Source organism: Podarcis raffonei, chromosome 3 (genome assembly GCF_027172205.1).
Source record: "Podarcis raffonei isolate rPodRaf1 chromosome 3, rPodRaf1.pri, whole genome shotgun sequence".
NCBI lineage: Eukaryota > Metazoa > Chordata > Lepidosauria > Squamata > Lacertidae > Podarcis > Podarcis raffonei.
In genome coordinates this window covers 2835837-3124194 of record NC_070604.1, presented here as the reverse complement: position 1 = coordinate 3124194, position 288358 = coordinate 2835837, and the positions used below count along the sequence as shown (strand labels likewise).

The following is a 288358-nucleotide window of genomic DNA, read 5'->3' as shown; positions in this document are numbered from 1 at the left end:
TACATTGCTAGAAGATATTTTGAATTAATTAATATTAATTTTGAATTAATAACAGGCTGAGTGAATGGGCAGTAAAATGGCAAATGCAATTCAGTGTTATCAAGTGTATGTTGGAGCATGTTGAAATATGTATGTTAGAGCAAAAAACCTTAATTTCAGGTACAGGCTCATGGGATTTGAACTGGAGGAGACAGACCAGGAGTGAGACCTTTGGGTCTTAGTTGATAACTCGATGAAGATGTCAAGCCAGTGTGCGGTGGCCATGAAAAAAGCAAATTCCATGCTGGGCACCATTAGGAAAGGAATTGAAAATAGAACTGCAGGTATAATGATGCCATTATACAAATCTATGGTGAGAGAGACAGCATTTGGAGTACTATGTACCGTATTTTTTGCACCATAACACTCACTTTTTTCCTCCTAAAAAGTAAGGGGAAATGTCTGTGCGTGTTATGGAGGGAATGCCTACGGGTGTAAATGCCTGCGGATTTTCCTTCTCTAAAAACTACGTGCGTGTTATGGTCGGGTGCGTGTTATGGAGCGAAAAATACGGTACATTACTGGTTGCCTCATCCCAAAAAGAATACAGTGGTACCTCCGGTTACATACGCTTCAGGTTACATACGCTTCAGGTTACAGACTCTGCTAACCCAGAAATAGTACCTTGGGTTAAGAACTTTGCTTCAGGAGGAGAACAGAAATTGTGCAGCGGCGGCAAGGCCCCATTAGCTAAAGTGGTGCTTCAGGTTAAGAACAGTTTCAGGTTAAGAACGGACCTCCGGAACGAATTAAGTACGTAACCAGAAGTACCACTCTATTGTAGAATTGTAAAGGTTACGGAAAGGGTCATCAAGATGATTGAGTGGTTGAGGCAACTCCCCTGGTTGCAGCATTTGGGACTTTTTAGTTTAGAGAAAAGGCAAGTAAGAGACAACATGATAGACTTTTTATAAAATTATGCATAGCATGGAGAAAATGGATAGAGAAGAGCTTTTCTCCCTCTTGCATTGTTATCGCATTGTAGAACTCATGGATATCCAATGAAGATGAATGGTGGAAGATTTCAGGCAAATAAAAGAAAGTACTTCTTCATGTAGTCATATAGTAGTACATAGTCAAACCCTGGAACTCGCTCCCACAGGAGAAAGTGGTGTCCAACAACTTAAAGATAAAGGTACCCCTGCCCGTACGGGCCAGTCGTGTCTGACTCTGGGGTTGTGCGCTCATCTCGCTTAAGAGGCCGGGAGCCAGCGCTGTCCGAAGACACTTCCGGGTCACGTGGCCAGCGTGACGAAGCTGCTCTGGCGAGCCAGCACCAGCACAGCGCACGGAAACGCTGTTTACCTTCCCGCTATAAAGCGGTCCCTATTTATCTACTTGCACTTAAGGGTGCTTTCGAACTGCTAGGTGGGCAGGAGCTGGGACCGAATGACGGGAGCTCACCCTGCCGCGGGGATTCGAACCGCCGACCATATGATCGGCAAGCCCTAGGCACTGAGGTTTTACCCACAGCGCCACCCGCGTCCCTTGTCCAACAACTTAGATGAATTTAAAAGAGGACTGCACAAATTCATGTAGGAGAGGGCTATCGAAGGCCCTGCTCTACCTCCACAGTTGGAGGCAGCAATGCTTCCAAACCCGGGGAGGGGAGAGGGCTGCTCTCATGCTCATGTGCTGCTCCCTGGTTTCCCACAGGCACCTGGTTGGCCACTGTGAGAACAGGATGCTGCACTAGCTGAGCCACTGGCCTGATCCAGCAAGCTATTCTTATGTTATTATGCTATCAATAATATTCATCAGTTCTGAGGGCAGAAAATTGGACTGTGATGAACATGTCCTTTCAGATCAACTGATTATATAAATGAACAACTCTCTTATTCTGATGCCTTATTATTTGGGGTTTTGTGCCATTATTTTTCATTTCTATTATGGTTAGGAGCCTCAAAAGCTGGAAGTGTATCAGGCCTCTTTGGACCTCTGAAAGGGCTTGGATACCATGTGTATATTTTTGTGTTCATGCTGTTACTTTAATTACCACTGCACATGCATGCATTGGTTCTGTGCATATTCACACAGTTTCTCCAATTACCTTTTGGGGTAGATGAGTAAGCAGAGGTGGCTAGAATTCCCCCAAATATGAAAAGAATAGGAGACATAATGTACTTCCTCTTTTGAGCAGTTTCCACCAGATTATAATAAATGCTGCTGATGCTTCTTTGCTTTCCAGTATTAACTGCTGTATGTATAACATGTGCTGTTCCCTTTGCATGAGAGTATGTGCAAAACACAGTAACGGAAAGCACAGTTGAAATTGGGTCGTGAGGTAATTGGATGACTGATTTGGGAATGCCAAGAATATTGCTTTCTTGTATCTCTTTTCTTATCTTTGCACTAGCCAACAGCTGTGGTGGGAACATGCCTAACAGCTATATTATCCAGAAGCCAGCTCCAGAATGTAATTTTCTGGGTGCAGCAGCACTATCTGGCTGACTTTTCAGACAGCTTCAGGGCTGGCTGACACCATTGTTAACCATGCTTAGGGCTGTGAAACTGTTTTTGGAGCTGTCTCAGGGTCAAGTTGCCAGTAAACTGTCTGGGACTGCTTCTTGCTTCTAAATGCCCCCCTTCACCTTTAAAAAAAAAAGAATAGAAAGGTGAGAGGATGTGCCTGTAGTCAGGTCAGAGAATGAATATGTATGCCCATTATTTATTACAACCATGGCTATCCGGCTGACCCAATTCTAGCAGTTCTTCAGAATTTCTCAGACACAGCCATCATAAACAGGCTGCTTAGCAATATTTATTTTACAAAGTGACTGGAATTAGTCCCTGCACGTGTTTGCTTATTTGATATAATATAAAATTAGATGCTAAATATTTCAAGAAGTAAATCTAGTCATATTTAAAAGAAAAAGGGAAAGAGAGGGAAGACATCCCTTGAAGACCTTTTTATGCCTACAGGCCTAGTCAGGATAGCCTTTTATAATTATCTCTTTGTATTTTTCTTCTTCGCCAAACCTTTATTAGGCATTACAAGTATAGGCCATCATAAAACATCCATATGTAAAATTTTAAAATATATAGGTAAAGGTAAAGGTACCCCTGCCCGTACGGGCCAGTCTTGACAGACTCTAGGGTTGTGCGCCCATCTCACTTAAGAGGCCGGGGGCCAGCGCTGTCCGCAGACACTTCCGGGTCACGTGGCCAGCATGACAAGCTGCATCTGGCGAGCCAGCGCAGCACACGGAACGCCGTTTACCTTCCCGCTAGTAAGCGGTCCCTATTTATCTACTTGCACCCGGGAGTGCTTTCGAACTGCTAGGTTGGCAGGCGCTGGGACCGAACGACGGGAGCGCACCCCGCCGCGGGGATTCGAACCGCCGACCATACGATCGGCAAGTCCTAGGCGCTGAGGTTTTACCCACAGCGCCACCCGCGTCCCAATTTTAAAATATATACAGCCATGTAAAATAAATAGTGCCATTTACCACTCCAAGAGATACTATTGACAAAAACTCAGCCACCCTTGCAGTTACTTCCAGGTTAATGTCAGACAGATAGAATCTGATTTTTTCATTTTGCCATGATGTTAGACTACCCAAAAAAAGGGGATAACACACGTTTGCGTAGCTGGTTGTACAATGGACCGTAGAAAAGGATATGTTCTACAGTATTAATTTTGAGATATAAGTGATACAGCTGTGGGGGAGGCTGCATGTGATCTGTTTTTTTGCGCGGTGTCTTCACGCGGTTCCATTTGTGCGTGGGTGGCGCAAAGGGGGGATATTACTTCAATCGCCGCACAAAGACGCTGCACAAAAACAGGCTGTAGGGGGGGCAGAGTGGGAGGAGGCAAGCAGAATTTGGAGGCCCCGCAGGAAAGGCCAAAAGTGCTAAAAGTAATTGGGGAAAAAGCTTCACCACTTCCCCCCCCCAAAAAAGCTCAACTCTGCCCCCCCAGCTCAGTGATTGCCTGTGAGGGAACAGCTGATAGGTGGCATGTTAGCCTATGGGCAATCCTCTCAAAAAAAATATTAACCAGTTAGGGCAATTTCCCCCCATTTTCTTAATTTGGAGTCCCCCAAAATAGGGGGCATCCTATGCATGGGGGCGTCCAATACACGGAAAAATACAGTATTTTATATGAGGGAACGGGCCATAGATATATATATATCCTTAACAACATAAAGATAACTTCTATCAATAATACAAATGGTCAAACGTTATCTTGTATCATTCCAGAACAAGATAAATATACTCAATTTTGTAACAGGTTTTCTGATCCTGATATCTCATCTCTAATAATGTTAGTTTAACCATATACATCACACCCCTGACCCTTAGTAACCTCTCTAATCCCCCCCCCCATTTTCTCCCATTTAGAATACCTTAATGCCATGGTAAAAGTTGTGTTGACAGTTTTAAATCTTCCAATGTAATCATTTTTAAGAGCAAAATAAAACCATAACCAGATTTTTATTTTACATGTCAAAACTGATGACAAGTTCAGTACTATCTTAGGACATTTCCAGAAAATAAGAAGCAAGTTTACTCCAGTGGATACCTGCATACTCATTTTACCTGCACAAATTGCTTTCCCTTAAGGTTTGCTTAGTCTAAGATAGAGACATATGACTGCATTTTGTATCCTCCCATAAGGTTAATGGAGGTAAATGTTAGAAAGTTGTGACATTGCCCCTCTTCCGATTCCCCCCCAACCCCCACTCCAGAATATTTCCCTTTCTAAATTTGAATATTATTGCTACTTATAAGTCAAACAACTCATCATCAGCCTAGTTTGACTAAAGATTTAAGCTGAAGTACGTGAGCAGCATAGAATACATGTATTGCTTAGAAACACAAACAGCTAGCCGGGCTCTAAGTATATTATCAGGCAAGTTCTTTCAGAAACGTATTGCTAAAGAAGCTTAACATTAATTATTGTAACTTCGGGAAGATTACATCCACACTAGCCTTGTAAGAAGCAGCATACACTTCTTGACCTCCAATGCTAGAGCTTTAAGACACAAGAATGGCATTTTACCAACTTTAATGGGATAACCAGTATAATCTTTCAGCAGTAAGGGAAGAAAAAGTGTTTAGGAGTATAATACCCTTCTGAGTTCTCATAGAGAGGCTGCCTGTTTGTGTGTTCGTACGTGGGGGTGGGGCGCAATCATAACTCATTCTTGCTCTTTACTCGTTTGGTTTTGTTTCCTTAAATAATTTAAGAAGTAAATGGTTTTTTTTTTTAACCAGGCAATTTACATATTGGCGCCTAGCCATTGGCATTCTTTTTGTTTGAGTGCCAGTTTGTGAGTGTGTGTATGAGTCTGTGCACATGTTTTAATATAGGCCTTTTTCTTGGGATGGTTTTTTTAATTCTGTGCCAGCAATATTTTGGAGAACTCCGCTATATTTTACTGAAGAAAAAGCTGAATTTGTGCATTGCCAATTTGTAGACCTTGCAAAATTAATAAGAGTGGGCTTTATTTTAATTCAATAGGCATAATGTACAACACAGAGAAAAGAATGTACAGTGTGTGAACACCAGACTGTGTTGGAATGGCTGTGTTGCTTGGAAAACACCCATGGTGCTTGGCTCTGTTGAGAACATACTTGTTTACCATGCACAATAGCATAAATGGATAAAAGTTGTTGGTTTGCGAATAGCCCCTAATTAAAAATCAATTACAATCTGAATGCATGTTTCATAGCTTCCATAACGATCCGTCCCGCTAGTAAGAAAAAATGGAGCAAGACTTGGAGCACATCTCTATTTACATAGTTCATTGCATGAGATTGTTGGATTATGATTAATTTTAATAGCTACATTAAAAAAATACATCTAACATCATTCTTAATTAGAATAATCTCTAAAGCCAGTTAAATGTTTCAGAAGACAAACAGTTTAATTAGCTAACCTACAAAAGCTCTCCTCCCTTCCCCCTCCCCCATGTGCCTAGTCTTAGTCTTGGTGTTAGCCTTTCAAGCCGTCTTAAACAATCGGATGAAAAGGGATTTTAGGAAGATTAGAGAATGGGACGCTCTAGACGGTTGTCCGTTAATCATGAGATATGTGCCATCTACAAAGTTTCACGAGGAAATGAAAATTTAAATAAAATTTACTTTGGTTTATCTAGTTAGCATGAATTACAAGCTATCATATTCAGAGATAAGACTGTTTAATGAATGTATTCATTTAATTGTTGATAGGAGCAAAAAGTACATGCTGGGGTGTACTAGCAAGTGATATACTAGATTAGCAATATGAAAGGGAAAATGTCCATCCCCCTTGCAGATACCATGCCTTCCTTTGACTTTGACTATCACAGGTTGCTATTGGATTATTTATTTATGTCCAGAATCAGAATTTTAAATAGATTTCTTAAGAGTTGGCATTTCCTGTCTTCATAGAATTCAGTTGAAAGATTGACTTTTTGGAGCTTCCATACCAAAATCTAAGGAAATTAAGTAAACAGTTAATTATTACGGTTCTTACTAACTGGTTAGGTACCTAACTATGTTAGGTATTTAGATAGGGGCATGGACATCCGTGGGGGGACAAGGGGGCAGTCCCCCCGCCCCCGCCCCCATGAGCCATGATGCCCAGATTGACAGCTTGCTTTCTTTTCTTAAAAAAGTAAGTTTCTAGCATTTGTAGAACCTACAAATGATATGAGACAAAATGTGCAGAAAATATTATCATATTTGTGAGCAAGTAGCCTTCCCCACTTTTCAGTGTTTTACTTTCCCTGGGGGGAAATCCTGTGGATGCCTATGGATAGGAATTAAGGAAGGTGCACTTTGTTCTACTGTTCATATCAGCTTTTTATCTAATAATTAAAATACATTCTTTTGCTTGCTTGCTTGCTTGCTTGCTTGCTTGCCTGCCTGCCTGCCTGCCTGCTTGCTTGCTTGCTTGCTTTTCTAAAAACTTTCCTGAAAATTTTTAAAGCAATTTTAAAAATGTTTAAAATATATCCTTTATCTCTCCCCCAATACACACTTATGGAGGAATAACTTGTGTAAAGTGATGGCAGGATATCCAATAGCTCCCTTCTGCCTTGCTTTCTAGAGAAGAAGCAATAATCCTTTTTGCAGCAGAGATGGTTTGTTGCTGGCACGCCTCCTCAGTCTTTGTTGGAAAGGGGCTGGGTTCCTCAGTGTCGAGGGGGCACAGTGTGTGTGTCGTGTGGGCGCGACGTCACGCTCATTGCGCATCACAGCTTCAGTGGCCAGCTCCTCCAGGGCACTCGGCCTTCTCCAAAAGATGTGGTGTTGCGCATGTGACGCCCCACCCCCAATATTGGGGGCAACCGGGTGCCTCTGGTTTGTTGAATGGCCCAGAAATGGCTTACTTGAGTCAAAGGTTCAGTAAGAGCTGCATATTCTTCAAGAGAAGAGTTACGCACTTCTGTTCATTCCTCAGCTTACAGCTTCTCCCCCTCTTCAGTAGAGCTGCTTTGTGGCTGTTATGACGGGTTTCAGCTCAGTAGCATGTGCATTTTATTCATGCCCAGCTGAGATGCCTAGTATTGGTGGTGAAGTGCAGCGCACAACTGGGCTTATGGTCAAGATAAGATGCTTTCAGCTATTATGCTCACCACATGGAATGCCACAATATTGAAAGTGATTTTAATAGCCTTCCAGGATGTGGAAAATTGTAAATCCACAGTGTCCCACAGAAATCCACCAAACAAGAATTAAAGTGTGTTAATGTTTATTGAACTAAAGTAGCTGCTCATGTCAATATAGCTCAGAAACATCATGTACAGTTCAGCAGAGAAGCAGATACTTGGGAGATTGCCCCTCCCTCTGGGATGGCGCCCATCCCTTGCTAGAGGAAGCACGGCTGCTGGTGACACAAAAATGCCTCAAAAGAGAAGCTCATTAAGACTGCATGTTCTGTCTAAATCCTATTCTGCTGTTGCATTATTCTGGTGGAGACCACCTTTCGCAGGCATTATCTATGGAAAGCATGAGGCATATACAGTTTTGTAATATTTTTTCCTTCAGAACATCATTAAGATTGAACAAAAATGAATCTCTTACATGCCTCGTTTACATAAAATGCATGGCAAGTTAGCACAATTGATGTTCAAATAGCTTAATTGAGTCTGAGGGAAGGGGGAGGTCATTAATTGGTCCATTGAAATGTTAACAGAAACTGATATGGCATAGAATAGACTTTAATGGTTGTAGTGTAGCACTAATGTCTGCATTCACTTGCAAAATTGTTAATTAGGGCACTTTGGTAGTTCATTTGCTTGGGCATTGATGTGCTTAGTGTAGTAAGAGAAATCGGTCTTAGATGTGGTATTTGGAAAAGTAAAGCTTTAACATACATGTTCAGTACTAATGAGGAGGAAGATAAATAGTAAATATAATTTGTTTTTCTTATTTTATTAATTGCATGCAGGGTAAGTGGGAGATTAGATAACTTGCAGTTATTAAGGTTTTCAAATTTTCCAAAGTAAGAATGTCACATTATAAAAATATTCTTAGTTCACACGGTGGAACAAAGATCCAAATTCAAACTGCTAGTTTAGATATTTGTTACAACTTTTATTTGGAAGTAAAAGGTTAACATGTGCCATGAGTCACTTTAAAACATGCATTAAAAATATATGTTGTACTGAATAACCTGTGGTTGTCAGTTGAACAAAATCAGATCACTCATTTTTATGAGTTGAGAGCATGCATATTCCTTAACTACATCAGGATACTTCCACTTCTTTGTTTTCAAGTCAGAATTGTATGATAGTCATACAAGAATTCTTGAAGGCTGCAATTTTTATGCTTTAAATTTTAATTCCTTTACTTAATAATAAAATTTTAGTTCCTTCACTTCAGAATAAAATTACTGAATGTATACTTGAATTGTATACTTCAATTGGCCATGTGCAGACTATGCTGCAGCTGCCAGGATAATAAATGACATTGTAAATCTCACTGATGTAAGGAAATAGAAAATAAATTATTAATAGTAGAAATGCAAAAGTACCCAAAGATTCAGTTGTCCATTTGTGACAACAAAAATGCTGTTACATGTGTGAATAATAATCATATTATCACACATTATAAAGAAGGGGGGGCTCTACGCCCCACAGTCATTGTATAAGCAAAGTAAAATAATCTCCAGTGTTCCGAATTTTATATTCTTTCGTTGTATTGGCTCAGTCCTGCGTATTTCTGTGTGGATTGTAGTGATTTTCTTCTTATCTACAAAGGTTCTTGTAAAGAGACCTGACATTCAGCTTCATTTACTTGTATGTATTTGAGAAAGTACTTATGGGGGATCACAAATATGTTCACAGGAGCTATCTAGTTGTGCAAGTTTAATCACAGCCCCAGAACATTTTCTTTGTAAGAGTATGCAAATGTATTTACATAGGAATTGGTCTCGGGCCCTTTAAAGAAGGCAACAAAGTTGAAAACTGAGGCCAACAAATAAATGAAGGTTTCTCTAAATCCATTGGATAATAGAGGCAGTGTTAAGGCTAACCACAATGTTGAACTAAACAGAGGGATTACTCCTGGTTTTTGCATCAGTTGTTTTCTGCTGGGTGGCCTCACTTGTCAAAAAAAAAACCTTTAACTGGAGAACATTCACATGGCACATTGAGAAAAGAAGTATGCGTAATTCCATCAAAGCTCAGAAATCAGTCATTAATTTATTCTAACCAATTGTTGGCCATTTGTGAAACATCTGGCCTCTAAGTCATAGGAATCTCAACCTAAATACAATGTGGGCTCTTCCAAAGATGTATGTTTGGTGCAGTGGAAGGTACTATAGTGTGTGTGTGTGTGTGTGTGTGTGTGTGTGTGTGTACACACACCAGAGCTTTCCAAACTTTTCATGTTGGTGGCACACTTTTTAGCCATGCATCATTTCGCGACAGTAATTCAGTTTTACTAGCAAACTTTAGGGTAAACTAACCCCTTTCCAGCCCTGATAGGAGCATTTGTGTGACACACCTACCTACACACTGCAAATGACACACTAATGTGTTGTGACACACAGTTTGGAAAGCTCTGGCATACACATACGTTAACATATGTGTACTGTATATGAGTATTGTATCAATCATGGGTGTGTTTTTCATAGGTATTCAAACTTTGAAAATATACCACAACACAACTTTCATTTAATTTACTCTGGAAATTGGATTATTTGCACTGCATTTTAGGAAAAGTACTCATTTGAAATACTCTTTTCATGGTGGGTTAGCAGGTAGATATTTAGCAATCTTTTAGGATGCAAGTCAGAAAGAGTTTCTAATGAAGTTGACATTTGAGATAGAAAATGTATAAAAGCTTTCCGGAAAGACATACCCTATTTTCCATATGGTTAAGTAATTGCTATGATATTTGTTTTAAAGCTGGACTTAGACACTCCTGACTGCTCTCTAATTTGATATGGCAGGTCCAGACAATTCTTATTCCAAAAACTTTGGAAGAAGAATGCAGTGAAGGAGATCAATAATTTTGCAGCCATAAGCACATCATAAAGTGTAAAGCGTAATTTGGTTGTCCTTACTGCAGAGAGCTAAAGAGACACCAGTTAATTTGAATTTGTAATGGGTTTGAACGTGGCAAAAACAAATTGTAAGTGTTTCAGAATAGATTGTAACATCAGTGAAATCCTGAAAGTAGTGGGATGTGCTGTTTAATTAATCTTAGACAACACTGGAGCAAATGTATGGCTTTTCAGCTCGGAGTGTTGTACTTCTATTATATAGAACTACAATATTGCAACATTACCTTTGACAAATCTCATTTTAACTACTACCGTATTTTTCCATCTATAAGACAATGTTTTTTCCTTTAAAATGTTAGGCAAAAATTGGGGGTCATCTTATACATAGATAGTGAGTGCAGAAGTGTGCAGTTGGGTGAGTGGCAGGGAGCCGTCGGGTGATTGGCAGTGGTGGGTGTTTGGCAATGGCGAGCAGGTGAGCTATTGGTGGTGGCGACCTCCCCCCCCCCCAAAAAAAAGCTAAACAACTCAAGGGCAACCTTCCCAAGGGCAACCTCACCCCCACAAAAAAGCTCAACTACTCAAGGAATATTGATTTCTTAAGTTTTGGTTCAAAAAAATAGGTGTTGTCTTATATTTGTGGGCGTCTTATACATGGAAAAATATGGTAACTTCTACAGAAACTGTACTTCATGTTAAACAGACAAAAACAGAACTCTCTCTAAAGATAATTGGGATGTTTTCAAGATAATTTATTCTGAAACAAATTTACCTGATAGATTTTTTTTCTTGGCACCCCAATTCTCAATCCATTTACTTGGACCTAATTTACTCTGAAGAAATTCTAAAGCACTGTTAGAGCCATGGTCCCAACACTTCACTTCTCACACAGACTGATGGGGCAAAGTGCCAGGACATGGAGATATTTCCATAGGCCGGTGTTTCTCTATTTATGGGGAAGAATTGGATGTACTCTTAATCCTGCTGATTTAAAATTCTTGTTCCAAATCAGGCTCATGATTGGGATGTTAAGATGGTTTTCTCTCTGTAGTTTGTATGTAAGACAGCAAAAAGCAGGTGCTGTTTTAATACTCTTTTGACTCACACAAGATGGTGAAAGGGGGTAGCAATGAGAGATCCAGCACAACAACAAAGCGGAAACAAAAAATGTTGCAGGCCAATGTGTTTCAAGCCCATACTTATTGGAAGAACTTGGAAGAAAATACCGCATGTTATACTATTAAAATGTGTGACAAAAATTAATATTTTTCATTAATTAGATAAGCTGTCAGCATGGCACAATATTGGGGGGGTGTATATTCCACTAAAGAAGAATCTTTTTCTCAAGCCAAGTTCTGTTTTCCCATCCAGTAAATATTGGCTTGCACCAATGCTATTTTGTTGTGCTGCACATCCAGTAATCTTGTCTGAACACTGAACAGGAAAGTAATATATATAGATGTCATTGGGTGCAATATTTTTCTGGATATGTTTTTGTTACGTTTCTTGATCTTCTTAGTTTGCTTCTCCACCTATTAAATAAAAATGCATTCCTATGTACAGTGGTACCTCGGGTTACAGATGCTTCAGGTTACAGACTCCGCTAACCCAGAAATAGTACCTCGGGTTAAGAACTTTGCTTCAGGATAAGAACAGAAATTGTCCGGTGGCAGCAGTGGGAGGCCCCATTAGCTGAAGTGGTACCTCGGGTTAAGAACAGTTTCAGGTTAAGAATGGACCTCCAGAAGGAATTAAGTTCTTAACCTGAGGTACCACTGTAAATAATGTTGCTTTCTTATAAAAACGTGTTTGGAAATAAACTATAGTTTTGATGCTCCTTCTAGCCTGGTTGACTACCATGGCTATCGTTCTGTAGTATTTAAAATATGTATAGGAAATATGCACATGAAATGGAGAATAATGTAGAAAGAGTAAGGGAAAGGTGGGGGCATTTCCTAAAGTCATGTTTAAATTTGTTTAATCTATCATTTTGGAAACACTGATGACAAAAGTACTGTTGGATAGTAGAGATGAGAGAAAACTCACTTTAAACAGCTTGTGAAATGTAATGTTTGAAATGGTGCTTTGAGGATGTGCAGATTATTACTTGCATAGTGACTCTTTCCAGCTTCCTGGGAAATGAGCTGTTGACATTCTTTTGGGTCATCATCTAAGATAGGAGGGCAGCCACAAGGATTTAGCAGATAAATTCATCCGAAAAGACCTTTATCCATTTCACTACAACTTGGGAAACATTCATGTCGAATAGCAGCATTAATGTAAGCCTTTTAGCTGTTCAAAGTGAGCCTTGTGTTAAAAAAAAAATCAAATGGCCAGAGTAATAACTTCCTTGCGTCTTCTAAGAGGTAATTCATTATTTACATAATTCTGTAGCTTAGACCAATCTTTTCTTCAAGAGTTTCTGAAATAGAATTGGGATCCTATTCTGCAAAGGATTTACTTTTGAATTCTAGCCAACTAGATTTATAGTTTGTTTTAAACAGTGGCACTGAAATTAATTTTTGTTTTATTTTATCTTCCCAAAGAGAAAGGGCAATATATTAAAGTTGTATGTATGTGCGTGCACATGTCTAATGTACAACTTTTTAGCACACTGGAGTTGAGCCCCCACCCTCCCCAGATGCTTGTCTAGATGAACGCTGGCAAGGGCTGCATATCAGTATAGGCAATTATTATATAAATAGAGAGAAAAAACTTTTTGACTTGAACTAGAGTGATACTATATAGGCTGCATGTGCTGCAAAGGTTCCCACAATGCACTGTGAAACCCAGGCTAACAAACACCCTGCTGCGTTGAAAAACCCCAAAAAAGACAAAAGCACAATGAAATGGAAAGCTTACCACTGGTAGCTTTCAAAACGACAAACTAGGCAAACTATACATCTCCACCACTCCAATTTTGTCAGAATGCTAATGAGCTTGCTCTGATCTTTACTCGGCTTCCCGTGTTTTCTACATCTTCAAGGACCACATGGCGCTAGCAAAATAAAGACAACTAAATGAGAATTTCGAATGCTTTTTGTGTAAGGACCTGGTGCCTTTCAGCCGACGTGCTCGTTGAATATTCTCAACTTAAAAGAGTACAACAGGGGGTTCGGTATGAACTTTTTAGTGAGGGGAAATTTGTACAAAAGTAAATTAGTGTGATGAGGAAAATATGAGAGAAATTTCTGATTAATTTCCACTCCATAATATCAATGACACCTTCAGCCCCACTCGTACTCTTCTAACAAGAGATGCTGATAAAAGATGAATGATTCTGTGCTGCTCATGGTGAATGTTTAGTGGTTTTTTAATAGCAGCATTCTACATAAAAGGCACCAGGAAGTACTCTGCATTAGCAGTTGAGATCACTAGTTAATAGGATGATGTCTTTTAGCTTTTGTCACAAGATTATTAGAAAGGATAGATTTCTGTTCTCATGGGTGTATAGTTTGGAGTGCTTGTTAAGGACAAGTGCTAAAATACAGAATTCTCACTATTGTTTTCCATGCACAGCAAAACCCTTTTAATGCAACACCTTTTTATTTTTATTTTAACCAGGTGATTTTTCTCATTGATCTCTTATCTGCCCTCTCTAGCTGTACTAATCACTTGAAGTGTTCCACTTTTGAATAGGTTCATGATGACGTCTGTGTATATAGATTCATTATCAAAAATAAATCCTTAAATGTGCCACCTATATCTTCACAGAAAGCTGTGCTTGCGACAGTGTGCCTGAAAGGACTTGTTATTTGGCTGTCAATTAGACTACTTCAGGTTTGTTTATTGTTCAAAAGAAATTGCACAGCCTTAAACCAATCTTGGCTTTCAAATGCAACTATAATTTTAGAAGCCAATTTCAAATTGGTAACTGTTGTTGAACTGTGTCCAGTATCTCAAATAATTTTCTTATTTGAAGTAAAACCGTATACATTTAGATAAATTTAGCAGTTTCACAGCTAGGAGTGTGATATTTATGTGTCTGTGAACTTTTGTCTTCTACATAAATGTTCTTGAGGTTTCTGCAGGTTTCTGATTTAGAGACCAATTTTGGAACCATGTTCACTCCTTTACACCATATGCAGTTTACTATTCTCTCTACCCATACAGCAAAGCACTGCCAATAACTTCATCTACAACCAAGTTAAACTGTGGTACTGAGTTTCCATTAAGTCCCATTGATTCTACCAGAACTAAATCAGCTTAAATCCACAAGATAAAATTGGGTGTGACTGGTGTTAAATGCGAACAATGTTTTCGTACCTGAAGGTGGCAGAATACCTTTTGATGAGGATGAGGAACGTTTTCCCCCGAATTGGTTTTCATTGCTATCACCAACCCTGACTCTTTGGTGGTTGGGTTGATTTTAATCTCTGGAGAAATGGAGCCCATATGTTGAAACTCAAATATCATTAATACGGAGATGTGTGAAAATAGTTCTGCATATGCCTAAGACTGCTTGCATCCAAAGATGCACAGGAGGCATTTTCCATTTGTTCAGTTGGGACCCTGATTTTCACCAAACTGTTCCTTTCCTGCTACAGCAGTAGTCTGCCCTAGGGCCAAGTCTCAGAAGCAGATTTCTAAGAGGATACTGGGAATTGAAGTGGGGTGAAATGATAGAAAAGAAAAAGACGTGTTCTGTGTGTGAAACTCCACTCTCAGAAGTTAGAATCCAAGCCATCACCTTTTAATATTTATTCAAGTATGCAAAAATAGCATGTGGTACAGTCCTTTCTGTACTGTACTGTTTCATAGTCCAGGTGCAGTTGTAATAAAGTTTAAATGGTCTTCCATATTTAAAAACTTGCTGCACATGATAATATGTGAGAATGAAAGTTAGGCAAAAATCACCTTTCCTGATACATATGGCTTTCCATATTCAGGGGCGGAAGAGGGAGAGAGCTTCCAACCTAGTAAATGAATAAATAGATCAACAAGACCTGAGTAGTACCCTAGAATAATTTACTAAAGGATAGGTGTAGAAGAAGAAATGACAGAACAACTTGTAGGCACTTACAACTCCCAGTTAAAATGATTCAAACATACCATTAATGATCTACAGTTCATCCTGGACAAGGAGGATTCTAGGCCTCTAGTTGCTTTCAGACAGCCTCCCATATCTACTCTGACTACACTATTGCAGGACTTAGTAATGTCATCCGCAACACCAGTAGTCCATTCACTAAGGCCCTATACACATGTTACTTGTATGTAGGGTATACCCATGTACAGATCCTTGCAGGGCTGCACTTTTAGCCCCACCTGCAACATACCTGTTTTTTAAGCAACTCCACATGGTGTGTGGTTGTATAGAAACACAAGCTTCCTGTGTGTAGAGGCTCTGTGAAGCACATAGTTGTTAAAAAAATGTAGCTCCAGGGGTGGGACTAAAAGTGCATCTCTGCTCCAGTATACATGCAGGCATCCTTCTACATGAGTAATATGTGCATAGATTTTAGATGAATGGACTCCTAACATTGTGGATGTCACTACAGTGGTACATTGGTTTATGAACTTAATCCATTCTGGAAGTCTGTTTTTAAACCAAAGCCGTTCTTAAACCGAGGAGCGCTTTCCCTAATGAGGCCTCCTGCCGCCAGTGCCCTTCCACTGTTCGGCTTCCATTCATAGACCGAGGTAAAGTTCACTAACTGGAACACTACTTCCGGTTTTGCGGAGTTCTTATACCAAATAGTTTGTAAACAGGGCTGTTCTTAAACTGAGGTCCTGTAGCATTGTTGCCAAAGCAGATATGGGAAACTCTCTGGAATCACTATCAGTAAATGCATCTATAGGGCTATACTCATCTTTCAGTGTGATATATGCTGTCTGGCCTGGCTCTCCTCATCTGACTCAGAACTTGAAGTGTTACAGTGATTTGAATTTTTGAAAGCTTTATTGAAAAAAGCACAGCAGCATCCCAACATGGGTTTACAGGTTATAAATAGGTAATACATGGCAGAACCTAGCAAGGCATGGCTAGGTGTAGCGAAGACATTGAGCCAACACTTGACACACACACCCGTACTCTCCTTTTCCTCTGTAGAGACTGGCTATGTGAGCTTTGTTCATGCTGACACAAGCCCTTGGAGACAGGGGTGGGGTCAGAGCTGGCTCAGCATCAGACCTCCCCAGAAGGGGAAGGCCCTTTACTAGCGGGGGGGGCACTAGAGGCAGCTGCACAGCAGGTACCACAGGGCTTGGGATATTAAATGGCACAGAGGTGTAGCACTTTTCTGACAGCCCACTAGGCCCACTCATCTAGGTCAGACTCTTATTGGGGTCCCAATTTTTCCTCCCCCAGCCCACTAGGACCCTCTCTTCAAGCTCCTCCCTCCTTCAGCATCACACCAACTCCCCTCCCCCGACATTTCCACAGGACTCGTGGCACCACCATCTGTCAGCAACACTCATCTGCATTCTGTCTAGAGCAAACAGACCAGTCTATGTGCCCCCACCCCAAAATGTAGACAAATCTGTCATCAAAAATGGTAATAATCAAAAAACAGTGGAGGAACATTTCAACCCCCTAAGAGTATTGTGCATAGACTTATACCCAAACTCTTTATTGATCATTCTGGATCTAAATCCCTGTGGTTTCTAGGAAGTTTTCTTAGAAAAAAAATGGTATGTTGCTCCAGTGTGGTGTAGTGGTTAAGAGGGGTAGTCTCGTAATCTGGGGAACCGGGTTCGCGTCTCCGCTCCTCCACCTGCAGCTGCTGGGTGACCTTGGGCCAGTCACACTTCTCTGAAGTCTCTCAGCCCTACTCACCTCACAGAGTGTTTGTTGTGGGGGAGGAAGGGAAAGGAGAATGTTAGGCGCTTTGAGACTCCTTCGGGTAGTGATAAAGCGGGATATCAAATCCAAACTCTTCTTCTTCTGTGTCTGATCAGAGTGCTTAAATATGTATAGGACAGCATTAACTTTTTAAGTAATCAAGTAATTCCCAATTCCTTCTCCAGACAATTCATTAGATGCTTTTGTATTTGCTTTTGTAGTATTTCATATTTCTTGCCTTCCTATGCGAATCATTCCTTTAAAAAGGTGTCAACAGCCTTGTATGGCTCTGCTGGAGCTATTCTAGTGTAACAGTTAATTTGCTGGTGAACCAGGGATCAGGAACCGCATTCGGCTCAAGGGTCAGACTGGAATGTGACCAACCTTGCATGGGCCACATCCCAGAGATGGGTGGGTGCAAAGGCAGAAGTGAGCATGGCAACAGTGGCAAGCCACGTCCACCTGGCCATCACCTGATGTCATATAATATCAGGTACAGGAAGAGTAAAACTGCAACTACAGAAGAAAGGCTATAACGAAGTTTGCTCCCTTTGTAGCCACTGTTTGAATTTGGCTCCTTTCCCTGTTGCCCTGTGTTTGGCAGGCATTAGATACACCAAGAGCTCTCAAATGTATCTGATATCCTCCAAAAGCAGCACAATAGGAAAAGGTGCCAAATTCAAGCTGTGGCTACAAAGGAATGAGGAACAAACAGATGGTCATGTGCCTGGACAGGTGGGTGTGACTTGCCTGAAATTGCCGCACGGACCAAATGGGGAGGTCTGGGAGGCCAGATTTTTGCCTATGGGCCAGAGATTCCCTACCATTGCCAATGGTATATAAGGGGGGTTTACTTTTAGAAGTTGAGGTATGAGATCTCTTCTCAATTATTTCCAAATAACTTCTGGCACAATTATGCTGAATGACACATCATTACAAGTCCACTTGATTAGCTAAAGATTTTAAGATAAATAAATTCCTAAATAGTAGCGTATCTGCTACAATGAGTGTTCAAAAGTTGGTGAATGTTTAATTCACATGTAAACACTGACAATCCCTGATAAATTTTGTAAATTTCCAAAAATTTTGGGATACATGCTAACAGTCTATTATTATTGTTGTTGTTGTCGTCAGCATTCACTATATTTACATTCATGACATTCATCTGCCATAGTCAGTGTTCACATGTGAATACTAACATCCTCCCCACCTATAGTAACATTGCAAACGTTAATATTTTCACTTTGGAAAACTATGCTTCTCTGCTGTAGTATTATAAAATGGGCAGAATAATATACAGTCTGGGATCTAACATCCATTCAGCCCATAGAAAAGAGAATGGGGCTTTCCTGCATCCTCCTTCCCTCTCCATTCCCACTTTGCCTCCCTCCTGCCTAAAAATAATTTTTATGGGTGGGGCCATCCAGGCAAGGATGGCAAGTGGCCCAGGGCTGCTGCGGGAAGAACAGACCAGCTGAAATGGGAGAAGACCCTTGCATGAGAGAAAGCGACTTCAGTTTGCACACAAGCACCTTAAGACCCAAGCCTATGACTTAAACAGGCTCTTTTCTTACCATTACATTTAGAACATGCAATGCAAATAAAAATGTTAAAACAATCACTGCTTAAGGCTGCAATCAAAGTGACTGCCATAAACCTGTTATTTCTTGCCATACTGTGTGTGCTGGAGGTTTTTTTGGACGCTCTTAGAAACCTTTTATTAGTTACCTTCTGAAGGTTGTAATTCATTTAGGCAAAACTGTTAAATACATTTAGATTTAAAAGATATTTTTAAATGTTATTCTCATTCCCCGGCTTGTCTTGACAGATTTATGACCACATAAAGTTCGAAAGCACTCCCGGGTGCAAGTAGATAAATAGGGACCGCTTACTAGCAGGAAGGTAAACGGTGTTTCCGTGTGCTGCTCTGGTGCTGGCTCGCCAGAGCAGCTTCGTCACGCTGGCCACGTGACCCGGAAGTGTCTCCGGACAGCGCTGGCCCCCGGCCTCTTAAGTGAGATGGGCGCACAACCCTAGAGTCTGTCAAGACTGGCCCGTACGGGCAGGGGTACCTTTACCTTTTAATGTGTAGACGAGTTACTGAGTTCATCCATTTATACAGAGAACCAGTCTTGTCTCTACATGTTGCTGCTTTTCTCGAAGCAACTACTCGTAGGAGTATTTGTAATTGCTACAGCACTTCCTTCCCTGCTTGCATAGTCTGTCCTGTTTTCATCGGCACCACAGTCAGCCCAGCTCAATCCATGCTTGAAGTATCTATAGGAGCCTAAAAGTCTTAAAAATTCATTGTTTAGTTGTTGATTTATTATATTTTTATAACTGTGTCATGGTTTGTTTTCCGTTTAGTTTTCTTTTATGAATTTTTACAGAAAATGCTATTTCTTTAAAGTTCATAGTGTGGGGATGTTTACATACATACACACATTTGACTGATGATTGTTTTCTCTGATTCAGATTAACTAGTTAGCAGATTATTGATTTATAAGTAGTAGTAAGTGTCATTTAATAGACATGTTTTATAAAGCTTTGTTGACATGGACATCAGAAGAAGAGATGTATACGCTCTTGTCTGTTGTCATCATCAGATCTTGCAGCATATGTTCACTGGGACTTAGTTTTTGTCAATGTTTATTGGAATTGAATTCAGTAGGGAAAAAAGCTTTCAAAATAATTTAGTATTCTACATTTGCAGATAACTTAAGGAATAATTGTGTCAAACCTACAATTATTCCTAACTGTATATCCTAATCATGAAGGAGGTAATATGGTGGGTGTCAAATGGTGAAAGACTAGAATGGGACGCTAACATTTAAGCCATAGAACAAAGCAAGGAAATAAGTTAGCAGACAGGAAGAACAAACCTTACTCTTCAGGACCAACTGTAAAGTATTACAAGCCACGTTTATTATGAAAATCATAGAGCATGAACAAATGTGATTCAATATCAAGTAGAATTCAATACACCAGGAATAAAGTAATCATCAGCATTGCTCAAATAAAAAGTGATTACATTAACAATTGCAACAATAAGAAACTTCCATATTTAGTTTCTGGATACCTGGCAATGATATTTAGAAGATGTGCACCTGTTTTCTTTTTCTTTTTTTAAAATACATCAAAATGTTTCTGGGGAAAAATATTTTCAGACGTTTCAAATGTAGTTGTTTTTCACATAAAGGATTTGCTTTTAGGACCATTTCCAAAATGGTTAATGTGACCATATGAAGATGTGGCATAACTGTAATTATGATTAAAGAGAGGAACTGCCTTCTGTGAGATAGTTAACCAGGTGAGGTTAAGCAAGATAAGATGAATTCGGGCCTTTTTCAGAACACTGGCAATCTTCATTTTAAGCTACATTGTAAAGTGCTTATTCCTGAGATTAGGTATTGTGGCAGAAGCTAAAACTGCCTTTTCCCCCTAACTGTGCCAGAATACAACCTCCTTTTCTTTTTGTACTAACAAGACTGCTTTACCACTACAGCCCACTCTAAGTAATTAAATCAATCCTTTGTACTTACCGTATTCTCCTCTAGTGACGGTACTAGATCTGATTATATGCTTCATGCATATTCAAAGTGCGGCACTGACAGCTCTTTAATGAGCTCTTACTTAATCAGTGCGAACAATGTTCATCTTGTTCTTTTCCCCCCTCATACATTAGAGCAAGGAACAGTTGGAGGAAAAATGAAACATCCAGCATTCATTTGAAAAATATATTGTACTTTGAAAAGTGTCTAAGCTGGGGAAGTTGCATTCTGCCCTTTAAAAGTCTGATGGACAAATTGGATTACTAGTATTGGATTAAATAACAAATGGTTAGAGGAGAAATGAGAGAGCTCGCTGTGATCACAGGCTTTTAATATTTTTTTTCTACTTATAGAGCTGAAGGGGTCTTTAACCAGTTATTAAAGTCAGGATTAATTTGTAATGGTCCAACTTACTAGTTTTAAAAGGGTTTTTTTTCCCTTTCTGAAAAGAATGAAAACAATAGCATAATGTATATTTTATATTGGAAAAAAGGAGGGAAATCCCAAATTTTAAATTTGATGTGTATTTTATATATCTGATCATCTTTTACTGATTTCACAATAATTGGTTTACATCTAAATACTGAATCATTTGCAAACATGGTTAGCTCTTTGCTAAAATAATATGTGTAAGTGGTGATTCTTCAGCAAGCAGCATGGATACATTCTCATTCATAACCATTTTTACAGAATGATCTTAGCAGGCTTTTTACACTGACTGCAAAGTGAAAATTTGTAAACAAAGCACATACTCTGGTTGAGCTTTGTCCAGTTTTACAAAGTAGATGCAAAATTATTGACAAAGAAAGATATCATTTGTTTTTATTTAGAAATAATAACGTGTAGGTTTAATTTATGTCACGGCTGTGTGGATTTATTACACCTTGATGAAGGGAGAGGTTGTGTGCATAGTAATCATATGGTGATTTTAAAAAGCAACTTTCAAATTTTAAAATTAATTTTAAAATACCTTTAATTGTGCAAAACTGCAGTGTTTTATATAGTTGGTAGAAGAATTCCAAGGCCATGGCCAAAAATAACCGTTTCTATTAATATTGCAGACATTTGTCATTTCAGTGATCAAAAAGGCCTTCGTCAGGGTACAATTGGCCTTTTTCCAAATAGCAAGCTTTTTCTCAGCTTTTTCTTCTTTACTCTTTCTTCTTTCTTCTTTTGTTGTTGCCCAGGGATTTATGCCTATCACAACCTAGATCACATGATCGGTGTCAGGGCATCACATGGTCGAAAGCAAACACACAAAAAACAGCTAACGTAAAAGGCAGATTAAAATACCATAAAACAATAAAGCCTGAGAGACTCTTTAAAATGATAGTATGCATTTCACTTAAAAATGATTCTTTGCATTTATCTGTGCATATATGAGTCTTTCTTGGCCTTGGTACATAAAAGGAAATGTTTCCCTTGATCTGTTTCCCTTGTGTGGTATAGCTAACTTTTCTGGCTTTTAGAATTACAAGATGTCACTAGAAGAAGAAACCTTCTCCTGTTCCTAGTCCTAGGATATTTGTTTTAAAAGCATTTCCCTGTCAAAAACTCAAGACTACTACTGGACATTGTACACACACATTTATTGTAATCTTATTTCTATGACTTGCAGAATCCATTCATAAAAATCATAATTTTAATTATATAGTGAATTCAGATGAGAGGTCCTGAGCACCTAAGACTGGATCCACAGATGCGCTAGCAAGAAGAAATTCTGGCAGTGCCATGAAGGACTTGCTGTGCAGGAACTAGTAGATGGCACAGAATCATAGTTATGCAGCTTCTTGTGCAAATGGAAACATACCTCTGCATTTTAGAAATAGATCTACTCATAGAAGAGGCCTTCCATTCATAAAAGATTGCCGCTGCATCAAACCAGTAATGGAAAAAATAAATAAATCCAACTATTTATTTATTTAATTTCACAAATGCATATACCACCTGATTGTAACAAAACCTCAAAACAGTTAACAAAAAGAATAAAATAACAAAATTATCATTAAAAACTGTTTGAAACAACTATTCAAACATGCTTAGCAAAAAAACATGCTAAGAACCAGAATTGAGGAACAGCCTGCTGGATCAGGCAAATGCATACCCACCAACATTTCTCTGATGAGAATAGGGACGTCCCATTCCAGAATTATAATTTTACTATTTATATCCCACACATATTACTGGATTCCCCAGTCACACTGGGCAGCTTCCAACATATCTAAAAGCACAGTAAAACATTAAACATTAAAAGAACCTTTCTTATACACGATTGCCTTCAGATGGCTTCAGATAACCCCATACCCTCCAACATTGCTCCAAAGAAAATAGGGAAATGGGACATTCCAGGATCAAATTAGAAACCAGACTGGCTTCTCTAAATCAGGGGTGTCCCTGGAAACTAGGGACACTTGAGGGTCTGCAAATGGCCCATTTAGTCCAGCATCTGGTGGGAATCCTGCAAGAGAATTTGAGCCCAAAAGCCTTCTCTCCTGCTGTGGTTTTCAGCAACTGGTAATTTAGAAGCATTACTGCCTCCAACTGATTAAAACCTGTGTCAGCATGTCTTGATAGGCTTGCCTAAACAAAAACGTTTCTAGCGGGCACTAGAAAGAGTAAAATGAAGGCACCTTTCTGGTGTCAATAGGCAGGGAGGTCCAAAGTGTGGGTGCTGCCACACTGAAAGATACATTCTGTGGCACCTGTAACAATGACAGTTCTGCAGATCAGAGCGATCAAGCGGACTTACATGCCCGTTGCTAAAGGAGTGCACCTCGGTCACAATTTCTGTTGGACTGAGTGTAGATGGAACAAAGCAATGAAATACTTGTGTTCCCTTGATTACTTTCACTCTTTCCAAGTGGTGTTTTAGGAACATTTCTTCTTTTCTGTACTCCTCATTTGTTGAGAATAAGAACTAGATAGAAGGGATGTTATCTTGGCACCAGTTAAAAACCTCCAGCAGTGTCAGTTTTGTTTGATACGTATTTTGTTGTATTGTTCATGAAATGAAGTTTTAACAATAATTCTTTCAAAGCGTTAATTCTATATTGCAACAACAAGCTATCACTCAATATGCTGACACAATTGACAGGTTTTGACCCATCAGTGTAGACTTCGGTCACTTTGATTGCTTCATTCATTTTACAGTGGTAATTACCTCAGTCTCTCTTCACCTGCACCATGATTTTGCTTACATTCTTTCTCCCTGGTTTATTCCCAGCACCTCTGGACTTTATTTCAGTTGCTAGAAGTTTGTGTCTCACGTGGTAAACAGTTCACAAGAGACTTCAGAGGAAGGCAGTTTTTATCTGAAACTCAACTAACTGCCAATTTTTGCAGAGACAGGAAAGAGTGCTCTATAATCATGAGGAGTATTCTTTCCAGGATTCTTGGCAGATGGCCAATTTATACAGCCACATAATGGCTATCTGTATAAATAAATATTATTGTAAATATTGCATTGATTGTTGTATTGTATTATTGTATTAAGATCTGTTCCAAACTGGGTTCAGGCCTGGCCATGGGGCTAAGTCTTCCTTGCAGACTCCTGCTTTGCAGAGAGCAGAACAGAGGGAAGGCAACCTTGCTCCTGCTTCCTAAACACTTTATGGCTTTTGATACCATTCCAGGATTGGCCCTGGAAACTGGAGTGGTGTAACACAGTGGTGTTACAGCGGTTCTGTTCCTACCTCTGAAACAGAGTCCAGAAAGTAGCACTGGGAGAGCGCATTTCAGCCCACTGGAGGTTTTGTCACTGGGTACCACATGACACTATCTTATCTCCAATGATAATTAGTAGCTATATGAAGCCACTGGAAGCACTCATTGGGAGTTTTGGAAGAGGGTGGCATCACACAGTTTGAATCTGCAGAACGGAGTGAGTTCCCGTTGCTTTGTCCCAGCTCCTACCAACTTAAGAGTTCAAAAGCATACCAGCGCGAGTAGCTAAATAGGCACCACTGCAGCGGGAAGGAAAACGGCGTTTTCGTGCGCTCTGACACTTCTCACAGTGCCCCGTACGTGAGAAGCGGTTTAGTCATGCTGGTCACATGACCCAGAAAAGCTGTCTGTGGACAAACGCCGGCTCCCTCGGCCTGAAAGCAGAGATGAGCATCGCATGCCATTGTTGATTTTGACTGGACTTAACTGTCCATGAGTTTGACTATAAGGTTGGATTACTGGAAAGTGCTCTCTGTGGAGCTTCCCTTGCACTGCAATAAGTACAGAATGCTGTGCAATGATTGCTTACGGAAGGGAAATGCTAACAGTTTATAGCATCTCTGCTCAGAGATATTCAGTGTTGCCCATTTGCTACTGGGCCAATTTCAACTGTTACTATTAGTATATAAAGCCCTTAACAGCTGGGGATCAGTTTACTTGTGAGATCACCTTACGGCATGTAAGTAATCCAGTAATCCAACCTTATAGTTTGAAGTCTTGTTTCTTCTCTTATATTTTACTCCAAGAAGACCCATTTATCCTAAATAGAACCCAATAAGGCAGACATGTACAAAATATTTTTTTCCAATGTGATCCCATTGAGATACCAAGATGAAATTTTGCAGGTGGATCTTAGAAATGTTAAATAATCAATACATTTTTTGAATTTTTAAAATCATATTATTTTTTTATCACTTTTTAAAAATTTAAATTTTGCAACTTTTATTTTAAATTTAAAGTAAGTTCATCTTGTGACATATATTAAAACCCATGAAGTTCTGAAGAGATTGGTATTTTTAGTTTTGACGTATCTCAATGCTGGGCTGAGCTTTTAAGGTTTTTTGTGTAGTCTGACAAGGCCAAATTGTCATTTTTTATATATATATTTCAAACCCTCATAACTAAAAAATGGGATGAGATAAAAAGCTAAAATTTTATATTTAAACATAGTTTTGATCATTCAACAAGTGTATAAAATATTAAGAAAATTGGGTGACATGAGGTAAAAAAGTTGGATCACTTGATATGGGATGACCCACACTCATTATCCTTCCAGTTGAACTTAGAGACATTTCTGTCTCTCACTTTTTCTCTGGCCAATCAGCTCTCTCCACTGCACAACTAAGCTCAGTCCAAAACTATTGCTTTTTTCTTTATGCTTCCACCCTCTTTATTTTTATTCAATGCTCCCCAATTGCACCTGAGGCTGCTCCCTCCCCCCCGATTGTTCCAGCACCCCCCAGGGGGCAGTATCACCCACTTCGGGAAACACTATTAATTTAATTGGGACTCCCCCACCGGTAAGGAAATCCAGCTGCCTTCACTGCTGCTGTATAAGGGCAGAAAGCACACCTCCTGCTCAGAGTCTTGGGACAGATGTATTAGAACACCTCCAGGGTGGTTTTGACATATTTTAGCTTCTGATTTTTAACTTTTAAAAATCAGCTATTTTTGCCAGTAGCATTCAGACCTAAACACTGTATTCCTGGGAGCAATTCATATGCAGCCTCCTGAACCCAAGATCCTATGAGCCCTCTGAATGTCCATAGTAGAGAGCGGGTACCTAAATTCAGAGTAACTAACTCATCTACAATAAATTGTGACATATTCCCCCTCTGCTATCTCCAGAAGGCTTCTAAAGTAGAAATTATCCCAACAGGTCTCTGTTGGACTGCTTTTCAAATTTCAGTTCCAGGTCATCAGGTCTAAAAACAATTACAAGTTGACAAATCCACTCCCCTGAACAAAGTGACTGAGCAAAAATCGTCCATCAGACCTTAATAGGTGACAGAAGCCTAGGTGTCAAGTTCATGGGTTGGGTTACACATCTGCAGCAACCATTAGCTGTCCTCAGTAATGAGCTGTGGTTGCTCAATGAAAAGATCAGATAGGGCTCCACCTTTCAGAGAACTGCAGTACTCTGAAATGGTAGGTGCCAGGCGTACGTGTTGCAGCAAACTGCATTAACTATTTCCCTGCATCACTCAAAAGCTGCAGCTGAGGGGAGTGGCAGGGCATGTTCATCTGAACCACCTGCAATTCCACAGGTTTTTTAAGAGCATTTCTAGAGCAAAATATACATCAGAAAATATACAAAATATGCATCAGCTTGGTCAGAATCGAGTGTAACACTTTCAGAGTTAACGCTAAATACATTAGTTCTAGTAAATGAGCTGCCATAGCCGCTAGAGGGGCGTGAAAATTTGTGTCCCGGGCTTTTTAGACTCATCTATTCATGTACTATCTGAAACCAAAGGGTCAATTTGGTTGCCAGATGTGATTTCCCCCCACCCCCAGCTCTCTTACCCTAGTAATTAGTCTGTGTGTCTTGGCAAGAGAGATTCTTTGTGGTGGGGAGTGTAAGGGAGTTTCTTATTTCCTTTTTTGTGAGCTTGTCAGTAAATTTCTAAAATAAAAAGTTTCTGTATATGAGCCTCTCTAAATATCACATTGACTTGACTCCCCATCCCTCCCCAAATCTGGAAGATATTCTCCGTAATCTCAGACATAGCAGATGCTGATTATGATTCCCCACTGGCATGATATACTCTGCATACAAGCAGAGATTATCACCTCACATTTTCAGAACTGAACCATCATGCATTGCAAATACATTGTAGAGATAGGAAAGGTGTGCAGAAAAAAGCTACAAAAATAATAATGGGGCTGCAGCAATTTATCTATAAAGAAGGTTACAATATTTGGGGCTTTTCTGTTTGAGGGGGGAAAGCTTAAGTTTATGCAAAATGTAGAAGAAGTGAATAGTTTTTCTCTATCATAATACTGAAGCTTAGAGTCATCCATTGAAGCTAAACGCTGAAAAATTGAGGACAGACAAAAGGAGATACTTCTTCACACTTCAAATGGAGTTGATTATCACAAAGTGTAGTGATGGTCACCAACTTGGAAGGGGGTTAGACAAATTCATGCAAAAGAAGGCTATCATAGCACAATGGCTATGTTATATCACCAGTATCCGAGGTGCTTTGCCTCTGGTTGGCCACTGCGAGTACAGGGTGCCGGTGGCGTATGGCAAAATTTTTAGTAGGGGAAGAGTTAGGGTCAGGGGCAGCAGCTTGCGAGGGCAAGGTGGGGACCTGACACCCCAATATTGCTCACGTCAGCAACGCGCTTCCCTCTCTAAGCTGGGCAGAAGCTTCCCAGGATTTGGGAAGGAGGTCTGTGACGGGATGCTGGAGCCCTCATGCCTCCTTCCCAAAGCTGGTTGTAGTGTAGCAATGGAATCAACTGCATTCCAGCCTACTGTGTCCAAATATACATTGTGGAGCAAAGGTAAATGTGGAAAATATTTGGTCTCAGAGCAAATAATTTTTGCCATACATTGGTTTTAGCTTTTATTGAGGGAGAACTGTGTCAAATGCATATAGCTACTTTTATATAACACATTTCATTAGATGATTGCAGGACACATAGTAAACATCAATTAGCACTTGCACAAGTGTCAAAATGTTACACTTCAGATGGGAAGCTGAGATACAGAGAGAGATTCGTCTAAGAGATCACAGAGTGAGTCAATATCAAAGGAAGAATAAGTAACCCAGAACAATTATTTATAACTAGCCAACATACTTTTGCGGCACATGAATTTTAATTATAGAAGGAGTCTTAGAACTTGATTAGCTATTTTGTCTCCTTCCATTTTAATCTTGAGAACTACATATGTTACAATAGGTTAAGGACTGTTGAGAAGTCCAAGACATTTCTCTTGCTAATCTAGTACGGATGTTACAAAGCATTTCCAAATTTTGCTGAATGTTGGCATTCAGTGTTAGGACAACCCAGATGAATTAGTTAATTAATTCTGTGAGCACCCCACTTCCCCAAAATTGGAGATGCACCAGTGAATATTAGCAGGCACCTTTACGCCCTTGTCAGTATTGATTTGCATATATCCCCAAACTGGGGAAGTACATCTTAGTTTTTACCATTCACATAATTTAACTGGGACTGTCAGCAATCATGTGTGAATTTCGTACATTCACCCCCACCTTGTGCAATGGGAGAAGGAAACTCCTGCAGGAAATCCTTCATACAGTGACTCTTCACTGGTCCAACTGGACCCCACTTCTCCTCCGTAATGGAATAAGGCCACCACACAGGTTTTACCAGCTTCAGCTATTATGAAGTTGTGAAGCCCTTAAATATTTCACAGTAAAATGAATTTATTTTGAATTGTAGTTAATTTAAAATAAACATGTGTGGTGTGGTTTTTTTTAAAAAAACACCTCATAATAAAAGTCATTTTTGCCAATATACAGGTACAACTTAAAAATCAGTTTCCACATAGACTTTTGCCACCTTCATGCCTGTTCAGAGAAGCAGTGTGACATTACCACTTTCTATATGTGCTTGTTAAAGGATTCCTACTCAAGTGCTTGCCTCCCACTTCTGTTACCTCATCATTCTGTTACAAAAGAGAAATCTGTTGGCAAATTACTTTGGGAGTTTTGAGTTCCACATGTTTAGATTGCAAAATTCCAACCAAAACAATCTTGATGAATGTCATGATTAAGAACCTGTGGTAGAGAGTGCTGGGTTCAAGTCATTAGCTTTAGATAAGCCACTGTTCTCTTGGTCTTCATTGCAGTCTGCAGTGTGAATATTAATGCTAGGCTATTTCACAAGCACTTAAAAATCATATGTGTGACATACCATAGACAATAATCCTATACAATCTGACCTAAGAGTAAATCTCATTTCACTAGGATTGCTCTGTTAAACACAGTTATTTATTTATCATTATTTACTACAACCATTGCCACTATGTTGGAAGCATTCTCAAAACTAAAATTAGGATGGTAAAAATATCAACACTAGTACACTAAAAGTTCATTGTAGGCATACATTTGCATGTAAGAATGATTGGGTGAGTTTTCTAGAAGTGAGGAAATAATTTATACTTGTCAGTTAGAACTGTCTCAAACCAGGTTGAAGACTTAGCATGCCTTTGTTTTCACAAGTGACTCTGAACCCTGGTTTTGAATTTTCTACACATAAAAAATCAGATAAAAACTTAAATTGATTAGAATATAGACATGATTTTAAAATGGCTGTCCTAGAATAACACAAAGGCTTCTGGGAGGCTTATTAGTATATTGAGTATTAACGCTTCTCCCATTAGACTAATCTCTGACCGTTTTGACACTTGAGTTTGGCAGATTTTTTCTTGGAAAAGTAACATCCGTAATAACTTTTGAAAACAATGTTCACCTTTGAGCCAGAACCAAGAGGTCTGTTGCATGTGCACGGGGCCCGTTTCCCCCTCCAGCAGTATGCCCTCTCTGGCTTTGAGAGCAGCTCTTGAGGGCTTGTGGAGCACTGCAGAGCAAAGGAAATTAAGAGGTCCTTGTGCATGTGTGTCAGGCTGCTCATGGCTCTTTGGGCACTGACAACTACATTGCATCCCCCACCCCAGAAATCTATAAATATATATTTCATATTTATAGTGTTATTATCATCTAGATAACCTATGAGAGAAAAAGTCCAGGTTTATCTCTGTGTTAATCTTCTTGCGTAAGTTTGTATGTGTTTTTAAAACAGGGAGAAACACTGAGGAAGAAGAAGCTATGATGCAAGAATGGTTCATGTTGGTCAATAAGAAGAATGCCTTAATAAGGAGGATGAATCAACTCTCCCTGCTGTGAGTATATATACTGATTGGCCAAAACGGTTGAACCTTTCTGCTTTCTTTCTGTAGGAGGACAGATTTTCCAGCATTTCAGTCAGAAACTTTTGAAGCACACAATTTTGTAAGCATAATGGCCTGATCCTAAATTTAGAACATGAAAATGAATGGTTCCAGGACCTGCATATTCAGCCTTAATCAAAAGATTTACAGATGCCTTTGCATGTTAGAGACCCGGATATAATTCACACACACATCACCACTGAATTGAAGGGGGAAACTACTTACAAGCAGAATAACACTGTGTAGTATCACTTGTGCAGTATCACCTATAGGCTGAATCAATAGGATTGTGGTGTGCGGAAAAAGAGGGGAGGGGACAATGGACGGCTGATAAATTTCCTATTTTTTATGTTACTGAGAGCTAATGAATAAATTGCATTAGAGTAATATGCAAATGACATGCACTTAAATTAAATTGCGTGCTAGAAATGTGAAAATCTGGGAAAGTGTGCTTTTTAGAAATGGCTTCAGGGAGCAAGGAGTGCAAGTGACTTGCATCTTCTGTCCTTCCTTGTAATCTCTGAAGTGGGCCTTTTTATCTAGCCTCTGCCAGATGCAGAAACCGTCTGTGCAGGCTAGTGCAGGGAATGTGGCTGAGAGGTAAACATAAAGTTTCTGTTCACACATTACAAAGAGTATAAGAAACCATCCTATATCAAATATTTCCCGCTAGCCCAATATTGCCTTCTCTCTCTGCTTGTGGCTCCCAGGTATCTTCTGTTCTCACAACAGGCACGTATGCTGCTTTGGTCTGGATAGTTGTGCAGGCACAAAAAACCAGCATGGGACAAACTGTTCCTTCTTTCCCACTTTGCATCTTAGTTTCCCAAAAAAGTTCTGCACTATGTCCAAAGCAGGCAACTGTCAGTTAACAAGCCAGTATATGATCTAGGGCTAAGGAGGAACACTCAGCCCCAACACTTTTTCTCAGCTTCATAATCATGGTCCAAATGATCAGCTGAACTGCCTAGCACCCAATACCACTGCCTGTGGATGGCATTAAAAAAGGGACAATGGGCCTTGACCCAATAGCTGACCAGGGATAAGGAGTGGAAGAAGACTTTAGTGAACTTCAAATGAAGCTATGTCACCACAGGCAAGGGAGAGCAATCCCATTCTGAAGATTTCTGAGACCCTTTCAGAAATAAGGAAAGGTTGATGGTTTCCAGATGCACATTCCACTGAGTATGGATCCTGTGCAAGGCGCCTAGGAATAAATGTCTATTGCTGTAGAGCAGTATTATGTAGATTGCTGCTTTTGGCATTTGTCTTTGAGGTTGCCAGGGCTATCATGACACTTTCTACAGTTCTTCAGTATTTATTGTTTACTGTCAGTATTAACTTACTTATTTCTAAAAAGAGTGGTGCTGAGACCACCCTCTGGCCCAGAAGCCTTGCTCCTTACAGACAGATATGCAGCCAGATTGCCTGTGGCTGCAGAATAAGTGGACCACTCTTCTCTGAGGACAAAGCATTCAGTGGTAGAAGGCTGCAGAACCACATCTGGTGAACCCAATTCCACATTTGAACCCTGAGTATTAATATACGTGGTTCCTTCTACTTCAGCGTATTATTTTACATCTATTGCCTCCATTCATCTGTTAACTCTGAAGACAATGTATTATGTCCTATGGAGCAATGATGTTCGAGAGTAGAAGAAAATCCTTTAAAGTAAATGAACCTGCATCCCAATAGGCAAATAAAGAGGCAGACACATAAGCTAGGGTTGAACGGGCCGCTTTTATTTAGACCTTAAACTGAAATTAGCAGAGGAGGATGACTATGGGGCGGAAACCACCTTAACTGTATAACTATAGCCATTGGACGACTTATCCTTGCCTACAGAGCTTTCCAAACTTTTAATGCTGTGACACACATTTTAGACATGCATCATTTCACAACACAGTAATTCAGTTTTACTAGCAAACCAGAGGTTAAACTAACCCCTTTCCAGATCCAGAAGGACACACCTACACATTGCAGCCGACACACTAACATGTCGCGACACACACTTTGGAAAGCTCTGAACTAGGACATGGCTCCCTAGCCTGCCCTGACTCCCTAGTCCCCACCCTCTCGGACCGCAGAATCCCAGGTGGATCAGGGAGTCTTGCCCTCTAAACAACAGAGTCCGATAAGTGAGCCTTGGAGCCAGTCCACCAACTGAAAGGTGCCTAAAGGACGTCACCAGGCTAAACCAAACTATTTCTTTTCCCTCACCTGAACTGCCAAAAATGACCAAATCCAGAAAATTCGCCTAATTAAACAACACAGCAGTCCATCTAGCATTCTTCTTCTATTGGGTTGTTGTTGTTGTTGTTTGATTATATATATTGTGATTTTATTTTTTGATTTTGTTCTGTGAACCACCCTGATACCTCCGGGTATAGGGCAGTATATAAATTCAATAAACAAATAAATAAATAAAATATTCATTGTGAAGTAGACAAAAAACCAATCTGTGATCCAAAATGCAGACTGGGAAAAATTCCTGCCTGGCCCCCTAGTGGCAACCCTGAAGCACATGGGGAGGGAGGGAGGGTGCTGCTACAAACAGAGTTGCAGCCTTTCTCAACCTGTGGGTCCCCAGATGTTGTTGAACTACAACTCCCATCACCCCTAGCTAGCAAGGCCAGAGCTCAGGGATGATGGGAGTTGTAGTCCAGCAACATCTGGGGACCCACAGGTTGGGAACCGCTGGAGGGAAGTCCGCTTTTCCCTTAAATGTAGGGATCAAGCTCTCCCCTGCTCCTCAGACCACCTTAGGAATGCACCAAGGATTTTCCTGCTCTGCTTCTCTTGCCCAGCGACCCACAAGGAGACCCAGCCTCCTCAGCGCCATCCAGGCCTTTTGCTGAATGTTCATCCAGCAGTACAACTTCTTAATCCTTTGTTCTCGTGTATCATTTATTTAGAGTAGCTTAAACCTATAGTCCTAACTGAGTCCAAAAAAATCAATGTAAATTAAAGGTTCTTTTAAACGTTTAATGATTTAGTAATTAACATATTGATGAACTTTTGCAACTTGCCTAGGGAAAAGGAGCATGACCTAGAGAGGCGGTACGAACTGTTGAACAGGGAGCTGAGAGCAATGCTTGCCATTGAAGGTAAGAAATGTTTTGAATGTTTAGGCTTCTGTCTGTGAAAGTATTCTGCTTTTAGATGCAAACCAAAAATGCTGTGTGACCCCTTCTAGATCAATTAGGAACTTTTCATTTATTTATTTCTCTAAATAGCATAAGCTCTGACACACAGCACTGGTTTTGCCTCAGTGCAAAAATAGAAGAAATGACACATCAGATTAATTATTTTTACATCTTAAATATTTGTTAGCAACAGTACTTCCATAGAAAAAATAGACCTCACCCATCTTCATTATAAAAATATCATGCACATGTCAAGTAAAACATTTTTTCAGAGAAAATGACAGCATTAGTGCAACCCTTTGCACGTATATTTTCTAGATTCTCTGTATCTTTCTAAGCAGCCACTCACTTCACTGGAATGAATACTCATGAGCAGATTGACATAAGGGATAAACAATGGTCTCCTCTTCCTAATGCTTTTAAAAAACTGTACAATAATCCAAAGGATGATTTATAATAAAAGTAAACATCCAGATAGGTTAAACTACTGCTTTACCTTATTTTGTTATTTAAATATGCTAGGTTTCTTTATAAAGCTGTTCTACTTATAGTTTTCAGCCACATATTCTGCCTTTACAGTTCAAAGATGTTTGCTTAAAAGTTAATCCTCTGGGCTCTGTAAAATGGACCTTTTGTCTAATCAATGCAAATTGATTTTGCTATTCTGTATTGACCTCTTAACCCTTTGACTGTCCATGGTAATTTCTTTCTTCACCTGATAAGGTACCTGATCCATAATGAATCAATTCTAATTAGTTTAGAGACATCACTGAAAGCATGAGTTTGGGAGGGAAAGGCGTGAGGTGTCAGGTAGCTTTCTAATCCACCTCTTTGTAGCTTTTTGACAAAACTCAAGAATTACAGGAATCCTGAAAAAAATATAAACCCTTAACATGTTTATTGCTTTCTAAAGAGGGATTTGACAGCAACAATAACAAAATGTTCAAAAGAAAATAAAACTTTGGGCCCAGGCATCTAGAAGGTGTCTTTTGGGAGACTTTTAAGTCTTTGAAGTTTGGGGGCTTCTTAAGTAAAAGTGTGAAGTAACACTGAGTTAGCTTTTGAAGGACATGAAGCAGGTTTATGCAGGCCTGAAAACAGCAAAACATATTTTTCTTTTTAAAAATATGTACTAGAGACATCATTACAATAATTGGTAGTAATAATAACATCAGCAACAACATCTGGAGGGCTTTTCAAAAGTTGAATAGTGTTGTTGTTTATGCCTTAACATTTAAATGCTATTTATATTATTCTACTAGATTCTGAAAGTTACCCACTCCCCTTCTGCCACCAAGATCCTCTTAAGTTAGTTATGTTTCATTTATTTCAGGGGTCGGCAAGGCATACCTTGCCTGGCCCAGTTCACTGCTGCAGAGCCCCCTCCGTGGGCTGGATTGTAGGTGGGGGCGCGTGAGTGGGCGCACCTGCGATTTCCAGTGTCTGCATCTACACAGACACGATTTCTGGCACTGCAGACGTGAGTCCCCATGCCGCGCTGTGTCGGTTTAGCGCAGCGCACGAGGACTTGCCAAGAGGGCGGCTCGGTTCGGGGGCCGGTAAAACAACCCCCGTGCTGACCCCTGATCTAGTTTAACAGGTTAATGGTGCTGTTCTGAATATATTAAGTGGGTTGTCCATCTGCAGCATAAATGTAACATTGGCCCAGTTGCACAAGCATAAAGAAAGGTGGTCACTTCAAAAATTGCAGCCACTTTGCTCATCCTCCAGTTCTGCTGCTGCCATGATACCCAGAACTAAGCTATGATTTGGCTTATCATTCCATACACTATTTTTATATTTTTGCTTTTAAATAGCATACCCCACTTTTTGAGGCACTTCTCCATAAAGTGATGAGTAAAAACCAACTCTACCCGACAATAAAATATAAAAATATGAAACACAGTACTGTACAATTAAACATTAAACCAATATAAAAAGTTAAATACATAAATTGAATATAAAATACAACACAGGTGTTTTAACAGTGTTGAAACAAAAAAGCCAACAAGAATTTGAAACTCCAGAAATAAAATACACTAATTTTAAGCAACATCTTCAACAAACATTGAAACCACAAAATTGAGGCTTGTTTCACTTCTAAGGGAAGAAAATTTCAGAGAACTGGTGCCACAGCACTAAAAGCACCTGCTCAAGTCACAGCATGCCTTATTGCCGTGGCGCCGTCAACAGATGGTTTCATCCATTGATCTAAGGGACAGGGCAGCTTGAATAAAGTATTGTGGGGGCCCAGGTGAGCCCGCATAATTGATCAAATGAGACTGTGCACATACACCACTGGAATGGGAGTGCCCATCGGCTTTGTGGAGGCCTGGCCCCCTCAAATATTTTATTGTGGGGACCAAAGCCCCCACGGTCCCAAGGAGTTTGCTTTCTATGGGACTGGAGTAGAGTGTAAGGAGAGAGAAGCTGTGCAACTTTGTGCTTTTGGTGCATTTCACCCTAAACTGAAACAAGTCTTAGCAACTCCTGAGATGCTGATTACATGTTTTCTTCATTCAACACTCTAACACAACCAACAGAGAGAAACACTGGAGGCAGGGAATGCCTTATTTCCATGGAATTTTGCACCCCACTCTATGGATATAGATGGAAACTTATCTGAATGGCAGATATAATCAGATTTATATCCAAGGACAGGTTTGGTTTCTGTGGGATGCATGCACAGTCTTAAACCAACTCCCGTCACACAGAATCCCACAACCCCATTGAATCCAGTTGTGGCTTACTTCCAAGTGAGTGTACATAGGATTGCAGTCTCAGTGAACCTGTAAGCCAGTGATTAAAATGGAGACATTTGCAATAGAACATCATTTTGGGGTGTTGAAGCTTTTCACACAGAATACAGGCCTGACCAACCACATTCTGGTTTTCTTTTGGCCATAGATTATTCTTATTTCTACAAGCAGAACTGCCATCCCAGCAAAAGCCACAGGTCAACATATAATCTGGTTACGTGTTGAAAGAAAACGACAGCACATATTTCTTGATGATCAGGAGCACCAACTTGAATAAAATTTGGGGGGGGCAGATAAATCTCAGCTCTGATCCTAGCAACGGAGGTACCTAGTGCTGGTGAAACTGTTTATTCCCACTCACCCCATTTTTTATCACCAAAATAGCTCTGTGAGGTTGACTGGCTAGCCCCTTCAAATATCTTATTGTGAGGCTGAAGGGACCCGAAAACCGATGCAGAATAAGGCTGTCTCATGAAAACAAAGTATAAACATAGAGTAGTCACCAGCTGAGTATTGAGGAGCTTTGGGTTCCAGCCACCTTCTTGCATGCATTGCGCCACTTGTTAAAATTTAATGCCTCCTTAGAACAGCTGAAGTTCATGTTTTACACACCTTAGGAGTGGCGTGTGTTCATTTTTCTACCCAACAAATAGATCTCCTTTAGAAATGTGTACATCTTGATTCATTCTTGGCTTCGAGTTTGAAGTGGGTGCTCTTCTTAAAAGGATTTATGCATAGGTTCACTATATTTGTAGTTATGGTTTATATGATAAGCTTTTATATTTAAAATCAATATGTAATCCTGTGGAGGAGCTTATCCCCTAAAACCCCATTTGTAAATCTATTTTAGCTTTGTTACACGGCGCTGCCACAGTATTCCATAGATTGATTAGGTTCAGCAGTAGAATCCTATCAAATGGCTTCCTCTGATGATGATGCAAACTCTTTCAGGATTGCTAGTTGACTGGAACTAAAGATAAGGCTTTGACTGCAATCCCCCAATGTGCTCTTTACAAAACGAGTGTTAATTTTCATCAAAAGTTGCAAGGCTTATTTTATAGTGACAAGATTTAAGGGATTTTTATTATAGAACTTCGGTCATTTTCAATATACTGGAGTATATTTCTGCTAGAATACCAATATATGTTTTCTTTTCCCAAACTAATTATCTCCTTTTAAAGAAAATAAATAGTAGCTGATTCAGAAAAAGAAGCCCCGCATACTTTAGTTTTTGCAGGTTTTTATTCTGTATAAAATTTTGAAATCTATATCCTTCTTTAAAAATTTGTTTTTGCCAGTGACAGAAGAAACAATGTTCCCCAGTACTTAGATCTAAGCCAATCTATATACTGGTCCTTAAATCCATGCGTATGGGAGGAATCACATTGATTTCAAGGGAACTTCCTTAGAATGGCAGCTCTAAAACCATCTCTTAACAAAGTAATGCGTGTTGGGTCTAGCTGAGCTGCAGATAATAAAGGACCAGAGCAAGTTTTCTTGTTAAGAAAGAGCCTGTGATTAATATAATTTCTATGCATCTTGCTTTTGTTCGCCATATAAGGATGTCAGCATATTAGGCTCCAAATAACTCTTTAGATTCACATAAGCACCCAGTGAAAATTTTGGTGGCTGTTTCTTCCTTTAAATGGCTGGTGTCTGCAGCATATAACAAACTGCTCTAAGTTTCAAAAACCTTTCCATTGTGGAGACTGGTCTGCTTTTTGAATTTAACTAAATCTTAACTTACTTTACAGAACAAGCTTCATCTGGCTTTGCTTGCTTGCTGTAGTCAGGTGGCGTAGTGAATGGTTTTCTTTAATTTCCAAACTTCAGAACGTGTAACTGGAGCACTCCAAGACTATTTCCTAATAAATGTGTTTAGGTGTGAGCAAAAGTTACTGAAGGCTGTGATTCGTAGCTTTTACTTTTTTAAAAAGTCCCATTGGAAACAACAGGACTTACAGTCTTCTTTTATTTTGAATCTTTGGGTATAATAGAAAACGTAATCAGAAGGATTACTGCCATTATTATTCACAGACTAGACCAGAATAAAAAAAGATTGAGGACTAGAGGACTTTGTTGGCCAATACGTATATCTACTTACACTACATTAAATAGCCTTCACATGAACTGATTTAGGAAGGTTGCTTCTACATATAATAGTGGTTAAGTTTCTTGACTTTTTAAATTTTGGAAATAGAAATGAGCATTCATGTCTGGTTGTTTACTATTTTAATTAGCAAACCTTAGCAGTACAATCCTGTGCATGTGGATTTAGAAATCCCACAGAGTTCAGTGCGGCTTACGCCTTACTAAGTGTGTGTAGGGTTGCAGCCCAAGTATCATGGGATCATTTGCCCTATAAAAGAAATTTATTTCAAACAATATGTTTGGGACTTTTAGAGAATTGTGTCGTATCATTTTTGGAGAATTGTTATATTTAAGCCATAAATGCTTTATTTTGCTTTATTTTGCCACTCCGAATACATGCATTCAAATGTAAGATCTCAACAAATTATGAACAGCTAAGAAATTATGCATATTTTTGAAAGCAGAGGGAGTTGGTGCCTTTCAGACTTTTGGTGCTAACTAGTTGTTGAAATGTAGGTATATCATTACTAGTAGAAATCGTCTGCTACTGGGCAGCCTGTAAATGCTGTTATTAAATAAATACAATAGTGGCAACAACAAAAATATGCTGAAAACTTTGTTGGAGTCCTTTCATGTAAACACAGTGTCTAGGATGTAGTTTTTACAGATATATTTGTTGTTTTCTGCAGCTATGTGTGAGGGAGTATATTTTCTCTTTGTCACTGTTAGTCTGCATATACTGTGTATATTGGGGAGGCAATTTATAGAATGGCTTTTTACTGCTGTTCTAACCTTTATTGGATGAGCCTGCATCTAATTTTTAATTTGTAAATACAAGACTGAATTCACTCTAGCACCACTTGCTTTCATAAAGCTTCTGAACAGTTTGCTGCCTTGAATAAATTTTGCTTTGGAGGGGGGTCAGGGGGATTTGAACCAGCACATTCTTGTGTGGTTTGTGAAGATTCACATGGTAACCATTGGTGTGCATTGTTAGGTTTATCTGAATAAGCACCAGCCATGTGAGTTTTAACATGATTGCCCAGGGCAATGGAGAGAGAAGAGAGAAATCCGAAAGGGTTGCACTGTCTGGCCCCTGGGTTTTTGTGTTGTTGGTTGTTGTTTTTTAGAAAGTTGATCGAGGAGAGGACACCACATGAGTCAGAAGTGATGGAGTTTTCTTTTAAAGCCAGTGTCCTGTTTCCCTCTCATTTGTTCTGCTATCTCCTTCATCATCTATTTCTCCTTCTTTTCATTGTTTACCTTCCTAATGAGGGAGGCGGGGCAGACTGGAGGTTGATTGACAGATGCAGGCCCTTGCAGTCTGGCCTGGAGAGCAGTTGGTTCAGAGCTTGAGGAGGGCTCCAGTGTTAAATGTGCCCTTTTTAATGAAACACTGCCTTATAAAAATAAGAGACAATACAACACCAAAAGGAAATACCTGTATGAGAGAGCCTCCCTCTTTCTGCAGCATCTTTGAATAACAAACTAAAGCAAAACTGAAGAAGTGAAAGAAATGAGTGTAGATCTGTACTCCACCTTTTTTTAAAAAAAAACTTCAACAACAACCAAATTTTGAATTGTTTCCTAGATAAAGGCCTAAGATTCAGCTATTACGCAAGCTGCCAACAGTTTGAACAACTATGGAAGAAGCTGTGTAATACTGTCTAGCAGATGTGTTTTTACCTCAAAGAAAAATGCTGATTATCTGATACTCACTTTTAAAGTTATTCTGAAGCATCTGGTGCCCAGTGTGAGACATTTCCAACAGCTAAGATGTAGCAAGAAAGAAATTAGCAAAGAATAGGCTATTTGGAGGGGAGAGGAGGTTACAGTGAGATTAAGAAAAGTGTTTTTCTATTTGCTTTAGCTGGCTTTTTGTCTGTAATTTTTCCTGTTTCAATTCCTGTAATTTTTCCTGTATGTTTCCTACATACATACATACATACATACATACATATGCACACACTGTGTGGGTTGTTGTTGTTTTTGCCTAGACAGACTGATATGCAAAATGGGCACATAAAGGCAAATAATCAAATTTCCTAATTTCCAAACTGGGAGCTAGAAAATTGATTCCATTCACTCCACACTAGTGTGTTTTCATACAATTGGAACATTTTAAAATATGCCCTAGACTCTAATGTTGGAAAACATAAAATTATTGGTTCCGATTTATCCATCTTCCCACCCTTCCCCATCAAGCTATAACTTGAAGTCCTCAACTGAGAGTCTCGGCAGTTTAAAGTTACACAAATCCATAGGAATGTGAAATGAAATGACCCTTATTGGTCCCTACAAAGGAAGAGGCTTTATTGTGGAGGCCAATGATCTGGCACTGATTTGTTTAGATCATACGTAAGTTAAGCTTTCAAAGCACGCAGTTCTGGATTTCTTTCTTTTCTTTTCAGACTGGCAAAAGACCGAAGCCCAGAAGAGGAGAGAGCAGCTTTTGCTCGATGAGCTTGTTATTCTTGTGAATAAACGTGATGCACTGGTCAGAGATTTAGATGCTCAAGAAAAACAGTAAGTTTTGTATCTTGGCCAACATCTCTAACGGGAGTGTGCTTTTCCTGCATGGTAGCCTTGTTTCATCTAATACCATTCAAGAAAGGAAACTTTGAAGAAAAGTCAACAATCCAGTGCTAAAGCACTTCAATTTGTAGAAATTCTGTGCAGTCCTAGGTTCCAGTAATGACTGTCCTCCTAGCTCTTACCCATCCAGTCAGATGACAAGCCCTCCCTTCCCTTTCTCACTGCCCAGGGTCCCTTAAGTGAATAGTAGTTGGGACTTGAATTTCTGAGAGGTTCTGTGCAATACCTATTGCATTGACGTGTGAAGTAGAGCTTTATTAGGGAAACTGATGACAATTGTGTTTGGTTTCCCAGGGCCGAAGAGGAAGATGAGCATTTGGAAAGGACCCTAGAGCAAAACAAAGGAAAGATGGCCAAGAAAGAAGAGAAATGTGTCCTTCAGTGACTAGCTTTCATGGGGCAAGATACTGTTATGTTTTATAGCTTAACCCTTCTTACATTTTGGAAATACTGACACAAGACTAAAAAGACAAAATCTCAAATAATAAACTTCAGAAAATGTTTAAACCTTCCATTTGACTAGACCAGCTTTACCCCAAATTGTTTTCTTATTCCCTCACCCCACATGTTCCGATTCAAGCAATATTCCTTCAAAATCACCTTTCTCCCTGATTTACTTGCAGACTTAGACAAAAATTTTACATGTTTTTAAATAAGTCTGCATTCAAATGTTGTGGCAACACCTGGGTTGTTTAAGAAGGGGAGAAACCCTGGCTTTTTAATCTTTAGTTGAAATAGCTTTCAAATACATTCTTTTATGTAATAATACTGCAGAGGGAGAGAAGACAAAAATAATTTTGAATGATTTCATCCAGTCCTGTTGTGTGTAATACTTAATATGCTACCTAAAATTGTTTAGATAGATTATACTCAGACCATTTATTACGATGCGCTATATTTACCAATGTTTATTTCAGCAGCAGTTTCACATTTTTATTTTAATTATAAATTTAAGACTTTTTGATGTGCTCAGAGAGAAGGTTTTTTAACCTATATCTTTCAAAAGCCTTGTGATCTTAATAAGTGATTGTAATGATGAGACCGACTGAAGTGTGATCAGTTTACAAAAAAAATCATCTTTAGAGGCAATTCCATTTTTATTAATTATTTATTTACCTCTTAGTTTAAGCTCCCTTCTCTTCATTTTGTTCAACCTCTGCATTCTGGCTCCACAATGCTGTTAATATTTATTGTGTATCCATCGGGGGCCTGTCTTGCCATTATCTGCAAAATCCCCTTGCAAGTTAATATATCCTTCACTAGCATCCCACTCATTTTTGTGGAAACTGTTACATTTATTTATTACAATACTGAGTTATGTATAAATTTTCAATAAAGCTGGATCTTTCTTACCATAACTCTGGTGGTCTCCTTTTCTTACAAAACCTTTTAAAATAATAATAATAATAATAATAATAATAATCTTGATATTTCTCATGAATGTTTTTATGGCATAACTTCATAGCTATTATTTTTAGACATAACATCTGTGCAAAACTAAATAAGGCCGCAAAACTATGCACATTTACTTGGGAGTAAGTCACACTGAACTCAGTCTGGTTTCATTCTGAGTGTAGGATTGCACTGTAAATCTACTTTTACATAGTTTATGTTTAGCTTTCTGACGAATGTTGATTGAGAAATAGGAACAAACTGAGGTGGGGGCATGTTTTGTTTTTCAAGTTTTCTGGCTCCAATACTGTTGCACCAATGTTTTCTACGTTGGTGTTTCATATACAAATATTTGCCGCAGCATTGCCTTCGAACAGCTCTACTAAGCTGTTGTTTAAAGTTTGTGTCAGCCCCACGTTTTAACCTAATTAACCAGATGGGCAATGCAACCTCCTGCATTTTTTACTGCGTCTGCATGGAATTCGGGGAGGTGATCACAGGATAGCTGTGATTAAGGTGGACAAGAGTTTTGCCTAAGGAGCTGGGATTTTCTGTCTGGAGAGGTTGGAGGCACTTTATTAAAATTTTCAAATAAGATAAAAGGCAGGTTCTGCCATTTCAATCTGAGCTGAGTTTGCTTAACAAGTAATTGTATAAACTATGCTGTGCTTTTTAAAAATATTGTTTAATAATAAATTTTGCTGTGGGGAAAAGTTACTAGCAGGCCTCACAAACGGGGTTCTTGTTGATTCTGCTCTTCCTGAGAAGCCTGGGTGATCCAACCAATGCAAACTCCTTGGGCAGCGGTGGGAGGGGAGATGGAGAAGAGAGCGAGCGAGAGAGCGCGCGCTTCTCGGATCCAGCTCAGGGTCTTGTACTGGGAGGGAGGCAAAACAGAAAGCGGCACAAGGAGAATCCCCGATATGTTACAAAATCCACATCGTGAATAATCCGGTTAAATGATAACAAGTGCCAGTGTAAATACGAGGGACCTGCGCCTTGTGCCTTTGGATGTATCCATAATGGGAATCGCTTTCTGAGGGCGTTCATATGCTAAATGAATTAAACCTCTTATCTTCGCCGACTACTGGATGAAATTCGGGCCAGAATCTCTCCCTCCTGTTCTCCCCTCCACCCTCCCTCGGTTCCCGCCTCTCCTCCCCCTTTCCAAGTCTCTCTTTCTCCCACAATCCTTCTCTCCCGCCTCCCTCCCCAAGCTTTTTTCCTTGCCATCCTGCAAAGCTAACAAATTCCACCGTCTGCCTTTAAAAGCCGCTGCTAATTTGGGCCGAAAGGGAGAGAGAAGGGGGAGACCTTTTTCCTTCTTTGCCATAATGCAGGTTAATTCGCTTTGGTGCTTTGCGAAAGTCAGGTTAGAATTTATTAATTTGCGGCCAGCAATCTGCTCCGCTTCCGACCTTCCTCTTTTGTTGCGTCTCTCTCTGCCATCCGGAGATCTCGCCGCGCGGCTCCTCCGGCGACACCCAAAGCGGGCTCGGCCCGCAGCCTCCAGGTCAAGGTGGGCGTCTGGAAGCCCGGCGCCCGCTCTGGCTCTTGGGGAAATGGCTCGCCACTTGGCTCGTTTGCGGGGCTGGGCGGGGAGCTCCTCTCGCGGCCCCGGGGCGCTGCCTGGCTTTCTTGGCCTCTCGCTGGACTTTCTGGCGGGGGTGGCGAAAGTGCGCGGGCGGGAAGGCGGAGCCCTGCAGGGACCCCGCTGGAAACTCAGCTGACCCCAGGGCGGCCTGGAAAGGTGACCCGCCAGGACACAGCAGCCAGGCCTGTCCCTAGCCAAGCTGAAAGGGGCCCCCGGATAATGGGGTTTGCTTGGTGAGGCTTTCCAGGGCTGAAGGGAAAGGGCGGTGTTGGCAGAAACGGGGGTTCTTTACTGAAGCCCTAACTCTCGTCGGAAGAGGCTCTGCTTATTAACTGCTGGCGTTTGGCGTTTGCTTCTCTTTTAAATTCGCAGTTGGGAAAACTTTTTTAGATACTCTGAGAGGGAGGGAGATGAGAGGAAAGCGAGCTACGAATTTTGCACAGCCCAACAAGTCCCTGAAAAGCAATCCTTTGGAGAAGGAAGTGCCACAGACTCCCTGGAACTTTGCTTCCAAGTAACTTTGGTGTGGCCCCTCCAGCATTGGGGGGCTTATTTCGCCCCGGCTCTGGGCCCTCCCGCCGGGACTCACAGCCGCTTCCTTCTCTTTCAAGCGGCTGGACTGCCGAAGGGAAGGGAGAGCGCCTCCCCGGATTTTCCTTCGAAGAGCGGAGAGAGCTCTCCACCACCCGGAGTCCATCCTAAAACTCTAGTCATTGGTTATCTAGGAAACCCTTCGCTCACGAGAAAACCTCTTGCTTAGGAGAGAGGCTCCTGCCTCTTTCTCGGAGCTATAACTAGTAGGCGTTTGCATCAAAACAAAACGAACACCAAAGCAGCAGGGAGCACCTAGCGCGTAAAAAGGGAGCTGAACTTTGGAAATGCAGAGCTGCGCGCAAGAGGCAGGCTGGCTGCTGAGCGAGGCGAGAGAGAGAGATGGATGGATGTATGTATGTGTGTGTGTCCCTTTCCCCCTCGCCTGGGGACCCTTTGCCTCCAAAATGCACGACCACCCCACCCACCACAGGACGGCGGCGACCATCATCTCCAGCTCTCACGCCTCTGTTGCCCCCCTCCTCTCGTCTCGCTGCGGCGCCTTCCCTTCCCTTACCTGCGCCTGCCAAGTTAGGGCCACCTGAGTGGGAGCCCCTGCTCGACGCCAGCTGGTTCCCAAAAGGTGCCGACCAGGCCGGGGCGGGGAGCAGCGCCGGACTGGAGAAGGTCTTTCCAAGCGGGTGTCTGAGAAAGAGGCAAAGAGCCTTCGGCCGCCTTTCTGCGCGCCCCGAACCTGCGGCCCAAGATCGCCTCGGCTTCCTCCTGCGAGTCTGCGACCGCTGCCGGTTTAGTCTCTCCGCACCTGAAGGTTTTCAGGAGAGAGAGAGGGAAAATAGCGAGACCCGCATCTTCCGCGTCTCCCCCCCACATACTAAACTTTTTTGTGTCGGTGTCTCCCTGGCTTCTCTCTGGCTCTGAGAGTTGCTGGTGCCCCCCTTTCCTGCCCTTAATCCATGGGTTTTATGGGCTGAGCATTAAGGAAATTCGCCTGCAATTTGGGATTAGACAAATACTCTTATTACAGGGGGAGGGAGGGGGGAAACACAGAAAGAGAGAGAGAGAAGTAAAGCGTAGGGGTTTAGTGCTACTTGATACTCTGAGCTTTTCACTAGACTTGATCGCATCATCCGAAGCTTGAGACGGAGGCAGGCGGCTGCCAGACTCCAAATCTGACTCTGAGGAGGCCAAAGGAACACGTTCCTGAGGAATCTGCCTGCCCGGCTCAGCATCAGGATCCCAACACAACAAAACAACACACACACACACACACCCCGCACAATCTGCTTTATTATAGAGGGAAAGGGGAGATTAAAGCTAATTCTGAATTTTGAGGAGGGGTGAGCAGAAGGAACCCTATTCTGACTCCATAATCCACTGATGGGGCTATTTCTGGAGACTGACACTAAAGAAGAAAAGAACCCCCACAAAGCTCGGAGGTCCCCCGTGGATAATGGTCTCCCATACGTTGGCCAAGGTACTGGTCCCAGCGAGAACTCCCCGCTTCCACTCCTCTCCCCCCCCTTCTTTTGCCTGCCCCATCTTTCTACTTTTTGTGAATGGGCTGCGGCGGCTTTTGTTCTGAGGAGAAGTGCCCGTGTCGCTGACTTTTGTGGGCTATAGAAGGATCTTGTAAACCTCATTTTTCTCCCTCTCTCCCTCTCTTTCGCCTCTCCGCCAGTCCACTTTGATTAGATGTCCCCCTCAATGGGGGAAAATGTAATTTCGTCAGGACTGTGGCGGTCACTCCCTTTGAACATTAGCTCGCTTTCAGCTCCAGCTTCAATTAGAAGGAGTTGATTTTGAGAGATCAACAAAAGGACCGCACCAAAGCCTTATTAAAGGTCCTAAGAAGATCTCCCGGATCCTTTGAGAAGCAGTTAAAGAAACAGTGTGCTTCCCTCATATTCTGTTACCGTGTTTCATTGGGACTCCAAAGGGAAAGTGTCTCACGGAAAAAGGGGAAAGCGGAGCGGGGGCAGCGGGTTACAGGACCCTCACTTTGAAGCGGCGGCCACCAATCCCTTCCTGACCTCGCTTTCATTCAGTTTGTTAGCAACCAGTTGATTCGGAGGGTTTCTTTCCCCTTTGAAAAAACCATGATGATGACTATAATTCCTTTGCACTTTACTCTTCGTATGTTCAGAAGTTTTTTTCTATTAAAACTTCTCTCCTTTAAAAAGGGGGGAAGAAATAATTCTTTGTAAAGGATTCGTGTCTATTAATATTTATGATAATGAACTAGATACCCTCGACGTGGCGCGCACTCTGTGCGCTTAGAAGGTGTGTGTTGTGGATGGATGCAGGCTGGCGACTAGCAGCTGAAATGCGCTGTAGAATATGATATAGAGTAGGTATAGATATAACTAATCTGGGCTGCCATCTGCGCATTTTAACAACGTTTATGCTTACGCCCGCATCCTGAGGAAACTTACTTGGCAGGAGGACCCGCTGACGCCCTTTGAACTTTTGTGTAACACTCTTAGCAAAAGGTCGCTGGGAGCAAATTTCCTTTATTTCGCGGGAACTTACTGTTCCACAAATACACTTAGAGTCAGAGCTCACTTCGGATTATGTTTTATGAAAGTTGTCCTCCTCGGCCTCAGACACTTACTTACCAAGTCCGAGAGACGCCTCCCGGGTCCCCGAGAGACGGACTTCGGAGGCTGCCGGGACTGGTCTAGGTGCTGCGCGCAGCCCGCCCGGCAACTGGCCGGCAACAGGTTTCCAGCAGCCGCGCGGCGCGCAGATTGGAGAAGCCCAAGCAAAGGGGCGCGCAGCTCACTTGTGGGATCCATAAGGCACAAAAAGGGCGGGGGGGGACTGGCGCACACCTCCCCCCCCCCGCAGCCTGAACTAGAATGGCTCCTACTTCGACCTTTCCCTGTGGAATTATAGATTCGAAGTAATCCGTGGAGATAGATGCATCGAGGCGTCTACTGGTTCCCGACGTTTGTCTTCTCTCTTGAAATACACCCCCTTGGACATCCTTTGCTCTCCCCAGAAACCTGCCTTCCCCGAATTTAGGGCGGGAAACAGGGGTCCATCTGGCCTGGTCGGAGGCCCAACTCGGGACTCCGGAGTCCGGCTGAATCTCCCTCGCGGGACTCCCGCGAAACTTGCCGGGCACCGAAATGAATGGGACCTGCGGGCTGTTGCAGCGCCCGAGATCAGGCGCAGCAAACTTCCTTTGGAGGAAGAGCAACGCGGCTCGGATTTAGAGGAGGCGACGAGGAAAGCCCGGCGGGGAGAGGGGCACCGGGGAGCGACCGGCGCCTCGTCCCGGGGAGAGGGAAGTGCGGGCGAGGGGCCCGGGGCCCGGGGGCGCGGAAAGTCCCCTGCTGGGCAGGAGGGCGCAGCGCGGCGCGCGAGGAAGGGCTGGTCCTGCGCGCGCCCGCCCCTCCCCGCCCCCCCCGGCCCGCTTTCGAGGGGAGTCCCAGGCGAGGAGCAGAAGGGGCCCGGGCGGGCCGGGGGCGTCACCGCGGAGCCCCGAGGGAGCGGGCCGGGGAGTCGCGCGGGGCTGCGCGCGCGGCCGGGCCGGGCTGGCGCGGGAGGGGGGGCGTGCGAGGGAGCGCTCCTCGTCCCGCGCTGCCATTGCCCGGGCGGCTGTCACTCAGCGGCGGCGAGGCCGGGGATTGGCGCGGGCCGGGTTACGCACTCGCCTCGCGCGCACATACCCGGGCAGGGCGGCGGAAAGGTGATCAATCTGCATCGGGCTACATTTCCAATCACCTAAAGAACTGGGCGAGACGCCGCCTCGGCAAGGTAAAGCGAGCGAGCGCGCTGCCTCCTCCTCTGGCTCCCCTCCTCCTCCTCCTCCTCCTCCTCCTCCGGCCGGACTTCGCCTCCCTCACCTGCCCGCCCGCAGCCCCTTCCCGGCCGGGCAAGAAGTTGCGCCCCTGCCTCTTCGCCCGGAGCCCGGGAGCCCTTCTCGGCGCGGCGCGGAGGCAACTCCGGCAGCCGCCAAACTCCGACTTCCCCCGAAACTTGCCTTGGCCGCCTGCGAACGGGGCTGCGCGGCAGGGAAGCCTCAGCCGGACGGGGCTCCGCCGCCGCCCCCGAGTGCCCGGCTCGGCGAAGTTGGCGCGCCCCCCGGGCTCCCTCCCTCAGGCGCGGACTCCGCGCTCGCCGCCCGCCTCGCCCCCGGCCTCGGCCGCTTTCCTCGGCTGCCGGGAGCCGGGCGGGGAGCGGGCTCGCCCCGACTGGACTCCCGGCTTCTCTCGGGCCGGGCGACCCCTCTGGACACCTTCTCGCGCGGGGCCGCCTCCTCGCTCTCTCTCTCTCTCGCTCGCTCCGCGCGAGTCTCTCGGCGCCCCGCGAAAGCTGCTCGGCGGAGCTCCAAAGCGGGGGGGACTCGGCTCTGTCTCTCCAGGTTGGGAGTCGACTTTTTGGGTTTTGTTACAGTGTTGACTTGCTGCATCCTCGCTGCCGCGGGGCCTCTCCGGGAGGACCTTTGGCCGCGCCCCCCCGGCTTCCCTCCCTCCGGTTTCTCCGGGGTCTCTGGCCAGCTCCCTCTCGGGATTCCTGGGCCTCCTTCGAGGTGCCTCGTCCGAAGATCTCTCGCTCCAACTGTCCTTTCCTGAAATTAAAAGCGCCCAAGGAAGGCGCTGAGGGGGCCGCTGTTTAGGAGAGATTTTGAAAGGCTTATTCAAGTGCGATCCCGGAAAAACGCATTGGGGGGGGGGGTTTGCAACTGAAATAAATAAGCAAAAGTGTTGATGTTTCAGAGAGTTGCAGTCTTGAAAACTTTAAAGCAAGTAGAGCTGGAAGAATGGAACTATCCTCCAAGTCAAAACAAAACAAAATAATTTCCGTCTAAGGCCCAATCCCAATGTTATTTTCTCTAAAGGAAACCACACGGGTTTCAAAAGGCCCTTACTCTTGTCAGTTACAGATAGGTAGCCGTGTTGGTCTGCCAACAGTGTATCTGAAGAAGTGTGCATGCACAGGAAAGCTCATACCAAGAACTAACTTAGTTGGTCTTTAAGGTGCTACTGGAAGGAAAAAAATTTTTTGTTTAATCTTGTCAGTTCACTTAGGACCGCAGCCTGCTAAAGTAAGGCAGATGGACTTTCTTTTCACTTTTTGAATCGCGTGAAGAGGCAGAAATCCCTTCCTTCTCAAATCAAACCAAGGAGAACTTTAAAGCAAATCCAAACTTAAGGGAAACAGCAACAGGTTAATCAGTTTTAAGAGTGTGGAATGCCTTAAATTAATTTGGCATATATAGGCCTTTACAGCCTAAGAAAAAATTATTAACTTAAATTTAAATCCCACTTCATAGTTCTTGCTCTTGTTTCTTATTTATTTATTTATTTAGTTAGTTAGTTAGTTAGTTAGTTAGTTAGTTAGCTAGCTTGGTTTTGTAATCTTTCTGCTATAAATATAGGTTTTGGAAGCAGGGTGGCCTGCGGTCCAATTAAGGTTTCTGGCCAATAATTAATTGAGGTTAATGCCACCACCATCTGCTGCTGCGGGATGTGGGATTTTATTTTCTTGTATCTGCTTGGTTTGTCTAACTTATTGTTTGTGCATGTCTCCGGCGGAATCCATCGGCTAATGAACCTGCTGGATCTGGACATGGGAAAATTTACCTAAATATCTGTTTCTCTCAGTTAAGAAAAAAAAATGCCTACAAAATCCCCCCAGAAACCCTCTTATAAATCCTTGGAATTATATAACTTCGAGGAACAACAGCAAAACTTTTAAGGGGCTGTAGAATTACAGCACCTTGAATGTTTTGCCTATACTGGGATTCTGCGGGTGTATAAGCCACCATCCTTACTCATGTAGTTGAAAGACAGTTTGCCTTGGCCTAAATTTTACTTTATTACTTTAGTAAGAGGGCCTAGGATCCTGCCTTCAGTCTTTGCTACTCTCCGCCACCCGAAATGAATGCGAGAATTGGGCAACTTTGTTGTGTCCTCTTCCTCTGCCTTCCTTCGCGGCTCTGCCGTCAGTCGGGGGGGGGGGCTTTGGAACGTGAATTTCAAAGCAGCTCCTGGAATCTGTTTGTTTTTAGGCCATTAGCCATTTCTAATTAAAACGTCTCTTTCTCCCCACTTTCAGATTAATTATACTTACCCCCTTTTTTGGTATCTCGTTTTGATTTTTAATCCAATTATCTTTTTAAATAATTGCTTTATCTCCCTCATCACGGAGTATTGTACCCCTGGAGCCCCTCGGCGATTGTATGGCAATATGGCTGTAGTTATTAAAAAAGAGAGTTGCGGGGGGGGAGTAGACCTCCTTCCCCCCTCCCCCCCACCCGGTTGCACCTCTTCACTCTCTGTCACTTTCGGATTCCACTCCCCCCTTTTCTTGACGGGTGGGGGGAATTTCCGCCATCTTGTGTGCGACGGAGAGGCTTGACTTTTGTCCTTTAAAAAAGCCCTATTTATACGGAGTGTGTATGTGCATGTATACCTTTTTTAAGACCTAATCTTGCCTAACTCCGCGTACAAGTTTTCTTACTCCAGGACCAGGTGTTTAGAAGAAACCCCTCGCCGCTTTTTTTGTTTTAAATTGACAGTCTTCCATTGCTTTACTTCCCTCCTTATGCGTTTGAGAGGGGTTTTTTTCTTAGTTAGGATCTGCCATAGCTGTATATAAAATTATATTCCAGCTTGACTTTATCTGAAAGTCAAATAAATGAGAGGGAAACAGAGGGAGGGAAGTAAAATAGGCGCGCTTTGTGTGGAAACTTGGGAAAAAACTGATGTTTTGCCTTGTTCTCTGTCTTGTGCGTGTGTTTTTTTGTTCCTGCAGACTGCAGTGAGAGGCTCTCCTGCCCCTGGGATTTCCTTCAGCCGCCTCCTTGGAAGAATCAATTTTTAAATTTTTTATTATATATTTTTTTAAAAAACCACGAACAAACCAAGAATTTTAAGACACGCCTTTTGGGGAAAATAACATTTCTAATTGTGTGTGGATAAATTGGAAAAATCTTTCCAGCTTTTAGCATGATGTCTTACCTCAAACAGCCCCCCTATGGCATGAATGGGCTGGGGCTGGCGGGACCTGCGATGGATCTTCTTCACCCTTCCGTGGGGTATCCGGGTGAGCAGCACCAACCTCTTTTGCTTCTACCCACTGATTATTGGCCAGGCAGATCGAGCCCCTCCAAGCAGCCTCGTATTTAATTTATGCGGCTGAAATAAAATAGTTCCTCAATTTATTGTAGAGGTTCTACAAGGTGAAAGGGATCCGAGAGCTTATGGATAAAGCTCTTGATAGATCATATTATTTTTTTCCAGGTCAGCAAAACCATTTTCCAGAATTGAATTATCCACTCTTATTATCACCTCCATACCTGTGGTATCCTAAACTACCCCTGAATTGGAAAGTGAACACTGCTGATTTTCCTGGCGTTTAATTCAATGTTAAAATGCTTATTTCTCATGGCACCCTAGCACCCCAAGCCAACCTTTAAACAGGTTGGTATTTGGTATTTTGGTATTTAGTAATTTGGTATTTAGTCCCTAATTATAATCAATGGGGAGCAGGCTAGCAAAATGTTTACTGTCCAAAGTGTGAGTTGCCAAGTTTCAGATTTTGACTTGCTTTTTAAGACCCCATTTATTTTTGTTGTTGTTGGAGCGTGTGCCTTGACAATATTACAAATAAAACAAATGTGTGTTTAAACTACTTGCACTTTGAGGGATATATCTAAAGCCAAATACAAACACGTTTAAATGTTAGTTCTCCTAAGGTTATTCGTGCTTGAGAACTAACTGGGGGTGAAATCCTTTGATTGCGAACTTGGGCTGCGCATCCGAAGTTAGGAGCCAATCTTTTCTTTTCCCGGGTCCATAAGTCCACAGTACTCTCCGCCCCCACGGATGAGTTTGCTGAGAAATGAAGAAATGGGGTGTTGATGGGCTTTCCCCGTGTCTTTTCAAATGCTGTTATAGCCTGATCCACAACCAAGTTAAGCCGGAAGTCGTGGCATATAATGCGAGAAAGTGCTGTCTATCCCCAGCTCAAGAAGTTCTCTGTCCTTCAGAAATGCTTGACTTCTCCTGACCCCGAATTCGCAGGCAGCCCAATCCTACGGCCTTTCACTGTGAGGTAACCCTCCGCCGACTTCAGTGAAACTCGCTCCCATTGCGGGGCTGCAGCTTTAAACCGTCATTCCAAAAAGCGTGTTTGTTCTGCAGAGTAGCACCAATTTAATTCTGCTGCAGTTACTGCGGAGTAAATTATACCTGGGATTGCATCTTTACTTGGAGGATTCAAGATCTAAGGTCTTCCCTGGAACTTACGTCCAACTAAAGTTCTTTTTAAAAATTATTTAAATGACTGGGCTGTAAATAATCTAATTAAGTACAGATACTTCCATTTTAACTGGGTTGTCGCCAAGAGACCCAGAACTTCAAGTGAGCTGCTCTTTTACGTCGGAGGCCGCTCAGGAAACTCCGTCTGCAACCCGAATAGAATTTCCGTCTGCATTTCCCTCCCCTCCCCCCCCCCCGGGAGCTGCCCTGGGGTTTCTCACCCTCCCCTCCTCTAACAGACGCTTTGTGTTTATATTTATGCGCCTTTCAAAATATCAGGAGCTGTCCTTGGGATTTGGAGTTCCTTGTGCCTCCCCCGCCCCCACCTCCCGATTCGCTTGCTGGACCCGAGAGCGGCGAGCGCGCGTCCCTCCTCCACTCCCCATCCGGAACCGGGGGCCGGGGGCGGCGGAGGGAGGGGCGCGGGGGCGGATCTTGACCATGCCGACACGGCTCCTAAATACCCCCTGTCTTTCTGTCCCGGGACCCGCAGCCACCCCTCGGAAGCAGCGGAGGGAGCGCACCACCTTCACCCGGTCGCAACTGGACGTCTTGGAGGCGCTTTTCGCCAAGACCCGCTACCCGGACATCTTCATGAGAGAGGAAGTGGCGCTGAAAATCAACCTGCCGGAGTCCAGAGTGCAGGTGCGATGGCCCTTGGGGAAGCAGCGAAGCTGGGGCAGAAGGGGGCTTGGCCTGGGTGGGGAGAGGCCGGGCGGGGCGCTGGGGGTTTGTTCTTCCCTTGGCGGGCGCGCTCCAAAAAGGGAAAGGACTTGACGCGTGGAACGTTCGCTTTGTTTTAATTTGCGGGTTTTTCTCATGTTTTGTGTGGCCATATCTTCCCTCAGTTCGCACCTAACTAGGCCTCTCTTGTTAAACTGCAGCTAAAATTCCTTACCCGCCAATGCTGGAGCGAAATAACTTTTCGGCGCTTAAGTTATATAACCAAAAGTCTCACAATTAGGAGCTTTGAAGCCGCTTGTTGGAGTCTGAACAACCGCCTCCTTTGGCGTCAAGGTCCAATTCCCCTTGGCTATATAAAGACTAGCTGGACCCTCTCTCTTGACTTGTTTTCTCCTTCTCACTAGTCAGGAGGCTAACAATCCCGATTCTAAACACAGATAAATGGGCAGACTCCAGCCAAAGTTAGATCCAGCTGATGCCCACCAAGTTCAGTTGGGTTTGAGATCAAACAAATACGCGTAGCTTTTTAATTTTAAAGTGTGACTGACTTTTGTTGGATTGTGCGTAATTTGTTTAAACCCCATTGATTTTCATCAGGGTTGGTTTTTTTACCTTTTAAATCTAAACTTTATTAATTAAAAACTTGCCAATTCAATAAACAAAACAACAAACTAAAATGCATCATAAAATGTCATAAGGGCAAACTGAATGAAAATACATTATAAGGTAATAGAGCTATATAAAGAGAATGGATAGCATAAAAGATATTCCCTGGTGGGATACAGGATTCATTTTTATGCAAAATATATTAAGTATTCATAAACATCACTAGATAAAATCATATTGAGTAGGAGTGTGGCAACCATGAGTTGTTTGGTCATGTAAATAATGAACAACGACCAGACAATGCAAAATCTGAGGAGTCTGCACCGCCCCTGGAAGCATGTATCTTATGAGTCAGTTTTTAATAAATGACAATAAACACAACATTTTTGAACCATGAGCCCAAGATGTGTCCTTTCACCCTTGAGAAACCGCTAAGCAAGCAGCAAATATAAAAGGAATTGTTTACAAATAAGATTGGCATTGGCACCATCAAAAATAGATAAAAGACATAACTGAGAGCCCAGAGTGACCTGTTTGTCTATGATAATGCTAATTTCTGTTGCCGCCTAATTCCAGAACTTGTTTATATAGTTACATCCCCACCACATATGCCAGTATGTTCCTCATACCTTGCAACCCCATGAGCATAAGGGGGAGCCATATCTTACAATAGAAGCTATTAAAATCAGTTTCAGTATGTTTAAGGTCTCCTCCCCCAGACACATTTGGAGCAAATTTCCTTAAAATATTACCAAGTAAATATGTGTTATATTCAAGACAATCCTAAATACACTTAGAGCAGAACCTTAAACATTATTAGTTGGAAGTCTCTCACTAGGACTTCTTTACAACTTAAATTTGTTGTGATTTCTACCTTTCTTGAAAGGAAAAATCACATTAATTTCAATTTAAGTCTATTTCCACCGGACGCCACAAGGGATTGCAGGGCGGCATGGGGGCTGCTGGGTGTCCCTGGGTGCTGCAGTGTCCCCTCTTTAAAAAAGCTCTGCCCTAGGCACCCCTAGTGCAGACCCATTGAAGAGACATTGTTGATCCTGAAGTAGTTCAGCTGACTCCCACAGGACTAGTAAAATAAACATTGTGACCCAGTTGCTACATTATGTGAGGCTTTTGTTTTGTTATCTTCCCACCTCATCCCACACATACATTTCCCTTTCCTGTAGCATCTTAAGCTCAGCTGTTGACTTGAAACTCACACACTGGCTTTGCCATATATGAGGGTTTGCTTTTCAGTTTGTTTATTCCAAAAGACTAGGAGCAGGCAGACTCTAATTTGCCAGACTTCAGGTTGCTGTGTTTGGATTGGGTGTGGGTATGTATGCGTACACACCTTGGCTCAAGTCAGAATCCTAGGAAGAAAATCTTTTTTAAATGCACTTTGAGCTCAGATTTCTCAAACCTTTATTTCCCTAAAGCCCACTTTCCTCCAGATGGATCCCCAACAGCCAACAAAGGGCACCTCTAGAACTAAATTCTGCTAATTTGGATGCTGCTGCAGCTGCTGTAGGCTAGAGTGGAGAGCAGATACTCCTTCACAGGAGTCCAAAAGAGCCAGTTCCATTTTGAACATTTTGATGCAGAGAGGTGAACGAAGGGTGTTTATTATTTTGCATTTGCAAAGTTTTGCTAATAAGATTTTGACCAGTCTACACAACTCTGGGGAAGCCCCACTTAGCTAGGCTTGGCATCACACCAAGCCTGCCATCCTTGATGCAATCCAGCTTTATCTGGCTGGAGCTTATTTCAGGGGTTTCCTCTGGCAACCCATGGAAAAGGAGGGATTCCGTTTCAGCCTGCTGAGGCAAGGTCATAGACCATTTCCTGACCATACCTCCCTTGCTGTATTAGTGTTAGTGACTAGATAGGACAGGCCATAAGGCTGCTCTTTAGAACTGTAAATATACCTGTAATGAAAATGCAACCACACCTCTGTTGTGCAAGGTGAGATTCTTCCTATCTGCTAATTATCTGGTCAATGTCCTCTTTCTCTTTGAGGGTCAGTTCAGACCTAAGGGGTTTTCTACATGGAAAGCATTTACCTGGAAAAGAAAGGAATTAAAAAGTGCATGTCATTGTTGCATTTCAATGCATGCATGCATGCATGCATGCATGCTATGTGGGCAGGCTGTGTTTTACTACATGTAAATGGAGTGAAGTACAACTATGCATAATAGATCACAGAGAGCTATGTATGTAGGACACTATTAATGACTAAAATGGCTCCAAGATCTGTTCCTACATGTATTTACCTACAAGCAAGCCCTATTGGAAACTCACTGGGAGTTGCAGTGGTAAAGCACCTATTGGAAAGGGTGTTACTCTGATCAAGGTTCAATGCAAACATACTTGAAATTAAGTCTGTTTCCTATACTGTTATTGTATTCGTGAAATAGCTACTAGCTGATGTGGCATGTTACTTAACAAAAAAATAATCTATGATTAAAATGTTAGCGATTGAGGCTGAGATTCATAAAAGCTTACCAAATATCACAAGGATAACCTGTATGGGAGGCGGGGGGAGGGACTTATGTGAGAATTACAGCCATTCTGAATTCCATACTATGGGTTCTCTGGACTTGGATTGCTACACTGAAATTCCAGTTCCCACAAAGTGATTAAGGGTGCTCCATCTTGTCTGTCAGATAATAAGATGAACTGAGTTTCCATATAAAGGATAGATAAGTGCACTGTGATTACGATGGTGTTAAGGCAGCGAAGTCCTGGAAGCAAACTGTTTTAACTTCAAAAATTCTGTGCTCATCACACTGTCAGACGGTTGGTGAAATGATATGTAGGTGGTAGTCAACGTGACAGAGTCTTGAAACTCTACTGGGAATTTCACTGAAGGACTGGCTGTAACAGAGCACTTAATACAACTGGGTGGTGACTGGGCTGTATGTCCTTGGCACTGACGGGTGGATGTTATGCTGGTTACAACTTGATTTTCTCATGTTAAGATGAGAACTCTGGCTGGTAAAGTGTGAAGTAACCTGTTGAACTGATGAGACGACCTTGCATAAGTAATAATAATGGGAAACAAGACTCATTTGGCTGCTCTTCAGTATGTTGGTAGCAACTGTATCATGCTGATGCTGATATCCTTTTATACTGACAAGACTGAGTGGTGTTCCTTGCCTTTTTACGCCATAGACTCAGCTGGGCAAGTGTACACTAAAGCAGTGGCTGTTAGGATAGTTTTTTGTTGGATATGGATTTGGTTCAAGTTTGTTCCATGTAGTTTGGTGGAGCAGAGTTTATCTAGGAGCTTGCTAAAGGATGCACGATACTGATTGTCTTAGACTTTTTGGAGATGTAGATGAGGGAGCTGACTGACTGATGAGCAAAAGGAAGAGTAGACAGTGGACAGTAGTAACAGGATAGGATGCTACCTGTTGACTAGTCTTACAGGTTGAAGGATAAGGAATGACACAGTAAAAATGCTGGCTTGCTCTTAACTGATCATAAAGGATACTAATGATGCTATGTACTGGGATGGGTGTGTCTGCAACAAAGGAATGGTTTCTGTTTTGGGTATGCTGAGAGTTATACTGTCTCCTAAAAGATAGTATAAAGCAGGGTGTATTAAGATGATAGCTCTAGATATATATTTAGGGGGGAGGCCAAGCTGGGTACTGTTGAACGGAACAGGCTGAGAACTTTGTTCCTAATGGCTTAAGGTTACCAGATTTTTTTCAGTGAATCTGAGGACACTTTTCAGCTTCAATGGATTTTGTATGGGGACTGGTTTGTAAATCCGGAGGCTGTCCCTGGGAAACGGGGACGTCTGGTAACCTTATAATGGCTCCCTCTCTCTGTAGGATGGGAATGTAGAATGGTGTCGGGAAGAGAATACTGTGTTCTGTTGGATGGATGCTTAATTAGGGGTGCAGTTCTCCGCATCTAGCATTTGCCTGTTGGGTGCTGATGAATCCTCCTTGCTAGATATTTGAGAGGGACAGGTGGAGGGATGGATTTAACATCTTTGCTACATATAAAATCTCTAGCTAATAGGATTCTTTAATAGCAATCCTTTGGGCAAGGAGCTGCAAGGAGCTCTGTAGCAGTGCATTCTTTAGGAGAAGAAAATCCCAGATTAAATCTCCAGTTTCTGAATGGAGAGATCCTCGTCTGAAACCCTGAAAATCCATTGCCAGACAGTGTAGACAATGCTGAGCTAGCTGGACCAAAGGTTTGACTCAGGATAAGACAGCTTCTCATGTTCCCACGCTGATGGCTGGCTCATTGCCTGCTTCTATTGGGTGTTACTAGTAGAAGGTGCATGAGGTCCTGGACTGCCAGCTTACCGTAATTTATAAATGGCTATAAGGAGGATTGGTTGGCCAGGGCTGTGTTGGTGGAACTGGTGCAGACTCCCACTCGCTTTCCTACTTTTTGATAGTGTGACATGATGGGTGTGGGTGGACTGGCAGCCCCTATCTGCAGGAGCCTGCTGGGAGGAAGTTGGCTAGGGGGGAAACTTGATCAAACCATGATGGGTTGCGTCATTCACCTGAGCAGAAGGTGGGTGTCATGCCAGGCAGGTGCTGAGTCTGGGGGTGTTTTGGCTAGGGTGTGATTTGTGGTGCCTACGTGGGGTTCCAGAGTCGCCCAGAATTGGTTAGCTGGGTTCTGTTCTGGGTCGCAGCAGCGACTTATCTTCCCTTCCTCGTGGGCCCCACATGAGCGCAACAGTGTGCGGAGCCTGGCGAGAGAGAACGCGCTGAGCCAGACCCTGGTGGCTCCTGATTACCCCTGGTAGGAAGCCGGCAATGGATGTGTAGAGGAATAGGGATGGAGGATGATAGGCTAACCTGGACAGCTGCTGAACGGCCTCTTCCGCCCTGCACCATTCCGCATAGATTGAGGTTGTTTGGCACTTTTCTGTTTCGTTGCGATCACACCGCGTGTGCCAAAGTGGGCGAGGGGAAGAGACTGGGTGGCAGAGCAGGGGTGGGGTCCCTTATTCGTGGAAGAGCCTGTTCCGCCCCCCGCCCCCATGTTCTTTTCTTTTCTTTTTCTTCCAGGTCTGGTTCAAAAACCGCCGCGCCAAGTGCCGCCAGCAGCAGCAGAGCGGCAGCGGCGCCAAGAGCCGGCCGGCCAAGAAGAAGTCGTCGCCGGCGCGGGAGAGCTCGGGCTCGGAGAGCAGCGGCCAGTTCACGCCGCCCGCCGTCTCCAGCTCCGCCTCGTCCTCCTCCTCCAGCTCCAACTCCTCGGGCCCGGCCGGCGGGGCAGCGGCCTTGGGCAACCCTGCGGGCAGCGGGGCCGCCGGCTCGGGCCCGGCCTCCTCCTCTTCCTCGGCGTCCCTCGGCAGCGCGCCCTCGGCCGTGGCCGCCTCGTCCATCTGGAGCCCCGCGTCCATCTCGCCGGGCGCCGTGCCCGAGCCCCTGGCGCCCGGCGGCGCCTCCTGCATGCAGCGCTCCGTCTCGGGCGCGCCCTCCGCCTCCTACCCGATGTCCTACGGGCAGGGCGGCGGCTACGCGCAGGGCTACCCCGCGCCGCCCCCGCCGCCCCCGCCGCCCTCCTCCTCCTACTTCGGCGGCGTGGACTGCGGCTCCTACTTGCCCATGCACGCGCACCCGCACGCGCACCAGCTCAGCCCCATGGCGCCCTCCTCCATGGCCGGCGCCGCGCACCCGCACGCGCACCACCCGCTGGGCCAGGGCTCCAGTCACCACCACCATCACCACCACCACCACCACCACCAGCCGGGCTACGGGGGCACCGGACTGGCCTTCAACTCCTCCGACTGCCTGGACTACAAGGAGCCGGCCCCCGCCGCCGCCTCTTCCTGGAAGCTGAACTTCAACTCCCCGGACTGCCTGGACTACAAGGACCAGGCCTCTTGGCGCTTCCAGGTGCTGTGAGGGACGCCGCTGCGGGAAGTTTTATCCAGCCCAAGGAGGAAGGCAGCGCCCGCCGCGTCTCCGCTCCAGCACCCGCAGCCCCGCCACCCCCAGCTCCCTCGGGGCAGCCACCCACGTCCTCCGGGCTCGCCCCGTCTCTGCGCGCTCTCCACCAAAGCCTCGGCCTTCCTGCTCTCACGCAGACCAGTTCATAGCCACGTTTCTTTTCTTTTCTCAAAAAATATTTAAAGAACATGAAAAGAAAGTGTAAGCGCCCGCGTCCAAATAGCAGGCCTCATTTTCCAGCCAAGGATGCGGCTAAAGGGCTGCTGGATCAGGCCTGCTGCTCTCCGCCTCTCCCTTATCTGCTTGACTCCTGGTGTGTTATTTATTCGCTGTCTGGGATTATGTTCCGCATTCTGCTCTTATTTTTAAACAGAAGAGAACTTTAAATCTAAATTCGTTCTCCTCCTTTTCACATACATGTTCCTTGGAGACCCCCCCCCCGCGCACACAAGATTCCTCCCCCCGCCTCAGCCACGTTGCTGGAAGCTTTGTAACGCTCACTCTCGTCCCAGGTGAGAGGGAGGAAGCGCCCTTTGCTTTCATGCCGATTGCAGACTTCTGTGTACAGGTCTTAATCCCCCCATCTGCTTGGGAGACTCTTCTCCCCCAGTTCTCTCCGTAGGATTGTATTACAAAAAACGGCAGGAATTGTGTATATAGTGTAATGTTAAGTCCGTTCCAGAGACCCTTTTTATTTTTAGTTTGATTAACTGAGGTGAAGGTGAACTCAATATCTTAAGCCTAACGTACAGGAAATCGAAGGAACCGCGCGCATCTCATCTTTTTTTCCCCGGCCAGGACTTCCCTTGCAACTTTTTTGGTCTTTTTATATCTCGATAATTTTTGTGGGTGGGAAGAGGAAGGTTCCACTAGTTGGGAAAGACAGGGATGCTCCGTTTGGTAAGGGGGGGTGAGGGAAAGAGGCATTTCGAGGGGTGGGGAGGTAAAGGGTGCGACAAAAGCGGGGTAGGTGTGGGTGCGGGAGTTGGAATGCGCTAGGCGCCAAGAGAGCAGCCCCGGAGCAGAACACGCCAGTCCTCCTTTCTCTAGTGTTGCCTTGGCTGGACACATCCCGCGTACTCTGTCATCCGCCTCCAAAAAAACAAAAACAAAACCCGTTGGGGGCCTGCTTTGCTCTCGGGAATGGAGAGGAAAGAGAGAGTGCGAAATTGTAAAGTTGATTATTTACCCCGTTAATGCAACAGTCACCTGTTGAAATGTAAGGCAAATCTTCCCCCTTCCCTTTATCTACATATCCCTATAATAAAATTCAAACTAATAAAAGACCTTGTCTGCGTCATCCTTCTTGGGCGACCCGAGAGCAGCGGAGGGGCTGGAGCGCTCCCCCAAGTCCCCTCCCTTAGCTCGGCACCTCTGTCAGGCCGCTGCTCTGGCGGGGACAGATAGATTTTATTTCCAAGGGGAGGGGAGGAGGGAACGCTGGGTCGCCGCACTTTATCTCAGTGAGCTGCCTTTTAATTACTGTAATTGGATTGGCGTCCAACCAAAACTTTGAGGGGTTATAAACGCAATGGAAAGGGTGTGAGTGCGCTACCGCCCCCTTGGCCACTCTCTGCCTTGGGGAAAGCGCAAAAGTTACCCAGCGCAAGCCTTTCTCTACGGATCTTGGGGCGGGGTGTGGGTGCTGTTCGAGGGAGACAGGAACACCTGAAGCCTGGCAGTAACTTTCATATGTTAATTACCCTCAAACGCTGCCTGTTCCCCGCAGCTGGGCAGGCTGGGGCCAAATCATGCAGGGGTTGTGTTGGTCATTACCTTCTAGAAAGCTTCCACTTGGCACTCCTGTTAAACCGGTCACTTGACAAAAGCTTCTAGGAAGTGAATATTTATGAAACTTCAGGATCGTAATTCTGCTAGTCCAAGCTGGGGGCAAAAAGTAAAAAACGAATAGAAGCTGGACCCACAACCCAGGATCCGAAACCAGCTTAGCCAGGGAATAGCTTCTTACACGAGTATGAGACCAAAGACTTCAGCGAAGGGATTCAGGGTACAATATACCCCGGACTGAGATACTGTACTGCAATCAGAAAGTCCTATTGCGTTTACAGAAATTGGGGTTTTTGTTTTTGTTTTAAATAGTAATTTAGAATCGAACCCAGACTGTATTTGATCAAGATTTGATTTTAGATTTAGCGTGCATGGAAAAAAAATCTTTAAAATTATAACAATCTTTATATATATAGGGCTGGCAAAAGCTACGTGATAATGGAGAACGGAGTGTTGTAGAATTAAGTGCTGAAATAAGTGGCATAGCGCAAAATTCTGAGGGGCTGCAACCAGCCCACCCCCCGCCGGCGCCGGCTTCCACGAGGAGCCCCCGTCGGCAAAGGCGGCAGGGCAGATCTGTCCCATCGCGAGCAGGCGGGGACAGAGGAGGCGGGCAAGGAGTGACCCCGGCGCAGCACGGCGCTCCTCTCCACGGACGTCGGGGGGATTCGACCTGCGCGGGCAGGCAGGCGGCGGGGCCCATGACACCATAGCTGCCGAATGCTTCCTGGGAGGGGCGGGGTGGATGGTAGTAGTTTAAGGGGGCAAACTTGCCTCCTTGCTTGAAAAGTTTGCAGGTTTTTTGTCCTTGGCCAAAGGAAAAAAGCTCTCCTGTGGGATAAGTTTAAACTGACATTTCAAAAGCACTGGGATTAATTAGCCTATTAATTACTACTAAATAATTAATTGCTGTCCTTTATGCGGCACATAATCAGGGTTCACACCCACAAGTGGATTAGCTGTTGTTCTGTCAACGTGAGAACGCCAGTTCAGCATCGATTTTCTTTTCTCTTGGAAGCTGACTTCATAAACTTGCCTTAAACTAATTTTAAAATCAGGGCATGGATGGAGGTTAATGAAGATGGCAGTCTTCAGAGTGATAAATTGTTATCTTATGTGTTTATAATATGAGTAACAGCTGCGGGTTATAGATGTTTATGGGACGTAATCGTGGGAAGACGTGCAAGATCACAGGCTCCATCAAAAAGTTCAATGCAGTTTATATAAAATAAAACAAAATGGCGCAATTAGCTGTTTCCTTTCTCAGGAAGTTATGGATGCGTAGTCTGGTAGGCGCTCCTCAGGCTGTACCACCTCCACCTCCACCTCTCCTGCTCCCCTTAGGTCAAAAAGGTCCCACCAAGGACGTTCTTGCACTCCGACTGGGATTCGGACAGCTGTGCATCCCTAAGCGCCGCTTTGGCTCTGCCCAGGACGACCCTCGCCTTCTGGAGCAGGTGGCCGCAGAGTCCCACAGCCAGAGAAGTCCGCGGAGTAGCGAGGCGGCGTGTGACAATGGCCCTGCTTTTAGGCACCCGATTATACCGCTTAGCTGTGAGAAGCACTTGAGAGGACAGCAGCCGCCCTTTCCTTCGTTTTCAAAGCTGAAAGATGAGACATCTGTGCGTGCGCTAAAAGGCGCTCTGGGAAAAGCCGACGCCACTTTCGAGAGACGCTCTCCATCTCGCCCGAGGAGGTGGCTCTGCTCCGCAGCCGGTTTGAGCCCGGTTTCCGTTAGCGAGCGCCTGCCGTTCCCATTCATTACTGGGGAAGGAAGCGCGGCAGGGTTATTAAATGGCGACAGGGTGCAGCTGCCAGAGGAGTCCTGCGTCTGAGCGAAAATTAGTTACGGTGCTCGTTCCCCTGTGGCCAGGATTCTGCTGGGACGCGGCCAGGGGAAGGCAGCGCAGAAGAAAGGAACAGGAGAGGATTTCACGCCGGACAAGTACCAGGCGGGCCGCCGCCGCCGCCCCAAGCAGCAACCGGACACCGGGGCTCCGAGAGGCCTGCACCTTCAGACCCCGCCTCAGTCTGAGCCAGGGCTCGTCGAGGAAAGCAGCCTTCGTCCGAGGCCAGGCGAGCCGTAGGAGAGAGCGCACCTGGAGCATGGGCAGAGTGCAGTCTTCCCTAACTCAGCGGGATTAAAGGGTTCTTATGTCAAAAGGTGTGGCCTCCAGGCAGGCCTGAGCTCCTTATTTAGGAACTAAGTTCTGCTTGGTTTTGCACCTTTCGCTTTCTTGCAGCACCTTTGCTCACTGCCAGGAGTGAGCATGTTTTATTCATGTATGGAGGTGATGGTCTTTGACCGTAATAAAGATTTGGTTTGGTTCTCAGGTGAGGGCCGGAGTGCCAACTTGAATAAAATTTTGTGGACGCCCAGGTAAGCCCTGCCCTGCATAATCGATCACATGACGCGGCACAGGCACACTATTTGAATGACAATGCCCATCAACTTGGGGGGGGGACACACAGCCCCTTCAAATATTATTTGGGGGGGGCAAGGGATCTCGGCTCCTAGGAGTTGACTCCTATGGGTGAGTGGGTCGGGTGAGGGGCTCGGAGAGGGATTTCAATCAACTTCATAAACGGAATGTTTCAAGATTTTTAATAGTATTGCTTGTTAGTGAGCGGCAGGGTTGAGTCCTGCCTCCACGCTTTTCCTGATGTCTTCAGAAGGAAAAGGACCTGAGCCTTTGGGATGGTGCCCTTTTGCCCCCTCCCCGCCAATGGCTGCAGAGCTGCTTCTTGCAGTTTAGGTCAAACCCCACCCCCACCCTCAACTCTCATCGCTCACGGAAGCTAAACAACTAAACGTGCTTTGTAGAGCCCAAGTGTAGATCAGAGCAAACAATAATGGTATTTTTAATAAAGGCACAAGAGAAAAGCAAAAATATATCCACTTTGGTGTGTGGGTGGGTGTGGAGGCGTGGATCGGGGCAGTAAGTTAAAGAAGAAAGATTTCTTTGCATTTGTATGGGGGAGCGGGGAGAGAAATGCTCTTGCAAAGCCTGCGGTCCTCCTTTCTTTTAAATCTATGAATTGGATCTGTGCTGGCGTCTGAAAGCAACAGCCCATCGTTAAAGAAAGAAAACAGATCAAGCCAGAGCACTTCACTGTGACTCACTAGGGCTTGCTTCCGATTCACCTTGCACAGGATTGCAAGCCGAGCTTCTTTAAACCAGAGGCCGCAGTAGTCGGCCCGATATTAAACAGGCAGAATGGCAAAACGGAGGATCTGCGGAGGGAGATTTCTTGACCACTCTTCTCTCCGTCCCCCCCTTGCCCACTAGGAGAGAGCGGGGGTTGCCAACGAGAACACAGAGCGGGATAAGTCACCCGACTTGCTGGAGAGGCAATGGAGCCTCGACGCCAGGAGTATCTGGAGCAGCGACTCCCCGACAGGCGGACGCGCGTGAACAACCTGTTTTTGTTTTAGCAACAGGGAGCAACGTGTGCGCGCGCCCGCGTGTGAGAGCAAGCACTTTAACCCACCTTGCGAGCAACAAGGAGAGTTTCACTCCTGCCGCAGCGCTTTGCTTGGCGTAACCTCTTTTGCGCCCAGTCAGTTCCAAGAAGACTCTTCCTCCGCCTTTTGCGCAACTCTTCCTCCTCTCGTGTGTCCTCATTTGCCTTTTGCGTGCAGTTAGGAAACCAGAAAGACTCTCGGGTTTACTGAGCTTAGCGAGGGGTGGAGCGGGGCCTCTGGAGATGGCAACGTGCACCTTACTGCGAAAGTCGGGCTGGGCGGGGAACCTGGAGTCCAGTTGGACCTGGGGTAGCAGGATCTGAATCCCCGCTCAGCGGGACCTTGGGCCGGACACCATCTCTGAGCCTAATCTCCCTCACGAGGTTGTTGTGAAGATGAAACTGGGATGAGGAGAACCACGTAGGCCACACGGAGATCCTTGGAATACAAAACAAAAAATTTTTTTTCCTTCCAGTAGCACCTTAAAGACCAACTAAGTTAGTTCTTGGTATGAGCTTTCGTGTGCATGCACACTTCTTCGGATACCAAGAGCGGCACATAGCGCAGGCTGCCCCCCAGACCTTTGCAGCCCCCGCCTCCCCTCTCCGCCGCCTGCCCTTCGCTTGGGGCGCAACTCCACACCCCCCCCTCTCCGCGCTCTCGGCTGGATCTTTCTGCCGGCCGCGCCTTCCTCTTGCGCAGCCCTTCATTAACAGCACGCCGGGCTGGCAGCCCGCGGAAGAAGCGCCCGGCAGCGCAGTCTCCGCCCGCAGGGGCCTCGCCGGAGCCCGCGCACCTTCGCTCCTCCCCGCCGTCCTCAGGCCACCCGCCGAGGAGGAGGAGGAGGAGGAGGAGCCCGGGCGGGAGCGACGCCGGCCCAGCGCAACCCGACAAAGCCCCGCGGAGGAGGCCGAGGGCCCCCCCCCGCCCGCGCTCTGGCCCAGAGTCCGGGGGCGGCGGCGGGCGAGGAGGAGGCGCTGTCCCGCCAGGGGCTTTGGAGAGAGGCGAAGCGCGGCGCCCTCGCCCTGCCTGCCCCCCCCCCCGTTATTAGAAATCTTCCCACAGAAAGTGGAAAGTTTACCGAAGGGATGAAGGGGAGCGTGTGGCGTTTTCCTCGCAATATTTACCTTTTGATTAGCTAGTGGAAGTGATATTTGGTTAAAGCCAACCGATTTTCTCGGTGGTGGTTTGGATCTCCCGGGGGCGGGTGGGACATTGCCCAACAGGGTCTGACGTAAGCTGACGTCTGAATAACCCCAGGCAGAGACGGATTTAAGCTGGCACATTAAATGTATGCAATAAAATTACACGATCTTGTCATGATGAAACTTCAAAAACGTGCTTTTATATGCAAATATCGAAGCAGGTCTGACTACCACGAACTCGCTTGCTAGTTATAATTTAATGTAGTTATAATTTGTGGCGAATGAAATAAAGTTTACAAGGAAGAAGTTCATTTCACCATTAATAATAGGAAGGTTTTCTAATGTGAAGACAAGATTTTTCACAACTGACGATACTTTCGTGGTTTTGCCCGTTTGCAATCACAGTATGTTTGGGGGGCGGGACATAATATTTGCCCAAAGATAGAGCGTGAAATAACCAAAGAACCAGTTATCTTGTGCACGAGCTCAATATTTATGGTTAAGCACCAACCTGAATTGTTTATTAGATTTTAGGACTGAGCGGCCAGAATCTTTCAACACTATGAAAGGTCCAGCACTTAAAAAAACAGTGATATAGCAAATGCTTTTAAGCAGGCTTAACTGACATGCAGAAATGTTGTGATAAACCTTCAGTAAGTGGAAGAGGCAAGCCTATCACACCTGAATTAAGCCAAAGGTTAAGCCCTTAATCCTAAACGCATCTATTTAAGAAGCAAGTTCCACTCAACTCATGTGGATTTACTTCCAAGTAAAGCATGTTTGGGATCAAGTGTAAAGCCGCTTACATCAGAAGACACTTAAGTGCGGTTTGGACCGAGTTGTTAAAGCAGCAGTAACTGTAACTGCGAATGTAACATAATTGGGGGGAAATCTTTAAAAAAAGCTCAAAGAGTTAAGGCAACTTTCAAAAGACAAAAATATAATTAAGAACAACCGAAAACGTTTAATTTATGTATAAATTAACTTACATAAAACATTTAAAGCACAAACCTGGGGGCAGTCTCGGTGTCCTAATATCGCTGGTTAAATTACAGAGTCCTTTTTCTTGCCTCCTTTAATTTTTCCCGTCTTCAAAGTGAATAAATTAAAAGACAGATCTTTAACTCACTCCCACTTCAATATGTCTCTTGCTTGTTATAGTTGGCTTCAGAATCCGTGACAATGTCCATTTCTGGTTAGGTAGGAATTATGGTGGTTTTATGTGCCAAATGAGTGGTTAACAAACTCACCCAGTTAGTCTGCAATGGGAGTCTCACACCTCAGTTCTAAGAACGCCTTATTTGGAATTAAATTACTTTTACCTAGTTCTACGCTCCCAAGTCATGTTTGTGATTAATTCAGAATTGGAATACTGATTCCCTCCCAGCTGGTCAGATAAAACCGGCTTAAACCGCGGTCCTAACACCTGAATGCCGGTCTGGTTGAAACCAATGGGGTTGTGTAATGAGTGGAAAGGAAACTTTCTTAGGCTGGAAAGGCGCAGAGAGGACTCATTGTTCATCTGGCTGGAACGGCAAGGGCTCCATGGCTGCTCTATAACTGGGCCCATTGCTCCGCCCGGCTGCATTTCTGCGCAGCCCAAGTAGACGCCTCTAGCTCTGAGGGCTGGGATGATCTTGCGACTAAGATCATGTCGCGCTCAGAAGGGAATTCGGGGATAACGTGCAGGATGGGCAAGGGATGTTGTGTAGGCAGGACATGTGTCCAGGGACGCGGGTGGCATATGCACAGACAACTCTGGAATAAGAAATAAAAAAATCGGGTGTGGCAGGTGCCCATCGCAATAGCTGTGATTTTAAAGCACACCTTTCTATGGAGTGCAGGTAACCTGATGGGAAATCGGGTCGTTTTTAGTGTCCTGCCAAACGATGAGGGAGAATCTTGACAGAGGCTTCTCTGGTTTGCAGGCTTTCTGATCAGTCGAAAGATTTTTTTCATACTTGGCAAAAGAATAAAGGCAGCCCTACCAAGTGGTTACAGGCGTACAGCTGTCAAGTCACCACTTGGCAAACGGTCGCCTGAATTCACTTCTAGATTGCAGTTCGGGTCAATCCAGGGATATTGGAATCTGTGACAGTCTAACCACCGCGGCTCCCAAGAGAAGCTCGAAGCACGCCGCTGCACACTTTAGCAACCCGGATTTCTAAAAGCAGGCGCGCCTTTGTCCTCTTTGGATTGTGCCCAGGAGATCACGGTGCGAGGCAGGGAGCAATAACGGAATCGGCGCGCATTGCCTCACCACTACCGCAAGGCGTCAGGTAGTAGTAGTAGTAGTTGTTTAGTCGTTTAGTCGTGTCCGACTCTTCGTGACCCCCTGGACCAGAGCACGCCAGGCCCTCCTGTCTTCCACTGCCTCCCGCAGTTTGGTCAAACTCATGCTGGTAGCTTCCAGAACACTGTCCAACCATCTCGTCCTCTGTCGTCCCCTTCTCCTTGTGCCCTCCATCTTTCCCAACATCAGGGTCTTTTCCAGGGAGTCTTCTCTTCTCATGAGGTGGCCAAAGTCTTGGAGCCTCAGCTTCAGGATCTGTCCTTCCAGTGAGCACTCAGAGCTGATTTTCTTGAGAATGGAGAGGTTTGATCTTCTTGCAGTCCATGGGACTCTCAAGAGTCTCCTCCAGCACCAGAATTCAAAAGCATCAATTCTTTGGCGATCAGCCTTCTTTATGGTCCAGCTCTCACTTCCATACATCACTACTGGGAAAACCATGGCTTTAACTATACGGACCTTTGTTGGCAAGGTGATGTCTCTGCTTTTTAGGATGCTGTCAGGTAGTAGTAGCAGCAAGTAATCCGCAGAGAGGGAAAGGAAAGATTGCAGGAGCACCGGAGCAGGGCTATTTCCGGGATCGCTGGCAAAGCTCCAGAGTGCCCAGCAGAAAGCACATAGATATGCCACCCGGCAGGGTTGGGGCTAGGCCTTGAGGGCAGGGTTCAAATCCCCGCTGAGGCATGAAGCTCACTGGGTGACTGGTCACCACCTCTCAGCCTAACCTGCCTCACAGGGTTGTTGTGGGGAGAGGAACCATGTCCGCCACCTGGAGCTCCTTGAAGGAAAAGGTGGGATATCAATGCCAGAAATAAAATAAACACAGATTCACCGCGCTCAGTCTTGTCTGCACCAACTGACAGAGGTTCTCCCAAATCCCAGAGGCGGGGGACACCACTTCCCCCCCGGGATGGTGCGGGCTGAGTTTGGCCCATTCTGCGAGCAAAGCAGGTGCTCCTATCGCTGAGCTCCAGTCCGTCTCAATTCCACAGAGGAAGCTGCCCTTCAGGGCCGTCGATCCATCCCGCGTCACTCAGCAATAATGCCTGCACTGACAGGCAGCATCTCTGGCGGGCGCTGGCGAAAGAGCGGCTTGAGCCTTGACGCGCCACCCGGGCTCGCACCGGGAGGAATTTTGCTCGGGTGTGGAAAGGTTACACCGTTCAGATGGTTGTGAAGCCGACGCGATGAATTTGAGAAGAGGCACCGGGAAGATAGCGGAAGGATTTAGATGGCGGTTTGGGTCTTTTAACTCTTACTCTCCTGCTATATAACTAGTAGTGCAAGTCTATACGTGTCTCCTTGGAGGTAAGCCCCTTGGAATTCAAAGGGACTTACACCCGGGTAAGTGTCTATAGGATTGCAGTTTTAACGTGTAGGGTAGCCGTCGGCAATTCGGAAGCTATATACGGAAAAAAAACCTGTTTAAATGCAAGTGAAGAATATTTCGTATTTGCTGTAGATAGACATTCGCAGAATTGTAGCCTTGGAAGAGACGCCGAGAGTCATCTAGTCCAACCCCCTGCAACCAGGAATTTCAATCAAAGCATCCTTCTGCTTAAAAACCTCCAATGAAGTCCACCACTTTCTGAAGGAGTCTGTTCCACTGTGGAACACCTTTTTCTGTCATAAAGCTCTTCCTGATGTTTAGTCGGAATCTCCTTTGTTGTAACTTGAAGTCATCTCTCCCTCCGGAGCAGGAGAAGGCCTTGATAAATTTGAAGTTGGCTGTCATATCTCCTCTCAGTCTCATGTTGTCTAGGCTAGACATACCCAACTCACTCCAATGTTCCACATAAGGCTTGGCTTCCAGACCCTTGATCACATTGTAAGAGTCACAGAGCTAGACTAAGATGAGAATCCCATGAAATTTGGGGAAAGTGATTGGTTGATTTGTTGGATGGTAATTATTTACCGAGTCACTCAATTACACGCGCAGCTAAACGTGCGAATTGTCGCCAACGAAAAACATTGCGCGGACTCCAGTTAAGTCCGCCGAGAAGGTTGCGGGAAACGACCCTCCAGCTCACCGGCTGGCGAGATTATTCGCACCAACTAGATCGACAACAACATGCCTTTCACAAAACTCCAAAGACTCAGACAAAGATTATATTGGAAATAATCCCTGAAATTTGCGTGTGCGATGTACCCGTGTGTGACAGGGGACCGTTTCCGAGAGGCGGAGGGAGGTAAGAATATTCCCCCCGACTCTGGACTAGGGCAGCGCCACTAAACTCCAGAGCTAGGCTTGCCAAGTATTTAATTTTGCAGTCTGGGATCTGTGCCTTTAAACAACTGCGCGGTAGCAAGCGCAAAGATGCTCCCATCACTGCACCTGTCAAAGTTCCCCCGGTGCTGCGCCCGAGCGCTTTCCGCGCCTCCGCTCAAGGCACCGGCCCTCACTGCCTGAGAAAAAGTGGGCAAGTTTACTGGAAATGGATTGGGTGGGGGCGGGCGGGCGGGCGGGCGGTGTCCGCAGCTCCCAGGCGCTCACTGGCTCTTTCCTTCCTCCCAACTGCGCCTTTTGCGCACCGTGTTCAAGCACAGCGCCTGGAAAATGGAAACGGCGCGGAAGGAGGGCGCCCTCTACAGCTTTCTCGAGGCATAGCCAGGGCCTTCGGGGGCCCAAAGCACCTGGAGTCCCCGCTACGCAAGGCACGGGGTCTTTATTATGTGCTTAAGGCGCAGCACCAAGCGCGGTGAGGCAGAGGTTCAAGGACCTTCTCTCGACTTTCGGCTCCAGGTCCAATTCAGTCCCTTAGAGAGAGGGGAGAAACAGCCTCCTTTCTTGCGGAAGAAAGGCCGCCTTTGCTGGCTTAGCCTAGAAGGACAGAGGAAGCAGGCGCTTGTGACTGGGGTGATAACCTCCCTGGTAAGTGAGTCTTTCCTCCGTCTTTCTTTCTACACTGAGGGTTAAAGACTTGTCCAAGAGCAGTTACTGAGGTTATGTGGGGAGCTGGAACTTGCTGCTTGGCTGACCAAGCTGCCTGCTTAGAAATCCTGGGTCCAGATCCGGCAAAGGAAGTGTGCTTCCAGACAGAGGTTGATCCTGGAATCAACGCTGCTCACGCTCCCTAGTCTTTTGCAGTTGTCCACGTGACATCTTTAAAATGCCAGTCTGTACATAATCATCTTCATCATTACATCCTCATCATCATTAACATTTAATCTGGATTTCCTTTTACAGCAGAAAATCTGCTGAGTGACAATAACCTGCTGTACATCTGCAGGAACTGCTGGTCATCAGCACACTTTTTAAAATTGGTGTGCAGTTTGTCATGTGGTTTGGTGACATTTAAGAGGGTGGTCTCTATCATCCCACTCTACTTCTCATTGCTTCTCACCTGAGCACAGCCTTCCCCTTTTGGTTCTTGTGGCCCAGTGGAGAACAGCCTGCTTATTTATATAGATTTCCACCTGCTGAAGGCAAGTTAGAATTTTAGAAGCCTTGTTCAGAGCAGAAATTGAATCAAGAGCTCAACACATGTGGTGGATTACCTTGGAGGTTGTACCTTGGGGAAATTTTATTATTATTATAACAGTAATAATAGTAATGAGGTATTGTGCAAGACTGCTTTATCATAATTTCAGTATAGCTACTTATCAGTCTTGCACAAGATCTCTGTATTATCTTATGTAAAGGAAAATGTGCTGTTAAATTTTAAAATTTTGTACAACTGGTTTTCAGGGAGTCAGAAGAAGCCTGGGAACATCATGGTGGGGCGGAGGAGATTGGGAGTCATTGCAGCTGGCAAGCCAGAATGCTAACCCTGAAACAACAATTGCCTTAGCAAGGATTCCTCCCCCAGAACTACGGTGGGGAACCTGGTGCCCTTTCAGTGCTGCTTGGACTCCAATGCTCAGTCGGTCCCACAAAGTACAGCCAGTGATCAGGGATGATGGGTGTTGTAGTTTAGCATCACGAATCAGAAAGGAGAAGACTCAGATTTGCAAAAGCATACACCATAATAAATGTGTAATTCAACAAGGTACCACAATATTTTTGCTTCAAAAGACTAACACGTCTACCTCCCTTGAAATTAATCTAGAATAGTTTAACTGAAGTATCATTTAGTGGGACAGTTTCATGCAGTAAGTCATGGGCTGCAATCCCATTTGGACCTTCATTCAAATTCACTCCAGGACCAAAAGGCTTCTGTCTTGAATGTGAAATATGCAAACCATTCCCTGCTGAAGAGTCAGATAACACACGGGCATATAAGCACACTGTGGATTCATTTGTTGACTTCAGTAGACTCAGAATTACTTGCAATAGTTAATTTCCTCTTCCCCTTGCCCTACCTCCCAAACAATACTGCAGGAAGCCAGAATGCAGTTCTGTCCTTCTTTCACCTCCATGTGGAGATGACATGGGAGAACACCAGAAGGTGAATTGAAGTTGTGCGCATAGAGTCAAAAATAAATTCTTTCTCTAATTCCTCAGAGTGATGGGAAAGGAAATTAAGAGGCTATTAGAGTTAATGTAGGTACACGCTAAAGTATGTATACTAGCTGTCTCTGCAGTCGCCTGAGTATATGTCTTAATAATGGGCTGCAGGGAAAATAAGTTTGTTTCTTTCCTTTTGAAATTCACAGTAAAATAGGAATTGTAACAGTGCCCAGGAGCACTGTGGTAATTTAAGGGTCTGTCAACATTTTCATAATAAACTGACGGGGGTTTTTTGGTGGAGGGTTTCCGTATTTCTGACTTGACTGTTTAAATTGTGCTTCAGGCAGATGGCATACAACTGTAATGTAGAGGAAAAGATATTTAAAAATATAAACATAGCAGGGTTTCAGGTAGTCTTGCAGCCCAGGTTTAGCCAGTTTAGTTCTACCAAAACTAGGAACCAAATCAGACTGTTTAAGAGCAAAAAGATCTTTTATTGCATCGTTACCTCTACAAGTTCAATGATCCCACTGCCACATACACAAAGCATTTTGAGAGCAATCTGTTTTAAAATAACTGTGATGCTAGAAGCTTGATTTGGGATCCTTCTTGCAACTTCTCTATTAGCTAAAGCAATAAAGCACTGCCTTTCCTTTTGAGGACTGAGGCAGGGGTGTTCTGTTTTACACACTTCTAACTTCCAGTTTGGGGAGCGTTAACATTTTCAGCTTGCAGAGTAGCTGATGGCACATGTACTTGACCCAAATATAGCTTTTGTAGGAACACTGGTTCTAGCATCTAGACTGGAGAAATGGAAGAGATTAAAAACCCTATTGAAATTCCAGTGACTCTGCAGTGGTGAAACAGCTCCTAAGTTCAGCAGAATACTGTCCCCCTTAGGAATTGTAGTATAGTATTAAGATGGCCTACAAACAATCAGTTCCACAAACTAGTTCAGCAGAGTACTTATTATTGTTCTTATTTTATTATTATCGCCAGCCCTTCACAAGCAGGGTTATAGCAATTCAGAATTTAGAATTAAAAACAGTTAAAGCAAATTACAGTCACACAAATAAGGTGTTGGCAGGCTTGGAGGTTTTAAAAAGTGGTAAGGGTTGAATGTGTACTAACCTTATAGAAAACAGAAACAGCAGGTCTGGCAAAGGACAACCTTCTGTGTACGGAAGTAGGACTGTGTACTGATAGTAGAACAGCATTCCCCGTGTTGCACCTGAGAGTGGCAGGCTAGCTGGGGGCCTCTTGTTGTCCTACACAAAGTAGCCCCAATAAGATTAATGAACCCAAGCTAGTCATGTCTATTAATTTCAAGAGGTCTACTCTGAGTAGGACTAGCACTGAATACCACCCGTGGTTTTGAAATTTCCTAGAGTTCAGCTAGCATTTTGTCCGGCAGCTCTACTCTATGCACTTAAGGGAATTTTGCTCCCAGCTCCCCACTCAGTCACTTTTGACTGCTGCAACATCAGGCGAGGACTTTCTCTTCACTTGTCCCATCAGAGATTGAGCTAGGCTGTTAACATTTTTAAGAAAAAATCATCTGTAGGTTTAATCTTTCCCTTCCCCCTTCTGTTCATTTTGTGTTTGGTTTCTCTCTGTTGCTTCATACACCTCAGGGCACCTCTCCTGCCTTTTCTCAGGCTTATTATGAGTTTGGGCGACGGGGGGCGGGGGGGAGTAGGCTGTATGCACGAATGCAAGTTCCTTCTAACCCCTGGATCCAGCAACTGCTAAAATATAAGCCAGGTGAGCTTCCTGTTTTGAAGTAATCGCCCGGATGCCTAACAGCAAATGGGTTGTGCCCCTCAGAGAAAGCCTGAGTTTAGAGTTAAAAAGGGCAAGCTGGAGAGAGAGTCAGAGCAAGGTTTGAAAGCAAAGTTTGATTTCTGTTTGAATCTAAGACTGTGGCTGTGGGAGAAACTAGACCCTTTTGGGGTGTTAATGCTGTGAACCCCTCCATCGTAGACTCAGGCTATGTGTATATATGTGTAAATAAACCATATATCCTAAAGACACCAGTCTCCGCTGTCCCTCATTCCAAAAGAAAACACAAACTGTGGGTAAGCACTTGGAATCTCTGGAATCTTGCACCAGTCGGAGATTGGGGTGGTGTGCAACAGGCCTATAGCTCAGTTCTCTTTTCAGGTCCTCCATTATCTCCCAAGACAGATGGATGCCCACAGTAAATTGCTGCCCACTGATGGGTGCAGCCTGTGCCAACTGCACTTGGGAAAAGGGCACATTGTCAATCATTGCAGTGTTGCCAGCAATTTATGAAAGAAGTGTGCCAACTTGTGCAGGGTTGCCATATTTTGGAGAGCAAAAAGAGGACGCATTTGCTGACTTCTACTTTTAATTATGGATCTCCATGACAACTCTCGTTTGAAATATCCCTACTATATGTAGGCTATTCCCACATAAACTTACATAGGATTCCACTGCTGATGGCCATTAAGACACAGAGGTTCGATGCCATCTGTCAGGGTCATAAGAGTGATAGGTCCATTGGATTAGTAGTATAGCAGTAGCCAGCCTTCCCTCCAGATTCTGATGACTGCTGGCCACTGCCTCTCAGGGTTCATTGATCAGCAAACTGTAGAGTTGGAAGGGGTCCTGAGGGTCCAATATGCCTATCATTCTCTGAAACCTCCTCTCTGCCCCTCAGCGCCCTCTGAAGCTGACCACCACCCACCCACCCCACTTCGCCCCTCTACCTGCCAGGCAACTTTGAGGTGCTGGAAGCCGTGGTTGAAGAGCAGCTCCTGCAGCACCATCTGCACTGGCACATTGCGGTCAAAGGGCAAGCACAGCAGCCAGTGGAGGGGCTCGGGGCTGTGTGGGTCATTGCCCACCTGCATCTCGGGGTTGGCCCCTCCATGTGCCCCATAGCTGTGTGCTACCAAGAAGTGGAAGTGGAGTAATGGCTTGCTGGGCACCTTGGTGGCCTGGCAGGTCGAGCCCAGGTCCAGCTGGAAGGAGCCATTTCCAGCACCAGGGGAGTTGTCACCGACATGCACACAGCAGAGCTAGGCTCCAGCACCAGGCCTGGGTCCTAGCAGATGTCATGGAAGGGAAACTACCCGCGGCTTCTGGTTCCACTCTGCCTTAATGGAGGCAGCTCCCATGACATCAGGAGATTGTTGGTGAAGGAAAACCCAGGATGATTGAAGGTAATTATCATTGCAAATTCCCTCCAGGGACAGGGGGGGGGAATGGACTTCATTCGCAGTTCGTCTCGGTACCTGGCTCTCGCTCAGGCATGGATTGTGGGAGGCAGGGAGGTGCTGAGTGCAAAAAGTCTTACAAGGACAGGAAGAAACATCAAGGACAAAATAAGCCTCCAAAAACCCTCCAATGCCACCATTAAGAAGCAGAGGTTCTCCAATTAATTAGAGTTTAATTGGACAAAAGTACAGGTACATGCTAGAAGAGATGAGATCACAAACTGCGGAACAATAACAACCGCAAAGACTTTAAGGTTTGAATTTGAGATACGAGTAAGACTTCATTCGGTGCAAAAGATGGTATGTGGGGAAGGGAGCTTATGGTTTCTTTATTTAAAGTTTTCTTTTCTACATTTATGATTTGGCAACCCTCCTCTTAATGTTAGTTCAAAGTAGTTGTATTTGTACAAGCAAGGACGGAAGAAATTGGTTTATCGATCTGGAATGTAACATTAAACGGAACTGTGTGTGTAAAAAAAAACAGGAGAAAGGGAGGGAAGCTCTATTTTGCAAAAGGTTTATGATGGAAACTTAGAGCTGACTCTTCCCCATCCTTTATTATTTACGGAGTGAACTGAATAATGCTAAGAGGACTTGGAATTTAATTTAATTGGAAGTATAATTGTTCATTTATCTTCAGTTGGACAGAAGGATGAAAGGAGTCTGTGAACTTGCCAAGGAACTGATAAGGTTCACTACTGAGTCATCTGCAGTTCAACAGACCACTCTTCTTCCTAGGCTGAGAGTGGAAAGGGTAAAAACAGGTTATTTATTGGGACACAGTGATTTTTGCATCTGTTGTTAAAGTTGTAAAACAATGAAGCATGAAACGGAGCAATTTAGAAATTTCAGGAACAACAGTGGGATATCAGCCTTGCCCAAGGCATGATAGAGAACAGCAAGAACCGGGCGAAAGAAAGACATAACATCTTACAAGGACAGGAAGAAACATCACTGACAAAATAATTGCCACACACGGGAAGAACAAGGATATAGTTTGAGTTCTTCACTTGTAGTTTTATAAATTATTTAATGTGTCAACATGAATAGAAGTTATTAATATTGCAGTTGTTGTATAAGGGATTATTATTATGACCAGAATGTAATGGAAATTAATAAGATTTTGGAACACAGAAATAAAGCAAACAATCAAACCATCAATTCTAGCATGTGGGAGGCCATCTCGTCTAAATTATATAATTCAGTATTTGAACAATTGGTATTAATAATTGTATTATAAATTGGTATTCCTATAATGAGGATACTATTGGATTGTAATTGAAAACTAATAAAAATTATTATGAAAAAAAGAGAAGGGAAACAACCTGCCGACCACCTCCATCACCTGGCACACAAATGGCACCACCTCTCACCCGGCCCGGCCTTGGCTGCTTCCGTTCCCTCCGCCAACTGGAAAGAAGAGCTGCGTTTCGAGGTTCCACTCTTCAGACGGGCCCTGATAACAAAAAGCAGCAATTCTCACTCTCACACAAACATAAACACCTCATGCATTTGGAGTTTATAGTTGGATCAAGTCAACACCCCCCTCCCAGACATTTAGCCAAAATTTAAAAATCCAGCTGGACAAAACTTGAAACTGTGAAAAAGAGGATGTGTCTGGGGGAAATGAACATATGGCAACCCTAAACTTGTGCCTTCTCAAATCACTTCACAGCAAAGTACTGTTTCCTCAGACCTTCAGGCACTCACCTGCAGCTCTCACTCCTACAACTGGAGATGCCAGGGCAGAATACCTCACCCAGGTGAGCAAGGGAAGGAGAAATCTACCAAGCATAGCTGTGGCAAGGGTCTTTCATGCCCCCTTTGCCCCCTCCCCTCTCGCAGTATAGGATCACTGTGTCTTGGCTCTCCTGCTTTGGAGAAATAATCTTCAACAGCAAGTAGCAGGGTCTCCTGTGCAGAAGACATGTTCCCCATATCCAGTCAATCTAGCTGTCAGTGGACACTCCACTCCAGCCATTGTTGATGCTGGTCAAGTAGTCCTGACTACATTTGTGCTGTAGGGTCACATCTTGGTCACATGTCTTGGACACACTAAGTAGAACATCCCTAGCCAGTCAACAAGGTTTTCAGAGGAGGCTATACCACATTCAGTGGACTGCCTCCTTATTTTGTTTGTTTATTAATGTTATATCCCACCTTTCCTCCAAGGTGCTCAAGGTGGCCCACCCTGTGAAGCAGGCTAAGGTGGGAGACTGCAAGTGACTCATAATCACCCCATAAACTTCATGGCTGAGTGTGGATTTGAACTCTGGTCTCCCAGGTCCAACACCCTCAACACTGCACCACACTGGCTTTTGTAAGATTCCTCTTATGGCATCTCATGTAAGTCGACTGAACACAAGGCTTTTCTGTATGAGCTGGCAGGTGGTCAGAGGGGGTAGTTGAACTTTACTGACATTTGCTGCAAACTGAAGAGTGTTTTGTGTAGTTTGTTGTTCTTGCTAGAAATCCAAACTGGCCTCATCACCACTTTTAACCTGCAATATTAGCAGTGGACTACATTGCAGGGCTGTCATACGTAAGCCAGTTCCTCTCAGCCACAGTCTGAATTATACAGATAACACACTGTATTGACACACAATATGCTATGAGTGTTATTTTGTCCAGAGGAAAGGATAGTTCCATGGTGTTAATGAATTGTTTCCAAAAGCAAAGGCAATATTCTATTAGGTAGTAAAAAGAATTTCTTCTGCAGCTGTGTTTGCTCCTTTGGCAAAATAGGATTAGAATCCTACTCAGGAGTAGCAGATATGGCAGCATTTGTTTACTTCCTAACCTTACTGACTGTGTCCTCCCCTTATATTGTCTTCTTACACCTCCCTCTTGATGTGTGTGCGCACACCCTCTCCCAATTATCTTGCTAGCTCTTGGGCTAGAGACCTGTGTTTTTCTTTTTGTTACTCTGTAAATGAACATGATGCATTGAAGGTTTAGTGTTCTGTTCATTTGCTGGATATATGAATAAATATTATGTATGTTTTAAATTGTAGTGGCTGTTTTTCCTCCCTTTATATTTTGTGGCAGCTAATTGCTTGCAATAAATTCAGACTGATTTTTAACTTTAGGTAGGAAATATATCCAGGTACCCAGAGGCTTACAAGCGTTTTAGCAATTCAGATGCAATGCAATACATTAACCAGTGGAGGGTTACAGTCTGACACTGGGTGCTGAATGTTTGTCAGCCAGTTTCTTCAGATTATGAATTACAGAGCATTTCATTATACGACTAACCCCTCCAGCTTACACACACAGTTTCGTAGAAGCAATAACATTGCTTCTACACAACGGTGTTTAGTATTTTGAACGTGGTGAAAGCATGCACACATACACAGAAGTAAATTTCATTGAAAAAAACGGACTTGGTTCCATGTAATATGTTTAGGACAGTGAGGGGAAACCTGTGGCCCTCCAGACAGTGCTGGACTCCCAGCTCCCATTATCCCTGACCCTTGGCCAGGCTGGCTGGGATGAAGGAGCTCAACACCATTGGGGAAGAAGGGTCACCAGTTTGGGACATGCACCCCAATCACACCCTTGCCATTTTTAAAGGTTTTGTTTGCTTTTGATCTAGTTACCAGAAAGGCAAACTCCATTTCCCCCTAGCCTTTAAAAATAAATAAAAAATAGCTGTGATTTAGATGCCTTTCATTTGTCTCAGACCCAACCTAGATAAAACAATTTCTGATTTAAAGTGCTGGCAATCATGTTTGTTTGTTTGTTTTTATTTAGCAAGATTTATATATCTAATAATTTAAAAAACACCTTGAAGTAGTTTACATTTAGGACTGGGGTTTAATAATACTTGCATTTTACCCTCCTTTATCCTTCCTCTAGCTATGGATTCACTTGTTTCCTATGTTGGCTAATATATAATTCTGTGTAAACCAAACTCATGTGTATTTTAAACAATACGTTGTTTGAATAGTTGGTATCACAGTGCCCATGTACTTTCCCCCTTCTTGGAGCCATCACCACCACAACAACTGTATTTTACGAATAAATAGATTTGTGCACTTAGTTACCCCACCTGCTGTCTCAGAAACTCCCCAATCATGTGAACTTTAACTAAATGATTCCTTTTTTTGTTCCTCTTCAAGTGCCCACAACTAGTGAGATTTTCATTATTCAACCCTTGAAATCTGAAGGATGAAACTTGGGGCTACTTGAAATTGTTTAGTAATTACCAGAGAACCATCACTTATACAGAGACTAACGTGGGAGTGCATTTTCTATGACCCAGTCTCTTCCATATCCAATAACATGTAATTATCAAGCCTAAGAAGTCCAGCGAAGGATTGTTGAACTAACCTGACTTCCTCCCCGCCCCTTTTTTTGAACACTGAACTTAACAATAATGGACCTGGAGTAATAATTAACAGGCATTCCTATTCAACTACCTATACTTGTCCTAGGATCAGTGCTTTTTTGGGGGGGTACTCAAGACTACGCAGTACTGGCACCTCTATTTTTTTTAAATGTGGTACTTACTGTAACAACTTCATGGTGAGTAGGATCACTAGTGCAAGAAATGTAGCATCTTCATGTATTTTAAGATTGAGGAGTGTAACAAATCAGCTTATTCTCATGACAGAACTCTGAATGTATCTCAGCTTTATGTCTAGTTTTATACAGATTAATTCAACTACATGGACTTCCAGTTCTGCCTCCATTATAGCCCGTTCCTGTTTCCAGGTATGCCAAAAGAGTGGCTGCTTACTGTGACAGAACAGCAGGATTCGAACTGATTTGTTCTTACTAAACTGACTTATGCATGTTTTATGGCCTTTAGCTAATTACATCCATCCAGCTCAATACCTTACAAATAGTTACTATGTACATCCACCCAGCACCATTTTTAGATAATATGTATGCACTTAATCATGATTGATGATGTAATAAGCAGCCAACTTCTAGAGTTGTCTAGAATTGCAGTTGTAACCCAAGATGTAAAATAGTTGCATCTGACATGACTTTAGCTGGTCATATGGCAATTCTCCATTTTAACTGTTTATCACATAATGCCCCTGCAAAAATGGTAACATATGAAGTTTCATTACATATAACTTGGTATGAGAAAGGCATGAATATATCAATGGATATTTATATGGATATTCCCGGGCCTATCTTCAACACCCTTATTTATAACTAAGTTCAATTCATTTAAGCAACACTTAATTCTTAATCATTGTGCTTAGAATCATAGAATCATAGAATCATAGAATCATAGAATCATAGAATCATAGAGTTGGAAGAGACCACAAGGGCCATCGAGTCCAACCCCCTGCCAAGCAGGAAACACCATCAGAGCACTCCTGACATATGGTTGTCAAGCCTCTGCTTAAAGACCTCCAAAGAAGGAGACTCCACCACACTCCTTGGCAGCAAATTCCACTGTCGAACAGCTCTTACTGTCAGGAAGTTCTTCCTAATGTTTAGGTGGAATCTTCTTTCTTGTAGTTTGGATCCATTGCTCCGTGTCCGCTTCTCTGGAGCAGCAGAAAACAACCTTTCTCCCTCCTCTATGTGACATCCTTTTATATATTTGAACATGGCTATCATATCACCCCTTAACCTCCTCTTCTCCAGGCTAAACATGCCCAGCTCCCTTAGCCGTTCCTCATAAGGCATCGTTTCCAGGCCTTTGACCATTTTGGTTGCCCTCCTCTGGACACGTTCCAGTTTGTCAATGTCCTTCTTGAACTGTGGTGCCCAGAACTGGACACAGAACTGGCTTAGGACCAGGTCAGTGTTGTCTTCTGAAATCATTTTCTCCTGCTGAGCATATGTTGTGAATGCTTTACATGTCTAGGTCACAGCTTCCAACTACTTGGGAAGCAGGTTGAACAGGATATAGAGAAGATGGGGAATCTGTTCCACAGCAAATGCAGTTGCACTACAATAATCAACATTGGTGACCATTGGCTGTGCTGGCTGGGCCTGATGGGCACTGAAATCCAACAACAGCTGGAGGACAATAGGCTCCCCATTCCTGATCTATATGGTTGAATTTGAATGCATGTTGAAGTATTTGCATTTCCGGGTCAGCACACCAAAATCAACAGGAGCTGATTTCACCAGTGTTCTACAGTTAGCAATGGTTATTCTAACTGGTAGGGGATGCGGGTGGTGCTGTGGTGTAAACCACAGAGCCTAGGGCTTCCCGATCAGAAGGTCAGCGGTTTGAATCCCCGCAACGGGCTGAGCTCCCATTGTTCGGTCCCAGCTCCTGCCAACCTAGCAGTTTGAAAGCATGTCAAAGTGCAAGTAGATAAATAGGTACTGTAGGGAAGGTAAATGGTGTTTCCGTACGCTGCTCTGGTTCACCAGAAGCGGCTTAGTCATGCTGGCCACATGACCTGGAAGCTGTCTGCGGACAAATGCCGGCTCCCTTGGCCAGTAAAGCGAGATGAGCCCCACAACCCCAGAGTTGTCTGCGACTGTACTTAACAGTCAGGGGTCCCTTTACTTTTACCTTTATGCTAACTGGTACTTAGTTACTTGCAATCAAGTAATATGGGGAAATAACATCTTACTTAAGAAAATATAAGTAAAAATGATGGGGCCACAACCTGACAGGAAGGCATGCATTAGTTCAGGAAATGCTTGGCTTAGTCCCTGGCACTCTGCCAGGACAGGACGAGGCTATTTTCCTTTGGTGGTGGTATGGCAATTTGCTTAGAGCTGATATTCATTCATTCATGTATTATGGCTGGACCTAACGGTCAGGGGTCCCTTTACCTTACAGCAGGGTAGACAACCTAAGGCCCGTGGGCCGGATGCGGCCCAATCGCCTTCTCAGTCCAGCCCGTGGACAGTCTGGGAATCAGAGTCTATTAACGTGAGTAGAATGTGTGCTTTTATTTTAAATGCATCTCTGGGTTATTTGTGGGGCCTGCCTGGTGTTTTTACATTAGTAGAATGTGTGCTTTTATTTAAATTGCACCTCTGGGTTATTTGTGGGGCATAGGAATTCATTCATTTTTTTTCTTCAAAAATGGTCTGAGGGATGGTGGACTGGCCCATGGCTGAAAAAGGTTGCTGACCCCTGCCTTACAGTATTTGAAGTACAGTTCATATATCTGACTCAGGTCCATGACAGCTTATGTCATTGTAAATGTTGAGAGTAAAGCAACAGCAGTGCTTTACTTGCTGAGAGTAAAGCAACAGTGTGGTAACTTACCTGAACCAGTGGGGGGGGGCAATAGGCAGAAAGGCAACCTATTCTTCTCTTGTTGATTTCTTCGTGAGTAACTTTCTGTAGATTGTTTTTCTTCAGGCTTTGCTTCCTTCCTGCTTCTTCTCCGTTAGTGTTAGTGTTAACGTTATGTTTGTCACATGTAAATTTGTACTCGGGATGACTTAAGTTTCTTTTCCCCTTTTAAACATATTTTATTCTTTTTTATTACAGAAAACATGTTTCATTTTCTTTTCAACCAGCAGTCTTACCAGACTATTTACTTCTGCACTCCCCTGCTATATATCCCAAACTCTGGCATAGGGCCTTCTTGGTAGTGACACCCTCCTTGTGGAACACCCTCCCTTCAGATATCAAGGAGATTAAAAACTACATAGCTTTTAGAAGACATCTGAAGACAGCCCTGTATTGGGAAGTTTTTAATGTTTGATGTTTTATTACGTTTTGATATATGCTGTAAGCTGCCCAGAGTGGCTGGAGTATAAATAATAAAATCATCATCATCATCATCATCAACATGGGCAAGTCTTAGGGTGCCACAAAACCTTTTGTTGCTTTTGCTGCAACAGACTAATATGGCTCAGGAAATTGACTTCTGTTGGGAATATTGGCATGCTTAAAGTTAGAACTAAAATGCTACTCCGTACAGTATGCACTGGTTATGTGCATGAGCTGGTTCTCCCTATTTGTTTGATAAATATTACTACCTAGGATGTGGACCATCCTGAGACCTGCAGGTATAGGGCGGAATATAAATTCAGTAGAGGAGGGGGGGAGGAAATGTTTCCTGATTCAAAAAAGCCCTGCCAAAAAGAAGGAAAGAAATGATGTACTTGTTAGTATGTTATGATAAAAAGTGGACCTACCTTATGTGAGAAACTCCTTTCTGTAATATGACAGGCATCAACAACTGTGTGCTTTAGGGGTCTATCAAAACCATGGCTCTTTGCCACTTCCTAATAATTGAGGCCAATTTGAGCTGCTTTTGGAGCTCTAACGATGATTTTCATTAAATTGTTTTATTGCTTTTTTATTACTGCTTTTGTAAACTGCTTTGAGATTGATTGATTTTTTTATAGAAAGTGTCTTCAAATTGTTTTAAATAAATTTATACTTCTGGGGGGGGGTGTATAGAGAACAGTTATGTTCTGTGGTTGCAGTGTGTGATCACACCAATGTTGTAGAGGGAAAGCAAGCAAATGAAAAACACATTTTCATTGGGTGGGAAAAGGTTCATCAAATGATGGAAAGGTGCAGTGGGGAAGACATCCCGGTTGGTGTGGAGTGTGTGTGTGTAATTTAGTTTAGTTGGTTAGCAGGGATCACACAGTTTCTAATCAACTTGGAGAAGCATTTCAAAATAGTGGGAAATGGGGAGTGAATGATGCCACAACACACAACACACAATCCAGCAGGTGGATTGTTTTGTATCCAGCAGAGTAGCTGGAGGAAAGATGTTTGTGGTCTCCTGCAACAGCTGTGTACTAATGAGTGACTCTATACATTAACACACTGGTCTCAAAATGCACTTAGCAGAGTAAGATAACAGAAGAAGAGAAAGCTTAAAATCATATGCTTTGGAAAGCAATAGTGCACTTGCTTTTGTAAAATGTAAGTCTGTCTGTCCCTTTGTTTAAAAAGCAGCCCAATCTGTAATCCAGGTAAATTCACCTACATTAAACCAATCTAAGCCCCATCAAGTTCAAGCTGATCTACAGCTCAGCTAAGTACAAGGATCTTAAGTTGATTAATACCCTGACACTATACATGTTTCTTGGAAATAAGTCTTATTGAAATCAATGGGACATGCTACTAAGTAATATGTTTAGAATTGGAGTTTTAGCCAATTGGCTTAAATCCTAATAATTCACATTAATTGGATTTGAGAATCTGGCAACCATTAAACGTTATCTGTCCATTAAACCTAGACAGGAGATATTTGATGTAGAATAAGTAGTACAGTCACGAAGATCTTCATTGTCTGCATTGGATTCTATTCGATGTTCCAGGGAGGTGACAGGTTCTTAGAATTGCTGAACCTAAACCGACTTGTTTGGAAATCACAACCCATGTCAGAAGTGTAGATTTTGGTGAACTTCCAGAAAAATAGCTCCAAATCTTCTTCTTCAGTAGCTTTGGGCAAAACAAAAACAAGAAGCTCAAGCAAAAAGGTAGTGAAAGTCACTATGGCAAGATTCTTCTTTTCAGTGTAGGACTTTATTGTCCAGGATAATACCAGGTGTTACTATACTGTGTCCCATAGCTGACATTTGCACAGCAAAAAGTAAAGTGCATTCATGAATAACAAATTAAACATCAGTTTTTTAGTCACAGTGATAAACGAAAAGTGTCTTATCCAATTCTCAGCTGTTAACTGAACACCTGTCTTCCAACTTTTGGCAACCTAGCCTAGCATCTGTCAGCATAAGCCCAACAAATAGGTTTAGGTAGGGATATGTAATAAATAATAAAAAGATAACAAAAAAATGGGGGAAGAGTGAGCAAAGCAGGGGCACCAAAAAAAGGAGAAATATTTTTGGAAGGAATCTGACATTTGGCATTTCCAAAAAAGCATTGAAGTTGTAGTTTAATTTTAGGCATAGGTGTGCATACGGGGTGTGCCAGGTGTGCCCAGGCATGCCCTAATGTCTGGAGGTGAGAAAGTGTCTTTGTGAGCCCCTGACCTTCCCCAGCTGTAGCAGAGCATGGCTCTGCCACGTCGACCAGGCTGATCCTCCATGTATCCCAGTGAGCTGTGCCTCAGGCCCCTGGGCAGGCCATGATGCCCACCTCCATATTAGCCTTGATCACCAGTGGTTGGTGAGTTGGGTTCTGAGGAGTCTACCACACATCACTTTTTGTGGAGACATCTGTGGAGGTGAGAGGCTGATTTTGTGGTGCAAGCACATGTGGAAGCCCTGCATGTATTATCTCAAGCAACAGTGTGGGCCCCAAGAGGCATTGTTTCAGGGTTAAACTTACGTTTGGGGCTCAAGGGTGCACCCCAGGCCATTCCCCTGAGTGCTCCTGCCCCCTTTTCCACAAAGGGAAAAAATCCATGGGTGCACACCATGGGAGTAGCCAGGGGGGCAGCTGCCCCTCATCAGTAAAAATCAATACAAATCAATACAAATGTGATTTGCCTCTAACATCATTGCTATCCCACAGAACATGTATTTTCCCCCCACTCAGCTGTACAATAATGTGGAATAAATTGTAACTTGGTTAGAAAACTCTAGAAGTTGAGTTTGTTCCATAAAGGAAAAACTGTAATATGGTATCAGTGTTTGACTCAAGAGTTAGACTAAAAAAGTAAATGGAGAGAACGTAAGCAAAACATGGCTGTGTCCTCAAAGGGTGTGGCAGGAGAGGATGGCAAGGGTGGTGAGAAGATTCAAGGACAATCAAAGAAATATTTAAATATTTCAGTGTAGTATAGTATAGTATAATTTTTTTTTTGCAGAATATAGATGAGAGCAAGAGCATCAAGTGATATTTAGTTGTGATTCAGAGTCGCCATTTGACCAGAGTGCTAGAGAAGACTAGTTTATAATTATATTCTGGGAATGATTCATGTTCTTACCCAATTGCATTGCTTTATATTTTCTGGATGTCCCATTATCATATTTTAAAGTAGATTTTTTTTATTTATTCTGAAAGTGTGACTCAGAGAAAAAAGTTTGAAAACCACTGTTATAGACAGTGATCATCTTAGATTCTAAGCATTATGTTGTGAGTTAATGAGGGAGGTGAAAATTGCTTCTGTGTTTTGTACCTTGAGAAGTGTTGGTCCTTGTCAATCGTATCTGAAAAGCAAGCTGTTCTTTTTAAATGTTTTACCCTGAGTCATGGGGTCACTTGAAATGCTCAAGAGATTTACACAGGATGCAGTGAATGATCTGCTGACTTCAATCGATGCAATTGTAGCATTAAGAAACACGGTATAGAACATTGTAAAAAAAAAAAAAATCACTTCAAATATAGCTCTCTCCGAGACCTGTGTCTGCAGCAAAGAAACATGAATATCTCCCAATATGCATACTCATTACCTCCTGAGTAGGGCTATTCTTCCGTGGCAGCGGTTTATTTTCAAAGGAAAAAAGGGCCCATGCTGGTCCCTTGCTTGAATTGTCTCTTTATTTGGGTTTAAGTTGCAGAGACAGGAATTTGAAGCAAAAAAAAAAAAAAAGGCATTTTGTCTTCATTTATGGTTATGTATGTTGCATAGGGCAATAAGAGAAATAACTTGTTTTGGGATGATATGACTGTGTCTGTCAAAGGTGTACCTGAAATCTTTTTTAAAAATGGGAGCTGGCAGAATATGAACTCTGATCCAATAGCCTTGCATGTGTATTGTCATTATGAATGCAAACTATGGTGAGATGCAAGTGTCAAGATATTATCTCAGTAGAGTCACAGGCTGTCTGTGTTCAGTTACCTCCACATCAGCATTCCTACCTTGTCCCCCTTGCCTGGTGGGCTTAAAAAATAATTCATGTTATTTCTCTTGAGTCCAGCAGTGACCAGGATGCCGAGTCAAAGGTGTTGCCAGCCCATGAGTCAGGTCAAATTTCTGGCTCTGAGCAGATGATGGTGATCGGGGGACCACTGAATGCAAAGCTAGCAGGCAGGAGCCCCTGAACCAGATCCTGAAGCATGAGGGCACAAAGAACCAGAGCAAGGACCCTCACAGGTGCCTTTGCTGGGCTCAGGGAACCAAGTGCCTCTCAACCTACCTCAAGCAGGGAGTGTACCAGGCTGTAGGTCATGCAGGAGTCCTCAGGCTAGAGGGTTGGCTCTTCAAGAGATTAGTTCTCCCAAAGGAGGCAGAGGCTCAAAATACCTCCATTCATTTCCATCCTTTGTTGGAACAAGTTGCTCACTGGAAGTGCTTGCTGTTCTGATAGCTGACCTGCATTGTGCTCCTCCACAGGACCAGAACATGGTGATTATTGGCCACCATAAGAGCCATGGGGCTGTCTCAGTTAATATCTCACCTCTTGACTTAAGTGGGTTTTTTTTTTGTCCTGGGCAGGTTGAGGGAGATCTGCAGTTGAGGAGATTTGGTGTAATTCCTTTGTCCTGGAAAGATATTGGTTTAGACTTACAGGGACTCCTTAGTGCTGCAGAGGATTGACTATGTCAACCCAGCACTGAACACTGAACGATCCAAAAGGTTTCCAGACACTTCTTGGGGGTGTTCCCCACTGATATTGTTGGTAGTTCTGATGATGGTCCTGTTGGTGGTCCTGTTGGTCTCTAGAATTCCAGTGAAGGAAGATGTGTGACAAATCCAATTAAATGCAAACTTAAACTTCTGATATGTTTACACAGTCCAGGAATGCTCAGTATGTGAAGTTCATAAGTGGAGGGGTCAGTGCATGTGGTACTATACATTCTGTTGAATAGCTAAATAGTGCTTTGGTGACACTTGGAAACTGTACCCTTTAGGAAAGCAGGCTCAGTGGTCAAGGAGAGGACTTTGCCTTCTATCTCCTGCATTTATAAGCAACCTAGTCTGTTTGAGATCCGTTATGTGTTATTCTGATCTGATTATTTATTCAGGTCAAAATCTAATCTGTTACATCAAAAGCTGTCCCCTCCCCATTGTCTATAACAGGGAATAAAAAAGGATATAAGTTCCCTGCTTTTCATGTAAGTAGATGAAAATGACAAGCAAAGGGGCTCCTCCTGAGAGGATTAAGCCCAGATCCATCCAGGGGACCCTCTTAAGGGTTTTTAAAAATTTTATTTAAAAAATTAAATAAAAGTCTCTAACTTTTTAATTTTTTGCCATGGGGGGGGGAGTCTGCCAAATTTCAGAATGATATATTAATAACACTAATAATACCAGCTGGAGCTGCCCACTTCAATGGAAGATCCCACCTCTCCATCCCACTTCTCCATACCTCTCCACCTCTAAAGCTCTACATGTTTTCCTCAATCTGCTTGGTTTAGTTTTTCAGAGAAGAAAGGGGAGTGAGTGGAGATGGTCTTGTGTTTAGCTTGATGCGACAACTGAGGTAGAGGATACTCAGAAGGTTGGACGCTCCCAACAAGGCTCACCTCACCATGCCTTGTTAATGGCACAATCCAGCTCTTTGCTTCTTTATTTGGGGTATACACAGAACCAACCTCTATTAAATAAGGCACTAAACACAGCGCTTTTTCTGGGGGTACTCAAGGGGTACACAGTACTGGCACCTCCCCCCCAGTGACTATAAACAAATGTATGCCAAGATGCTTTGTTTGCTTCATGCTGCAGGTTGATCAGTCCATCTTTTCATGAAACAGAATTGGATTTATCCTGGTACAGAATTTCAGTATGCAGCATGCTGTCATGTTATTAGCACAACATTTTCTAAGCAATTTTCCCTTGGTTTTCAATGTCACTCAGCCAATATCAGAATGCACTTTCTGTTTCTCAAACTAGTATTCTTTCCTTATTGCATCTTCTGATGAAGTAAATAACAAATTGTGTCTTAAGATGCTCAGTGGTATATTGTAGAAAAGGTTGAACATACTGAATGAAAAATAATTTTAAAAGTGCAGTTGTCATCTACGTGTTTATAAGAAGTATTTAACAGGCATTTGTGGAGACTTCAACACCAGGATTAAGATAATGGTGTACAGTAATTTGTATAATCAAAGGGTGGTTTTTTGTATAATATTCCAATTCTGTTCTGTGAGTTAAGAATGATTTTGATTCTGTTTGTTTTATCACCTGAATGGTACAGTAATCACCAACTGAGCTAACACAGTAGCAATACATTTAAAATTCACAGTAGCTTGGAATCTATTTTGATTTTGCCAACAAATACCCAGTTTAACTTGCTGGAAATGATCTGCAGTGTAAGAGATCCTTTCCTTTCATGCCTTGTATCTAGCACTGCCCCCCCCACACCCAGGAAAGAAACACATTTGCAGAACTGCAGTATAACTAAAAAATATGCCCATTTCCAGCTAAATCCCTATTCAGTACTTTGAAAGGAAGGAACTCCAAGAAATCTATAAAGGGATTTTATTAAAAACTGAGATATTTTGGAAACGGCATTCCTGATCTTCTGTACATTTCTAGCATCACTTCCTGTGTATTTTAAAACCAAAATCCTCTTAGCATGCAAAGTAAATAGATTATGATATACTGAAGGATTAAAGATCACTGTCTGGTGTCAGATTAATCCCTCATATAGACCTTCACTTGTACTGACAGAAATATGGCTGCAATTCAGCAAAATAGCTCTATGGCTAAGTAACGCATTTCAGGATCCTTAGGCTGAACAAGCAAAAGGCTCCCTTGATCCGTTGTTGGACTGCATAGACCTTTGCAGAAAGTGCCTTTATATAAATATACCTTATGGGGCACATGCTCTCCTCGTGTCATTGAAAGAAAACATACAGTAACAATTTTATTTTTATATGCAGTGATATATGGTGGACTACTGTCTCATAGGTCTTGTATTTCTCGGCCACTGGACCAGTGAGTGTTGAAAATATTACGCATTTTACTACTTTTTGTCTGCTGAGGACATAAGCATTTCAGCATGGATTTAATGTGTTCATCAGACTATTACTGATAAGTCTCTATGCTTTATTCCCCCAGTCTTGCTACTAAACCCATCATCCACAAGGTTAGATGCAGATTTGACAAGGACTCTTTGCAAAGTATAAAAATAATTTTATCTCTCTTTATTTGGCAATATTACTAATTAAGTATATAACTAAACGCAACATAACTTTAGTTTTAAATTGTGTGACCACAGTTAAGATCATTTTATATTATACATGTCTCCAGACAACACCAGAAAAAAATGCATTGAACAATGTCAGGAGGAAACTACTGTTAAAATGAGAGTACAAATGTAGTTATGGCAAAATGCAGCATAGGATTCCCCCCAGTCCATTTTCTGTTAATGCCTGAAAAAGCTGAATAATTCTATAGAAGGTTAGATTATTAGAGTCACCATGCCTTTTTAAGGGGAAAATAATGGTTATTCAACTAAACTGATATGGATGTACTGGAAAATGGAGAGCATTTTTCTTCAAAGAATTGTACTGGCTGTTAAAGGATGATTTTTTGCAGAGGTATCCTGAGTGAAGATGCTATCTGTTAGAATGTTATGGAATATCTATTGCAAAGCCTTAAGTGGAAATTCAAAGCTGTGGTCGTAAAGGAGGGAGGAGTAAATTCTGAGATTTCTTTAACTGCTCCTCCTGCCACTACGGATTATGCTTATGCTTATGTGAGGGAAGGAGGCAGAGAAAGGGAAAGGGGGTCTGTCCGTATTCTTGAATTACCTTCTCCTTCATAACATTTTAATGCTGCATGAAGTTCCTTTCAGGGCTCCACCACCTTGACTGACCTTCCAGCCCTGTGGCCCAGAAGCTGGGGGGAAAGTGGGCTTGGTCCATCTCCATGTGGCTTTGAAGATGAGAAGCTGAAGCCCCCTTTCCAGTTCCGAATGAATCTTTTTACCCACACCCTCATGAAGGTTTAGTTATGCTGTCAGTTTATGGAACTGGGAATAAAAGTTTCATGGGTCTCAAACAGGTCCCCAATTTGTGCATGTGTTCATGGTCTTCATTACCGTACATGTGACAACTATACAGTGCTGTTGGCATGTATACAGGGTTTATTTTGCAATTTGTGGCATTATAAAATTTAGGGATTTGCACAGATGGGCAAAGAAGAACAAGTATTTGCAAACTTCAAGGGAATGGGCTGCCTTAAAAGATATTCAGGCTGTAATTGTATACCTGCTTATCTTGGAGCAAGCCCCACTTAGCTAGGTAAATTTACTTCTGAGGAGACATGTCTAGGCCTTTGTGAACCTGGAACAAAGGTGCTATCAGATGGTAGAAAAGCCACCCACTTTAGGGCAGCAGTCCTGGATTCATTTCCAAATCTACCTCATATAACTGTCCCTCTATTATATCCAGTATTTGTACTGTGTAATTACCGTATTTTTCGCCCTATAGGACGCACTTTTCCCCCTCCAAAAATGAAGGGGAAATGTGTGTGCATCCTATGGGGTGAATGCAGGCTTTCGCTGAAGCCTGGAGAGCGAGAGGGGTCGGTGTGCACCGACCCCTCTCACTCTCCAGGCTTCAGGAGAGCCCCAGCGCAAGTCCCACAAGGTCCGGGGAAAGCGGGGAGGCACAGCGCGTCTTTCCGCTGTCCCCGGACCTGGTCTGCAGGCGGGCGGTGGGGAGAAGAGCGCTTCTCCCCGCTGCCAGCCCCGCAAGCGCCTGGGGGGGAAATAATTTTTTTTCTTTATTTCCCCCCAAAAAACTTGGTGCGTCCTATGGGCCGGTGCGTCCTATGGGGTGAAAAATACGGTATTTGCAGCATTTGCTGGACTTCCTTGTAATAAAGTGTATGAGAAAGAGAGAGAGAGACAGACAGACAGAGGGTTTCTTTATGACTGAATGTCTACATTCAGACATTATGTCTTCAGACATTATGTCTACTTGTGGAACTTTCTCCCATAGAAATAAATGGGACTAAAAGTGCTGAGCGTTTACTGCTACCATATTTACTCGAATCTAATATTTACCCGTTCTGACCAAATTACGTTGCGAAAATTAAGATTACTTAGATTCAATGGTACATTTACATTCACCGGCAAATACTTTTTTTTGGTTTCAAGGTTCTGAAAATTGAGGTGGGCATTAGATTTGATGGCGCATTAGACTCAAGTAAATACGGTATTTGAACTCTATTACAGAATTGATTGAAATAAGGAGGTTGAAAATTCTCAACAATTGGTGTGTCCTGACTTTCTTTCAAGATCTTAACTATTAAGATTTTGGCTTACACCAAGCCAAAATGCACCACTTCGATGGAGCCACTTCTGATTTCCTGTAAAAAAGAAAAGAAAAAAAGAACAATGACACTTGTCGCAGTACAGGGTGGATATTAAGACTTGTGTTTTTCTCTTTATAACCACATTTTCAATGAAACAAACAACTTTTCAATTTAAAAAGTCTTAACAAGATGAATTTTAACAGGGAGAAATGTAAAGTATTGCACTTGGGCAAAAAAAATGAGAGGCACAAATACAAGATGGGTGACACCTGGCTTGAGAGCAGTACATGTGAAAAGGATCTAGGAGTCTTGGTTGACCACAAACTTGACATGAGCCAACAGTGTGACGCGGCAGCTAAAAAAGCCAATGCAATTCTGGGCTGCATCAATAGGAGTATAGCATCTAGATCAAGGGAAGTAATAGTGCCACTGTATTCTGCTCTGGTCAGACCTCACCTGGAGTACTGAGTCCAGTTCTGGGCACCACAGTTCAAGAAGGACACTGACAAACTGGAACGTGTCCAGAGGAGGGCAACCAAAATGGTCAAAGGCCTGGAAACGATGCCTTATGAGGAACGGCTAAGGGAGCTGGGCATGTTTAGCCTGGAGAAGAGGAGGTTAAGGGGTGATATGATAGCCATGTTTAAATATATAAAAGGATGTCACATAGAGGAGGGAGAAAGGTTATTTTCTGCTGCTCCAGAGAAGCGGACACAGAGCAATGGATCCAAACTACAAGAAAGAAGATTCCACCTAAACATTAGGAAGAACTTCCTGACAATAAGAGCTGTTTGACAGTGGAATTTGCTGCCAAGGAGTGTGGTGGAGTCTCCTTCTTTGGAAGTCTTTAAGCAGAGGCTTGACAACCATATGTCAGGAGTGCTCTGATGGTGTTTCCTGCTTGGCAGGGGGTTGGACTCGACGGCCCTTGTGGTCTCTTCCAACTCTATGAGTCTATGATTCTATGATTCTAATTATGTTAACTTAACTATTTATTGAATAGTTGAATAACACCATGTTTTTGGTCATGTATCAAGTGGTCCCGTATCTTTGCACTCTCAAGCAAAATTCTGAAAAGCTAAGCATTTGAAAAAAATGACAATTTCTGAAAATGTACACATTCAAATCTTGGGTATATTTTGCATAACATGGATGCATGCCTATGCTTTTGGTGCAATAGAAGATACAATATGAATTTCCCTCTCCCACCCCAAACAAGGGACTTCTCCCTTTTCAAATTACAATACATACAAATGCTTCAGCCTTCATGATGTAAAGAGAACTAGGCGTGGAACTTGAAACAAAAGGAAACTTGCCTCACTGTAATATTCAACATATGCTCTAGTCATTTAAGTAAAAAAGTGTAAAAGTTGGCAGCAAAAGTGTGCAAGTTAAGGCTGCTTCAGGCTTACTGTGTGCTGGCAAGTTCAAGTGGAATGCATGAGGATTTTTGTTTTTTAAAAAACTTTCACATGTCAGATTAGATCAGTCTTGAACAACATGCATTTACCAGACCAGCAGCTCCATCTCATGGTATATCTGTTCTAACAGTGAGCTGGAAACAACCCAGCAGAATACTACATAAAACCTGCATTTCAACAGTGAATATCTTTGTAATTGTACTATATTTCCAGCATTGTTGCCTGCCCTTTCTCTATATTTAAACTGCTAGTAAGAGTAGTATGGACTTTGAAATGCATTTGGTAGTAGAAGTAGTAGTAGTAGTAGTATGCATTTGGTAGCATATTCTAAACAGTTGCTTTACTTTGCACAACACAAAGTGTTTCATACAACTAAGCTCCTTCGTATTCTGAACCCCTATATAATTATAGATCAGAAACCAAGTAACACACCCTGGCACATTTCATGCACCAAAACACTCCTATGCTACTCTGGAAATAAAACCTGTTAGCCAGTATGATCTGTATTTTGTGAACAGTTGCCACTCCAACATTCCTGTTCAAAAACTACCGCAGCTATAGGTGTCAGATGCCTCTCAGTTTTTGTCTGGGGATGGACAAATAATAATCTTCAAATCTGGACTGGAAGGTTGGGAACTATATAAGGTGGGCAAGTGGGACCTGTTTTGTGTGTGTCTCGGGCCACATTCCCTCAGGAGTAGTCTGTCAGGAATCAAAGACAGTAGTGGGTGGGTGGCCGCCCCACCCGTTTCCCCCCACGCTGCTCCTGCTGCCAGGAGAGAGACAGACAGATCACTTTTGCTAGAGGGCTAAACTGATCATTTGCAGAGGCTCCCTCACCCCACTTGTTCTTCCACCATCCCCCCATTCCCCACTCTGCTCTCGTTAAATTAAGAAGCATGCTGCTTGCACTTAGGCCAAGGATTGTGTGTGACCCTGAGGCCACATTTCCCTCCCCTCTGCTATATGGCATGTCTACTTTTCTTTTGCTGCCCCCGTCCCCAGTTAATTACATCTTTATCTTTTATAAATGACCATCTCTTTCTAGCAAGGTAGCTCTGAAGCTAGTGACTTTTTAGTGTATGATCACATGATCTTATTTACTAGTATATTTTGTCATGTAGAAACTTGTATAGCATTATTAATGGGAGAGCTTTTTGGCTCCATGGACCAGATCCTTGTCAGCAAATTTTATATGAAGGCCATAATTCTCATCCTTGTTGGTTAGGGCTACTGTGTTAAAACCTGTCAAAAAGAAAAGGTGGTGGTGTGCCTGGAGAGGTGTTTGCCATTCACACCTTACTTGTTCGTTGTGGGAAACAGTTGTGAAATTCTAGTTCACCTGCCATGTAATGCACACGGAGCCACTTTTAGATGCAGACGTTTGTGAAAGTGCACAGAAGTGATGTCTTAATTTAAGGACTAGGTCCTCAGGAGCGGCTTTCTGATAGAGGGGGAAGGATCACTTACAAGTTCTACACTGGCTCATTACTTTTAAAAAGGTGTCAGCTGAGAATATGGAAGCCAGCAGAATGTTAATTTTTATTTTATGCTACGTTCATGTCAATCAAGTAGGCTGCTTACAAAGTATTCTGAATGGCTTTTGGCAGGACCCATACGCTGTGTGCCGTATGGGGGGAGAAATGCAAATTAATTCTTGGGTTGAACATAAGAAGGATAAAATTTAAACTAGTTGAAGACACAAACAGCTGGAATAAGCACTTTTTCTTAAATTAATGCATAGTTTATCACATGGCTATAGCCAGTGTGTAACTTAGCATGGAGCAAAACTCTTGGGCTAAGACTCCTGTTTCTCATTGCATGAATGGCTTTGAATATTCAGTGGAGAAGGAACATGTCTGTTCTGACCTCATATATTCTTGGAATGTAAACTAGGTTACAGGACTGAGACTGTTTGCTGTAGACTTTAATTACAATTGCACAAGCCGAGCCTCAACCCACCAGATGTTTTGGACAACAATTCCCATCATTCCTGGCTATTGGCCATTGCTGGGGGTGATGGGATTTGAAATCCAACAACTGAGGGGCAACTCCTGTCCTACTCTAAAATCCTGTTTTCTACTCCAACTAAGGCAAAACCCGAACCTTCCCCTCTACCCAGCTAGTGGGGGTTTACAGAGTGCTGGGGCCACAGCACTGCCACCCAGGCTGGCAAGGTGAAAGATGGGGGGCAAGAAGGCAGCTCATTATGCCACCAGGCTCAAATTGGACCACATACTGTTGTGTGACAGCAGTGCAACTGGCTGGGGAGTCAACAAACGCCAAGCTGGCTCAGCTCCGCTGCTTCCCCACCCCCAGAATGTCTCATTTCAAGCCTTGTGATGGATACTGTTTAGTGAGCAGAAGGGGGAACATTGCACTGAACAGTGATGCTTGTGTCACTCTGTCATCAGCCAGCAGCACTCCAGTGCAGCAATGTGTGTTGGGCAGAGGAAAACTTTCACCTTAACAACAACAACAACAATTTGAATACTGCCCTATACCTGTAGATCTCAGAGTGGTTCACAACATAAAATCACAATATAAAAAACAGCAAAACATAATAAAAACAGCCCAATAATCTCCCCTTCCAACACATTTTAAAAGGGCATTGGACATCAATTAGCCAAAGGCCTGGTTAAAAAGGAATGTTTTCGCCTGGTGCCTAAATATGTATAATGAATGTGCCAGCCGAACCTCCCTGGCAGAGCATTCCACAAAAGGGGAGCCACTGCAGAGAAGGCCCCGTTCTCGTGTTGCCACCCTCTGGACCTCTTGTGGAGGAGGCACACCAAGAAGGGCCTCACAAGATGATCTCAGGGTCCACGTAGGTTCATATGGAGAGAGGCAGTCCCTTGAGGTATTGCTGTGCTGGTGGACTACTCTGTAAGCAAACTAAGCATGTGAAACTAAATTAATTGTATACTATTTTCCTGCTTCCCCACCCTCTGTTGAATTTTAAACTTTTAAGCTCCTTGGATCAAATACCTGTACTCTTTAAAAACCATGCACACTGATGACACTATGTAAACAAATAAAAATGTGTTCTGAAAATGTGACAGAAGGAGTTGCAAACATGTATTTTCTGTTGAGCAACATGGAAAACTATTTACCTGTCCATCACGTGTTTCCTCGGGAGTTTCTAAAAAACAAGGTAAGTAATTTGAATGAGCTAGGTAGCAAAACAATCAAGACAGAAATACTATTTCAATTAAATCCAGTTTCTTTTTAAGATGCACATAGTAAATGATACACACACAGAGATACATACAGGCCAACTTCACACTTTTTCTTATGGCAGACCTGCCATGTGGATAGTGCTTTCTTATTCATGTAAACGTGGGCTATTCATGTGCTCCAATATAGTGGGTCTGTTTCTCATTTATCCCTATGTTTAGTGATATTCTTGAGTTTTCTGGTGTAAGCTAAAAAAAAAAGAAATCCCCATCTCCTAGTGCAGTGTACAAAAGTAAATGTAGGTGCCAGTAGAACAGACCTGCAACATGCCTTGGGCAGAGCATAGGGAAGACGAAGATGCTGGTCAAGAATATGGCTATGCAGTCAAAAAAGCACTTGGAGGAGCTGAGCGGCATTAAAATTGAGAAAAAGATTAAGTATTTAGGTGTCTGACTGACAGTAAAGAATCCCAACATATTCGAGACAATTATGTTAAGGTATGGAAAGATGTTAAAAAAGATTTGGAAACATGGGGGAGAATGAAACATTCATTTTTAGGGAGGATTCCAGCCATAAAGATGAATGTTTTACCTAAGATGTTATTCTTATTGCAAATGATACCAATAATAAATAACACAAGCTACTAGTATAGCGTATTCCAGTTTCCTGTTTATTCTTACTGTCTATTTCACTTCTTTTCTATGCTCATTTCTGTATTTAAATCACATCTTGCCATAAAGTGTCTTCTCCGGGGTCACACCTTCACTGTCGTAGCCAGACTTACTGTTGTCAGTCTGTTACTAACCAAAACATGTGCACACATGATCTGTGGCACGCAATATAGTTTGATTTAGATTTGTTGCTACCCTAATACTTTCCCTAAATGAACTCCCTTTAACTACATGTATTTTTGATTGGGAACCTTTATGAGACTAATCTGTCTAGCCTTTGACTTCAACATTGTGATTGCTTTGCAGGTGTAAAAGAATTGCTAGAATTGAAACACCAGAATTTTAATATATCGTCATACACAATACGTTCCAATGGGTTTTGTACAAAGATTCAAGCGTTGAGCAATTAAGTGATGACAGAACAAGTGAGATACATGATTATGTGGACCACCTCTTTGTTTTATGTTTCTGATTGAACTATCTAATTTGGGCCCTCAACCCCTTTAAATGGAGCAGCCTATGTTCACCCAATCATAGCCATTCTATTTTTACCTAACCTTGCTAGGGTATAACAAAAATGTTCTTTGAATGAGACAATATGGGAATACGGGGGAATAAAAGAGCTCATTACATAGGAAGATAATCAAGCAGTGCATGGTAAAAACTCTGCAACTGTACTATGACTGTGAAATGTCTTTCATTTGCTTTAAATATTTACCATAATGCTAGAGAGACACCAGTTCATTCATGGGACTGAGGAATTAAGGCACAAAAGATGATTGGTTCCTCCAATTGCTTAGACCAAGGGTTGTCAACCTGGTCCCTACCGCCCACTAGTGGGCGTTTCAGGATTCTAGGTGGGCGGTAGGGGGTTCTACGGCACAAGCTGAATCCTCCTTCCATTGAGCACTGGGGGGCAGTAAGGAAATGTTACCATCAAGTAAGATGCATTAGTGGGCGGTAGGTATAAAAAGGTTGACTACCCCTGGCTTAGACCATGCTGTCTCACTGCTACAGATGAGCACTCTGCAGGTCAACTAGGAAACCTCACAAGTGTTGGTTCCCCCCACTATAAAATTCTTCCAGACCTGTCAGCTGATCAGTTTCCAAAACCACTCCCTGTTATACACATTTGACATTATCCTTACCAGTCCGACACCAAGATGCAGGTTTGTCCACCTGTGGAGCCGTGCAATTGCCTGTTACAAATTCACAGTCCCTTTTGTCTGTCTCCTTAGAAAAAGTAGATCTTAAAAGAAACAGGCAAAGTATAATGTGAAGGACTGCACATAATTGTAAAAATGCTTTGTAGACCTCACACTGCAAGCCTCTGCATGTCTTCTCAAACATAGGTCTCACTGATCAAACTGGGCTTACTCCTAACATACAGGCTTCTAGCCTTACTGTTTTGTGCTCCCTGAGGCTCAAAAATCTCAATTACAAAAACTTTATGTGCACAGAATGGATTGGATCCAGATTTAGTCCTGCTGGGAATAGATTCACATCAGTTTGTTCATGATGTGCTAAAGTAGATGTGGGTGTGGCCACACACACACATGCTCATATCTATTTATTTATTTCATGAAATTTATATATATACAATCAAGGATTGTAAAAAAAGAAAAGAAAACATCAGTGTGAACAACCCACCTCCATTGCTGATGCCTGCGGACAGGGGCGTAGGAAGGGGTGGGGGCGGCCCGCCCCAGGGGGCATACCTGGGGGGGAAACAAAATCCTCCCTGGGCAGATCGCTGCCGTGCCAATCAGCCCCCTGGGTTGATCGCCCCCCCCCCCCGGGTGCACGGCATGTGCCCTGCTCCGGGTGCCAAGCGGCCCGCTCCGTGGCTGCGTGCAGATCAGCTGGCGTGGGGGTGGGGTCAGTATTTGCATGCTCATCAGGCCGCAGGGCTAGTTGGAGAGATTTAAGCCCAGTATTGTGTCTACTTTTTTGTCCTGTAGATCAGATGCATTGAATTAATCTATATATAGAGTTACCATTAACAACATTTCTTACCACAGTGAAATCTCAGGGCATGTTACAACAATGTAGAAATACTAATATTGTATTAAAACAATTTACAGTCTCAGGCATGAGCATAGCCAGCGGGGTGCAGCTGCCCCCCCATCAAGTAAATAAATAAAAGTACTTAACTAACTGACCAAATGTTTTGCAGATAACTTGGTTCTGCCCTCTCCAACATAAAGCCTGCCCTCCAAAATAAATCCTGGCTATGCCCATGGTTTCAGGATCACTAATATATTAGTAAGGAACTAAGAGACCATTTTATTTAATCTCTGTGTGTGCATGTGTGTTTGGAAATTCAAGTGAGGATGCATCAGAAACCGATTAAATGTTGAAGAGGACATGCAGAGCCCAACAAAATGAAGATGATGATCTAAAACTAGGCACCCTGGAATGTTTAGCTAACCATGTTTGCATAAATTTCTGAAGGGGCACTGAGAGACCTCAGCAGAATGTCCATTGCTTTATTCCTTTTTCAGGTAAATGGATATTAAAATAAACTTGTGTGCTCTTCTTTAGACTAATGAGCCTTCCATTTGAATACTAGCTGCATATCCTTGGCAACAATAATAAAGGAAATGGCCTATTACTGAGAATTGTGTATAGCTTCTACGTATATAAATGACAGTTTATCAGAACGTTTTGTGGATGCCCAGGAATGTATTTGCTGAATAAGTCACTAATTTTTCAACATTTCTGAGGATTTTAATATAATCATAAAAAGTACGTTGGTTTATACAGTAAAGTTTAATTGTTGGTCATCTTAATTTTTTTATGTAGGCAGTTTCCTTATTAGGGAAACAAAATCAGCATTTTGCTTTGCAACTTGTTAGTTAAAAATCTAGGTGAGTATTGCCGTCACTGAATAGAAAATCAGTTTTGATTTGTGAATCTTTTTGTGTACTTATTTGCATTGTAGTGATTGTGAGCAGAAGAAGGGGTGGAGGAAGCAACATTCTTTCCCAGCAACTTTGGTTTCTTCATCAATAGGGAAATATCAATTAATTTGCAGGACTGTTACACCATGTGTCATTGTCATAGTCTAACTTAATGATCAAATGCCTCTTTTTTCAGTTGCAGCATGTAAATTGTTATCCTGAGAATGTGAATGCTCTGATGTAATTGCACATTAACTTGCTTGATGGTGTAGTTAGCATTAAGTAGAATTAGCCTTTGACGATACACATGATTCAGTCTGAATGTAAAATCCCTTTTTTTCTGCTGAGAAGATAAGCTTTGGATATGTAGTAGCGTTTTGGTCGCAAAACAGTGAAGACTGTTATAGTGGCTGACTGGTTTTTTATTTTTTTAATTGGTTAATAGTCTATTGTCATGTGATGATATGGCCAAAGGCTGAAACAACAAAAAACTGCACTGAATGGAGGTTCTGCAAGCAGCTATGAATGTATAGTAACATTGCAGCTTTCTCTGAGCCATGCTAAAGCCACAATAACGCAACCACCTCTCCCACTAAGCTTTATTGGCTCAAGAAAAGAAACTAAGGAACTTCATTGGAGACCAGATTAGGTGAGTTTCAAAATGGAAAGATCCTTTTGGCTTCCAGCTCCATTATCTTTTCTGTAGTCTCTTGATCAGCTTTCCTACACATAGCTGCGGATTCCATGGTGACCTGTAAATTGCTTTTTTGGCTGCCAAATTGCTGTAACCCTTCTATTTTTATGTTTTTAAGAGAGCTTAAAACCGTCCATCCTCTTTAGACATTTATTTCTTTAAAATTGACCAGTGCTTGGGAGGATTTCAACTATATCCAAAAGGCTTAGAAGAAGATGTTGCTTCTAGTTTTCATTAAAGTCAACAAACATGAAAAGCCCAGAAGGGGATAAAAGCAACTTAGTGACTTTTACCTAATACATATAAATCTACCTAAGAGCTGTATGCAATAGAAGTACCCAAAGTACTACATTTATTTCTATCTAAGATGCAGAAATAGGCTTGGTGTCACATGATCCTTCACAATGCCAAGTTTAATAAGGCTCAAAAGACTGTGAGATGAGTAAAATAAGGTCAGTCTGGGTTGGGCCAGTTTGGCTTAATGTGAAAATAATTGTGATGTTTTTCTATCATGGTGACAGTTTGCTTTGGCGCAGGACACTTGGAATACCATACTAGAAAATGTTTTAGTAGAGCATTTGCCAGATGCTTTGTTTACCCTTTCTTAAAAATGAATGCTGAAAATTCCCCAATGTTACACACATGGTTTGTGACAAAGACCACTATTTCAAGTGGAAGGGGAGGAGAAAGATAATAAAATACAAACTTTATTTTAATATACAGGGTGATGTGAAAATAAATATTCAAATTAAAGTCTAATAATAAGTTCAACCCATTTAGGTCCATGGCCTTAAATCACATTTAATTGTGAATGTGATTCTGACACTCAGTTTAGCAGTTCTTCTTGAAACAATTTGGGACATCATATGTCAAAATTGCACAATACAGCTGCATGCTCACAGTTATACCATATAAGGACTGTGCTTGGTATCTTGTTGATAAAAGTCCTCCTTTCCCCCTTGGAGGGCCTGTCTAGGAAAGTCGCATATGGTAGCAACAAGAGACACTGTTCAAGACAGAGGTTATGTGATCCTGAGATGATATTTCTTGCCTTTTTGACATTGCATCTTTGATGCATTCCTGTTTTGAATCTTTTGAAAAGTGCTGCTATCTTTCACTTCCAAACTAAAGAGAGACTCATTTTTTAAAATTATATAAGGACGTACTCTAACACCAGCAATTTAATAATATGCAGGTAAACAGGTTTGTTCAACCTTCTGTGAATCCAAGGCAGGTTGATTAGAATGTTTTTACATTTATTATTTTTACAGTACACCCTTTCTGACACACCTTTAACATTATGTGCATGCTGGCATTGCTTCCTGGCTCATCAGTTTTAAGAAAAAAAGAGATAACTGGCAGTTCAGGGCGAGGGGAATGGAAACAAACAATGCATTATTCATGTTATAAGTACGAAAGTTGTTGTTCTATTAATATAGCACAGAAAAGGATGCCTAAATACTTTTACATGTTCAAAAAACATGTAGAACCTTGCTCTTACAAGTAGAACACATCCATATGACTATAACTAATGGAAGGTTTGTAACTGTATACTTAAAACTTACAATGAATGGTCCAAAATGGCACTAATGATGCTGAAGGAAATGTGTTTGGCAAAGGAAATATAAACATAGTAGAGATTTGATAGGCTTGAAAAATGGAATGAAGTACAACACTAAAAATGGAATCTATCCAGTTTTTGCAGCAGCAAAGCAAATTATAATTGCCTATTTGTAAAATGTGATATTGTAATGTCAGTAAAGATAATGTATAAGTTTTGGTATTCTTATGTCTAGGAAGGCAAAACCAAAGTCCAACTGGAAACTGATACAGGGAGACTGGATATTAAAATTCTGATTCAAATCACAACAAAATAGTGAAAAATGAATTGGTTATCTTTAGTCGTGTAAATGCTAATGGTATTCGCAATAATGCTAATGGTGGAAAAATACGACTGTAAGAGTTGTAACTACAGAGATGATGAATTATTTACAAAGTTTTTAGCTTTTTTCTTTTTTCAAGGAAAACGTATTGAATAAAGTGTAGAAAGGCTTATTTTAGCTCTTCAGCATACTACGTGCCCAGTGGCATAGCAGGGAGGGAGGGCTGTCACCCCAGGCACAGTGTTTTGGGTGGAGCATCGAGGCACAATGAGCTGCTGTGTCCTTGAGGCAGCAGGTGTGTGTCCTGGCCCCTGTGAGCCCAGCCCTGCTTTTGTGAGCTGCGCTGCTTGCAGGGAGGACGCCCTGTGATCCTGGGAGCTGCGCCATAGCTCCCTGGGCTCTCAGGGACCAGGGCACAAGCCTGTTGCCTCCTTCTCAGCCACCCTCCAACTGGAGGGCGCCATGAGAAGGACGCAACAACTCAAGGCTGTGAGCCAAGTGCCACTCACAAAGGCAGCGCTGGGCTCGCACTCCAGATGGGTGGCTGAGAAGGATGCAATGGCTCCCAAAGCTGTGATCGTCCACAGCTCTGGGCAGCCCTCTCCTACACTACGATCGGCTGCAGCTTGCTCCAGGGGCAGAAATGCGAGTGATCGTAGCATCACAGAGGGGCACCGCCGCCTCTCCGAAGCTTCTGCCCCGAGGGGGCGCTGCCACTGCTTCTCCAACACTTCCACTCTGGAGCCGGCCACAGTATTTAGCCCCACTTTACATGTGGATAAAAATACAGTGGTACCTCAGGTTACAGACGCTTCAGGTTACAGACTCCGCTAACCCAGAAATAGTACCTCGGGTTAAGAACTTTGCTTCAGGTGTCACCCTCCCGGACCTGGGAGTGTTCCGCGAGAGAGCCTGTTGATGAGGTACTAAAGAGCTTGACAGCTGTCAAATTAGCTGTCAAGACAGAAAAAGAGAACTTTGTTTCTGCTGCTTCTGCTGGTTATATCTGTTACAATTTTTGTTACAATTTGTTGAAAACAAGGAAGAACCGATACAAACTAACTGGATTTTTGGATTTGAACTGGAATGAACATTAAGAAACCAAAATCCCTCTAGAGGGGTTTTTGGGACATTACAAGAATGGCTGGAGGAGGGAGAGTTCAGGCTGAATTGGACAGAGTCTTTGTTCTCTTGGGAAAGTTACAAGGCCAAATTGATGTTTTGGCTATAAATGTTACAACTCTGGACTCAACTGTAAACAATATCATGGAACCTGATAAGGATTTGAATCAGGAAGTTTATCCAACTGAACAGAAAGAGAAACTTGACAACATTGAGAACTTGGAGAAGGAGACATATGTTGTCCCTGAAGAAAAGCAAGGAGGAACTGTAATTCTGCAGATGATGAAAGAGGACTTGAGGTTTGACATGATGGCAATGAAGGAAAATAAGAACTTGATGTGGAAAGTCTGGCCTGAATTGGAGATGGAAAAAAGGAGAGATCTCCTTATGTGGAGATCTGAAGACCTAAGGATTACAAATTTGCTTAAGGTGGAGGTTGGAGCCTTGGGGACATTTGGTTTTGAAAGGAGTAAGAAACAAGATTTGGGCCCCACCTTTAAGTATGGAGGACTTGGAAGAAATATGGATCCTGAAGGGCCAGAGCTTTTCCGAGATTTGGTGTTTAATTTTAAGGACGATCAGAAAAACCAGCAGAGAGGAATTGAGAGAGAATTAAGAGCCTCGGATGTGAGGTCTCCAGGCTAATACTAGATTAAGACTGGTGGATATTTGTGGGGGACTGAAACCGGGAAAGGGGGGTGCGGGGCTTGGGAATCCAAAGGGTACATAATTATAATGTGTTTTTACTTTCATATTGTTTTGGTAATGTGTATGAAATTTGGGAAATTCGTGGAAGGGAATCTGGGTCGACTTTAGAAAGAATGTTTTAAGAATGTGTATTGAGGTACAAGTGTTGATGTTGAAGTTTGGATAAGGTAAAATTGGTTTGTTTTAAAACGGACTAAATTAAAGGAAAATAAGGTTAGCAAAAATAAATTGAGGAAATGAATGAAAGAGAAAAAGTAAAATAATAATATGTTAAATTAAGCATAGAAATAGGTTAAAAATTATGGATAAGGATTTGATGAATTAACAATTTGAATTGGAATACAAGAAAGGGGGGTATGAGGAGGTCAGGGAAATATGTTATTGAAAAATAGATTTTGTGAACTTTATGTGTTTTTAATTTTTTCTGCTTTTTGTTCTTCTTTGTTTTCTTTTTGACTTTATGTTTTTTTGTATTGTATTACATTCGAAAATCTTAATAAATATATATATATTTTTTAAAAAGAACTTTGCTTCAGGATGAGAACAGAGATTGTGCTCCGGTGGCACGGCAGCAGCGGGAGGCCCCATTAGCTAAAGTGGTGCTTCAGGTTGAGAACAGTTTCAGGTTAAGAACGGACCTCCGGAATGAATTAAGTACTTAACCTGAGGTACCACTGTGTAGTATCAATAGAATATAATTCAAATGTTGGCTTTTTTGACTATATTTTTTGCAGTATATTTTCTCATCAGATCCTCTGTAGGACAAGAAATGAAGATATATTAATGTAGTCTTGTCAACCTAGCGTGAGGTAGGAACTTGGCAATGTGCAAATATATGCAAGTTGCTCCATAAAAAATTGCACATTATGTTCAGCTGCAATGTTTTATAACAGTGAGGAGAAAGTTTATCAGGTTTCTGGCCTCTAGCAGAAGTCAATTATTTCTGTGCCAATCTGAAGTTATTACAGGGAGTTCCTTTCATCTCACATTAGAGTTGGGGGGGGGTGTTCATGTGACTTCTAAGGTTCCAGACAATTACTAGTAAGGGATGAAGACTTGCTTTTGTGTTTGGGAGCGCAAGAGGAGGGAAAATACAGGAATAGTGGATCTGCCTTATTTTAGGGTTGGCAGCATTCACTTGGATTTTAGTGGCCTGAAGAAGCTGTTAGTGAGGGTTGGAAGCTCTCTTTATGTTCTTCAGCTCAGCAAGACGTAATCTCAGCCTTTGGGAGGGGAAAGCACTTTATGAAGCTTCAATGAGGGCAAATAAGTTTAGCTGAGAGGATCAACAATCAGTGATGACCCTTCTTAGTTGATCCATTTTAGAATTCAAAACGGCAAGGCAAGAAGTAAAACTAAAGTTGAAAAACCAAAATAATTGTTAGCATTCCAGTGCTCAGTTTACTAAGGGGAACAATATACTTTGCAAGAATAGGAAGTAAATATTCTAAAATAAGTCTGCTGGAGTTTGGATTGTTGTGTAAATTCTTTGCATGGAATATTATTAAATTCTTCCCAAAGCTCATGGGAACTGGAACCTATGTCCTTGGAATGAATTCCCACTACATTGAAAGGAACTTGCTTCCCAAGATGGACATTGAGACAGCAGGCTTAAGCTGATGTTTCAACCTATGTAGGGTTTGTTAAAAAAAAGTTTAGGTAGCAGTTCAGCTAGCACATTCCTGGAAATATAAGCACATTTACCTGGAAATACCTTTGACCGAAACCAACAAGGTTTGATATAACTATTATGGTCCAATAAGCTGTGGTTTTGTGGCCTGGGAATGAGCCATGTGTTTTGCACGTTCAGCTTACTTTCTTAAACCAAAAGTCTTATATCATCTAAATCATGTAACGGGGGTTTAAGGGATCCATCTAAACCAGGATATGAAACCAGAATTTTGGACCACTTGAAGATTCTTGAGTGCCTTGGTGGAGCACTTACTGAGCAATCCTATGCATGTTTATTCAGAAGTTAATTCTACTGTGCTCTTGAACAACAAATCCCTAATTTCCTGACCGTTGGCCATGCTGGCTGGGGCTTATGGGAGTTTTAGACCATCAACGTTTGGAGGGCAATGTCTTGCCAACCTGCCCTAGTGTGTTTAGGACTGCAGCCTTCATAAATTGTTATTGTTCTACAAATTTATTTTAATAGCATTTTCTTTCTACCTGCCACTTCAGAATCAGCACCAGCATCAAAATCAGTGCCATATTATGAAAAGCACAGGCCCCTGACAAGGCTGTTTAGAAGAGCACCATTAACTGATAAATGTTTAAGGAGATATGAGAAGACTGCACCACTATTAAGAAAATCACAAGTCCTAAGATAGAGCTTTGTTATTCTAGCCCTGGTCAAAACAGCCTTGATCTCTATTTTCAGGGGAAAAACAAGTAAATTGCAGGGCCATGGACAGATCTTTTTCAATTGTTTTGCAACCTTTTCCCAGGCCACCTGATTGCACCTCATGCCAGGGTTGCCATGTATCTGGGAATTCCCAGACATGTCTTCTTTTGGGGATCCTACATGCCCATCGAGGGGGAATCAATTTTAAAAAAATGGTGCACAGGCAGCTCTGGTTCAGGTTCTGGCTTGGTGGTGGCCTAAAAAAGCTCAACAACTTTTTGTTTCCGGATTTTCACCTCTTGAAATATGGCAACCCTACCTCATGCACCAAAGTTTGAGACCCTGAATGAATGAATGAACATAAGAAAAACATATGAATAAAAGAGGAATTAGAATTTAAAACAGGTAATTGTTAAAGCAAATAGGAACAAAAAAACAAGCATAGGATAAAACATGTGAATAGAATACGAGTTTAAACACAGATAATAGATGGATAAGAACTGATAATAAAAAACAGATAAGAACTAAGAGACATGCAGTTAAAACAACTACAAGAGACCCTCTGACCTACAAAATCGAAGGAGTTTGTTTTCAAGGAACTACATATGTGTTATAGTATACATTTTGAAGCCAATGTATGCTTAATTGCCAAGTTAAAATATCTGCTTTAGAGTAAATTATGCTAGATGACAGTAACTAATAAAATGTTACATTCTTCTCCAAATGCAACACTCCTGCATGCACGGAGTATCTTTACCTTGTAGAGCTGCTGTATGTCACATGTGTCAAACATCGAGCGCTGGCACTGGAGGTTGGGAGACTGTCCTGAACTTTCTGGTCCTCCTGTGGCTGTATAGTCAGGTTTACAAAAGCGTCACTCAAAGCATCTTCTCTGTCCATATGGCCTGGAATCTCTAGGTGTTTTTAAAATTAAAAACAGAAATTAAGAATAAAGTTTACTATTGCTACATGTTTTACTGGATACAGTGGTACCTCGGGTTAAGAACTTAATTCGTTCTGGAGGTCCGTTCTTAACCTGAAACTGTTCTTAACCTGAAGCACCACTTTAGCTAATGGGGCCTCCCGCTGCCACCGCCACACAATTTCTGTTCTTATCCTGAAGCAAAGTTCTTAACCCGAGGTAATATTTCTGGGTTAGCGGAGTCTGTAACCTGAAGCGTCTGTAACCCGAGGTACCACTGTATAGGAATTGGCTTTTCAAAGCAATTACTACAGAAGACTAGCTATGAAGTATTTATACAATCTCAATGGTGATAGTAACTGACTTTCACAATAATTATTACTAGCTGGGACTAGAACCTGTCAAAGTGGTTTTCTATTAAAAGAAGTCTCCTATTATATATTTATTCACACCCTGCCTTTGCCCCTGATGGAACCAAAGGCAACTTCTTATTCATATATTGGTGACCTGAGCTACCTGCATGTTGATCAAAACGGGAACATATTTATTAAGGTATTTGTATCTCACATTTGTAGGCAATTGGCCTTTGCATAGTGGCTTACAATGCAATAATGAAAACATTATTCTATTTAATTTAAATAGAATTTCATAAACAGTGAAAATAGAGCAATAAGTTTAAAACTTTACAACAACATCAGCAATGAAAAACAGATTGGGATAAAGACTTCCTTGAAGCCTATTTAAAAGCAGCTAAAAGAAGATCCTAAATGTACATTCATTGGGTTCAAACCCAACATAGCAGGCTCTGGAGGAAGATCAGAGGAGAACCCAACATCAGTTCACCTCCCTTCTCACTGTCTCAACCGATGGAAAATTATCTTGAAGATTCAGGAATGGGAAGTCCTTTGCCATGTGGAACTGGTCAGAAAGAAGACGGCATGTTTGGGTATGCTACTGTCCACTTCTTTTTCCTTGTGAATGATGGAGATGAACTGAGGATTAAATCTGTAAATTAAAATTTAAACCCTTTGTCCCACATGTGTGGGAGAATTATGAGAGTAAACAGGTTGTGAAGCTCTTTTAGCAGAGTGAAAACACTTATTAACTGTTGCAGCTTACTGGAAGCTATGAATTAGGAAATTACACCTTTTTATCCCTGTTTATTTGTGGTCTGACCTTCCCTTCTCTGTCCCTGTAGCTAAGAATTTTAAGACAAAAAAAATGTTTACTTACATTTCAATGCAGGTAGCAAATACATCAAAGTAGTATGCAGGTAAAAATACTTCTTAGTTACAAAATACAAATGAGTTCCAATATGGAGCCTGGGCTCTCAGCAGAGCCCCGGCATGTATACCTGCTCATATTGCTGGCTTGAAAGAAGAGAGACTGAGGCAAGGAGGAAAGAGAAAATATGAAGATCCTTTGTCCTATTTCCCATCACAGGAAGTAGGGGATATGACATCACACAGACCCCTCTTCTCAAGGAATACAGGAACTCTGTGAGCCTTAACCCCTTCATATGCTTATTTAGCAAATGAAACTGTCATTTTGACTGAAGATGTTCCCACAGGGATGCCTTCAGAAACAGGTGGTACCATTCAGAAGTAGCAGTCATTTGCTTGATTGCTTGGCACCCTCCAAACCATAGGAACAGCAAATGGCTGTTTGCCCTTTTTCCACGTATTTTTTTTTTTTTGCACACATATTGAATCATATGTGTGGGGCCCAGGCCTTGTCCTGGTCCTCAATCTTACATCCAAAATTGAGCTGATACGCCTTTTTACTATCAGACTGCTGACACTTTTCTGGCTTGCAAATGTCACTTCCCCACAAATGTAACAAAAGTTTTATCTGCACTATTAACACATTTACAAGGCATCACTACTGTTGGATTTACACTGCAGGGATCACTTTTGTAGTACTTATGACACAGGGGTAAATGGGAGTAGCGCACAAATGACTTGCTCACCCTGCAAGACTTTGTTTTATACTAACGATTGCATCAATTTATGTCAGCAATTGACTCAACTACATTACTCAACAGCATGTCATTGGTCCTGGGAGTGGTGTGTATGATGAGTTGATGCAATATGATGCCATATGTCTCAATCAGGAGTTTGAAATAGAGCGTTGCCAAATGAAATTGTGTAGTCAACATGGACTGGGTTGTTTATGCATGGCTATCTTTGGATCTCCTAAACAGGAGCCAATCAACAATTTCAATTGTCATTTTCAAATTAGTAAAGATTGGCTATTTTAATTTCAGAGGCATTTTGTGTGTTGTGCAGTGCAGCTTATATTCCACACTAAACTGCTTCGTATTCTAAGCGTGTTTTTAACTGGGGTCTCTCTTCTGCTGGAGAGTGTGCAAAGCCCCATGTCTAGGCACCCAGTTGATTCTTTTGTCAGTTACACACACGTGGGGCAGATCTATTTCCCACCTCCAAATAAATTGTATAGATGAAAGGACCATGACTGGAGCCAGGATGTGCTTCATGCTGCAGCTGATAGCCCTGGTAGATATGTGTGAGTCTGACACCTTCTGCTTCATGTCATGTGGTACCACAAGACATTCCACATCATGAATCATTCTACGTTAAAATATAGTTGAATAAATTGTGAGAAAGCAGATGACGTCTAAGAGCTTACAGTCCCCACAAGACTGCAAGGCACACAGACCATGGCAGAGTGCTCCCCACCAGTGCCTGGGGGGGGTGCATGTGTGCCAGGGCCCACAAAGCATGCCATGGGGACAGAGCACACCGATGGAGCGAGCCCCTGCCCTCTGGCAGGAGGGGTACATTCTATTCGGGGGGGTCAAGTTCGTCCAGGGGGTCCGGCACACTTCCTCCGCGCAGCTCTGCTCTTCCCCCCTGGAACCTTTGACTCCAGCAGAGTAAACACAGCAGAAGCAGAAGCAGGAACGTTCTGTCGTGTGGTAATAACTCAGGCTGAAACACAGCAATCTCCTTATCTTTAAAGTCTTTATTGCTGTACAAATCAACACATCGTAAATCTTCCCGGTGAGACGCAACTCATGTTGCTCCTTTCTCCATGGAGCTTAACACGCAGACTGAAAGCACACGGAGAAATCCACGCCCCTTCCGTGTTCTCTGCCCGCCCTCAGAATGTGAGGCGTCATCACTCAGAACTCTTAACCCTGTAAGTTCTGAGCCCCCTCAACACCCCCTCTCGAATCACGTTCTGAGGGGACTTCTGAGTGTTCAACACCTTCCCCATTGCCTTCCGCCCCTTCCTGGCATCGTTGTTAGGCACCTGTTGAACCTCACAAACCTCAGGTTCGCACTGTGCGAAACCAATCCACGCATTTGTGACCTGAAACCTCTCAGGTGGAATTCCCTTTGTAGCCCTTGAAGACCGCCTGGGCACAAACTGGGGTGCTCCTCCTGACCCACTGGGGCCAGCATGTGCGTCTTCCTCATCAGAAGACTCCCCCTCTGACTTGACACGTCTGTGAGCTTTCTCCATTATGCGCACAGGAGATGAGGGCTCACTCTTGGACACTCCCTTCACAACCTGTGGAGACGCCCTACTCTGTTCAGGGACCTGGTCTCCACCAGCAGGTTCAGGCTCTGGCTCTCTTTCCTCCTCAGAGTCAGACAGACAATCTGAGTGAACGTCAGAGCGCGCTTTGCGCCTTGCCCAACCATCCTGCTCAAAGAACTCAGCCTGTTTACTGACCAGAAGCTTGGTCTGATCACCTTCTGGGTATGCGAATCTCCACCCCTTGGTCGCGGGTTCATACCCACAGAAGATCATTTCCTGGTACTTTGGACCACCTTCTTGCTGCAACCACTTTGGTACAGGCACCATGGCCCTGCAACCAAAAGTGCGAAAGAAATGCACAAGCGGCTTCTGCCGATGAAGCAGGAAATACGGGGTGTCACCTACCACTGCATTGTAGCACCTGTTCATCGAGAAATTGGCTGTTTTTACCGCCTCCCCCCAAAAACTGTGAGGCAAACCAGAGTCATCCAGTAGAATCTCGGATGCTCGGACCAGGGCTTTACTCCTCAGCTCTGCCACGCCGCTCTCCTGAGGAGAAGTCACCTTGTGACGTATCCCCCTCTGGCGAAAGAAACCCTTTAGAGCAGACCCAGTGACCTCAGAACCACGGTCAAACTGGAAACCTTGCACCTTGGTGGAGAACCTCTGTTCCACCTCTGCAACCCAATCTTTGATCAGTTGCGCTGCGTCCTCCTTAGCTTTCAGCGTGAAAGCCCATGCGTTCCTAGTAAAATCATCTGTCAGCACCATCAGCCACTTGGCCTTGCCCAGACTTGGCTGTGGCATACCTAAAAGGTCTGCATGCACAAGCTCAAAAGGCTTTGTGGTGACCCTCTCCACTCTGGGATCATTAAACCCCTTGTTTCTGGCTTTCCTGCAAGCCTTGCACTTCAAAGGTTTACCACATTCTTTTACCTTGCAACCTTTGGTGCACTCTGATAACATCTGGACGTCCTCACAGGACCCATGTGACATCCTCTTGTGCCACACGCAAGCACACGACACATGAGTGTGGTCAGTGGCTTTCCCCTCACCCTCGAGAGGTGATTCCAGAACAAAGAGGTTGTTCTGATTTTTTCCAACACTTACGAGCTCCTTCCCATCTCTGGAAATTGTACAAACATCTTTTTCAAAACTCACAGAATATCCCTCCTGTAAAAGAGAAGGTACAGACAGCAAGCAATGCTTTATCTCAGGGAGAACATAAACCTTCAATTCAGCCTGTAAAAAAGAGACAAACAAGTTAGAAATATGGGTTACACGGCCCTGTGCACCTGTAGCAAATCTAACAGTTTTCTCAGTTGAAACAGCTTTGCAGTTCCACTTTTGTCCATCAGGTGGCGCTGTTACCAAATGGGCATTCGCAGCTGAGTCAACAACCCAACGTAGGACCCTCCCCCCTCTGGAGTTGTCCTTCTTTGTTGCCTTAGCAACTGACTTCCTGCTCCTCCCGACCTTGGAGCTCTCGCTGCAGGTGGTGTTGCTGTCCAGAACCGCCATCGCCGCAGACAGCTGATAAGCGCTGTCCTCCCCTTCCGGCCGACCCTGGGACTTTCCACGCTGGCCTCTTCTCCCGGGCTGGTTCCCATGGGAAACGACCTTGGGCGCATCCTGCCTTGGCTCTCTCGCTCTCTGTGGGCAGTTGCGACACAAGTGGTCCGGGGAGTTACAAACAAAGCAGCGGCGAACGGAAAAAGCCTGAACAGAGCACTCCGCTGGTCTGGCCCCCCTGCTGCTGGAGGAGCCGCCCGAGCCAGCCTTGCCCTCTCTGATACGCCGTTCTTCTTCATCCCCCAGACGGCCGGTCACATATTCCAGCGTCAGCTGCTGTGGATCCATTGACTCCAGAGTTAGACACAAATTGTCATAACTCTTGTCCAGAGAGCTGAGCAAGATATAAACTTTCAGCTCCTCTGAGAAGTTCACCTGCAGCAATCTCAGCTGGTTGAACACAGCAAGCATCTCAGTTACATGCTTCCTGATGCTGACCCCAGGACGCAGCTTCATCTCAAACAAGCGCCTGGTGGTGTGTATCTTTGCCCCAGCAGTTGTTCTGTGGTGCACTCTCTCCAGCGCACGGTAGGCCTCTACAGCAGTCTCAAGCCCCTCAACCAATGGCAGTTGCGAACCCTCCAGGCTGAGCACTATAGCTCCCAGGGCCTTCTGGTTCCTTCTGCGCGAGGCATGGGCTTCTGCGACTTCCGCTGCCGTTGCTCCGGCTCCTGGCTGGGGCAATGGGGCCTGTAGCACCGCCTCCCACAGACCCTTGGCTTGTAGCCAGGCCTTTAGCTTCCTACTCCACTCTTCCCAGTTCTTGCCGTCCAGCCTCTCAAAAGGGACGGAGTACGATTCATGGCTGTCTGCCATCTCTCCCCGGGGCCCGGCCTACTCACGATACAGTAGCACCTCCCGGTCCGGCAGATCCTTCCCAGCGAGCTCCCTTCGCTCCAGCTGGCTCCGGCTACTCCTTAGCTGGCCTCCTCATCGGCTGGCCTCCGGCTGCAGCCTCCTCACACGCACGAACGTTGCTTATCTTTATTGCTGATCCCCATAACCTATTCGGGGGGGGTCAAGTTCGTCCAGGGGGTCCGGCACACTTCCTCCGCGCAGCTCTGCTCTTCCCCCCTGGAACCTTTGACTCCAGCAGAGTAAACACAGCAGAAGCAGAAGCAGGAACGTTCTGTCGTGTGGTAATAACTCAGGCTGAAACACAGCAATCTCCTTATCTTTAAAGTCTTTATTGCTGTACAAATCAACACATCGTAAATCTTCCCGGTGAGACGCAACTCATGTTGCTCCTTTCTCCATGGAGCTTAACACGCAGACTGAAAGCACACGGAGAAATCCACGCCCCTTCCGTGTTCTCTGCCCGCCCTCAGAATGTGAGGCGTCATCACTCAGAACTCTTAACCCTGTAAGTTCTGAGCCCCCTCAACACATTCATGGTGCTGCACAAGCCCAGCGACACTTTGTGAGACTTGCAAAAATGGTGCTGGGCTCACAGGGTGCCATGAGCTGTTGCATCCTACTCTGGAGGGCAGCTGAGAAGGAGGCAACAGCTCAAGTGCCCTGCAAGCCCAGCTCTGTGTTGCTTTTGCAAGTAACACTGGGCTCACAGGGCACCTGAGCTGCTGTGCCCTTCTCAGGTGCCCTCTAGCTGGAGGGTGGCTGAGAAGGACGCAGCAGCTCATGATGCGCTGTGCCCCCCCAAACTGCGCCCAGGGTGACGGACCCTGTCAGAACAAAGGAAAAACATGACTGCTTGCATCCGTGTCGGGGGAAAAGCCAGAACAAAAGCTATATACAAAACAGAAGCTCCTAGTGAGCAGGAAGTAAACAGGCATGTGACACACAACAGCCTGTTCCCTTTTTTAAGGTGGAATGGAAATATCCTAACACTTTTTCATTCCACTAATTTTTAATAGACGAGTAAAGTATTGGTCTCAGGGCTTATCTGGACTTACCTTTTGCCCTGCTCTTTTCCAGACACAGGCTTAAAAGATCTGGAGCCGAGCACCCCCACCCCCATGAATTTTGTAATCTGTGTTTTCCACAGATGGCCGTTTGCTCCAATTGAGCTTTAAAGAGCAAGTTTAAGGGCACTTGGACACAAGAGCTTTAAAACCTGGACTGTGCCTGTAAAGAGCAGCAGAAAGTGTGGATAAGCCCTAAATCTCTCTTAATTAAATCAATGGGAGCAAAAAACATTTAAATCTGAGTGAATTATTCCCAGTGTGCATTTTGCTGCCTCACTTCAACTAAACTTTAGATTTGCATTAATGTTAATTTCCCTCTTTTTGCTGTTTGTGCTTTAGAATAGTGACAGTGAAGAGATCAGGAAAATAATGGAGTAGCATATTTATAACAAGCTTTTGTAATCCCCCCAAAATATAATTTAAAGTGAATAAAGCAAAAAACCCCAAAACATTGTATATAGTACTGTTAGAAATAATTAAATCCCAGGCTTGCAGACTATGGATTAAGAAATAAAAATCCTGTTACAGATAGAGACTTTAAAAGGGTCCCCCCCCAAAAAAATCATAAGAACATTTCCCTTCCCACCCCGATTTAAATCCTGTTTTATACCTTCCTTGTTCTCTAGGCTCTCTGTACCCTGGATAACCTAATCTGCACACAGCTCAGGTTAATGTCATGGGCTGCGGAAAGAATGTAAGCTAAGCATGCTATGTGCCATGTCTGTTAATTTATTTGAGCCAGAGCTCCAGAAATGTTTACCAGCTTACGAGGGCAAAGATGCTTCTAAGTACCTATGATTCCTTGCTGTGTAAAGGCTTGGTTTTGGCTTGGGAAACAAACATTACTGATTACTGAAATGATGTATTTTAATTCCATATAAAAAAAGAGCTACTTTACTAAAGTAGTTTCATCAAGTAAAACCTGTATACTGCAAGGCTATACGTTTCTCCCCAAAAACAATCCTATTGAGTTTGATGGGACTAGCTCTCAGATTGATGAGTATAGGTTTGCAGCCTAAATCTTTCTGCTACTGCTTTCAGAGATCTACGGATTTGGAACCACTGAGGCACATAACTTTTCAAGTAGACTCGACGAGCCTTAACCCATGTGCATGCCAACTCATAGCCTCACCATTGATCCTATTCTAAGCTTTTGAGTGTCTGCAAGCATGTAAACTAGATTTTCAAAAAGCAGTTTTGAAATCCATATATCTTTTTATCTGTACATTTTTATCTGTTGGTAGCAAGGGAAAACAAAGAGATACTTGAATGAAAGCAGAATAATTTATGTTTACACCTTGATTTGTATTTTCCACAAGATGATGCCTTTGCCCTAGGCTTCCAGTTTTCCAAAACATCTTCTTCTTTGGCTTGTAGCTGAGTCTTCCATAAACACGGTCTTAACAGTGAGTCTGTAAGTGACTTTGGAGGCCAATTCTGGATCCACACGTCCTTCCACAGTGGAGACATAGGTTTCTGGGCAGGAGTTGATCACTGTGAGGATTTGCCAAATGTGCCTTCCTCTTAGTACATTTCTCGTTTTCATCCTGAGTTTGTGCTTCTTCAAAGTCCATGACACCTTTGGCTGTTCTCCAATTGGAGCTCTTGCAAGCCAGTGTTTCCCAGTTGTTGGTGTTTATGATACATTTTAAAAGATTTGCCTTGAGAGAGTCTTTAAACCTCTTTTGTTGACCACCAGCATTACGCTTTCCATTCTTAAGTTTGGAATAGTTGCTTTGGAAGACGATAAGCAGGCATCTAAACAACATGACCAGTCCAATGAAGTTGATGTTGAAGAATCATTGCTTCGACCCTGGTGATCTTTGCTTCTTCCAGTATACCGGCATTAGTTTGCCTGTCTTCCCAAGTGATGTGTAAAATTTTTCAGAGACACCATTGAGGGAATCTTTCAAGGAGTTGGAGATGGCATTTATAAGTGGTCCATGTTTCACAAGCATACAGTAAGGTTGGTAGTACAATAGCTTTGTAAACAAGCATTTTGGTTTCCTTGCAGATGTCCCAGTCCTCAAACACTCTGCACTTCAATTGGGAGAAAGCTGCACTCACAGAGCTCAGGCGATGCTGGATTTCGGCATCAGTGTCGGCCCTTGTGGAAAGATAACTGCCCAGGTAGGAGAAGTGATCAACACTTTTGAATGTTACACCATTGAGTTGGATTTGTGGTGCTCCAGAGGGGTTGTTTTGTGTTTGTTGGTGCAGCACTGGTTTTTTGGATGTTGAGCGATAGGCCAAGCTTTCTGTAAGCTTCTGAGATATTTATGATAGTTTGGAGGTAATCCTCTGTGTGCACACACTACGTTGTCATCAGCTCTATGACGGAAGTTATGGCAACCTTACTCTTTGCTTTCAGCCTACTCAGATTAAAGAGCTTTCCATCTGTTCGATATATGATTTCTACTCCAGTGGGGAGTTTCTCTTCGACAATGTGTAGGTTCATGGAGATGAAAATAATGAATTGAATTGGGGCAATAACACAACCCTGTTTAACACCTGATCCCACTGTGAATGGTTCATTTTGAGAATCACTGTTATCTGCAATTGTTGCTGTCATATTATCATGGAGGAGCCGAATGATGTTCACAAATTTATCTGGGGAGCCAATTTTCAGAAGGACAGTCACAGGGCATTACGATTTACAGTGTCGAAGTCCTTAGTCAGGTCAGTAAACACCATATACAGGGGTTGGTTTTGCTCTCAGCATTTTTCTTCAAGCTGTTGAGCGGTGAAAATCATGTCCACTTTCCTTTGTAACATGCCACTTATTATCTTCCACCTGTTCTGCCATTGAGGACTTCTTGGATCATTCTTTGTCTAGCTCCTCCCCTTTGACCTTACCATCTTGGATGACCCTGCTGGCCTATCGATACCCCAGACAGCTTCGCTCAGAAGGGTCATAGGAATATGCAAGCCCACTCACCATGATCGGGTGATGATCCAGCAAGTGAGTCAAAAACACTACTACTACTACTACTACTACTACTACTACTACTACGACTGTTGTTGTTATTGTTAAAATTTGAATACCATCCTATACCTGTAGATCTCAGGGTCCATCCTAGCTGGAAGAACCAGCCACCTATTTCCAGAAGAAGCTCTTTACAAATGGTCATGTGATTTTACCTGCAGGCCCTTCTGAGAAGACAAGAGACTTCCCTTCCCTGTTTGGTTTAGTATGTAGTGATGCAAGTACACCTTCTTTGTGCTGGCACCATGCCCACAAACCAGGAACACTTTCGGTATTCAAATCTTCATAGCATTTTCTAGGATGAAATGCAATTCAAAGACATGCAGTGGCATGGAAGAATGAAGGAGCACTGACAGCTCTACTTAACAGGAACCATTAAAATATTTACAAAGTAGCAGCTGCTCTTGCATTTAAACAGTTTCTTTGGCATGAAAAAGAAACTTGTTGATAGTTGGCAGATAAGCCATGTTACTATGTTTTATGTGTGTTTGCACTCTGCGTGGTATGCACAGCCAGTTTTGCACAATCTGATGTTTACAAAGTAATTGTAACGTATGACCTCCTTAGGCAACAGGGACAGAAGCTGCCTTTAAAATGCTGAGCAAGCATTTAATCACAACTCTTCCTGCTGATCTTTGAAAAATTCAATACATTCAACAAATATAACTCCTCCTAAAGATAAACTATTAGATGAGAAGTGAGGGTTTCTTGGTGTGTGCTTTAGGAATCACAGATGTATCCCAATGCACTACTAGTAAGCCAGACAGATGCAATTCTCTGTTTGTTAAAAAGAATACAGCAAAATGTACCTGACAACTAGGGTAAGCAGAGAAACACTGCCAGACTGTAAGAGGTACAAACCACAGCTGTGAGGTTTTCCTGAATCAGAAATTTGTGTGTGTGTTTTTTGGACAGAAATCTAATAATGCTGTCTATTGCAGGGAGTATGGGAACTGGAGTACTGAGGAAGATGGCCAGGATGTAAATATACATTAGGGTTAATTTATTCTGGGCAATGACTTTAGGATAAACTACCTACTATGACAGATGCCTTTTTGTGGGGGTACTTTCAGAAGGTTCAGTCAAAACTTTTAAGGGACAGTAATAAGTTCTTGAAGTAAACTTTCAGTTAATACATGTTTATCAAGGCTAAAATACGCAAAGGGATATTTTTTGAATGGGCAAATGCCTGGATTATAAAGTGCTGCCTTTTTCCACCTTCCACAGAGGAGCTCCTAGGGATCTGTACTTTAAAACTATAGTGACGATAGGAGGCAAAAGGGGAAATTGCAACCCTAGAGACGTAGCCTTCTGCTGCAAAACTACATGGTGCAGTTAGGCAATGGGATAATGCATTGCCACATCTTGCATGGTAGCTATCTTTAAATATCTAAAGAGCTGCCTTATGGAAGATGGAACAAGCTTATTTTCTTCTGCTCCAGAGGGTGGAACTCAAACCAATGGCTTCAAGTTACAAGAAAGGAGATTCCATCTAAACATCAGGAAGAACTTTTGAAAACAATTGTGAATATTTTGATAGTCAGCTGCTAAAGTTGTAAAAAAACACACAGTCTTCCCCATAAAATAAAAGTAGGCCAGAATAAAAAGACTTCAGTAAGCAGTGAAATCAGTGAGGGAGGGAACAAATTATAGCTCCTGGGACAAGGCCCTGTCTTTTGTCCCACCCAGTTGTGCTTCTACCTTAGGCGGAAACAAAGAACAGTTTCTCCTTCTGAATTTAGGGAGTAGTTTGGATGCTATTGGAAGAGGTAATCACTAAAGTATCCTAGACCTTCACAGGTAATCACCAACACTTTGAATTGCGCCTGGAAGCAAACTGGCACCCCTGGACATAGCTAACATCTGCAAAATGCTGAACCCAAGAGAACCCCAAGAATGCACATCTGACTCTTCAGGAGGAATACTGCCCCATCCAGAACAGTCTGATTCCCTATTTCCAAGTCCTTCCTGACCAAGAGCACCTCTGCCTTGTCTGGACCAAGTTCAAATTTTAGTTTTCAGTCAGCCCATTTCTGTCTTCAAGCACTAGTCTAAACATCAATAGCTTCTTTGTACTATATGAAAAGGAAAAGTACAGTTGTGTACCATCTGCATATTAGTTCATTTAATTTAATTAAAGCTTTTTTGATACAAACATGATAAAAAAGGAAACAAGGAAGTGAAAAAATATAGAAAGAGAAAGAAAGAGAAAAGAAAAAGGACTTCCGATTCCGTTTGTCAGTTACATAAAAAGAATTATTCATATCATTCGCTCCACAACAACATCCAACTATTCCGCTTTTCTTAAACCAGTATTTTTCCAATCTTCAAACCCAAATATTGCATGCTTATCTTCCTTTTCAATCAAAAACTCCAAAAGGGGTTTCCAGTGAGTAATACTGAAATTTTTCTCTAATTGTTGGAGTCTAATTGCTGAAATTGTTGGAGTCAAAGTTGATATGTTTAACTTTGACTCCAACAATTTCAGCAACAATGTCTCCATATTAAATAATGAAAAATCTTTCCCTCTCTGTGCGTATAAGAGTCTCTCTGCTGTGAACATACATTGAGACAACATTCCATAGCCATTAGTCCGCACTGAGTGCTATACCTCCAATTTCCACTTCCTGTTGCATTTACCATGCTTTTTCCTATCTCTTTAAGTTTCCATTTATGTTTCTTCTATTCTTTTTCCAAAAAGAATGTCATGGATTTAATAGCTTGGGATCACTCCAACTCTTTCTCTCAATTCCATCAATGTCAGTTTATTCAGGTATCTCTCCATTTATAACTTCATTTTTGTTTCCCAAAATCTCAGCTTTATCATTTAGTTGCTTCATTTCTCCATATACTTGTATAGTGAGTTCTTCAGTTTCATCACATGTTCCTTCTAGTTCTGCCATAGTATCATCTTTCAGTCCTGCCAATTCTGTCATCTAGATCCTCTGTGTCATTTCTGATCCCATTTTCCATTTCAGTCCTCTCTGGTTTAGTTTCATTCTTATTTTCATTTACTGTTCCTTCTAATTTTGTCAATTTTTTAATCTATTTTTTCCTCTAAAGCCTCTGTTTTCCCATTAAAAGACTGTTTTGTCTGTCATCATCTGCTTAAGAATATCCACAGTAAGCAATGACTCTGAAGATCTTCTTTCTTCCCTCTTTTTCTTTATGCCTGTGTTTTTCTTTTTCCTTGTAAGCAGCATTCTGAGGTTTTTCCTGCTTCACTTTTTATATTATTAGAAGTTTTGACTCTTAACAGCTTCCGTCACTTCAGCTATTTCACAGCTTGCAGCTGTCTCGTCTTGAAAACAGCACAAGATAAGCAAGGTCTATTCCCAGGAATACAGTGTCAGCTGGCAAAGTGGCTTGCAATTTCTTAAACACACTTTTGTCAAAGGAAGAATAAAAAAAAAGTATTCCACTTGAAGCTTCACAGAGATTCCCCTTGCCCATCTAAAACTTTCTCATTTCAAACCATAAATCCAGTTTTTTGTCGCTTTTACTTGACACCATAAACAGTAGCTTTTTCCTTCTCCTTTATTACTGAAAGTAGGTGCCAGTTTTCTCTGACAGATGCAAAAACTCTTTTAAGTTGTTAATTGCTTAAAGTTGCTTTTTCCATCAGTGAAGAGCCAATGAGAGACCTTTAGTCCACCATGATACCTCCCCCGGAAGTCCCGTGTATAACCTGCACATTGATGATGATGTAAAAAAAAAAGAAATAAATTTCAAAGATGCCAAAAAAGGGGCTCTTTATTTATACTATGATCCCCCACAAATGGTTTAACTTTTGTTTCTTACAGACCAATCTCAAAAGTTTCTGTTGTCAAAAGACTCTATATGCGTCTTTGGCCAAAACACGTTGAGCAACACACACACCCTTTGATGTCTGTGATTTTTATTTTTTATTGCACAGCACCCTTAGATGCTTCCTGGATTTTTTAAAAGTTTATTTTACTGCATATTGATGTACTTGAAACAATGTACCTGACATATCTGGACAATCTCTCCTATATAGATGTTAAATAACACGGAGAACAAGACTGACTGCTATTCCACATCAAAATGTCCCCTTGAACTGTGCTTCCTGCTTCCCTGGATGTAGAATGGAGATTTGTGTATACCCAGAAACCTCAAACTTTTGCATGGCTGGAATGTAGGCTACTGTACAAAAGTAAGAGTCACATCTCCACTCACTTTTGTCTCCAGCCCTGCCTACCACTGACATGCAGTCCTCAAAATGGAAAAGGTCCCCCACCTCTACTTTAATGTGTTGAACCGGAGTCCCTAAACACTATCTTCTGCAACTGACCCCCAAGAAAACGAACTAACTTAAGAAAGCTTCTCAAAAGCAAATCCCTGCTGGACAATCTGGAAGGAAACCAAAGACAATGGTATCAAACACTGCTGAGAGATCCAGCAGAACTAACAGGGACATAGCCGCCCCGCCCCCCGGTCCAGTTCCTAGTGTATATTGTCTACCAAGGTGACTAAAGTTGTCTCAACCTCAAACCCTGGATTGAACTGGATCTGGATAATCCATTTCATCTAAGAACTCCTAAAGATGAGATGCTTTGGCCAAAAACCTTGCCCCAAAATTTGAATTTTGAGAATGGTTGAAAATCACTCAACATTGTGTGATTTGGAGAGGGCTTCTCAGTGATGGTCTCACAACAGCTATTTTAAGGCTGGATGAAACTACAACTTCTAAAAAGGAATTCACTACTCTCTTACCCACTTGACCAAACCTTTTCTGGCTCTTTTAATCAGCCAGGATGGGCAAACATCAAGCTTTCATGTGGTTGCCTTCATGCCATCAAGGATCTTGGCCATATTCTCAAGCTCCACAAACTGAAACATATCCTTCACAACCAGATAACCAGGTGCCAAAGGTACATTTCTAGAATTGGCAATAACCATAGCATCTACATCAGAGAGGACAGCAAAATGATCACAGTCCCAGTGTTGACACAGAGGCCAAAAAGTCTGAGACGCTTCCAACTGGGTTGTTTTTGTGTGAATGTTGAAGGCCCCTAGCATCACCAATGTAGAAGAGTCCCGTGCCACACCTGAGATCACCCTAGCTAGCTCAAGTAGGACTGTGGGGCTAGCATAATCCTTTTTCTAAAACATAAAGACTTAGAAGACTGCTGAACAGAGTACCTGGTCTGGAGGATGTAACTTACGATTGCATTTTACATCTATGATATAAAATAAAAAAGTTGACATGTATTTTATATTCATTTATGTATTTATACATAGGGCTTGATCCTGTTGCCCTTTCATGAATGGATGGAAAAGCTCCCATTTATTGTATAAAATATGTTGACTGCTCAATCAGCAAAGTCCTCTGGACAGTTCACAGAAAGTTTAAATTCAGGAAACTAAAATATTACACATTATAGCAGGGTTCTTCTAACAAATACCTGGGAGCAGCAGCAGGAGCAGCAGCTGACCTCTTTCAAGAAGTGCTTATTGGTGCTTTTGAAATTCTGCAGCCAGGTTGCTGAAGTATGACAACAGCAGCTCTTCACAATTATTTGCCCAGAAGTGAGCATCTGCAGCGTGCAGGTTTATCCAGTCCTGTCTTTCCCATGCATCGCCTCCCACACTGTTCTGGAAAGTTGCTTAACCCTTTGGAGCAGCTTTTTAAGGAGCAAATGAGGTGGCAGGAGGAATAAGGGAAAATTAACTCCCACCCCCCCTGCCCCGCACATGGGATTGCCTTGTGAGCATGGGAAAATATGGGAAATCTGGATTCAACTGATAGCTTTTCTATTCCACCTTATGCCAGATAGCCTCAAGGCAGCTTAATATGTAAAATAATACATTAAGCATTGTGCGGCAACAATAATAAGTTGCTGCTTACATCTTGTGAAAACTTCTTTTTGCCCAGGCTTTCCCTTACCCTGTTTGTGAGTCCTCAGAATTTCTGTTTTATTTACTGTTATAAGTTTTTATACATCTGCTTTATTGATTTTAGATTTGGTTTGGTTTGGTTTTAATAATATATTTTTGTTTGTTTTAGACTACACCACTTAAGAGATTTTGAAATGTTGAGTGGTTTATACACACTTTCAGATAAAACATAAAATACAAGAAAAACCAACAGTGAAAAACCACAATAAAAAATAACAGATAAAAGAGCCAGCAATTAAAAACCAGTCTAAAAAGGCAATTGAAAGGGTCTCCAATGCCTTTAAAAAGGTAAAGGTAAAGGTACCCCTGCCCGTACGGGCCAGTCGTGTCCGACTCTAGGGTTGTGTGCCCATCTCACTTAAGAGGCTGGGGGCCAGCGCTGTCCGGAGACACTTCCGGGTCATGTGGCCAGCATGACGAAGCTGCTCTGGCGAGCCAGCACCAGCGCAGCACACGGAAACGGCGTTTACCTTCCTGCTATAAAGCGGTACCTATTTATCTACTTGCACTTAAGGGTGCTTTCGAACTGCTAGGTGGGCAGGAGCTGGGACCGAAAGACGGGAGCTCACCCCGCCACGGGGATTCGAACTGCTGACCATGCGATCGGCAAGCCCTAGGCGCTGAGGTTTTACCCACAGCGCCACGCGCGTCCAATGCCTTTAGAAATCATCAAAAGAGAATGGGAAAGACTTTGCCCGACACCTGAAGAATAGCAAGAAAGTCTGGGGAGGGAGTTCTGTAATTTGGTCAAGAAGACTGTTTCTGTGCCTAATACTAAAGAAGTCCTTCATTGTTGGAATGATTTATGTGGGAGCCAAATTCCCTACATTAACACTAGATATAAAGTAGTGCTGAGGTTATTCATATCTATCTATTTTCAAAGTGCTTCTTCACTAGCAGTGGGATTTTCTGGAAATCTTGATGTCAACCTTATCCACATGGATATTTTTTTTTCCTGATCCCCATCTCTCTTTTTGATCTTATGGAAAAGTGAATTTTTAAAAACCAATTCCACGAAACAAATATTTTATACTATGTGCATTATTATACACTTCACACACACTATTTCTCTCTCTAGGTTTTCTATAATAACCAGGGGTATATGTTTAAGTTTACTAAAGTAACCAGATACATGATAAACCAATGCACATAACTGTAAAATAATACTTTATATACCATTAACAAAATTATGCTGCAGAGTGCAAAAGTAGGACACACAATGCAAGAGGCAGTCGGATTGTGGCTAAAGTTCAATTGGAATGGAACTATCAAATTCCATATGTAAACCTGTTTAAAATGGATGCCTCCTGCATCCCTGCTCACCTAATTTTCTTGCATCAGCCTCGCAAAAATCCTAAGAGTTCTATTATTTGCATTTTATGTTGGGACAACTGAGGCTGAGGCATGTCTAGGAATTAAGTAAGTCCCTCGCTCTTGGACAAGATTTCCAAGCTTAGCTCCCCACTGTATACTATAGAATTAGTGGGCATCTTAAAAAGTTGCGTTGGAAGAACAAATACTGTTATTGGAAAGGGATTTTCCTTCAACTGTACTAAGGTTTTTTTTCCAAAGGAGGGGAAAAAACACCCCAAAGGAATGTTAACACCTTCAGAGCTTATAATTATATATGTCTAATTTAAGCAAGGTGAAACAAAGATAAAATTTAAGACTGACATACTGTTCCTTTTAAATTTGCATTCCACAGCCAAGCAGGTAAGTTATTCTCTTGTTCTAAAGTTTGTTACTTCTGTAATTTGAACTTTTTGAATGAAAACAGGCAGTAGATACAACTGGCAGCTGAGACACTTTCTTGTGTTAACCTCAAAAATATAATATAAAGTTCATAATTTTCCTTAATGAAGTGGCTTTCAACTTAAATATTTTCAAGTTATGGCTGTTTTCTAAGAGCAAAATGAAAGACTGAACTGTCAAGATATGCCTGGCCAAATTTTTAATGGCCCAGTGCACACATTTCACTGACAAGTAACTGAAATCTGACCCAGATGCTCACCCTTTCTTGTTACTTAAAAAATGAATTGGGCTTTAACATCTAACTCCTACAGGTGTTCACATTCTCCAGCTTGTCAGTGACACAGGCCTCATTAGAGATGGTCTTAGAATGTGGTCAGGCTGAAAGATACCTAAAGACCCCACAGGTGACTTCAGTGGAACCAATTTGCCCACCTGTGCCCCTCCAGGCTTTTTGTTGGATCTGTCCTTCACAAACTCAGATTTGGAGGAGCAGTTAGTAAAATACCAGATTGTTAAAGCAATTATGGTGAATGCACTGCAGCTAGGAAGTTAAGCAATGCACAGGAAATTAATTTGATAATTCATGGTCATAAGACTGAAACTTAACATTTTAGTATAACAGTATAACCACTGCATAGATAGCATGGTTTCTCTCAGTAATATATTGCCATTTTATTACACAGCGCATTCTGAGATGTATACAGATAAAAAAGCCTGCAGAAAATGCCTTTGCCTGGTCGTTATGGAACTCCCTTCCTTTTCAGCCCCCATGATACTGGTATTCAACAGGGGTCCTTCAACCCCCCAAATAGGCAGGGTGCAAAAGGGGCAGGAAAGTCAGCTTGCACCAGTCCCTTTCTTTGGCACCAACACAACAATTTGGTCAAATGTAGCACTGGAATAAGCAGCCTAAACTGAACCTTTAAATGTATCTCTTTTGCACAGTACCGCCTTGCCAAGAAGTGTACCAAGAGGTACCATTATATACAATATGTGACAGAATGCAAACACTTCTGCCCCCACTAAGGCCATAAAAACAATTTTTAAAGTGAGAGAAAGTGATGATGGTGAAAGGTGTGCAAGTGTAGATTGCCTAAAAGCACCCAAAAAAGGTAAAATGTGCTTTATGTGCGTTCTGGAGGAAAAGAAAGTGAAATTAGGGACCAAGCTCCACACTAACAGACTTAATGCAGTAAAAGCATTATTAAAGTGCAATAGCAGGATTTTCATATCAGGAGAAGATTCCAGGCAAACTTTTAAAATATAAGCAGAATGTGAAAAGCAGGCTCTGGCTCTGTGTAAGAAACATAGGATGAAAATATGATCTTGAATGCCTGGAACAATAAACAACTTGAGTTGTTTTGTTTTTGCTGCTCCCTCCAGCAACTGAGCATTATTTCTCAACTAAACTAAGAGGTGGGGCCAGCTCAGAACCATTGGCACACAACCAGTCTGCCAGCCAGCCCAGGGTGAAACTGAAAGACACTGTCTATTTGAGGCCTGATGAATGGCGTGTTACGGCATCTAACTCTCCAACTACTTCATTTGCTTTTTTGATTTCCAGCCTATCCATTCTCTTTGTCTATTTATCTCTTATATCATTGACTTTGCTTCCTCTCCATTTTCATACCAGATTTGATCCTGCCTCATTTTCTTCTCTGCTTTACTTCTTGGTGATTTCAGCATTCATATTGATAATCCCTCTGACCCAGCTGGTTCCCATCTCTTCTCTTTAACCTTCTCAATCTATCTTCACTTTCGGACTGACTCCTTCACACACAGGTTTGAGCACTCTCTTGCTCTTGTCTGCTCTGTGACCTCTGCTATGGAATTTCCTCTGACCATCACCTAATTTCTTTTAACATTGCACAGTCCACTTTCTCTACTTCTAACTCCTCCTGTAATTTGCAGTCGGTTGATTAAATGGCTTTCTTGGAAGTACTGTCCCCTCTCCAACTTAAAATCATCACTGTCTTCACAATAATTCATCTGTCCCAATCTTCCAACAAAATATCCACTCATCTAATTCCCAGTCCCAGTATATTTCTGCAATTAAATCCGTAAGAAGCCTGCTAGTTCGCTGTGGTGCAGGGTATCCAAAGATAGTCGGACTAAGGCAGGAGGTGGAGAAAGGAGTTGGCCTGTAATTGTGGATATAATGGAGAATACTCTCTTCCAAAAGTTTTGAACATAAGTGTATTCCCACCAACCATGAATAAATGAACCAAGCTTTCTGCAGCCCTTCCAACATAAAGGGGAAAGGGAGGGATTACTTTTTGCCAGCCTGACTGGCATCCGGTGCCATCGGAGGATGACCTTCAGGGAGGCCTCTTGTGGGTGAGCAGAGATGGTTTTGAGCAGGGGAGTGGTCCAGATACCCTCCCATTTGTGATCTTCAATTGGGTGGCGTAAATCTGATTTCCATATAATCTGAAAGCCTCTAGCACTCCCCGCTTCTTGATCTAATAAATTGCTGTATATTTGGGAAGCAGACCTTTCAATCATATGCTGGTCTACTGCATAAGGATCTAAAGGTAAGTGTTTGTAGGCCCTCTCCCCTGTGCTCCAAATGACGTGCAAAAGAATGAGCCTGAGGTAGTATGAGTGCCTTTTAATTTACCTTGCAGTTCCTCTGGGAAGCAGGTCACGGATTGTGTAAATGCCTACGTCCTCCCACTCCTTGAACGGTCGATATTTATCTGTGTGTTTGAAAGCTGGATGATCCAGGAATGGGACAAGTGGTGAAGGGCGTTTTGCTCCATGTTCTCCACACCATCAGTAATGACCTAGTAAATGGAATGTCTATGACCCTTACCTCTTTCAAGGGCAAAGGTAAGAAAGGGTGGCTTTTGAGGGACTGTCTTGAGTTGGACCCAAGAATCCTCTCTTCTTCCCCTGAGCAATGGGATCAAAGATTTGATTTGAAAAGCAGAGTATAACATTAAGTTAGGCATTCCCACCCCTCCTTTTGTTCTATTTCCATAGAGAGTTTTGTTGCATATCCTAGATTTTTTTGCTCCCTGACACAAATACACACTGATTTTGTTCTGCCATCTCTTTATCTGAAGAGGAGGGATGGGAATAGGCAAAACCTGAAAAAACAGAAGAACCATGGTTATTCGCCCGAGCCAGCTGAAACTGATATGTTTCCATTTCCTAAGTTCTTTTTGAATGTCTTTATTTAGTCCTCTATAGCTTCTACGTCCCAGTTGCAGTGATGTTAATACCTAAGTACAGTGGTACCTCGGGTTAAGTACTTAATTCGTTCTGGAGGTCTGTTCTTAACCTGAAACTGTTCTTAACCTGAAGCACCACTTTAGCTAATGGAGCCTCCTGCTGCTGCGCCACCGGAGCATGATTTCTGTTCTCATCCTGAAGCAAAGTTCTTAACCCGAGGTAATATTTCTGGGTTAGCGGAGTCCATGCACTATAGCAAATGGAGAGTTAACTAGTAACCAGTCCCTTGTAGTGTCGTCTAAATAATGAACATGGATTTAGAAGAGTTGATTTGCACTCCTGCTACCCTGTGGTACCTTTCTAACTGCTGCTTAAGTGGCTCGAGGGCTGTTACTGAATTTCCCCAAAATAAGAGGATGTCATCTGCAAACATATTCACTTTGTGTATCTCCTCCCGCATGTTAACCCCCTCTATAGAAGTGTTGTTGCGCAGTTGGATGGCTAATACCTCTATGGCCAATGCAAACAACAAGGGCAACAGAGGGCAGCCCTTTCGGGTGCCCCTTGACACATCCATAGCCTGAGCATCAAAGCTATTGATTGAAACAATTGCCTTTGATTTGGAGTATAGTTGCTTAATGAGGTGCAAGAACTTAGATCCAAATTTCAATTTGTTTAGCAGGCGTGTCATAAACAAGGAATCAATTCAATCAAAAGAATTTTGGCATCAAGAGAGAGTAATGTGCTATTTCCGCCATTTGATTTTCTGTATATACTCTCACGTAGCTCTGGAGGCAAGAGACCAAAGAGTTGGGTGATTTTATCCATTATAAAGTCACTCTTTCCACTTTATCTTCTGCCATGTACCTCGCTAAGTAAATTCCATTTCCACTGATCTATTCCAAGAATGTCTATCGCATCATTCCTGCCTTTGATGCCCTCCAAGGTCTGCCCCACTACTTCTGTTCTCACTGTACACTCATGACTTTCCCTTTTGCTTCAGTGATAAAACAGAATCCATACTTTCTGATTTCTCGAAATCCCTCCCCTACTTCTCCCTCCAGCTTCTCCAGCCTCCTCTGCCAATGCTTTCCTCTTTCCCTCATTTCACTTGATAGTGAGTTATCCCAAACCCTATGCCTCTTGATCCTGTCCCCTCCCAGCTCCTGGTTGCCATTTCCTGCATTCTTCCTTTTAGTCACACAATCACTCTGCTCTGGCTCCTTTCCCCCATTCTAAAAACATAAAAATAAAAAAAAATTTGACTGATCCTCTGTCCCCAATTATTGCTCAATTTCCCATCTACTTGTTTCTTCCAAACTCCTAGAACATGTCGGCTTTCTCCCTGGTAGACATTTCTCTGATAAGATGAGAAATGTAATTAACATTTTGGAAAAGTTACAAGTGAATATTAATACAAAAGCGGTTTTGATATTCGTAGATGTGGAGAAAGCCTTTGACAATATTTCTTGGATTTTTATGAAGAAAAATCTGCAGGGGATGGGGGTTGGACAAAATTTTGAAAATGGTATAGGTGCGATTTATTCTGAACAAAAGGCTAAACTTATAGTTAATAACATAGTGACAGAAGAATTTAAAATTGAGAAAGGGACACGACAAGGCTGCCCAATTTCCCCATTGCTCTTTATTTTGGTCCTGGAGGTTTTGCTAAACATGATAAGAAGGGACCAGCTGATTCATGGTGTTCAGGTCGGAGCAAAACAATATAAACTTAAAGCCTTTGCAGATGATCTTGTATTGACATTACAAGAGCCAGTACCTAGTACCAAAAGGGCTTTAGAATTAATCCAGGAGTTTGGTCATGTGGCAGGCTTAGTTAAAAACTAAGGTTTTGGAGAAAAACTTGACGCCAATGGAGAGAGAGAGGTTTCAGAAAGAGACAGATTTGACATTAGTAAAGAAGGTAAAATACTTGGGGGTGAATATGACTGCTAAGAATGCAAATTTATTTAAAGATAATTATGAGAAATGCTGGTCCGAAGTGAAGAAGGATTCAGAGATTTGGTCGAATTTGAAGCTTTCCTTGCTGGGTCGGATTGCTGTCATTAAGATGAATGTATTGCCGAGAATGTTGTTTTTGTTTCAATCATTACAAATTATTGACAAGATGGACTGTTTCAAGAGGTGGCAAAGAGATTTGTCTGGCAGGGCAAAAAGCCCAGAATAAAATTTAAGATACTTACTGATGCTAAAGACAGAGGGGGGTTTGCCCTGCCGGACTTTAAACTTTATTATGAATCAGCAGCTTTTTGCTGGTTGAAGGAATGGCTACTTCTTGAGAACACTGACATCCTAGATCTTGAAGGTTATGATAATGTATTTGGGTGGCATGCATATTTGTGGTATGGCAAGGTTAAAGCGCATAAAGCATTCAAAAACCATATTGTCAGGAAAGCACTATTTAATGTCTGGACAAGATATAAAGACTTTTTGGAGAACAAAACCCCAAGGTGGTTATCGCCTATGGAAGCGAAAGCTATGAAAAAACTTAATATGGAGGCAAAATGGCCAAAGTATTGTGAAATTTTGGAACAGGATGGTAACAAGCTGAAATTGCAGAGTTATGAGAAGCTCAAAGGGAAGGTGCGAGACTGGTTACATTATTTTCAAATAAGAGAGGTTTACAATCAAGACAAAAAAATTGGTTTTCAGGTGGAAAAATCAAAGTTGGAAACAGAATTGTTAGAACCCAATGCTAAGATATTATCAAGAATGTATAATTTGCTGTTGAAATGGAGTACTGAGGAAGAAACGGTAAAATCTGCTATGATTAAATGGACACAAGATATTGGTCATAATATTTTGTTTGCCGACTGGGAGCAGTTGTGGACCACTGGGATTAAATTTACGGCATGTAATGCCTTAAGAGAGAATATTATGAAAATGATGTATAGGTGGTACATGACCCCAGTCAAGCTTGCAAAAATATACCATTTGCCCGATAATAAATGTTGGAAATGTAAGGAGATCGAAGGTACATTCTTTCACCTTTGGTGGACGTGCCCGAGGATTAAGGCTTTCTGGGAGATGATTTATAATGAAATAAAAAAGGTATTTAAGTATACTTTTGTGAAGAAACCAGAAGCCTTTCTCCTGGGCATAGTCGGCCAATTGGTGCCAAAGAAGGATAGAACTTTTTTTATGTACGCTACAGCAGCAGCAAGAATACTCATTGCAAAGTATTGGAAGACACAAGAATTACCCACCTTGGAAGAATGGCAGATGCAAGTAATCGACTATATGGAAATGGCTGAGATGACTGGCAGAATCCGAGACCAGGGAGAAGAGTTGGTGGAAGAAGACTGGAGGAAATTTAAAATCTATTTACAGAAGTATTGTAAAATGTATGAATGCTGATGACATTGAAATAAAATGAAGGGGTTCTAGTAATAAGAGATAAAAATTTGAAATTTGGGAGGTAAAATATATAAGGACAAAGTAGTAGGATATGAATTTGCTGAACTAATTGTTAAAAAGGGATATAAAAAAGGGAGGCGTGAGGAAGTCAGGAAAATAAGTTAATTGAAGATGAATAACTAGAAAAGAGTGATTTGTGTTTTTTCCTATTTTATTTTTTGTGTGTTGACTGTTCTTTTCCCCCCCTCTTGTTAAATGTTTGTATTTTATGTACTGTGAAAGTTTGTATTGTTGTGTTTTATATTGTTTTTCTGTGTTTTTATTGTCCTATTTTTCTATTGTTAAACTTAATAAAAATATTATTTTTTTAAAAAAACTCCTAGAACTTGTCAATTTTCCCACTCTCAACAGTCTCTCCTACAACTTCTTTCTTAATCCCTGTACTCTGGTCCTCTGCACACCACTGAACCTCACTAATGTAATTGAGAATCTCATTGCTGAATCCAAGACCTCTGCTTCCTCATCCTTGATGTCTCCGCCACCTGTGATATTTAGCCTTCTAAAGTAATTTTAGCATGCAAACAAAGATGGCAATTGTACATTTCCCAATTCCTCTGTCACCCTATTAAAACACGGGTGGCACTGTGGTCTAAACCACAGAGCCTACGGTTTGCTGATCAGAAGGCTGGCAATTCGAATCCCTGTGACGGGGTGAGCTCCCATTGCTTGTTCCCAGCTCCTGCCAACCTAGCAGTTCAAAAGCACGTCAAGTGCAAGTAGATAAATAGTTACTGCTCCGGCGGGAAAGTAAACGGCGTTTCCATGCGCTGCTCTGGTTCGCCAGAAGCGGCTAGTCATGCTGGCCACATGACTCGGAAGCTGTCTACGGATAAACGCCAGCTCCCTCGGCCTATAGAGTGAGATGAGCGCGCAATCCCAAAGTTGTTCGCAACTGGACCTAACGGTCCTATGTGCCTGACCATGTCAACTATGGATGGTGGGCCAGTTCTTAGTAAGTACAGAGAAAAAGGTGTTGAAAGGAGAGGACACAGGTGTAATAACATGATTCCTGAAAATCTTGGTTTTCAAATCAGGAGACAATCTCAGAGATGCAGGCTCCTTCTCTAGAAAATGTTTGCCTTGCCTGTCCACATTGGCATTAACTGTGATTCAGAGTTGCATATTTATTGATGCTGGTTATGGTTAATGATTCCATGACTCCTTTGGAAAGCAGACAACATGGTCTGAAGTGATAACAAGGGAAGATTATTAGCATCAGTACCTAGATTACTCTTAAGGCATGAGTACCTACCAACAAGGGAGGCGCTATGTTTTCTGATCCTGGCTCCTGACTTACAATCCATGGTTTTAAGGAAGCCAGCTTTATGCGTGCACCCAATGTATAAAATGGTAAATTTTAAGAAGTGGATAATGTGATTTTAAATAAGTATTCATGCACATTTTGCCCACCCCCATGGTGTCTACTGTTTTTACTGGATAATGTACACATTAAACAAAACAGGACTTGCACTTCAGTGTTACCCAGAAAAATGCTACATTAGGGAAGACAAGACAGATGCCCTTTCAAAATATACCTTTAAGGCATTGGACATAAAAGAGTTTGGAGTATGAGAACGTGACTTGCTTTAAACACCTCTCAATAACCGTGACTGACAGTTTATAATTTACAAGGAGGGTGTGGCTATTAAACACACTGAAACAGGTTTTCTGATACGCACTTACGGCCCATCTCTTGTCTAAATGCTTTGTTGCACTGACAAGTCAATACCTAACATCACTTTCTATAGGCCTAGTGCCAAAGGCCTTTAAAATGAATATGGAAATGTTTACACTTTTACTGAGCTTTACTGCTTCCAGATGACAATTTTTTTAAAAAAATACAAATTTAATCAGAGAATGAATTTTTAATAAAGCAATCAGGTTTCATTATCAAAAAGGAGGATCAGTTAGACATAAAACATAAAATTAAATCCTAATTTCTTGTTGTTATCATCATTTAATGTGAAAATAGTTTCAGATGCACAAGCAGAATAATTTCCAAAGCATATTTTCAGTGCAATCCTATGCATCTCTAAAGATTGTCCCACTGAATTAAATAGCAACTTACTCCCAGATAAATTTAAGATTAGAAATTTAGGTATTAAGGGAGGTAACAAATCAGTATCACTCAACTCAGTGCTTAAATCTACAATTTAAGTTTCTAAATATATCCATATAAGAAAAATATTTGAGGAACTTAAGACAACAGCTATAAATATAAAAACAGTATAGCAGAGAAAATATATGGAGAAAAACTGAAATAAAACATTAAACCAAAGCAAACACTGAATTGGGAAATAGGTACAAGTATTTGAAGAAATGACAGAAAAGGGAGATTTTTTTCTTCCTATGTAGTGAAATAACAAAAAGAAGAAGAAGAATACAGAAAAATGGGAAAAAATGAGGTGAGCAACAAGAGCTAAGATGAACAGGCTTTCTCATAAGTATGTTGCAATGTATTCTTTGGGGCTTATCCACAGGCAAGTGTTCACAGAATACAGGCATTATAGCCCAGCCCTCTACTCAGGAGTAAGTCCCTTTGAGTTCAGTGGTGCTTGGTCCATGTAAGGGGGCATAGAATAGTGGCCTTAGAGTATCTTTCACTACATAGGAAAAGTGAACAAATCTTTGCTACTACATGAAGAGTGTGTGACTGAACACATTTCTGCTAACTTGATATTCACTGGCAGTTCCTCAAATACACTCGTTGTATCTCCTCTAGTCAGAGAATTTCACTGAACGTATTTCCCCAATTTAAGCAGACTAGTGCATTTCCTACAATCTACAGCAGTGCTTGAATTATGAGGGGAAAGGTAGGGGGAGCCTTAATGAAACATACTAGCTTCTCTTCTGAATTGTCTTCCCCCATTTTTGCCTACAGCAGCTAAGCCAAGGCATGGCACAAAGTATAAGGAGATCATGCTTCCTCCAGACTGCTTGTAATTTGAGCACTTTGCTCCACAAGAGCCAGAAACAGGCATTTAAGAGACAACATGTATGCACTGGCAATTTTCAGTGCAGCGTTTTCAAATGAATATTATAAAAAACCATTCCTTGTTAGGCCGAATTGCAGTTATAAAAATGAATGTATTGCCAAGAATGTTGTTTTTGTTTCAAGCATTACAAATAATGGATAAAATGGACTGTTTCAAGAAGTGGCAGAAAGATATATCTAAATTTGTCTGGCAGGGCAAGAAGCCCAGAATAAAATTTAAGATATTAACGGATTCAAAGGAAAGAGGGGGGTTTGCCCTGCCAGACTTTAAATTGTACTATGAAGCGGCAGCTTTCTGCTGGCTAAAAGATTGGCTGCTTCTTGAAAACACAGACATTTTGGATTTGGAAGGTTTTAACAATATTTTTGGGTGGCATGCATATCTGTGGTATGACAAGGTTAAAGCGCACAAAAGTTTTAAAAACCATATTGTCAGAAAAGCACTATTAAATGTCTGGGTCAGATATAAAGATTTGCTGGAAAATAAAACTCCAAGGTGGTTGTCGCCAATGGAAGCTAAGGCAGTTAAAAAGTTAAATATGGAGTCGAAATGGCCAAGATATTGGGAAATTTTGGAAAAGGAAGGGGACAAACTGAGATTGCAGAGTTTTGAGAAACTAAAAGGGAAGGTGAGAGATTGGCTGCATTATCACCAAATAAATGAAGTGTTTAAATTGGACAGTAAAATTGGTTTCCAGGTGGAAAAATCAAAATTGGAGACTGAATTGTTAGAATCCAGTACTAAGAATTTGTCAAAAATGTATAATCTTCTGCTGAAATGGAATACACAAGATGAAACGGTTAAATCAGCTATGATTAAATGGGCTCAGGACATTGGTCATAATATTTTGTTTGCTGATTGGGAAAAGTTGTGGACCACCGGGATGAAATTCACGGCATGTAATGCCTTAAGAGAGAATATTATGAAAATGATCTATAGGTGGTACATAACCCCAGTCAAGCTTGCAAAGATTTACCATTTGCCTGACAATAAATGTTGGAAATGTAAGGAAAAGGAAGGTACATTCTTTCACCTCTGGTGGACGTGCCCGAAGATTAAGGCATTCTGGGAAATGATCTATAATGAACTGAAAAAGGTATTTAAATATACTTTCCCCAAGAAACCAGAGGCCTTTCTCTTGGGTATTGTCGGCCAGGGGGTGTCAAAGACAGACATAACTTTCTTTATGTACGCCACAACAGCAGCTAGAATACTCATTGCGAAGTACTGGAAGACGCAAGATTTACCCACACTGGAAGAATGGCAGATGAAGGTGATGGACTACATGGGCTTGGCAGAAATGACGAGCAGAATCCGAAACCAGGGAAAAGAAGCGGCGGAAGAAGAATGGAAAAAGTTCAAGGACTATTTAAAGAAATATTATAAAATTAATGACAGTTAGAATGATGTTGGACTAAAGTAAATGGTTACTATCAGTAATGGTTAAGACAAGGAGAATAAGGATGATTAGCTTAAATTTATAGTAAAATAAGGGAAGATTTGCTGAACAATTGATTAGAATTTGGAATACAGAAACGGGAGGCACGAGGAAGTCGAAGAAGAAAGGTTTAAGAAATTAGGACATGAAATGGTACTTGTTTCTTGTTTTGTTTTTTGTCCATTGTTTGTTTATGTATGTTTTGTTTGTATGAATATAAAAATTGCTTAATAAAAATATTATAAAAAAAAAAGAATATTATAAAAAACCAAAACACTCCAAGTACAGGCAGCCCCCCATTTATGTGTGTTCAATATGTACATGACCATGTATACATGCATCACACTGAACCCAGAAGGGACATGGAAACGTTATAAAGATGTCACTGAAACATCACTAAAAGGGCAGAACGGGATGTTTGCAAGCTTTTTCAATGTGTTTCTAATATATGTGGTGTCTCGGAATGTAACCCCGATGTGAATGTGGTGTGTGTGCCTGTATTTCAAAAATGGTCTGATGGTCCAGGACTGGAAGATATTACAGGTATAAAGGAGACATATCTAAAAAGGTGGTATGCACACATGATTCTGATGCACATGCAATTAGGATGGACAAAAGATCCATCAGTATATATTGAAAGATTGGAAAATGCTTCCATACAGTGACTGCAGTCCTATCCCATGTATGGTATTTTTAAAACTAGTGCATTGTTTTTATTTGTACTGCAAACTTAATTAATATTTGGTCACAGAAATCATTACTGAAATGAAAAATATACAAGCCATGAAGAGGTTGAATTATGGAGAAATACATATCACAATTGGTGCATTTGTTTGCACTGGAAAAAAGATACATTTATAACGCATTGAAGTGTTGCATTTTAATGGCTGGGTTGCTTCAGTTGCTTCTAGAATGCTTTTTCTGCAAACTGTCATATCTCTTTGTGAGCGAAATTTACACTATGTATTGCTTGACTCTACTATCAGTATGAAGAAATGTGACCTTGGGTAATGTGAGCACGGACAGAGGAGACAGAGAACTGTGATAAATCAACTAATCAGGGAAAGAACTTTGATTTGAACATGTGAGAAGTTTCAAGTAGGGAAAACAACCCCAAAATCTGGAAATAAGAACTTATTGAAAGATCACACATGCTGTAATTAAATATATACACTGAGGTTTATTTCATCTATTTGCTGTTTGCAGGGTTGTAAAGGGGCAGTTTATGGAAAATATTATTGGAATGATGGAGTGATGTCAACTAGAGATTCATTGAGATCTATTTGGTAACAATTTGTAATAATTAGAAAAATCAATAAAAATAATTGACAAAAGAAGAAAAATATACAAACTTCAAGCTGATAACAATCATAGTGAAAGTTTAAGCAAACAATAAGACACTAACTTCAAAAGTGTAAAGGGTCTGTTTTCATACTTTTAAATGCCGTGTCTCTCTTGTTGAACATTTATTTAGACAGTGGTGAAAGATACGCTAGAATTGTGTTGAGTGACATTTGTACCATGCAGTTACAATGTCCACAGAACAATTGATAGAACCAATGTCGAAGACATTTAACCTTTATTATGACTGGAGAACTAGACAGATACCCATGCATCACAGAACAACTTAAATTTATCTTCCTGACACTCTGGTGTATCCATTCTTTTAAGTTCTTCATATAAGAGAGAATGTGAGAGCCCAAACCTTTCTTTGTTTCCTGATGTGTACTTTCTCAGTGATGAGGGAAATAAAACCCTTTATTTGCTCAGAAGCATGCTCCTCTTACTACTACAGTGGTGCCTCGCAAGATGAAATTACCGTATTTTTTGCTCTATAAGACTCACTTTTTCCCTCCTAAAAAGTAAGGGGAAATATGTTTGCGTCTTATGGAGCGAATGCAGGCTGCGCAACTATCCCAGAAGCCAGAACAGCAAGAGGGTTTGCTGCTTTCACTGCCCACCGATCCCTCTTGCTGTTCTGGCTTCTGAGACTCAGAATATTTTTTTTCTTGTTTTCCTCCTCCAAAAACTAGATGCGTCTTGTGGTCTGGTGCGTCTTATAGAGCGAAAAATACGGTAATCCGTTCCGCGAGTCTCTTCGTCTTGCGGTTTTTTCGCCTTGCGAAGCACGGCTATTAGCGGCTTAGCGGCTATTAGCGGCTTAGCGGCTATTAACGGCTTAGCGGCTTTAAGAAAAAGGAAACAAACTCGCAAGAAGCAAGCCCATAGGGAAAATCGTCTTGCGAAGCGACGCAAAAACCGAAAAACCCTTTCGTCTTGCGTGTTTTTCGTTTTGCGAGGCATTCGTCTTGCGGGGCACCACTGTATGGCTATCACAGTAAATTGATTAATCAGTTAATTTATTGAAAGCATTTTGATCAATTAAAATTGTTACCTATTAATGGGACTGAACACACACACACACATTACATGACAAGTGCTTTGAAAACTGTGGGTGACACACAACCTTCTTAAAAAAGGCATGTCCCCTTCTCTGTCACATAGCACAGAATGATTTCATAAAATGTATGCTGCTGAGGCTGCAATCCTGTTATACCAGATGTGGGAAACATGTGGCCCTTCTGATGTTGCTGAACTATAACTCCCATCACATCTGTCCACTGGCCATGCTGGCTGGGGCTGATGGGAGTTGTAGTTCAACACCAGAAGAGTGAGAGGTTCCCTACATCTGCTAAAAACATTTACCTGGAGTAGGTCCCATTAAGCTTAATATGACTTACAGTACTTCTGAGTAGCTATTTATAAGAGTTTGCTGTGAGAACCATTTAATTAAACAGAGAGCAATAGATAAGTCAGGATACAATTATTTTCATAAAATTGAAGACTAAAGAAAATTAGGCAGCATACAAATAAAAATGTTGTAATCACATTTTCTTTTCTAAATTGAATGGTCCATTGGCTTGTTTCATGAGCATAGCCAATCACAGCTCATGACAGCATGGCTGTAAAGATAATCTGCTGGATACAGGGATGAGGTTGCCAAGGTTGCAAAAGGCAGCCACCAGTAGCTTTTGTCTTATGGTTAGAAATGGACACAGAACCTTAACAGCATTGATCTAGAAGATAACATCCCAATTCAACCCGAGAAAATGTATACAGCTTGTTTTCAGCTTAGTCAATCAAGGAAGAGAACTTGGCCACCACCTGCTGTCAGTACCACTTTCTTCAAGGCCAAGATAAGGGGAAGCACCTTAACCTTTCTGGGTCCCACCCTTGCCAAAAATGCCATGAGATTCTTTAGGTTCTGAAACTTTTCCATGATAGAGTGTGTTCAAAGTTGGGCCAATACTTTGCCAAGGAAAAGGCCTGACTTTGCTTTCTTATTTTTCCAAAATTACTTATGGATCTTGGAAGCTCTTGTTTGTGAAGGGATGAAGCAAAAAAGCAAGGGAGATAGTCCACCAAGTGGCGGAAGCAAGACATGCAGAGTCTCCAAACCCAGCATGCCGCAGTCATTTGCATGTTGGAGAGAGCGGCACTCTACGTTTTATTATATAACTATTATATAACTATACAAGCATAAGGGTGCCTGGGACACATGTGCTTCGTTGTCAGCTAAGCTCCTTGTCATTCAGCAAGAGTGCTGGTTTGCCCTGACCATTAGTGGTCTCTGGAGAGCAGCAGTCACAGAACAGTTAAGGAAATGGGTGGCTCTTTGTGGAGGAAAGAAGATGGAAGAGCTGAACCGATTCCTGTAGAATGTTTCAATTAGGATTGCTAAACTTCATGGGCAGAGACACTAGTGGCTGAAATCCACCTAGGAGAGGAAGCTAAGAGCTACTGACTTGTTTTAGTAATTCCTATTGGCTTGAAGCTTTAGAGTTGCAGATACCACCCTCTACTGCCATCTGTTGGAGATTCCTCTTGCAACATGCTCCCATTGCTGGTTGGAGTTCCTTATTGTGCCATTCTCAATTTCTGGATCTAGAAGAACCATTGCATTCTCAAACTGACTGTGTGGCCTAAGGGCACAGACTTCATTTGGCATAGCTGGACCTTGGGAGAAGGTGGAACATCTTAGACTAAAGTTTATTCGCATACTGCGCCTTATATTGTTACTCTCTTCTTGATCCACTGTTGTTAGTTGAATAAATATAATTGCTTGCACATACCTTAGGAGTGCATGCGTATTATGAGGAGGCTGCTACTTAAACATCTAAATTGGAGTCCCAAGTTCCCTGGGTGTGGGGCTTGAGCTTCAATTTAATATAAGAATCTCCCCTAGAGTGCTTACCCAAGAGTTACATTTTGAGTCCTTGCACTTCTCTAGCTTCTGTGTACAGAATATTAAGAGAATTTTCTCTTTCCTCTTCTTTCTTTTCTGTCTGTGTTCATACAAAGTGTCTGAAACACTCTTGTTTCTGCCTAGTTCCTACAAGTCTAACATTCTTCAAATTCACCTGTCCTCTGGGGTTAGTTCTTGATCTGCCGCTGGAATCTGAAAGGTGATCCCCCCCCATGAGTTCAGTAGAATCAGAGAAGTAGCGCCAACTACTGGAGGTGCTCTGGGTGCACTTCTTGCATCTGACCTCCCTGGGAGAAGTTGAACTCCAGGTTACTACCCTCATCAAAGTATAGGGACAAGAACTTAGGCCTGTAAACCCCTGTGCACAAGTAGATTGACAGCCCAGCATCTTCACTAGAGGCCATTTCTACAAATGCTTAACCCCCCCCCCCCATTTTCTTAGGCTGCAATCCTGTACACACTTACCTGGAACTAAATCCTATTGAACTCAACAGAACTTAATAGAAGTTCATATTTTTATTGATATTGCAAGAGGTTAGGGGTTCCCAAGCTTGGTTGGTTGTGTTCAATTGATTGTGGCGTGGCTTATTTGTGTGAGGGACGTGGGCTAGTTTGTTGGGTCAGGTTAGCCATAGGGATACAACAAAAGAACAATACCCCCATCTCTCTTCTACCCTCCCCTTTCCCCCAACTGTAAGATGTCTATGGCAAAAGTGTCTCTCACCAAACGTAAATGAACTGTGAAGAAGACTATGAATTGAAAGTGGAGACAATAGGTGTACTGTTCCCTGTTTATCTGTTTGCTTTGTAACACAAAAATACCCAATAAAAACTAATTAAAAAACAGATGTCCATAGAAGTCTATGGACAGTTAACCTGTTTGCTATGGAAAGTTAACCTGTTTGCACAGTTAACCTGTTTGCTAAGCTGTTGTTGTTAAGTCTAGATATCAACCTCAGGACATTTATAATGTTTATAAGCAGTTGATGAATATTATGCCTGAAACATTTGGTGAGGATATAACAATTAATATTCTGGAAGAGCATTCTGTTTAAGACTTCACCTATTTTCAAACCTAGAAAAACAGCTCCTTTTGAAATTCCTCAGCTGACACACCACGTCTCTGATGTGTTACACCCTGTCACATCGCATTACATCTCACAGAGTAAACAGAAGAAAGGTTATAAACTTAATGTGCATACCAGCTGCTAACAAGTACATGTTTTTGCCAAATTCTATCTAAATGAATGCACTCAGGAGTGACAATACAGAGGATCAGATAACCTATGGCTAAAATTTTCCACACGCTTGTGAGCAAGCCCCATTTCTCTCACAAGTGAAACATAATAGTAATAAATATTTACATACTATCGTTAATGTAAGAGACTTTAAAAATCATGTTGTTCTTGCTGTAAAATGTACACGAAGGGAACATTATGTGGCCAATAATGACAAAACATTTTTTGTTTTTGTCCTGACTCTGGCTTTATCACAAATAGCCAAAAAATCACTCTGTGGGCAATGCTTTAAAAGGATACAGCAGAAGGCAAAGGACTGTTTGAGGAAGCATTTTGTTATTGGCTTGAGCCAGCACTGGTAATGACACATCTACCTGCGGAGATGATTCATGTTCCTAGTGGGATTATGCTGTCGCAGGTGTCTGTTGCTAATCAGAACATTGTTTTACAGGTTTTTTCTATTGGTAGTATTTATGCCTTATTGGGGTCTGCACTGATCAGTACCTGAATGTTTATTTTGGCAGATATATAGCCAAGAGAATACAAATTAAGACACAGTGGTTGTGGACACCCAAACATTAAAATATGGATGTGTGTGGCTGCCACCACAATGTCTCCTGTTATATGACCCATCTCTTGCTCCCTCTCTGAATATTGCAAGTGTAGTCAGCATGATGGGTGTGTGCCTGCTTCCAGACTGAGGACTCTTAGGACTGGACATTTGTCATTCTCCTGCTGTAAGCTACATAACTTTAATACCGCCCTTCATCCGAAGATATCAGGGTAGTTCACAAGATAAAAATAAATACAAGATAAAAGCACAAAATAAACAGCGAAAACACATTTAAAAGGTCATAGAATATTAATCAGCCAAAGGCCTGGTGGAAGAGTCACATTTTTGCCTGGCCCCTGAAGATGTATAATGAAGGCACCAGTCAAGTGTTCGACAAATGGGGTGCCACTGCAGAAAGGCCCTTTCTTGTGTTGCCCCCCTCCGGGCCTCTTGTGGAAAAGGCACACAAAGAAGGGCCTCAGATGATGATTGCATTCTAGATTGGTTTATATGGGAGAGGCGGTCCTTGAGGTATTGCTGTCTTGAGCCATTTAAGGTTTCATAGGTCAAAACTGGGACTTTGAATTGGGCCTGGAAGCTGATTGGTAGACAGTGCAGTCAAGCCAGGATTGGTGTAATATGCCAAATATTCTATTCACAGAAGGTAGAGAAGCGCAAGGACTCAAATGTAACCCTTGGGTAAGCGCTCTAGGGGAGATTCTTATATATGTAATATGCTCTAACTGTCTTGCCCAGGTTAAATTTCTGAATTGTCTTCGGAAGCAGCCCTATGTAAAACACGTTGCAATAATCTAACTTAGAGGTTACCATTAAAACACCTCATTAAAACACCTAGCATGGAAATACTCTGGGTGTAGCTTGATTCAGAGTATTTAAACGGGATTCTACTGTAGGCAGTGTTATGATACAGAAGGGGGGGGGGAGTAAACAGTGGTATGATTCTAACTTTCAAGGTATAGTACTGTAGGTACAGCCTAATGTAGGCTCTCTGGAGCTAAGCAGACCAGCTTCCTTTGATGTACTTATAATTATTAAGGGCTTAAGCTGCCTAGCAGTGGAATGTATAGATAAAAGCTGATGACATGACATAGTAAAGGCAAGCAGAGGTGGTGGAATTTAATGCTGTTGTGTTCTATGGTCAGACCTAGTCTGAAGCACAAAAAATATGAAGCATGGGAGATATATTTTAAGAAGGTTTGGTTATTTTGTTATATTTCTCTTACCATATGTAACCATGTCCTGATTCAATGACAATAGCTTGAAATGAGTGTAGCACACAATACCTTTTCGTCTGAGGTACTTTTTAGTTTCAATTTTTAATTTCAATTTTTTATCCCAAGTGTAAAAAAAAATTAATATCAGCATATAATTATTATTATATAAATGATTTTTAACTTGAAAGTTGGAGCTGCTTCCTTAAATGGATTGCTTCTGTGCAGAAAACTGTGTGTGCAATCTCTGACCTCTGACAGAAGTGGTAAAGTGGAGAAAAAGTAAAAGGGTAACACACACATATACAAAATAACTTTACAAGAAAGAATGTCTGGAAGTCATAAAAATATGTACGGTTTAAACAAGCTTTATAAAGGACCTACAATCTCAGAAACATCAAATAACAGAAAATAAAAACCATTCTGATTAGTTAAAACTGCCTCTGCATCTTTTGTGAGTCTGAAGTGAATTTTTTACCATAAGACTGTGCTGTGACATGACAAATATTTTTATTGTTGCAATATTTTTTCTAATGCCTCTGAAAAATTAGTCAAAACGCACTGAGATATTTAACAACAAACAAAATTTCTATCTCCTAGAACATGTGGCGAATGTCCATGTGTTTATTTGCCATGTTTATATGCAGGGCACTTATGAATGAGTGAAGGAAGCACATGTATTTTGCCTTCCTTTAAACCCAAACCACTTTAGGGACCAGCCCAGAAAGAAATTATATTATGTGTCATTATTTATTACACATAAATTATTATGTGTCATTATTTATCCTGGCCCTAGTACATTTGAGGCTTGCATGAAGGTGGTAATCGGTACCGGTACAGTCACAGAGAAAATGGATGAAATCACACCCATAATGAACCATAAATTATGGAGGTAAGTTCAGACTTTACTCTCAAGTCTGAACTTCCCTCCATAACTAAGTCAGTGGAGTTAGTTGAGAACAATTTAATAAGCTGTCTTCATGTATGTAAGAAGACACTACTGGCAAACCAAGAACCACTTACGTGGTAGTCTCACAGAAGTCTAGAGACTATTTTCTGAATATTCTGGAATTTTGTGCCCTGTTCATCAAGCTTCAGTGAGAAACCAACTCATAGTTTTGTTTTAAAAGCCTTTATGCTTGGCCAGTCAAAAATAGATTTAATGAACTTTGGCTATATGTAAATAATTGAAACATGAAATAGTTTTAAGATTCCAAGCTTTACTCATATACTTGGTGGTTCCATATGCTTAACTATAATTTACAAAGCCCCTCCCGCAACTAGGAAAATAAGCTTAAATATTGTTCATGTTAACTAATGGGCTATTGAGCAAACCAGCCATGTAGGGTTTTTCTGAACTATAAAATTGTTGTGTCACTTAAAAAAAAGCTCAAAACCACCAACGTTTATAAGTAAATTTCTTTTTAAAGGGATGGGGCTTCATAGTTTCCCTTTGAACCATATAGTATTTATCGGGCTGTCTTGTCACAACATGAATCCCTTTGGGGTGAAAGCAATTGTTTTGAAGGTTAAAATAAATTCATCTTGCTGTGACCTAATGCAATTTGTTGAAAGCTGGCCCTGGGAAACTTTCTGACATTTATTAGATAGGTTTTTCACTGGGTCTTCATAATGCAGTAATGTCTTAATGGGTGAGTTGCTCACTGCCACAAACCTTTATTAATTATGGCAATTCTTATGGCTAGTTTCCATTTGCAGCAGTTCCTTTGGTAGCTTGATTTATTATCTTGAAGTGGAAATAGCTACATGTTCTACTATTTGTGCTGCAGTGTGATTGTGTGAGAGGAATAGGACATGTAGCATCCTAGTTCAGGATGTTTCCTGAATAAGTCTCAGTCATGGGAAAAAGATTTGCTGGAGCAGACGTTTCCTCTTTGCTGCCATTTGAGATTTGGTGTGCGTAGCACAGCTCTAGTAATCTGTTTTTATTTTTTGCTTTGAATTTCTATAAATAACAATTCTGTTGTTAAGTTTTTCTTTTAAATAGTACCCCTCCTTTGATATATAGAGGAGGAAGAGAAGCCACAATTGAATAATTTGTGAAGCAGCAGCAGCACCTGCTCATGTCAGTGCAACCTTTATCTTTCCAAGAGCATCTGCTGCCAGACTGAGGAACAGACTGCTGCTTCTATACAGCTGCTCCAAGGATGACTTGATGTGTGATATCCTCTCTGGAATTAGGAGAAAGCAGAGAATAAACTGGCGCCTCTCCATTCTCCTTCAATCTCCATGATCTGGCGGATGGTGGGAGGGAATCTGCTCCTTTGGGAATCTAATCATGTATGTAAAAGGGGGATTTAAATAGATGCATTTCTTCACCAGCAGAGTGAAGAACTTACTCAGACTACAGTGCATACCTAACTGACAGTAAGTTCCTTGAAAGTCAGTGGGAAATCCTTCTGAATCAACATGCATAGAATTGGGTTGTAAGAGGTGATGTGGAAGACTGCCTTTGGCAATCAGCTTTTCCTTTGATTGTGGGAAAGTGATGTTCCAGTGCATTTGGTAAAAACAGAGATTTGCAGTTTTACACACCATCAAGACTGAGATGATTTTGGGTAGTACACGAAACTGAAGCCTCTGCTCATGTCCTTGTTAATTCTCCTCAACTTCTTAACAGTTTTTGATACCATCAACCATGGTATCTTTCTGGAGCACCTGTGAGTTAGGTTTGGGTGGCACCACTTTGCAGTGGTTCCAGTCCTAATTGGATGGTCATTTTCCATTGTTTTGCCTCGGTAATGGACTGGATGAGAGCCAACAAACTGTAGTTCAATCCACTGTTAGTGGGTGGTTCCCTAGACCAAATGGATGGGAGACTGCCTGCTCTTGATGGGGTTACACTCCCTCTGAAGGAGGAGGTACACACTTTGTGGGTGCCTCTGGATCCACTGCTGTTGCTTGAGGCTCAAATGACCCCATGGCACTGAGTGCCTTCTATCAGCTTTGACTGGTGGCCCAGCTGCGCCCCTATCTGGACAGGGATAGCTTAACTTCTGTTGTCTAAGCTCTGCTAACCTCTAGGTGAGATTACTGCAATGTCTTGGTTTGGGAGATATGGTACTGAATTCTTTCACAACCAAATAATCAAAACAGAGCATTAATTCTCCATATATGAAACTGAAGTAACATTTTGTGGCACAGGATTGTTGTGAGGATAGAGGGTTATCAGCTGCAATGCACACAAAATGCTATGAAAAACTTTTTACTTATGGTAATACTCAATGACCATCTGTCTTCAATTTGGTCAGGAACTGGGATGGATGAGGAACAGGACATTATACTTTCCCAGCATTAAAAGTGTTATTTTGATTTCATAATGCCACAAGATGCACTCACATGGGATTTCAAATACCGAAAGCCCTTAGAGACCATAGCCTCTTAAAAAGCTTTTATCGAATTAATCTCAACAATATTGGTTTGTATTGAGACACTAGCAGGAAAATCAGATGAACCTTTCTCTCTCTTTCTAAGCTCTCAGGTAAAAGTAACATTGCACTGATTTCCTGAAATTAAGAGAAACTACAGGATTCCCAAATAATTTCACTTCTATTTTTTACTGGGCATAAAATATTTATTTCTTCAGATACATGGGAAATTATATCTTTATAAGTAGCTTAAACTAGAAATCTTGAGTTAATAAATATTTTTAACTGCAACCTTATCACTGAAATTTGTTCATCCTCTGCTAACTATTAATAGGTTGCAGTAATAATAGAATAACAGGGAGCTTTCTGTGTAGGCGCTGGGAGAGAGTGAGTCAGTTGGACTCTGGTTGCCAGAGAACCAGGTACAAGAGAAATGTTTTGAGTGAGGTAGCATTTATCAGTTCACTTTATGAGGCAGATGATGAAAGAGACAAATTAAGGTTATCATGTAATTTTCAGTATATTGAGCATTAGCATGCACACAAAGAGCTGAACAATGACACATTACCTTGACAACACATATATGCTAAATTAGCATTAAATAAATATGGCAATATAGCCATAATGTGCCATCGAGTTTAATGTGCCATCAAATCTAATGCGCACCTCAATTTTCAGAACCTTGAAACCAAAAAAAGGATTTGCTGGCAAATGTGAATGTGCAATCGAATCTAATGCACACCTTAATTTTTGCAATGTAATTTGGCCAAAAACGGTGAGCATTAGATTCAGGCAAATACAGTATTAAAATTGGTATGTGCTTCATTTACCATTTCCCCCCTAAATTGTCACAATCAAAATAACTCCGACTCATCCAGATATACACTTTTGTTTTAACCTCACATACACCCTTCTTCTTCTGTCCTATAAAAGGATAAAAGCAATGTTCATCTAACTTTTTGAGGAAATTCCTTACATTTACTGCAGAAAAAAATAAATAAATTTAAAGCCAAGCTATTATTTTCCTCTGTTCTTCGGTTGGCTAAGCTCTGTCTGGAATCTTTTACGATTTCCCTCCAACCTAGCCTTCTGTTCTATTTAACCAACATAGCATTCACAGTATCACACAGCAGACAGCAAAGACGGAAGATAAAAATAACTGTTACCTAGAATACAAAATATATACTAGCTTGCATATGTCTCTAAAATAAGTACTCAGAGGTGTGTTTTAGGCAAAATACAGAACAAAAATAGAAAGCTGGGCTTGAGTTGCAGTACAATATAGGTCCAATCTTGTGTGCCTGGGCTATATACTATATTCTGCTTATAGGCGGATGTCCCATTGACCAACACAAGGGCTTTAGAACCAGATAATTTGCAAATTAGATCTCAATTAATCTAATTGGTTCAATGAAGTGCACTTTCTGTGTCCAGATCTTAAATAAATATGAATTTCACAATCTAGCACTTTGTGTAACCTTTTTGCAATATGCAAATAGTGCCTTCTTGCTTTGTACAGAGTTCTAACTTATTTTGGCGCTTCTACAATGTCATCATTCTTACTTTTGTATCTAAAAGCTGTTTCTGAACGATTACCTTTCTCTGTTCAGTGAAGATGCCATCATTGTTCTCTCACCCCAAAAACAATTCCAATTAACCAATAACCCTGCTACAAGCATAACATGACAGTGATACAAGAACAAGTATTGATTAAAACAAAAAAGCCATTTTTAAAAACAGCATTAATTCTTACCAACTCCAGTGGTTATTGATTCTGTGTCAATGTCGTTAGCTTTTTTCTTTGCCACTTCTGCTAGTGCCAATTCACCCTTATCTAGTGCAAAGTAATGGATGTCCTTTAGAAATAAAGCAAAATAAAAGATTAATCTAAAATGAATCTTGGACAAGTAACAAAGGAGAATTTGAAAGGAAAAAAGGCTTCTTTATTGCTTAGATCAGAAATGCAGATGGAAGTGATGAGACTATATTTATAATTTTCTCTGTGTTACTCTTTTGAAATGCAGGTTTATTATCCTATTCATGCTCTATCCTCACAGTTAATAATGAATAAGGTGTTAACCATTAACCAGAAAGAATAGAGCTCTCAACCCTGCAGTATAAGCAAACCTTTAATAGGCACTTTAGGTTCTGATTTTGTATGGCAGAGCAAAGCGAAAGCTTGGCAGATCTCTGGTTAGAGGGATGACTGAAACCAAACTGCCAAGTGGCTGAATATAATACAGCACTTCATGGGACGCCCTTCCCCAACCATCTCCAGACTTCATTTGCCTTCTGTTCTAGTTCCTTATTCACATACTGTTGTCCTTATATTATCTCTGAGTGTCTCCATTCTGGGTTTTGCCTTCTCTACTCTGAAAATGGGAGGAAGCAGTAGTCACTTTTTGGGCTAAATAAATACTAGGAACCTTGGTGGGCCAAATTTCACAGGTGGCTGGTGCTGCCCACCTGTCAGTCACCTGATGCCACTAGGACGTCAGGTGATGCTGATCTTACCTTTGAAGCCCCAATCATTTTAGGAGTTTCAGTGTGGAGCTGTTTGAAAAAGGGGTTTCAAACAGCCCCTTGGGGCTTTTTTGAAGTAGAGCGGGGGCCAGGTTTCTGTGGGCCCTTCTGGCTGTTGCTGCTTTTTCTTGCCAACAATTGCTTAAAAATCATGGGTCCTTTAAATCCTAGAGTATGTGTGTGGGAAAGAGCACATATGGCAGGAGGCAAAAAAACGGAGGGGAGGGCGATTGCACAAGCCTGGCTAAGCAGCTGACCACAGGGAGTATAAGGAACCTAAGCAATTGGAACAAGGGCTGTCAAAACATGTATGCTTGGAATAGCAGAGTCCACCATATTACCAACCCACTTTTACTGGTTTACTGCTGGAATTATTGTTGAATGCTCTGCTGCTGCTGCATTGTTTGTATTTTGTACTAGGTATTCATTTACTGCTGTTTCTTCAGGCCTACGTGTAAGAGATAGTGCAAACAATTCAGGACCAGTATGGAACTACTATTGGCAGGCAGAACGTTGGCATTAGCAAAGCTTCCGGAACAATTCACCCTTGGTTCAACACAATAAGATAGCCCCACAATTATTGTTAGTGGTTGTAGCAATGAGCTCATATATATTATATTCCCTTGCTTTGATAGATACTAACTGGCTTGCTTTGGTATTACCCTTATCTGTGGGCCTGGGGTGTTTGGGCTCTCAGACCAGAAAGGGAAACTATCTGTAAGGTTTGGGCATTTGCCACCTCTGCCCTCATCTGGGGAGGTGGAGCGATGGGACATCCTAGGCATTGTGATGTATGCTGTTTTGTGTATAAAGAACGTATAACCATTTGCTTGGGCGCGGACATGCCACATCCTTGTTGTGGTGTCCATTCTGCATCTCTGCAAGAGAAGGCTAGGAAACCTGGCAGGCCTATTTGCTGTGAGCCTATTGTTAGTCGTTTAGTTGTGTCCGCCTCTTCGTGACCCCCTGGACCAGAGCACGCCAGGCACTCCTGTCTTCCACTGCCTCCTGCAGTTGGGTCAAACTCATGCTGGTAGCTTCGAGAACACTGTCCAAGCTTTCTTAATAAAGCACTAGAACTGATCACTCTGGCATCTTTACCATCCTTCTTTGGTATTCCTGCACCCAACAACTCCCAGGAGCTCCTGCTGGGACTGTGGTTCAGAACAAATGATCTTTTCCCTAGTAGCTTCAGTACAAGGGGCTAGCAGGAGTAGTTCTGGAACCTGCCCTGTTTAGGGGAACACAGTTTGTTCATCATTGCATAACTTCACTGCCCTGTTCCTTTTGCTAATCTGTCCTTGTTTAAGGCAGGGGTAGCCAGTGTGATGCCCCATGAAGGCTGGGGCTGATGTGTGTTGCAATCCACAACATCTGGAGGGTGCCACATTAGCTATTCCTCAAATATGGCAACTGCTAATTCCCTTCTTGGACTGGGAATAAAGTAAAGAGAAACAGCAGGTATTTACTTCTCAATGAAAAGCACACATTGCTGAAGGGAGTGTGGTGCTTGGAGCCTGTTTTAAAGAACCTTTTAACAGATGCAGATATACCCAAATTCTAAATGATGTTAAGGACATGCTGCATGGAAATATGTGTTTTTTCCTAGTGGTCTTTGACCTGAAAGAGGAGTCCTTATGCTTTTGAATACCTAGTGCCTTGCTCCTTGGCTTCCCATTATTTTATGTGTGATGGGCAAACAAATGAAGCCAGTGGGGGGGGGGGGAGACACACAGAGAGAAAAATCCTATCAGAATATATTACTAAGTCAAGTTATCTGAATTATATTTTATGTCATGGCTGTGTGTATTGTTAAAAAGAGAGAGGAAATATTCCTTTGCTTCCAATGTGTTATCTGCGAAGCCTCAATCAGTGGATTTGTTCCAGGTGGCAGGTAGTCTGGTTAATCCAGACTGTCTTCACTTGGCTGCTGATGCAAGTCCCTCCTGCTGTGAGAAAATTTCTGGTTTCTTTGCAGATAAAATCTATGAGATTTTGATTAAAATGTGTGTCTAGGCAAGGAAAGCAATGTCTAAAGGGAGAAATATTAGGGACTCATCTCTCAGATTGCCAGTCAGTATCCATTAAGTTGTGTTGCAGTGTGTGCTTTTGGACCTCCGTCTTGCCTTGCTTGAAATTATTTTGGGAGCAGCACAGGCTTTTTTATCTATAAACTTTTCTGTTGCAGAATGAGAAGGTTCTTCTTTCTTTAGAAGGAAGCATGTGCTTCATTATAGTGCAAAGAGTCAGGTCCTTTTCTTAATGCTTAACAGTGCAATCATAACCATGTCTACTCAAAAGGAAGTTCTGTTGAAGTCAGTGGTGCTTACTCCTAGGTAAGTGGGGGTTAGGATTGCAGCCTAAGTTTAGCAAACTACAGCTTAATAAATAATTGACAATTTGAAAAAGCAAACCAATTATAGATGGTTATTATATAATTTGCATTGAGACAATGCAATTCTCTATGTGCCTTTACAACATTGTTTCTTTCCATAATTCGTAAAAACTATTTTCAAATTAATGCCCCTAGTCTTGGTTTTATGTTTACTTGCAAAAAAAAACCCCACAAAAAACCCACAGTCAAAAAGGAATAGAAATGTATTCTCTCTCTGCAAAGAACCCAACTATTCAAGAGACAGACCTGCTACAGTCTATATAATACTATATCATGATTTCAACTAAATGGGAAGGAGTATTACCTAAGTCTTGCATATTTATTCTTTAAATGGCAAGAGTAAGAATGATATTTGGAATGGAAGCACTGGAACAAGAGATGCTCACCTGAGAAATGGGAAAGCAAAGCAAAAGGAGGATAGATCCAAATCATTCTCTGGGTGCAGCTGTAAATCTGCACAGAGTATAGTTCTGATCTTCTTCATGCTTTCTGTATGCTATAGTCCACAGGTGTCAAACACAAGGCCCGCGGGCCGAATCCGGCCCACCAGACCTCGTCATGTGGCCCGTGTAGCTGCCGCCGGCCGCCAGCCTTCACCTTTTATTCTCACTTCTTTTTTTTTGACACAAGAAAGCTGCCTCTTCAGCGCATGTGCGGCAGCCTACAAGCCAGAGAATGTCTGCCCTCTAGTGGCGCCGGCCGTTCTACACAGGAAACCTCCACTTTACATGCATTCAGGAAACCTCCACTTGTTTTTATATTGAGCGCATGCCATCCTGTGATGTGACAGATCCAACGGCTGCCTGAACAACCGGCCCTTTGAGGGTGACCAAACTGCTGATGCGGCCCCCCGATGAATTTGAGTTTGACACCCCTGCTATAGTCTGAAAAGGCTGCATGGTGACTGCATGCTTACTGACACTGGGAATAGGGAAGAATGGTGTATTAGGAGGGTGTTCCAAAGCAAGATTCAGTTGGAATTCTACTTTGGAAAGTGGATCAGATCAGTTTGAGGCACTTCAAGAACACCTGTTTTAGGCACAGGTCTGAACCAGAACCTCTTTTTGGAAAGTCTGAAACTTCCAACTTTTATAGTTGACTATAGTGGGGAAATCAACAAACATGTAACTTTCTAATCTTTTGATATAATTGAATGAAACATGCAGGAATATCAAGCCTTGCTGAATTGATGTAGTCTACAAAATTTCAGCAAATGGGTTTTGTGCAAGTTGTCTTTAAATTTTGAGGGGTGGGGAATTTGGGGCAGAAATGAACTTTCTACAATGTTTTTTGTTTGGGGGCAGAACTGGATGACCTTATTAGTTGCCTCTTATTAGGGAATGAAGACTACTGTATTTCAGATAGGTAGATAGATGTGCGGGTGGAGTTGTTGGGAGTCTAATGTTTGGGAAATAGGATTGCTTGTCCCACCCACCCACCCCTCTTATTTTGAGGGGGACCTGTTAGAAAATTGCACTTATCACAGATTAAAAAATGCACAAACTGAACATTATAAAGCAGCTTTCTTTTCAAGTTTTCCTCCATTTGAGTTACTAGCAAGTTGTAACTGAAGCAGTCTGAACAATTTTTAATAATTTCAACAAGCAAGACTTTACAGTGCACAGGGAATGTTCATAAAAATTTATAGGTATCTGTGTAGTTTTTTCGCTGCTAATTATAGCAGCTAATCTCTACTCAAGCATACACAGTCATAATTGGAATAAACTTGTAAAACTTGTTTTTATCCACCTAGGAAGTTACAAATCTGTAACAACGGAAAAATAAAGGGATAGTACCCTCCCTGAGTAATTGCTATGTGTATGTTACCTATACATAGGAAGAAATGCAAACACATACAGGATTAGGGCATACAAAAAAACTTAAGGGCTAAGGAACGTGGGCTGAACATGAAGGCATGCAACTTCACAGAACTTTAGTAGTCTGAATATGCATAGTTCTCCTGAAATGAAAAGCAGGTGTGGTTTTAGAAGAATGTATGTCTTGGGGCAAAGAAATAAAGTGTTTGCTATGAATATTGTAGTTCCTCTGTCCATAGACCCAATATGATTGTCAGCAAGGAGCCCTGAGCAAGTTCTTAAAAGGGTAAAGGTTTATACTGTCAATTTAGTTAACACAATAGCTGTGAACTAACCAATCTTGGTTGTCATTTGTTTTTTCACTGTATAATAAGCAACTTTGTACACTGACATTTTATGGCAACTGTTTTAAGGATTTACAGGTTAAACACAATACACTAATTTTTCAGAGTTGGAGGTGCATGGTAAAATATTATACTGCACTGCAACTTAAAACTTACATTATGATCACACTGATTCTGTTGGCATGTCACTTTAACCCACAGATTAAATTAAATATTAAATTAAAATATGCTTTCATGTGAACAAGCGGTTTGCAGACCACACTTAGTTCCTCCTGCACTCCTTCCTTCAGTGCGCAGTGGTGGAGCAGGGTGGGTTAGCAAGGACAAACCAGTGACTGACTTGCCCTTATATGCAAGCCAGTCATTGCAGTTGTTTGATCCTAATAAACTACAATGGTAAGCCAATTTATTTTTAATTATGGTTTACTTGCAAGCCAGGCTTTCTTCAGCAATGCATCAGATGAGTGGCAATGATAAAACTTTCCACTCTGTGGCCGCTGCATCACAAAGAATTAGATTATCATGAAAGCTGGAACTACTGGTCAACTATACCCGTTTCCCAGGTATCACACCACATACTGATTCTAAAATAAATCAGGGCATGATAGGAAACTTGGTCCTCCTCATCCACTAATTGATAAATGACTTTCAAACAGATGATGCTTGGTGTCCCTTGGTGTAGAGTTCTATGATTCTATTATGTAAGCTATGATATAAAACACGCAATAAACAAGAAAATTGACTAAGAATATGTTGTAACTAAAAACAACTTTAGTTAAGCATTGGCAGTGATCACTCATTAATTTCAATACATCTTGTATGCCTTCCTTTATAAGATATTTCTGGGCAAAATTCCAAGTACTGTTCAGAATTTTCTTGTTCTTTACCAATCAGGCCATGACTAAAAATGTGACACTTTTATTAAAGTGTCTATTCCTTGAGTCTATCCTACCTGTAACAGTACAGTGGATGTCCTTTTGAATTGTCAGCAGCTGAAAGCTGGAACACAGCACAAAAGGATTTAAAACTAACAACTTTAATATTGCTTGATCCTTGCTGTCACATGTAGGATTAGCCTTTACCCAATAAAAGTAGGTGGTATCCATCATGTAATGCCCTTTTCTATTGTATTTGAACTTTGTAGAAATTGATAGCCATTGTTTCATTTATATTTGATGTGGTGCTTTTCAGTGAAATAATTTTATTATTAGAGCATTATGTCGGAGGACACCAGGGTTGAGCCAAAGAAGCTTTTAAAGAGGGTTGCACAACACTTACTAAACTAATAAATATATGACAGGAGAAAGTGAATTGCACAGCTAATATGCATAACAACAAGCCACAGGGCAGATTCACCACGTCTCATGGAAAATATGCACATAATCAGTCCCAAGATAAAATTGTGCATATTTCCTGGTCAAAATAATACTTCCCAATGCATTATAGTCCCAACTCTATTTATTATTTTCATCACCATGAACCTACACATTGTCAAAGGAAAACTCCTCACTGGAGTAGAAATCATATATTGAACAGATGGCAAGCTCTTCAATTTGAGTAGGCTGAAAGCAAAGAATAAGGTTACCATAACCTTTGTCATAGAGCTTCAATATGCTGATGACAAGATAGTATGTGCACACTCAGAAGATGACCTCCAAACCATCCTAACTATCTTCGCAGAACCTTATGGAAAGCTTGGCCTATCGCTCAATATCCAAAAAACCAAAAACAACCCCTCTTCAGCACCACAAATCCAACTTAATGGTGTAACATTGAAAAATGTCAATCATTTTTCCTACATAGGCAGTTATCTTTCCACAAAGGCCGACACTGATGCTGAAATCCTGCATTGCCTGAATTCAGTGAGTGCAGCTTTCTCCCAACTGAAGTGCAGAGTGTTTGAGGTCTAGGACATTTGCAGGGAAACCAAAATGCTTGTTTACAAAGCTATTTTACTACCAACTTTACCATACAATTGTGAAACATGGACCACTTATAAATGCCATCTCCAACTCCTCGAAAGATTCCATCAACAGTGTCTCCGAAAATTTCTACGTATCACTTAGGAAGACAGGTGAACTAATGCCACTGAATTGGAAGAAGCAAAGATCACCAGGGTCGAAGCAATGATTCTTCAGCATCAACTTTGTTGGACTGGTCATGTTGTTCAGATGCCTGATTATCGTCTTCCAAAGCAACTACTCTATTCCCAACTTAAGAATGGAAAGCGTAATGCTGGTGGACAACAAAAGAGGTTTAAAAATGCTCTAAAGGCAAATCTTTAAAAATGTAGTATAAACACCAACAACTGGGAAACACTGGCCTGTGAGCGCTCCAGTTGGAGAACAGCCTTTACCAAAGGTGCCATGGGCTTTGAAGACACTTGAACTCAGGACGCAAGGAGCTAAGAGGAAGGCACGTTTGGCAAATCCTCACCATGATCAACTCTCCCCCCCCCCGGAAACCTATGTCTCCATGTGGAAGGACATGTGGATCCAGAATTGGCCTCCACAGCCACTTACAGACACACTGTTAAGACCATATTCATGGAAGACAATCTTACTCAGCTATGAATGATCACCAAAGAAAAAATAAATAAATACTCCCTACTGTCCTTGGGGAATGCACCCACCATCCAAGAAGTGCTGTCAAGTGGAGCTTATGTCTGACCTAGTAAAATTTCATCTATCTATGATCAATGAGAACTTCAGCTTCATAATCATTTAGATTCATGTCTAGAAAAGAAACAAAATAGTGTTTTTTTGAAATGTCTCCTTGCTTCAAAAGGAAGCACAAGTTTCTTTTTTTAAAAATGATATTTATTCAAAGTTTCAAAAATACATAAGTATGAAAAAAAAGAACAGAAAAATACAACAGAAAAATATATCAAAAAGAAAGTACAAAAAGAAAAAACAAGAAAAAAGAATACAAATCCCATATTGCATCTTTTCATTTGCTTGTTTCTTAGACCTCCTCACACCTCCCTTTTTGTATTCTAGCTTAATTCGTTGTTTCAGCAAATTCTTGCCATATTTCTCAATTTTTGTTTAAATAATTTATCTTAACAGTCTATCTTGTTTATTAACTCAACATATCCTTTCCACCTTTTGCTATATTCTATTGTTCAATTTACATTAATTTCTTTAACCTTATCTTGCCTTAAAAATCTTAAAATTCAAATTTTAAGCCATATTTCTACATAACTCCTTAAATCCTTTTTACTAAAGCCAATTGGTTCCATTCCAGCATAATCCCTGGTATTTCATTAGTGTTACACTAATTCCAAAAATAGAAAGAATTTTTTCTTTTTATAGACTTTTTCTTTTTCTCTAGTTTTTATCCAACGTCCCTTCTTCCTGGTCTCGGGTTATGTCAGTCCTTTCTAACCATTGCATCCAGTCCATCAATCTGGTGATCTTATGTCCGAGGCCCTTAAGTCTCTTCTATGCCCCTTCTGCAAATTTTCTTGTTCTTGTTTGTGCTTACGCTCTTCTTTGTCTTTTGTTGGTTTCTCTCGTAGTTTCTTTCCTTTCTCCTTGGGGAGTGGGTCTCCGGGGAATTCCAGCTGGTAATAATCTCCATTTTCCTTCATCAAACTAGCCCATTCCCCGCAGTCCCACCCCCCGTCATCGTCATTGTAATCCAAAAAGTGGTTATCCAAAAAGTAATTATCAACCTGTTTCTTAGTCCCACCAGAATTAAGAGCTTCCTTGACTCCAGACGCTTCCAGCCACACTCCAAGTTCAATCTTCCAAAGCAGCGGCTTTTGCTCCTGCAGAACTTTAGGTCTCACCATTTGTGTTGCTTGGGGTGCAGTCGCAACCTCTTCCGTCTTCATCTGCCCTTGGACTTGCCCTGTCAAACCAGTTTCCTGAATTGGTCTCTGTATAGTTTCTTTATCCTTGTTTTCTGTTAAATCATATTCACTGGCTACAGCAGTCATCAAGTCCAACTTTTCATTCATCAAGTTCATCTTCTCATGCAACTGCTCCAGCAATGCATTTGTCCTGCCAAGGGCAGACACCAAAACTTCCTCCCAGCACATTTCTGTTCAAGGTCAAACGACTGGTCCCACGATCTCAATCTCGCAGCTGTGAAGTCTCCGAATAAACTGCAACAGCAAACTGACAGGCTCCCTCTAGGGGACACAATTTCTATTTGTATCCATCTTTAAAAACGTATCCGACAAAGGAAAATTACTTTCGATTTTCAAATACTTTGTTTCTTTAAAATGCAGAAATGCAGAAAGCAGCGTTGAAGTTAGTTTGTTTCTCTCTCTTTTTTTGACTATCTGTCAAAGTGCTCCACTTTTAATCAATGGACGTCTCCAACGATTTCTGTCCTGACACCCCGTTCCCAGGTTTGGGGCGATGGAAACTTATATTCCTTTACTCTCTCTCCTGCAGGCTTAAACAGTCAAACCCCCCCCCTTTTCTCCTGCTTCCAAGGGGGTTTTATTGGTAGTAGATGCAGGAAATTTCCATATTTAAGACAACTTTCCAGGCTATCAGATTGCAAGGTTTTTGCTTCAGTCTGTTTACAAAAAGTGGAAGGTGGACTTCCTGTTTAAACCTTCCCGCTTCAGAGCCTAATTCACAAATTTCTTAATCCAATTTTCCATTTTTACTCACGGGTACTTTGTTTAGAGTCCAATTGTCATCAGGAAACAGTCAGCGCTCTCCGGCGATGGCTGTGCGGCTTCCCTCCGTGAAAGTAGCAATCGGTTCGCTGCACCGCGCTGCTCACCCCACTTCGCCCCGGAGCCCCAAAAAGGGGGTTTCCCTGCGAGTAGGGGAGGCACTCTTGGTGCTCTGCCGAACCCCACGTTCCCAGGCTCCTCCGCCTGGGATTTCTAGCGGGTCCCCGCCTTCGCCGCGGCAGGAAGACCCAATTTCCACGGAGCCCGTTCCTCCGATCGGAGGAACTCCGCCATTCGTCGATGGCGCTGACCCGAAAGTCCGGAAGCACAAGTTTCATTGTGGTACAGTGGTACCCCGCAAGACGAATGCCTCGCTAAATGAAAAATGCGCAAGACGAAAGGGTTTTCTGATTTTTTAGCCGCTTCGCAAGACAAATTTTCCTATGGGCCTTTCTCGCAAAATGAATTTTTTTTTGAGTTTTTCCCCACAGGCTCCCTCTAAACTTCAGCGGAGCAGGGCGGGCTGGGAGGGAATCCCTTGGACCCCCGCCGGACTTCCTGAAGCTCTTTTGAAGTCCGGCGGGGGTTCAAGGGATTCCCTCACCGCCACCCGCCTTTAGAAGCGCTCGGGGAAAGCAGCGCGCTTCGCTGCTTTCCCCAGAGTGCCTTTAAACACGGGCGGCGGTGAGGGAATCCCTTGGACCCCTGCCGGACTTCCCGCAGCTCTTTTGAAGTCCGGTGGGGGAAGAAAAGCCGTTCTCCCCCCGCCTGCCTACAGAAGAGGTTCGAGGAAAGAGGCGAAGGAGCGCTGCCCCTTCACCTCTGTCCCCGGAGCTTGCCGTTCTCCCCCAGCCTGCCTTCAGAAGAGGTCCGGGGACAGACTGTCCCCGGACCTGGTCTGAAGGCGGTCTCCATAGGAACGCAGCAATTGATTTTCAATGCATTCCTATGGGAAACCGTGCTTCGCAAGACAAAAAACTCGCAAGAAGAAAAAACTTGTGGAACGAATTAATTTCGTCTTGCGGGGCACCACTATGGAAAAAGCAATGGCATATTTTGTGAAGAGTATAGAAGGCAAAGTAACGGCTTAGAAGAAGGAGGATGCTAAAGCTCTAAGTTTATCGTCAAGAGTAGAAGAGAAGCAAATAAGCAATGGACTGATTTATTTATGAGATTTATCTACCGCCCTTCATCATAATTTTAGGGCAGTTCCCAGAGGATTGACTTCTAGTGCACATTTTCTACCCATTAGCTAAAGTCAAAACCTGTTCTGCCATGGGCGTAGCTAGGATTTATGTTGGGGGGGGACAGGCTTCATGTTAGGGGGGGCAGAACCTCAGTTAGTTAAGTATTTTTTATTGATTTATTTGATCGGGGCGGGGGGAGCAGATGCCCCCTGACACGCCCCATGGCTATGCCCATGATATAGGATTGCAGACTAAGCTGCTTCTAGTGGAAGTTGCTGGGTGTTTAGAACTTTTAGAAAACATGGGTGTAAGAATACATGTCAGATATATGTGGTATATCAACTCTGAGCAACTGGCACAGCTCTTGGAATGCCTCATCCTATGCCCTATGTGCTAGGGCAACAACTCTTAAGATTTGACCACACACTTTGTGTCTGTTACTGTTCTAACTTATTAAAACTGACAGCCTATTAGGAGTTTTATAGAACCACAGAAATGATGTACCTAAGTAGACTTGTAATTTACATCAGATGGATAAAATGGGTCTAAGAGGAGAGGCATATAGATTGTTATAGCACAGCAGCAGCTAGGCCATATTGTAATACACACTAGAGGATGAGATGCCACAGAATGAATAAAAAGATGGGGATGTGGTGGAGGAGAACCTGATGAGATAATGAAGGTGGATCTGCTACTTCAGGGTAAAGAAAGGGGCCTTGAGGAGGAACTAAAAGCTGGAGAACTAACTGACTCGTTGAACAAATAGGGAAAGACTTCAGGTATAGACAGCAGCATGAGAAGAGGTTTAGAGAAGGGGGCCTAAAGGGAACAAGTTGTGAAAGTTAGAAGTTAGAACTTGAAAATGAGGGGCGGGGAGTCAGCAGCAAGAGTAAGGTGAGTTAACTTTTTGTGGGGGATGGGGAGATGCTGCAAAAATAAAGGACAGAGAGAGGACATAACTGTAGTCAACACAACGGGTGGCAAGAACACAGTTCTCAAAGCTTAGCAGTATATAGAGGGGAAAGTGCAGGTCTCATATACTGAAAGGGATTCTGGGCATTTTGAAGAAATCATCTGAAATGTCTGTATTTACATAGTGGAGGGGTCACCAACCCAGTGCCTGTGAGTGCCCCATGGTGCCCCCAAAAAACTTTCATTGAGGAATCCTGTGCTTTCATAAAGAAAGAAAGAAAGAAAGAAAGAAAGAAAGAAAGAAAGAAAGAAAGAAAGTTAGAGGGCAGATGCCTTCTAAGCAATTAGAAGTGAGTGGCCACTTTTGTACATTTTTCCTGGTACTGCTCCCTGTTGCTATAAGACAGTAACACTCTGTGTGTGTGTGTGTGTGTGTGTGTGTGTGTAGAATCAATATTGTGTTATCGCCACAATCAGGATCAGCAGGACATAGCTGACTTCCCATGGCAAGCATAAGGTTGTCAGACTGTCTCTGTAATTTTGTGAAATGCTATGCATTCTGAAAATTCAAAATGAGCCCAGTAGCCTAAAAAGGCTGGCAACCACTGCCTTAGTGAAGAGACTTACATGACAACAGGGAAGGGGGGAAATGAAATTTAAGAAGTATAAAGAGGAAAGCAAGGGAATTTAAATATAAATAAATACAACATATATAATTACTTTGTCAGAAGTACGTTTTGAATATATTCTTTTGAAGCATGCTTAGTTAGGAAAGTTTATCACAGTACACACATCTTTCTAATTAGATGGAATAAGCTAGATGATTAGAGCTGTACATTAGAAAGCATTAAAAGGTTCATGCAATTTCTTTTCGTATAATTAGAAAGGAATTTTCATAACCCATAAAAGAAGAATGTAATTGTACAATTTAACATAGAATTTAAATATTAAGATCAAACTAGCAGGGCAAGTAGCTTAATAGGATAAATGATATTAACAGCTAGTGTCAAAGCTTAATTTAAACAGAATGTCTTCATTATTCAAAGAGTTGAGCAAATGCAACTCTCAAAAGGTTTTCCCCCTATTGTTTTTCTTCAAAAACAAAGAAATATGCTGGAACATGCTGGGAGACTGAGAAAGCACGGCTGCCTTTGTCCATTGGACCTCGCTGTCATACTGTGGTACAAGATCTTACAAGAAAAGAGTTTCCCACAGAACTTGCACACAGATCCTTTTAAGAACCGGTTAATTTTGCTCTTGCTGGAAGGATAAGAGTGCTGAAATATAACTCTCATTTTCAGCTTTGACTTCTCAAATTTCAAGAGAAGCAAGCATTCTATGCCACTTTCTACAGAGACCTAAAATGTGAACATAAAAGCAGAAGAAGAGCCCTCTTGGATCTGGCCAAAGGTCCCTCTCATCCAGGGTGACTGGCCGGACAGAACTTTTGGCACTGCTGAACTGGTGGATACCTTGTAACTTTGCTGAAAGATAGTTGTGTTGCAGAAGGGGTGTGTGTGTGTGTGTGTGTTTGTTTGTGTGTGTGTGTGTGTGTGTGTGTTCAAAAGAACAACAGACAGAGCTCAAAGATCAAATCAACCATAAGTGAAGGTGCTGGTGGTTGTCTGGCAATTAGGGGAGTTGTAAGTTTAGACAGCAAGAGCCCATTCACACCATCATCACACAATGTGATAGTGTGATGTTGTGAAAGGCTCCTTATTGCTGGAGCCTAGAACCTATCAATAGCATGTGATAACCTTGATACTTACCCACCTCCGAGCCAATTCACAGAATTAGCTAAGATAGTTAATTACTTGGGAGCCTTTAAATTGTGCACCTAACTGGCATAAATCATCCCATGGCCAAAGAATAATAGTTCATAATAATACTTCAGGAATCTTACCATAAATAAGTCCCGGGCACCAATATCAACAGCAAGCAGAAAGGCCTTTTCAAATCTTTGGTGCCTACAGCACAAGGAGAAAACAAAAAGGACAAATTGAAGTTCATGGCTAACATGCCTACACAAGTGTAAAGCAACCTGGCAGCTCATCTTAATTCTTCAAGCACCATTTCTCTGTGTAACCTCTTTAAGAATAGGCCTGATATGATAAGCATATTTGTTATACATTAAAATTTACGTTTTAATAAATAAATAGTGAATAGTGAGGTCAAGATGTTGGTGTTTAGCCCATTGAGCTCTTTGTGGCCCAGCCATTATTTCCTTCATACTCTATAAGTAGTCAGCATCCATATCTACATGTTTGTTGGACTATGTTGTTAAACCCAATATTTGTTTTTCCTAGGTGGTTGTGATAGTGAAACAAGTCTGAATGCCCCTCTATAATTTACAAATACAATTCAAAGTACCTCAAACAATCATGAACCCATACAGTATGTCTCTTCGAAAAGAGAGATAAGGAAATCTGCCTGCAAACCAAGAAGTTCTGATACTTCTTTTGGTAAAAGTGAAAGCCAACAGATATATGACCTTCAAGATTAGAGCTCTCGTCTGTCTGAAAGTGCACTGAGTAATAACACTGAAAAAAGTATCACTTTCTGTCTGTATATTTTGTAGCATATGGCTGTCAACATGACAATTTATAGGTAGAGAAATTTTAAATTTGAAGTAAACAGGACTCAATTCAAGAAATACTTATTTATGAACACCATTGAAATCAATAAAGTCGCATGCATATACATGGTCTCCTAAGATATGTAGTGGGCAGAAGCAGAGCCTGTTCCAAGTTTTGGTGTTCCCCTGAACAATAAATTTTAGCCACCCCAGGCAAGAAACCTACCTGTTCCGTACTGTGAGTGTTTTGCTTGTTCACTTCTACAATCTTTAATCTATTTTTTTTAATTATGTTTATTAAAATTTTCAAAAAAGAATACAAAGGAAAACAGAAAAGAGAAAAAGAAAAAAAGAAAAAAGAAAAGGAAAAACAGCAATTTAAAAAGTTTACCATAATTATATTCCATACCCAATTTCCTTGACTTCCCCACACCTACCCTTCTTGTATTCCAATTCCAATTTTTAGCTCAGCAATTTTTATCCCCCCCACTTTACCTTATTTCCTCTAATTCAATTTTCTTAAACAAATTTTAACTTCTAAACCTCTATCTTTATATTTCAAAACTTATTCTTAACATACTTTCCCTAAATTCCTCCATCAATTTAATTAACCTATTTAAACTTAAAAATCCCAATCTTTATACACGGAACACTTATTTTTGATAATCTTTTGCTAAGGTTGGCCCCAAATCTCTCCCCAAATTCCCCATTTTTATGTTAGTGGCAAAAGCCAACTTAATTAAAACAGAATCATATTTTTACACCCTTTAAATTCCCGAAGCCCTCCCACCCCCTTTCCCGGTTTCGATCCCCAACCAAAGTCCATCAGTCCATCCAAAATCAGCCTGGCGATCTCACATCCGAGGCACTTAACCCTCTCTCAATTCCTCTCTGCCAGTTTTCTTGATAGTCCTTTATTTTAAATTCCGAATCTCGAAGAGGCTCTGTTCCAGTAAAATCCATAACTACAATCTTTAATCTAACCTCTCTGTCAATTTTTCAAATGCTGGGAGATCTAGAGATGGGTGGTTTGAAATCATGCCTAAACATGAATCGTACGAGTGGCACACTCGCACTGAAATGTAGCACGTGTGGAAAAATTCTGTCTCTCCAGATGTTGCTGAACTAGTATTCCCATTATCCCTAATGCATTCTGGAACTGATGGGAGTTGCATTTCAGCAACATCTGGAGCACCAAAGGCATTATGTCCAACTATCAGGCAGAGAGAGACCCACCAGTGAATGATGAGAATGAGACTGGTGCTCAGTTCAGAGGGCTCCTCATAGATCTATGGGTGCCATAGATGCTAGAGCCAGCCATGATGCACAAGGACACGCAAGATATTAGGAATAAATATGGGGAAATGTGCATGCACAAAACTGCATACATGTGCTGGAGGACAAAATGTGCTTGAATCCTGCCATTGTGGACATTCACTGGTCATCAAGGAGAACATGCAGAAATAAACAGCACAAACAGGCTTATACAGTATCCAGGTGATACTGGAAGGCTTAGGATCTTATACAATGCCAATGAAGGAGCATGTACAATCACTTGTTTATACTGTAAATTTGTGCATATTCTCCAACCTGGCCTCTAAATGTGTACAATGGTCAGTGATCGTGCATATTCTGTATTCAACACACACTAACATTGCCATCAACAGTGGACTTTATTGACCATGCCATAACCTGGTGCTGCACAGCATTTAAGCATTTGAGTCAGGAAACCCCCCACCCCACCCCAGGACAAATCTAACCTTTACCATGAACTCACTACATGGCCTTAAAGTAGCCATTCTCCCCGCAACCACTCTTCCCAATCTGCAATTTGGAGCTAAGTACAGGTTGTAACTGTATCTGTTTTGTTCTTTCATTTGTTTGTTTTATAATTCAATAAAATGCTATAAAAATAATAACTCAGGTTGTAATGATTACTGAGTGTATGCAGGGGTGGACTTTGGTAATATGGTACCCTGAACAAAGACAATGTTTGGTGCCCCCCCCCAATATTTCTTATTTTCATGCCCTCCTACCTCTTGTCTGCTGTTCTGCGTATGGTCTCAAGTGGGCAACATCACAGCTGCAGCAAATCAATTGCCAGTCTGACCGGGGCCTAACTCTGAGTATGTACCAGTATAAATAATAGGTTTTATTATTATGTTTATTTTGTGGCCCTTCGTCTTGACAGCCTGTGCAGGGAACCACCCACACTGCCCTAAATCTGGTGCTGGTGTATGTAAAGTTCATTGAAAATTCAGTAGATTCTGCTAGTCATCAAAATCAGCAAAGAATGATCTATGAGCAAAGCTATAGTTTAACACTGCCCACAAATCTGAATTTATCAAACTGATGTTGGCACACCAAGGAAGGAACAAAGGGTCCACCTTAACAGTATATTTAGATCTAAAAGTATTCGCATCCATGTTCTCTTATACATATGCATATTCAAATAAACTAAATAGAGATTAAAATTGCTTGAAAAAAGATTGATAATCTTGTGAAATCTCCTGTTATTGAGGTTATATTCCTCGTTAATAAATATTGTGGCATGGTTCTAAAGAGGACGTGAAATGCTACAGGACACTCCAAGCTCTGAGGCTTGGGAAGGCTAAGGTAGGAAAAGAGACCAAAAAGCCTCTGCAGCTGTTGGTGGTGGTACTTGTAAGATTTCTAACTCACCCTTCACCTAAGGTCCCAGGGCAGGTGATGATTTAAAAATACAATATACTGAAAACAGTTTAAACATGCTGAACATTTCAGAACCATGTCCTATGAAGAAGCAAAGATGCACAGAACAAAGACACTCTAATACTTATTGGCTGGCCCTGGTGGTGGTGGGTCTCACTGCCCTTCTTATATGTACTTCTTTTTTTGTGGGGAGGGAGAATATGCTGGCAATAGAAAATATTTTTAGTTATTTATAACCAACAAGCAGTCTTAGACATGCTCATTGACCATGTAAGCGTATTCCTGGTGCTGAACTGATAAAAGGAATACTGCTACATCCCCCCTCCTTTTCAGTAAGAATGCACAATGTTTAGAAAATCATCTGTGCCTCAATTTTAATTTATAAACCTTTCCTTGTAAATGAAGAAGTCTTAGAACCTGCCTCACCAAGAAGTCCAGTGAAGGATGATGTGTGATATGTAAATGAGCATTTAAAATCCTTCCAAAGGAAGACAATGAGAGTAATGAATATTGGAAACAATTTGCATGTAATTGAATCCAACAGAAATTAAGTTTTAATTTGTTCAAATTCAAAAATGCATATGCAAATTTTTAAGTATTTGGAATATCGTTGGAGCATTTACTTAACATCAAGCAATTGTATTTAAGCATAAGAACGGTTGATGAAAATAGGTTAAATCAACTACAGTTACCAAACATTTGCTTTAGGGCTTACATGATCACTTTTAATTCAGTTATTTCATTTAATATTTCAATTTAATAGTTTACTCTTTCATTCATTTTCTAGGCAACCTGCCCATTTCTTAAGGACTAATTATTCATAAGAAACAATTTCCTCATAAATTCTCCTATCAGCAATTTTTGGAACAGAAACAATAGTCTGGTTTTACAAAATGAAAAACAATGCTACCCACACTGTGTAATATTTACTTTTAAACTCAAAATAACTAAAAAGGGAGAATGCTTCAGTAACAGAGAATATATTATGATGGAATATCAATTCCATTTAGAAGAAATGCAAGAGATCAAAAAGTATTTGAAAACAGACTGCTTAATCTGATAAAAGGAATGACAAAAAAAGACAACAAATTTGAAAAAGTATTCCAAGAGATTTAGAGCCCTATTTTTTTAGAAAAATAGTGGTGTATTTTGTAGTTACTTACAGTACATTCCTATATAAATAGAGCAAAATCAGCTCCAAGTAGAATGTCACTGCATATTTCACTGATTGAGCAATAGCAGAAATTCTATTGAACACAATTCAATTCACTTTGCAGGGTTTAATATTTACCACAGACCAAGCCATGGTACTGTCATCAGATAGTATGCAAAGATATACACCCTAAATTTCAATTAAATTAACATTTGAATATTTCTGAAGTGTGCATAATCAGCTATTAGCACTTAAGGTACAGTCCACCCCCTCCTGTACAACCACAATATTACCAACAGTGAGCTTCATTGGTACTGTTCAATTGACACAGGCTACCTGTGCCCAGAGGATGAGTGGTCTAGATCATAGCTGGCAACCTTCCCTTTTTTGCTGTAAATTCCCTTATTCCAGCACCGTTTCCCGCTGCTTCCCGCTGCTATCCCGGATTGTTAGATATCCCATAGTCTGTCCCTGGGACAGGTGAGGCTGCTGATCCCTTATTTTCAAATCTGAAAGTTGACAGCTATGGTCTAGATATGTGAAATGTGCCTGTGAAGTCTTCTTTCTGATCAGAAATTATTTCTCATACAAGCTTTGTTTTGGAATGATTATTTATGTGGTGTGGAAACTAAATGTCAGCCCTTACACAAATAAACATACACTTCAAGGTTAGAAGGATGAGCATCCACCATCTACTACTCAGTGCTCTGAAAATCTCACTGCCCTTTATGTGGTCAGGTGTATAGTTTATAATCCTCAATCTCATAGAATCACAGAATTGTAGTCCAACTCCCTGCATTGCAGGAAATCTCAACTAATACATCCATAACAAATGGACACCCAACTTCTCCTTAAAAACCTCCCAAGGCAGTCCGCACAACCACAACCTCCCAAGGCAGTCCGATCCACTGTCAAACAGCTCAAACAGTCACTGTCAAAAAGATCTTCTTGATGTTTAGTCAGAAGTCCTTTCTTGTACCTTGGTGTAATTGGTTTGGGTCCTGCCCTCCACAACAGGAGGAAATAAGCTTCCTCTATCTTCCCTGTGGAGGGACGCGGGTGGCGCTGTGGGTAAAAGCCTCAGCGCCTAGGGCTTGCCGATCGAAAGGTCGGCGGTTCGAATCCCCGCGGCGGGGTGCGCTCCCGCTGCTCGGTCCCAGCGCCTGCCAACCTAGCAGTTCGAAAGCACCCCCGGGTGCAAGTAGATAAATAGGGACCGCTTACCAGCGGGAAGGTAAACGGCGTTCCGTGTGCTGCGCTGGCTCGCCAGATGCAGCTTTGTCACGCTGGCCACGTGACCCGGAAGTGTCTCCGGACAGCGCTGGCCCCCGGCCTCTTAAGTGAGATGGGCGCACAACCCTAGAGTCTGTCAAGACTGGCCCGTACGGACAGGGGTACCTTTACCTTTACCTTTATCTTCCCTGTGACAGGCCTTGAGATACATGAAGATGGTTATCGTATCTCCTCTCATTCTCCTCTATACCTATCTGGACATAAGGACTGCCCAATACTAATTGAAGTCAGCATCTGTGGAATTTGTTGTTATTGTTGTTAATGCCAGATAATGAAATATATTTCTTTTCTGTGTTATATTTGCAAAGATTGAAGAAGTGTGTACTGGATTACCATCACACTGCTTTCTGAGATTCTAAAGACGCAAAATAAGGCTTTCACTCTTGGTCTGAATTAGTGGAGTGTGTACACACCCTTTAGGGTGGAAAGCAACCACTACAATACAATGTATGTGTATATCCTGCCTTTAGAACACTGGTAAACAGTGTGACGATGGCATAGTGCAAATAACTAAAGGAACTGACAGGAATGTATCTCAGAAAGCACACTGAAAAGAAATCTAAGAGTATCAGTACAAGAGAAGTACTGTACAATTAAAAGCAAGTGAGAAATGGTTATTTGAATGAAGTAGAAAAAGTGCAAAATGTGGAAGGCTTTGCCAATCATTCCAAGGTCCATTGTGGTTTTTTGGCCAGAAAACTGCAAGCAGCAGCAGTTTTTCTTCTTGCTAAGCAATTGAGTAGAATACTGCCTGCTTGTCATCTTTGCGTAAGTAAGACCGGCATTCATTTTTCCTTTAACAGAAGCGAGACATTCATAGGGTGGGGGGACATGCAATGTTTCAAAAGTGGGCAGGGAAGAAGGAGTCCTCTGTAGAGCCCCCTTCTTCTAGGATATTAGGCTCTGAAAGCAATTAAAGCTGGTTTATTGTTGAAAAGATATATTGTTGTTGCAACGTCCAAATTCTGTTTCTGCATTTCTCACATGAACAGACCGAGGAGCACAACATGGTTTTGAAATAGTTCCTGTGACAGTAGTCCGTATGGAATGAGCTGTTAAAATGGTGTTCCTATGGATTAAGGAATTTTCTGTATGGCAGCATGCACTTTACTATATATATTGCAGTGGTATAGAGAAAAACATATAAAAATCCCCCCATCAGTGTGACTGGAAATTATAGAATCATAGAATCATAGAATCATAGAGTTGGAAGAGACCACAAGGGCCATCGAGTCCAACCCCCTGCCAAGCAGGAAACACCATCAGAGCACTCCTGACATATGGTTGTCAAGCCTCTGCTTAAAGACCTCCAAAGAAGGAGACTCCACCACACTCCTTGGCAGCAAATTCCCCTGTCGAACAGTTCTTACTGTCAGGAAGTTCTTCCTAATGTTTAGGTGGAATCTTCTTTCCTGCAGTTTGGATCCATTGCTCCGTGTCCGCTTCTCTGGAGCAGCAGAAAACAACCTTTCTCCCTCCTCTATGTGACATCCTTTTATATATTTGAACATGGCTATCATATCACCCCTTAACCTCCTCTTCTCCAGGCTAAACATGCCCAGCTCCCTTAGCCGTTCCTCATAATAAATTAATAGATTACAATGTGACAATAGTTGATGCTGGGAACAATTTAAAGGCAACTTCATAGGATGTCCATTTCACATGCACTAAATCACATATAATTGAGTAGCCTCAGTTTCCTTTTATGTTGTTGTAAGAATGAACGCATTTCCTTTTCACAGTTTGGCTCTTTTAATTTTGGCAAAGTTCTGAGACGTTCAATGAAAGAGACTGAAGAGGTACATAGAATTATTCAATTAAAATTATAATTCAAACAGTAAAGCTGTAGCTGCTTTCAAAATGTATCTCATACGTTCTTTTTATTAGAATCTCCTTTCCCTTTGAATTTCCCACACTCCTTATCATTTTTATTTTCCTCTAAGAGAAAATATTTTGTTGCCATAGCAATCTCTTGTAGGGATGTTGCTAAAATGGCTTTCCTTCAGGCTTGTAAATGCTGCAACTAGCATCCCCACTGCACACAACTCCTCCCTATCTCTTAGGGTCCTCAACCTCTTACTGTTTAGGAACTCCTCAATAGTCTACCTTTATCTTAAAATACAGGCACACTCCAGCATTCTCTTCCAAAGTACTCTGGGCTGAAAACAGATGTTAATTAAAAATGCTGATAAGAACCGATGACACCTGTTGTTTCACACTTATTTTGCTCAACCCTGTCTGTTAAATCCCCGCTTTTATTACACTAATTCTCTTCAGCTTTTCTTCTGTTCCAGCTTTAGCCCTCTCACTCTGGTGATCATGTAAACTTAACAGTATGTCTTGAAAGCTACATTTATTGAGCAAACATATCAGCATGTCTACACACCAAAGGCAGCACTAAAGCAGAGGGAACTAAGGTTAGGGATGAGTAGCTGCTTCTACTAAAAATCCCTATTGTGTTAAGTGTGATATCTCATCAGTTTTTAAAATGTAGATCAACATTTGGTAGTAAAAATTAAGAACTCAACGCACTTTTTCATGGTTGTAGGACCAGCTTTTCCTGAGACCTGTGGACAATAGTGGCTACAGATGCTTTCAAACTATTGAGCACATTACATCAAAAGTTTCACTCGTTTACAGTGAACCTATACAGACAGCATCAGGGCCTGCTCCAGACAGACCCCTCCTGTGTGCCTTGACTGAAAGGTGCTATATAAAGGCAACAAATAAAAATAATAAAAATACAGTGAAATAAAGTCCGTGTCTTTTTTCTCATACTTTTGCTAACTGATGCTTCAATATGTTATGTAATCCTTCTCCACACTTGTGTTGATGTCATGAAATCTCCCTAGCTTTGATCATTTTTTTACATGGGTAGCTTATGGGTAACCTGAACCGGGAGGATGTTTCAAAAGACGTGGGAGATAATAGGAGAAGCTGCCACCATTGCCAGGTTGAGGACATTCTAAGAAATGCTGTCTACATGACACAAGGTCATCATTTCTTTGGTATACACATTATCCCCAAACTCAACCTCTGACTTTCCAGAATATCACTTGCTAAACTGCAAGAGCATACCCTTGGACGCCTGCCATGAAGGGGGCAGCAGCTATTGCCTTCAGCTGCGTGCCAGTTTTTACCTTCTGGGAAGCTAGCAAAAGTCTGGATCATCAGTTTACTACCAAGTTAGCACTACTTAAAGTATTTGTTATATCCATTTTGATTCCAGTGAGCCACCAAGACAGGATCATAGCCTTTGCTTTACTTTAATAATGGAGCTTGATCATAAAAATGGATGCTTTGTGCTCCAGATGACAGCAATCTTTTAAACTCTTGCCCCCTTTTTGTTGCCAAAGAGGTACCGAATGGTCTTGATCTCAAGTTATACAGACAAACGAGGAGAGGTACTTTAAGCCTGCCTTACGAAGTCCATTAACTACCTGCACCCCTTTCTTCCCTCACTGGTCTCCCAATTTCTCCAAGGAACCCCCCCCCCGCCCACTCCCTCCTTTTAGTGCTGCGGACAATCTCCCCCCCTCCTCTTCCTTGTTCATTCCCACTTCTCTCTGTTCACTCTTATTCATTCAATCCCCTTTCTTTCTATGTTCTCTACAACTTTTTAGAAGACATTTCCCTTCGCCTGTCTTCCCACTGGTTCTTTCCTCCACCTTTTCTGCTTTTTACCATTCTATTTTGTGCCAAAGATTCACCTTAAGGACCACTACTCATATCCACCTGATACCACCCATTTGCAAGATCCCTGCCCCAGAATATTCCTAATTGGATTTGAATCTTTTCCATCTATCTGTTGCCACCTCTCCTTTCCCTTTCATAAAATAAGCCTCAACCCTCCCACCCCTTCTCCTCTACAAACTTCCTAGACAACCTATCAGTGCCCCAAACTCGCATTCTTCCTCCTTGGAAAATGGCTTCTAAGCACCTCCATACCACACAGAAACACTACCAAGACATTCTCCTGGTGTTTGCAACCTCTGGCGAGTTACTGAATCCACCCTGCGGAGGAAGGGGTGTGTGGTGGGTGCGGTCCGCCCTGGGTGTCATCCCTGAGGGGGGTTTGACATTGCCGCCCCGCCCCCTGGGACACTTGCCGTGGGCAGCACCCTCCTGGGACGCTTGCCATTCACCACGGGTGGCACGCCCCCTGGGCTGCTTGTTGCGGGTGGCACGCCCCCTGGGCTGCTTGTTGCTCGTGGCACCCCCCCGGGACACTCGCTGCTCACTGTGCCCCGTGGGCACAGCATGTGCGCCGCTCCAGGTGCCAGAGCAGCTAGCTCCACCTTTACTCTGTGTTCATCACTCTTCAGTTCAGCTTTCTCTTTCGGTCAGAATTCTTTCCCCACTATCCCTCCCTTCCACACCTTCCCTATATGTTCCTATGTACTCTTTAGACCAGTTAACTTGAATGACTGGCTTAAACTCTATAAATGCCTGTTGCTAGGGTTGCTTAAAAAAACTGTTCCAATTACATCTCTTCAAGATTAATAAATTAAAAGGGAAAATTAGAATATTTAAGTTTCTTAAATTATTTCTCTCTGTTGTTCCTTCCCTCTGTTAACCCTTTATGGGAATGCTCTGTGGTCTCTATTAGAAGATCTTAAAGACATGTCAAGGTTGAATACACATTTTGCACCTGCTTGCGTCTAAATGGTACATTTGGTACATTAACCATAAAATTAAGAAAGTGACCTAATATAAGGGGTCAGTTTTGAAAACTGATTTTAATGTTGGGGTTGAGACCTGAAATGTAGATAATATAATCATTAAATTTAAAGAGTGAGGAATAAAATTGACCAATTTTAGAAGTTCAGTGTGAAAAATTGTATTAGGCCACACAATGCTAATTTACATTTTTAGTATTCATTAAACTCAGCTCCTGCTAACAGTTATTAGTCTAAACACAGAGCATATCCACAGAATCACTCGCTTCTCTATAAAATTGAGGAAAGGTTGACTTTTAAAATGTGATTATAGCAAAACAAATGAAAACAGCGCCTTATCTACAATCAGTGCTTTTTTCTGTGGGTACTCTGGGACACTTTTTTCTAGAATAAAAGCACTGTCTACAATGCATGTCTTGATAAGAAGGAAAGTCTAGCTAAACAAACAAAACTGATAATAAATGCTTTCCCCCCCAGGGCAATCTTTTAAGAAAATGTGCTAACCACATTAAAAGGACAAGGTTACTGAAATGGGTAATTAATTTGAAGTTAATAAAAAATTAAAGCTGTCATTCACCTGAGCAGATGGTGGAAGAATCTTCTTGCATATCTGCTGACCTGGTCCCTGTATTCCAACACCGTTGTCTCAGAGAGAGGCCTTGTTGGGGCATAGAAGGTTCCGAGGCTTGCCTCCAGCTGAGCTGTGGAGTTCAAACACAGCAGCAGTGAAACAGTGAAACCCCTTCACCTATAAGAAACTGCTCTGGTTTGTAGTCAGTCAGGTTTTTCAAAGACAGACACAATGAATATTGCCAGGAAGGTGAAGTAAAAAATGTGACAGGTGGTACAAAAGTAAACCTATGTACAACAACTGAGGCAGGATCAATGATGATCTGTAACAACAACAAAGCAGCTGTCAAAAGAACAGAGGCTGTTCTCTAATTATTTCTATGTGGCAATAATGACTCATCAGCATGATAAAATATGAACAAAGTTCTTCCTTGTAAATATCAAGTTCCAGTTTACTTATTTGTCCTTCATAGCAACATAGCTCTGGCTTTTCTTAAGCTTCTCGATTGTGCCACAGGTCAACAGGTGAAGAACTTTTCCTGTGATGGCCCCTGGGGAATGGAATTTACCTCAACGCACATTTCACCACCTCTGCAAGGAGCATTGACAACAGCAGGACTGCTTTTCTGCCTTCAGAATTATTCAGGGTGACTTAACATAGCTACCAGAAGAAGGCTATCTTAATGAGAGTATATAATTGCTACATTCCAAAGTACCGTATTTTTCGCTCTATAACACGCACCTGACCATAACACGCACGTAGTTTTTAGAGGAGGAAAATCCGTAGGCATGCCACCCGTAGGCATTCCCTCCATAACACGCACAGACATTTCCCCTTACTTTCTAGGAGGAAAAAAGTGAGTGTTATGGTGCAAAAAATACGGTACTTCCTTCCCAAATCAGCAGCAATTTCTCCTTTGTAGCATTTTTAAAAAAGTATTGAATGTTTCTCTTGTCCATAAATATTTCAAGTTTTCACACCACAACTGTTCTCTTTTAGTTTGCACACAGCTGCCGGCCATGGAAGAAATAACTGCTTTGTGGGAGGCACCCATAGTAAGGTGCTTACAAAGACTTAAGAACACATTCGTTTGCTCAGGCTCACTGGTCCATTTTAGATATTGTGTATAATCCCTGACAATGCTCATTGATAGTACCTGGTTTAATTTTATGTATATATTAATACTTATTTGATAGGTTTGAAAGTTTTTAACATTTAAGGATTGAAATTTTATTCTGTAAAATACTTCAGGATCCTTGGATGGGAAGTGGTCTATAACTCATTTCAATAAATAAAACCTATTATGCTGGTCATTGACAGTAACAATGAATAGCTTATTTGAATAAATAAAACTGAGAGCACACTATTTATTTATTGACCATCTTTTTGGGTATAACACAAAAAAGAAAGCTTATAGTACACTAATAAAATATGTTAAAGAAATTAAGCAATCAATAAAAATAATAAAATAATAAAATAAAATGTGGCATGAAAACTGCAACATTAATAAAAGCAGGGGCTTTCACCCCATCTGGAGGAAGGTGGAAGTTCCTACAGTACACTTAGGGCTATCCTGCAAGTAGTTTAAATAACTAGGCGAAAATATATTTAGGTTACATAAGGAAGTGTTGGGATTAATGACAGGCCATAAACCAGGCATAGGCAAACTCCGGTCCTCCAGATGTTTGGGACTACAATTCCCATCATCCCTAGTTAATAGGACCAATGGTCAGGGATGATGGGAATTGTAGTCCCAAACATCTGGAGGGCCAGAGTTTGCCTATGCCTGCCGTAAACCCTTGATTATAAACACTTGCATGCATAATGCCATTTGGGGATCCTTCCTTCTACACTAGACTTTCCTTCAGTAACAACACTATTTGCTCATTCACTTGCCTGAGATTATTATTTCCAAAATACAGCATTCTTATAATTTCCTCATTGTCACATTTCATGGGGTTGGTGGGGCAGTGATATTTAGAGCTTCTGTCGCTGGGAATAACAGCATAAAGCTTTCAGAAGTGAACTATTGTCTCACCAGGTACGAAGTGGTGGTTGGTTAGGCATGTAGCCCTGCCTTTCTACCTGCCTGCCCATCACTCATTTGTTTTACTGCCCTTCCCTTGCCCTGCAGTGAAACTGTCAATTGGTGTTGGCAAAGTCCTGTCAGTTTCACCAATGTCAGTTTGTTTGCTTTTTAAATTAACACATTGCTAAGTGCACCAGTGCTAGTGTGCTCAGATATCCTTTTCATGGAAAAAAGGAACATCTTAAGAAGACACACCCAAATCATCTCCACCCCTTCAAAGAACAGGACGAATGGTGGGTGCAGGGGGAACAGGGTAGACAGATGGTGCAAAGGTTCAGTGCGTCTGGCAGTTAACCAGAAGGTTGGTGGTTTGAGCCCACCCAGGGACAGCTGTGGGCAGCCTGGGGCAGCACACGTGCCCTGCCCCCAGGGGCGGGGCCAGCTGGCCACAGGGGCACCACGGGCCCTCTGAGGAGTCTGCCTGCCTCCTCCCACTCAGCCGCCCTACAGCTGAGGGGGAGGCAACGGGTGGACTGTTTGGGGCAGGGCAGAGCCTGCGGGCACTCAAGCCATCGCGTCACTCCCAGGAGAGATGCGTGGCTCGGGCGTGCTGCAGACCCCACACTGAGTGCCACCCGCCATTTTACCACACACACCCTCAGTGGGGACAGCCGGGGCGGACTGCACCTACCACAGCCCCCTTGCTATGCCCCTGGCTGTGAGCAGGATTCCTGCATTGCAGAGGGCTGGACTAGATGACTCTCGGGGTTCTTTCCAACTCTGCAATTCTATGATTCTATGAAGTTTCCCTAGCTTCCATTGCAAGAGAAAGCTTTAGGATTTGCTTCCCCCTTAAGGGGCATTGGAACAGCTTGGGGATTCCCCCCTCCCCAGTTTTGTCCTAGCTGTCAAACATTTACCCTTCTTGGGCTTTGATTGCCTCCCCTGCAACTAGAATCATAGAGTTGGAAGAGACCACAAGGGCCCTCGAGTCCAACCCCCTGCCAAGCAGGAAACACCATCAGAGCACTCCTGACATATGGTTGTCAAGCCTCTGCTTAAAGACCTCCAAAGAAGGAGACTCCACCACACTCCTTGGCAGCAAATTCCACTGCCGAACAGCTCTTACTGTCAGGAAGTTCTTCCTAATGTTTAGGTGGAATCTTCTTTCTTGTAGTTTGGATCCATTGCTCCGTGTCCGCTTCTCTGGAGCAGCAGAAAACAACCTTTCTCCCTCCTCTATGTGACATCCTTTTATATATTTGAACATGGCTATCATATCACCCCTTAACCTCCTCTTCTCCAGGCTAAACATGCCCAGCTCCCTTAGCCGTTCCTCATAAGGCATCTTTTCCAGGCCTTTGACCATTTTGGTTGCCCTCCTCTGGACACGTTCCAGTTTGTCAGTGTCCTTCTTGAACTGTGGTGCCCAGAACTGGACACAGTACTCCAAGTGAGGTCTGACCAGAGCAGAATACAGTGGCACTATTACTTCCCTTGATCTAGATGCTATACTCCTATTGATGCAGCCCAGAATTGCATTGGCTTTTTTAGCTGCCGCATCACACTGTTGGCTCATGTCAAGTTTGTGGTCAACCAAAACTCCTAGATCCTTTTCACATGTACTGCTCTCAAGCCAGGTGTCACCCATCTTGTATTTGTGCCTCTCATTTTTTTGAGTGGTTTCATGTGGATCGGAGCTTTCCAAACTTTTCATGTTGGTGGCACACTTTTTAGACTTGCATCATTTCACAACACAGTAATTCCGTTTTACTAGCAAACCAGAGGTTAAACTAACCCCTTTCCAGCCCTGGGAGGAGAGCAGGGAGCATTTGCACGACACACCTACACACTGCAGCTTACACGCTAACACGTCAGGACACACAGTTTGGAAAGCTCTGGTGTAGATGTTAAACAACATAGATGACTGCTGGGTGAGCGCAAAAAAGGAATAAAATTCTGTTGTCATCTAGAAGCAAAGTATAATTGATAGAAATCCCTCTCTTCCTTTAGCTGCAGATACAATTTGATTTGAGATAACAGAGGGTCCTTTCAAGGCAGATGGGCAAACTGAATTTTAGTTAATCAAAGTTTTCAAGTGCTTTAAAGGTGTTTGACCTGTAGGGAAATTTCTCTCTCTGATATGCTGCCATAAATGTCTGTTTGAACTAACCAATTCGGTATTCAGTGATAATTATCGTTTAGTTCTAAGCATAGGTACATTTTATTTTATAAGATTTGATAGCACTGAAGGCTCTAATAGTCCAGTGTTATGAGCACTGGCAACCTGTTAGGAAATGAGGTTTTGCAGTATCTTGAATCTAGACAGTGAGATAAGCTGAACTTTGAAGGTGTTTCCCTTCAAAAGCATCAATCAATTTTGATTAAAATTTAATACAGTAGGTTATTGTGGGGGGGAGGCATGCTCTCTTGCTGTTGCTGTTTTCCTTACAGCATGTTTTGCACTTCTGAAATGCTACAGCCCACATGGAATATGAGTAAGTATTAGCACAGTTACAGATTCATTAGATAGCACAGCTTGATGTTGACGGCAGAAATGAAGATCTCAAAGATAACCGTCAAATCATTACAAATGAAAGGGCTGTCTGGGTTCCTCTAATAAAAAGAAAACAAATTACCATGACAGGTTTTGTTAGGCTTGTATAGGATAAATCCTGGATGGCATAAAACTCTACTGTAAAGCAGAATTAGCAGGGTTGCATGTAGGGAAGAACTCAACAAGACAGCTATATATAATACAAATATTTTAAAACAAAATTTCATGAAAAGCCTCTCCCTCCCACCCATCCCCGCCATCTTCTACTTTCCCACTGTGTACTTTCAGAAGTTTTCCAAGAGGAGATTTTGACCTTGTCTGCTGGAATATTAAACATAGGTAATCAGTCCTGCATCTCACACTGCAGTGTAGGGATTGCCTGCCTCAGCCTGATGGCCTGGGGGCAGGTTTGGGCAGCAAGCAAATTTTCTAATATCTGCTGCTCCCCATATCCTACACCCCCTTCTTACCACAAAGGCAAGCCTGGTGCCCAGCTGCACCTCCATGCTGAGTCATGGCATGAAGTTTTCCTGCTTAATTTTCCTCCTATCTAAATCCTGGGAATAGCACAGTTCTAACACACACACAGCTATTCATTGGAGAACCATCCCACCAGGATCAAGCAGAGATGAGCCTGAGCCTTGAATTGATCTGTCAATGTAGGGAGGTTTCAGACATCACTGTAGGCAACAGGGGAGATACAGCAAGCGGAGGAAAGAAGTATGAGGGTATACAACAGGTAACATGTAAAGCTGATTGATGTATTTCTTTAACCAATCACCACTGAATAAATTCAAATTATTAACAGTTATCTTAAGAAAAAGTCTCCCCAAATGAGGTTTTTGATTCACGAAGAGGAAAGTAATGTCCATGCATACACACCACTGATAACAGTACGAAACAGAATGGAACATTTCAACTACTATTTCAGTTGAAATGATAAGTTTGGTGCCCGTCTTTCTTAAACAAGAATAAATTGATATATGATACTGAACATCTTCTGTTTGCACACAACTTGATTTTAACACAAGTACAAATATAACTCTGACCATAACAAGTTAAGACTAAAGTCATCTGTTCAATGTCTGCTATTATTTTCATGATTCAGCTACTCATATTTATGATATGCAGAAAAATGTACCTTCTCTTGTAAGATTCAGCTTTTGTCTGAGAAGATAGTTTAGTATGGCACTTAGGCTTATATAGCATTGATGGCCCATTATGTTCCAGTTCATGCTGCTCAGGATATTAATTGCCTCATGTATCTCATTCTGATGAATATACTCCTGGATGATTTCTACAAGGCCAAGCTGGCCTCTTGGGATGACACCTGTCAAAGGAAACAAGACAATTGTGGACAAAGTTAGTGCTTTCCAACAGTGGCAGACATTAAGGATTGTATCTGTTGGTGGCTTTGTGCTAGAATCAAGCACTTCTGCTCAGCTAATGCAGGACTCTTGATGTTCACCTATCCCTCTGTGACAAAGAGGCATTTTCTCCCATTCTACTTCACAGTTAGGCTACAGCAGAAGAAACTACACCAGAAGACATTTCATAGCTATGAAAATGCCTGATAATAGGGACAGAGTCTCTATTAGGGAACCTGCAATGCTTCAAGGCCTATAAGGTTACGTACCTTTAACAGAAAAGCACTTGTGACACCAGCTCCTGGGGAAACCATCAAGGCCTGAGAAAACAGTTAAGGCAGCTTCACTCCCAGCTTCCCAGGGGCCTACTTGAAGACCTCTATGCCCCAAGGGAAGGCATCCAGGTCAGGGAGAGTATTGTCATCAGTTCCCGGATAGACTTTTGCTATTCCATTTTTAACTTTCTTTTTTTAAAGTATTCTAAAATTGTAAACTGCCTTGGGTACAAGAGACAGTATATAAATGCATCTCCCTCAGCTCCGTTTCATTGGCCTCAGCTCCGTTGAAAACCATGGGGCTGTCCAGGCTCCATGCAATCGGAGAGGGCGCTTCGGAGCCAGACAGTCAATAGCCCTGTTTAACTCTGCATTCCAGCGGGCCACCAGGGAATCAGCTGAAACGCCATCAACATGGGATAAAACATCCCTTACCACTCTCTGGAAACCATTTGGATCCATTAAGTGGCAGGGGCGGACCATCCAAATCGTCCCACCTCCCTGCAGAGGGGAAGGGTCGTGGAGAAGTCCAGTTGCACCAGGAAGTGATCTGTTCATGGGTCATCTGTTTTGTTTCACTTTTACTTAGTGTCAGATCACCCACATCCATAGATGTGAACACCAGGTCTAAGGCATGTCCATGACTATGAGTTGGGCTAAACTTATTCAGGGACAGCCCCATGGAGGCCATGCTTTCCCGAGCGGTCCCTTGTAAGGTCGTGTTGGCATGGATGTCAAAATCCCTTAGGACAACCAAACTAGGTGTCTCCAGGAGAGCACCTGCCATGACCTGAAGCAACTTGGGCAGGGAATCCTTGGTGCAGCGGGAAGGTCAGTACACCAAAAGGAATCTAACTTCCAGAACATGCACTCAGAAAACCGGGTCTTCCCAACAGGACGCCTGGTGCATGCTATTGACTTCCTAAAAATCACTACAACCCCCTCTCCCTGCCCATATTACCTGGGTTGCTGTGCATAAGAGAAACCTGGTGGACAAGCAGTGGCAAGAACAGGCCCATCTGTTTCATCCAACCAAGTCTCTGTTACACATGCTTCTTAAATTAAATAAGTATTATATTTAATTAGATCTAGAGTTATATTAGTTTTAGCTACCAAAGCTATTAAACTATGCATAAAAAGGTCAAGAGAAAAAACATCCAAATGCTATCCTAGATATATTTTGGAGGATATTTTAATATTGTATTTTATCTAATGAACAAGATGAGTCGGGGCAACAATATCTCAAGCACAGTATTGATTTGATGGAAACCCACACAACAAATTTTAATGTGTGCTAACTTTTAACCATGGAGGTAAGCATCTTCCCATTTGGGTTCTTGACTTCTCTTGGGTGGTACATTTCCAAGTGACCTACTTTGGTAAAAAAAAGGTGACAGCCAACTCACTGCCTAATTGATTTAGGAACAGTACCCAGGGAGACAGTCCAATTAAGTTTACAAGCTGGCAATTAGCAGAAAGGCCTCTAAATCCCTGTGCTGAGAGCCTGTTTGTCTCAGAAAAAACACAAATGTGCGAGAGATAGGAAAAGGAAAGCTGTGCTTTCTGGAAAGCTGTTGTGAGTCGGAGCCACAGGGGAGAACTGTGGAGAACAAGGTACATGTAGGCAGAGTGCCTTCTGTTTTGACAGGTAACTGGGTAATTTAGAGGCATTTAAAAATAGACAACATGTATGAATACATCAAATAATTGTTTTAATTATATAATTCCATGTAGATGTCTGCAACTATTAAACACACTACTGGACAAAATGTCTCAGGATATCTAGAAGGGTCCCCCCCCTATTTACCCTATTTTATTGGGTAACAAGGACAATTTACAAATAATATATATATGACTAATTCTGCACCTATGTTTGATTGTAAACTGTCGATAGTTAATTTGAAATTGGAATGTGTCTATGCGTCTAATTGCAGTGGCAATGTGAACAGACTTCAATTATTTCCTATGCTGATGTGCATGACTGTTTCCTCTAATATCTCACTCTTTCATCTTTTGAAAAGCATAAATGTTAGATTTAGTTTAAAAAAATGGATTTGGACAAATAATATAACAGAAAATGGGTATGGTCTAGAGGCACATTAGACCACCTATTTGCAGATACTAAGCAGGTTTGGGTCTGGTTAGTGAACAGTCTGGGTCGGATGGTAACAATGGTAGCAGTTCAATGGGGGACGGAAACTCAATGAGGCTGGAATGCAGAAACAGAAACTGGTAAAGGAGAAGAAACTGGAGCAAGGCCAGAATCACTGAAGCTGGATCAGGAACTGAAGCAGGATCAGAAGCAAAAGCAGGAACTGACAACAGCAGGGTATAAACCATGTTGCTGTGGCCAAGAACCAGGGGGAAATGCTGGCCTTATATACTCCTCTTGGGTTTGCCTCCAGGAGCTGCACATCTCCTGACCTGGCCACACCAGCCAGGCCACCCTCGACTCCAAGAGAAACACAGCAAGGGCCTGGTTCTGCTACTCCTCACTGCACTCAGGGTCTGGCCCCTGCAAATACTCATGGTACTCCTTACACACGGATGGGTGCTACATGTACACTGTATTGGGGTTTATGACGGAATGAATAGAGTATATAAATATAATAAAATAACAAAATATCATTATTTACACTATTTGCAATTTGAACTGCTTGAAAAACGTAGAAATCCCTTTCCTGTGGATTCACTATGAAACAGCACCAGTTAATTATAGAACATAATCCCTTCTGCCACAAACAGTGCATCAACTTACCAACTTTAAAATGCAGCACTCCAATAGGTCCTTTGTCAAACTTAAGTAAGAGAAGATCATGGATATCTACATCATCCATACTTGGACATGAAACTTTAGGAGCAGCCCACTGGATCTGGATGAGGCTGCTGGATACATCAAAATGTTCACTGAACTGCAAAGTTGATTTGGTTGAGAAGTCTTCAGCTAAAACCTGCATTTTAATTGGAGATAGTGCCATGTCAAACAGCTGAAGCTCCCCTTGTGAACTACCAACCAGGACTATGGCTTCACTGGGGTGGCAACACATTAAGACAGGCAATAGTTCTGCCTGTGCTGATAAAGTTACTTGACGGTAGGCTTCATATAGGACTATTGAAGAATCTTCACACCCCAGAACAAGTTTGTCTTCTGTAATGTTCCAGCAGCAGCTGATGGCCTTTGATAGCAGTGGTATTTTGGTGACTGCCACACACTGAACTTTATTCTTAACGTACTCATAGATGCAGCTGTCAGCCATGGGCTCGTGGTCTGCATTGAAAGCGTGTTCTACAGTATGAATCTGATAAGGATTACATGAGCTAAAGCCGGCATCAAGTGGATCCCCATCGGTACGTATGTAACTCAGAATCTGTAAAACAACACACACATCCAATTTCAAAACAATTTAGTTTAGCTCTGAATGGATTTAAACAATATAATGCTAATAAATTCTAAAAATGGAAATCTATTATTTGCTTTACCATAGGACCCATTCACATGGCAGATGATAAAATTATTGTAAGTAATAAAATCTATTGTTGCCTTTCAGTCCTTTCCAGTATTTGTTCATTATTAGTCTTGTGGAACATTGTTGTCACAGAAGCTTTGATCTAATGAAAATATGGACAACTCAGACTGTATTTGCTACCAAATCAAAAATATCCATCAGTTATGTAACCTAATCCTTGAATTCTCAGGCCATATCATATCTATTCTTGATTTTGGAGAGAATCGTGCAGCCAACTATAAAATTATGTAGATGGACTTTAATATTCTTAGAAAATGGTATTTTATTTGGTTTTGACATTCTGACCTTTGTGTAAGCATATAAAAGACTGAAGTTATTGAGTGATATCTGACTAAGTCATTGTCAGAGTCTGCTCACTTAAATTAATGAGGTTAAATTACTTGATTTCAATGGGTCTATTCTGAGATTAAGATTAGATATCACCCACGATTATTATTATCATTCATAAAATACCTAAAATTTAGGAAGCAGAAGCACTGTGTTCACCAATGGTCACCAACCTATTTGGGTCTAAGGGTACATTTGGAATTTTGAGAAGGTACCAAGGCACCAATCAGGGAATGGCTGCTGCCCGGGGTGTGGCCTAACACAAAATGGCTGCCACCTCCAAAAGAACAGAATAAGAAAAGGGACTGGAACATAAAATGGTTCAAATATGAAAACATAAATTCATTTTTGTTATTGTTTGATAACAAGAATGTTTGAAAAACTTTATTTTCCCCCAGACAATGCTAAGTCTTGGTTATCTGCCACTGCTATGCTGCTGTGGATTAGAGCTAGAAAATAGAAGAAAGCTGAATCCAAGAATAATTTTGAATTACTACAGACAGCCATATACATGCATAGTCACAATTATAAAAACATACTTAATGCTGGATGGCAAGTATTTTTTTTTAAAAAAAACTATCTTTGTGGAATAGAAAATAATAGAAATACAAGGAAAATATAAATCAAATACATTAAAAACTCACCAGAGTACTAGTTGAACAATACAAGTCCCAACTGGTGTAATGTTTGAGTCTGAATGTCATCTACAAGCGTCTCAAAATTAGGGGTGTATGAGGAAATGATCATAATAATGATTGCCTTTGCACTGTGCTCCCCCCCCCCGACAAAAAAACTTGGGAACCATCCCTGCTGTGAGCCAGGAAGGAAAAGGTGATGGCAATAATGATGATTCTGCAATGCCTCTCTCTCCACCAAAACTCAACTTGGGACCCATCAGGAAAAAGAAACAACTTGGAAACAAGCAGGAAAAGGTTATCTTTGTTATGAAGATCATCTTCATGTTTCTGCATTGGGCTCTGCCCCCAAAACAGCTTTGGAACAGTCCCTGCTGTAGGGTATGCAGGAGAAACAAAAAAGGCTTGCCATGGGCTCATTCACAGTTCTACTTTCCCCATGCTTTCTAGACATGGGTCTGCAGAAAACCAGATAGATGTTTGTTCTCCTTTAGAAGTAAACAGCTGGTTTCCGCAGGAGAAAGTGGTGGGAGAAGCAGAAGTGTGGACAAGCCCCATATCTTCTCTCCTTCTCTCTGTCACACACATAGATTTAGCTGTCAGGCAGCTGTAAGCAACTCCCACAGCCGGTTGCCAGGATCGTACAAAGACAAAAAAAATTCTTACCATTTGCTTTTGATTCAATATTTACAGAAAGAGGCTTGGAACACAGCCTCTTGGATAATGGTGAATCTCCACCCCCCTCCCACTTCCTCATTCGTCATCATCATCTCTACGGGGGCCGCTTAGTGCCCTCTGTCTTTGAGCTCTTTGCTCTCCTACTTTTAAGGCTTGCCGGGTTCTGGGAGATGGTGGGTCTGGTGAGGCAGTCTCCATCATTCCTCCTCTGCCCAGTTCTGACATTAACTGTGGGGTCTCCCAAGCAGCTGACTATTCCATGTGCCAGCATGCAGCAAAATAACACACAGCTGTAAAGGGAGGATTTCTGCGTTTCTTACCATAACCCCACATTTTCAAAAAGTTTCTCAAGCAGCAGTTTGTGACTTTTACATATGGCTGGCAGGCAGCAAATTTTTGTTGTGTTTTTTTAAAGATATTTATTGAGATTTTCCACCTTAATACATTAAAAAATCAAAAAAGAAAAAACAAAAAAGTTAAAAACACATAAAGTTTACAATCCGTATTTTCAATAACATATTTCCCTGACTTCCCCACACCTCCCCTTCTTATATTCCAATTCAAATTGTTAGTTCAACAAGTTCTTATCCCCAATTTTTGACCTTTTTATATTTAATTCATTTTAGAAAAACCAATTTTAACTTATAAACATCAATATTTGTACATCAGTGCTCATTCTTAAAACCTTTTTCTAAAGTCGACCCAAATTCCCTTCCACGAATTCCCCAATTTTCATACTAATAACAAAACAAAATAAAAAACAGATTATAATTGTGCACCCTTTGGATTCCCAAACCCCACCCCCCCTTTCCCGGTTTCGATCCCCAACAAATGTCCATCAGTCTTAGTCTACTATCAGCCTGGAGACCTCACGTCCGAGGCTCTTAATTCTCTTTCAATTCCTCTCTGCCGGTTTTTTGGGTAGTCCTTAGTATTAAACACCAGATCTCGGAGAAGCTCTGTCCCAATAGGGTCCATGTTTCTTCCAGCCAGACCTCCATACTTAAAAGTGGAGCCCGAATCTTGTTTCTTACTCCTTTTAAGTCCAAATGTCCCGAAAGCTCCAACTTCTACCTTAATCAAATTTGTAAACCGTAGGTCTTCAGATCTCCACATAAGGAGATCTCTCCATTCTTCAATCTCCAATTCAGACCAGATTTTCATCATCCAGTACTTATTTTCCTTTGTAACCATCATGTCAGGCCTCTGGCTCTCCTTTGTCATCTGCAACATTACATCTCCTCCTTCCTTTTCCTCAGAAACAACATATAACTCTTTTTCCACACTCTCAAATCTCTCAAGTTTCTCTTGTCCAGCTGCATGAACTTCATGAGTCAAGTCCTTATCAAATTCAATGAATTTGTTTACTGTTAAGTCCAGAGTTGCAACATTTATAGCCAAAACATCAATTTGGCCTTGTAACTTTCCCAAGAGAAGAAAAACTCTGTCCAATTTAGCTTGAATTTTTCCTCCTTCAGCCATTCTTGTAATGTCCCAAAACCCCCTCTAGAGGGATTTTGGTTACTTAATCTTCCTTCCAGTTCAAATCCAAAAATCAAGTTAGTTTGTATCAGTTCTTCCTTGTTTTCAACAAAATATAACCAAATTGTAACAAATATATCCAGCAGAGACAGCAGAAACAAAGTTCTCTTTTTCCTTCTTGACAGCTAATTTGACAGCTGTCAAGCTCTTCTATATCTCCTCAACAGGCTCTCTCGCGGATCACTCCCGGGTCCGGGGGGGTGGCACTTCAGCTCTCAAAATTAGCTCTTATCCTCCAGTAAAATTACTTATACTGCCAAATCGTGAAATTAATGTCTTTTACCCAATAAAGAAAAAGAAGTTCTCTCGACCTTAGTTAACTAGTCCTTGCTTTAAATTATTTACAAGACGGGGAGACGGACTTCCTGTTTGCGCCTTCCCCGATCGTGCCTAATTCAAAAAAATTTTTTTCTTTGCAAATCCAATTTCCGTACTACTCACGGGTTGATGCTTTTAAAGTCCAATTGTTCACAAGAAGAAGTCAGCGCTCTCCGACCATGGCATGCGGCTTCACTCCGCAGGAGAAGCAGTCGACTCTCAGCACCGCGCCGCTCGCCCCGTCCCCCGTTCCAAAGCCTTTAAAAAGGCTCCTTCGCAGGTCGGGGGGGCACAAATGGTGCCCGCCGAGTCACCAGGTTCACAGGCTTCAGTGCCTGTGATTTCTGAGGGTCCCCGCGTCGCCGCAGCGGCAATACCCAAATCCTGCAGAGCCGATTCCCTCCGGAGCTCGGAGGGAATCCGCCATTAGTCGATGGCGCTAACCCGGAAGTCCGGCAGGCAGCAAATTTTTGACAGCTGATTCCCATGCTTCTTCCCCTACCCAACACACAGATTTCTTTATTATTATTATTAACTGTATGTCTGCCAGCTGCTCCATGCTGTTGGCAGCAGCAAAATAAAATAAACAGAGAAGCAAACTGGTGGATCTAAGGGCTAGAAAGTAAGACAGAAGCAGGAAAAGTGCACTAAAGGGGAAAACAGCCACTCCTTAGGACCCCAGAGATTCCTATTGCCTGGTATCCAAACAGTTCTTATCAACCACAGCTCTGACTTCACTCAAGGGCTAAAAACACTGACAGGCTGGAGCCACCAGGCTGCTACATTTGAAAGAAGTTGCTTAGAAGTGTACCTGCAAATTTTGCTTTCTAACTTTTTTCTAGATGGGCTAAAGAAAGGTCCGAGCCTGGGTCCTCTGTTTCTGGGTGCCAATGAAGGCCGTTGTGGATGCCATGGTGCCCACAGGTGCCAGGCTGGCAAACCCCACTGTACACGGATTAAAGACAAAATAATCCCTGCCCACATCATTATAATCTAAAATACATGACACAAAAGGAAAAAGAGATGTGTAGAGCAGGCAAGAGAAAAACAAACAAACAAACAGCTACCAATTCTTAATTCTTCTAATGACCAGGTTGAATGGAAAATTCAGTTGGGGTGGCACTCCAAGGCAGCAGTTTCTCAATCAAGTAGATAAAGTTGAAATGAAGCAAATGAGCCTTTTATAGCAGCTCTTAACTCAGCTCTGACCTATGTTATAAAAAGTGACTATGTAAACAACAGTACAGTGGTGCCTCGCAAGACGAAATTAATTCGTTCCGCAAGTTTTTTCTTCTTGCGAGTTTTTCGTCTTGCGAAGCACGGTTTCCCATAGGAATGCATTGAAAATCAATCAATGCGTTCCTATGGAAACCGCCTTCAGACCAGGTCCGGGGACAGTCTGTCCCCCGACCTCTTCTGAAGGCTGGGGGGGGGGGCAAGGACTTCTCCGCTGTCCGGGGGCTTTTAAAATGCTGGCGGGTGGCAGCACAGCCTTCGCTGCCGCCTGCCAGCATTTTCAGATCGCCCCGGGACAGCGGAGAAGTCTCCGCTGTCCGGGGGCTTTTAAAATGCTGGCAGGCGGCAGCGAAGCGTTCGCTGCCGCCCGCCAGCATTTTCAGATCGCCCCGGGACAGCGGAGAAGTCTCCGCTGTCCGGGGGCTTTTAAAATGCTGGCGGGCGGCAGCGCAGCCTTCGCTGCCGCCCGCCAGCATTTTCAGATCGCCCCGGGACAGCGGAGAAGTCTCCGCTGTCCGGGGGCTTTTAAAATGCTGGCGGGCGGCAGCGCAGCCTTCGCTGCCGCCCGCCAGCATTTTCAGATCGCCCCGGGACAGCGGAGAAGTCTCCGCTGTCCCGGGAAGGCAGGCGGGGGGAGCAAAGACTTTTGCCCCCCGCCGGCCTTCAGAAGAGGTCCAGGACCTCTTCTGAAGGCTGGCGGAGATTTCCCTATGGGCTTTCTTCTTGCGAAGCAAGCCCATAGGGAAATTCGTTTTGCGAAGCACCTCCAAAACGGAAAACTCTTTCGTCTTGCGAGTTTTTCGTTTTGCGAGGCGTTCGTCTTGCGAGGCACCACTGTATCCTATTGGTTAATAAGAATGAATTCTGTAAAAATTAAGAGCGCAACATTCTGAAACTGGGCCCCTGTTTGTCCATTCTGATTTTCTTTTTAGTATTTTGATTTACTGTATTACCAGTTTTATTTCATGTTTTCGTATACCACACTGGTATCTGTATACCATATAAAAATTAGTAGGCCAAAAAATTTAATGAACAACAAAAACACTGGGATTTCCAACTCATGTCAGTAGATTCAGAACAAACAACTACAGAATAATAGATGAAGAAATGTGGGTTCAGTGACCCATAAGGCTAACAAAGTTAGACTGAAACAAACATGGGAAAGTTATAATAACTGAATTGTGCAAAAGATATCACAAAGTATAGTTTGGGAAAGGGAAAACAATCATGTTACTGAAAGCAGTCATGCTTTCTGACTATTTGTCAAAGAACACTACTGCAAATTAGTCCCGGGGGGGGGGGAGGCTCTGGAGACACACTGGTAGTAGACAAATAGGTAACAGAGCAGTTAGAGCTTTCTTCAAAAAGAAGACTAAAAATAAATAAAATCAATCATAAAAAGTGGGCATACAGCTGTTCATATTTGTGTATGGAGAGAAAGACTTTGAGAAAAACATTTTCCCGCAGTTATACCTGATGAGTTTGAGACAGTGTAATAATGGAAGGAGAATGGCGACATCCATTCTTTGAAAACTGCAATAAGGGCACAACACACCTTTTCCGCAGAATATTGCAAGATGATGGTAATGAGAGAAAAAAGTTAAACTTCATCTGCTTTTCTACACAGCATCACTTTTCATTTCATAAAAAGGTCACCAGATCAACATTTCAAGAATAAGAAATACTTCAAAACTATTTATTTATTAAAAAATATTTGCACCCTAGCGTTTTCCTCAAAAATAGCATCCAGGGCTGATAACAAACTTAAAGAGCAAAACATAAACAATTAAAATATGCTTTAAGAAGCTGGATGTTCTGAAGTAAGAGCTGGAACAAGTGGCACAACTGCATATAAGAAAGCAGTGTTTTCTGATCTGGATTAGTGTTTCCATTCCAAATGGTGATGCCTCTTCTAGATTTGTTGAGAATTTTTTTGCACTGCAGCTCCATACTTCTCAAACACAGTGAGTGGAATAGTTCTCTTTGCCTGTTCTCTTCTGCTCCCTATAACTAAGAGTATAAGAGGTGGGGAGGCTTGAGGAATTTGATTTCTATGAATGGCAGTGCACTTCCCAGAAAAATGTGCAGAAGAGAATGTACTTACTCTTCAGATTTGACAGTTCTCTAAAATTTGTGATAATAGTTGTCCTCTCAAAAAGTACCAAAGCACAGTACAAAATATGTATTTCAGGATAAAACTTAGAATTATGAATACTGGGATAATATATGTATCTGAATATGTATCTTATGATAAAATACATTACTGTATTTAAAAACAAATTCTCATGCAGATTAAAAAAAATTAAGAAAACTCAACAGACTAATGAATGAACACATGCAAAACTGATACTGATTGAAAATAGATTGACCTGCCCATTTCTAGTAGGAGATTGCCTGAATTGTCTGAGTTGGGAGACATTCATTGTCTGCTCCCCAAATCCATATTCTTATTTACTTTGTACACAGCAGTAAATGGACATCACAGAAAGGTACCTTGCAGACAGAACTCTAACTTTTAAGAAATGTGAGCAGGGACTTCTCTGCCTTACCCATCATGTAGTGTATAAGCTGCACTAAGCAGACATGATGCAATTTTTTTTTAGTGTATTAACAGTAATGGTAGCAGAAAGTAATATTAAAATATAATTCAATATAATTAGATTGGTTTTCTACTTTAAAAATTGCTACGTACAATTGTTGCACATTTCCATTTTAGCAGCCTGATCTAGCTAATCAAGAAAAGAGCACTATCTATATAACCTTAGTCCAGACAAAAAGAAAAGATGAACCATTAAAAGCTTAACTAATCTTTGCAATTAGAGCATTTGCTATCTTATGTATAGTCCTTGTAACCTTATGTTTGGGATGCAAAATAATAATCCTGATTCTTATTTCAATAGGTACTTGCTCTTTTCTGCATACTTTGAAGCACATAAATAATTGCATCATTTTGCATAGAAGTAGAGAAGAAGGGATAAAGCCCCCATACTGAAGGAAATAATAGTTTTAAACATTAGATTTTAAGCAGAAAATTGGCTTACCAGGAAGATAAAAAAGAAAATAAAGGAAACATAAAAATTAGCCCTCTGTGACTGAATTGTCTGTCTTTAAGATGAGAAAACTGTTTGATTTACTTTACAGATGTTAGCAAACTGCTAGTTTAATTTCACACTATGAAACTGTGTAAAAAAAACTAATTAGAAATGCTGAGTGAAAATTTCAATACATGGAGACTCCTACATACACTCCTGAAGAAATGTGTATTTGTTTTTTTCTTCAATTGCTTAAACATTTAAGGCTCTACCTACAAATTTATTGCTTATGCACTGTATTCCCATTTCTGTGAACAGTCTAATTTGTTGATATTGTGGGTGCTATTCATTTTACTTTATTTGAAATCTGTTGTTTTTATTCATTTAAATCTGGCATCATTTTACAGGGTTTGGATACCAACTATCTTGAGTGAAACTTAGTAGGGAACCAGAAGCAACTAAGCTGGTTCCTGTCATCTTTCATTCCTAAGGACTTGTGATCTTCTCAGAATCATTATCTCAGTAGAAATATGGCTGACAGTTGCACTGTTCCCAACATAAATCTTAAAAGGTGAACATTTTGGTGTGCTGTATGCAGCTGATAGGCCCAAAGACTCTGCCTGCTCTCCCCCCTGCCGAAATCTCTTGAGACTCTGCCCTCCATCCTGAATTGGGTAGAAGACATATTGGGACATTTTTGCTGACAATCCATATGAAGAACAAGAGGAAGAGCAAACAAGAACAAGCTACTTTGTTTTCACCTGAAAACAGTGTCCAACCTGGAGATAACAGAATAAACAATGTAAGGAGGGAGCTGTAGCCCAAGACAGGAAACAAGGTGCTAAGGGAACATCTAGCTACTTTAAATAAATTTGAATCTCTAGGGCCTGAGGTACCCAAAGATACTAAAGGGGCTTGTGGATGTAATCTCAGAGCCTCTGTCTATAAAGTTTGAGAGTTCTTAGAGAACAGTGGAGGTCCCTGCAGACTGGAGGCATGCAAATGTTGTCCCCATCTTCAGAAGTGGGGGGGGAGACCCACTACTGATCTGTGAGCTTGACGTCAATATCAGGAAAGGTTCTAGAACAGATAATTCAACAGTCGGTCGGTGAGCACTTAGAAAAGAATACTGTGATTACTAAGACCCAGAATGAGTTTATCAAAAATAAGTCATGCCAGAAGAATCTCATTTCTTCTTTTGATGGAGTTACAAACTTGGAATGCTGTGGACATAGTCTATCTTGATTTCAGTAAGGCTTTTGACAAAGTCCCCCATTCTTGTGAGGAAGCTCATAAAATGTGGGTTGAACGAGGGAACTGTTAGGTGGATTTGTAGCTAGTTGACTGACCGAACCCAAAGAGGACTCATTACTGGCTCCCCATCATCCTGGGGGAAAGTGACCAGTGGGGTGCCGCAGAGTTCTGTCATGGGCCTGTTGTTGTTCAACATCTTCATAAATGACTTGGATGAAGGAATTGAGGGGATGCTCATCAAATTTGCAGGTGACACCAAACTGGGAGGGGTAGCTAATGCCGCAAAAGACAGAATCAAAATTAAAAATGACCATAACAGATTGGAGAACTGGGTGCAAGGTAACAAAATGAATTTAAACGGGGACAAATGTCAGGTTCTGCACTTAGGCAGGAAGAACCAGATGCACAAATATAGGGTGGGGGACACCTGGCTTACTAGCAATACATGTGAAAAGGATCTAGGGATCCTGGTGGACCACAAGCTGAACATGAGTCAATAATATGATGATGATGCAGCAGCAGCAAAAAAGCGAATGCTATACTAGGCTGCATCAACAGAAGTATAGCATACAGATCAAGGGAATTAATAGTACCACTCTATTCTGCCTTGGTTAGACCACACCTTGAATACTGTGTCCAATTCTGGGCACCACAATTTAGGAAGGATGTTGAGAAGTTGAAATGTGGGCAGAGAAGGGCAACCAAGATGATTAAGGGTCTGGAAACCAAGCTGCATGAGGAACGATTGAAGGAGCTGAGTATGTTTAGCATGCATAAGAGGATTGCCGCAGAGTATTTTCGGGGGGGGGCACAGACCCCTTATTGAAAATATTGGGGCTGGCTGCCCCCTCACCAGATGGCACCCCTTTCCAGACAAAAATTATTGGACCTGAATACTTCAGCCTAACATCAATTCAAACTGGTCATTTAAGACTTTTTCAACTTTTTTCCTTTCATTTCTTCTGCTGTTTTAAAGAATGACACTGTTGTTGTAAATTGATTGTTGTGTTTATTTAAAATGGCCACACACACACACACACACACACACAACACCTGAGTTTGCTTGTGTTTTTCCACCCTTCTCATCCTTTTTCCTTTATGCATTGTTTTTTAGACTGTAAGCCTGAGGTGGCTGCCTCATGTGTTATTGATCTTCTGTAGGCCATTCTGGAAGTGCTTTGGAATGAAATGTTGGGTAAAACCATTTTCAAATAAATAAATAAGTAAATAACCAACACACAGTAACAGTGTTAAACATGAAGATTACCAGGATTTAATTTAAATGTCTACCTGCAAGCCGCCATGCTCATAGGTCAAGAGCAGCAAGTTGCCTCTCTCCCTTTCACTGGAACCAGGAGACCAAGGCCACACTTCATCCTTTGCCGTCAACCACCAGCATATAACTCTATCTTCTTTGCTATTTATTGCCAGATGATGCTTTGTTCTTCTATTGCCCAGCTCGGGTGTATCAATATAAGATATCTGAGGGGGGAAAATGCAGGACACATCTGAAATTAGAAAAGCAACACTTATGTTACTTAGGCTGTCTACACCTAGGTTCTCACAAAATCATTCTGCATGTAAAACTATGATTTGTCCAATGAAGACACTACTTCCTTTTCCAGTTGAATCCCATCTATTCTTTGATTTCACTTGCAGTGATAGCCCAGAATAGTAGTGAAGAAACTCTCCAGAATTAATGTAACACAGCAGACAATATGGTCTTGTCTTGAATTGAACTTGGACCTGGAGAAGATCGGTGAAAGTCATCACTAGATTTCAGTCTCAGTTCCCTATCTATGAAATAGAAACAGCACTGCTGGTTTCTCAGGGCTATTGTGAGGATGGATCAGAGAAAGAAATACCACTGTCTACCTCAAGCTATGGGGATTAGGAGTGGTACAGAACAGAAACCAATCCATTGGCTTTAGAGGAAAGAAGCAATATATGGACTAATACTGAACTGGTAATAATAACCTGTGTAACAGGAACAAATATATACTTACCACTATAACAATATATTTTGAGTTCACAGCAAAATTCATTTGCATGCATGATTATTTCTATAAATCACATGTGAATTATGGAAGCATTGATTACAATTCTTTATTGATGGGCACCAGAATTTTTTAAAAAGTTTGTGTCTCCAAGTTTATCTGGTTTACTGTAGAGCAAGCTGCCTGACAAACTTTTAAAAGTTGCTCTGTTTTTAAAATTAAGTGTTGGAAACATATCTTTAAGAGGTTTTGCTTGTATGAGACTATGCCTTAGGTAATTTTACGGAAACAATGCAAATCAATTCATATAATTATGAACATCAATCCAGTTTCAGGTAGTTATGAAACAGCGATAGCTTTGATCAGCTTGGTGGATGATCTGTGTGGGGCACACAGTGCCTGTGGAGGCTGTCCCTGGTGCCCACAGAGTGCCTTCCCCACTCCTACCCCAACCCAAATCAGGCTTGAAAGAAATATTCTGTTGTAATAATGTAATAGCTTGTGCTGTGGACTTAGTGTCCATGTGTTTCTCTGGTTTGAAAAGGTGCCCAAGGGTCAGAAAAACATGGAAGCTCCAGATCTAGCCAACCGTAGGCGTTTAAGTTCAACTGACAGCAGTGGGAGAAATAATTGAAAACAATCATGAATTTGACATAAACACCCATTCATCTCCCATGCCTCCATTTTCTCTTTGACTATTTTAGATGGAAAGCATCACTGGGTAGCAAGCTATCATACCCGGACTTTATAAAGCGCACTGTTCACAGATGGTGCTATGTAAGTACACAACAACAATATATTTAAACTTGTGCTTAACTCTCCTGTTGAAAATCTAAAACCTAAAAGAAGTCGCTGGGTTTTGTCCATAAATGTATTCTATTTGAGGAGTATGAATCTTAATTAAGTTTGCAGATGCTTTGCACAACATGTAGTGCTGAACTTAAAATTAAGGGCAAAACTAGACATGTTATAGGATGTCAGTGAGTGGAACTTCTGTTTTTTTTACACTTAAGCAGTTACAAGGCCCACCCGTCAATTACATTTGGATTGTGACACTGAGGTTGTATACACCACTTGAATGTAAAAAAATCTTAAAAGCAGTTTAAAAGAAGAATAAAACAAATTATCAACAAAAACAGTTAAAACAATTATTTAAAACATTAAAAATATGTAAAATTAATGATAAGCTAAAAACCAGATTAAAACACATGTCAACATTCTATGTATATGGACAGGCTAGCCTAAGGAGAAATGTTATTTTTAATGTTATTTATTAATATATATATATGGTTTTAGCACCCTTAACTGGTGTGGGGCACCATGTGTCATTCACTGGGCTATGTAGTGATTCTGTAGCTCTTTTTGGACGACACATATTTGGAATATGCAGAAGAATTGACATTAACATCTTCAAGCTGTGGTAGTTTTTTTAAAAAATTGCTTTATCGTGTAGCTGTTTCTTTACTTTTAATTTATTTAACTTTCACTCTTACATTCTGTGGTCAGTGCTTAATCTTAGTAGCTATTTCTATCTGCTTTTTAGGAAAGGAATCACAGTGAGAGTGACTGCAATTTTTTTCAGAACTCTTATATCTGCTGTCTTACTGTACCAAAATAAAAATTGTGAACAACAATCTCTTCTCCAAATGAGCCAGTAAACAATGTGTTTCAAAATATTTTTTGTGAGATGAGAAAAATGGCTCAAAAAAGGTATTAAGCTGTATCCTGTACGTATGCTGATATATGGAAAAGCACACTGCTCATTTTTAATAATTACTATGCATTACTACTGCACATAGTAAAAATGGTATGTGCATTACATATAGTGATGGGATGGGTCAAATTTGAGAGTTTTTCAGTTCTTTTTTTCAATGTTACATTTTAAGGATTTTGCTTAATTTTTCCATAGAAATCAATGGGATTAACAGTGCTTGATTATGTATAGATTACATCTAAATTTGTATTTAAATGTAACCGTAATACTGAAAACATCTAGGAACTAGCTTCACTATTACGACATGTACTCATGTATGAGTTCCATCCCGTCATTTGTACATGTAAACAAAAGAATACTGTAAGCAGAGATACTTATGTCCCTAGTTTTATAGGTGGATAAGGAAGCACATGAGTTAAGGAGGAATTTACTGCTGTGACTCCAATCAATACCAAAACACACAGTCATGGTTGCTTGACAGCATCGACCTGCATGTAAGGATTTAATGCTACTCATATTAAGTTCTGCAATACTGACCAAAAGGCTACGGCTACTTTTTTCAGACACAGCTTCAAACATTAAAAGGTCATTTACAATGTTTGGATGTACCATTTATTTTTCTCCTGGATTAAGAATGCCAAGTGCTGTAAGGGAAGATGTACTTTTCGCCAAGTAATATGGATGAGCCATAGCATCTTGCGTAAAGTTTATGTGGCTCTTGAGAATTGTGTGCCTCTATTCCTCCAAAAGGATTTGTGGAATTTATTATTCAAACTATGTTATTTTGGAGCATGGTTATTTGAAAACATGAGCAGTACACCATCTGGGTGACACATGCCAAGGAAATATAGATTGCACCACATTTCTGCTTAAGGAATTAATGGAAGGTTGATAGCTAGGGGGGTGGAAAAAACCTATCTTGCTATTGCTGGTCAGCAATAATCGAACCACTTTCTGGGGATTAAGCGCATGGCTAAGCCTACTGGACCAGACACTAGCAAAGGGCAGGGGGTCTTCTTATCAGAGAAATGCTTCTGGAGCCAGTCTCACTACATGACAGATTGCTTTCATATTCCTGTCTGCAAGGCAACAAAGGATGGCAGTAATGCGATAATGCCAGAGTGCAATGGGTGTTAAGAACCCGTTGCATTTATGTATTGTATTTAGTAAATAATCAGGCTCATCCAAATTGTGATCTCACCACTCAACCAAGGCCATTAAAAATCAAGGTTAATGCTTTAATAATCCTTTGCTGTTTTTTATGGCCAACAGAACTTCTTTCTATTTGCATGGTCATAATATTATTGACCTCTTCATCCCCTGAATACACATCAAAAGGAACTGAAATCAAAGTAATTACCACTGTTGTTCTCTCACAGTAAACATTAACTCCTTGTACTCTCCCTTCTGACTCCTCAGTAAATTGAAATGGATTAAAAAGCTACAGGAATGAAAAACTTGTAAAAGGTCAATGGTTTAACTTTCCAAGATGCTGGGAATTTAGAAGAATAAAAGGGGAAATGGAATGGTAGTATTTTTAAGATGTGTGCTGACGGAGCTCACAATCAAATAAATTATTAGATATTAAAGTTAGTAATTTTCATTTTTTCCCCTCTAAGGCTAATTGCTTTATCTGTAATTGCCCCTCCAAAACTAAATTATTGTGTACTAATGGCAATCTAGTTTCAATACAATGCTTTTAAGCTAATTATATTCTATGTCTTTGCTGATATTTTTATGTAAATTATCCTGGAATTATTTTATATGAACATTTTTCTATAATTTTGGGGGGATTTAATGTATAAATTTCCTAAATGAATAATAATGTGTGAATGACTGAGGGGGAAAGGTCAGAGAAGAAGGCCTTCCAAACGTACTCCCACTGCTCCCCACCTCCTTTACTCTATTTTGCCATCAAGGTGATGGTGCCTAGCAGTAGACACCTTTCTCATGGACCAGTTCAGTAACTCAGACTCACACAATTACTAGTGGAGAAAGTTGTCTGAACAAGACAGCACCGGTCAGATCCCATCAGTTAAAAGCAAGATGAACAATGGAGAGTAAACAGAGTTATAATATTCCCCTTCCTGTGCTTGCTAGTTTCCCTCCTCTACATGTAAGCAGTGTACTGTGCCCCACCCCCCAAATGCAGAGGTGCTGGATTGAGTAATTAAGAAAAAATGAAATTTAGGGAGGGAAATTAGTTCGTCTTTTTCAGCTCTTGAGTTTTTTGACTGTTTAATCTATGATACATTTTTTAAAAAGAAAATTACAATTCAATAACACTAAAGTGATATATAACATAATGCCACTTCCTATGCTGTATTCAGTTTTATAGGTTGTTGTTGTTGTTGTTTAGTCGTTTAGTCGTGTCCGACTCTTCGTGACCCCATGGACCAGAGCACGCCAGGCACCTCTGTCCTCCACTACCTCCCGCAGTTTGGTCAGACTCATGTTTGTGGCTTCGAGAACACTATCCAACCAAGTTTTATAGGTAGTAGTTGTAAAAACATAATCCCTTTGAACGTTTAATACATGCATGCATCAATCAAAGGAAAGTAAAGATTAGAACTTCCAAACTCTTGCCAAGTCTATCAGAACTAAACCACTACAATACTCACAAAATAAAAATAGATATATAATAGGAGTCTAGTAGATATATAGATATTTCTAGATATTTCTAACACTTTATTCTACAGTTTGTTACAGAAGCAGCAGGTTTTTCATTGAAAATACCTATAAAGAAGAAAATGTAAATGCAAGGGTTAACTTTGCTGCTGGAGAAGATGACCTGGAAGGAGATCTTAAAAAAAAGATTGACTCTATGAAATAAAAGAAAAAAGAAAGAATGGCAACCCAACATGGGATGCTGTCACTCCAAAGGGATCGGGGCATGGTCAGTGTCCGGACTCAGTGGCCTGGTTCACAAAACATGCTAAACCAGAGCTTTCCAAACTTTTCATGTTGGTGACACACTTTTTAGACATGCATCATTTCGCGACACAGTAATTAAGTTTTACTACCAAATCGGAGGCTAAAGTAACCCCTTTCCAGTCCTGGGAGGAGCGCGGAGAGTGTCTGTGTGACACACTGCAGCCGACACTCTAATGTGTTGCGACACAGTTTGGAAAGCTCTGTGCTAAACCAAACCTTGGCTAAATGAGCCCCTGCAAATCTGTAGGCTCGCAGAAAAGAGCATGCAGTCACTCCGCTCCTCTCCAGTCTTTTTTTACTGCCACACTAAACTAAGGCAAACTAAGCCAGGCTTCTGGTTAAATTTCCTCCTCATTAATTATGAGTTGTAGCCAACTTTTGTTCTTGAATCAAGACCCTTTTGTGAGGAATTTTATCAAAAGCTTTCTTAAAGTCTATTAATTACAATGTCTACTAGATCACCCCTATCTAGATGCATATTGACACTCAAAGAACTCTCAAAGGTTAGTGAGACAAGACTTACATTTCAGTGCTGCCTCAATGAAGAGGAGGTGGAGGCAGCCTTCTCTGGGCAGTACTGTGTTCTTTGGCATGGGGATGTGGCAAGGCAGTAGTAGTAAGATGGGAGGAGCACTGGGGCAACAGCCCCACAAACGTACATGTACGAACCTGGAGCTCCCCAGACCTCATTGCTGCTACCTTACCCTGCCCAGACAAGCACATTGCTGCCGCCAGAGCAGCGCCATTGTCTCCACCTCATACACAAGCTGCTCTTGCTGCCTTTGTAGAAGCTATGTTGATTTTTCTTCAACAAGTGTTGCTCTATCAGACATTGTTGAACTCAGGCAAGCCAGCATAACCAATGGTCAAGGATGATGGGAGTGACAAAGGTTCCACTTCTTTATACCACTTTGGTCTAGGAAGACTGTTCAGTGGCACATGGGTGCAGGAGTTGAACTGAGCAATGGCCTCCAGCCATCTGGCTCCAGTTTGCCATTCTCTTGGGTAATGGATACTACATACTATTAATTGGGGAACCTTAGAAATTTAATGGTGTAAGCCTTGAAGGCGGGTACAGGTGTCACTGGAGCAGCAGTGCCTTGCGCCTTCTTTAGTCTCATCTGTATCAATCTGGCAATATTACCTGTATCAATCTGGATGAGTTCGCTGATTTTGTTGGGAACATGGTCTATGAATTCTCAGTTTTCCGTAAGTTTTCTGATAAGGCTGAAAACTGGAGCCTACTAAAAATATCAAAAACTAATCACCATATCTCATCTTTTGCCGCCCTGCAGCTAGGGCACTTAATGTGGCAAACACCTGGCTGCTACCCATCCTCCTGCCTAGCTCAATTCCTGGGGAAACATAACAGACTGAAGAGAGTGTGAGCTTGGACATCTCATAAATAAGTTGCCACAAAAATGGGCTCAATGTGCTGCATAAATTTTCCAAAACGAAGTCCAGAGTGTATCAGTGGGAACAGCTTACAGAGTGAAACATGCAATGGGAGAAACTCAGCAGCATGGAAACCACACAGCCCTCCTTCGCTCCTGTTTATAAGGTAAGTCTGGTTCTTTTGATACTTTTGTAGAAAAATTGAGTATAAATAAAACGGTGAACTAACTGTGAAAAGTGAGGGCTTGTCCTTTCCAAGTGCTTCTCTGAATTTTATTTTTCTGCAAGGCTTGGAGGTGTACTGGGCCAGGGGGAGGGGGTCCTTTAAGAAAACTCCTTTAAGTGCCAGATGCAGATATAACTATCTGTATTCATAATTTCAAAATAAGAGTGCCATTACTTATATAAATACCTTGGTACAGCCTGTGACCATATGTACAGGTTGCAGTCTAACCTAATAAATCTGCAAAGAGTCTCCTGCATTATAATTTTAAAACTGTTAACATACTCCAGACTGAATTTCCACTGTGCAACTTTTTTAAAAAACATCAAATCTGAGGAAGGGTTCTGTTAAACTCAAAAGGCAGCTTACTGATTTGTGATTTTAGATGGTCCTAATAAATATTGTGTTATTGATACTGCTTTGACCTCCCCCGCCCCCGCAATGGATCAAAGCTGTCTGTGGTTTTCCCTTCTTTTCTTAAATAGTTATACTTATAATGTTTCTGGCATAATATGTACTGGGCTATGCATATGGGTCCAGAAACATGGTTAGAAAATAAATTATCAAAGCAGATGCCCTCCCAATATAGCTTTGCAGTTAGGCTAAACGTCCACAGATCATGATCATGGGTACTAAAAGCCCACGCTTAACAAATACTCAGCCAGGCACAAGTGTGCATCATTTTGAAGTAAACAACATATCAGCTCAGTTCCTTGTGAACAGTGAACTGTCTCAAATCCATGTTACAGAGGTTGGATCAATCTTGCAAACACAAGTCAGTGCTGAAAGGAGGCCTTGAACTGAAACAGCCTGGAAAATGTATTTGATGTCCATTCTAGCAGAGAGTATTCCCAACAAACAAGTTATAATTTAATGTGGTAAAAAGTGTAACATAATCCAAGAAAAGGCAGCCTTACTGCTATAAACCCGATTAAGCAAAAATAAAATAAAAGAAGAAAAAAGTGGCAGGATGAAAAAATATTGGGGAGCAAAACATTTTCCTGCATTCTGCATTCTAGCCCCACTTAGGGTGAGGGGAGGAGGGATTCTTTCGATGCACTAGGGACCAGCCTCTTTACTAATCTCCACTCTGTATTTTGAAAAGAGACAATATGAAATAAAAAAGTTTACTTATTTGCTCTGAAGAATCTCCAGCCTCATATTCTGTACATTTTCCAGATACGTTAAGAAGGGAAAAATTCATTTCAAAACCCCTGTATCAAAGCTAAATAGTACATATCATCTAAGTTGCCTCACATTCTGGAACTCTGTCACATACAGTAATCTCCTCTACAGCATTCATGCATAAAGGTGGGTGGGCTGCCATATCCAGCCAGATTTGCAGAAGACGTGGCCCCTTAACACTTGCCTTAAAGGTAAAGGTACCCCTGCCCGTACGGGCCAGTCTTGCCAGACTCTAGGGTTGTGCACCCATCTCACTTAAGAGGCCGGGGGCCAGCGCTGTCCAGAGGTCACGTGGCCAGCGTGATGAAGCTGCTCTGGCGAGCCAGCACCAGCGCAGCACACGGAAACGCCGTTTACCTTCCCGCCAGAGCGGTACCTATTTATCTACTTGCACTTTGACGTGCTTTCGAACTGCTAGGTGGGCAGGAGCTGGGACCGAACGATGGGAGCTCACCCCGCCGCGGGGATTCGAACCGCCGACCATATGATCGGCAAGCCCTAGGCACTGAGGTTTTACCCACAGCGCCACCCGCGTCCCATAACACTTGCCTTAGACCCTCCCAATTATTATCATTTGCAAAGATCATCATCATTTGTGCCATTATTTTATTTTAAATTACAATACTGTTGTGAATACCTGTGGCTCTCCAGTTCCATGGTGAGCAAATTATCTGTTTTAGAAACAAATATAGGAGATACTAGATTACTAACTCAAGACAGAAACCCATTTTATTTAGAATCCTATACTATAGATGCTTAGCATAATAGTTATGATACGATACGATAATCTTTATTGTCATTGTCCCATACAGAACAACGAAACTGAAAAAAATCTACACCAGATATTCAAAAACCAACAAGCCTGCTATCCCAGCTATCCCAACCTGGTTAGCCCCCTAAGAACTCTGATACCCCATAATTACGGTAAATACAATATACTCCCATAGAGACTCCTTACACTGCGTTTAAAACCAAAATCGCGTTTGGATAGAAGCTGTTTCTCAGGCGGCTAGTCCTAGTGTTTATAACCCTGTACCTTCTTCCAGAATGCAAAAGCTGAAAGAGATCATTTCCGGGGTGCGCACTATCCTGCGCTATCTCTGCAGTTTTCTTATGGCACCTGGAAGCATAGATTTGATCTAAGGTGGGAAGAGTGCACCCAATTATTCTCTCCGCAGTCTTTACAACTGGACAGCATTGTTTTTTCCCCTAATTGTGCACACACACCCAAACCACACACAGAGACCATAAGTTAATACACTCTCAACAGTACAATGGTAAAGTGCCATCCAGTTAATCCAGGAGTAGTCTGCCTAAAGTTACTTTATCTCTGGGAGTCATTTAAAAGAGTTATCTATAATACTTGGCTGTTTCAAGCTTCAGTTTTTTAAAAAAACCTAAAACAGTGTTTTGAAAAAACTAAATCAGTTTTGGATATTTTAGTAAGTGACACTTACTACCTATCCACTCTCAGTATACGTTTGCCCATAATTATAATGATCAAACTTGCAAACATCACAGGTGGTTGTACCTTAAAATCCAAGGAGGAGAGTTTTTCAAGCTTTATGTTTGCATCAGGAGAATTTGCCTTCTTTGTGAACTGAATAAAACAGAGTTTGCTTTGCTCCCAAAATGACAAGATCATGAAACTGTCTGTAAGAACAGCTGAAAAACAAAGAAAAACTGTCAACACTGTAATACCTGACTGTCACCACCAATAAAACAAATTACTGAAGTCTCCACTGAGACACTGGGGAAAGAAAAGCAAATTTTCAATGCTACACCTTAAAATATTACATTCAGCCTTCTGTGATCTCCTAAAGGACACCAGTGTTTCATCTTTTCAGGATCTTGCTGGAAATGAGAAATAAAGCTTAGGGGGTACTCAGATTAAGTACAGCTAAATAAATTATCATATTCCAAATCCCTTCTGTAATATAATAATGCTTTCTCATCCTATATTTATTTCTTCTTCAGTTATTTTAGAATTTGAAATCTAACTCTCTTTTATGATAGCTTTCACTGATTGAGTGAAAATACTGTTAGTCAGCTGCAATCAAGCATACATGGGGGGGAAAGTACCATAGAGGTGGCAGATTCGACTACAGCAGTTGAGTTTCTTGCAGCTGTTGAGTCAAAGGACAGACAAATCTGGGAAGTTTTCACATACAAAATACCAGAAGTGAACTGTCCCAACTGTCCACCTTCTAAAGTTTAGAAAACTGCCAATATGCAGAAAGTACTACTACAGATAAAGCGTGAAAGTGTTCAGCATTTGTTGTCAAGAACTGACCTCCTTGCTAACCATCGCATCAGGCCTATGCTACTCATTTTAATTTCTACACAGATGCTACAATGAATTTAGAATATCTCTCCCTAAAACTCTCTGTATGTTATCGTATAAATCTATTGGAAGTAGCCTCAGGATGAATGGAGGATGTAGGAAATCTCTTTTAAGAATGAAATTATCCCTATGGGGTAGAATTTCAGTAATCAAAATTAATGTACTGCCCAAGATGTTGTTTCTTTTTCAGTCAATCCCGATTTTACATGGTGTGCGTGATTTTAAAGAGTGGCAAAAAGTAATTACAAGATTTATCTGGCAAGGGAAGAAACCAAGAATAAAATTTAAATTACTTACAGATGTTAAAGAAAGAGGAGGTTTCTCGCTACCAGATCTGAAATTGTATTATGAAGCTTCTTGCCTTTGTTGGTTAAGAGATTGGATATTGTTAAAAAACACAGATCTATTATATGTGGAAGGATTTGATAACAGATTTGGGTGGCACACATTTATGGTATGAGAAGGTAAAAGTTCACAAAGGTTTTTTGAACCACATAATTTGAAAATCAATATACGAGGTGTGGAATAGATATAAGAGTTTATTAGAGTGTAAAACGCCATGATAGTTGTCGCTGTTGGAGGCAACAACTATAAAAAAAATTGGGCCACCTGTGGAGATTTGGTGATGGAAATAGATAATCAGTGGAAATTAAAACCTTATGAGGAAATTAAAAATCTGGTATATGATTGGTTGCATTATTGTCAAATAAATGAAGTGTTTAAAGATAAAAAGAAAAATGGATTTGAATATAAAAGATCCAGGTTTGAATTGGATTTATTAAGCAATAAAGTAAAAGTATTGTCAAAAATGTATAAGTTACTCTTAGAATGGCATACAAAAGATGAAGAAGTTAAATCTGCAATGATACATTGGGCAAAAGATATTGGTCATAATATACAGTTAGAAGATTGGGAAAGGATGTGGAAAGATGGAATAAATTTTACTGCATGCAGTTTGCTTAAAGAAAATATAATGAAAATGATGTATAGATGGTTCTTAACACCAGTGAAATTAGCAGAAATGTATAGAACAAATAATCAATGTTGGAAATGTAAAGAAAAAGAAGGTACCTTTTATCATATGTGGTGGGTTTGTAAGGAGGTGAAGGCTTTTTGGGAAATGATATACATTTATAAAAAAAACTCCAGAAGCCTTCTTGATAGGTATTGTAGGTAGAGAAATCCACGAGCGAGATAAAGCATTGTTTTTATATGCAACAACTGCAGCAAGAATATTATTAGATGCAAACAAGAAGAGATACCAATGAAAGAAGAGTGGCAGATGAAAGTATTGGACTATGCAGAATGGGCGAAATTGACGGGGAAAATTCGGAACCAGCAGGACCAGACTTTTCTGAAAGACTGGAATAAATTTATGTTATATCTGAAAGACAATTGTAAACAATTGACATCGTGTGATGGCTTCTGAACGCTCTCCGCAAGAAATGCCTCTGCTCACTCAGAGATACATATATACAGTCTTTATTTTACATATGTACAAGCAGCACGTTACAATCATGCATCCGAATCCTCCTGCTCAGATTCTGGGAGTGCCTTATGCCCGCCCCTTCTCCAACAGAGAAGACATGGAAGTTTCACGCGATGTCTCTGTCCCCTCCTCTTTAACACTCTCCTTTCCTGGGCAGACGGAACAGGCATTGCTTCTTTGTCTGTGCCAGAAGTTCCTGTGCGGTGTTGAGGCTCTGTTCCAACATCTGTGAGCTGTCCCTCCTCCTGGCTTTCCCTTCTTTCCTCCACCGCCACTTCCTGCCCCCCTTCCTCTGTCTGTCTCTCCTCCTCCCCTTCATTCTCCGTCAATACCATGACACATTGCTAGTAGGGTTACAAGAAGTTTTGTAAGGTTAAATGATTATTAATTATTATTAAGTATAATATATAAATGATTGATAAAGACTAAGGTTTAATAATATAAAAAAACTTACAAAAATGCAATATTAGAGAGTAGGTGGGAAAACCAACAGTCAGGGATGAGGGAAGTCTTAGGCTTATATAGCCAAATATAGTTTTGATGATTATACATAGAGTTTAGATCGTTTTTAGTTGCCACTGCCCTTATGGTTCGTTTAAAAATATTTTTCTGTGAATATAAGGGGAGTTCTTTAATCTCAGTCACTGAGAGGTCAAATTTGCCCATCAGTTGGGCAGCATGATGTACCCAGTTTTTAAGGGGTAATCCATTTGAGAGCTCAATCAGGCATTTTTTTGGTAGCCTAGTGTTGTCCATCTGTTGAACTCTAAACCAGTAACAGAGAATTCTTTTATCTATTTGGCTCTCTATGCTCAACATGCGAGTTTCCAACCTGACCATGGCAGATTGCACGTCTTTGGGTAAACCTAAAAGAACTCTTAAAAAATAATTTTGTGGGGGGTTCCAAACCAGAGAACTTTGAGGTACCCCAAACCTCTGCACCATATAAAATCTGGGCCATTGTTTTTGCTTTATACACAGATAGAGCTGGGTTGACCAGATTTCCACCTTTACATGCAGCAAATTTCAGAATGGCTTTTGCTGATTTAAAGGCTTGCAATTTAATATTGGATAGCTGTGTATTCCAAGATGCCGTTTCTGAATAAATCAATCCCAGATATTTAAACATATATACTTGGTTTATGATGTGTTCATCCAGGTGCCAAACATGCTTTTTAGAACACTTCCCAAATACAATGACCTGCGTCTTATCGTAGTTTATAGATAAAGCATTCCTCGTGCAATATGAACTTCATTTTGCAAGCAGCCGTCTCAGGCTGGGTGCTCTCCCGACTTGTTATTCCTCCCTCTCTGAGCGGCACAGGATCAACTTGCCCCATTGCTGGGTCCAGTTCCACGTTCTCACCTTGAATACTCTCCCCACACTCACAATCATCTTCAAGAGGAGAAAACCGTTTTTTTGTTGGAACTATAAAAGTAGATTTGTTTAAAAAGTCCTCTATTTTAGATGGTTTGGGAACCGGTGAGAGAGCTACATCCTCTGGGTTCCTGTGGCGTTTACTAGCAGGCATAGCGTAGCCGTGGGGAGTAAACAAGGAGAGGAAAAAATATCACTTCTTCCAGTGTCTTTCAAATACAGGGAAAAAAACATATTTCCCATTTTGCAATTCATCATATGTTTTCTGGACAACTGTACATACTATTTGATTGCTGTAACAGTTAATGCATACTAGTTTACAACAAAGTATAGCTTTGTTTCAGCTAGAAGCATAATCTGGAATCTTCTATCCAGCAGTCCTTTTATAAGACAGAATTAGATCTACTTAGAAGGGCAATTGTGAAATTAATGTATTTCTGTACAGTGCTTTCCACATACATGCAAAAAACGTGATGGAAGATTATTTAAAGACTAGGGCTGCAATTTTTATCCATCATGTCCCTCAGACAGTATTTAGTTTTCAAAGTCTTTTTTTTTTTAAGGGATTGTTTCCCACAGATAAGGATGCTCACAAGAAAAGCATTGAAGCAAGAGCTCAACAAGTGCTATTTGACGGTACATTGCACTTGGCACATGAAGGTTCCATTAGTTATCCTGACTAATAACAATTGATAGATATCCTCTAAGATTTTGGCTAATACCATTTTAAAAGCCACATGCTTTGTGTTCATTTTTTTCAATGGGTAAGGAATAGGAACCTATGCTCTTGAAGTTCCCCTAAAATATTTAGGATCTCAAGTGAGGACGACTGGAAGAAGCCCTCTTTCTGAGATCTTGGGACACTGCTTTCAGTCACAGCTGACAGTACTGGGAAGAACATATTTAAAATGACCAAGTCAATTTATACTGTAATCTAACATTATTACTGAACTTTTAGATACAGGCCACACAGAAAGCTTTACTGTTGTATTACTGTTTATTTCAAGTCATTGTACTAATATAGAACAAAGCTCTCAGATGGGAGGAAATTACATGTGCTAAACTTGAATACCTTTGGGGAAAATTACACAAGGAACTGAGATTTAGAAACAAATGTAACAGTTGATAAGAATAGAAACTTTGATGTTAAATATTTTTCCTAAAGTGGTTTTGGTCCTAAGGGTGGCAACTGTGGCATTAAATGCAATTACTTGTTGTGTTGCCAAGTCCCCAGTGGTAATAATTGCTCTATTGACATACTATAATTGACATACTATTCCTCCTGTTCCACTGCAAATGTAGGGAACTGAATTGCACATGGGTATAATTACCATCGCTGATAGTGTCGGAGATGAGCTTCCCCATCAGGGTTCTGTCAATCACCACTCGCTCCAGCTGTGGCCCTGAAAGGCCTAGGGATACCAGTACACCTGAATGAAAGAGGAGCTGAACCAAATGGGGGGGGGGGGGGGAGAGAGATGCAACTTGTCAGTAGAGAATGATATGTTCCACAATACCTTTTATCATCTATATTTTTATAGATTTCATATACTACAGCTTGGCTGGCAAAACAGATTAGGTGCACCACAAGAAATGAAGAGAGAGAGAGAGAAGGGGAAAAGCAAAAACATACCGAGCTTTGACTACATCTGTTCCAACTATGCATGAAATGCTTCACTATAGGATATAATTCCCCATAATTTGCATGGAAAATAGTAACTGCAGATGCTGCTATTCATGGCTGTAATCCTTCCACAAGCTACAGCCCAGTAAAAATTTGGATAAGCAAAGAAGACACCATAGATTTGAACCTGTGAGGTGGAGTTACTTGATAACTCATATTCATGTGCTCTGCACAATCAGTTAACCACTCATAGGGCCAATGAAAACAATAATCCAAAGGTATATTAAAAACCCAGAAAATAGGAACAGGGAAGTGAAGAGAGAAAGAGAACAGGAGCACAAAATAGGACATGCATGCTTAATTTGTACACTTTGCATACAAAAAATGTTCTTGCTTTTGTTAACATAGCACTACTGCAATCAAGTAGCATTTTAAAGGTGACTTCTGTGGCTCTGCAATGTGGGCATAGGCAGTAGGGTTTTTTCTTTAAAAAGGGATTGGTGTACATTACAAATATGTTGTTTTTGTGTTCTACAAAAACAACATATTTATAATGACGATGAATCAAATCCAGCCTGGCATGGATCCCAATTTTGCTTGCGAGACCATTTTCCCCAGCCACATCCATGTGCCCCACCACTGATGTTAGATGTGACATCAGAACTGGACAGGTAGAGACGCATCTGGATTGGTGGGGAACTCACTTGCACAGCTGATCTCTGCAGAGAACCAGGTGGGATTCAGCCTGTCATAATACCGAGTGATTGACAAGTGGGGCTGGAGGAAGAGAGGTTCCCCACTCCTGTTGAGCAAGGAGTGTCATTTTACTCCACACTATACAGCAGGAGTGGGGAATTATTGCCCCTGCTCCTTGCAGGCCATGACTGACAAATGGTTAGAGCCACCCACCTGTCAATCACCTGATGAGTCAGAGAGAGAGAGAGAGAGAGAGAGAGAGAGAGAGAGAGAGAGAGATAGCATGCACATTTTACAAGAGACCTGGCAAGACACAATGATCAACTTGGAGAGCCTCTTTTAAAGCACTCGTTGTGTGTGGAACACTTTGGAGGAGCCTGCAGATGTTCAGCTAACCCAGGTTTCTACCTGTCCCATGTTGGCAATCCAGATGTTGGACCACAACTCCCATCATCCTTGAGCATTGGCCATAAGCACATAAGAATAGTCCTGCTATCCTATTACAAACTTAACACAGAGGCCTCATTTATCTCAACCAATTTAAGTGTGTGCTCAGAACAAGCTTCTTGTGAAGGAACCTTGGCAGGGGGTTGGACTCGATGGCCCTTGTGGTCTCTTCCAACTCTATGATTCTATGAAATTCTATGAAATTCTAACCTTTAACAGCTGAAGTCAAAACCCCCAATGCAAGGTGAAGATCTTCATGCACTTCTCTGGATCAGGATTAACTATGTTAGATAATCAATTGGTATCAAAAGATAGCAGAATGAACTTTATGAGAAAAACAACTAATGTGAGCATTTGAGTGGTATGTAGGAAAGAAAGGTGCAACCACCTCAGCCATGGACATACATAAACACTCTTCATCCTCAGTTTTCAGTCTATAAAGTGAACTGACAGTAATATGCTTCGCTGGACTTTTGTGAGGATGAATAAGATAAAACTTATAAAGCTGTTTCAGCTATATAAATCAAATGTATTCCAGTATTTATTTGTTTAGTGCCATCAAAGTACATGCATTTAACACAGTATAAAAAGTTTGTACAAAGGATTGCTTCTGAACTGGTTCACAAGTTCAAACAAAAACATAATCCTGCTATTCAGATCTTTCTAAACGCATATCCAGATCAAGCAGTTCTGATTTAGTTTGTGGTTTTAGAAACAGAACAACCTCTTTTTCTGTTAATCTAGTGAGTATCTTTTTGTATAATCATCAGCTTCCCCAGTTATGGCAGATGTCCTTTAAGGTTTTGTCCTAGTAAAAATGTTAGACACAGTCACGCTTTACCAGCACTTATGGCAACCTTTCAAAACTTCAATTTATCCTTATGTTGCAGTTGGATTAGATAAAATCACAATTTATTCTCAAGTTGATAATGTGATCTTACAGCTCAGAGGTATTCAGCTAGTTCTTATAATTGCCCCCAAAATATAAATGATAAAGTTTCTGAAGAACAACAAAACTCTCTAGAAGTTGAGTAGGCTAGTTTGTAGGCCAGGTGGAAAAATGATTGACCTCTGTACTCCATACTGAGGCATGCTCAAGAAAGCAACGTATCATTAATCCAGAAAAATAGATTCCACTATGCCAAAGAACCCTGGGAAGTACCACATACCACCAAGTCTTCTTGACAAGTTTCACATATTAGTATGTGAGAGAATAAATATACCACCTGATTGCAGCAACAAGAGATTGCCACAAAATCTATCTTGGGTGTGTGGAGGAGGAACAGAAAAGCCAAGGCCCAAATGCTAAGGACCCAAACATTTCTACAAAAAAGTATTTCAAACACAATAGAATATTTTTCCAATGTGACTTAACTTCCTTATGCCAACAACCACTATGCCGCAGCAGTGCCAGTGCCAGATCTGCATAGTGTAGTCATAAGTCTAAGCATTCCCAGGTGCAATGTTGAAAGCAAAGCAATACTAGCAGAAACATGACATAATATGGTAATACTGACAAGCTACAGTGTATTGGGCAATTATGTTATCATTCATTCCAACGTGAAGCATCAATACCCCATATTATCCATGCTTGGTAGGTAACAAACATGCAGTGACAGCAGATATGCCATGATGATGTCATGGAACCCTGTCCATAACTCCTATAACAAATAAATCATGAGGGTAATTCCATGATAATGTCAACCTACAGACTCATTTTTCATTTCTTCTCTGAGGTTCTTAGCAAGCATTAAGAAACTGTGATTACATATTAACTGACAATTTTTTCACATGCAATATTTATTGTGACCAACATAACACCACAATGATGCAACATAAATGTACTGCCAAGTATGTCATTTAAACCTCTTTTTAGGACTGTCGTATTTTCTTCCCTGAGAATTTTATAATTATTTGAGGAGTAATCCTATGCACAAGAAACTTGAGTAAGCAAGTTAAGCTAGAGTAAAGTTATAACAGATCCATACTCCATTCATCAGCAGGGCTGCTGCTGCTGAAGCCTGGCAGAGGGAAAACAAGTCTTTCAGCACTGTATCCTAGGTTGCCAGATCATGCAACTTAGTTGAACAAGCTTAAGATTCATCCCAAGCCCCACAGTCTGGTTTTGCTTCTGCTACATCCTCAGAGCCCCCCTTTTGGCTGAGTCCCAGCTGTGCTGTGATGAGCAAGTTGCACCATTGTATCTTCAGCTGAGTCAGGGTTGGGGAATTAAAGCTAACAGAGCTCCATTGCATCGAAGTTGCTGATCCCAGTGGATCCTGTCATAGGGTTATCTATAATCTCCAGAAGAGCCCCCCAATTCTTGTTAGAGGCTCCCATTGTCCACTAAATGATGCTTACAACCACAAGCTCCAGAGCTTCACTCCGACTGCACTTCAATCCGCCTGCAAACCAAACACATCCTGCAACAATCTTCAAATAACATTTTTAAAACAACAACAGAAGAATAGTGCCATTCCCATGACAGTGAGCCTCTGGGTATGAAGCTAGAACCCAGAGGCAACTGAGAAGGTTCATGTACACAATGCGAATAATTCCATACACATGTGGCAGCAATATGTCACATCAGAAACCTCTGTCAGGCCACTCACTTGCATGCATGCAATTTCTTGTTGCCTAAAGGTTACCAGAAGAGTGCTTAAATATAAAGCTGCACTGTACACCATCAAAGCTTCACTCCGACTGCACTTCAAACCAGTCAAAGGCAACTATGGGGTGTGGTGCTCATCTCGCTTCAGACCAAGGGAGCCAGTGTTTGTCCGCAGACAGCTTTCCAGGTCATGTGGCCAGCAGCACTAAACCGCTTCTGGCACAATGGGACATCATGACGGAAACCAGAGCGCACGGAAACACCTTTTACTTTCCCGCTGCAGTGGTACCTATTTATCTACTTGCACTGGCATGCTTTCCAACTGCTAGGTTGGCAGAACCTGGGACAGAGCAACGGGAGCTCACCCCACCGTACAGATTTTAACTGATGACTTTCTGATCAGCAAGCCCTAGGCTCGGTGGTTTATACCACAGTGCCACCCGCATGCACAAATAGTAATAGAACAACTGTAAGGCAATTCAAGTAGGTTTGTGAGGTTTTCATTCACTCCCTTCCACTCATATTCCTTTATGGTAACATTAGCCTTCTATATTGGTTTTATGTGTTACTGTTTCAGAACTTGGATGCAGATGTATTTGATCCGACCATCTAATTGTAATTAACTGTATGTTGCCTCCTGAACAACTAAGACCTCCTCAAAATGCAATGAAGGGGAACGGGTCATGGGAACACTTGATAGGTAGTATTAAAAACTATTTTGATGGTAAGCTAAAACGCAAGGGCAGCATAAGCATTATGCAAGCATTGGACACTTCTTAAATATAATATCTGCAGAATTGTCTTAATTTTAGCATTGTTCTTGTATGCTGCTAAATAGATTTCAAAACCAAAATATCACCTGTTCATACTTATCATAATACTCATCTTTCAAGCTATGCACAAGTAAATGTGCATAGCAGCAAATCAGAGTTCAGTTCTACTAACAGAAACTTGTAAAATAAATAAAAAATGTGTTGCATTTTTTATAGACACATGCAAGTCAAAATCATTGTTAGTGTAATGGTTTTATTTTACTCATCTCCCCCTCACAAGGAACATACATACTTAAAACAACACACAATAAATATTTCTGTGGGTAAGTAGATCCAACTATTTGCAATCTTAAAGAAGGAAAGGGTGCGATTCATGCTTGGCTTTTGGGCCCAGGAAGGTGTGGAAGGCTTAAAATATTGGGAGAGGAAACACACATCTCCCTCTCAGGTGCAAAAGAGCTTCAACCCACCCTTATATCAAAATGTGGACAGGCTGTTCCCTGTACTTCCCCCTAACTCCCTCTGAAGCTTTTTATATCCTCCTTGTCTCCCCACCCTTCGCTCTGCCTAAGACACAGCAGCCAGTCTTCTTCCATGCCATCAGGATAGTGCCTCACCCTTTTTCCTTCCCAGGTGGAGTTTGTGGGCAATATCCAATCAGGGCCACCTCAGGATGTTTTGCTGCTGGAGGCAAAACAGAAAATGGCACAAACACACACCTGCTGCCAGGTCCTCCTGCCTTATCCTCTGATGCCCCACCACCACTGGCTCTTCCAATGCCCTTCCACCTTCTTCTCCTCGCAGCGGGGGCATCGGAAGAGCAGGCGGTGGGGGGAATCAGATAATAAGGCCGGCAACAAGTGCAGAAGGAAGTGGGCAGCGCACATCTCGGGGCCTGGCTATGCTGCCCCTCCCAACTGCCATCCTGAGATGACTGCATCCTCCAGTCTCATGGGAGGGCAGGTCCTAGTCAAATGTCATCAGCTTGTTGGTGCCTGGTAGTGTGGATCAGGGCCTACTTAAAGGGCTAGATGCCAGCAAAAGATCAGCAAGTCCTGACCTTTGCTGTCACAGACTACCAGGTTGCTTCTATCTGCATGACGCTCTCAAACAATTCTAAAAGGCTAGCAAGGCAGGCTTCCCCTTTGCCAGAAGTCATGCTAAACCAATCCTCAGTAAGGCTTGTTCCCCTATATGTTTAATGATTGTGGTTAAATAATAGTTTTTACCAATTCTCCTGGTACAGAAGTCGAATGTGCTGTAATTTACTGATCTCGTGTATCATTTCTTCTTATTTAAAAAGAAGGACTACCTTGCAGTCCTCTTGTAAGGAGGCCAAGTAGAGGTGAAATTAATTTTTCAGATTTGAATTTAAGAGGGATATATTACCTGGATTCAGTGTCACCTCTGATTTGTCATCCTACATATGTACCACTGATTACCCTCAAGTAAGTGGGCATAGGATTACAACATTAGTTTTGTATATGCTTATTCAGCAGTATGCCTCATTGTGTTCAATGGGCATACTCTCAGGTACCTGGGATTGTAGCTTAAACAGTATTATTATTAACCATCACCATCTTACTTTTGACTCTGAATTTTTCAGTAAAAGTAATTGGGTTACAAGGGAAGTCTAAATATATTATTAGAGTTGAACAGATTTTAACTTTGGAAAGTACAGTTACAATTACAAGAGAATTCAATTCATTTTAATGGGGCTTGGATAAATGACACTGGTTGAGGGCTAGACTGTATATTAGTAATACTGTTCAAAATTCAACACTCTCTGTTAAGCAGTGGTAAGCTTAAGGAGATATCTGTTAAAGATCAGGGATAAAAAGCTAGGAATAGCTTTTAATGAGTTAAATACATTAAACATATTTCAAGGAAAAGCTGTTGATTAGAATGCTGAATCACACACTCTAGGTTTTCAACCTGTTCCCACTTCCCATGTTGCTAACAAGGATGTGAGCAGATGTTTTCTTTATATATTGTATGGATATTTATGTAGATAGGAATAGACACATGCCACTACGGCCTCTGAGCAGATTACGTCATTTGGTATCTAATCTAAACTAGTTGGTTATTTTACAGTTCCTGTCACTGTGCTGCACATCTTGAATTAAATACTTTTACAGACAAATGTGTCATGCACAACATTTAATGAATTTCTCTTTAACTACACTCCTGACTCAGCATAGGTCCAGTTCAAAGTTGCTTAATATATTGAACAATTAATTTTAAATGAGAACACAGCACATCATACATTTCACCTGACTGCATCCCTTTTTGAATATAGCCATTTTCACCAAGAAGAATTTTAGCTGAGTCTTAAACTGTTTTTTTAAGCAAACAGAACCAGTTAACTTTGTACCTCTACATAATCACTTAACAATTGTTCAATTCTGTTGACAGAACATTGCAAGAGCATGTCAAAATATTTTACCTGACAGACGTATTTGCTCTTCCATTTGCTCAGTACACACCGACTGTTTTGCATCAGTTCCTGGAGGACAACCAAAAATAGACAGTGTATAGATGGCTGTACGCATTTCACTTGTAGATAAAGTGCTTCTGATTTTCAAGGAGGAGAGATTGCCTGACATGCTAAACAAAGATGCAACTGTTTTGGATAACCCACCAGACAAAAGAGCACTTATCTCCAGAAGGGATGATCTTTTATGAAAATTAAAGCTGTTGAAAGAGATCTGAAAAACTGGATTAATTGTTATTATGCTTGAAACTTTCTGAAAGGTACCTCTAGCTCCTTAAGTGTGTCTCGCAGCTTTTCCGGACGTTTGTTCTTAAGTGTCCAAGGATAATCTCGAGCTAGCAAGTAAAAAGTATGTATAAGATATTATCTACATATCCAAATATGTAAAATGCTGGATTTTACTTCATATTTTATTATTAAATACTGAATATTTTCTACCTTACAATAAATGTGTTTATAATTCTGACACAGGTTCCATAGACAAAATTTTATTAAATCAATCTGAATCACTCTGGTAGAGGTTCTGTCTTTTCCCAAAGGGAACACACATTTAAATAGCTATAAGCAGGTTCAATATCAAGTTAAGTGATATTATCAATAACTCCTTTCAAAATAGAGCAACCAAAATATTTTAAGATCATATGGTACCAAATGCCCTGTCGTATCATCGATCAAACTGTTATCTCCTCCTGTATAATGAAACCATTAATTCTGTGTCCAGGGCGGCTGTCTACCAGCTCCACCTGGTACGCAGGCTGAGACCCTACCTGCCCACAGACTGTCTTGCCAGAGTGGTGCATGCTCTAGTTATCTCCCGCTTGGACTACTGCAATGCACTCTGCGTGGGGCTACCTTTGAAAGTGACCCGGAAACTGCACTTAATCCAGAATGTGGCAGCTAGACTGGTGACTGGGAGTGGCCGCCGGGACCACATAACACCGGTCCTGAGAGATCTGCATTGGCTCCCAGTACGTTTCCAAGCACAATTCAAAGCATTGGTGCTGACCTTTAAAGCCCTAAACGGGCTCGGTCCTGCTTACCTGAAGGAGCGTCTCCACCCCCATCGTTCAGCCCGGACACTGAGATCCAGCACCGAGGGCCTTCTGACGGTTCCCTCATTGTGAGAAGTGAGGTTACAGGGAACCAGACAGAGGGCCTTCCCACCCTGTGGAACACCCTCCCTTCAGACGTGAAGGAAATAAGCAGCTATCCTATCTTTAAAATACATCTGAAGGCAGCCCTGTTTAGGGAAGTTTTTAATATTTAATGCTGTATTGTTTTTAACACTTGATTGGGAGTCGCCCAGAGTGGCTGGGGAAACTCAGCCAGATGGGCGGGGTATAAATAATAAATTATTATTATTATTATTACATGTTAATGATAGAAGCCTTTGAGCCAAGATGGGCGAGCTGCATGGCTAAGATTTTAAAAGAAACATACACACAATGTATTGAAAAGTGTTCAATTAGCAATAAGCACACCTTGGATTAATCTGATTGGCTACAATACTGCCTACAATGGAACCAGGGGGACATGGTTATTACTGGCTACAAACTCTATAATAGGGGTAGTAAGTGTGACGTTAACCTATATGAGAGAGTGCTGGAGGGGAAATAGTTAAATAGGTTGCACAGACAGGACCCAGGGGGGTGGAGTCAGTGGGTCTATAAAACTAGTTCTGGGAGGAGTTCTGGGAGGAGTTCGTTGGGAGTTGTGGGTGGGTAGTTGGTTGGATTTCGTGGGTTGGCTGGTTGGGAAAGGCAATTGGTAATAGAGAGACAGGGCAGTGGGTTCTTGAGTGTGGGGAGGTAGAAGAGATAGAGAGAGGAAAATAAGACTAAGAAAGTAAAGAGCAACAACGTTTGGAATGCTGTAAAAGTTTTGTTTGTGTCTGAAATAAAATACACTCTTCTTTATTAATTGAAAAGCTGACTGAGACTGAAGTGATTTTACCAGGGAGGACCTGGTTGGTGGAAGTGGATTAGTGGTGTATGGGTCAATAGTCCGTGAGACGACCGGGGGCTCCGTACGAACGCCACAGTAAGGCACTGTGCAAACAAGTATATTTTCTTGGCCCTCCAGCAATCTACTGAATGCAGTAGTGTTGGTGGAATTGGCAGCAGAGACCTCTACAAGCAGAGGGCAGCAAACCACACAGTTTCATCCCTAGTGGGGAACCACAGCACAACCTCTGAAGTCCACAGAAAATCAGTAAGACCAGCAGAGTCCACCACTTCTGTCTTTGGGGGGAGTGCTGTGGAGGTGCTCAAATGAAGATTCCAGACCACTCACAGTCAGAAAGTAAGCTGATGACCCAGGAAAAGATTGCCAGAAAGAAGCAAGGACAGAGAAAGAGAAGGGATGACAGTGTATGTATTGTGTGTTATGTTGAGTGCCTAGGGTATGTGTATTAGGTCTGCTGATAGTGTTCAACTGTGTGTGACTGTATGCACTTCTGACTGTGTTAAGGATATAGTACTTTGCACTGCTGGTGTGTGCCTGCATAAGTGCTGTGCGTGTCTGTGTGCCAGAGTAATAGATGACCACACCCACTTTGATTTGGCCACACCCACTAGTGGCTGGTCATGAGACAATACTTTCCTTGGGCCAAAAAAATGCTTATCTCCCCTGCTCTATAGCAATGGCTACCAAACTTCCCCCCCTATGGACCACTTGAAAATTGCTGAGGGTCTTGGTGGACCACTTAACGTAAGGAATTTAGCATCATACTAAGGTGGTCATTTCATCAGGACAAGAATTTTAGCTTGCTAGATGAAACAATTCACCCTCTCCTCCACTCTCTGCTTGCTGTTCCAGGGGTTATTCCAACTCCCTAGGGCCAGTTTTGGGGGGCACACAGAAGGAATGGTGAACTGAAAGCAGTATTGCACTATAATGTGAAGTAAAACCATGGCTAAAAGTTAGTTAGTTGATTTATATACCACCTTTCATAGCGGTACTTGGAGCAAAACTGCAGCCACTTCACTCCTCCACTGGTCCTGCTGCTGCAGTGCTACCAAGAGTTAGCCCATGGTTTGCCTTAGGGTTACGTGTGGATCCAGGATCAGGATTTATTTTCTCTAAACTATGAGCATCAAGTCAGGAGCAAGCATTGGCTACAGCTTGTGGTTTGTCTGGAGTGAGACAAACCACAAGCCCAGTTTCTGCTGTCTCCTCATTCTGGCCTGCTTGCATCCACTTTTACTAGAAGGAGATGAAGAGTAGAATAGATCAACAGTGTATATAATTAACAACAAGAATAATTTGTGTGTGTTCCACCTTTGTTTCAAGATTTTGTTTTATGACAAAGTGAGTTTCCCAGACACATGTTGGTAAAAACAGCAAAAAGGGCTGCTGCCATGGGCTACGTTTAGACATCAAAGCATATAAACTGAAAAGTAATTAACACAGTCTAAACTATGAGAGTTTCACAGTTGTGTATTTTGTACTCACACATTTTTTGTGATTATATTTTGTACAATTTTAACTTTTTAAACTGTTTTCAGTTTTTTATTGGGCAGGTTATAAATTCAAATAAATTAAAACATAATATTTTAACTCTTTTTTTTTTACAGTAATAAGGAAACTGAAAATAGGTCTTACATTCTGCTAACTGTTGTTTCTCATATAAGCAGCCAAAGTTCACTTGTGGTTCTAAAAGAAGGAGAAAAAGAACAAAGTTCCAACAACCTTATCATTTATTGTCAGCAAAATGCTAATTATTACACATTTAGGGAAAGTACAGAGATCTGAAAGGTGGGGGAGTTCTAAAGTTCTCATTTCCTCGACAGATGTCTTAAGTTTGAAGTGAAATAGACTTGAGCAATCCCAGCAGGTGGGTCAATATTATAAAGGATTGAATGTAATCAGATAGTGAAGTGAACTACGACTGAATCCAAACAAGAAGCTGAGTCAGCCTGCCTGCCACCAGGACTCCAGAAGGAGCATGTGATGCCCATACAAGCCACCACTTTAACCTGGACTCAAACATGAAGTAACTGCACCTTTTGGCCCACCATGAATCTTCTGGGATTAAAAGGATTAATCAGATAAAGAAAATTGATCATTCACTCTGAAATGTCTATTTCAAAATATCAGGTGAGGAGGATCCTGGAGGCCAAGACCAATGCACTCCTATGAATTTACAATGCCCTCTGCTGGAACTCCAATAAATAAAAACTAACTAGCATGCCCAGCATCAAATGTTGCATTATATTTAAAACCTGATTTTATAAAATGAGGTTATGACTTTTGACATATATGTTGTCTTTGTTCATTCATTGCTTTAAACTAATTGCTTTAAAATAATTTGAACCAATGGTTTAACTAATTTAACTGCAGAGAATTTCAGGTTCCACAACATAATTCATAAAAAATTCCTATACAGTACTTTCAAAATTCAGAAAGGTTAAATATATATTTGTGTGTTTGTGTTTCAGTTTTGAGAGCTTGAAAAAAAAATCAAGTGAGGAGTGTATATAATTTTTTCATGAGGTTTACACCTTACCTGCCTCCTTTTTGTCATAGTAATGATAGATTCCAATGTCTTGGTCTACATAGATAAGGAAATAAAAAACTGAATTATAATTCTGGCACTTGAAATTAGACATGTTTCTTGGGAGGGTGGGCACTATCTTATAAACAGAACTGAGAACCCATGCATGCAGTCGTACAAATACTTCCAGAAACACCCACAGAAAATACTTCAAAATGATTTCGGGCCAGCACCACTTAAAGACCTTAATGGGAAACTGTCCAAAATAGACGGGTTTTGAGACTCCATCTGAAAGCCTTCCTATTGATTTACATATGGTTCTACAATTAGAAGGGAGTTCTAAAACCCAGGGAGTGGGGGGATAACTGAAAAGGCCCTCTCTTTGATGCACTAGAAGGTACAGGAAGCAGGACCGTTCCATTGACACTCCTTGAGGACCAGCTCTATTGGCCCTTCCATCACTCAACTGTCACCTGGCAGCAGACATTCCATCAGGCTGCAGCAGAGAGGAAGAGAGGAAGGCAGCTGGGCCATTCCATCAGCTCTGCTGAGAAGCCAGCTACATCTGGTGCCTCTTCTCCTTGAGCTGCTTCTAGCCCAGCTGGTTGTCACACGCAATTTTTTTAACTTTCAGAATCAGTGGCTGAATTTGCTTTTTCTCTGTTTACTTACCAATAGCTTTTTTCTTTTTCTCTTTTATCTTTTAGATTGGCAGTCTTTGGGCAATGGCTGTCATTGTTCTTATTGATTTTATGTAAGCCACTATAGGAGACCTTCCAGGTGGAAAGGAATACAGAATGCTTTACATAAATAGACAGATAGAGCCCACTAGGCTAGTTGATCTTACAAGCAAGCCTACAAATAGGGCCTACAAAGATGCACTTAAAGCTTGGGCAATTCATACTGGTGCCTAGGAAATTTTTCAGATGAACTAGCCCCAAACTGGGGCAGCTGAAAGGAACTTCTGATTCTTGAGCTGGATGCAATCCACCGGGGTTCAGTCCATGGCCACTCTATTTCCCCCACCCACATAGCTTCACCTCCCAAGTGGGGTGTTGCTGGAAGAATGGATTGTTTCCTTTCTCCCCTGGCATTTCTGTGTTGCACACTAAGAAATACAGTCTTTCTCAGCATCCAGCATAAAAGGCACGTGAACTGCCAATGAATGAAGAGACCACTCTGATTCTCCATCAGAAGCTTGCTATATTTATGTCCTGAGAGCTGAGAAAGCGAAGCCTCTCTCTGGCTCCAAACTGGAACCACAGGCAGAAAGAGACTGCACTGAGCAGTGGGGAAGAAGAGACACGGCTGATAAGCAGAACTATTAAAAAAACCCTATTCTTCCCCACTGCTCAGCTGTTCGGTCAGCAAGCAGTGAGTAATAGGTGGGGAGGGGTGAGGTGGGGGAGTCACACAAAATAGGTTTAAAAACTTTTATAAAATTCAGTTTTATGTGGACTTTGATGGCATACAGATTGGTATGCCAGAGGCAACCTAAGATGGTAAAGGTACTCCTGGATACCAACACTACCTGCACCTTCTGAATTTAAGGAAAGCCCCAAGATGCAAACTTGGTCCTTTAGGGGAGTCCTCCATCCAAGATCAGTTGCACACTTCCATCCAATTCAGCAGGTTTTCCTACGCACAGTACCTCTGTTGTATATGGATTTAACTTCAGCTTCACTCTCATCTAACTCAAAACAACCTCTAGTTTAGGAGGTTCCTTAGCCTTCTTGAGATTTTAAGATGGAAAGGACACATACAAACTGCTTGTCACCCTTACAATGGTGGCACTGTAGTCCAAAACCCCCAAATGATTTCACATCAGCTGTTTCATTTAAGGTAACCTAGAAGGATAGCATAGTTTGATGATACTGAAAACTGCTGAGACATCCAGAAGAATCCATAGGATTGGCACCTTTGCAAGGCTCTTTCACCAGTTACTAGATGGGTGACAACTTCACATGTTATAAAACACAGAGATGTTCTCTATTTTGAGACATTGTTCTTTCGAATTATCTTTTTTATCCTGAAAGTTGCTCTGAAATCAGTACAGTTAGTGGTTTTTGTTTATACATGAGAGGAGTTGTGACAGTGGATGGAGAGCAAAGGGCAGGCTTCTGTATTATGTATGTTCTGAAAAACATGAACAAAATACTACATGTTAATTTCTGAATATTGCTAAAGCTGGCAAAACGGTAACATCTGCTTTACCTTGAACATGCAAGGTGCTCTTCAAAGACCATAGGTGCATTTCAGAGAGAAAGACAGTCATCTGAAGCAGCTGACAGTTAATTCTAGAAGAAGAAGAAGAAGAAATTGAATTTGATTGTCCATTAAGCTGAAAAAAGAACACTTATAAAAACTAAGAGCAGCAAGTATCCCAATTTTTAATTCTTTCACAACCAAAAGCAACTAGTAGGGAATTCATAATTATGTTTATGCCTACTTTCCAAATGTTATTCCTCCGATAGCAAGGTTTGTTAGCCCCAAATGCTTGCACACAACGTGATTATACCAGCATGTTCAGATACTACCAAAAGAGGAGCAAAAAATGTATCTGCATAAAAGCTTAGCAGTTTACTTTTCAAGGAGGTAATCAGTTTTGATGGTAAGAGGAAAAAAGAGCAAAGGAATAGCAAATTGCTGTTTTTAAAAGACACCAGAAGAGTAATGAAGGGAGCCTAGACAGAAAGAACAGGTAAGTAGATGCAAGGGAAGGAAGACATATTATATTTAAACTTGAAGTTAAATAAAATACAGGGGGGGGGTGAGAAAGGGAGCCAGTGTAGAGAGCAGAAAAGGGAAGGAACACAGGCATAGTAACAAATGGAACAGAACAGTGAAATAATTCAAACAAGAACAAAGAGGTTTGGGGGAAAAGGGAAAAAGGCAAATAATGTTTTAGTTGCCTCAAAAGAGAAAACAGGCAAATTTGTTGTCGTTAGTTCCTGCCCTTCACCCAAAGGGTTCCAGGTGCCGAGAATTTAAAACATGTATTTTAAACAGCTGATATTACAAACATGGACACAAGATTGAAAGCTTGTGCAGTAAATAAGTTAAATAGAAAGAAAAAGTGAGAGAAAGAAGAGAAGGAGAACAGAAACATGGGAATTCATTTATTGGAATTCATTTAACAAATTAGAGGTAGAAAGAAAGAAAAAAAGAAAGAAAGACATCAAAAATCCTATTTAAGTACAAACTGTGTTCACACAGAGCTGAAGGGCAGCAGCATCCTAACTTCATATCCCTATTTATGATCCCACTCTGCTCTTCCTGTCTTCACTATCCATTTATGCTTTCTCAAACATGCTAAATAGTGTCCTATTCATCAGTGAAGATGCAGTCCTCACGTCCTAAGCGGTTTTCTCTCTAAATGGGGCTCTGGAAGCAGCCCTGCCAGGAGAAGGTGGTTTGGGGAAGAACTGAACTTACTTTTGAACCACTGTGCTTTCCCTCTTAAATTCAAGTTGATAGAATGACTCATTAAAAGGTGGGGAGTTGTTTGTTGCTCTGAAAATTCATCAACTCAAAAGACAAAAATATATTCAAATTCTTTTTGTTTAAAACTATAGCATGCAAGCCAAAGATAACAATGTGGTGGCAAAGTGAGGGCTTTGTGAAGATTTTTAATGTTCGTCAGTATTATCCTTATAAATGTGCCTTTTAACAGCAACACACTGATGGATATAAAACTAAAAATGTTCTATATTGATTTGAAAGTCACACCGAAGCGCATATTGTCAAAAAGGCCTAACTATGGCTTGTATAATAATCGCTGAAAAGAAATACATTATCTGATAACCAAAGAATAGTGGCATGAAAATCACACACTGTAAACTTATTTCCATTTGCTGAGAAGTTGTTTCATGCTCCACTGAATTAATTCTTCACATTTTTAAGAAGTCTGGAAATAAGTCCTATCTTTTGCAATTATAAGTGGTCATGTTATAGCTACAGAGCTTTCAATTTTAAGACATTTACATGTGTAACAGTACCAAAATTATATCAGGTGGTTAGTCCTTTCTTCTGGGCAAACATGAGAAATAGAAAATGCTTTATTTAACTAAGGCTTCAATTTTCATGTACTGAATAGATTCCATGTCCTTAGGTCTTTAAGTAAAATATCAAATATCATGAGCTCTGCAATGAAATTGTTGGGAGACACCGTAGTCCAGCTTTTATAGACATCCACTCATGCAGTCACAACTTTTAAAAGCATTAATTTACCTCAACAATATTCAACCACTATTTTTATTAGACACTTATTAGACTACCTATGCAGGCCTTAAGGTTAAGTTGTTGAAAACAAGGGACAAGATATTTTTGATGTTGGCTTTCTTTGGGAGCTTGGTCAAATCCCCGCTTTGCCAGCCTCTAGACATGGAATCAAGACTTTTTTTATTCTACAGTGTTTCAAGACTGATACCTTGGGGGGGGGTGTATGGTGTGTGTTAATGTAGAAAATCCCAGACCAGGTCACAAATCTTACTCTCAAATACGTTACTGTGATGGGATGGTGAGCTGCTTGTGCGTAAAATCCTAGTCCCTCAGAGTTTGGCTAAGTCCACAAGCCTCTGTCTGTGACGGAGCTCCTTAAGCATGGCTCCATCAGTCGCTCGTAGAATCGGACAGTGGGCGTTTACGGAACTTCTTCCAGCATAAAAGCTCCTTAACGGAAACGCGTCTTCTGGACTCTCGGCGTGACAGTTTCCGGCGAGGAGTAGGTGTCCCTATGGGAGGTCCTGAAACCTCCCCACTATTTTCGCTGGAAGTGTCTCTGAGCCCTCCCTCCGACTCACTTTCCCTTGGAACTCCACTTCTCCCCCTGCTGGTTCCCTCCTCAGCTGAATGGTCTCTCTCACCCTCTGTGAGCCCTTTCACCTCCTGCTCCTCAGATGGCAGTTCCCTGACATCCACATCCCCTCCAGGGCCCCCTTCACCCCCTTCCCTCCCCTCCTCTGCGGGAGGCGAGGGAGCAAAACCCCTGAAAGAACCTCCCTCATCTTCCGAAGTTTCGAACACTTCCCTCCACCTGTTGCTGTTTCCGGTTTCCAAGTACTCCTCCTCATCGGAGTCTGTTCCTTCTTCCAACTCCGATTCCCTGAATCCTTCCAGTTCCTCCTCATCGTCGGTGGTGCCAAAGTACTCCCTCCGGAACCTCGCTACTGGCTGAGGTTTCCTGGGGAACCTTTGGTGGAACGTTTCGATCAAGATCTCGTCACGGACCTCCTCTGCCGTCACCCAGGTGTTTTCCGACTCCGGTTCCCCTTCCCACGCGACCAAATACTCCACCTGATTACCCTTCCACCTGGAGTCGATGATCTCCGCCACATGGTTGCTGCTTTCCCTTTCTTCTAAGACTGGCCCCCGTGTGGATACCCCTTCACCTTCCCCCCTATATGGTGACAGTAATGACCTGTGGAATACTGGGTGCAGTTTCATGTGGTTCGGTAACCGGAGTCTGAAAGCCACTGGGTTGACCTGTTGGATGACCTCAAATGGTCCCAATCTTTTGGGTCTCAATTTCTTGCAACCCCCCTTGAACGGCAACCCTTGGGTTGATAGCCAGACCTGACTCCCCACCCTAATGGTTTCACCTTCCCTTCTGCTCTTGTCTGCCTGCCTCTTATATTCTTCTTTGGCCCTTTCTAAGTTGAGTTGGAGTTGACGATGGATCGCTTCCATTTCTTCTACAAAATGTTCGGCGGCCGGGACACTCCATCTCTCCCCTCCTCCCCCTGGAAACGCCCTGGGGTGGCACCCATAATTAGCCAAAAAGGGGCTCATCCCGGTGGACACATTCTCCGCATTATTGTAAGCAAATTCCGCTAGCGCCAACTTTTCGACCCAATCGTTCTCTCTGTCATTGACATAACACCTCAGGTATTGTTGGAGGATACCGTTTGCCCTCTCCGCCTGCCCATTGGTCTCAGGGTGCCTGGCAGTCGAAAAGTTAACCTCTACGTGCAACAAGCTCATAAGTTTCCTCCAGAATCTGGACGTGAACTGTTTCCCTCTGTCGGAGACCACCCTCAAGGGGGCGCCATGCAGCCTAAAAATATGTTCTACAAACAATTTCACTGTCTCTTCCGCCGTGACTGCATGTGAGCAAGCTACAAAGTGACCCATCTTAGTTAACAGGTCTACTACGACTAGTATGGCGGTTTTCCCCTGGGATTTAGGCAGATCAGTCATAAAATCGATCGATACCGCCTCCCACGGTCGTTCTGGTGTGGGTAACGGTTCTAATAACCCCGCTGGCGCCCGCCTTTCTCCTTTGGCTCTCTGGCATTGGTCACACCCTCTCACATACTCCCGTACATCCTCCCTCACCTTGGGCCACCAAAACTCCCTGGTCACCAACCACATGGTCTTGTGTTGCCCAAAATGCCCCGCTGTGGGGTTGTCGTGCAGCTGTTTGAGTACTCTCCCCCTCAATTCCCCTTCGGGTATATATAGTGCCCCTTTGTAATACAATGCCCCGTTTCTTTCTTCAAAACCTCCGGGGTCTTCTCCCTCTCTCCTTAAACCTCTGAGCTTATTCTGGGCGTATTCATCATTTACCGTTCCCTCTACCAGTTCCCTTTGCCCCACCCAGGCCGCCCCACACACCCAGCGGTCCTCTGGGATAATATGTCTCTCTTCAGGCGCTCCCTCCCCCTCCAAATATTCAGGTTTGCGTGAGAGAGCGTCCGCTCTGATGTTTTCTGGACCTGGCACATAGCAAATTTCAAAATGGAATTTGGAGAACTCCTGGGCCCACCTCACTTGTCGTTGGTTGAGCACTCGTGCCGTTCTCCAATACTCCAAATTCTTGTGGTCCGTACACACTTGCACCTTATGCTGTGCGCCAATTAGTAAATGTCTCCATCTCCGGAACGCTTCGTGAATGGCGAGTAGTTCTCGGTCATATACGGTGTAGTTCCTCTCAGATTTGTTCAGCTTACGCGAAAAGAAGGCACACGGTCTCCATTCCGACTTATTGCTCCCCGGCTGAAGCAGCACCGCCCCCACCGCCCGGTCTGAGGCATCAGTTTCCACTCTCATGGGTTTTTGTAAATCCACATGCAGGAGCTGTTCTTCCGAAGCGAATGCCCTTTTCAATTCCTCAAATGCTTGCTCCGCCTCCGCCGTCCAAACGAATTTCTTCTTGCTGCTTAGACAGTCCGTGATGGGAGCCGTTAAGTGGGCAAAGTTCTTGATGAATTTACGGTAAAAGTTCCCAAACCCTAAGAACCTTTGCACATCCTTTTTCGTTTTCGGTGTCTTCCATTCCAGCACCGCCTGGACCTTGCCTGGATCCATGGCTAATCCCTTGTCTGATAAGCGGTACCCCAGGAATTCCACCTCCTTGGTGTGAAACTGACACTTCTCCAATTTCACCCACAGCTGGTTTGCTTGCAGTTGGCTCAGCACTTCCCTGACATCCTTTACATGCTGCTCCTCATTCTCTGAATATATCAGCACGTCATCGAGGAAGGCCACACAATTCTTGTAGAGCAGAGGTCCCAGGACATGGTTCATGAACGATTGAAAACATGCGGAGCCTGATTGTAATCCGAATGGCATAACTAAATATTCAAAAGCCCCCAAAGGGGTGAACATGGTGGTTTTCCATTCATCCCCTTTCTTTATTCGTATCAGGTTGTATGCCCCTCTCAGGTCCAGTTTCGTGAATATCTTTCCCTTCCTCACCCTGGTCAAAATGTCATCAATTCTGGGCATGGGGAAAGCCACTGGTTCTGACACTGCATTTAAGGCTCTAAAGTCCACTACAAGCCTGGGTTTATCCGTGTGTTTTTTGTCCACAAAAAACACTGGGCTCCCCCCCACCGCTCTGGACTCTCTGATGAAGCCCCTCTTCAGGTTTTTATCAATAAACTCCCTTAACTCCTGCATTTCCCTGTCTGACATGGCGTACAGCTTGCCCACGGGGAGCTGGGCCCCAGGGACCAGGTTAATTTGGCAGTCAAAGGCTCTATGCGGTGGTAGTTTATCTGCTTCCCTTTCGCTGAAGACCTTGCTCAGGTCAGCGTATTGTTTGGGCACCTTCCCTTTGTCCGCCACTTCCGTCCCTGCTAGAAAGGCTTTTGCCCCTTCTGGCACCTTTCCCTCTCTGCAGTGTTCCAGGCAATGTGCTGACCCAAAGGAAACCACTCTCTGATGCCAGCCCACTAGCGGATCATGCAACGCTAGCCAGCTCATTCCCAAAATAACGGGAGCCCCTCCCAGGGTGGCCACATTGAACGCTATCCTTTCGGTGTGCCTGGCCACCCTCATAACCATTGGGACGGTCTGTAGGCTAACTTCTCCTCCCAACAGCTCCCTCCCATCGATCGTGGTCACCTGCAGGGGGTTGCTTAAAGGGAGTATCTGTATCTGGTGTTCAGCTGCAAACTCCTTACTCATAAAATTACAGGAGCTGCCTGAGTCCAACAGCGCCTTTGTCTTTAGTGGGTATCCGTTTGCCAGCTCTAGCAACACCTCTATTACCAGGGCTGGTCTTGGAGGTTCCAGAGTGGGCACTTTTACTGCTCCTTGGCCTGGCTGCAGTGCCCTGACGGTGGCAGCCAGGCGTTGGCTTTTACTGGCTCCTGGACTCCCTCCTCCTTCCCCCCAACAGCTCCCGCCATCCCTTGCCATTCCTTTCTTTGCGGGCAGACTCTGGCAAAGTGACCTGGCTGCTGGCAGAGATAACATTTCTTGGTGCTCTTTCCCTCCTTCTTCCTCCCTTCACTGGGATTTGAAACTGCGCGCACGCGCGCTGTTCCAACTTCCATCGGCTCTCCTGGCGGGAAATTTGGCTCCGGAATCTCTGGAATGCGGAAATCCCTCCAACGCTCTCCTTTCCCCTCCCGCTTCTCCAAGGCTCTTGCCTCCTGGCGCGCTCCAATGGTCAGCGCTGATTTGGTCAGCTGGTCCATAGACTCTGCCCTGGGCGCCCGGGAAAGTTCGTCTTTCACCGCCGAAGAAAGCCCCTCTTCAAAAAGCATTTGAATGGGTTCCGCCGATAGGTCCCACCCCAATTTATGTATCAACATTGTAAACTCAGTCCAGTACTCACGAACCGATCAGCTACCCTGTTTACAAGCCATCAATTGTCTGCGCACCAGTCCCTGTTCAATCTCGCTGGAAAACATCAAATCCATGGCGCGAAAAAACTTCCTCGTGTCCTTCAGCATTTCACTATTCCCTGCCATCAGGGGTCTAACCCAGTCTCTCGCCCCCCCTTCGAGATGGCCAATCACAAACGCCACTCGCGATGCCTCGTCGGGAAAGTCGTCAAACTGCAGCTCGAGAGCATACTGCATCTCTGTCCTAAAGGCTTGATAGTTCCTGGGGTCCCCCCCAAACTTCTGCACCAATCCTGGCATCTTTCTTGCTAGTGTAGCGCCTTTTGCCTTTTCTGCATCCTGCGCCCTCCTTTCCTCTAGCCTCGCCGTTTGCAGCGCTAGCTGGACTTCCAACACCCTGTACCTTTCTTCCAGGCTTGGACCCTCTCCAGCTCCTCCTGCTCCCCCGGCTCCGGCTGGGTTGCTCATGATGCCTCTCTGCACAAGCTGCTTTCAGGGACTGTCCGATTGCTGTGATGGGATGGTGAGCTGCTTGTGCGTAAAATCCTAGTCCCTCAGAGTTTGGCTAAGTCCACAAACCTCTGTCTGTGACGGAGCTCCTTAAGCATGGCTCCATCAGTCGCTCGTAGGATCGGACAGTGGGCGTTTACGGAACTTCTTCCAGCATAAAAGCTCCTTAACGGAAACGCGTCTTCTGGACTCTCGGCGTGACAGTTTCCGGCGAGGAGTAGGTGTCCCTATGGGAGGTCCTGAAACCTCCCCACTATTTTCGCTGGAAGTGTCTCTGAGCCCTCCCTCCGACTCACTTTCCCTTGGAACTCCACTTCTCCCCCTGCTGGTTCCCTCCTCAGCTGAATGGTCTCTCTCACCCTCTGTGAGCCCTTTCACCTCCTGCTCCTCAGATGGCAGTTCCCTGACAGTTACCAACTAAAACCATCTTCGACCTAAAAACTGAAGCAATTTAAAACAAACCGACAGACTTTTACAGTTACACAAAATCAGTCTAATTATACACACAGTCAGGCAACTAAAATAACCCAATGAAAGGAAAGACATCCTCAATATCATAGAGTTGGAAGGGACCCCAGGGTCATCTAGTCCAACCCCCTGAAATACAGGAATCTCAGCTAAAGCATCCATGACAGATGGCCATCCAACTTCTGCTTAAACATCTCCAAGGAAGGAGAGTTGACAACCTCCCAAGGCAGTCTGGTCCACTGTCGAACAGTTTTTATTGTCAGAAAGTTTCTCCTGATGTTAGTCAAAATCTCCTTTCTTGTACCTTGAGGCCATTTGTTTAAGTACTATCCTCCAGGCCAGGAGAAAACAAGCTTGCTCCGTCTTCCACGCGACAGCCCTTGAGATATCTGAAGATGGCTATCCTATCTCCTCTCAGTCTCCTCTTTTCCAAACAATTCCCTCAACCGCTCCTCCTAAGGCTTGGTTTCCAGAACCTTGATCATCTTGCCTGCCCTCCTCTGTACATGTTCCAGCTTGTCAACATCTTTCTTCAGTTATGGTGTGCAGAACTGGACACAGGATTCCAGGGACTCAGCTATGCAAATAAAACGTTTTAAGTGTGTTTTAAGTGTGATATACAATATGACACTAAATGGCGATGGTGAGCCTTATGAAAAATTCAATGTAGTTTTAAAAACACTTTTTAAAAAAGCATTTTCAGAACTTTTTTTATATGTGTGTAGATTTTACCGAGATGTAGTCTGACCAAGGCAGAATAGACTGGTACTATTACTTCCCTTGATTGGGACACTATACTTCTGCTGGTGCAGCCTAGAATAGCATCGGCTTTTTTTTTGCTGTTGCATCAGATTGTTGACTCATGTTAAGCTTGGAGTCCATCCCCAGATCCTTTTCCCATGGGGGAGGGGTTATTGGGTTGTTCTTGATTTTATTTTGATTATGTATTTTGTGTTTTTATATTGTGAACCACCCTGAGACCTGTGGGTATAAGGCGGTATACAAATAGTAATAATAATAGTAATAATAGTAATATTGTACTGCTAGTAAGGCAGGTGTTCCCCTTCTTATATTTATGCATCTGGTCCTTCCCGCCTAAGTGTTGAACCTGACATTTGTCTATATTGAAATTCATTTTATTAGCTTGGACTCAGTTCTCCAATTTATTAAGGTCATTTTAAATTCTGATTCTGTCTTCTGTGGCATTAGCTACCCCTCCCAGTTTGGGATCATCTGCACATTTCATGAGCATCCCCTCAATTCCTTCGTCCAAATCATTTATAAAGACGCTGAACAACAACGGACCCAGGACAGAACCCTGCGGCACCCCTTTTTCCCAGGATGATGAGGAACCATGAATGAGTACTCTTTGAGTTCAGTCAGTCAACCAGCTACAAATCCATCCAACAGTTCCCTCATTCAACCCACATTTTACAAGCTTCCTCATGAGAATATCATGGGGGACTTGGTGAAAATAAAGATATACTGGGTCTACTGCATTCCCCTAATCCACTGAACTTGTATCTCCATTAAAAAAGAAATCAGATTGGTCTGGTATGACTTATTTTTGAGAAACCCATGCTGGGTCTTAGTAATCACAGCATCCTTTTCTAAGTAATCACAGACCAACTGTTGAATTATCTGTTCAATACCAAAGTATTGCCATTATGCAGATACTAAATCCACCACCTCCCAGCCCCACACAGAATAAAAGTAAAACACACATGCAGCACTCAAAGAAATCATAGGAACAACAATGTTTGGTTGCTATTCCCCCTTTCTTTCCACACACCCAGCCTGCAACTCACCCAGGCTCATAATTTCCTCATAGTAAGTGCTTCATAGCCAGAAACATTACCTAAATTCCAGCTACTAGAAATCCAGAACTATCACCCTGACAACAGTTCCTTCCAGCTCTCAACCGAGAGGCTTCTTCTTGAAATGAAAGGTGGCATATAAATTATTTTTTTAATAATAGTATTACTTCTGCACATACACACATGGCTAATTGATGTTTCAGCAGCTGCCTGCTTGCTCTACTGGTCCTCTCACTCGACAGGTACTTTCTGAAAGAGCTGAGGTGGCCTCTGGCAGAAGAGGAGCTAGATGTTCTCAAGTTATCCTCTCTGCTCTGGTGATCTTTGTGCCCCTCACACTGCTGCAACCAAAGTCCTCAAAGTGAGCTTGTGGCAGAGACTCCATCCCTAAAAACAGCACCTGGTACAGGTGAGAACCAGAGAGAGATATCCTGTCCCAAAGGGATGCAGATTACTGGATGTGAAAGAAAGAGGTATTTGTGACAAAGGAACAGCCATGCTGATTGCAATCTTTCTATAAATATATATATATATATACACACATAAACTATATATAAAGATAATATATATAACATAAAGATTTTATATATATATATATATATATATATATATATATATATATATATATATATAAGCAAAAACTATACAGAACCATGATGTGTTGCTATAAATAGCTTTGCCATTGTGCATCGCTGTTTTGATGGTGGGGGGCAGCAGGATAAATAAATTTTCCCTGGATCTCAACAATGTAAAATTATTTTAAATAGAATGATAATAAAGCGGATACTGTGGATCTACATGGAAGCGTCCAGTTCCATGAGAGCTAGCGGCTCATGGCGAAACCAGCAATGTCATCAAGCAGGGAGCAAAGAGGAACAGGACCTTAGACAGCTCCAAGAAGCCCTGCGAAGGAAGGTACATGAGATGATAATGGAGCCAACTGAAGCCTCGCGCAGGCTGATCTGAAGAGTGGCAGGCTCTGCTTCTCTAAAGAAACTGGGTGGCTAGTTAAAGGTATCTCATGTTATTTTGTAGCCTTTGAATTCTGTGAGGCACAGCAGAGGACTCGTCCTCTGTCAGAGGATGGTGGCGGTGTTTATTTGTTATTTGTTTTTATATTTATATCCTGCTGAAGCGGAGCAACCACTTAATACCACCAATTAATAATGTGGCAGATCCACTCCCACTATCTGCCCCCTATTAAATATAGAGCACCCACCTCACTGTGCACCAATTACACGAATTTCTACCATTTACCACAGGCTATTGTTGGGGGGCTTGTGGGAGGGAAAACTTAGTGATTAGAGCAGGCATGGGCAAACTCGGCCCTCCAGATGTTTTTGGCCTACAACTCCCATGATCCCTAGCTAACAGGACCAGTGGTCAGGGATGATGGAAACTGTCGTCTCAAAACATCTGGAGGGCCAAGTTTGAGGGAGCCTGGATTAGAGTCTCAGGCAGGAGTTGATTAAACAAACAAGAAAAGTTATATTAAACTAAAGAAGTTTATGAAACAAAATGGGTCAGGAAATGCATTCTTTCAGGTAGAAGTTAACTTGTTTACTTCAACTAACTCTAAGATGTCTTAGGCTTAAACATACCACTATAGGCAAAGCTCTTCTTAAACTTCAGTTACTAAAAATCAGTTGTTACACTTCAGGTGATAGATGTTCAGGTTTCTAGAACAGATAGGAAAATGCTCAACTCAGTTTCTATTACTTGGATATTACAGTTAAATACTTTCAACACCATACAGTTTCCTTCACAGCTTAATACTTTGGTTCATGAGCGAGGGGCACATCTCCTCAGTTGCCCACTCTTCACCATCCCACCTCTGAGCTCTTCTAGATGGTATAACAGCCCCAGGGGGTCACCTCACTCCTTGTTGTTGGGTTGGGAATCTTCTGTACCTAGAAAAACTCTCCCCTCCTGGCTATACCGAGACCCAGGTAGCCTGAATTCCCACAGGATCTACCTCCCAGAACACTCCTGTCTGTTTACCTTTCCCAGACCCTCAACACGGTCTTAATACCTAAGCTATAAGGCTCCTTCCTCTAGCTCTGGGTAGTCTAATCAGTGTGTATGTTTAACTTCACTCAGAACCAGTTCTCCCTATCTCCCAACCTGAAACCTGTCTAACATCTCAAATCAAATATTATCCCTCTGCTCAAATCCAGCTCTACCTAACTCTCTCCCTCAGAAACTGCTCCTTTTATTCTTCCCCCCAAAGTGCTGACTCCAGCACTCTGGTGGAGTTTCAGAGGAACTGCATCACGAGACTCTATTCTGGCTCTGCTGTCCGTCACACCTGCCCTCCCTCCCAAAGGAGCACAGTGCAGCTGGAGGGTTGTGTCTTCCAGCCAGTTGTCCCGTGAATAAGGTACTGGTAGTTCTCCCCCAAGGATGTTGATTGAACCTCATCATCAACAAGAGTTCTCCTTCATGCACTGCAAGATCCCTAGGTTGTGGGTTGTAATAGGAAGGATCTAACTCTCCCTTTCCCACATTCCAAAGATCACTTTCAATTCACACAATAGTTGGAGATCCATGCTGTTCCAGTATTGACATCCATATTTTTCCCAAGTGTAGTTTTGCCCAGAATATGCTTCCATAAGCATAAGGGGAAAGACAATAGTTTGCTTATTTCTCCTCCCCCAGCACTCTCTTGTATCCCCATAATTCTGTCTGGCAGGGCTGGGGAACCCCCTGGGACAGGGGCAGTGTTGGGTGCTAGAGGAAGTTTCAGTGAAAACCACATCCTCTTTGTTTCCAGCAGAACTCCCCACTACAGTGGAACCCATTCTGCAATAGAAGAAAACCTTCCATTGCTGGAAGGATAAAAAAAAATAGCATTTTAAATGTTGGAAAATGCAATATATCCAGAAGAGATGTTCTAAATATTACCCTGAAACACTTTCATTCTGATAATAAAATTAATTGTGGTGCAGCAATAAAACTGCTAGCATATTTGCAAAAACCAAGCAGGGTCCAGTATGGTTTCAAACTGGATGGAGGATCACATGTTGAGATTCCTGCACTGTAGTGGGTTGGACTAGATGACCCTTGGTGTCCCTTTCAACTCTATGATTCTAACTGTATGTTCATTCTGCTAGAAGTCCATAGTGTAGAAAATCTCGAAGTAAGGTAAAGGTAAAGGACTCCTGGATAGTTAAGTCCAGTCAAAGGTGACTAAGTGGTAGGGCGCTCATCTCGCTTCAGGCCGAGGGAGTTGGTGTTTGCCCACAGACAGTTTTCCAGGTCTTGTGGCCAGCATGACTAAACCGCTTCTGGCACAATGGGACACCATGATGAGTGCCAGAGCTCACTGAAACACCATTTACCTTCCCGCCACAGCAGTACCTATTTATCTACTTGCGCTGGTATGCTTTTGAACTGCTAGGCTAGCAGAAGCTGGGACTCCAAGTACCATTAATTGTGTTAGCTCTCAAAGTCTAATACCAGTCTTCTGAAAAAGAAAAAGAATTCCCCTCCCCACCCAAATTACTCACTGCTGCTAGTGAACTTTATCAATCATTTTCAAACCACCCAAACAAGCTACAAGCTAGTAAAGTTCCATTACTCTGACGTTACAATGTGTGAACATATATACTGTACAAGATGTCACAAGCAATCTGTGACAGACAGTATGAGAATCAGCCCAAATTCTGTCTATCAAACCCAAGAACTGTTCAGATGATTTGACAGAAGAACTGGCAATGCAAGTGGGATTTTGCTTCCCGCTTTCCAGGCTTCAGCGTAATCCTGCAAACACTTGCTTCAGACGTTACACATCTTTCTCAAAAACCTTGCTTAAGCAACCTAGCACCAAGTCACTTAACGTGGGATCAAGGACAAGTGGAGTAGCCCCACTACTGAGCAGCCATGCCAAGATCACAGCTGGCTGCAGTGACAGAGTCTTCACTTTTATACAGATGGCTGCACTATTCATGCACACCCTAGAGTCCAGAATCTCTAGCCAGTGGGCCTCATTAAGCCTGATAGGCCTTCCCCTGGGTTCCATCAGGCCATTTTGACCAAGCTCACCTCCTGCTACACCTGACTTCAGGTACAACATCTAGTATTGGGCAGCTAAAGGTGAGGCTTGGACGAAAGGGGCTTTGGGGACACCAATGATCCTGTGTGCAACTCTTCCCAAAAACCGCATGGGCAAAAAATGATGGCCCTGGCCCTCAGAGGTGTATGGAAAGAAGATTCTGGCCTGCCAACTGGATCTCACCCTCCGCTTTGGGCATGGCTACTTGGTGGATCTCCATTTCTGCATTGAATAACATGAATCGGGCTTATATCTCCCTGATTTGTCTACTACAGTGGTACCTCAGGTTAAGAACTTAATTCGTTCTGGAGGTCTGTTCTTAACCTGAAACTGTTCTTAACCTGAAGCACCACTTTAGCCAACGGGGCCTTCCGCTGCTGCTGTGCCGCCAGAGCACGATTTCTGTTCTCATCCTGAGGTAAAGTCCTTAACCCGAGGTAATATTTCTGTGTTAGCGGAATTTGTAACCTGAAGCATCTGTAACCCAAGTAGCTGTTTTACTACAAAGGAATTTCAGAAATAGACTGGAAAGAGAAGCTGCTGAATTGCAACTCATTACCAAACTTAAAACCATGGAGAGACCTGGTCTGAACAAAGACATTGGATTCTTATCTCATTATACATGACAAAGCCATTTTTCACCTTCTCACCCCTTGCTTTTTCCTGTAAGACCTATTGCAGTCGTTAAGAGTCGTCAACAGGCTCATCACAGCTACCTGCCAATCACCCATTCCCACCACCCTTCTGAGTAATACCCCTCCCCACCTTCTCACTATATAGAAGGATCTGGCAACTTCTGTTTCAGTGTATCTGAAGAAGTGTGCATGCACACGAAAGCTCATACCAAGAACTAACTTAGTTGGTCTTTAAGGTGCTACTGGAAGGAAAAAAAATTTTTGTTTTGACTATGGCAGACCAACACGGCTACCTTTCTGTAACCAAGGTACCACCGTATTGAACAAGGTATTGTTTCCTATCTCTATCACTGATAAAAGCTATGACTTTCAAAACAGCTTAACTGAAGTAAGTGGTAATAAGATTAAACATAGCAACAGAATAACTTAAGGCAATGCTATTTGTTAAAGAGGATACATATAGTTTATATATCAATTTTACCTGTGACAACACTGATGAAGGCTGGCACTCAGTGTTCAACTGATGCTGGAAGTTAGCTTACAAACCTTAGAAATATTTATCAAAAAGGATATGCAAAGTGATCAAAGTACAAATTGTTAGATTCTGAAGAGGATTAAAAGTTTTACATTCATATTTTACTAGAGAATTATTTATTATTTATTTAACTTATTAGTCATTTAGTCTAAGCAACTTACAAAAGATTAAAGCCAAATGCAAAGTATAAAAATAAACAGAAAACATTACAATAAAAACATCACAAAAACCGTAAGGCCTGTGTCACTTATTTGATAGCAGATGAGTGATCCAAACTAAAGATATCTCTGGACACTTGACACCGGATAACTATAGGAATCTGAACTGCCAACTCTTTTAAGAACACTATTTCAAAAAGTTATAAATTGAAGTGTTGAGAATCATACAGTTTTAAGACATTATTTACTACAGAAAAGATAAAACTATTTTAAATATGAATGAGAATTAATTAAAGAGAAACCATTTCTAAAAATTCACAAAAATAGTAAGAATAATCCACTTAAATTAAACACTACGTTTCTATTTCTGCCTTTCTGTTCTTTTCTGATCTTCAAACAGAACTGCATTAGGAAAAACACTTTATTTTCAGATATGCCCACCTCCATTGAAGGAAAGAAAAGAACCATCAGCGTTTACATTCTAATAATTCAAGATTGCTCCACTACTTGTTTAGGTTTATTGTGTGTCCTTGTACAGATAGGGAGGACAAAATGACTTTGAAGAAACATATGCACTTGTTCAAACATTTCAGTAATCACATTTAAAATAATTAAGTACCAAAAATAAAGCATTTGCATAAGTGTAAATGTTGTAATTTTAATACATTAATTTTAATATGCACCTTTTCTTAGCAGCTCAAGACAGACTCCTTCCATCTGAACATGAAAACATGAATATGAAAACATTCCTAGTCTACACAAATATTTGGCTCTGATCATTGCTCACTAAGCACATATATGATTGCAGGGATTTGTGTGTTTACAGCCCACATGCGAAGGCTCATTTCGAAGTGATGGAGTCCACATGTGCCGGCCTGACCATGTGGAAAGTCTCCAGGAGTTTGGAATACTTCCGAGGCAAGAGACTTATAACATGATGCAACTTATAACACGTGAAATGGGTTAAACGGCCTAGCTTTTTCTATACAGAGAGATGTAGAAGCCAGCTCCTCCATATTAGTGATACTTTGGTATGAAGAAAGAGCATAATTTTATAATGCCACTCATCAATATATTAACCTTTGGGGAGGGGTGTTCCTACAATCAAGTGGTATATATTTTAATGAATGAATATAATAGCAAACCTATAATGGCTACTTACACACAATCCCCATAAAGTTGTCAGGCTATAAAGAACATGGCAACTTAATTTATCACTCCTGGACGAGGTAAATGAGTGATGCTTAAAGATCTCTTAAATTAAAGTTGTTAGAAATTAAAGTTCAATACCAGTGGTGTAGCATGGGGGGTGCAGGGGGGGCCGGCCGCACCGGGTGCAACATCTGGGGGTTAGGGTTAGGGGGCGCAAATCCACGGGTTAGGGGGCGCAAATTACTTGCCTTGCCCCGGGTGCTGACAACCCACGCTACGCCACTGTTCAATACCCTCTAAGGGTATTCAATACCCAATAAGGGGAACATAAGTTTCCCTCATATAGGCTGGGTTTGGAAAGTAACGTCTAGCTATGTCATTTGCTCTTGGCGCTTGTTTCAGCACTTCCTCCTTTTATACGCAGTGGATGTAGCCTACCTTGATTTCAGCAAGGCATTTGACAAGGTGCCCCATGATATTCTTGTAAAGAAGCTGGTAAAATGCGGTCTTGACTATGCTACCACTCAGTGGATTTGTAACTGGCTGACTGACCGAACCCAAAGGGTGCTCATCAATGGTTCCTCTTCATCCTGGAGAAGAGTGACTAGTGGGGTGCCACAGGGTTCTGTCTTGGGCCCAGTCTTATTCAACATCTTTATCAACGACTTGATGATGGACTCAAGGGCGTCCTGATCAAATTTGCAGATGACACCAAACTGGGAGGGGTGGCTAACACCCCAGAGGACAGGATCACACTTCAAAACGACCTTGACAGATTAGAGAACTGGGCCAAAAGAAACAAGATGAATTTTAACAGGGAGAAATGTAAAGTATTGCACTTGGGCAAAAAAAATGAGAGGCACAAATACAAGATGGGTGACACCTGGCTTGAGAGCACTACATGTGAAAAGGATCTAGGAGTCTTGGTTGACCACAAACTTGACTTGAGCCAACAGTGTGACGCGGCAGCTAAAAAAGCCAATGCAATTCTGGGCTGCATCAATAGGAGTATAGCATCTAGATCTAGATCAAGGGAAGTAATAGTGCCACTGTATTCTGCTCTGGTCAGACCTCACCTGGAGTACTGTGTCCAGTTCTGGGCACCACAGTTCAAGAAGGACACTGACAAACTGGAACGTGTCCAGAGGAGGGCAACCAAAATGGTCAAAGGTCTGGAAATGATGTCTTATGAGGAACGGCTAAGGGAGCTGGGCATGTTTAGCCTGGAGAAGAGGAGGTTAAGGGGTGATATGATAGCCATGTTCAAATATATAAAAGGATGTCACATAGAGGAGGGAGAAAGGTTGTTTTCTGCTGCTCCAGAGAAGCGGACACAGAGCAATGGATCCAAACTGCAGGAAAGAAGATTCCACCTAAACATTAGCAAGAACTTCCTGACAGTAAGAGCTGTTCGACAGTGGAATTTGCTGCCAAGGAGTGTGGTGGAGTCTCCTTCTTTGGAGGTCTTTAAGCAGAGGCTTGACAACCATATGTCAGGAGTGCTCTGATGGTGTTTCCTGCTCAGCAGGGGGTTGGACTCGATGGCCCTTGTGGTCTCTTCCAACTCTATGATTCTATGATTCTACTTTTCTATTTTAACTAGAAAATGACAGAATATTCTGGGTTTCACTTTTTCTTTGTCTTGTTTTCCAAATTGGTATTATAGTTACAGCAGTCACAAAAATCTTGATCAGACACCTGAGTTTTCAAATAAATAGAACACCTGTAATCTTACCACCCCAGGCATCTATTACCACATTTATTATATTATACCTTTACCATTTGTTTGTATGACTGAAATAATTAGTTCAATTTCTATCATTAGGTCTCTTGATGGACTGATAGCGGTCACTCTTAGGAAGTTTGGCTTTCTGCCACCTTGTAAGACCAGTCCTCTAACAATGAATTTGTGTCTATAAAGAATATCTTAGAATATTTATTATCCAATTAACACTTTTCCAATTAAGTAAGAGTCAGGAATAGCTTCCTAAGCTAACCTGTTCTTCCTGTTGTCTGCACATTCTAACATTTTAATTTGCAGCTCAGGAGGGAGTCATACACCTTACCACCAGTTGTCTGTGTAAAAACATTACAGTATTTAGTAGAAAAATATATTGTAGAATTTACTAGCTTAATTAAGCATTATCTGCATTTGTGAACCACATTATTCTGAGGTACCATTTGGGCCAGAGCCCCATTCTGCATGGGAATATTAAAATTTAAGTCGGGGTTCTACAGAAAATCTTTCATGGTTTAATACTAAAGTCAAAAGAAATAGAAAAGCAATCACAGTCTCTGTTTCTTTCAGACAGTCTGGAGGCAGAAATACAAAAAAATGCACTTAGCTTATGTCATTATCTAGCCCTTTAGCATCATTTTAAAAGCTTATAATTAAGAACCATCTTCAGTAGAAGGCAATTCTTTCCAAAAGAACATGTTTTAACTGTATTTTTTTAAACTCAAAGATACCAAACATATTTCTATCCTTTACGATGTAAAGTACTTGCCAGGCATTTAGACCTCTCATACCAAATAGAGTTAAACTTGAAGTACTACACTGAACTACAACAAACTGAGTTTTCCTGTATGCATTTCTAGGTAAGATTCTACCACTTTTATTCATAATGGGGGAGTGCAACATAAGAGAAAAAACTCTCTATATTACTAGATCTGTTGCTAGATCAAGCAAAACAACTGAATAAAGCACCACTATATTTACTAGTAAAACTGCAGAAATATGCTAGGGGTGCCATATTTTGAAGAGCAAAAAAGAGGACGCTATGACAACTCTCGTTTTAAATACCCCTGCTATATGTAGGCTATAGAAGCTGTGATATATTGCTGGGGGGGGGCAGATGAGAGGACGAAAGCAAGACTTCAGGCACCAGTTATGCCTATGTCTCCTCCAGAAAGTATAGCCAAAGACATGTTGGCAAATTTAAAAAATCCACCCAGACAGAAATCGTAACCCTGAAAAAGAGGACATGTGCTGGAAAAAGAAGTCACATGGCTAGCCTAAAATATGCCAACTGTTGGGAGGAGGGCAATAGAACTCTCTCCAAAGCAGAAAGCACTACTGGTGGGTCAAATTGAAGGCTGAAGCCTTATCCTTGCCAGGGAATCGTTTGCCTGCGTCCCCAGGGCCGAAGAGAGAGCAAAAAGCACCAGGAAAGATTCTTCTTTGGAGAAAAAAAGTTTTATTGAAATCTGTGCACAGAGGTGGCCAGTGGGATCGTTCCCAAAAGACTGGCCCATAGATACAAATAAACAAGCATCTTTATACCTGAGAGTCTGCCCATCTCTTCCCACCTCTTCAAATTCTCCAATCAGCTAGCAAGGTTAAGCTTATTTCCTTATATGGTATATAGCTATCTGGCTAGCTAAACCCACCTCCTTCCCTTGTTCGTGTGCTCCTCTCTTGCGTTACTGCAGCAAAGAGCATGCGCAGAGAGCAGTTCCTGGTTTGCAGAGCTCAAGCAATTGCAAAGAGGAAGTAGCTCCCAGCTTGCAATTGCGGTTTTTTGCTAGCTGCTTAACCACAACTGCAGAAGTTAGCTTAGGTGCAGATAGTATTGAGATTAACCCTTTCAATTCCCTCCTCTTCTTTTGGACAACCTATCTCCTAGGTTCGTCCTGGTCTCTTGGGTTTATAATCCTGGGGGAGAACAATAAGGGCCATGATATTTTTATTTTTTTTGCATCACACCTTGTAAGCATTGCACCAAGCAGGGTATACAGAGGCAAAGAAGCAAAAGGATTAATAGCGGCCTTGCTAATAATACCACAATATGCCTGAGCCAACTGCCATGAGGCAGCCAGGAACATACCCAACCCCATAGATCACCTCCTGTAGTTTTCAGCGGGTTCCTGGCTATCATTGTTTCCATGTGATCAATGGTGGCTGAAATGCTGACATTATTATCTGGGACATATCTATTTTATTGCTGAAGGGCCCACTGATACTCGTGCTCTATCAGCTGCCTTGCTTCTTGGGAGGTTGTGTCCCACCTCTCTAAGGAGGAGCCTATTATCTTAACCAATTTTCCCACCTGTCCTTGTGGATGCTTAATACTCTCATGATTTCTTCCCAACACACTGTATCCGAAAGGGGCTTCTCCCTCTACATATATTAACATATACCCACAGGAATATATATCCACCCTTGCAGAGGCCTGACACACAGAGTGACTATATCAAAGAGTTCTGGCCCCAATATCAAAAGTCCTGGCGGTGCCTCAGAATTTGCTGGGGAAAAAGTCTCTACGTTGGGGACGCTGCCCGCGGGCGTCCCTCCCATCCACTTGTCCAGTCGTCTGGCGCTCTTCTGGAGATGGTTAGCTTCAGAGGATCATCAGGATTTGGTGTAACTGTCCAATCTAAAATAGCCTTCTTCACTTAAGTGTGGTGGACCCAAGGGGTGAGGTCAGCAACTTTAACAGCAGTGGGCCTGGGTCCACCTGTTAAGAAAGAGAAAAAATCTCGGGAGAATTACTGCACATAATTATCAAACTGCACATTTTGACTAGCATGGGGGGTTATTGCAAAACTGAGTGGACAAAGGCTGGTCCATTGTCAGATCCTATTGACCTAGGTAGTCCATAGCGGGGAATGATCTTCTATAACAGGCACCTGGTTACCTCTGGAGGTAAGCAAACCTCTTTCCTTCCATAAGGCTCCATGGGCATGTAAAGTCAAAAATGCATACTTGGAATCAGTATAAATGTTTATCCTTTGTCCCTTTGCCAAGCACAAGGCTCTGGTGAGCGCTGTTATTTATGCCAGCCGGGCCGACGTTCCAGGCGGGAGTGGCTGCACTTCGATCACTTGGTCTTCCAAGGCTACCACTGCATAGCCTGCCTTCCGCTGTCCAGCCTTAACAAAGCTGCTTCCATCCACAAACCATGAAGGCCAATGGGGGTTTGCTTCATCTTTGAGGTCAGGCCTGCTAAAATATTCTTCATCATCTTTGCTTGGGAAAGGAAATAGGTACCCTTCATGTCAAGCAGAGCTGGGACTGCATGCGGGGTCACACAAACAGTGTCTTGGCCAAAAGTAAATTTGTCTGCTTTGTTCAGTAGGGTGGCTACTGCCACAACTGCTCTCATGCACGGCGGTAAGCCTTGTTCTGTAGGCGTCAGGCGCTCAGATAGGTATGCCACTGGCTGTTGCCAGCTTCCCAATTTTTGGCACAAAACGCCTTTCGCCGTCCCTTGGTCCTCATCCACGAATAGAGTAAAGGGTTTCTCAGGGTTTGGGATGCCAAGCGCTGGGGCTTGCTGTAGTGCCCTCTTCAAATCCACGAAGGCTTGCTGTTGTTCTGTGCCTCAAACAAAGGGGTCTCTCTCAGTTCCTCTGGTTGACTCATGTAGAGGCTTGGCAATGATGCTGTAATTAAATATCCATATCCTACAAAATCCTGCAGACCCCAGAAAGCCACGGAGTTCTTTGCAGTTCTTTGGCTCTGGTATCAGGATAATAGCCTGCTTCCTTTCTTCACTGGTAACAAAAGGGTGTTCCACTATGATTGGCATTGCCTCAAGATCCTATGTTGGAGCAGTCGCTCTAGATGTACCTACACTCCTTCAGTCGCCCTTCGTGGGATGGGATACTTATTTACTGCAACAGGATTGACAAATGGCTTGGGCTTCACAATTATTGGTGGGATATTCTTTGCCATTCCTGGGGGGTTACCTTCAGCCCATACCGCGGGGTTCACTTGTTCCAGAATACTGGTGGGGATGGGTCCCTCCTCTTCTTTTACCATCATGAGGCGCCAGTACTCCCTCAGGGGTGCCTCCACAACCAGTTCCCCAAGTGACATAGTGGACAATGTGGCTTCTCCCGATGGCTTAAAAATAATTTGGGCTTGCAACTTTACCAACAAATCTCTTCCTAATAATAGAATAGGGCATTCTCTCTTCCAGTGCCCTTCCTGTCGGCAGATGGCGCACTGATTCCTCCCCAGACGGCTTCGCCCTCCTCCCCGGGCACTTCCTCTTTCCTGAGGGGTGGGTGTGGTAGCCTGTAATGCCATCAACTTCCTTGTTTGATACTTCTCCTTTTTTCTCTGGGCCTCCTCATCTCTCTGATTGTAAGTGGTTTGAGCTATTTCCAACATCTATTCCAGCCCATGGCCGATGAACCCCTCAGGCTTCTGGATTTTTTCTTTTGGCGAATATCGGACGCTGCCTGAGCTACAAAGGCAGCCTTTATAATGGGGGCATTGGCAATATCATCTGGGTTCTCCTCGAAGGTAGGGTTCTGATTTCTCCAATTGCACACATCAGCACTTGAAAAAGGCACATGTTGGACTGTATAAGTGCATGGTGGTGCTTCCCCACCCTGTCCTGGGGGGGGGGGCCTGGTGGGTCATACACTCTGCGTAGAGGCATCATTGCAGTCCCACCCTTTTTCTGTGCCTTATGGGACTTATGGAGGGACGCCCTGGTTGCTGCTTCTATCCATTCCTTCTGCCATTTCTTCCCTTGTGTTGGGAACATCCTGCTGCTGCCAACAAATGGGAACTAACATCCACTTCTTTCGCATAAGGTTGTACATACTGTTGCAATCTCAATTGTCTGATACTGTGTCCACATTTTTCCTTTCTTTGCTAACTCAATTAGTCCCTTCATAAACTCCTCATCATCCTCTTCCTCTTTGCTCTCTAATTCATCAACCTTGGAGGGTTCAGGCTGAGGGCCGGCTCCTCCCTGGTCCTGGGGCCCTGGGCCTCGGGGATTCGCTAGAGGGGCAGTTGGTGGAGCATAGGGTGGCGGCGGTTTAATGACTTCCCCCTCTTCTCCTTCCGGCTCTGGTATCACCGGGGGGGCCTTTCTGACTTCCCTGCCGGTCGGACTGCACATATTGTATTTTGTGGGGCGTCGCCTCGGCAGGCTTTCAGCCACGGTGGATTCTTTTCTACATTGGTTTTCCAGGTAGAAATATAAGGGATCTGGTCTGGGTGGACGTTCAAGATATTTTGATATAGTGGGTTGATTAGTTGCAAATTAAAACTGCCCTCCGAGGGCCAATTAGTTCCTTGGGTGGGCCAATCAACCTCACATAATGTCCTCATCCTCTCTCTTCTCAATTTGAACCCAATCATCATGCTTCGTAGCTGCTTTCCAGTTGGTTAAAAAGCATTTCAGAGGACTACGTTAGCTTGCCCCAGACCCCATTTTTCAGATACTCCGCTCCTAACCGGGCTTAAGATCCTTTCACACTCCAACCACTACAGACTGTGACTTGGCGAACTCTCGTTGCCAAGAAATGCACAGCCCTGCAATCGCTCGGCCAAGGGGACGCTAAGCCCCGGCCCACACTTGACAATTCAACCACTGGAGTATCTGACATGCAACATACAAAACACACCCCAATATAATTCCAACATGCAACACACAAAACACACCAAAATAATTCCAACATGCAACACACAAAACACACCAAAATAATTTTCCCTCTGTTTCCCCTTTCCCCAACCTTACTGGCGGCACTCTACTGCCACCTCTGTTTCCCCTTTTCCCTTTTCCCGTCCCTGTCTGGCGGGGCGGCACCTTATTGCCACGGCCAGTTCCCTTGTTCCTTTTCTGGCGGCACTCTACTGCTCACAGCCAGACCCTTTATCCCTTTTCTGGCGGCACTCTACTGCTCACAGCCAGGTGAAGCTGTCCAGGCTTCCTACCACGCCCTTTCCCTTAGGGTTACCTGTTCCGCTGCGGACCCCTCCTTCGGCCGTTCTCTTTTCTCCCTCGACCAGGTGTCTCACTCCGGAGCGGTGTGGCTGGCTCCCCCCACGAACAGGCAGGGGTGCGCACTTGGAGCCGCGAACGCCGGTCCGGGGCTGTTCACCGAGGTCGGGCCTGGCCCTCCCCGGCCCCCTGGGGTGGGGCGATTCCCGGCCAACGCACCAAAATGAAGGCTGAAGCCTTATCCTTGCCAGGGAATCGTTTGCCTGCGTCCCCAGGGCCGAAGAGAGAGCAAAAAGCACCAGGAAAGATTCTTCTTTGGAGAAAAAAAGTTTTATTGAAATCTGTGCACAGAGGTGGCCAGTGGGATCGTTCCCAAAAGACTGGCCCATAGATACAAATAAACAAGCATCTTTATACCTGAGAGTCTGCCCATCTCTTCCCACCTCTTCAAATTCTCCAATCAGCTAGCAAGGTTAAGCTTATTTCCTTATATGGTATATAGCTATCTGGCTAGCTAAACCCACCTCCTTCCCTTGTTCGTGTGCTCCTCTCTTGCGTTACTGCAGCAAAGAGCATGCGCAGAGAGCAGTTCCTGGTTTGCAGAGCTCAAGCAATTGCAAAGAGGAAGTAGCTCCCAGCTTGCAATTGCGGTTTTTTGCTAGCTGCTTAACCACAACTGCAGAAGTTAGCTTAGGTGCAGATAGTATTGAGATTAACCCTTTCAAAATGTATTAACTTTCAAAATGCATTTATATCTCCTAACCCTATTATGTACAAAATACATATATCTGGTTAGCTACCTTGTTTGCAAATTTGCAGTATATCAAACTGTGCAGTAATGTTTAATTTCTACATATTCATATAATTTTGACCATTTATGTAAATGGTATTCACAGAAAAAAGGATTAAATGTATTTCCGGAGTGCTGCTACAAAGCACAATTCATCTATGTTGTAACAGGTACAAAAGACTTAAGACTGGAGCCCAAGAAGCAAGATGGGTCATTGATACAGAAGAACCCTCTAATGGATGCAAAGTGGCCTACATGCTAGAACAACCTACAAAGCTTTATGATCCTGAAGAAAGCTGAAAAGTACGTAAGGAAGAGCTGATCTGCCAGCATGCACCCACTTGAACATGCACAGAATTACTGCTGGAGTGTTCAGAACAAAAAGGGAGAAATAAAGCTAGTGTGTGTTGCACAAAACTAAGCAGTTATTTATAGCCTGTGCCCTTTTCACTTCATGAGAAGCAGAAATCTAATAGGTGAACTTTCCCACATCTCCAGGCTAAAAAGAGCTAGAAAAAGCTCAAACAACTGAATTTCTGCTTCTTATGCAATCATTACAAATACAGGTACCATGTATCTTACTAAGGCATGCAACGAGTTATATAATAATATCCCAATATTCTTCCACCACACACAGTCAAGCCCAAACTTTAATGCTTTGGGGAAAGACCGTAGCTCAGTGGTAGAAAACATACTTTCCATGTAAAAAGTCCCAGGTTCAACCCCAGGATCTCCAGATAGGACTGAGAAAGACCTACTAGAGAGCCACTCTGTGCAGGTTGTTACTTTATGTTGCTTATTTTTTTTAGTAGCTCCCCTTCCACAAAAATATTAAACTCAAAGTGACTTACAAATATCATCCAAAACAGGTTTGAAGTCCATATCGTTATATTGGTTTCATAATTTCTGACCTGGAAATATATCGCAAATCAGGATGTGTGTGTGTACTTGGCAAAAATCACAATGTGGGAAAAACCATGAAGCCAGCCAATGCCTCTTCTTAGCTCCATTCTTATTTCGGACATTGTGAAACTAGCCACAACTCACTTTGGGTTTTAGTAAAGCAAACAGTCTAATTTGTGAGTCGAGGACCTGCCACCCACTTGGGGATAAATAAGACACAAGGACACATGTATTTTAGGTTAATGGGCTAAATGAGGCCACAACTTTATTGGTTACAGCATGTGAGTGGTATTGGCTTAGGCATTGGATCAGACGATCTATACATGACTCAACCCCATCCAGCGGGAAGTCATTTTAAGGGTTAACGACCAGTGGGAGGAGCCTGTTGATGCAAATACAACTGAAAGCTTCCCCCTGACGTCACTGGGGGTCGTCCCATGGCCCTAGCCACCAGCAGGGCATCAGACAGGATCCACGACCACCAGATCCCTTTAACGGAATACCCAAAATGTGAGGGGTAGGTGATGGCCACGACCTGCCCTCCAACACAGCACACATATTCCAGTGCCTAACCGCCAATACCCAAAATGTTGTGACGGTTTGCTACGAGGTAGGCGAAAATGGATAAAAATTCCTACCAGGCTCCTTGGACAACCAAGGCAAGCAGCCAAGTTCCATAGCAATGTCAACCATAACGATATGACCTAAAGGAAGGGTTGTGCGGGTGATCCAATGAAAATCCGGAGCAAAGTGAGGGCGCAGCGCTGCCGCGGCTGCTTAGGAGGGCTAAACCCCGCCCCCAAGCCAGGCTGATTGGCTGGCGGCGGGGAGCAGCGTGGCAGCCAGAATGGCTCTTGCAGGGGGCCGGTAAGAGAACCACCACTGAGAAGGCCCGTTCTTTTGTCACCACTTTCTGCACCTGCCTAGGAGGTGGCACACAGAGAAAAGCCTCAGATGAAGAACAGAGGGTCTGAGTTGGTTCTTGTGAAGAGAGGTGGTCCTCGAGTTATTGGGCATCTGAGTTACACAAGGCTTTAGAGGTGACAGCTTTACAGGCTCACTTTGAATTGGGCCTGGAGCTAATTGGCAGCCATTGCAGTTGGTCCAGGATTGGTGGTATGTGTTCAGATCATCTTGCCCCAGTGATCAATCTGGCAGCTGAATTCTGTACCAGCAGTTTGCAAACTGTTTTCAAGCGCCATGTATAAAAACATTGCAGTAATCTAACCTAGAGGTTACCAGAGCATAAACAACAGAAGTCAGACTGTCCAGATAGGGTTGTAGCTGGTCCACCAGCTAAAGCTACTAGAAGGAACTTGGCACCAATGAATCCTCAAGCCACAATACTTGATCCAGAACTGCCCCAAACTATGCACTTGCTCTTTTAGAAGGAGTATAATAACCCTGTCAAAAACAGGACATACCCCACTCATCCAACCTAGGGAACCACTCTAGATTAAGCTTTAGTTTATTGACACTTTTCCAATCCATTATTAAGGCCAGACATTGGTCTAGTGTTAACAATCCAGTTCCAATTCCCAAACTGGATTGTAACTTTAAACAACAGCCTTGCTACATATGCCAAAGGTGATCATGCCCAAGATAAACAGCCTGAGATCTTATTTTTGGCAAGGGAATGCAAGGATGTATCAGTAAACAACCACAGTCTCAGTTCTTTCGTTGGACAAATACTGGTAACTAGACCAAAAAGGAAATTCCAAGTTACCCTTGAAAAAAGGAAAACAGAAATTGGAGGGAAGGGGTTCAACTGCTGCTTAGAAAAAGCTGTATTTTAAGAGACATGTGATGGAGATTGCGAAAGGGACAAAATCCATCGCCAAAAATTCAGCTTTGTCTCAACATTGTTCTCTTCACATGCATGGGAACATCCATTACGTAAACGCAGAGTTTCCACATGTTAAAGCAGCCAAGTCCAGATTGCTTGCATCACAGTTCAAGCTTGATCTCCACACCTCCCATGTACAAGCCCCACCCTGTTCTTTGTTCTTTGGCTCTGTAAGCAAATAACATTCAAACAAATGCACACAAATGTATCCTTTCTGGCATGTGGTCGCTAACCAGTTGCTAAGGACATTTTGGCTTAGTATCAAGATTACTAACAGCACAACTGCAAAGCTTAAGTTTTCAGTTCATCTGGGTAACAAGACACTGAACCTTAAAATGAAAGGACAGGACAGAATTAAGAGATTTGATATATTGTTAAAAGCATAATCAGGGCCCGGGTGTGTGTGAATGAAAGAATAAAATATAGATTCAAGAATCCTTACAAGGGGAGGGGAAATTATAAGATAATAAAATATTTTCCTTTTTACCACATGACCAAAACAAGATAGATTACCTATTGTCATGGACTGAGCAAATGAGGAAGATGGGTGGGGATGGCCACCCCAGGAGCCTTTCAGAGAGGAGGTGGGGGCGGACAGTATGGACCTCAAATTGTGGTTTCAGACAGGCCATACAGAAGAAGAAGAAGAAGAAGAAGAAGAAGAAGAAGAAGAAGAAGAGAGTTGGGAAATAATGAGTGGTGAAGGACAGGAGCGAAGTAAAACTGACCCAAGACAGGAGTCAGATGTGTTGGAATCTGCAGCAGTCAAGTGACTTGCTGTCTTGGGGGAGTTTGCCAGAACCCCCCACCCTCTCCAAGACGCGGGCATTTGATGCGAATCTCTGACCCAAGAGCCCAGAGGGAATCTGCCCTTCACACTTGCAGTAGGCAGCAGGAGTCTGATTGACAGGAAGTAAAGGTGAGGGGTGGAGCTTTACTCTGGGCAACGTCAGACTGAGAGTAAGCTGGGTTTGCTTGCATTTCATTAATCGAAATAAAAGAACAGGAAAGTGCTCTCTTTCTCTGCGTCCTTGATTTCCTCAGTAGGAGCCAGGATCCTCTGGCAGTACCCTGACATCTATATATGTTAGCTATACAAGCAACTAGATCTTCCCCAGCATCAAACAAGCCAGCCATAACAAGGAAGAGCTTGAGAGGGAAGTGCCTCATGAAAGCTCCCACAGCAGCAGTTATTTGCTGGCAGCTCAAGATTGGTTCTTTTTGTCTCTCCCAGGTATACTCTGACAGCCCAGAAGTGTAGGGAAGAGTGAAATTACTCAGGCCCAGGTGACTGGGCGAGCAGGCGGGCCGGCCCCTTTCAAATCTCTGTGATAAGTCTTCTTCTTCTGTGTAAAATGAAGCAACCCCTCCTCTGCACCTTGGTTGAGATGGTTGGTTCAAATCTCTGTGATAAGTCGTCTTCTTCTGTGTAAAATGAAGCAACCCCTCCTCTGCACCTTGGTTGAGATGGCTTGGGCTCTCCATTCCTGGCTTTGCTCTAACCTTTTATTACTTATATTCCTTAAAATTCCTTTCAGGTCCTAACACTGTCTCAGCTGCTAGGTAATCCTAATCATCTGTCTGCAAAGTCCAGTGGGAGGCAGAATTCTTCACCGTGAAAGACAACAACAGCAACAAGCTGGTGGCCGCCTTGCACAAAGCTAATGCCAATGTGGAATGTGGAAGAAGCAGCTGGATGCCTATCAAGAAAAGATGGAAGTCCTGCAGCAATGGATGAGTGCATGGCGTGCGGCCTTTGGGAGGGGAAGCCTGACGGGATCGCCAACCGATATGACCGCCATCTTGACGCCGCATTTCTCTGAGGTCCCAGTATCAGGGTGCCATTTCATTCTGCTCCAAGTGATGGTCTCGGTGGTTCAGGGCTTCCAGTCCAAGCAAAGGAATTCCAAGGCAAGAGTTCAGGATTCGGCTAGTACAATGTTGCTGCAGCACCAGACTGAACCCCAGGCGGAGCCTTAAATGGAGCTGCAGCTCTTTCTGGGTTGCTTGCTCTGTTTCAGGGGTCTGGCCTGCTTTAACACGACAGCCGTCTTCAACATGCTTGCACATGGAAGAGGGAGCAAGCTTGTTTTCTGCTATTCTAGAAGGTAGAAACCAAACCAACAGATTCAAATGACAAGAAGAAAGATTGTGACTAAACATTAGGAAGAACTTTCTGAGGGTAAGAGCTGCTTGACAGTGCAATGGACCACCTCAGAAAGTAATAGATTCTCCTTCACTGAAGATTTTAAAGCAGATGTTAAATGAACACCTATCCTGGATGCTTTAGTTGAGATTCTTGCATTGTAGGGAGATAGAATAGATGATCCTTGGGGTCCCTTCCAACTCTACAATTCTATTATTCTAATGCTTCCCCATTCCAAAATGCTGTTCCAATGAAGGATTTAGGTTGCTTGGTGGTTGAGTATGCCCCGGGCACACCCTCAAGTCTCAATGGCTTCACTAGGATTTCGAGATAACGCTCAGTTGGCTTTGATGAATGAAAATCTAACAGCCCCAAGAAAAGTAGCAGCTGCGCTTTCTAGGAGAAGGAATTGTGTTCCATTGATCCAACAATGCATTTAACACCGGACTACATGATCCTTTCAGAAGGGCCTACTACCCAAAATCAGTTTCACAATAATAAAAAAGCAAGCCTAAAATACCGAACATTTTAAACTTTAAAACCGGCCCAAGGCTGGCTCTTGCAAAAAGTACAACTCCTCTAGCTTAGACTGAGGGTATCCAAAGTGTAATTTTTCAGCAGCCGTTTGGTGACACGACAGAATGGTGTTCTGGAAGCATGCGGTTTCTTCTTCGAGGAAGCAGTATTAGGCTAAAGAGCTCCTACCATCAAGGTGAAAGCACAATTTACTCAGCACCAAAAGCTGAACTCTTATTTCCCCTGTGCACAATAGAGGCAAAGGGCAGTGCTTTGGAGCTGCTGCACCAATATGCTTTTCTACTGCTGACTGTGTAATTTCAAAGAATGCTTCTTCCTACGAAGGGAGCCATTCAGAAATGCTTCTTCAATTGCTCATGCAGGAGAGTCATGCTCCTTTAATGGATTGTTTTGTTCTTCACAAAACACCATGCTGAAGGTCTACCCAGTGTAGACTGAGAGAAGGGGAGAAACAGAAGGTTAACTTGGTCCACATCACAGTCCACAGCAAAATCCTAAATTTCTCCCTCAGTTGACTTAGGAAGGACAAAGGCGAATATTATTCATCACCTGGAGTTTTCTTCTGTGTCGTAGAAGATACAGGACTATACACACACACACAGGGATCTAGCTTTTCTTGGTGTGGCTGCATCTCCTAAGAGAATGGAAGCAAGTTTAAATGGAACTGACTTGCTACTCCCTTAGCCGTCAGTACATATTTCACTGAGGACACCACCAACCCACACTTCAGTGCTTGTTGTGACAGTTGGATGGAGGCAACTTTGTGTGATGAAAATTATTAGATGTATGACCCTGGTTTCTTCTCGGTTGTTGTTTCACTTGCAAGATATGCTGTTTAGTAACAACATCCTCCTGACTTGTCATCTTTTTCAAGATTGCAAAACACACCTCTAACATGTGATCTTCTGCTTGATTATGGTAATATGAGACATATTAATTAAAATGTGTTTATGTAATTAAATGGGAGAGGTGCGTTCTACTCAATGTACATGCAATGTATATAATACGCAGGCTTGTGTGACAGATTACTCTTTCAGTGTGAAAGTTTGATCCTTATAGGGCACCAGTGGCATCAACGCCTTTAAGGGAATGCTATGGATGCAAGCACATTGCCTTAAGTCAAGAGCCACAACTCCAACTCTTCCGCAATTTGAAGGTCATCTAAGTCCTTATTGATTATTGTTTGTGAAGCACAAGACTTAGCTTGGGCCCGATTGTTGTTCAACATATTTATAAACAACTTGAATTAAGATACTGAGAGATTGCTGATCAAATTTGCACATGACAACACACTAGAATCAGGATTCAAGCTGACCTTAACAGATTGGAGAACTAGGCCCAAAGTAATGAAATGAATTTCAATAGTGACAAATATCAGGTTCTAAAATTAGGCAGGAAGAAGCAGCTGCAAAAATATAAGATGGGGGACACCTGGAGATATGATAGCCAACTTCAAATATCACAAGGGCTGTCACATAGGAGATGGAGCAAGCTTGTTTTCTCCTGCTTCAGAGGCAAGGATCAGAACCAACGGATTCAAGTCGTAAGAAAGGAGATTCTGATTAAATATCAGGAAGAACTTTCTGGCAGTAAGAGCTGTTCTACAGCGGAATGAACTCCAGCGAGAGGTGATGGGCTCTGCTTCTTTGGTGGTTTTTAAAGCAGAGGTGGAATGGTCATCTGTCATATACAGTATAACCTAGTTGAGATTCCTGCATTGATGACTCTTGGGGCACCTTCAACACTACAATTCTATGATTCTAGGAACTTGTGCCAAAATTAAGTTTCACAGGTTGCTCCAGGAAAGTAAGAATCATTAATCACGCAAGTAAATGAACAACTTAAAATATAAAGTTTGCAATATGGTTCAGCCCACATGGGCATAGCTGTGGGGGGGGGGGAAGGGGGCAGTTGCCCCCCTAGAGCCAGCCACAAAAAATATTGAAAAGCATTGAAAGCACTCAATTAACTGAGGTTCTGCCCCCCACCCCAGCAGAAGCCTGCTCCCCCTAACAAAAATCCTGGCTACGCTTAAGAGGCTTGTTCAAGATTAAACATGTATTCTACAAAGCACACCAACTTTAAGAGAAAGACCCATCCACTGATTAGTGACTTTAATCTTTTACTGCAGCAAGACGCCCATTAACCCAAAAAGTTCAAGAAAATATTGTGCACTCTCAGGAAAATTGTTTCCTTCTGCTCTTTTTAATTTTAATATCAAAGTGTTAAAAACACCAATTATGGCTCATTATTAAAATTGTGAATATACAATTTAATTTTGTTAATATCTTTGGATCACATGAAGAATGCAAAATTTTGGTAGACAAGGGGAAGAGAAACTACATTGACTATTCAAAGAAGGAGGAAAAGCTGAATTTCGTGTTTTCACCCAATCCATGGACAGCTTCAAATCTAGACAATATTGTATTACACATAATTGCGTTAATCCTAAGGCATTTTAAGGAGTATTTGAAGTAATACAAGGGAAGTCTGTTTTACTATATTCACAACGAATCTGAAATTACCTGCTCCCTGTTTTGCAGAGTGTTGGCTGAATGACCTCTCTTCCCCCCACCCCCGGGATCTGGAAGGTAAATAATTTTCATACAAATAACTTAATAACATCATGTGACTTTGGTGATACCAGTACTTTCCAAAGATGCACTTAATTATGCTTTGGAAAATGATTAGATGGGCATACTACGGAGTCTTGCAAATAAACAGAATTAAATAACTTCTAAATAAACATTCACAGTTCAAAAGGTAGGAAAGGTTCATAAAAAAAATACACAGCTTTACACAATAGTGCCATCTAGTGTTGAAACATAATATTTTATTCCATTTATTGGATGACCTATTGTCCTTTCATCCTTCCATGTGAGAAATGTATAGATTAAAAAAAAAAAAATCACCAGGTTTGTTGTATATATGTATCTCTATCCACTTAACTTCTACATACTCCAAGAAAAACCTTTCACTTTTTCCAGGCCTAATTTAGGACCGTCAGTCACAGACAACACTCTTCTTCATTTCTACATGAAATAAAACTGAACGCATTAAAGAATTGAAATAAAACACTAGCGCAGGTTGGGAATATTAGTACAAGGAATAGATCAGACTGCAAATAATTTTTTAAAAAGGTACTCCAAGGCAGCCCATTTGGTTTCTTCTTTTGATTCTTACGATAACTAAATAACTAAACAGTTTTGTTTCATTTATGTCTCTGCCTTTCCCAGCAAAAATCAAGGTGGAACACAAAAGGTTCACAGTTGATTTTCCAGACACATACTTGCTGTGCTTCAGCCAAAGTTGTTGTATCATGCGTTTTCAAAATAGATTCAGATTCTGGACTCAGGCACCCTAGATTTATTTCCTTATACCAGGGACCAGGAACCCCCACTCTAGAGTGGGGTTAAAACTATTTAGCAGTATTTTGTATGCTCTGCTATGAACATGTTCCTCTGTCTCTTTCAAATGTGTGGCCCTAGTTAAGTATGCTGTATTCAGTGGGGGAAATTTATTTTGAAATAGAAGTCCATAACAAAGTTTTTACAGGGCAGAGGTGATAGGTGCAGCCTTATTTACCATCTGCACACCATTTATGTTGAACCTTTTGCTCAGAATTATAATGGCCTAACTATTGCATTTGATGTTGCTATTTTCAGACTATAAACTATTACAAAGTGCATGATGAAAGCTCCAGGATGGTGCCTTATAATATGTGACTACTAGTGTTGTTTGTTCAGCAATAGATAGCTTCTTTGGAGACTAGCGAAGTGGAACAAACCCGTATAATTTATCTAGAGGACATTAAGGGATAGGGGACAGTTTCCAAATGAGACATTGATGTGGATCCTTCCAGAATAACTAAACTACTAAAAGCTTTGATATCATTACAGGAAAAATAAAATTTACTGTTTTAGGTAGTTGTTGTTGTGCTACATATCTCCCAGTGCACCAACCACTTTATGTTAACCTGATTGCATGCATTCATCTGCTTTTCTTTGCAATAAATATTATATGCTGTGGAAACGGCAGTACAGCGCAATTGTGGAGACCTGGGAGAGGCCACTTCTTTGCACTCTAGCTGGTTTGGAAGAATGTTTGGGAGATGAAAAGCAGCAGGGATGGCTTCCCCCCCTCAGATGTTTGCCCATCCTGTTTGCTGCCCACATGGAGCTGGCAGTGGCGCTTGCTTCCCCTCTCCTGCCCCCAAGATATTACAGAGAGAGGAAGGAGGGACAGGGACTGCCCCATTCGGTCAGCCAGCTGTTGCCAGCAGTCACCTGGCAGCAGACACTTTTGTCACCCATTTTGTCGCCTTTTCTAAACATGTGGTGCTGCTAAAGTATGCTCTGTGCGTGTAAGAGAGAGAGACAGCACTTCGGTGGAGACAGATCTGTGCATGCATGTATGTGAGTGAGCTGCTCAGAGAGAAAGAGGGGTGAGCGTGAGAAAACGGACTGGCCACCTGGTATATTTTTCATGATACTATGTTATTAAGACAGCAACAACATCATATTGTCCTGGTGGGTGGGTGTGTCAATTTTATGCTGTCTCTACAATCAGGATCAGGTAGGACAGGGTTCACTTTCCACAATTATCATGAGGTTTTCAGCGGTGAGGGGACCCCAAAATGTATGCACTAATCATGCCCCACAGAACTCAAAATTCAAAACGTGCTTACTGGTACAAAAAAGTTAGTGAGCCTGTCTTAGACAAGTAGCCTACAAACAATGTACAAATACGGTAACTGTTCCAAAGCACAATCTCTTCATTTTTCTTTTCAACAATTAAAACTAATGCAGAACTTTTCTATATAATATGCACCTACACCATTCTTGTATTATCATATTTGTATTATTGATGCCAGGATATTTATAATCAACACTGCCTGGCAATCGCTCATCAGAACAATTTTCAATACATGTAAAACTTAATACAACTGCCACTGTAATTTCTGCATTTTATTTTCCCCTGACTTCATTATTTGCAATCTACTCCAACCACCAACCACCCTGCCAGCTTAAAATAAAAAAAATATGTATGCATCAGGTGAACTGAACTCCAGACCATGAAATACAATGAAATAACATCTAAGGGACCACAAGACTCTGTTGCTTTTGCTGCAACATAAGCATTTAACTGAAGGTGCCAAGGATTTAACTTGGGACTTCCTGAAGTAACTACCAAAAATCTATACAGGTTAATACAGGTAGCATTATATCTCAAACTGCTGCATCATAATTTGTTTGTGTCAATATTTATATAACACTCTTCACCCATGGTCACCTACGGTCAGGGGAAAAAAATACAAGCTTTAAAAAAATTAAACTGAATCAAACATTTAAAAGAGCATTATGGCACAATACAACGGGGGAAACTCATCAAATCCATCCTGTAGAAAAACTTGGTGGAAGAGTTAAGTCTTTTATCGTCATCAAAAAGAATGGAGTGAAGTGGTAAGACACACCTCAGTGGGAAAGAAGTTCTACATACACAAAGCCATCACCGAAAAGGCCCTTCCTTGAACCTTCACATCTCTTACCTCATCTGACCGAAGTACGGACCATCATGAGGGTATCATGGACGTAGTCAGGGTTTTTGTTAAGGAGGGGTGGAACCTCAGTTAGCTATGTACAGTGGTACCTCGGGTTAAGTATTTAATTCGTTTTGGAGGTTCATTCTTAACCTGAAACTGTTCTTAACCTGAAGCACCACTTTAGCTAATGGGGCCTCCTGCTGCTGCCACTGAGCCGCCGCTGCATGATTTCTGCTCTCATTGTGAAGCAAAGTTCTTAACCCGAGGTACTATTTCTGGGTTAGCAGAGTCTGTAACCTGAAGCGTATGTAACCCGAGGTACCACTGTATTTTTATTACAGTTAGCTATGTATTTTTATCCCTGCCCACCCCCTTGGCTATGCCCATGGGTGGATGTGAAAGTAAGCTTCCCTTATGATCCACACAAAATTCTGTGGACTTCTAGTTTAGATTGTAACTCTTCTTCAAATCACTTTCATTTCAGTCTCCGCGTTATGCATACGAGCACATCAAGTCTGTGGAGACATGTCTTATTTTCTCAATCTGTGAATCCAGACAGTACTGAATGACCGAATACAAGAGTTTTCAGTGCAAAAGCTTGGTCTCTCGCCCTCTGCTCTTAGGCCAAAACTACGGCCCTCTGGCCAAGGCCGGCCCCACCAGGAGTCCCAAAGACTCTCAGGAAAGATACAGAAGGGGGGAGTTATTGGAATAAGGCTAACAAACATACTTTTGTCAAATAAGGAATGCCCCAGAGGAATATTAATGGGAAGAAAAAGTATGTTTTGTAAGCATACAAAATTGGATTTGGCTTCTTGCCAGTAAAAGTCCCCCCCCCCCCTTTCTTTTTGGTCTACAAGTATATAAAAAAATCTGCACAACACCATCTTTGAACAACAGAGCCAGATGTTAAAGACAAATGCATAGGAATTAATTTTTAGTTATTAAAAATGTACTTAAGACGTTTTTGCTTAACCATTTTTTACCTAGAAGGTAATTTTCACATTTCTTAGCCATAATGCAAAGTTTAGAGTTACGCCAGTTTAGAGTCAAGAAGTAGCACACACTGCTGCTACATGTTTTAAAAGAGTATCATCTAGTTAAGTAATATGCTTATTAAATATTACTGCTCTATTACCTGTTATAATGTGTGTAAAAGTGTACTTAATGCAAAGCTTATTGCCACATATTTATATTAGAACATGTCATCCATAATGAAATGCGTAAATAAAAATAATAATCATAAATTACCTATTTTTTAATACTTTAGCCACTATATTAGAAGAAAAATTATGCAGTAACAATTGTGGGTATCCCTCCCACCCAAATTTTTTTTTTTAAATCTTGGTATGATTTCCCTCACACCCCTCCCCCAACATATGCAATTTAGTAATCGGGTATAATTTTACATCAAATACAATAAATGAAGAATTTCCTACTAAAACATATGAAGACTCAGACACTTTTGTAACATACTAATGTTTCAAAAAAGTATATCTCATATCAAATGTTTTTCCTTTCTGTGTTACTAATCAATTGTTATATTATGATGTACTTCTGAAAGAATGGCAAAATAAAACATTTAACGAAGTAGGTGGCTTACGAGTAGTATCCATCACTTCTTTTCTAAAACCTGGGTATCTCAGAACTGTGAAAATTAGGTTTCTATTAGCATCTAGATTCTTTGTGGATATCACTGGCAGTTATATTTGCAGCTTTGAAGTTTCCTCTAGGTCTGTCATTTGGTGAGGCTGCTGATGGGCGCCTGGGGTGCTTTGTCCTCTGGGATGCTATTTGGCTTTAATTCATCTTTGATTATAACCAATTTATGCATTTTATCTGTTTTATATAAACATCAAAGGGAGCAACCCCCATTACAGACAAAGGAGGTGAGTAAGTGATCTCACGTACTTTTAGTGTGAATCTCTAGGCTCACCTTTACCGTCCTCAAAAGCAGATATAAGACTTACTTACAGAATTAACATTGCATTATATGCATGGCAATGTTTCAGACTTTACAAATATTTTCAAAGCAGACATATTAACTTTGTACGTAATTTTACTTGTAACAACTAATCACTACCCATCCAAACTGTTCTTCTACAAATTAGATTCCAGTAAGCTTAAAAACTGAAGATTTAATTGACTAGAAATGAGCAGGAAGTTTTTTGTATGAATCTGGGGTGACTAAAAAAACTAATTTGGGGGTGTAAATGTCATGACTTGCATTTTTGAAGTACAGAAAGTATTGGTTTAAAGTGTAGATATATTTTCTATTCTATTTGATTTAAGAAGGTTCTGGAAACTTTTCTGTGTGTTACAATCTAGAACAAGGGTCAGCAACCTTTTTCAGCCATGGGCCTGTCCACCGTCCCTCAGACCATGTGGTGGGCCAACTATATTGGGGGAAATGAACAAATTCGTATGCCCCACAAATAACCCAGAGATGCATTTTAAATAAAAGCACACATTCTACTCATGTAAAAACACGCTGATTCCTGGACCATCCAGGGGCCGGATTGAGAAGGCAATTGGGCCGCATCCGGCCCCTGGGCCTTCGGTTGCCTAACCCTGAGCTAGAAGCTAGCACTTTCTAACTGGTGCAAGCTGAAACCCTTTTTGCTGACAAGTTTCGTCTATGCTGAGAGCAAGTGTTCTTTTCGTTTAAGCTGGTTCAAACTGGTCTTGTTAGGACTTCTGGTGTTTGCCACCATGGTGAACAGCAGCTCCCACAATAGGGGAAACCAGTTAAGTGCAGCCAATTAAGGATAATTTGAGGGTAATTATCCTTGCAATGCCCCCCCCCCCGGGTCGGGGGTGAATTAACACTCGCAGATCGTCCAATGCCTGCCTCCCATTCCCACAGAATGCGGGGGGCAGGGAATGCTGAATGCACAGCACTGCACGTATTGGAAACTCTCCAACGCAGCCACCACGAGCGGAGGTTTTTCTGTTTTTTAAGATGGATCTGACTTTGGACTTAAAAAACAGGCATGTTCTGGATGAAGGAGACAAGATGCCACTTAGTGCCAAGGTCTCAATCTGGAGAGTGGTACCTCAGGTTACAGACACTTCAGCTTACGCAATTTCAGGTTGTGCACTGTGCCAAACCCAGAAGTACCGGAACAGGTTACTTCCAGGTTTCAGCGCTTGCGCATGAGCGCTGAATCGCAAGATGTGGAGCAAAATCACAACAGTGAAGGCTATTATTAAGGGAGCAATTATTTACTATACTATATAGAACAGTGGTATACTGTGAGTGAAAATTGGAGGAGTAAATGACATTATATGTGAAATATGGGGGGGGGGAATTTGCTACCCCTTAGAGACATCTCTTGTATGAATAAGTACACAGAAACACTATGAAGTATTTTTTCCCTTGACCTAAACTACTACTATACATTTACAACTAAACAGAACAACAAATATTTCAATATACCATATTTTTCTGTGCACTGGATGAGGTTTTGTGACACAAAAATCATGTCAAAAAACTGGGGTCATCCAATACATGGATAGTGGCATTGGGGGGAAGAAGCCGCTGCGTGCAGGGAGCTATTTGGGAGCGCTGGCTGGCGGCGTGCAACTTCCCCCAATGCCGCTGTGCACGGGAAGCACTCCCTGGATCGTTTCCTGTGTGCAGCGGCATCAGGGGAAGTTGCCAACCAGCTGGCTGGAGCGCTACTTCCCTTGATGCTGCTGCACGAGGGAAACACTCCCTCTACCTGCGTGCGGGAAATGATCTAGGGAGTGTTTCCTGCCCGCGGCTGGGGGGGGGGGAGAGGCTCAACAACTTTGGGCAATCTCCCCTCATTTTATTAAAATGGAGTCCCCCAAAATAGGGGGCAGGTCTTATACATGGGGGCGTCTAATGGACGGGTAAGTACGGGACTTCTAGAAAACAGTAGTTTCACACCCCTCTGCAAGGCATGCCAGTAGACTAGGCTTTTCTTGATTTATCTGAAAGATGTATAATCCCACCTTTAATTCCATCAATCCAATTTATAGCAGATTTTAACTTTTCAAATACAAAGCTGTTAAACTCTGTTTGTAGCGTAGCCAAGAGAGATGCCTGGGCAATGTGATGTTAAAGCATCTCTCCAGTTGTCTGGTGTTCCTCTTAGAACTACTACTGCCCTTGTAATAGCCCAGGGGTAGAGCTGCCATACGTCCAGGAAATCCCAGACATGTCCTCTTTTGGGGGGCCAACATGCCCATCCGGGGGGAATTTTATATTTTAAAAGAAATGTCCAGGGGGTGGGTTTGTTTGTTTATTGGGGGGGATTTGGCTTGGGCTTGGGCTCCTCAGGCACAGGCTGCTCTGCGTGCCGCGGCCCCTGCCAGCCCAAGCTGGGGAATGAGGCCCCGCGTACCTTCACATCTCTTTCCCCAGCTCGGGCTGGCAGTGGCTTCTTTTTTGCTCTTGAAGATATGGCAACTCTAATACTGCCCTCAAAACTGTGAAACAGAGGTTATGGGATGTTGCCCTCAGTGATTTACAATCTCACTCATATGTGACCTGTGGCTCATCTGCATTAGGAATTCAGTATCTGCAGGGTTTTCTGTCACCTCCCTACCTTAAGAATCTGACCGTGCCAAACTATCACTGTCCGTTTTTAAAGGTCAGATTAAATGTTTTTCAATCTGAAATGTTGAGTGGAAGAGTGGCTGGCATCCCATACCAAGATAGGCTGTGCCCATGTTCCCAGGATGTTGAATGTATGAAACACATTTTATTATAATCTAGTCGGTATAAACAGGTTAGACAGCATTTGTCAAACCAATATTAACAGAACAACCTGGAATTGCTGACTCCTTTTATGATAAGATTCTCCTTGAGGATAAGGCTGTAGCAAACTTTCTCTCGGAGGCAGCAAGAATCAGAAATCAGTATATACAGTGGTACCTCGGGTTACATACGCTTTAGGTTACATACGCTTCAGGTTACAGACTCCGCTAACCCAGAAATAGTACCTCAGGTTAAGAACTTGGCTTCAGGATGAGAAAAGAAATCGTGCTCCCGCGGCGCGGCAGCAGCAGGAGGCCCCAATGGCTAAAGTGATGCTTCAGGTTAAGAACAGTTTCAGCTTAAGAACGGACCTCTGGAACAAATTAAGTACTTAACCTGAGGTACCACTGTACAGGCTAAAGCTCCTCTATTGGCTAGCAAGGCGGCTCTTACGCCTTAACAGTGATATATACCATTGTTTATACTGTGTATTTTGAGTCTATGGACCACTATAAAGCTGTGTGTGCCACAATTCTTCTTTTTAAAAAGCATGCAGCGGTTGTTTGCTGCGTTCTGGCAGGTGAGTGATTTTCAGCATCCCTCCCCCCCTCCAAACAATCAAGTGGCCAATCGCCGCTTACAATCTCGGGCTCACGCCAAAAAAACATTTGCCCGTCCCCCCTCAGCACTACCTGTGTATAAGACAACCCCTAAATTTTGAACCTCATTTTTCGGTCAAAGAAGCTCGTCTTATACAGGGAAAAATACGGTAAGTATAAATCTAACCAGTAAAAGGTGGCATTGTGGAATCTTCTTGTCCATTTTCACAGTGGAGAATTGGCACTTAGAAGGGGCCTAATTGGTAACAACTCTTTTCAAACATGTAATTGAAAACAATTAGCCACTTGTGATCAAGTGAAGATGCTTGCCAGGATAGCACCTGATATCTCCACCATCTGGAGCTGCATGCCTGGGGATCCTTGGATCTTGACTGTTTTCACACACTAGCAACACATCCTGTAAAATTCTATCCTTTATAGGATGAAAGTGTTTCAAGGTAATATTTAGAACATCTCTTCTGGATATATTGCATTTTCCAACATTTAAAATGCAATTTTTTTGGATTCTTCCAGCAATGGAAGGTTTTCTTCTATTGCAGAATGGGTTCCACTGTAGTGGGGAGTTCTGCTGGAAGCAAAGAGGATGTGGTTTTCACTGAAACTTCCTCTAGCACCCAACACTGCCCCTGTCCCAGGGGGTTCCCCAGCCCTGCCAGACAGAATTATGGGGATAAAAGAGAGTGCTGGGGGAGGAGAAATAAGCAAACTATTGCCTTTCCCCTTCTGAATCAGAATTTTAGGAACCAAAAAGTTTTATTGAAAATCAAGACTTTCGAGCCATCTGTCCCCAAAACGGCTACTAGGCATTCCATTTTGGCTATTATAAACCCTGGCTGAAGAAGCCATTTGGCACCTAGCTTGTATATTTGAGTTTTTAATACTGATTATATCCCTTCCCCCACCCCCCACCCCAGGTTTTGAAAAAGAGAGATCCTCCCCACCCATCTCAGGAAGCATTGACATTGTAAATGAACAGTCCAGTTCTCAAGTATGTACAGTGGTACCTCAGGTTACAGACACTTCGGGTTACATACACTTCAGGTTACAGACTCCACTAACCCAGAATTAGTACCTCAGGTTAAGAACTTTGCTTCAGGATGAGAACAGAAATCATGCGGCGGTGGTGCAGCAGCAGGGGACCCCACTAGCTAAAGTCGTGCTTCAGGTTAAGAACAGTTTAAGGTTAAGAAAGGACCTCCAGAAGGAATTACCGTATTTTTTGCACCATAACACTCACTTTTTTCTTCCTAAAAAGTAAGGGGAAATGTCTGTGCGTGTTATAGAGGGAATGCCTACGGGTGGCATGCCTACGGATTTTCCTCCTCTAAAAACTACGTGCGTGTTATGGTCGGGTGCGTGTTATAGAGCGAAAAATACGGTAAGTTCTTAACCAGAGGTACCACTGTATAAATATCTACTTAAGTTAAAGGATTACTTAATTCCAAGTAACTTCCATCTTGCCCAGGAAGAGAAGAACGACTTTTCTTCATATATTTCTAAATTGTTAATGTAACAGAGAACCTGAGGCTTTTACTCCCATTCACAACACAGAAAATTAGCTCTCCAGGAAAATCCAAAGCATATGATAAGAAACTGGAGGCCATAGGAACAGAACTACCACAGGCACAGAATATGCAATTAGAGGATCCCTTTACATTTAAAATAGCAAGAAAACTGATATGATGGTATATGTGATGGAATGATCATTCCAGCACAAATGGAAAAACTACACAAAGATTTGTTATGCCTCTTAAGAGACATTAAAATATAGTGAAAAGTGAGTGTTCAAATCGAGCAAGAAAGATACTGCCAACAGCCATCTTTCAGGTGTTACCCTGTGTATTATAAAATGTTGAATGACATCAGATTACACATAATTAAATTTATATGGTGATGCAGCAAGAGAAGCTTCCACCATTCCTCAGTTGTGAGAGAAGTGTAAATGCCTCCCACCAAATAAATATTATTAAGTCAATAATGCCATCCAATGCACACTGAAATTACTGGAAACATTCCCACATTTTGAGGATAAAATATATATTTAATATTAACAACTGGATCTCGAGAGCACTCATCTGAGGGTTCTTACAGAACACAAACATGAAAAAGCTAATCCAACAAATATGCAACCTGTTACTGATTTTAGAAAATGGGTCACTAACCTTTGACCCTCTGGATTCTGCTGGAGTACAGCTCCCACTACCCATTACTACTGCCTGGGGCAGATGGAACAATATCTGTACAACAATATCTGGAGGACCACAGGTTAGTCACCCCAGATGTATTCAGAAGGAGAAAAGTACACGTTTTGGATTTCAACAGGTATATATTAAATTATATTATGCTGTTCTTCAGGAAAGTAGGTTCATTCATTACAGAAATGAAGAAAAAAAGGTTGGAGAGACTTTGAATAAATTGTAGACAGGGAAATATAAACATGAATTGGTATTGCCTGCAGCACAAAGAAATAACCCTTTAACACGAATGAACAAGCAAATCTTCTCCATGTAACTGATCATAAACAATAAGTTTGATTCTAACAAAATTCTGAAATGTAACCACAAACTCTGACACCTGTGCACATACCACTAAATAATCAGAGGCAGAACCCATGGCAGATCATGCAAATATAAAATAGCACCTTTCCTACTGCATAGGAAGGAGACCTGTACAACACACCACTCTCATTTCTCAGTTGATTCCCACAGTTGTTTTCATGCCAAACAAGGACCATAAGAAGGTCCAATACAGACAAGCCTAAAACCCAAACATGGATCATGCTTCTAACAAGGTTTTGCAAACAAATGATTAAATGAAGCCTAATTTGATATACAGTGGTGCCTCGCAAGACAAAAATAATCTGTTCCGCAAGTGTCTTCGTCTAGCGGTTTTTTCGTCTTGCGAAGCAACCCTATTAGCGGCTTAGCGGATTAGCGCTATTAGCGGTTTAGTGGTTTAGCGGCTATTAAAGGCTTAGCGGCTTAGAAAAAGGGGGGGGAGCGAAAAAAATCGCAAGACTCGCAAGACGTTTTCGTCTTGCGAAGCAAGCCCATAGGGAAATTTGTCTTGCGAAGCGCATCGAAAAACGGAAAACCCTTTCGTCTAGCGGGTTTTTCGTCTTGCGAGGCATTTGCCTTGCGGGGCACCACTGTAAGCTTTATTTTGCTTTAGTTCAGGCTTCCTCAAACTTGGCACTCCAAGATGTTTTTGGCCTACAACTCCCATGATCCCTAGCTAACAGGACCAGTGGTCAGGGATGGTGGGAATTGTAGTCTCAAAACATCTGGGGGGCCGAGTTTGGGGAAGCATGCTTTAGTTGGTTTAGCCCATCATCCTCTGAAGACTTTGTGGTAACTGTGGCCATGATCTTCAAGTATTTCTTCTAGGATTCAGGTGCCAATCAACTGACCAGTTGTTGTTGTTTATTATCTGACCAATCAAAAATCATCTAGAATTCTACTTTGTGAAGATGGCAGCCCAGTTTTCTTTATTTCTTATTGTAACATGAAATAATCAATGCTTTAAATTAGGAATCAACAACTGGAGCAATGACTATAGCAATGAGCCTGCCAGAAGTCTACCCTGGAGCATGGGAAAGGCCTGGTTCTTTACTATCTTCCTCTCCTCTAGCAAAACTAATTGCTGACTAGGGCTTTAAAAATTAAACACCTGGTCATTTGTCCTAGTATTTTTGACAGGTCAAATGTCCAACCCTAATTATTTCAAAGGCTTCTTCTGCTACATATAACATGTGAACATTCAATTAGCAAATAAACCTCCCACCTTCCAATTAGCATGTTGTGCTAATGTTTACTCAGATTTCAAACTGCCAAGAAAATGCAGCTGTTAAGAGCCATGGCCTTAACCCGTGTGCTGTTTGGGCAATATGGGATGGTGGCTAATTCAAGCTTCCCTACTGCCTTGGGGCTGGAAGTCTGTCAGCGGCATAGAGGTGGGCCCAAATTCCCTATTTGTCTGATCCCTAGAAAAGACACATTATGCTCACAGGCAGCCTTTTGCGCCAGCAAATGCCTCAGCTAATGGAAGAGAGCAGAAGTGATTGTTCCCAATTCCTCCTTCCTTGTATAGTCCCATCCATCTCTAAAAATCTGCTCCAGGGTGTTAGGCAACATGGAAGAGTGACATGAGGGGAATTACTGCTGGAGTAAATGACAGAAATCGTCTCCACTTCTTCTCTTTGCTCTTTGCAGAGGCCTCAGCATGATTGAAGACTCTCTCATGAGCAGAAGGCCTCCTTCTCTCTGCAGAAGGTAGCCATTGAAAACAGGGCCGGCCCACCCATGAGACAACAGCCTCAGGCGGCAGGATCCACTGGGAGCCCAATGTCAAACTTCCTTTCCCCCTTTGTTCCTGTTGTAGATCGTCCCTCACAATTCTACCCTGGTGAAGCAGGGTGCCATTTTAGGGTCTGCTTCAAGTGCCAAAATGTCTTAGGCTGGCCCTGAATGGATACAACCCTGTCTATTTTCTTAGATGACCCACTACTGGGCCTACTTCAAGTATTCATAAAAGACCAAACACACTGTGAGGAAAAAGGCACCTACACATCTGAGTTATTACTAACATATCTCAATCACTGTCAGCAAGAAAATGTTATTCAGTGTAATGACTTCTGACTAACTCTTTTAATCCTTCCCTTTACAAATGAAGCAGTCAATCTTCATGCTGTCAGCTAAAATATCTTTCAACATAGTAGAAGGTTCTCAAAACAATCCCTCAGAAGTTGTCCCAAGATCATTCGTTCTATGGTTAAAAAAAATAAGATTCCTTGAAGCACATCTCGTAAAGACTACTGAAGATGCCAATATGTTTAAAATATAAACTCACTTTGCCCACTTTTTGAAGTGAAAGCAACTGCATATCACTTGTACATTTTGCTGTTTGTCAGCCTAAAAACAAAAAAAGTTTGATCTTTCTCCCAAAGGCACACTTGACATCTGGTTTGAAGATCTCATTGAACTTTAGTATAGTTTAAACTATAGTTTAATGTGACGTGCTAACTACACCACTGAATGCCTTCTCAGAGACAAAACATTGCTTCAGAGAATCAGCAGCAGTAAAATGCCAAGAGAATGTCCTTCTCCCCCTCTTTCAAGATAATGGGACCCCTTTGATCACAGCAGGAAGAAAGAGAAGAAAGAGAACTAGAGGGGGGAAACTGAAGGTGAAAATCAAGTTCCATTGGGTCAGTAGGTCAATACCTAAAATGGAAAATGATTTCACTGCAAAGAAAGAGAAGCAATTACACTAAAAACATATGTTATACAATTAACTACATACAATTGCATGATAATTGCAAGGTTTCAGTTTAGTCAAGAACAGAACCAATAGAACGTATTTTACATATTTCTTTTTAGCACTGGGGTAACATTCAATTTTTATTGCTACAATTTTAATGCTGGGAAAATATTAAAGAACACTTTGAAGCAGCCTGAGCAATCATTAGAATATTGATAGATTTCAGTTTCTAACCCACCTGTCAGTTTAATCTATACCCTGGGGGTACCTTTATCCAGGGGTTGGAATCCTATAGAAAATCTTGAAGAACTTGTTAAGTAGCACAATTCAAACAGTTCCAGAGACACAACTCACAGTTCCAGATACACATCACCTGTGATTCTCTACAAAGCAATCTTTACAGATGGATGCAGGCCACACATCTGTCAATGACCTATAGAGTCATATAATTTCAAAGAATCAAAAGCGCACTAAATTCACTCTCAATTCTTCATTTGCAGTCTTGACTTGAATTCAAGTCAGCACTGAACTTAAAAGGCAGCCCTGCTTATAGAGCAGGCTTCCTCAAACTCAGCCCTCCAGATGTTTTGAGACTACAATTCCCATCATCCCTGACCACTGGTCCTGCTAGCTAGGGATCATGGGAGTTGTAGGCCGAAAACATCTGGAGGGCTGAGGTTGAAGAAGTCCGTTATAGAGGAACAATCAAGAGTACATTCTAAGCCTCTCAGTTGTTCCTTTGCAACCTACAGCTTTACCAACTCCACAGCTGGGATTGACAAAATCTTTTTTCTTGGATACCCACCCCTTTTCCCTTTTAATTTTTTTTAACATTTTTTCCAAAGTGTTTAAAGCTGAATGTGCGCAAGTTAAATGTGCGTATGTTGTGAGTTACCTGTAAGTGGCCAGGGTAACAGTGTAATCAGGCAAGGTAAGAGATGGGTGGAGCAGCAAGCAGATGGCACCACCTGGGACCTATGAAGATCTCCTGGAACTGCTGAGCTTAAAAAGTCCAGAGGAAGCAGTCAGGAAGGAGAGTTTTGTGGAGAGCAGAGATATAGACTGTAGTTCTCTGCTAGCTGGGAGGTAAGGCATCCCAGACCCCCTCAGCCCTCAGCTAGGGAAGTGAACGCTGTGCCACACTTCTCCACTGAGAGGCGTGCAGTTGCACTCCTCTCAAGGGAGAAGTTTAAAGGACTCCCCCCCCTTTACCACCGCCTGGTCCATCTTTGTGGGGGGGGGGGAAGCACACATCGTGGTACATCAGGATGTCATGATACTTAGCTGCCGATATACCATGATGTCCCCTTCATGGATCACTGCCTTGCCGTGGCGAAGGGGCTTGAAGAACTCAGAGAAGCTATGAACTATGCCGAGCAGGGCACACAAGATGAATAGGTCATAGTGGAGAGTTTTGACCAAACGTGATCCACCTGAGAGAAGGGCAATGACAGGCCTAGATAGCATCCTGAGAAGTAGAGACGTCACCTTGACAACAAAGGTCCGTATAGTTAAAGCCATGGTTTTCCCAGTAGTGATGTATGGAAGTGAGAGCTGGACCATAAAGAAGGCTGATCGCCGAAGAATTGATGCTTTTGAATTATGGTGCTGGAGAAGACTCTTGAGAGTCCCACGGACTGCAAGAAGATTAAACGCATCCATTCTTAAGGAAATCAGCCCTGAGTGCTCACTGGAAGGACAGATCGTGAAGCTGAGGCTCCAGTACTTTGGCCACCTCATGAGAAGAGAAGACTCCCTGGAGAAGACCCTGATGCTGGGAAAGATGGAGGGCACAAGGAGAAGGGGGCAACAGAGGACGAGATGGTTGGATAGTGTTTTCGAGGTTACCAGCATGAGTTTGACCAAACTGCAGAGGTAGTGGAGGACAGAGGTGCCTGGCGTGCTCTGGTCCATGGGGTCACGAAGGGTCGGACACGACTAAACGACTAAACAACAACATACCATGATGTTGAAAACCAGCTATCACCCAGCCCTAGTCTGCTTTTTAGTGCACCTAAAATCCTTTGCTTATTAGGAGCCACCCCACATTTTGTTCAAAAAATTGCTTTGCAGAGGTAACTACCATAGAGTTATCAAAAATTTCAAAAGTAGGGTGTCCGTGGCTTGCCTTGTGAAAAATAAGGGGTCCTCAGTAATTAGCTAATTGAGAACCACTGTAGTAGAGGAACTGTATGGTGCCCACAAGGAACCACAATTAATCAGGTAGCCTTTTTGGGCCTCATTGTTATTGATCCCCGACGTCACACAGCTCCCGCAAAAGGAATCTTGGAACTACTGGATCTTGCTCAACCAGTCCATGATGGAGAAAAAGTTATTTTGATGGTGTACTACATCACCTATTAAAACCCCAATAACATTTGAATGTTCATCTTTAAAGAATGATTTACAGCTTAATCCTATCCATGTATACTTAAGCATAAGCCACAGTAAAGTTACATCCACAGCATGCATTTAGATCACCCCTATACCACTTTAACAGTCATTGGTTCCTGCAAGGAATCCCGAGAACTGCAGTTTGTAATGGCTGTTGAGAGGAGACCACTCACAAAGCTACCCTCAGCATTCTTAACAACTACATTTCCTAGGAATCTCTGGGAGACACCATGACTGCTAAAGTGGTATAAAGGTAAAGGTAAAGGGACCCCTGACCGTTAGGTCCAGTCGTGGCCGAGTCTGGGGCTGCAGTGCTCATCTCGCTTTACTGGCCGAGGGAGCCGGCATACAGCTTCCGGGTCATGTGGCCAGCATGACTAATCCACTTCTGGTGAACCAGAGCAGCTCACAGAAACACCGTTTACCTTCCCGCCGGAGCGGTACCTATTTATCTACGTGCACTTTGATGTGCTTTTGAACTGCTAGGTTGGCAGGAGCAGGGATCGAGCAACGGGAGCTCACCCTGTGGTGGGGATTCGAACCGCCGACCTTCTGATCGGCAAGCCCAAGAGGCTCAGTGGTTTAACCCACAGCGCCACCCGCGTCCCCTAAAATGGTATAGGGGTGATTTAAATGTATGCTATGGGTGTGATCCAAGTCTGATGAGATTTTAATTCCAAGTTTAAGTGTATAGGATTGCAGTCTTAGAAACAAGCTTCTCTCCATCTCTTGCCTGACTAACTTAACTGTTGGAAGTAGAAAGCATATATGGCCAAATAAGCAACTTCGCATGTGGCTGGTTGAGAGAAGAGTGTCAAAGTCCGGGGCAGGGGAAAACCTGACCCAATGCATGCAGCCACTATATCTCTGAAGTTGAGAGGACACAGAGCTAGTCTTTTGCTGGACACTTATTGTGGGCAAGGGACGCGGGTGGCGCTGTGGGTAAAACCTCAGCGCCTAGGACTTGCTGATCGCATGGTCGGTGGTTCGAATCCCCGCGGCGGGGTGCGCTCCTGTCGTTCGGTCCCAGCGCCTGCCAACCTAGCAGTTCGAAAGCACCCCCGGGTGCAAGTAGATAAATAGGGACCGCTTATCAGCGGGAAGGTAAACAGCGTTCCGTGTGCTGCGCTGGCTCGCCAGATGCATCTTGTCACGCTGGCCACGTGACCCGGAAGTGTCTGAGGACAGCGCTGGCTCCCGGCCTATAGAGTGAGATGAGTGCACAACCCTAGAGTCTGGCAAGACTGGCCCGTACGGGCAGGGGTACCTTTACCTTTACCTTTAAAGAATAAAACATTCATGCATGATTAGGATCATTAAAAAATGACACAATATTGCTATTGGAAATGCTAATTCTTTATAACTTTTAGAATTACAAATTCAATGACTCATAAGTCAATACATATGTGTAAAAACATCTGGGACATTTAACAAAAGTTAATAGGAATGGAAACACAACTGGAACTGGCCAGAATAAAATGGCTGACTGATTTTCCTTGAAAATTCACTTCTGCAATCAGGACAATGGAAGTGAAACAGACTTTCTCCTTTGCCTATGCAACTGCTGTTCCTGCACCTGAAAGACAACAGGATTTCCCCATTGAGTGCGGACACAGTCTTGGCTCCAAGCCTAGTTCTGTAGTTCAAGTAACCGGCACGCATTTTCTGTCTTGCTTCTCTTCCGTAGCTAAAAGACAGCGGTCACATTTCACTCTCAAATCTCCTTACCAGTGTGTATGTGGAGGTTTTAGGACTGACAACTCACAGTATTATTGAAACACAACATGATTGGGCCTGGGCTTTTTAAAAATTTATTTTTTACTGCGTTTGGCAGTATGAAAAAGGCATAACATTCATTCTCACCTCTGCAAGCAGAGACCCATTCTTGGGAACTATTTTTAATACAGCACCAAGCGTGACCAGTGGCACTTTATTGTTTTCATGTCCTCTTTGCAGAAATTTCCTTTGAAGGGAAGAAAGTTAATGTATTTGGGTGTGTTCACGTTACTGCCTTAGAGCACAGTGAGGTTCTTTCCCCCTGGTGCGCTTTCTCCTCCAGGCAGTTCAAATCAGCACGCTTTAATTCACTACTGTTTGTGTTCACACCTTGGCTGGAGACAAATTAGGAATGGCTTCAGGACTCCAGTCAGTGTGAAGTTGGCTTGAGAAACTATGCATCAAACAGTAGCAGTTTACAACTAAGTACAGGCTGCATATGCATTTTGGGTAACGTCATTATTATTAGTTACGAGTGAGATGAGCGCACAACCCTAGAGTCTGGCAAGACCAGCCCGTACGGGCAGGGGTACCCTTACCCTTACCCTATTGTGGGCAGGTTCATACAGGAGGATGTAATTTAAGGGTTTAAAGAATGAAAGAACTTTCTTTTATGTATAGGTAACATCTATTTTTTAGTAACATTTTACTTTCTATACAACATATTTTTGTTAACCGATGGGTGGTGTATTTTCTTTTAAATTTTGTGATGTAATATTTAAATTCAATAAAAAATATATATAAGCAAAATATACCGTATTTTTCGCTCTATAAGACGCACTTTTCCCCTCCAAAAAAGTAATGGGAAATGTGTGTGCATCTTATGGAGCGAATGCAGCTGCGCAGCTATCGCTGAAGCCAGAAGAGCAAGAGGGATCGGTGCAAAAAATACGGTATATATCAGCCCAACAAGGTGAACTGAGTCTGAGCAATCGACATAAAGCTAGTATTCTGTTTTTCCTTTGGGTTGTTCAGAACTCTATAGCACTGCATTTCAGAGGTAGTTCTACTATGCATAGTATGATGATCTTATCAGAATGTTACCAATGTATGAATGACTGTGATCAAACTTATTCTCACCAGGATCTGATAAAGAGGTCCCTTTGTGTTCCACTCACTTTCATGTATGTTAGTAGGTAAAGCAAAGGTTTCACCAAAATTAGCATACTATCACATCAACCTGTTTTATTCCACTTGGTGCATGTGAAACTATTCCATCCAATGCAGTGGAGGCTGGTTCACATGGTCTACATGGTTTCACCAAACTCTCAAAGCCACCCTCTTTCTTGTCCTACAGACACCCCTATCGTTCCACATTAATTTAGAGGGACTCCTGGGGATATTTCTATCAGCTTGTCACACAGTCTCAAAGCACGTTCCTGGTAACTGGTCAGACAGGAGGCTTTCCTACTCTGAGCAACACAGAGAGAATGAGAGCATCCAGCCAACCAACCACTCCTTGGAGGTTTTTAAGCAGAGGTTGAATGGCCATCTGTCATGTATGATCTAGCTGAGATTCTTGCATTGCAGGGGAGCTGGACTAGATGGCCCTCAGGTTCTCTTCCAACTCTATAATTCTATAGAGAAGCTGAAGACAAGATTCCTGTTGTTAAAAAAATTATATCGTATTGGTGTTACTGGGGGTTTAGCCTGGTTTATAAAAGAAATGCACATTTTTTGCAATAAAAATATTTAAAAATCTTTTGTTTTGTTAAAATTTATTCATTCTATTTTTTCTATTTTGGCCTGGTGTAGAAAAGAAAATTAACAAACAATCAAATAACTGGTGTTGATATCTATGCTACTGATTACTTCTACAGCTTTATTTTTAGACAAAATGTGCTAATTTAAACATTACTGGTACAGTAGTACTATAACACAACGGTTGTAACAATACGTTAAAAGTAAGTAAAAATTTGTCAGTTTAAGAGTTAGACCCATATATCGTGATATATTAAAATATTGTGATGTTTAGCTGGTGATATGTTGAAAATTAGATATCGCCCAGCCTTACCTGGGATACTAAAGTTTAGACAATCTTTAATGAAATGCAATATTCATTTCCCCCCTGCAGTAAATTTCTGGTGACAAAATTAAAACTATGCCTCATTTCGGAAATGCTAAAAAGAAACTAGATTATACTAGTTCTTATAAGCTGCAACTGCTTATGATGCTTGAAGAGCATTTTGCTTTAGGTATTTGAAACTTAATACTACTTAAATATTCTCTGCTGGATATTGTTACAGTGGAATTCCAAGTATTTCCTGCAGTTTGAGTTCAAGATTACTTGACTGGTGCTGAGAAGTACCAAAAAAAAGGTATCTAAATGGGCACAGTTGTTTTGTGTCCCATTTCCTACTTTAACAGAATGAACTGCTAGTTTGAATCAATGAATTTAGACACCAAGTAGATTTACTGTAGTTTTAACTGTTTCACGTGTCTTATGTTCCTTACCTATAAGATGTTTACTGTACAGGTCAACCCTCATTCCCTTCTAGGTAGACTGAAAATTGCAGCAATCATTTTAATAACATTACTAAGTGCAATCCTTTGCAACTTTACTAAAAAGTAAACACAAAAGTTTATAGAGCTTACACCAAGAACGGTGTTTCTCAACCTTTTTCCAACTGTGGCCCCCTTCCGACCTGGTTTCCTGCCTGTGGCCTCTCCTGTCCTACAGGTAGAAAGGTAGCTATTTAAATGTTTAATTTGTAAATAGAACATTTTTTTTATTAAAACTCATTTGTCACAGATACGGCCCCTGGGGACCCCCAGGATATTTCAAGGTGGCCTCAGGTGAAAATTGTGTAAATGGGGGGCCACGGCACAAGACTGTGTAAACTGTGTCTGGAACTATGTAAAACTTGCTAAATCCTCAGAAATATCACACCTGTGGCCTGAGCCACAGTAAAAAAAAAAACAGAACCCAACCTTATGTGTGATATAATTTCTGACTGTTGTAGAGGGGATGTCCTTCTCCACACCAAAATGAAAACCCTTAAAAGAGATGTTTCTTCTTGGTTCTGGGTCTCTCTTGCCTCCTTGCTGGGGGGGGACGGGACTCTGCTGCAACAGAGAAATAAAGATCTGCCTTGCTTTCGCTGCATCCTGCCTCCATCCATTCATCTCTGACCGATCATGGACTTCGGGGACTCAGTCCCTTGGGGGGTGGGGCAGCAAAAGCAAACCACCCCTATTTTTCTTTATCAAAACAAAACATTTAAATAGCTACCTTTCTACCGGTAGGACAGGAGGGGCCACAGGAAGGAAACAAGGTTGGAAGGGGGACACGGTCAGAAAAGGTTGAGAAACACTGTGCTAGAGTGGCAATTATGTAAATTTCCACAGAAAGTCATCCTGCTAAAACAACTCATTTCCTTGTTTCCATTCTTGCAGTTGCCTCCCTCCAATCTCACTTCACTGCATATTGGGCCTCTCAATTTAGCCTGGTCTGTGTCACTGGAATGCTTTTTGCAGCTGATGAAAGTTCACTATGCAAATCCCAGGAAATTATGCCGGATAAAGTTATTTAACATGCACCACAGCATCATGGAATTATCCAGTCTTCTGCTATTCTTTCATTTCTCAAAACACAGTAGGAAGGCCATTTTAAAAGTAACTTCATAATAAAGTAGAATAATTCGCCTACAAAGCTTACTGATTTCAAGGACAAAACACAAATTTTCATCAGAAATACAGTGAAAGCAAAGCAGGCTTCCTAGTAAGGGGGGAAACAATTGCAAAACTTTCAAGAATACACACACACAAAAACACCCTCCATTGTCATACAACAACATTTGCATTTCTTCAGCTTTCCAGTCATTATGCAAACTGTACCCCACAACTCAATAGGCAGTTTATTTGTGCATAGGAATTGTGTATACTTGGCAAATAGGAAGGACTTTCCCTTTATAACCTGAACTGTGTATGTCTAACTGAAAATACATACTCACAAGACTGACTTGTCATATATACATCCACTTCCAAGAGCCCTGTACTTCTTTCCCTGCCCTCGTTATCATCAGACAGAGTTGGGTCCTAGCTGTTTTGCCCCTTTGCCTGAATATGCAATTGAAGCAAGTTACCAGGTTTCTTAATGCCCAAGCAAATTCGTCCCTCCCAGGAGGGACCCAGCTAGTACATGCCGGCCCAGTGCTGGCCAAAAAAGCCTGCCTCCTGCACTGCTTTTTTGGACAGCATTGGGCCCTTTGGAGCTGACTTACCCACATGGCCAAGCAGTCGATGGGCAGTGGTAGCTTCTCTAGGATTGGCAGGGGCTCGACAACATCATGCACGATGGCGGCGGCTACATGGGGCCTGGCCACTCCCTCCCTGACGGGGTGCAAGTGTCATGGCCCAGTGAGAGGACTCTGGAGACAGGCGCCTCCTTCCAGGCCCAGCCCAGGTCCAGCGCAACATTTCTGGCTCCCGCTTCACTTCCACAGCCACTCCACTCTGGGAAACCCCCAGGAGCCCAGTCAGAGCTCCTTCCCCGCTTCTGCCCTGAGGGGTTTCCCTCTAGTTAGCAAAGCCCCCTGCAGGCATTGCAGCCTCAGCCTTTCTGTTTATTATCTGGCAACATGAAAGGATTCTTCTTTTCAACAATAAGAGGGAGTCTGTTGTGTAAAGCAAACCACTATTGGGAATGTTTTTCGTAGGGCTGTTACCTACAGGCCAAATCAGGGTATTCTGCTAGTCTGGAGGGTGCCTGGGAGGGGGGCCAGGAGGGACTAGGAGGCAGTGACTGGGGCACCCTGCAGCCCCAGTGCCACCCTGGGCACCCCACACCCCTTCCTGCACTACTGCTTAAGAGATCCTTTTGTGATTACTGTAATGTGTGTAGGTTCATACAAGAACAGTGTCTTTCAGATACCAAGGTCCCAAATCATGTAGGCTTTAAATCACCATCTTGTACTGAGAGCGCCAACACTGGAAGCCAACACAGCCAGTGTCATACTTGCATAATAAGGCTCCCATCAGACCCTCGCCACTGCTTTTTCCAGATGGCTTTCAAGGGCAGCTCATTGCAGTAATCTAATCTAGAAATGACCAAAACATACTTCGAGAGAAGCAGTGCCCATGCAAAACAAATTTGGTCTAAGTAGGCATAGTTAGTGGGATCAGGTTGTCAAGCCCTGTAATTAAAGTCTCTAAACTCCTTCTAGCACAACATTTTAAGATACTAAAGTGCCATCTGATCCTCAGTTAAGTATTGTAACTGTCAGAACCATTCAGATTAGAAGATACTTTAAAAAGTAAACGAGTTGCCTCGTCTGACACTTGCATCCTCGTCTTAAACAATGAACAAATTCCGTGGAAATTGGTAAGGATAGTATACAGCAGTGTTTCCCAACAGGGGGGAATATGGCCCCCCAGGGGCCCCTGGGATATTCCAAGGGGAGCACAGCTATAAATTGCATAAATGGGGGGGCCACAGCACAAGGCAAGGAGACCACAGAAGGAAGTGAGAACAGAAGAAAAAAAATCTTTTTTTAAAAAAAATAATTCTGGGTCTAGCGCTCCTTTTTGCCACATGCATTTTTCTTGGAGCAGTCCTGGTTTGTTTCCAGCAGGAGAGGACAATCGCTGGGGCTCCCGATCCTGAACACCCAGGTCAGGTAAGTGCGGTGGTGGAGTGGCAATGGGTTGGGCGAGCAAGAGCTGTTTGTTGCTGCCGCTAGTGCTGGGTCCAATGGCAGTCTGGGCCTAACTCTGCAAGGAGCATAGTGCAATCCACCCCAGCGCCTAGCTAAGTGTCTACTTAGAAGAAAGCCACAGTCAGTTCAGTGGGCCTTACTCCCAGGTAAGGGTGTGTGAGGCTATAGCAGTGGTTTTCAACCAGTGTGCCGGGGCACCCTGGAGTACCTTCAGTGATGGTCAGGGGTGCCGCAGGCAACACTGGCCTCAGTCCCTCTTTCCTTCCCCTTTGATGTCCTATCGCATCTGTCTCCCAAAGGCTTGTTTGTTTCAGCAGCCCTGCCTACAAACTCCACAAGTGGTACCTCTGGGGCTGACCAGGGGGTGCTGGTTGCCAGGAGCAGAGGCGGCCTGGGAGTAAGCAAGCAAGTTAGTGAGGGAGCCCAGCCAGCCAGTCTACCTGCCCTTGCTGGTGGGAATGGACAGATAAGTGGCAGGCTGGGTGGGCAGGCAGGCAGGCACTGCGCTGGCCTTTCTTGTGCTTGCTGTGTGTAATGCCTCCCTGGGAGCCAAGTGTCTGGTGCTGAAGGGAAGCCTTTCTGCCATGCATGCCCGGCAGCACCCAAGGTAAGGTGCTGGCCTCACATTTGGCCAGTCTCTGTTGGGCTACTAAGGCTGGGGACATCCTCTTCCCAGGCCCCTGTGGAGCAGTGTGAGGAGGCACCTCTTTGGGGCAGCTCAGAGATCAAGGGCAGTGGCAGCTGCTGCCTGGAGGACTCCCAAGGAGAGGAAGAAAAGAGAGGAGGCTGAGGGAACTCTCCACAAGGGAGGGTCTTCGAAAAGGGGCGAGAAGCTGCCAGCTCTGCAGGCAAGGGGGGACATAACTGGGCTCCTGAGCCCCACAGGGGTGCCGCAGAAAGAATGTAGTTGGCCAAGGGAGCCGTGGACTCAAAAAGGTTGAAAACCTGTGGACTATAGAGTTTTATCTAGGCAGCCAAGGCTCCTCCGAATAAGATCTTTTTGAACCAAGTCAGTGAGGACCATTTGCTTTTTAAAATTCTCCCAAATATACAGAACTTTCTGTGTGCCTTTTGGACTGTATCTGTAGGTTTCTCCCTCTTGGGACAAATAAGTATTGTTTACTTTTTATAATACATGGAAGATGGATCCCCTTGGGAGGTTGTGGACTCTCCTTCCTTGAAAGCTTCTAAGCAGAGCTTGGATGGCCATCTGTCATGGATGCTTTAGCTGAGTTTCCTACATTGCAGGGGCTGCACTAGAATGATGATTCTATGTTTTTCTGCTTCAACAATATTTCATTATGTTCCTATCATTTTATATAATTGTATTTTGTAAAAATTATAAATAAAACATTCTATTTACAAACAAACATTTAAATAGCTACTTTTTTACTGGTGGGATGGGGGAGTATGGGCATAGCCAGGATTTTTGAAGGGGAAATGCTTTTGTTGGGGGGCAGAACCTCAGATTTGTATTGATTTTTATTTTTACTTATTGCCCCCCGCCCCATTGTCTATGGGGGGGGGTGTGCACAGGAAGGAAACAAGGTCGGAAGGGAGCCACGGTCGGGAAAAGGTTGGGAAATACAGGATTGGGTGTGAGAAGGAGACTGAAACTTTGTCACATCTGTAAATTCTAGTGAAATTTTCAAAACATAATAATTTATATTAAATCATATGAATCACCATAAACTATTATTGCCTTTGAGACTACAAAACTAAGCTTGGTCACCTTCATACCAATTTCCAGAGAGGCAGCTGTGTTAGTTTGAAGTCCTGCAGCAGTTTAAACACCAAAACGTGATATAAGCTTTCATGCAATGCATCTTACAATGTTGCCACTAGTCTGTAAAAGCTTATGCTGCAGGATAAAATGTGCTGCAGGACTTTTTGCTGCTTTTGCTTCATTCCTTCAATAAAAATGCATGTAACCCCAAAGACCTGTTCACAAGGGTGTGAGTGCATTTATTTCCACGAAACACAGCTCTGGGTGCCGATATTGAGGAGAGGAGTCACAAGCGACGCGCAGTAAATAAACCGAAAGGCAGCAGGCAGGAGTATCAGAAAACTACCGCTGTAATCAGGGTAATAGGATAAAAAGGGTAAAGGAAAGCAAAATCCGGCTACGCGAGGAACTCGGGACTAGCCCCGGCCCGCCGCCTCTTCTTGCCCTCGCAGGTCCTCAGATGGGGGCTCCTCTCCCCGCCCGCCCCTAAAAACATAACAAGCGAGGGAAAAAGAGCAGAGCAAAGAAGGCGAGTTTCTTTGGGTGCTCCGAAATGCACAATGTCTCCCGCAGCGCTCACCATTCGAGGAGGAGGAGGAGGAGGAGGAAGGCAAAGGCAAGGCGGCGGCGGCGACCCCTTCTCTTCCACCCGGCGCGCGCTTTCTCGGCGTCACTTGGCAACCGGCGAAGCAGAGGCTCCCCGGCCAGGAAAGCAAATGGACCCGCCCGCGGCTGCCTGGGATTCATTGGCGCGCGCGCAGAGACAGGAAACGCTGCAAGTCCTCACGGGCTCCGTCTTTTTCATAGAATCATAGAGTTGGAAGAAACCACAAGGGCCATCGAGTCCAACCCCCTGCCAAGCAGGAAACACCATCAGAGCACTCCTGACATATGGTTGTCAAGCCTCTGCTTAAAGACCTCCAAAGAAGGAGACTCCACCACACTCCTTGGCAGCAAATCCCACTGTCGAACAGCTCTTACTGTCAGGAAGTTCTTCCTAATGTTTAGGTGGAATCTTCTTTCTTGTAGTTTGGATCCATTGCTCCGTGTCCGCTTCTCTGGAGCAGCAGAAAACAACCTTTCTCCCTCCTCTATGTGACATCCTTTTCTATATTTGAACATGGCTATCATATCACCCCTTAACCTCCTCTTCTCCAGGCTAAACATGCCCAGCTCCCTTAGCCGTTCCTCATAAGGCATCGTTTCCAGGCCTTTGACCATTTTGGTTGCCCTCCTCTGGACACGTTCCAGTTTGTCAGTGTCCTTCTTGAACTGTGGTGCCCAGAACTGGACACAGTACTCCAGGTGAGGTCTGACCAGAGCAGAATACAGTGGCACTTTTTCAGTTGGCACCATGGGCGGAGCCAGAGGGGCATCCGCCCCCCAGTCAAGATAATAAATGAAAACAACTAACTGACCAAGATAACTAGGAGCCCCCCCCCCATAAATCCTGGCTACACCCATGGCTGGCACTGCGGTCTAAGTTGGTCCTGATTTGTATCACTCTAATTCGAGACTTCGAGTGTACAGGGCATCTGCATTTAACAGCTTGTTTTCCTCTCCAAAGAGAGAAATGGGAAAAATCAGGATAGTAGCATAGTTATGTTTGGACACCAGCACGTCCTCCCGCCCCCAGGCCCCCAAAAGTAGAAACAGACAGGAATTTCATGCTAAGTTTTATTTCGTGAGAAACAATATTTTCAAAAGTGCAACTTGCCAGTCTGCAAACCACTCCAGTGTTATTTCACATTAAAGGAAATGAATAAGATCTCCTTAGAAGTATCTTAAACTTATTTGAGAAAGGGCTGTAATGTCAGCGACTTACATATCATACATTTAAATCACATGGCTTCCTCCAAAGAATCCTGGGAACTATTCGTTTTATCTCCCAAAGCTACAATTCTCAGCACCCTCAACAAACTTCAATTCTGAGGGGAATCATGTGCTTTAAATGTAGGTGAGTATGCAGACTCAGCCGTACAGCATCTGCATTGCTTGCAGAAGATTCTAAATTCAGTTCCTGGCATCTCTAGTCAGTGTTGGGAAAGACACTGGATAGTTGCTGTCAGCCAGCATAGACAAGGACAATACTGAGCAAAATGAACCAAGAGACCACATAACACCGGTCTTGAAAGACCTACATTGGCTCCCAGTATGTTTCCAAGTACAATTCAAGGAGTTGGTGTTGACCTTCAAAGTCCTAAACGGCCTCGGCCCAGTATACCTGAAGGAGCGTCTCCACCCCATCGTTTTGCCCGGATGCTGAGGTCCAGCACCGAAGGCCTTCTGGCGGTTCCCTCATTGAGAGAAGCAAAGCTATAGGGAACCAGGCAGAGGGCCTTTTCGGTAGTGGCGCCCGCCCTGTGGAATGCCCTCCCATCAGATGTCAAAGAGATAAACAACTACCTGACATTCAGAAGATATCTGAAGGCAGCCCTGTTCAGGGAAGTTTTTAATGCATGACATTTTAGTGTATTTTTGGGTTTTGTTGGAAGCCGCCCAGAGTGGCTGGGGATACCCAGCCAGATGGGCGGGGTACAAATAATAAATTATTATTATTAAAGGTCTGACAAAATCCCCATCAAAGGCTCCTGAACAAACTTAGATGTCTGCTATCAGTGGGTGGATCATCTTAAGAGTTGGTAACTGATTAAAGTACAGGAAGCATGGAATAGAAATAAATGGACAGTTCTCGCAGTGAATGAATGGAAGTTGTCTCCCCTCACCCCTGTGCGCACAGGATCTGTTTTCGGTCTTCATGGATGATCTGAAATTAATGGTGAGTAGTCAGGTGGCCAAGTGTCTGCATAATTAATTATTAAGGGTAGCAAACATAAAAAAGCAATTGGGAAGAACTCCAAACTGGGCTATTAATGTGGCAGAATGTAAGATTGAAAGAGTTCCTGGAAATTTCAGTCTCCTTCAAGAGTCACAGGAGCTGCGCAGCAGAAGCTTTTATGAGAAGGTCAAGCTGTCTGTTTCCAATGCTTTTTCACTTCAAAATCATAGTCCTAGCCAGCCATAGTCATGATAAAGTTCAAGACCAAAAATTCTCTTCCTTTTTTCCCTTCTGCTTCATTTCAACAAGTACCGGAAGTGGACGGGCACAATGTCAATAAATAATTCCATGTATTATTCCAAATTAGAAATCTTTGTTTGACTTCCCATGCTCTGAGGTCGGGGGATAGCAATCATCTCACATTTGTGCTGCGTCTCCAAGTTAGTCCAGGTGATTCCCATAAATCAACCCAATGTTAATCTTTTGTTCATTTTTCTCAGCCTCTGAATTTGTCTTGCAAGCGAGTTAAATCAAACAATATGTTTCTGTGTGGGTGTTTATTTTCTTCCATGTCTTTCATTTTTACTTCTTCGTGCCTGTAATTATCAACTGCGACACATCCCAAAATGGAAGAAATCTGACTTTCTGTCAATTGTACCAGGCATATTTCCAAACCTCTTCATTTTATCTCTGTCCAGATCAGTTAAGCCCATACTTTGGCTAGAAGCCTCAATTCCCATCTTCCATTCTTAATGATCAATTAGAATTAATTGCAGCTTCCTAAATCTTTTCCACAAAGTTAATAATAAGGTCAAAATGAGCCTTAAATATTAGAATATTCTCCAATCCCGCTTGCATGCATAATCAATCGGTAGTCAGTCCCTTCCAGGGAGATTTGCCAAGTAAAATAGCAAATACGAAGTATATCAAAAAGAAGCAAAAAAGACTCACCCCCTTTTGTTCCAACATACCAGTTCCATTGTGATGATAACCCCTCTTCCACTCAAATCCTTTAGCTCCTCAGTGGCTGAATCAATTAGCAGAGTAGTTTATCTCCCCTCACTCAGAGCATGCCCATTAATTAAGTCCAAATTTTAATTTTAAAAAACAGGAGTTCTTGCTTTGGAGAGTTGCCAAAGAGACGCACGATGCTTTCCACCCAGCGTCCCCAGCCCCCTCATGCCTTCTGGATTGGGGGCAGGTGTTGGGCGATCTGTGGGTGAAATTCCCTCCCCTTTGGTCCTGCCAGGGTTGGGAGGATGATTACTCCCATTTCATCCTCAAAATATTCTGTGCTAAACGACTCTGATGAAATGAGCAGCCTCTGCCATGGCAAGCCAAACTGGAACAAAGTATCTTTATAATAGAATCATAGAATTGTAGAGTTGGAAGGGACCCGGAGGGCCATCTAGTCCTGTAATGCAGGAATCTCAGCTAGATCATACATGACAGATTGCAACCCAACCTCTGCTTAAAACCTCCAAGAAGAGTCTGCCACCTCACCAAAGATAGATTTTTTGTGCTGTTAATAACTGGTTTTTTTTTGCAGCCCCCACTGTTAACATTAACTGTTACTGTCTGTCCTTTTTGGCATTTAGTTTGCTATGGACGTCACTGTTTATAATTTCCACACTCCCCACCTGGAATTCAGAGGAACAATTCATTAATAATAATAATAATAATAATAATAATAATAATAATAATAATAATAATAATAATAATAATAATTTTTATTTATACCCCGCCCTCCCCAGCCAAGACCGGGCTCGTATATCTGAGGGGAATGTACTGTCGTCCATAAAACTTCATCCTGGTTTTTGAGTTTCTCCCTCTTCGTTTTTTTCAGTTTTCCGTCTGAAAATTGTTTGAAAGCTGTTACTTAAAATCCGCGCTGCCAGCTAAAATCCATGAACTTCAAGCAAAACTCCCGGGCGCCTCAAATCCCGCGCCTTGAGAGCCCTTCAGGCCCCTTCTGCGCATGCGCCACAACTGCCGAGCTCCTTTCCTCTGGCGAGAAGCGCGTGACTTCTACGTCAAGGCAAAAGCCTTTCCTCTCCAGCCGAGTCTTCCCTCCTCCCGCTCTCCGCCCACCTCTTCCCTCAGCGGACGTACGACTGAGGGCAAAAGCCGGCTCCGGTGCGTCCTGGGCCTTGTAGTTCTCCTGGGCCGCAACCTTGATTCCGCACCACATACCGTCCCGGGGCTACGGACTACAACTTCCAGGTGGCAAAGCGAGAGGCGGAGACGAGAGTGGGGCGTGGCTCTTTCGGAGCTCCGCCTTCTCTGCTGTATCCGCCGACTGCTGCTCGGGAGAAGGTGACCTGTCAGGAGAGAGAGAGAGCGAGTGCGCGCTTCTTCCGTCGACGCCGCCATGGTCAGTGCAGCTGAGCTCGGGATCAGATTTTGCAGCGAGACGTCCCGCATCCTTTTAAAATGAATCGTATCATTTCCTCGGTCGGGTGGGAGGCAGAAGGTTCTGACGAGATGCTGGGCCGGCGGCGAAGGGGACGCCTTGACCCGCAGTAAAATGGAAGGGCAGCAAAGGCAGCGGCCGGGGAGCCGGGAGAGCGGGCCGAGGGGCAGCGGCGACCTGGTCGAAACCAGCGCAAGGTCCCTTGCCAGGATGAGGGGAGGGAGGAACCGCCCCACCTGCGGGCGCCTGAGGGCTCTGCTCTCCAATGGCAGGGTCGGGGGCAGAGACCCAGGACGGGGGGGTCCCTCTGCTTCAAAAGGCTAACCAGGGACTGGGGTTGACTAATCGGGCTGGGGCATATGGGTTTAATGGGGGAAAACCAGACCCACGAACCCCTTCTTCGAGCAGTGCTGACGTAGTTTGCCAGCATAATTTGAGTACCGGCTCAGGTAACTGCGTGGGGGTTGAAGGTGGTGAAGGATGAGACATAGGGGCCCCCTTGGCTGAGTTATATGCTCAGTAGATTAGTCTGCTACACATGAGACTCTTAAATCTCTTGGTCGTGGGTTCAAGCCCCACTTACTTTATTAATTTAATTTCTATACCACTTTATATAGTGGTTCCTTCCAGCTCTACAATCCTATGGTTCTGCGAATACATGTGGCAAGGACAAAGGAGAGTTGGAGTGATAGAGCTTCAACCATGCATGAAAGTCCTGGTAAATCAGAGCAAGCCCATAGCTGCTGTTCTCTCATTTTGCAACTGCAGTGCATGCAATGAAAACATTTTCTGGGCTTCAGTACCTCGGGTTACATACACTTCAGGTTACATACGCTTCAGGTTACAGACTCCGCTAACCCAGAAATAGTACCTCAGGCTAAGAACTTTGCTTCAGGATGAGAACAGAAATCGTGCTCCAGCGGCATGGTGGCAGCAGGAGGCTCCATTAGCAAAAGTGGTACCTCAGGTTAAGAACGGACCTCCGGAACAAATTATGGTAAGTTCTTAACCCGAGGTACCACTGTACTTGGGTTTTGTGATGCACGCTGCCTTGGCTCTCTGTTTTTACAGAGTATGTGAGAAGAAGCTCTACCCAGTTCCATTCTTTTTGCTAT

General features: G+C 42.3%; 3 protein-coding genes across 19 annotated transcripts in view; 2 read left to right on the top strand and 1 right to left on the bottom strand.

Annotated features, from left to right (window-relative positions):
- Nucleotides 1–42419, top strand: part of EHBP1 (EH domain binding protein 1) — a 292232-nt gene extending 249813 nt beyond the window's left edge. For all 8 annotated transcript variants that reach the window (XM_053380363.1, XM_053380362.1, XM_053380361.1 and 5 more), the window contains 4 exons: nt 30323–30422; nt 33504–33577; nt 40878–40992; nt 41356–42419. In XM_053380363.1, the coding sequence (XP_053236338.1) occupies nt 30323–30422; nt 33504–33577; nt 40878–40992; nt 41356–41446 (380 nt within the window). In that variant the 3' untranslated portion in view covers nt 41447–42419. The remainder of the gene's footprint in view (nt 1–30322; nt 30423–33503; nt 33578–40877; nt 40993–41355) is intronic.
- Nucleotides 42420–48338: 5919 nt separating this feature from the next.
- OTX1 (orthodenticle homeobox 1) lies at nt 48339–180715 on the top strand. Its single transcript, XM_053380353.1, has 5 exons — nt 48339–48361; nt 51365–51655; nt 53366–53517; nt 59208–60065; nt 180706–180715. The coding sequence occupies exons 2-4, from the start codon at nt 51559–51561 to the stop codon at nt 60045–60047; spliced, it is 1089 nt and encodes a 362-aa protein (XP_053236328.1). The 5' UTR covers nt 48339–48361; nt 51365–51558; the 3' UTR covers nt 60048–60065; nt 180706–180715.
- WDPCP (WD repeat containing planar cell polarity effector) lies at nt 93020–287129 on the bottom strand. Of its 10 annotated transcripts, none has more exons than XM_053380319.1 (18): nt 286922–287129; nt 224247–224329; nt 222045–222089; nt 221141–221191; nt 217802–217872; nt 217490–217549; nt 210224–210338; nt 205213–205346; nt 195524–195715; nt 184443–185052; nt 181184–181372; nt 175463–175586; nt 164398–164461; nt 150431–150533; nt 109124–109280; nt 99858–99958; nt 97975–98003; nt 93020–93494 (listed from the first exon to the last, which is right to left on the bottom strand). In XM_053380319.1, exons 2-18 carry the CDS (start codon nt 224305–224307, stop codon nt 93447–93449), a joined length of 2154 nt encoding a protein of 717 aa, XP_053236294.1. In that variant the 5' UTR covers nt 224308–224329; nt 286922–287129; the 3' UTR covers nt 93020–93446. The 10 variants fall into 10 exon arrangements, 9 of the variants coding, with proteins under 9 accessions (XP_053236294.1, XP_053236293.1, XP_053236296.1 ...); XM_053380318.1 differs by lacking the exon at nt 286922–287129 and adding an exon at nt 282632–282715; XM_053380321.1 differs by lacking the exon at nt 286922–287129 and adding an exon at nt 277600–277696.
- Nucleotides 287130–288358: the final 1229 nt, after the last annotated feature.

Bases quoted from the DNA above. Each gene is read 5' to 3' on its own strand.
- WDPCP (XM_053380319.1), bottom strand. From the start codon at position 224,307: ATGACTGTCTTTCTCTCTGAAATGCACCTATGGTCTTTGAAGAGCACC. The intron at 222,090-224,246 runs GTAAAGCAGATG...TTATCTATGTAG, and splicing joins GAGCACCTTGCATGTTCAAG to ACCAAGACATTGGAATCTAT. The intron at 210,339-217,489 runs GTAAAATATTTT...CATTTGGTTCAG, and splicing joins AGAGCAAATACGTCTGTCAG to CTCCTCTTTCATTCAGGTGT.
- OTX1 (XM_053380353.1), top strand. From the start codon at position 51,559: ATGATGTCTTACCTCAAACAGCCCCCCTATGGCATGAATGGGCTGGGG. The intron at 51,656-53,365 runs GTGAGCAGCACC...CGGGACCCGCAG, and splicing joins CCCTTCCGTGGGGTATCCGG to CCACCCCTCGGAAGCAGCGG. The intron at 53,518-59,207 runs GTGCGATGGCCC...TTTTTCTTCCAG, and splicing joins TGCCGGAGTCCAGAGTGCAG to GTCTGGTTCAAAAACCGCCG.